Raw genomic sequence first — 268,924 nt, 5'->3', positions numbered from 1 at the left:
ATCAGTATTAATCATGCATTCGCTGGTTTTACTTGCCTCCTCGACGTCCGTCCCTATATGGCGACCGCTTGCCAGTTTAGGGCTTCGCGCGTGCGGAGTTCTTATTTTTATTAAGTTGGTGTACTAATTATCGGGACTGAGAGCTATTATAAGAACTTTATGCAGTGAAAGTAAAATAAAGACCAAAAAATAATAATCAAAATCTCTATTTATCTCTAGTAAAGAGAGACGAAAAAAGGTGTATTTATTATTTCAGGACGCCACACAAACAGCACAAGCCGCAAACAAGCCAGGCCATGAAACCACTCCTGTCATTTTGCTAAAAAATCAATCATCATCATCAGCCGTACAATGCCCACTGCTGAGCATAGGCCTCCCCCAAGGATCTCCACGACGACCGGAAAGCATTGCGCAATTGCTTTTATATGCGCATTAATGTCAAACTGCAATATTGCTTTTCTTAGATGAATTTGGTATCAATCGCACTATTGGTCCGTACTTCAACAAAAATTTAATTAACAACTTTTGATTGCAAATAGAAAAAAGAAGTACAATTACATGTACTTCTCCAAAAAAAAAAATACATAATGTTTTACTAATGATCTTTATTTACATTTCAAACGAAATAAGTAATATAATTTCTCGTACAAACCTACTTTGAGCAAATCAGGTATTTCGTTTTGTAGACAATCATTATAAAATATTAGAGGTACGAAATGGAATGATTTATAATTGACAATGTTACAGGAACGCCTGCCTTGAAATATTAGCAAGGCGCAAAAAGGCACAAAATGCGTAATTGCTATACACTTTTACTAGGCGTTAGCAAGTATACTTATAATTAAATTACATAACATAATTGTTTACCTTAAAGAATAATTATCACGGGTATGGTCTCAAATAATAATATTATTTCTTGACTACGTAATATATTTTTTACGTTCCATTAGGCAAAATTTTAATTTACAATGCTTGTTTAGGGTTTAAAAAACATCAAAGTGTTCTCGACCATTCCTATGATATTGTCATGAAACTAATCTACGTTTTGGTGAATATGGTACAACTGGCACAGTACTTAGTTCACAGCCACAGTACCTATAGCATCATTATGTCTTTCCAATGGGATGTTGTTATTAATATCTAAATAAATATAGTATGACAACTCATACACACTAAGAACTCATATGTCATGATAAACGCTCACAATCCCGTACTATTCGAACAACTAACCTAAGAATCACCAAGTTAAACATTTGATAGAGATAATTGAAAACATTGAAATTTTAACATACTTGTTGCAAAATAAAGTATACCAATAGCTAGTATATTCCAAGAAATAGAGCAAAATATCATCATCATTAAAGATAGAACTTTATCATACAATAATTATGCTAACACATCTAAATCTAAATACAAAATTCCATAAAAAAAGTTGCATCACGTATGTTATGTTGAGAGAATATCTAAAATCAATTCCTTCTTTAAAACTCTATGTCGTTAGGAACTAGATTCCATTAGCACAATAGCTTTTTAACAGTATCATGAAATGCATAACATTTTGTAGATGACCACGAAGTACATCGCGTACAGAATTCGGTAGCTGCTTTGTTCCCCACAGACTATATCAACTACATTTGGCTAAAGCTACCACTATCAGTTTTAAAACGCCTATTACTAAATATTGCAAATAATCCTCCAGCTCAACCGTCAACATTGAACACCTCTACAGCTCTGCTCAGAACCTCAATTATGGCAATCATCTAACTTAAACCTAGACTTTAGCAAGACTTTGATTTGTAGACATCGTTTCGATCAATCTCGTTAAATTTGACGTTATCGTCGGCCATTGCGATTGGTTGAAATGTGCGTGTCATCACTGTAATGTTTTCAGCGTTGGAGTAGATTTCCACCAAAGCGAAGAGAAGAGGAAACATCTCATGCGAGAGAAAATACGCTCTGTACTTTCTTCCTCGCGGTGATTGGTCGATTCCGTATATCTACGCTGGTCTTCACTCCATAGCGCGGCAGTGGACAATTACAATTACATTTCATCTCTTTTCTGGCACAAAGTTCTTCTTTAATCAAAATAGATATTCTTATTCTCATGCGGCGAAAAACTGATCGAACGACACAACAAACTGTCTCGCTAAAGAAACAAAACCTATCTAAGATTAAATGCTACCTACGCGTTCTTGGCGAACCCGTAAGAGTTCCAGTTGTGTATATGAGGGAGGATGTCGTTGATGACGGGGTACCAGTTTGCGCCGGAGTAGTCGATGGCGGGCAACTCGCCGCCGTAGTCTGCTGGCAGGTGGGATGGTGCCAGGTGCTCGTGGAGAGACGACATCTTGTTCCCGTGGAAGAAGATCTGTCAAGAAATAGGAACATTCATTAATTTTGACATTGAGAGCGCCGTGGTAACTCTGTTGGAAGAACGCTCGACTCTGACGTGAGTTCGCTGGTTTTTGAACCTTCCCAACATTCGTCCCAGCAAGGGCCTAAAACTAATGATTTTCGAATTTGTTTTCGAATTCATGTTTGGATTATACATGATTATCACGTGCTCAGCGGTGAAAGAACATATCGCGAGGAAACCCCTACATTCCCTAGAAATGCGTTTCGGAAGTACGTGACCTATCCTGGCTGGTTTTCAATCGCGGGTTGGAAGGTTAGACAGACAGTGGCTTCTGTAATAAAACCGGACCGGTCAAATCTCGGAGATGATGATTAGGACAAATACTTACTCTGGCCTTTAGCTTTTCCCTGATGAAGGGCTTGAACATCTTCCATACTCCGTTGAAGAGCAGCGACTGCTTGACGAAGTGCACCTCCTTCAGTCGCAGTGGCATCGCGTCCTGGATGAACTTCAGAAGCCGCTTCGAGAACGCCAGTGTTAGACCCATTGTCTGCAATGACATGAGAACATTCATTAAGTTATTTATTATAAGGTTTGTGAGTAATAAACTACTAATCAGCCGATTGCCTGAAGGTAAGATAATCCGTGCTCAGGACCCACATAAAGCAGTCAGTTCCGGCTACTATATACTACTACCATGTAGGTAGCCGTTACATGAGCCATGATACCTTTGGCAGCTCAATAGTAGCCCTGACACAAAAGTTGATGAGGTCACTCATAGGCCTCATCACCCACACGAGAGAAGAAAGATGATGATGAAGAAGATGAAAGATGAAGATGAGATGTCCTTAGAAAAGGTTTAATACGATCTACTCTGAACCGGCGTGCGTGTATGAAGCAATTGATGAATGTGGAGGAAGCAAGAGAAGTGTGTCAGGATCGAAGCAAATGGAATTCTACATATAGTCTCTGCTTACCCCGGTGGGAAATAGGCGTGAGTTTATGTATGTATGTATGTATGAAAGATTAATAAAAGTATTATTTGACTACTTTGTCATAAAAATATCTTTGTTACAATCACAATGTTACTAGGTAATAAATTATGATTATTTTATTTTTATATAGCTGATAAGGGACTGTGAATCCAATTAATATTCACGTACGTATTAATTTTTGTTCACAACCGAGCGATTGATCGATATAATTACATCCTATTAGTAATCGCTAATCGGATTACAACAATGAACCGAGGAAGTTCATGTACTGGCCCAGTTGTGGTTAGTGTGTACAGGGTCAAAATATGCAAGTAAAACTGCTGCATTCAACCATGACCTTATATCCTAAGCAACACGGACGATGTTTGCTTGCGGCAAACGCACAAAAGATAAGACGACAAAGAAAAAAAGCTACGGCCACGGCGCTAGTGTCGCTGTATGTGCATAGAATTATTATGCCTTGTGAATTAGTTCCATTAACATCCGTGGCGCTTCTTTCGAGAGACGAATGAAAACCTATTACTGATATTAGTTCATACAGCACCCTAGTACAACACCCGACAGAAAAAAATCACAAGGAGCTTTGGAAATAGATAATCGGCTAATTTTGGCTTCGTGTCCGTTCCTACTTCTTCAATTCCAAATTCGTCACATTCGTCAGTATGTATGGGTGGTATTACTAGTCCTTAAGCCATTGGTCCCGGTTACTACTTACTGATGTAAGTGAGTAATCGTTACATGAGCCATGTCAAGAGCCTTTGGCGGCTCAATATAAACCCTGACACCAGGGTTGCTGCGGTTGGTCGTCCACCTCACAACCAAGACTTAGAAGAAGACTAGTCCTAACCCTTCCTTTGTCTTAGTCCTTACAGACGTAAGGAATGAAAAACAATGATGCGAAGTACGGTCACGAGTACTAATATGTATACACTTTGAAACCATGTCACATTAACTTTTTTGACAAATTAAACCGTAAATCTCATTAAATGTCAAATATGATAATGCGACAAGGTTCTAAAGTGGGTACATGATATTGCTCATGACTGTACATATTAGTACGTATGATAACATTCATAACAAATGCCAATAACACAGGAATATTATCTGTATACTCTAAAGGATCAACATTGATATGTTTATTTTGAGATACAAAGGTGTTTGAAACATCCTTTAGGGAAAACCAATTCCCTTAGTCGTGGCGAGGACAAAGCCCGGATGTTTGTCTAAAATATTGATCTATAACAATTAAGCCCATTTAAAGATGAAACTCTAACCAACAATATGTATTTGTTTCAAGATAAACGTATTGACAAGTCAAATTTTTTAAAATAAATATCGTCTTCTTTTTAATCGCATTGATTTGTATTCGCTAATAGTTCTTACCTACTATTACCGAATACCTACAACCCGAAATTACTGAATGTCAATGTGTCAACATTCAGTTCTATTCTTCTTTATTCAGTTCTTTTCTGTTACAGTGAAATATCTAGAACTGAGCAAATTCAGCAAATGCTGAAGAAAGTTATATATCAGATAGCTATGTTCCATTTATATGTCTACCGCCTAGCTATAAACCCACATATCCAAACTCATACATCTTTAGAATAAACAAATGCTCTACCAGCCTCGAACGTGAGGCCCCTTGAACCAAAACCCTGAAGATTTTCCTCTCACATCGTTTATACATCGACGTTTCCGATTTTCCTAATTCCTACCACAAGAATGCAAATTACTTTACGATAAAGAACTGCAGTAAATCGGTAATTAAACAATAGATAGACTATAATAGTCAATATAGGAGACAGTTCTTGAATACGTAAGTTGGAAGAAAATAGATTCATTTCGCCCTTAGTGCTGCACAAAAAATTGAGATCACGTTTCTTAGGATTGAAAAGAGCGTGTCTGTTGCGAGGTTTTTTGAAGAATCACATATGAATGTGTTTAAAAAACACATAAGTACGATGTTTTCTGCAACCTTCTTCGAAGATAAGGGAACGCCTGCGTGTGACTACTCCTATCACCGTGTTGCTCTAAGACTAATCTTATGGTAGTTATTTTAAAAAAGAACATCGAACCAAACAGTTTGACCACAGCAAACGAATGAATATGCTATCCTAATCTAACCCACGATAGGTTTTTACAAACCAATCGAATGACTTCGACCTTTCATTGATACGTGATCTAAATATAGAAGATGAGCATTGATCATGATTTTCCAACTTTTCCTCATTATTTACAGTTACTTTTAAAACGTCAAGGCCGTCGTACATCCGGTTTGTATTTCTATATTATGTTGATAACAAATAAATAGGTAATATAATCTGTTAATTGAAAATATAGATAACGCATTATTTACTTCGTGACATTAGAAATATCAGCTTAGGTAATGAGATATAGTATCTGAAATCCTGTTGAGATGTTGTTTATATCACTTTAGCTATTTGTAATGTAGATAATGAGTTTTGAAAAAAGTCGCAAACGCATTACTGACCAAAAGATCAGACCTGGATTTACCGCGTGGGTTGTGAGGTGGATTACCAACCCCATCAACCCTGGTGTCAGGGTTATTATTGAGCCGCCATAGGCCCCTGACATGAATCATGTAACGACTACGTACTTACATCAGTAAGTAATAACCGGGACCAACGGCTTAACGTGCCTTCCGAAGCACGGATCATCTTACTTTTGGACAATCAGGTGATCAGCCTGTATTGTCCTAACCAAACTAGGGATCACAGAGTGACCCGGGACCTCCGGATCTTAAGCACAACGCTCAACCACTACACCACAGAGGCCGTTAAGACCTGGATTGATAAATAATTATTATTATTATTATTATTATTAGTCTATATGATCCCACTGCTGAGCAAAGGCCTCCCCCATATTCTTCCAAGTATCCCGGTTCTGTGCGAGCTCCATCCAGTCTTTTCGATAACCGTCGAGATCATCGCGCCATCGTTTCCGGGGTCTACCACGTCTACGGTGTCCGTCCGATAAATAATTATTTAAGTATTTTTTATTTACTGCCTAGAAGTCCTTGTACGTCTTTGCCTGAATTAAGACTTAACTTCGCGACACAATAATACTGTGACAGTGCAATTTTATATCGAAGCAAACATGATCAGTGATAGAGCTTATAATCTCTATATTTATCAATAAAAATACATCACAATTGTTTGATGTAATCAAAACCAAAATGTATATATAGTAAGACTGATAAAGAACTGCAGTAAAAGGTAGTTAAACAATAGACTATAATAGTCGATATAGGAGACAGTTCTTGAATAAGTACGTGAGTTGGACGAAAATTCATTTCGCCACTGTGTTTAAGTATTTGGCTTTCGTCGACTGTCTGTAGGGTAGGTGTATCTGTATAGTATAGGATATCTGTACACAAGATGCGCCTGACATTGTCTTGACCGAAAATTGCATAAAAAAAGCAACAGATTTTGCAATAAGTGCTCCCTTGCACAAATAAAGTGACACTGAAAGAACAACTAAAGGGCTTTGTTCCCAACGTGTTTATACCAAATCTTTGTAAAACAACTCTATTGTTGCATGCAACACTATGTACGCATAAACACTACTGCATAAGTAAGTGTGAATCACTAAACCAAAGTGCACTTTTTGTCCACGTGAAGCGTATGCGATTAACAAAGATATTTGCAGAGACAATGGAAAATATTATGAAATATGTACACTCACTGTTCTTCGGCATGGATACCGCATAAAAACATTTGATGTATACAATAATAATGATCACACGTCTCTTGACCTCTGAGCTTACGAGATTCACTAGAGAACAAAGTTCAAACAGTGTTTGTTTAAACATCGACAGGGATCAGTCAGAGCTAGTATTAAACAGTATTGTAAAACAAAGGTAGTACCTGTACATTCTCTACAAATAAAGGCTGTACGTTAGATAAGCATAATATGAATTTCTTTGTTTTGGTATGACACATAATTTTCAATCAAACCGAAAATAATATTTAGCAGGTACGGATATGCTATCATCATCACCAGCCCATTAACGTCCCCACTGCTGGGGCACGGGCCTTCCGTCCCTATGGATGGATAGGGAGATCGGACCTTAAACCACCACGCGGGCCCAGTGCGGATTGGTGGTTATTAACGACTGCTAATGCAGCCGATTAAACGATTACTTTCTTACATCAGTAAGTAAGTAGTAACCGGGACCAACGGCTTAACGTGCCTTCCGAAGCACGGAGGAGCTAGAGATGAAAACTTTTTTTTTTGTGGTCACCCATCCTATGACCGGCCTTTGCGAAAGTTGCTTAACTTCAACAATCGCAGGCCGAGCGCGTTTACCGCTGCGCCACCGAACTCCTCAATATATGTATACTTATTTTTCTATACTTAGTCACATTGTACACATACAAAGAAATACATTGCCTTTAGTGATTTATTATTATTAGAGTTTGAATTCGTTTTTGGATAATAGATAATTGATATCACGTGGTTTACATGATTTGTGCAGTTAATGCCAATAGGCTCGCCTCCTCGCTATGTTACGTTATACAGGGTGTTAGTGACATCGTAACGAAAACTTTGAGGGATGATTCAGGCCATGATTCTGAGTTGATATGAAGTGGAATTTCGCAATTTCGCAAAAGTATGGAACGGAAAATATGGAAAAAAAAAAATCATGAATTTTCCGACAGAAAATTCCACTTGATATCGACTCAGAATCATGGTCTGAATCATCCCCCTCAGTATTTGTTACGATGTCACTAATACCCTGTATTTTAACCCTATGCACAAACATAGTCCCTTTTTCTCCTGGATTTCCAGACAATGGGATTTGCCCTGAGACCTTAAGGGTGTTTGCTCACTATTTCTTCCTGACTTAAGTTTACTTTGTTTTGACAACACTATTTTCATAAGTGTCAGTGCTATTATCTTTTAAAGATATCTAAATATAACTAAAAGATAAATCTATTTGAGACGCTTCAGATAAGAAGCATAATATTTATCTAGCAATCAGAAAGGCGCATCATAGTCGTCGGATTATCAGACAGTAAAGATTGCAAAGACTTGTATTTGCATATAATAAGAAGATTATATTATAAGTTATTTCAACTGTATAGTTACATAATCTGGTCAAAATGTTATCCATAAGTAAGTCTTGCTAAGTAGTCCTTAAGGGGCAGAGAGGGAGCTGCAAGGAAACAAACTAGCGTTATTTAAAAGTACCCCAATATTCTTATATGTATAAACAACGGCTTCCGTGGTCCAGAGGTTTGAGCGTTGTGCTCACGGTCCGGAGGTCCAGGGTTCAAATCCCGGTGGGGACATACCACAAAAATCACTTTGTGATCCCTAGTTTGTTTAGGACATTACAGGCTAATCACCTGATTGTCCGAAATTAAGATGATCCGTGCTTCGAAAGGCACGTTAAGCCATTGGTCCCGGTTACTACTTACTGATGTAAGTTAGTAGTCGTTACATGAGCCATGTCAGTCAACAGTGGTTACTATTGATTGAGCCGCTAAAGGCCGAAAGTAAGATGATCTGTGCTTCGAAAGGCACGTTAAGTCGTTGGTCCCGGTTACTACTTACTGATGTAAGTTAGTAGTCGTTACATGAGCCATGTCAGGAGCCTGTAGCGGCTCAATAGTAACCCTGACACCAGGGTTGATGGGGTTGGTAATCCATCTCATATCCCACACGATAAGAAGACGAAAATTGTCATTGATATCTACACAATGATTAAACACTACTTAATTAAAAAAATAATAATCGACCTGCAATAAGTACCTCAAGTACATTTTACCAGTAAGTGATTTGGCCATGATTTCGATACCGCGATGTTGGCAACACCAACACGCGCGCGCATGCGCGATACAAAGGACCAGAGGACAGGAGCGCCGCGCGCGCGGGACCGCCCACTTCTCGACCGACTCCGCCGCCGTCGCACGCGCGCTTGTTTAATTCGTCACATAATTATTTCGCTGTAATCTAAATCTAAAGTAATTAAATACATTTTTTATACTTGTACTTAGCGTCGTTTAATTTAACTTCAACACACAGTCTACTTAACACGCGATGTCAACATGAGTTAATATTCGCGGTGCGCACGCGCAGGGAAAGTGATCTAGACACGCTGACGACTATGTTTACACTTGCATATATAAAAACCTATGCATACGTAAATAATGTATAAACTAATGTAGACTTTTACCTTTAGATGAAGGGGCCTGAGCATGTGAGGCGTATATAGATTATGGATGACTAACTATAGGTATATGTGAGTACCCGAGCATACTCGTATAAGTAAGTATACTTTAAAAAGCAAGTAACATCCGCCTCATTTAGCTACCAAAATTAGCTGTCATACTGTTATCACAAAGAGACAAAAATTGGACACCTTCCAATTAAAATAACAAAGAAAGTGTTTATGCTTAGGTGTATAGTAGACACGGGTAATAAAAACAATTATTTTCGTAATTCGAGACAAAAGAAATTAAAATATTTTTCGTATAAAGGAAAGACAAAGGCCTGAAATGTTGTGAAACGGAACGCAGCGACCTAGTGCGGTCGCTTCCTTGCAACTATCGGGGCTAGCGTGCCAATATAACAGCTGAACAAATTATAATGAACTCTAAAACAATGAGCGCAGAGGTCAATGACGTTTGGCAACTGCCGCGAAGATTACCAGCCTAGTTTAGCTCGTAATAATGATACCATGCAATTTTTATATCAACAAGCATCGAGGATTAATTCAACTTGTCGATTTTTCGCTTCGTATGCATATACTCTGGGCATATTACGGCAATTTGTCATAACATGCACAAATAACGTGACATAGAAGTATGTATGTACTTATTCTGTATATATTTAAATTTAATCTTGGAAATAGACGAAGAATGCCAAGAGTTGAGGCCTAAAGACATAATTAAGTTTTACAAGAGGGCCTGAGAGTAGTAAATATTGTTTATCTCAGCTACGTCCTATACTACGGAACAATTTATGCGAAAGATAAAAAAATAATTATGATGGCAATTCAAATTCAAACGGACATCCCGTCGTGACGAAATACAAGAAAGTCTAAGTACGTCCAAGAAATAGATCACTACTGAGATACTATTAAACGAAGATTGAAAGAAAACTATCGAATGGGTTGGCTACTAGACCACAAATAAGATAGCATCTGTATCCACGAACGGGTAGGCAGGGGTGTGTTGTATATCCATCCACTCCACGCCATGTTTACCAAAAATAACATCACCCCGTAAATGCAGCAGCGATGAGTATGTCGCATACCTCCTATTGATTGAGGGTAGACGTGTGCCCAGCAGTGGGGGAGTATGTGTGAACGAGTGAATAGTGAGTACTGACCTGTGACCAGCCCATGTCGCAGAAGTCCATGAGCACGACAGTACCGCGAACCTGGGACTCGGGCTCCAACATGGCCGCCTCGTGGATCAAGTAGAACAGCCGGAACAACTGGTCCGCGTTCACTTTCTTCGGGTCCCATGAGCCTAAGACAGAAAAGAAAGTTTATTTTTTATATGTATTATAGCCACTTTAGTCCTGTGGTACGGTCACGAGCATTAATATGTGTACACTTCGGTACCATGTCACATTAACTTTTTTGACAAACTGAACTGTAAGTCTCACTAAATGTCAAAGATGTTAGTGCAACAGTCCTAAAGTGGGTACATCATATTGCTCATGACTGTACACCGGCTTGCTTCTCAATTTCGAATCTCAGTACATACTGGACATGCACCATCTTAAGTGTAGTTTTCATTAACACAGTTGGCTCGACCATTATAGATAGCGATACGGCTCACCACCTATCACGGTGGTCTAACAAAAAGCACGATACGGTGTGGGTCTTAGTTCATCTTGCGATGGATGTACCTCTGACTATCCCAATTTGGGATTGAGATTGGGATATAGTCGTGAGCTTATGATTGCTTGCCCGTTCCGTAAACCGAATAAAACCAAACAATATTTTCCATCGAGTGACGTGATGACTGCGTCGTGTATTAGGGTCAAGATAAAAATTATGAAATTGTGATTACTAAATTAAGACAGAGCTAAAATTAACGAAAAACATTTTATTCTTTCTATTTAACTTATTTATGAATTTATTCAAAGAACGTAACAATAAGTCTGATATTTTGTCACGTCTTTCTATGACGTCACAGTATGCTTTTTCATACAAATTCCATAATAATTTCGTATTCTGACGTTTAGTAAAAAGTAACTGATTTGACTCGTTGGCCTATTCTACGATAGTACCTATGTACCTTATACCTACTTTAACTCACAACCTAATCCTCCTCCTCACACGTGAATTATGAGATCGACGACCGATCTCTTCAACCCTAGTGTCAGGGTTACAACCTAATGGTTCAAAATCCTTGTACCTACTTCTTTCATTGTTTGTCCTAAAATAAATAGTAAAGACAACGCATTAGGTACGAAATTTTTTTTTTTTTTTGCATCATCGGATATTTGAAGGCTTCATTGAGAATAGTCCATAGTTCATACTGAGATTAGCACCGTCAAAAAATTTATGCCATTTGCCGCAAATCTACAATAAGTGACGTCAAAATATACCATCAAAAAATAATTTATCTTCGTTCACTACAAATGAATATTTGTGCAACAGAGTGCTAATATTATAACACGCGCTAATAAAACGTGATTCCTTACCATCACTTACATATTAAATAATCTTTACAAGTTAAACAGTAACAATAATTGATTATACCTCCACGTGTTTGCTTCATATATTGAAAGGTAGTTATAGTAAAGCTATTTGCTTAGTCATATTGTGATCTGTTTGTTTTTCATATTTTACGATTGTAGTTTTGCTCTACCACACGACACTCGATAGCCTCTCACTTAAAAATTGATTGGCTAGGCTATTGTACAATATTGTCAGTAAAAACATTATTTCCACCCAGCAGTCGTACCCAAATCCCCATTCACAGCCTTCTCCCTTACTCTCTCTTTGCGGTCTTTGCTGTTGCGAACATCTCTCAATCTCTTGCTCGTTATGATTAGTCAATTCTGCACATCTTCCCTCCACTTCGGTAAGAGTTCACCCTTATCCGCCAAAGAATCACATTACATACAAAAATATCAAAATAGTACATACCTCCACAGTTGACAATGAGCACCCGTCTGCCCTTCTGGTCTCTGCCCTTCATCACGTTAACCACCTTATGGTCCAGGAATGCATCCTTCTCATGTTCGGGCAGCAGGCCGTCCAGCAGAGCCGCATTATCGCGTTTGAACTCCGCTACACCACGCATCTGTAGACAAAAATAGAAAATACGTAAAGCAATGCAATAGTTAGAGATAGAAAATGGTCTTTAGCTCGGTGGCCCGATGAGGTCATAATAGTTGACAGGTAACGCAAAGCTTGCATTCGGACTGCCCCGCGCTCCTGAATGTGTTTTTGCGGATTCATGTATGTATCTTATTTGATATCAACTAGCCTGTTGAACTAGCTTTAAAGGACAAATAATACAAAACCTTGTGTGTCCGTCAATACCAGAATAGATATGTCGATTTTCTCTTGTCAACCTGTAATGAAGAAGGAGTCTGGTCAATGACCACTGGTTTAGGGCCCTATCTCACTAGGACAGCTTTTCCTAAAATGGGTCCCGTGGCAAAGTCACCAATTACTCATTTAATATGAGGTGCCATAAACTACAAAGTATTAGGCGAGGGTCAGTTTCCTTTAAAAAATTGCACTAGGAATGGTTGGTTGTTGGGAAATTATTCCGGATTCGATTGCTACTAGCGCGGCTTTGATGGCACCAGCTTGGTGCCCTAATGCGTGGCCCCTAAGGGAAATATAAAATTTAGTGGCGAGACGTAAAAATATATTAAGTACTACATTTATAAATACGTAGGTACTAATCATTGCCGAATGTAAGTACTTATGGTAAATCAAGGAACACCTTGGGAAGTCGACATTTGTGAGTCTATTTCACAAGCGTGTGGCAACACTATAATACCGCTGACATATGTAATTCGTATTGCGTATTGCGGTTATTATAGAGTTTAGATTAGTTGTTAAGTATCTTTACGGTCAAAGAACAGAACTGATACTATCGTCTTAATTGCTAGGAAAATGGATGCCTTGACGACATCACGTCCCCATAAAATTGTATGTAGACAGTAATTACCAAAGGAATAAAGATTTTTAAATTGCGAGATGATTTCAACGATAAACTTAAAAACGCTAAGGTTAGAAATATATCTACTTACTGAAGTTAGGTTAGGTTAGGTTACATCGAAGCTCGGATCATTATATCGTATAGTTCAATGTTGTGTTTTATATTATCTGTGGCGTCCTTCCATTCTAATCACATTGGGAAATTTAACTATTTAATTAATTAGAATACATTTTTATTTATTTATTAAATCTTATTACTATGCCCTGCGAAATTGTTTTAACAGTTTTAGTAAGACTATTATGTACTTATTCATAATAGTCTTATCCGTGCAGTCAATGATAAACCTATTTGTTTATAACACTATATTTTTGAAATTTGGATATTAGTAACAGATACATACCAAACTACATTTATTTATTGTTATTGTGCCTAAGAAACTGATAATCTAATTTTAAATTCTAATGTTACACAAATTCAATATCACATAACATAACATAAGCTCATTTTTAATTAATAATTCCCGATTGGGGTAGTCAGTACATCCATCGCAAGATGAAGGAAGTAGCCATACCTCACCGAGATTTTTGCTTCTTCTTATCGTGTCGATGGCAACTGCTAGACCAACAATATTACACAAGAATGCCAGTTATTTCAGTGACAAACAATGTATTTTTATTATTCTCTGATAATGTTAATCTACAAAAGGAATTCGGAAAACAGACGCAATACCACCTGCGTGGTTGATAAACGGACTTACTTAAATTATTAATGCGTACAAATCGGAATTGAAAACAAAAACATTGACGTTCTTCGGACTGAATTGCATTCGCATGTTGTTATCATAATACGGAATCGCTTACATTATCTGAAACACAATGGTTTCATTTCCTTGTTAGTTCCGATCGTATGGTAAATTGCTTAAGTTTCTGGTAACTACATAAATTGTGAAACGACATGAAAAGGCTAATGCAAACTCGAGACCTCTGTCAGTCTTGCACGCCAATCATTAGTGATTTATGTCCTTACAAATTGCTACAATGAATACTACTATTACTACTTGTAATTTAGATGTTACTTGCACAGTTGTGAACCTGTCACATTCATACAAAGAACGACACGTGCGTAATCTCGTAGCAGTAACCTCGATCGCGGTAAGCAGAGTAGAAAAAAGTAGTAGGATAACAATCTGCATCCATAAAAAAAAGCACTAAACTAAGTAAGTAAGTAAAAGTGTAGCCGGGACCGATTGTTTAACGTGCTCTCCGATGCACGATGTTACTATCGGACGATCGGATGATCAGCCTGCAATCCCGTAGTACTTTAAGGTTAACATGGCCTAAATGAAGTATAAAAGCCTGTGTAAATATCATCATAATATTTTATTTATTGTTATCCAGATGTGTATATGAATCAAATTAACTTCTCATAATATTTAACATCACCGGTTATGTCTTGAATATTTGTAAATATTGATTATTAATATGATGTAATATTAAAACAACTTAATTGTAATGAGAACTTCTTTATTTCGAACTTGGAAGTATTTATTTTATTTTTATTTACGACAGTGAATGAGTCCAATTCCGAATTCAAAAATAACTTTATTCAGTGAGTAACACAGTTACACTTTGAATCGTCATTTTTTATATAACGAACGTCTCATCCGCCTAAAACTGCTGCAGCTTCAAACAACCTGTACCTATAGCCGGGGAAAAGAAGCTGCACGCGGCAAAATCTCGGCACAGGGGCCTAGACGAATTGCGTTACATAGGTACAATACACCCAATAAATTAGGTATCTAACTTCATAAAATATTATACTTGAAGTAATACAATATGAATTGTCTTTCTTTACATCCTAAGACCTCCACATTTTTTTTGACAATTTAAACAAACAGTCTAAACTCGTCCCACTGCTGAGTATAACTAGGTATATAATATCTCAACGTCAAAAGGTTTATAGTTTTAAAAGCTATAAAACATAAGTATTATGCCTTTTTAAGAGGCGTGGTTTAACCATGCGAATGGTTAGCTAATTAAAAAATGGTCAGCTAATTAAAAAGTAATTGACATTGACCTGTGTTTTGTTTAGAAAGATGAAGTTGGCAATAAATTATACATACATTAACTCACCCCTATTCGCACCAGGGTAAGCAGAGACTATGGAATTCCATTGGCTTAAATAGATCCTGATAGATCCTGACATACTTCTCTTGCTTCCTCCACATTCATCAATCGTTTCATACACACACGCCGTTTCAAAGTAGATCTTACTGAAACTTTTATAAGGACATCTACAATTTGATCAATGTGTGTCCTTCTAGATCTTTATAATATATATTTCTTTCATAAGCCCTACCCTTCACCCGCTCGTGTCCAAACCAACTTAACATTCCCTTCTCAATCTTAGTCACTATATCGTCTTTTACACCACATGTCTCACTTATCGCACTGTTCTCAATAAATTATCATTTTAAGCATACACGTTTTTAAGTGTAACGGCAGGGTCTTGGGGATCTGAAGGGAAGCGCTTTATCAGAGAGTTGGGCAAACGGCTAGGGGAGCAAGGAGGCGACTCATCCAACGGGGTAACGTTGCTGCGAGCGTGATGGGCACATTCTTCTATACAGGTTGTGAGAATCTGCAGTTTTAGACGGATGACACGTTCGTTATATAAAAATTGACGATTCAAAGTGTAACTATGTTACCTACTGAATAAAGATATTTTAAAATTGAATTCGGTCGAAAGATGATAAAAGGGAGCATTTTAACTGTGCCTCAATTATAGTTTTACTTATTTGTACTTATTTATTTATTTGTACGTACTTATTATAAATTACTGTAAAAGCTCGTAGTAATAATCGTTAATTTCGAACTTTCACCAGGGCAGGCGCCTGGTGAATCTTAGAATTTACCACTGAGTCGTCGAAAATGCTACAAAATTGAGATTTTTAGGGGCGCACGGCGTACGATGGTCTCCGTGGTCTAATAGTTGGGCGTTGGGCTCACAATTCGAATGTCCTGGGTTCGACTCCCGGGACACGTATGACACACGAAATCACTTTGTGCGGCAGTCCCTTGAGGTCAAGACATTTCAGGCTAAAACGCCTGATTAATCCGAAAAATAAAAAGATTCCGTGCTTGAGAAGGCACGTTAAATCGCACGTTTAGACTTTCTGTATGGCCAATAATGGAGCCAGAGTCATCGTTTAAAGGTCAGTTTCCTGACCTATATTTGTCCATCGCAGAGGTCACTCCAATACGGGCTCTAGTGAGCCTTTAACCTGCCGTTGCAACACGGTATAGTAACCGATTGCACCAGACACCCCAGTACATCGCACTCTTACCTAATACATAATAACGCTGTTAATTTAATAGCTTGTCCTAGCTCGGTCTCTGACTGATAAATAACGGCTACACCATGCTACACGCTGCAATTAGCAGATAGATATATATTCAGTTTTGCAATTCGGTTTGCGAAGGACTAACAGCCTTTTTACTTAACAAAGTAAAAGCCGAATTACTTTGTTAAGAAAAAAGGCTCTTAGTCCTTCGCAAACCGAATTGCAAAACAGAATATATCTAAGTAAGTATATCTGCTAATTTCAGAAAAGACTTGCAAAGTAAAGACGTGTAAGCAGAGAGTATTGAGTTCAATTTTTCATTTCATTAGCCTTACCCCGTTTCTCACGGAGGCCGCTTAAGACACCTGAAGCTTTGACAGGTCAGTTTTTTACCGAAACGACTGCTTGTCTGACCTTCCAAACTGAATAGAAAACCTAATCACACCGGTATCTTCCAAACACATTTTTAGGTAACTAGGTATGTGGGTCTCTTCACGATGTTTTTCTTCACCGAGCGCGTGATTGATAATCATTTATCATCCAAACACGAATTCGGAAACAAATTCGAAAATCATTGGTTTAGGCCCGTGGCCAAACCTGAGACCTGACAGTGTGAGTCAAGCGTTCTTCTTACTGAGCTGCCACGGCCTAGGCTACCACGGCTCCGAAAGTAATTACTTACTTCTCTTCTTCTATCATGTGGGTTGTGAGGTGAATTACCAATCTCATCAACCTATTATTACACTATACTTTATTATTTACTTATCACACAAATTACTTTTATACACTTTGACAAAGCTTTTATAAATAGCGAACGCGGTCTAAGCTTTTTAGTTAGGTATTTGAAAATAATTATAACAATGAACTCTATAGTAATCTTGTCAAGGATACAACAAACAAAACATTACTGTTTAATGAACATGTATCATTTAAGTTACTAATGATAGTAGCGACTTCCTCTAAGCAAAATAAAAGAAGTTATTACTCTTATCATTGTCCCGCGGTTATCGGGCAAGATATTTGTTGTTTATTACCGATACGTCAATAAAACTAATCGGTGGATATCCGTAATTAGGCTTATCTATGGCTTAACGCACTAATGTGAAGCATGCAAGGTCGAGTTAGGCCGATTAATCAAGTAATCATTATCATGACACAAATGACTTAGTGCGGAATATATCGGCACTCTGGGCCGATTCTCTCCGACGTTATCCTCTGAGACAACGCCCTGAACTGAGGCTCGCACTACCAATGGGCATCTTCAGGTATGTCGTCTTAACATTTTTACCAAGGAGACTTTCAGGGTTCCCCGTTTGCGCAGCCGAGTAAATGACATCCGAAGCAAAAATACCAACATAAAACATAACCAACATCACATCTGTATCCCCGAAGAGAGGCAGAAGTGTATAGTATACTCACTCCTCACTATCTTTAAGTCTCATGTAATAGAGGGTGAGCCTATTGCCATTAACCGGGCCAAATCCTGCTGCAAATGTAATATCAATTATCTATATTATGTTCCAAATATGAATTCAAACTCATAAAATCGAATTCAGTGGTTTAGAACCCGTCGAACCCGTGACACTATGACTGAATTGATGCGGTCTCCAAACAGGGGTATCACAAAATTTACAACAAGTCACGTTTAAAAAGATGTGTTGCGATAAAGGACACTTCAAAAACAGCCTACATAGACATTGGTTGAGAGTTTCACCACGATGACATGTCGAATTCCACAATAAATTCTTGCATTATAATTTCAAAGTGGCTGTAAGCTCCCGAAATAAAATAATTGTAATATTTACAATCAATCTGCAGTGGGCAGTGACAGTGCGGGTGATACCCGCCGCATCCGGCTCGTATCGCCCGATAACGTGCGCCTGCGCCGCGTCACCGAGTGGCTGATTACACGCGCCCTCTGGATTACCTCGCAACGTTTTGTGTTAAACACGTAATTGTTTAGTCATTTGCGTTTCTTGGTGTTTTTATAGAGGTCGAAGTCAGCGAATAGGAAGCCTCAGAAGAAGAATGTGGGTTTTTTTTTGTTTTTATAGAACTTACTCGTGCTTAGTTTCTCTTCGAGCTTCTGATTGTCCAGTGTGAGTCAGGCTTTTTCGATTTAATTTTCTCCTTGGAATAATAAGTTAATTTGGAACAAATAAGAAAAAGTAAGTTTCTCATTCTATATATAAAATTCGATAAGTAGATTGTAGATTTGGATACCTACTCTCAAACAACCGCTCGTGGAGTAAACGGCTAGCTAAAGCCATTAGCTTTAGAAATACTTGGATCTAGCAATGTTCTATTCGGTACTTAGTAAATAGGTCGACTAATCTGCGAAGCGCAATAGCAAGGCACTGCCTACCTTTTCTCGAAACGTTTCGTCGATTTTTTGAATAGATATACTCACGAAAAGATCAAGCAGACATTCGTGTTATGTGACATATTACTTTGTATGTATTTATCGCATGCGTACATTCTTGAAGAACTTTTAAAAAGACCTGTGGTTATAAGAATCTCTTTGTTGTGAAGTATATTGAAGTTGTATATTATTTATATTATTAAGCAACTGAGTTCAATTACCTTTCTATCAACATTGACTCACGCATGCAAACGGCTTTTAATACGCACATATAATCTCACGCCTATTTCCCACCGGGATGAGCAGTGACTATGGATTTCCATTTGCATCGGTCTTGACACACTTCTCTTGCTTCCTCCAAATCCGCTCTCTTTATTTAAGAGGTGCGCTCTTGTCGGTGGAGTAATCGCCTTCATCACTCCATAGAAACCAAATCAAAACAAACACACCACTCCAAATTCATCAATAGTTAAATAGATACACGCGGACATAATTATAAGGGTATCCCCAGATTGCGTTACTCAGCAACACTTAGAAGAAGAAGACTGTTGTGTTGTGAATTATTAATTTATCTTAGGTGCATTTTTACTGCCATTCTTAACAGGGATACGACTCACCAGCTATTACGTTGGTCCAACAAACGAATGCTGACTACCGCTAGGTTAAGCTTTTGTTATGTTATTTATCATACAAAAACCTAATAAGATCCCTTCCCATTCGAATTCTTGAAAAATATAAGGGAGGCCGCCTATTTGGGTCGGAATAATTATAATGTTTAATAGTAATTGCTCTTTGTACTGATTTCACAACCTACGCAGCCTTCGCCCTATATGAAGGTTGATGCGTTCTCATTCGTTTCAAATTATAGCTCATTTACATTTCGCAATGAAAATCTCAAAATGAATGTAATTATGGATAGCGCGTGTTAATATAATATTTATTTTTAAAAGGTTAACTTTGGTCGTCACATCACTAGAGCAGTCTATTTCAAAGCCGTAATAGGGCTCCTGTCCTCCACCTCTGAATAGTACTGACAGTTGCTACTGCTCTGTGTGAGAATATTACCTACCAAATAATAATCCAAGTAAATATTTTCCAAATAAACAGTATTTTACTTCCCTATTGACCCCTAAACATTGCATTGCTAAAGAAAACAATAGCTGTATTAAGCAACCGGCTACTTAACCTACACCAGTCTAGCTATAACATCCATACTCGCTGTTAAATAAAACCGTATCGCAATAACCATAGTAATATTATCGTAATATTATCGCATGTTTCGCAATGGATCCCGTCACATGAGGTAACTGGTGAAACAAAGGAGTTAGCTAGGTCGCGCGCGCCGGTAACTATTTCATGAGCTTCTTAATTGGTAGCTGCTAGTAGATCAATGCTTCTATTTTTTAATGAACCTCAGCAAGCATCGTTATTCCGAATACAAACGATTGCTAATTTCCAGGTTCATCATATTACTTATTAGATTTATCGTGCGTGTATCAGTATTTGAACCAAAAAAAAATATATTTTTTTATTTGAATTTATATTTTCGTTTTTTTTTTAATTTGTTCTGAATTCAAAACTAAGTGGTACTTTATTGTTTTTTAGTTTTGTTTTATCGAGTAGTACATAGTTCTGAATTCAAATTCTGATACACGATAAATCGAATAATTTGATTTGAATTCCTGTAGAACTTAACCCTGCTGTAAAACTTGTTTTGTGTACTAAGTTCGAGAGTCACACAGGACCAGACGATACCTGTTCATCAAATATGTGCCTCTGACTTAACACCGGCCGGCGGCCGCTCACTCAATACCACTAATGGCAGGCAGGTACCGTCGGACCTTGAAGTTAGTTTTCTCCAACATTTCATAGCCGCGCAGCGTGCGCAATATTGCGAATCTTCCGCGTACTGTGCAATTAATCCATTATAATAATATTATGCGTAAATTATTACAAAAACTAAAGACGATACGTATTAGGACGGATGAGGAATAGTTTAATGATCAGCTAGTAGCAACTTTACTTACAATTAGGTACAAAGATACTGAAATTTTAATTCTTACAACATTTATTTTAAAAACCCTAAAGCCGTCGTGGCACCGCTGGAAGAAAACTTGGCTCTAATCGTGACATCGCAGGTTTAAATCCAGCATTCAAAGCCTAGACCAATGATTTTCGAATTCATGTTTGAGATCTTATTTTTTTTACGTAACCTGTAATTGGGCTGGTTTTCGGCAGTCGTTTCTTTAAAACATACCTGTCTTTTTAGGTTAGGTTAACCGACCCCGTAAAAAACGGCATAATGCTTAGGATATGCTGATGACCTTAGGACTTCTTAAATTGTCTTCTAATTACTTGTAGTTCTGCCATCCATCTCATTGCCATGAGGAATAATAGGCGTAAATTATATATATATGCAAATTATTCATTATTTTTTTTATATTAATGCGTTTCGCGTAATATCCGCATTGGTAGTTAATAGCCATTATATCCGCCGATACTGTTCAGAATGCAGTTATAGTAATAAAATCCTTGAAGCGGTTGACATTGGAGTCAAAGTACATATTGTAGGTATTTGCACTTAACAGAGGATGACATGAGTCGAGTTGTTTGTGAGTTTATTCGAATGCAATGCTAACAACAACAAAAAATAGGTGCGGATCACGCAAAACGGTTTTGTTTTGTTACCTACCTCTTCCGAACTAATATTATAAATGCGAAAGTAACTCTGTCTGTTAGTTACGCTTTCAAGCTAAAAAACTACTAAACCGATTTTCATGAAATTTAGTTCTCAGTTAGATTAGCCCTTGGGAAAGAAACATAGGATTTTATATTATTTAGGCGGGTTTGGTAGTTTACATCTCGAGCTCCTCCGTGCTTCGGAAGGGACGTTAAGCCGTTGGTCCCGGCTGCATTAGCAGTTTAAGGCCCGATCTCCCTATCCATCCATAGGGAAGGCCCGTGCCCCAGCAGTGGGGACGTTAATGGGCTAATGATGATGATGGTAGTAAACAAACCGCGCGCGATAGCCGAAATCCACGCAGTTAAAGTCGCGGGCGGAAAATGAAATAATAAAAAGTATACTTGATTAGTGCACCTACCCAATGCGATCAACGCTCAAATTTCGTTGCTTTATGCTTACTGTAATGAGTTTTAAAACCCAATGTGCAGATATACAGGCCCACGGTAAGGAGACTTATAATTTTCTGTTTGAAAAGCTTATTCCTCAGAATACTTCCACTGTTAAACCCTAATCATTAGTTATATAGTATTCTTGGAAACTCCATACACAAATGTAGCATTATTTGTTTTCTAATGAGTGTACGTGTGGAAATAATCAACGTTTATTATGTGTGAGTTGTTGTGACCGTTTCCTAACGAGTGATAACAGATACGCTTATCTTTCGTGATAGCCCGTGACCTATGACACTACCCTTATCTTTAAGTTCTTCCTACTCTCTGAAATAGCTCATTCACATTCTTTCATAAACATTATTATTATTTAGTCTATAGGAAAGTTTTCTAATAATATTCTGTCACTACGCGGTATGTTTTAAATACCTAATGTGGTTTTAAGTTGTATTTCTTTAAGATCTAAGCTACATGACAACCTAGTCTTCTTCCTCATACGGAAGAAGTGGATAACCAACCTCATCAACCCTCGTGTCAGGTAGATACTCTGTAGTAAGTATTAGTATTATTCAATAAGATCTCAATCTCAATGCGCTGTATAAATTAGATCTGTCAAAGTTGTGACGTTTATGAGCATAGTGGTTTGTCAGTCGATATTAGGTCGATCAATTCCTTTCCATCTAATATTATGTGTGCTGGACACGGGTTTATATTAAGTTGCACCTGAGCGTCTTTTAGGTACACAAACTGTAGGGTGGTTCGTCGTAGAAGAAATACCACCGGTTACAACTCAAGTAAGATAGTCAAAGAATAAGGAATACACACGTACACTGCGTATACCGCTCTCTTCTAAGCTAGGTTTATCCCTCCCCCCCCCCCCCCTCGCCTCATCGGTTTTACTTTAAGTCTCCAATGTGTAGTGTCTGTGTAAAACGAGGTGTCTGGGGTAGGGTACAGAGTAGAAGTCACTTGCGACATTCTATGTTCACTCGCTTGCCTTTAGGAAGCTGCGACCTGCCCCACTGCCTGAGGCATCGGCACCTCCATAGTTGATTATATAATCTGTTGCCAAGTCATGTGTCGTTGACTTTATATTGCTTATTGTACATTACACAATACAAAAACTAAAAATAGAAATATTTACGTCATTAGTAAGTACGAATTGCTTAGGTACTTATAACCCGTGTCTGTGGTGTACTAAAACAATAAATGTTTATTTCTTTCTTTCTATAACAACATTCATAAACATCTCATCCAGTTGCTAAGAAAGTCACAAATGACCTTACCAATATGTTATTGTAATTAGTCCCTGTTGAATAAGATTACGAGTCGACACGTAAGTATCGTAATTCGGTCCATATTGTTCCAAAGATAGATAATACAAACAATATTGGAACTGTATGTTGACACGCGGTCGACGAATAGATAGCATTGTGCGGCTATCGGTCACGATGATAGCGAAAACAAACAATTCGAAATAAAGTAGATAGGCGATTGGTTGACGACCCGTAATTGCATGTTGAATAACATTCGGTTTGCATTTTAAAAGTACCTCGTAGAGATTATGTAATGTCTACGATGCTTGCATGTTTTATGACCGTCAACGCCGACTAGACTTTTTATTCTGCGTGCAATTTAGTACTATAAAAGACTTTTTGAAAAAGAAAGCTGTTGCGCTGTAAAAATAAAATCCGCATCCACTTTTGGGACATAAATACTATAATATATATACATTCAAATTCAATTTCAAAGTAGGTTCTTTCTACAAAAGACTTCTATAATTCTACCGACATTTCCAAACGTGTCATAGCTACAAAAGAAGCACAGAAATGACACTTTGTAACGAACAAAGAATAGTATCAATTCGGTGATAAAGTCGGAATGCAAAGTTGTATTAACAAAGAAGCCTTTTATAAATAATTAATAAATATTTGTCAAGCAACGAGCTATGTCACAGCTTGTAAATGAACCTTTCAACTCTGCCTATAGATAGACTTTAGTGTGAAGACAAGTATTATCGTTCATAGAACGTGTGGATGAGATCATAGATTCACAACAGACGCATTGTGTTACCGAGATGTTACAGAACGTAAGGTAGTCCAACACAAACTTATAAGAGCCGTAACAGCTTTTTAAAGATGTCAAACCAGCTGAATGCGAGGCTGTCCCCCTCTCGAAGAACATATTATAACAAATACTTTACTGCACAAACAGGAAATACAAAATGCAAAACCAAAGAGAAATAGAAACCTTCCACCGGGTCTAGAGATGACAAGGCCGACCTGGAAATCTTTAAATAGACTCCGACCACAGGTTGGTCGAATTAAAGATAACCTGTCCAAGTGGGATTTTCTGAACGGATCGGATGTGATGTTACGCCACTTACTATGGCTCACGTGACGTCTTGCCTTGCATGCCCTGACACCTGTACGCGGGAGGAGCTTATGAATGCTACCGAAAATGCTGTCCGACTGGCAAAATACTGATGAGAAAGAGACCACAAACTTAAACATATAACAAATGTATTACGGGTCCAATGACATTTAATTTAAGATGCCTAGAGTGCTTTTGTTTTCTTAAAGTCCTTCGACGATTATCGTTATTCCAAATACAAACGAATGCTAATTTCCATGCTCATCAATTATTAAATTGTGTATAAGAATTTGAATTTAGAACTCAGTAAGTATGTACTTTATCGTTCTGTTTGGTTTCCTAACAGCACTACAATGAAATACTTGAAAATAGAAGGGAGCACCTATCTTTATGATAAAGAATAAGTAAATATTAGAACTAGAAGTACAGGGGGGTTAAAATGGCCACATCGAAGCAATTTTTCTAAGAAAGCAATATTGTTATTTGACAGTTATTTGCATTGCGCACTAACTTTTATATGTGCAAATGTCAAATTGCAATATTGCTTTCTTAGATGAATTGCTTCGATGTGGCCATTTTAACCCCCCAGTCCTATACTGGGTATCACATAGGAAATTTTAAGTAACGTATACAAGACTTCACAAAGCGATTGAATAACTTGATAGTCGTATATAACTATCACATGTCAACACTGATTGGAAAATTTTATCATTTCATCATCTATCCATAACATAACAACAAAACCAAAAAAAAAAAAATAGATTTTCCGCAATCTCAGAAAGAGTAGATAATATTTTTTTAAAGTTGGAAAATAACAGTAGATATGCAGTTATTGCAAAACTAATAGGCATTAGCAACTTATTGGATACCTACCACAGCCTTTTTAACGTTACTTAGATATAATATTGAACAAAATAATATATTTTTTTGAGAAATACGCAATCGTAAGTGCATAAATTGTCGCTACCCTATTGTATAATCATGTTTGGACAATGTTAGTAATTTGTAATTTCAACAAACCTATTTAAATAATTTAAGTAAAAGGCGTATAAATAATGAGAGGTTATTTGAGGTCCTTGCCACGTAAACGAGCATATAATAGCGTAGGTCTAGGACGACGATGCCGCGTTGTACTAATAAACAAAGCATTGCCCAACAGACAATCAGTCAACTTGCGCAAACTCTGCCTTTGGCTCGCTCTATTATTTTGTTCTAAATGCAGTATTACTAGAGTGCTTATAAAAGTGTATTATGAATATAAAACAAGATTCATGCCACACTACACCGGTTATGAATACTTAACAATTAGGCACCTCGTGCACTAGCTTATAACTTGATAATCTTATTATGAGCTCTAACAACGCACTAAGGCAAAAGATCATAATGTTTCTTGAAATTGACGATGAAGTCTAGGGATTCAAAATGGAGTATGATTTTTAAGTTCAACAAAGGCCGCCTATTGTGCTTCTTTTGTTCGTTTGGAACTGTCCTGTATGTTGTGTTTTGTGCAATAAAGGGGTTTCGTATGATTTTGGAACAACTGAAATTATAGTTGAGCGTGGTGTTTTTTGAATATTTATTTTATTTTGAATTTCGAATTTAGTACAAGCAGAAAATATAAATACAACTTTAAATAGACGACTTTGTCGTATTGCGCGTTATTTTGTTACTTGACAACACTTTTTCTTTTACGCAAGTAACATTGAGGTTAGGTCCGGTCACACGTTACTTGCTATCTAGTGAGAGTACACTGACTTGCGTTACGTATGTCCCCGATCACGGGTTGATTACCCAAATCTTAAAGACATCACATTTCTATGTTTACGCGTGCCTTTATATGAATGTAACTTTGGTCCACGGGTCTAATGGGACTGGTTTATTGCACAACACTTATTTTTGCGAGATAACCTTTTTTTGTCAACAAAAGATATTTATGTTGTTATATTATTATTGACAGAATGATAGATTTAATGATGTCAAATATATATGCACGTACGTGTGTTATCAAAGTAGGTAGCATACTTCATCCAACAAAGGAAATCTAGAAACAGTCATCAAACTAAAATAATTCTTAATCAAATATTATTAAACATTTGTTTCATTTCCACACCATAATAATATGATAAGTGCACAATAAAACAGTGTAAAAACACCTAAGAAAATAAAGAATTATTTTCATGAACATTACCATTTCACTTTACTTTTTTATGACATTTATAAATAATTAAAAGAGGAACCAACATATTTTGTATATGAAGCTAGTTAATTTTATAAAAAAAAAAATAGATGACTGCGGAAAAATTGATCAAACATAAAGACCATTCCGCATAAGGCCGTATAATCATTGTTTGTAATGTTCTTTCCATTATTATTACCATTCGCACTAAAATATTTGTACCCCTTTAATAACAAAATGTATTTAAAAATCAACTCACCAATGCGAGTGCGCTCTCAGGGTACCATTTGCAGGGCCGGAGGAAGATCGTCAGAATCTCGTCATCATCTCCGAAGTATAGGTCTTTGTTCTCCTTGAGCAGCTCCCGGAGTCTCTCCAGAGCCTCTCTCACTCTCTCAGGGGTCTCTCTCAACTCCCTCTCGGCTATCTCCTTAGTCTCCGGAGATAGCTCCACATTACGTTCTAGTCTGAATTCAGGGATACTCATTTTGTTTACGCTTTATCTGTGGAATAAAACAATCGATTAATTTTGTTGTTTATTTGAATGGTGTTTAAAATTTTGTGGGTGAATTTTTGTGCCGTTGTTCTGTTTATTTTGAAAAGCTACCGAGTGAGATCTCTTATGAAGTAGTGTATCGTTGATGGCAAATCCGCAATATTTGCTATAAAAAATACGAGTACCGTATACTGCTTGTTAAGATATTTAAGATTATTACACAGTTCCTTGAACCATGTTACAGATTTGCAATAGGTTAATTACGCATGTCTTCCATCATATCAAGATATTTTATTGTCAGACATCTCGTAAAAACATTTGTAATTTTGTACCTAGCTATGTGGAACTATACTATAGATACACTTATGTTTTATGTGCAATAAAGAATATTTAATTAGTTAGATCTTATATTAAAAGTACTTGGGATCTTCCGAATATTTATTATCAAAATATTTCTCGAAAATACTTTATTACCGATGTTATACAGGGTGTTAGTGACATCCTAACGAATGCTGAGGGGGGTGATTCAGCTCATTATTCTGAGTTCATATCAAGTGGAATTTTCCATCGCATAAGTATAGAACTGAAAATAATTTAAAAATACACAAAAAAGACATGAATTTTACAACTTTTTTTTGTTTTTTGTTTTACGTGACTTATTGTAGATTTGCCGCAGATGGCATTAACTACTTGGCCGGTCAAAACTTTACAAAATTTTACAACCAAAAATTCTACTTGATATTAACTCAGAATCATGCTCTGAATCATCTCCCTCAGTATTGATTACGATGTCAATAACACTTTGTATTATTGTATTTATTAAGTTTTGAGCCTAAAGGTCGTCAGATTAGAAGCTTCCGGTTTGACCATTACCTACCCATCGTACATCCTGTATAAGTCTATAGTACCTTATATGGACATATAGATTATTCTAATGCTTATTCAATTTAAACAAAAGGTCATGTCATGTTTCCAATTAGGCTAGTCACTCTGGTAAGCAGAGGTACATCCATCGCAAGATGAACAGAGTACCTACCTGAGCTAAGAAGTCCAGGACTTGTAAGAATTTAATAAACTAACGATGCTATGTAAGTACTCAATACTTTATTTGCATTGCAGTGAAAATATACATAAAATCAAGCCCGTATTTCCCGTTGGTGAAAATATCATGCTCAGTATTTTAAATTAATTATTTATATTAGACATTCAAGAAGGTCGAAATTACCTAAGAGTGTTACGCATTGAGGTATTTTAATATTCATCGTATATTCAAGAATAAAACACAAAGAAGTTGAAAACAAGGTCAACTTCAGATATAACAATTAAAATTGTTTTAGTTCAATACAGACGAATAAAATGAATCTACCTTTAGTATAGTTTAGGTATAACAAATTACATCGTAACAAGGTTGATGTACTTAGTATTTAAATTGCGAGACATTGCGATATTTCAAATTCAAAATATATAAGTAGATAGTTGAAATATTTTTTTTATTTTATTTTTATTTTTTTATTTTTATACCTATGTAATTGTGAATCATCCTTTTAAATATTGTAATAGAATAGTTTATAAACTTTCTTGGAGATTAAATTCAACTAATAAGGGACTTTCGAGTCTACCTACATACATACATAAATTCACGCCTATTTCCCACCGGGGTAAACAAACACTATAGAATTCCATTTGCTTCGAGTTTTTCCACGTCACGCTCTTGTCGGTGTAGTATTCTCTATGCTACTTTTTAGGAAAAAATAGGGCAGTGGTTTCCCTCTTGCCTTCCGCCCCGCAGTACTCTGTCTGACCCGAAACATTGACATGACATTGTATATACCTGATATATACATATAACAATAACATAACAAGACACTCGAAACTACTTAATTTACGTAAAAAACATTACCCGCATGAATCTATGTACTTAAGCAAAACTTCTTAGTAAACGGGCAATGGTTAGATAGCCATAATATCGCGGAGTCGGTTGTGTAAACTTCCTACAAAGGCGACAGACTCGAGGCTCGAGCCTCGAGGCGACAAGGCGACGACACTCGAGGCGACTTGACACTGGCCGCAACACAAGGCCTAGTTGCGGATTCCTAGCACGCCGCCGCCGCACGCGCCGGTTTGCAAGTAAACACCCATATTCTGATCATGTGCCACATATCTCTTTCAAGATCAATTGGAAATACATTTGGTGTTTGCTTTTAGAAATAGGTACTAGTTACTTACTATCGTATCTAAGTTACTATACTATTTTCTTAATAACGATATCATTGTCGTACTCATCAATTCGATATTTAAACATAAACTCAAAAAAAGTTAGAAATACAAATATAAGTTGGTTAGTTATTTTACATAGTAAAAGGGTATTTTGTCTATTTTCCCTCCAAAATTACTAAGAATTAAAAAGTTTCAAATCGTTGCTAACTATGTCACCCGCTTGTATGCGCGTTGATGTCTTTTGTATGAAAATATATACATATAAAGTCCGTGATTTTCGCTTGTAGTAGACATTTTTATGATAATTACTTCTTATGTTATTTTAAGTTTGAATAAAATAATTTAGAAATGTAACCTTTTTGTACATTATTGAACCATAGACGTAGATATTTGCCGCGCTAACTTGCGTAAAACTTTACTACGTAGAAATTAATAATTTATTAGTTTTTTTTTTATGTAAATGATGTTTTACGCGCAATAAATAATCTAAACTAAATATCAAGTTTATAATCGATATTTTACGCACTAGACTTGCAAGCAGAACTTTGTCATATGTAAATATTTCTTGACAGTGTTTTGCTTCCGAATGTCATTATCAAGTACAATACGCATCACGGCAATGAAAACATCACGGTCAAACATTCGGCATTTGGTTGGCAAAGAACTCGAGTATATACTCAATCAATCAAAGGAACACTTCCGAATTTTTGTTCAATAAAACATGAGTCCTATTATTATTATTATTTTATTTATATTTGAATTTGGAACATTAATATTAAGAACTAAAAATTGTATAATCCCATTGTAAGATGTAATTTATTTTTTTCTGTTAATTCTAACGAAACATAAACTTCGACATTTTTGGTGAATAAGATCTTTGTGTTCTTTGTGTAAAACTATACTATCTACTTGTATTATTAGGTTTGTTTATATCTTACATATATAAACTCACACCCGTAATCCCTAATGGGGTGGGCAGAGCTACAAGTAAACAAAACTCAACTCAGAGTCAACAAAGAGATAACGCTTTAATGTATGAACACCATTATTTTATCACATTAGATAAAATGCAATGCAGCAATGCCATTAGCAGTGCAATATTTGCCTTGCATTTCAATAACAAAATAGCTAAATAGTTGGTTGCATACGTTCATAAAATGCATATATCTGCATTAATATTATATAGAGATAAAGTCTGTATAGGTAGAAATAGTAGGTAAAAACGAACCATCCGATATATATTTCTTTTTACCAATATTTAGCATGGACCTTTAGAGAGGATGCAGGCTGTATCATAAATACCATGCGGGCAAAGTAATTGTTATAAGTAAAAGCGACGCAGTTCACAGTTCACGCAGGAAAACGAGAATCAAATAAAAAAACAATAAACTCAAACATTTTTTTTGTTCTGAATTCAAATTTTGATACACGATATTAAATCTAACAATTTGCGTTCGTTTGCTTTTTGTTTATACTCAACATTAAGAAAATCTAAGAACTGTGTAAAAGTTCAATCTTTTACACAGTCTTTAAAAATTCACAGTTTTTAAAAGTATTCGAAATACCTATTTTTTTATATTTTTATACACAATGAAGAAGCTGTTATTAGAGGCAAACATTAATTTTGACAATGGCTTATACAACTTGAGTCTGTATTGAGAGCTTAGAACTGACCGTAGACACGACATTGCTGAAAGAGACTTTTCTATTTATAAAAAAAATGCAGACTTGTGAAATAGTGGCAATCTAGTTGACTCAATGCACGTCGGACGATTTAGTCTGGTTATGAATGTATATAAATAGATACATAATGAATAAGTTTTAAGAAAAGTAATTGTTTGTTATAAATAGCAACGATACAATACTAGGAAGTGGGTACGTCATGGAGAACGATATATTAGGCTTAATAGTGCTATTTCTATGAATGACTAACGTATATTGACCCTTCCGGGGTAGCTAAAGATGGCACGCTAAAATATGCGTACTATTAATATTATGATGGCAACTATAGAATGTGATAAATATCGGTTCATACTGTTTCTAAATATTGTATCTATTACTTACTTATTTCAAAAAAATAGATAATTAGGTATTTAAAATATGGGCAACCACTGCCCCATTTTTCCCTAAAAAGTAGCATGGAGAATGCTACACCGACAAGAGCGTGACTCTTAAATTAATGATGATAATGATTTAATAATACGGTAGATACATGGTAGTTGCTTTTTTTTTGACGTGACTTATTGTAGATTTGCCGCAGATGGCATTAACTACTTGGCCGGACAAATGGGGAGCGCTGAAGGCTCTCACCCGGTACAACGTTTAAGCATGGTAGTTGCGACATACATACAATCTTAATAAAAATATGTTAATATTTTTATTGAATTCGTCTTTATAAGTTCGAATTCAATGATCAACATGAACATAGCTGGCAAGGAGTGGGTGTATATAATGCATCTCTGCCTACCCCTTTGGGGATACAACCGTGATGCTGTGTTATGTTTTTTTATAAGTAATTATGAGAATATGTCTCGATAGTTTAAAACTATATTAGTGCTAATTCCTGCAGACACCATTTATTTATTACTTATTTATTTTAAGTTACTTATACCTGTCATTTTCTTACCCGCCGAAAAGGAAAGGATCGGATGATTGACAGAAGCTGTTAATTTTAAAATGAATGAGTGAATTAATTAGTACCCCGGGCAAATCAAATAGGTTTCTCGCTGGTATGCAACCAGTTTGACGTGTGCTGTCAACTTAATTCTGTCGGTTTCACTTTGGCTAATAATGGGAAATTTTTAGAGGGTTGTTTTAGATTTCTGCCTTAAATTGACGTGTGTTCCATAAATTTAATGCCTGACGGTCCCTTGTCCCTTTCCTTTTTGGCGGATAAGAAAATAACAGGTATAACTTAAAATACAATTAAATGGTGTGTACTGGAATCCGCACCATTATATTTTTAAATAGATAAGCAATCGATCAAGATTTCATGTGACGATAAGATACTAAACGGTCTAAGGTGATTCACAGTTACTTAGTAAAAGCCTAAGCACTCCAGTTTTATGGCATAAGAGGAAAGTCGGCTGCCATGGTCCAGTGGTTGAGCGTTGGGCTCGCGATCCGGAGGCCCCGGGTTCGAATCCCGGTGGGGACATCACAAAAATCACTTTGTGATCCCTAGTTTGGTTAGGACATTACAGACTGATCACCTGATTGTCCGAAAGTAAGATGATCCGTGCTTCGGAAGGCACGTTAAGCCGTTGGTCGTCACATGAGCCATGTCAGGGGCCTTTGGCGGCTCAGTAATAACCCTGACCAGGGTTGATGAGGTTGGTATTCCACCTCACAACTCACACGATAAGAAGAAGAGGAAAGTCAAAGATAACATGCCTTTTTCGTCATAAATTCATAAATAACATTTTACGGAATCAATCCATTGACACGATATTGAAAGGTATTTGTCAATTAAGTACGTGAGTGATAAGAAACACTTGTTTTCTTTCTAGAATTGTTTCTTTGGCCGAAAAAGGTTACTTAACAAAGCTAATTTAAACTTATTATTTTATGGTATGTACAGTCACGAGTAATATCATGTACCCACCCACTTTAGAACCCTGTCGTACTATCATATTTGACATTTAATGAGATTTACGGTTTAATTTGTCAAATAAGTTAATGTGACATGGTATCAAAGTGTACACATATTAGTACTCGTGTCCGTACCAGAATAATTTCCTTTGTCCATAAATAAACAATAAAAATATTTAACTAGTTGGTACTGAATACTGTGGAATTGTGAATGTCCAAGTTGACATTTAAGATTTAATTAAAACGAACAAATAATATTTTGAAGATAAAATTCCAATTACCCGTTCGTACTCTTTCTTGACTCTAAACCTGACTTTTAAGTGCAAGGCGACATAAAGAAAGAAAAAAATAAAGTCGAACAGTTGAAGATCACTGCAATTTCTTTTTTGTCTTGCCAATTGCAGATTTGCCTCGAATTAACTCTTGGAAAATCTCTTTTTAACCTACTTAACAAGAAAAAATATACAGAGACGTATAGGTAATTAATTATAGGTGCCTATCTCAAACAAGGCAAAGTTATCCCAAAAAATGCCGCTCCGTTATTCCCCTAAGATTTGTGTATCCATTATTAAAATGCCTACTTAACAAAATTAAGTAGGTAGGTATCTTAAACAAATTATACTAGATATCGGCAGTTCAGTCAACTCCGCACGAGCCTACATGATTATATTACAATGTGCCAAATAAAACTGCCTGACAATGCAATTTGTCTATTTTATGCTAGATTGGTTTTGGAGAACTAGGCGGTTCATTGGCACTTTTAGTTTGTTTATTAAGAGCGAGTCATAATGCCAGTTCAGCGATAAATTAGACTAAATAAGCTATAGAAATTGATTAGTTTACAAGTTACAAGTTGTTATCAGAAATGATCGGTATATCACTTAACGTATTAATTTCTCACAAAGGGCCGCTGGGGTTGACACAGCTTTTACGGCATCGCTGATAGCCCTCAGCTCTTCAGCCAAATAGATAATACCATCCGAACCAAATGTACAATAAATTTATAAAAAAAAACTTTTAATAAGTAACTTTTTATCAAACGCACAATAATTTAAATTTAAGTACACTAAGTTACCATTGTTCCTATTTTAAACATTTAAATCTTACCAGCAACTAAAATCACAATTCAAAAATACGAGCTAACACTAACTAGGTTTGCAAAAGAATTAGTTTCACAACATTAATTTACACATAAACAGAACGCACGGCACAGTTCACGAACCGGTAAGTCACCGCTCCAGTACGCAGTGTAACAAAGAAAAAAAATGGTGAAAATTCACTAACCTCACTCGCGGTGGAAACGCACGCGCCGTGAAAATGACAAAGGGCGGGAAATCGATCGACGGCGGTGAGCGGCGCAAGCGAGTGTGCGCGCGCGCATGCAGCCACCGGTTATATAGACGCGAGATAAGGCGCTGCTGGCGTCCGAGTCGCCCTCCGCGCCCTCCACCGAAGGTCGGGGTAGGGGTGCCTGGAACTACTGAAACTTAACTAATGATATATTATTTTAAACATAAATATTATATTAAATTTTATAATATTATAATTTAAAGTGAGTGTTCATATAAAGTTATAGTTCCTACTTGGGAAATATAGGGAATGACTGAAGGAATTGCTTATAAATAAGTGGCCTTTTTAAACCCCCTGGTGTCTGGAGTTCTGTGTTCTCTAACATATGAATTCACTTAGTTTTCTTCTATCGTGTAGCTTGTGACATGGATTACGAACCTCAACAACTGTGTGAGGGTTATTAATGTTATTATTGATCCGCCAAAAGCTCACGTTTTCACTTAATAGTTTTGTTTTATTTTGACGTGATTTATTGTAGATTTGCCGCAGATGGCATTAACTACTTGGCCGGACAAATGGGGAGCGCTGAAGGCTCTCACCCGGTACAACGTTTAAGACAACAGGCCTGAGGGTGCCCAGTCACTTAATAGTAACTAATAGTTTTATCCTCTGAAATCCACTACTTATCACTTATGATCAGTGATATGCCGTTCCTGGAAATGTTCCCAAATGAGAATGTTTTCCTTATAAAAACTCTCACACTTGCTGCTTTTTCAAATTATTATTCCCGTACTCTGCTCTTATCTGCCTAAAGGTTAGTTAAAAAAGGTCTTTTTACAAATTTTGCACCTTTTTACTGCCGGCCACGTTCCCAAAAAGGGAACATTCCCGAGAACTGCACATCATGATTATGATCCATAACTTTGCAGTGACTTATTTTTATTTCGCTATAATTATATTAAATAGTCTTCGTTTGTGTCTAACTTTATTAATCTCGGTTCATCTTGGGATGAATGTACCTGTGACTACCCCAATCGGAATGTAGTCGTGAGCGTACGTCATCATCATCATCACCAGCCCATTAACATCTCCACTGCTGGGGCACGGGCCTTCCCTATGGATGGATAGGGAGATCGGGCCTTAAACCACCACGCGGGCCCAGTGCGGATTGGTGGTTATTAACGACTGCTAATGCGGCCGGGAAGAAAGGCTTAACGTGCCTTCCAAAGCACCGAGGAGCTTGAGATAAAAACTTTTTTTTTGTCACCCATCCTATGACCGGCCTTTGCGAAAGTTGCTTAACTTCAACAATCGCAGACCGAGCGCGTTTACCGCTGCGCCACCGAGCTCCACCAGCTACATACGTACGTATATGATAATGTGGGTAGGTATAATAGTACGTTTAGGTATTCAAATAATCTTATGAAATATTGTCATATGGAATATTATATTGCTCAACGCGTCATGAAGAAACGCGATTATAATAATCTTTCATTTATAATAATTATCTTTGTTATTTGTTGCCCTATATTCTTAAAGGCCATTATTAAGAAATATGTAGATTATACCCTGAGACCATGACCATAGAAGGAATAATACTACATCAGTCGCATCTGTAAAAAACCGGACCTGTCAAATCTTCAGGTTGCGTAAGCACTAATGGTAGGACCAAGGGGAATAAACGAAGCGACCGTGTGAAAAATGGGGCATTTTTCCTTCGGCATGGATTAAACAATAATAGGTAGCTACTACTTATATCTTTGGGTTAGGTTAGGTTAGCCGTTGTAAGTTGCCATTGCCGTTAAGTCTGGAAATCTGGGCCTTACGAGATTAAAGAATGAAGACATAACGGTGCTGATTCCTGCATACACCATCTAATTTTATTTTAAGTTACTTATAATATCTGTCATTTCTTACCCGCCGAAAAGGAAAGGGACGGGTAATCGACAGGCATAAAATTCATGGAACACACGTCAATTTTAGGCAGGCATTTTAAAAACCCTCCCAAATGTATATATTAGTCAATAACAGGTTTCATACCAGCGAGATGCCTATTTTATTCGCCCGGGCTATTCATTCATTTTAAAATTAACAGTTTTCAATCATCCGACACTTTCCTTTTCGACGGATAAGAAAATGATGGGTATAACTTAAATAAAATTAGGAGGTGTATGCCGGAACCGGGGCCATTAACAATCTAAGACTTAGGTCATTTGTAAACATTATCTCCAAAAAGACATGCATATTTTCTAAGGGCCATTGAGTTGCCACTCGCCATGGTCAAATAATCAAAATTGAAACATAGGGGAGGTTCTCACCTGATTAAAAATTCCACGTGATATTAACTCAGCATAATGATCTGAATCATCTCCATCAGTATTTGTTACGATGTCACTTACACCCTGTACAAGTACATACAAGTCGATAGGGTGTTAATGACATCGTAACAAATACTACGTGACGGAAAATACCACTTGGTATCAACTCAGAATCAAGGTCTGAATTGTCCCTCAAAGTTTTCGTTACGATGTCACTAACACCCTGTATGTTAGTGACATCGTAACGAAAACTTTGAGGGGTGATTGAGGCCATGATTCTGAGATGATATCAAGTGGAATTTTCCGTCGCAAAAGTATGGAATTGAAAATAATTAAAAAAAACACAAAAATTTTCAGGAATATTCAGACTGAAAATTCCACTTGATATCAATTCAGAATCATGGTCTGAACCATCCCCCTCAGTATTCGTTACGGTGTCACTAACACCCATAACTACTTGTATGGCTACCGTATGTACTTGTGTGGGGTGTAAGTGACATCGTAACGAATACTGAGGGGGATGATTCAGCTGATTATTCTGAGGTAATATCAAGTGGAATTTTTCATCGCAAAATTATAGAATTGAAAATAATTTAAAAAAAAAACTAAAAAAAATCATGAATTTTGCGACGAAAAATTCCACTTGATATTAACTCAGACTCATGGTCTGAATCATCCCCCTGAGTATTCGTTACGATGTCACTAACACCCTGTATATAATTTCAATATGGTTACATACATATATATACAATCTCATATACCTAAATAAGTAAATACATAAATACGACTAATGCAAGACTCAAATAAATAATCCGTCAAGTTTAAGTTCTGTTTGACATAAAGTAGGTAAGTAATGTCATCGACGGATTGATTCATTAAGATTTTATATTAGGTTATATTACAAGGTTCTAAGTTCTAAGTCTATTTTCTAAGTGTGTTCAAAGATCGACGATAACACACACACACAGTATACGTACTTAGCCTACCTACTGGTTACGGAAGTCGTTTATGAAATAACCAGACCTGTTAAATCTTCAGGTCAGGTAAGCCGACCACCTGAAAAACTGTTCGTACATCCGTAATCCCACTTTGACCCACAAGTTGTAAGAAAACATTAAATTTTGTGTCAACGTATTGTTTTTTATAACACTTCATGAATTATACATACTTATTGGTATTCAAGGATCCCCGTGATCTAGTGGTTAAAGTATTGCTCTATAAATCTGGAGGTCCCAGGTTCGATTTTCGGTGGGGACATATCTCAAAATCTCTCTTGGTGCAGACTGATTACCCGAAAGTTAAATGATCCGTGCTACGGTAAGCCACGTTAAGCAGTCGCCCCGACTTAGTCAAACAAAGTAACCCTGACACCAGAGTTGATGAGGTCATTAAATTCACAACCTACACGAGAGATGAATACCTACTTGTATTCAGATTAGTATATCTAAAAAAATATGTAGGTGTCTACGAAGACAATAGATAATATATCATTCATAAGTTCCCCACTTCTGCTAGCTGCAAACGTATTGGCCTTTGCCCTTAGCACAACTACGACATCGACAAAACTGGAATGGAAATGAGTAATTAATAAATTACATTAAATTAATTAATATTTTATTTTTTTTTAATTTTTTAATTTTTTTTTTATTCCATTTCATCTCATCTTATCAGCTGTTTTTGATTAAGTGTAAGTCTTATTCGCTCTTATTATAATGTAAAATTTGATTTGTCATACTTTTTAATTGGCCAACAAGAATTTAAGCTATTGTAATGATATAAATTATGTTAGCTGTAAAGTATGCAAGTAACAATAAATAAATAAATAAATAAACATCATTGAATTTTCATACTACCTGATGAGGGATATTCCAGGCTACAATTAGCTTTATTTGCGGATGATACAGCCATCTATTCTTCGTGCCGTGGTCGAGTTATGATGACCGGAATCCTCCAACGCGCGGCCAATGCCTTGGGCAAGTGGTTTCGCAAATGGAGGATCGAGGTAAACCCGGAGAAAAGTGCAGCGGTGTACTTTTCAAAGGGCTATTATAACACGCCACGGTCACGCCGTCAACTTAAAGTCATCACGATGTTTGGCAAGCCGATCCCTTAGGAGGAGCAAGTCAAATATCTCGGCGTAGTCTTAGATAGACGTCTTACTTTCAAGGCCCATATCAAACGTGTGCGCGATCGCGCCGCGTTTGTAATGGGCCGTCTTCATTGTCTCCTTAACAAGCGAAGTAAATTGTCCCTTAGGAATAAGGTGAAAATCTACACGACTTGCATCCGTCCGATCATGACCTATGCAGGGGTAGTTTTCGCTCACGCGAGTCCCTCTCAAATTCACCGTCTACAGGTAATACAAAATCGTTTCATGCGGAAAGCCACGGGAGGTCCGTGGTTCCTTCGCAATGAAAATCTGCACATTGACCTAGGTCTGCCAACCATTGCCCAATGGCTCAAATTAGCTTCCAAACGTTTTTTCGATTCTGCTCCGCACCACCCAAATCCCCTGGTAGTTGCGGCTTCCGAGTACATTCCGCTTAGGGACGGTACTGAAAAGTATCGGCGCCCGAAGGACGTAATATACGATCCCGACGACCCGATTACTCTAGCCATAGAGGCAGCCAATCAGCTCGCGACACCAAACACTTCAGGACCCCGATACCGACCCCGCCGGCGTGGTCGACGATTTCCCTCATTCAGCGCTTATCGCTATCGACCCACTAGGGTCGATTAATTCTTTCAAATATTTTTCCTCTCAGACGACGCCCTGAGCCGAGGTTCGCGCCCAACTGGGCACCCTCAGGCCTGTTGTCTTAAACGTTGTACCGGGTGAGAGCCTTCAGCGCTCCCCATTTGTCCGGCCAAGTAGTTAATGCCATCTGCGGCAAATCCACAATAAGTCACGTCAAAAAAAAAAAAAAAATAATAATTCCAGGCTACATTCCCCAAAAAAAAATAGGTAGCGCTGTATACTTTTAACGTGGTAGGTAATTACCCATTTTCTCATTGCTCGGGTACATAATTATTCAAAAATATAATGTAATGGCAGAGAAAAGGTATTTCAAAAATTTATTTATTTATTTATTTTATTTTTACAGCTTTTTTATGTTTATTGAGAAAACCAACATTAACCAACCAGCATTATGAAAACATATTTAACAATACTTTAAAAGGAGCAAATATAAAACAAAACACAGAATAATATCTCTACATTACTTAAAATAACTTACTTTAGGCATTAAAATTACAAATAATTAAAACTACTTATACTACTAAAACTAAATTAGATGCTCCTTTTTATCACCTCTCGACCGAATGTGCCCATCACGCTCGATGCGTTGCCCGTTGGATGGCGAGGGAAATATGCAGAGCATATACTTATAAAAATAATTATTGCTTGATATTTGAATCAGATATGTATAGAATTTTGTTGCTTCTCTTTATTTTGATCAGAATAATAATAGGTGGAAGAAGTATTGTGCCTGGGTGTAAACCAAGGCAAGGGTCAGTATTTATACCCAAAAACAAAGATAAATAAAAGATGCACACGTCTAGAATCCATGAAATTAGAAGGTTAAAGGAAAGCAACATTATCCCGTAAGAACCGAATTTCCAGAAACTATTATCAAATCAATTTTATTACATTAAAATTTTATTAAAAAAGATTACAAAAAATAAATAAAAAAAAGATAGATAAAAGAGATTTTAAAAGGCATCTGGTTCTTAGGAGCTTATACAGCGCCATCTATGTTTTTTGGGGCCTTTTTTTATGTGACTTATTGTAGATTTGCCGCAGCTGGCATTAACTACTTGGCAGGACAAATGGGGAGCGCTGAAGGCTCTCACCCGCTACAACGTTTAAGACAACAGGGGGCCTACCGGCTAATTCGCCGAACTTCGGCGACTTGAAAACGATTCAGATAAATCGAAGTTCGGCGTTTGGTACCGGGTAATTTCCGATGTTCATTGCAATCTGGATGAAAATCAATCCATAGATAATAATAGACATATTAGAGGGGTGCATGATTGAACGAATGACTTTTGGTCTTGCGTTCCGTTGAGACATTTGGTAAACATTTAATATTTTATATCATTATGAAATTAAAAAATACAGACTAATTTTGTATGTTATTTTTATTAATTGATAATATTTTTAGTTAATCACTTTGTAAAGTCTTACAAATGTTTAAAACAAAAGGAAAATGCAACGACGGATTTTTCTTTTGCAACTGAAGTAATGAAACGCAAAAAAAAAAAGAAAAATGACGTTATGTTATATCAGCTGACATACTTGAATTCGCGCCGAATGCAACAGTTTTATCTTCTCAGAATTTATACAATAACAACAATAACGAAAGAAATGTAAGTAAATTATTAATCTAGTAGTAGTAAGAAACAAGTCAAGAAAGAATAGTCACATTCATTGTTCAACAACTTAAATAGTTTGTTGGAAACTTGTAAATGTATCTTTTTGTTTTTCTAGATCACCGATTTACTACCTACTAGATCTAGAGAGTCGGAGGCTAGACATGGAGGAGCGACTTGTTTCAGCAGTTAACAAGCTGGCTGGCTACAGCTGCTGAAGCTAATAGCAAGGCCGCGGATATACAAACAGAGTTGCTTTGGCTGCTGCTGGAGGAAGCTAGGTGAAGACCAATATAAGGTAATTTACTCAAACTTATTAAAAATTATATGGAATTGGAGCAAGTAGGAGAAGTTTATAAGGATCACGACACTTAGTGGTCTGTCCTTACTGCCTACCCCGCCAGGGATGTAGCATAAAGATTGTATGCATGTTATATACCCAAATTTACCTCCTTGATCAGCATATTTTACTCCATACTAGCAAGAATAAAGGCCAAATATAAATATCCTTATACCTTTGTATGTGCTACTTTATTACATTCCAAAATATTTTCTTTACATTGTATTTCATTCCATTAGAGTCGGCTAGTGTTCCTAAACTTTTAATTCATGAAGGACCACTTAACAAAATTTTTGTCTTGCCGGGATCACCCAAATAAATAAAGTAATAACTAAAGGATTATAACTAGTCTATAAAGACTATTACTAATACTAATGTACATGATAGACGTCATAAAAACTTTGTCATATTGTGACTGTTTATATTTCGCATGTATTTTATATGAATTAATGGATTTATTTATTACAGGTTAAAGAATAGCAGCATGACGATTCTCAAGAACGAAGACACTAGCGAAGAACGAAGATACAAACTAAGTTAAAATACTTAAGTAAAAACATATGTATTCAATAAACTTGTATGTAAATATTTAAGCTAAAGTATAAGTACTCCATTTATGTTATTTAAGTGAAGTTGTATTTAATTTAAATACTTAAGTTTGGTCATGTTATTTAAGTGAGTTTGTCTAGGGGTAACATTAAAGTACATTAAAGACAAAGCAACTAGATATCATTTTACCAAGAACTATTTTGAAACAAAAATAATATAGCATCACGCTTCTATTCCCGAAGGGGTAAGCAGAGGTGTATAGTATATGTATACCCACTCCTTGCCAACTACTATCTAATAAAAGGATTTGTATAGGTGTATTGATGAAGATGTTGGATGCAATTAACTTATATTTCCATATTATAGTAAGAATTGGGAACAATATTATATTTGTAGTATGTTCTAATTGATTACATTTCTTTGATCCACTCGCAGGGCTTTTTTGACTATACTATTACACATTACAAATAGTCTAGTCCAATAAGGCCCCGCAAGCTTGTATTTATACAAAATAAATGGATTTATTTATTACAAGTTAAAGATAGATGGATAAACTACTTTATTAAGCACAATGGACACAAGATTAGAAAAAATGTATCTACTTGAGAGATAGGTTGGTTAATGAGAGGGGTGTAATGAAACAAATTATGTAATAACACAAAATAAATAAATATGCATAATGAAAATAGTTTATTTGATGTCCATAAAGAAAGGTTTGTTTAGATGTTGTATTATTGAATAACAAATCTGCCACTTTTGATTACACCACACTGACTTCATAATTTACATTTCAAGGACCACACAAGTCCACTTAATGAACTTAAACATATTAAAATTAAGGAGATGTTCCTTTTCCCTTCTCAAAGTGCTGTTGTTCCAAATATGGTTATCTTGGCTAGTAGACTAGCACTAACACTCCCATTGGATGCATCACAAATGTAATGCTCATATCTCCATCACAAACCTGAAAATTAAAATATTTTTAGCGACTCAATCATAAGAATCAAAACAAATGTAGCTAGTTAAAGGCATGATTCTTACCAACATAACATGCAATGAATGGTAATACTTGCTATTGAAGAAGGCCTCTTCCCACTTGTGAGGTTGGATAATGGCAATTTGTGTGCCATGGATGCATCCAAGTACTCCAAGAAATCCAAATTTGTCATTAAAACCTCTGGAGACTTCTATATGCTCAGTTTTTGTCCGAGGAAACTTGATATATTATCTCACGATTGCAGGCTGATTGAGGGCATTTGTCACTGTAATTATAACATACAGATATTATATTGGATTCATGTAATGTTGTAGTATAACTTTAATTATCAAAATATAAGGTAAAATATAACATAATATAGTAACCACCTACCTTAAAGTCGATTGCACAGTTGTAGAGCATTGGACCTTCAGATATGGTCCTAAGTCATGATACAAAGTCCGATATGCATCTTTTGATAATCTAAAATTACCAATGTAGCTACTCTCTGAAACAAAACAAAATAGATAAGTATGAAATGATCAAAAATCGCTTCTAGTAAGTTCAGCAACTATTCCTCTGTAAACATTGAGCCACTTGTCAGAAATAATGTTATAAATAGATGTACCTGTGAGAAGTATATACTGGCTTTTCTCTCGAAGTATCCTGCAATCGATTTGCTCAAGATTCTGAAGACATTTTCTTCCGCAGCAGCCCATAAAACAACTATCTCCATGACACTGTATTTAGGTATTTAAACACGAAAATCCACGCCGATATCAATTTTATATTGATTAAGATGTTCCTAAAATTTGTCGCCCACCGTAAATAGCTCCTAATATTGGTGAAAAACAGTGAAAATAAGAAATTAAAATTGATCACGGTTACTGAAAAGTGCCCGGCTTCAACTGACACTTCCAATGGGAATCGGCTTCAGACGCCGAACTTCGATTTTTTACGCGGTAGCGATTTTAGTGTCAAAAGTACTGAAATCATTCGTTCAATCGGCTTGCCGAACTTCATGTGACGTCACGAATCGGGGATCGCCATCTTGGCTGCTTACGCGGTACGACAGGATCAAATCGATGTTCGATTTGCTCCAATCTGAATCGGCTTCGTCTTAGCCGGTAGCCCCCCAGGCCTGAGGGTGCCCAGTTGGGCGCGAACCTCGGCTCAGGGCGTCGTCTGAGAGGAAGAATATTTGAGAGGATTAATCGACCCTAGTAGGTCGATAGCGATAAGCGCTGAATGAGGGAAATCGTCGACCACTTCTGAAGTGTTTGGTGTCGCGAGCTGATTGGCCGCCTCTATGGCTAGAGTAATCGGGTCGTCGGGATCGTATATTACACTAAGCGGGATGTATTCGGAAGAGGGGAACGTAGCCGGGAACGGTGGCGGCCCTTGCAAAATATGGTGGTGCGAGACATCAAAGTGGCACCCCTCAGCCCCTTAAAATGCAAAATGTTGTTTACGGGACCGATTAGCAATCTAACCCGAAGAAGTTAGTTTGCGGCCAGGGTGAACCAGTCTTGGTTGATTTTGGCGCCCCCCACAATTTCGGCGTCTGGTGCCGTGGCACACCTCGCGGAAAGGAAAAGTCCCTCATACTCGTATTGCCAATATTACTTACATAGTTGTCAACGGAACATAAAGAATATGTTTTATGTCCATTATTGTTACGATGTCAGTTTGTAAACAAAATTAACATATTGCCATTATGCGAATGTAAATTAAGACAGAAGCCAAATGCAAAACAAAGGTGCACAGCGCACTTGTCGTCATAATTTATAGCATAGTACCTATACCTACCTACTTATGGTCCATCTTCCATATTCATCTCCCAAGCATTAAGCCCGTTTTTCACATGTCTGCTTACCTCACCTGAAAATTTGACAGGTTCGGTTTACAGAAGAGACATCCTGTCTAACATACCAACCCGCGAAGGGAAAACCAGCTCAATACAGGTTAGGTCACATACCTCCGAATTGAAAATAAATTCGAAAATAAATTCGACAATCATTGGTTTAAGCCTGTGCTGGATTCGAACTATCCATCTTCCATATTAATACATCGTATCTAAAGTGACTGCAAGTTGTCTTCTGATCACGTGTGGCTGTGCTCATCCTGTTCACGATTGCGCCGATTTTATATTGTGTGTATGACAAAGCGAGTACTTTCTGATAACACTGAAAAATTTACATTATTTAATTCTCATGAAGTGCAAATTTCTCCTCCTCCTCCTCCCAAATGCCGGCAATTGATGCATCGATTCTCGGAGAGAGATTAGCCGAAGATTGCGCAGAGTCGAAAAGAGTCGACGAATGAAGGGGAGGCCTTTGCCACGCTGTGGAATCGGGCCTCTGTGGTGCAATAGTTGAGCGTTGGGCTCACGATCCTGAGGTTCCGGGTTCAAATCTCAGTCAAGACATAATGGCAAAAAGCACTTTGTGGTTCCTAGTTTAGTTAGGACATTACAGGCTGATCACCCGGTTGTCCAATAGTAAGATTATTCGTGCTTCAGAAGGCACGTTGACAATGTTATAAGGTGACTCACTAGTAACCCTGACACCAGGGTTAATGAGGTCGGTCATGTCACAGCCTACACGAGAGAAGTGGGATTAAGTAGGCAAAATAAAAGCAGAAAGTGCTCGCCACGCCACTACTCTTGGTCTGCGTTGACCCTTATACCTACTCTCACAACAAAGAAATGGGTACTTTCATAATTTTAAACAATATTAGTTGTTACTGATTCATTACCGCTTAGTTGTATGTACTTATGACACATCGTAACATGAACTTTATTACGATTACGAGTACGTATAATTATCGATAAGTAAACAATTTGTTTTGAGACTAAAGTCCATCGTAGGGCTTTGTTGTTGTATTGAGATGAAGTAGGAAAATAAGTCAACAGTTTAATGTAAGTACGTCATTCAATATAAAAAGTGACAAATATTTTTTTAAGTAGGTACCTCCGACTTACGAACCTTCTGAACTTATTTACATATTTTATTTTCTATAATAATGAAGAGACGTAAAGAATACCCGTTGGTACTGTGATACTGACAAAAAATAATGCTAAAATATAATACAAATAATTAAATTAAATATTATTGAAAATATTGAAAAATCAGGCGTTAACAGTTAACGGCCTCCGTGGTCTTATTATTGAGCGTTGGGCTCACGATCCGGAGGTTCCGGGTTCGAATCCCGGTGGGGACGTATCACAAAAATAACATTATAAAGGACTGATTTGGTTAGGGCATTACTAGTTGATCACTCATCGTCTAACAGTTTGTTCTGGTTACGGTGTTTAGATCTTGATGCCAAGCGCGATGAATTGTGAGGCGATGAATTATACATTCAGGTTGTTGGTGACATCGTAATGAATATTCAGGGGGATGATTCAGACCATGATTCTGGGTGATCAAGTGGATTTTTTCGTCGCAAAATTCATGTTTTTTTTTTAATTATTTTCAACTCTACGTATATATTTTTGCGATGGAAAATTACACTTGATATTAACTCAGAATAATCAGCTGAATCATCCCCCTCAGTATTCGTTACGATGTCACTTACACCCCGTACAAGTACCTACAATCCTACATACGGTAGCCATACAAGTGGGTATGGGTGTTAGTGACACCGTAACGAATACTAAAGGGGATGATTCAGACCATGATTCTGAGTTGATATCAAGTGGAATTTCCTGTCGGAAAATTCATGAAAAGGGCTATGAACCTTTCTGGCATATCTCAGTGGCGCCACCTAGCGGATTTTTTAAAACTGCGGCGCACGATGAAACCTGTGCAAATCGATAGGGGACACTTGTCTGAACAAAAAAGCTTTAATGGACCTATGCTCTAAAGTGTCACGTTTTCAAGATATCTAGCTTGAAAGTTACGAAAACTGTCGTATGGATAAATCGATTTTACTCTTTATCTATATACAATCGTCATATAGTGACAAAGTGAGTGATTATACATGAAACATTATTTAATATACAACATATTTATCTTATTGAAAAAATGAAATTAATAAATATGTACTTGCAACAACATTAATGGTTTTTGTCTTTGCTACATTATAAAGGAAGTACATAGGTACTTAACTGTGCACACCTTATCTAAGGTTACTAATTGCAAACTGAGTTTATCAGTTTGTGTTATGTATGATATAGGCGTCATTTACTCCTTAACTTGATTTTACTTGACACAACGACAGGATCTAATGAAATATAAAGTAAAGTTTACATTTTTATATACGCAATGCGTTTAGTGCGGCATCATTAGTACTCGTTAAAAAGCAGAATTCTCGAAGTTTAAGAAATCTGTGTAAGAGAAACAAAATGTTGTACTTATTAACTGCCATTTTGCTTACTCGTTTAATTCCAGGAACTACGAAAATGGAGGTCTTTTGTTTAAAGTTGCACGAATTTCTATTATTTCGGCGGAATCAACAAGGATAGCGAATAGCCATGCAATAAGTGTGAGTGAGACAACATCATACAATAAATACAATAGGACGATTGGCAGCCAGGTGAACTTTCAGTCAGTTTGCCACTTTCATCTTCAACGTGCGCACGCGCTTTTCTCTGTTCTGAGAATCTATCCTGTTCATTCTGTTGTATTTGTTACCACTGTTGAGTTTGTTAATATTCCTCTTGAGTTTGTTAGTATTTTTGTTGACTTTGTTAGTGTTATTGTTGAATTTGTTGTTGTTGTCTTGGCAAGATGTCCAGCCATGTACCAACATAAACTACTGGCACCAGCCAGGCAATGTTTTTTGTTGTGGTGTAAGCACTGTTCGTGGCCCGCGCCGAAGATCTCGGCGTCCTATACAGTCTTACTTGACAACTGAAGATTATATTGCTAGGCACCCCAACATCCTGAATTATGCTCGCCACTTATTTGACGATCGAGAGCTAAGTAATCTTATTTGAACATTGCAAAAATTAAAAATCTCAGTATGCAGTGTATCTGGTATCTATATTATAGTCCCTGGTCAGTATAATACATAAAATGACAATGTATAATTCGGCTCGTTTCTCAATCGTGCTTTTCATACTCGAAATGACATATGAAAAAAATTCGTGTATGGAAATAATATATCCTACTTTATCGAAGCTCTCATTATGTAGCGTCTTAGACGAAGTGTAATCAACGCAAAACATTTTTAACAGAAAGTCGTCAACTTATCTCTATTATAATTAGCCAGAGATAGCTCTTACGCCAAGCGTATCACTTGTGTACCAGACTTACGCTTTCAATAGATTTTATAGCCAACTATTACCACTTAATTATGTATAATAAATGATATTTGCATTTTTTTTGTAACAGTAGAGAGTAATCAGTTCATATTAATGCAAGCACAACGGTAAGGCTGTTTTTTCATCTGACATGTGCTACGTTGCTAGGTTTAATATCCACCAATCAGATAATTGGGTCTGATTCTGATCGGCACAATGAACCCGATTGTAGGGTATGCAACGTAGCATCTAGCATGTTACTGGTGGAAACGCAGTCTAAATGTGACGTACTTACTTCATTATTGATGGAACAGTATTCTTATCGTTTCCAGCTAACTACGCAATACCGAATATGCCACATTTAAAAGAGGAAGTGAGGATTGCTTGCGCCCTAATAAATGCTTTCGGAAAACGGGTGACAGATCACCCACTCGTAAATGAAATAATCAACGATATATACCTTAAGCACGACGCCCCAAACTATCTGTGCGAGTTTGTAATACAAAACAATTTAAATCAACGCAGAGCCGCTTTCCAAGCTATAAACTCAAGTGAAGGCTTTCAACAGTTTCCCATCTTATCATATGAGGATCTGTTGATAATGTCTCTGGGGCCGTATCAAGTGACGCAGGCAAGAAGCTACTATGGCGAACACCTAAAAGAAAACGGAACGTTTTTCATTGAAGTGTATGAAGATTTTGAAGTTGACTATAATTTAAATCAATACAACATAGTAGTTTGTGAACCTTGGCTGACAAGAGCTAAAATACTCTCAAGGCACCAGAGCAACAGAATTTATTTTGTATATATCTTGCTAAATAATAGTTTGAAAAACAGAAATAAACTTGTCGGTCACTATTGCAGCTGTATAGTTGGAAAACGGACACTCGGGTGCTGTGCTCATGTCATGTGCATAGTTTGGTATATGGGATGGGCTCGGCACCAAGAAATTCAACCCCCTGCTGCCTTTTTAGATCAAGTTATTATTTCTGATGAAGAAGAAGATTGATTATTCAAGAAGACTGATATTCATTATCCTACTAGGTACGAATTTGTATAAAAAAAGCCTATTTGTTATAAGTATATACACTGTATGTATTCAATAACAATTAGTATTGATTTCATTTTTAAGCAAAATATAAATAACTATATGACTACTTTTACGATGTTTTATTTCATACTTATAAAAACACAACTAAGAAAATCGATGAATAATTGAACAATGTGTTCATGTAATATGATTGTTATGAACTAAACAGCTTAAGGTCCCGTTGCATTGAAGGCACACACCCCATTGGTGTGTCTATACGAACTAGGTATGTTCCATACACTGCTGTAAAGTAAAGTAGTCCTAAAAGCGAATTTTCACACCCCACCTGCTTTCACTGTGATTAGACATTTAAGCTGCCTTTCATTGAATAAACATAAAACTCAAAAAGTGTGAAATTGTTAGACAATCATAGCAAATAACTTTGAGCGTGATTACCACGAGAATAAGTCATGAGCTGTACATCTCACGACTCGTTTCTGGATTTCTTTTAAGTTATACATAAAAGTAAGTTATAGATATTTATTTTATCTATTTTCTATTTATTTATTTTTCAATAAAGTAAATATGTGGTATATTAAACACTAATATTCCATGCATAATCACTTAGTCACTATATTCCAATTGCATATAAAAGTAAAATCGATTTGTTCATACAACACTTTTCGGAACTTTCAAGCTAAATATCTTGAAAACGTGACGCTTTAGAGCATAGGTTCATTAAAGCTTTTTTGTGCAGAAAAGTGCCCCCTATCGATATGCACAGGTTTCATCGTGCGCCGCAGTTTTAAAAAATCCGCTAGGTGGCGCCACCAGGCTATGCCAGCCTCCATAGTGAAATGTTCAATGCCCTTTTAGTGCTTTTTTCCCTTAAAGTTTTCGTTACGATGTCACTAACACCCTGTTTTCAAATGGTGTGCTCTGTATTTAAAAGGTGTGCTCACATGCCCGCTATGTGCGAGGATCTTTTCCAACAAGTTTGGCTATATAAGCCGCGTGCGAGCTCATGAACGTCGGAGTTGAAGCAGTTGCCGTAGCCGAAATCGGCTGGAGCACATCATCATCACGCTTGGGTACACAAAAATATAATTTATCAGCGTGGTAAAAAGATGATGAGTCCCGTTTCAAACCATTAAAGGTACCATATCTCACGTATCCGGATGTGTCGATATTCGATAAGCGCGGACCCATGACATGTTTATTTTACATTCACGTTTCTATAACTGCAAGTACCTACACCAAAAGATAAATAAGTGCGCGAGGGACCTATGAACTTAATATAATTAGTTTGTTGTTCCCATTCTCATACGAGATATCGTATCTTGTATTTCTGTTTGTTTGTACACGGAAAGTAACTCACAGTGAGAAAATTAAATCGAAAAAAAACCTGCCTCGGACGGGAATTGAACCCGCAGCTCTTGCCAAGCCAGGACGAACGCGTTAACCATTACACCACCGCGGGTCCTCCTCCTGTTTTATCCATGCGCATTTTTTTCGATCTATGTAAAGTCGGTGTGTGCAGCATCAGTACTGTCAACTACGTCCTTCAATACAATTGTTTATTGCTTATCGCAGCACTAATTAACTTTGAATATCTATATTTATTTTCAAAATAAATATTTACGTTATAATAAATATTATAAATAAACATAGTATAAATCGCCAATTGTTTCTACCCAAAACTTAAACAAAAGAACGTGATAGTGAATTATAATTAATTAGTAACTTTTCGTCACCGTCAGGCCCCCGAGATAAGATAGGGACCGGATTCAGAAATCAATTACATTACAAATATTAAAGAACTTTGTTCGATTAATTGTTATTACGATATTATATCTGATTAGATTTGATTTAAAGGATACACTCGAGTAGAATTAGGTGTAATTTTCAGATGACTAAGGAGATAGGCATAGAAACAACGTGTCTACATCCTATTTCAGGGAGCTCACGGATATTATAGGTAGGTATGACATAGTCACATAATCACATAATTTAACCTTAAAAAATATATTAAGAAAGAGATAGCGACAAAATAATGATTTCTGAAGTAAGGTAGAAAATCTTATAAAAGGTACAAAATGGGTCATATCTCCTAAACCGTAAATAATCGCTAAACATACAAGGGGTGTTTCTGGTAGCCAATGAGCCCCTCTATGTAATTTTTCATTTTGAACGCGAACCTCTGGGCCATCCTGTATAGTAAGTATAGTTGCAGTTTAGTACAGCGGTCGACATCTACGAATGTGTCCGTCGCCGTTGACTACCTACAAAATACCTACCTACACATACGGACTTTTACTTGTTTCAGATGATCCATACCCCCTCCGGCTGATTGAGGGGAGGCCTGTGCCCAGCAGTGGGACGTATATAGGCTATTATGTATGTAAAAAAAAACTGTTTTCACCAAAGGTTAGGAAAATATATATAACACGGTAAACCAATTGAAAATTGGATTCAATGTGACATTTGTCAACAATGGTGTCACGAAGATTGTTCGGCTTTTGATGGCGTTAAGGGTATACCTGTGACAATTGCCAATCTTAATTTTATAATTTTATGGTCAATATTTTTTTTTTCAGTTTATCAAAGTTAGGCGAATCAGTCATACAAAATGCGTGTTAGGGCCTTTGCATCCTCTTCTAATCCGTGGTTTAACCGTTAAAAATAATCTTTGATAGTGTGTATTTTCAACGTCGCCTAATAGTTTTAAATACCGACCCTTCATTCTTCATTTCAGAACATAGTCCAATGGGACTATGAAACATCGTGAAAGGTTTCACGATGTTTCACGATGTTTCATAACGAACTGATTAGGGAATAAATAAAATAAAACTAATTGAACTCAACATGTATTAGAAGTGGAAGGTTCTGAACGATCGTCGGTGAAACTGTCGCCGTCGTCTTCTGAGTTGGACCCGTCGTCGCTGCTTCCTTGCTGGAAAAAAATTTTAATGTATAACATAACAAATACTTTATTGCGCAAACAGGAAAAGACAAAATACAAAACAAAAGAGAAATAGAATGAGTACAATAGGCGGTCTTATTGCTAAGTAGCAATCTCTTCCAGGCAACCTTTAAGTATAGGAGATATTGAATTTATGTAATATAGCAGGATAGTGCAGCCCATGCTGCTGAATACTTGTACGTATAAAAATAAACACACTTTCGACTACATAAACTACATAATAATAAGACACATAATTATAATTGTTATAATAAATAAATATCACTACTTAAATTACTACATGTACTAAGGAAGAAAAGGAGTAGATAGATTATGAAGATGAAGAGGAAATAGAAGTAAGGAAATGCGCCTTGACTTGCCCTTTAAAGGACTCCAATGACGAAGCTCTCCTAATGCTTTCAGGCGGAGAATTCCACAAACGGACAGCATGCACCGTGAAAGACTTGGAGTAGAAAATGTATAAGATATTTATTACACTTGTAGGAACAGGATAGACTGAAGGACTGAGGAGGTGACTAGTCTCCACTGCCGCTTGTCATTGGTAGAGGTTCTGGTGACATTGAGACTCTGCCCATTTAAGAGAGATACCTAGTAAACACTATACGATGCATGAAAAGAAAATATGAGTCACTCACCTCTAGTTTAAATTCAGTGTTGTGATTGGCAAGAAGCGTCTCCTTGACGTATTTGAAAATGTGGTCGCGGCACAGCTGGTCGGCGTTGGGGGGTAGCCAGCCGCGCTTCGGGTGGCAGAGGTACCCCGCCGGCGGCTCCTGTGATATTATAGCTTCTACTTCTGGGAGTTTCACGTCGCAGTACTGGAGAAGAGAAATGCAAGTAAGTCTAAAAGCTCGTTTATAGAGACACGACGCATTGCGCGGTGTGTTGGGTACCGATGTAAATGTTCATCATCATAAACAGCCTATATACGCCCCACTGCTAGGCACAAGCCTCTCCTGAATCCACCGGAGGAATCAAATTAGACGTTAGAATGTATTTTTTTTTCACTATATCTTTTCTTTTCTGCGTAAAATGCTAACATATTATGTACATTTCCATAACGTCGCCTTATTGTTTGTATTCAACAAAACCTCGATTTCATTCGAATCATTTTATTTGAAACTGGCGTGTCTATTACGAGGTTATGTTAACAAAAATCACATTCTGATGTGATTGCCAAAAAGAAAAGGTGCTTGCTTACGTGGATTTAACTATAAGTTCGAATTCTCAGTGGAACGCGCCATAACGAGAGGTAATGGAGTAGGAAAATGAATGGAAAGAGATATAAGCGCACATTTTTGAGTAGCACACGCCTTCTTGCAGCGTGTGACTTTTCCCTAATTATTATTATCAGAGAGAGAGAAATACTTTGTAACTTAGTCTCACACTTACCATATAGAATACCTGCCGCTGCGTAGGCACCATTCCTGGTCGGAAATAGACGGCGCCCTCGTTGACTTCGATGGCGTCGATCGCTAAACCTTCGGAGTCGAGCCAGCGACGGTAGCGCACGCGGTCCGCCCTCTTGTAGTGCGTCACTTGATCTTTAGTCGTCACCATCGAGTGAACGCCCGCTGCAAGTAAATTAATGCTAGATTAAAGTTCTTATTAACTCAGACGTGTCAGGGCAAGTCATATATATATGCCAGACATGTCAGTTCAAGTCATGTATGCCAGACATTTCAGTTCGAGTCATGTATGCCAGAGATTTCAGGTCGAGTCATGTATGCCAGACATGTCAGTTCGAGTCATGCATGTATGCCAGACATTTCAGTTCGAGTCATGTATGCCAGACATGTCAGTTCAACTCATGTATACCAGACATGTCAGGGCGAGTCATGTATGCCAGACATGTCATTTCGACTCATGTATGCCAGACATGTCAGGGCGAGTCATGTATACCAAGCGTGATAAGTGTACTAAAAGATAATAATAATAATAAAAACACTTTATTGCATACAAATTCACAAAACATTAGATAATGTTCTCTATAGATAGAGAGTGGTGATGGAATGTAACTGTAGCGACTGTAACTATAGTTTAACTGCAGCATTTATTTACTGCAACGTGCGTGAGTTTTTCTCATTGTTAGCCAAATCACCAGCCGATAGAATAACGTGACAGAAAGCTGAGAATTTAAAAAATAGTCCTACTCCTACAAATATGTTTGTGTGCTTGAGTTATACCTATGCTATGTTAGTAACCGACTTAGTACATACAAATTTAAAAACATGTAAAGAGGCGTAGAACCCCACACAGATAGACAAGTTCACCGAGCGCTTGGGCGCAGCACTTACAACAGCAGCGCGGACTCCAATCGATCCCCCTCTATCCTCAGAATGTTGTTCGTGCCCTCGCATTTAATATAAGTCAGATGAATAAGTAGTGAAACGTACATACCTTCATGTCGTAACCTAAAGTCTAATGTCTGGTATATTCGTGCCCCCGGCTCCTTCCGGGGATCGTACCCATACCGCACCCATAACATCCGCCACGGCCCGCTCATCATATACAGAGACAGACAAGGCAGAATTATCTTCAAACAGCTTATCCGAAACTTCGTTTGGTATCTTATTAAATTCTGAGATAGTATTGGTCGCTCATCAAACATCTGAAAGGGAAAGGTCCAGAAAAACTATTTATGAGAGTACATACATACACTTCTCATCAAAAAAATCGAAACACCTTGCAAGTTTACGTTTTGTCAGGATTATCAGAAAAATGTGTACATTTAGGAATAAATGTTAAATGTCGTTTAATAGTGAGTAATATGAGCTTATCAAATCTTAATGTTAATATTCTAAATTTAAATGAATTTTTCATAGGTTTCGTATTTTGTTAAATGAGTCATTTTTATTCCGTATGGAGTATAAAGGAAATGGATAAAACAACACACGTAAATGAAAAAAAAAGCTAAAAAACGTTTATTTAATAACTTGTATTCCCTCCCCGAGCTCTAATTACTGCTTCCATACGGTTCTTCATCGATCGGATGAGAGTCACGATCACATGCTGTGGTATATTGTCCCATTCCTCTTGGATTGCATCTTGCAGCTGGCTAAGTGTTTCTGGGGCAGGATCTCTTGCTCGAATTCGTCTCTTTAATTCATCCCACAGATGTTCAATGGGATTCATGTCCGGGCTTCTTGCTGGCCATTCCATAATAGAGATATCGACTTCGTTAAGATAATCTCGTACGACGCCCGCGGTGTGAGCCCTAGCATTGTCGTGCATGAATATGAAGCCGTTGCCAATAAAATGTGCATAGGGCATCACATGAGGCTCGAGACACTCTTCGACGTACCGATGACAGTTTAGTGCAGGCAGACGTGGCCCAGACACGAAAGCAAGCTCTGTCTTACCGTCGGCGCTGATTCCTCCCCAAACCGTCCACGAACCGCCACCATAGCTGACCTTTTCTTCAATGCAGCATTGTGCATAGCGTTCTCCGTCTCTTCTGTAGACCTTGTTCCTTCCGTCGTTACCATACAGCATAATTTTACACTCATCAGAAAAGAGAACTTTGCTCCACTGTAGGTATGACCAATTTAGGTGCTCACGTGCAAAGTTAAGGCGCGCTCTTCGATGGTCTGCAGTTAATTTCGGCCCATTTGCTGGCTTATGCGGTACCAGTCCACGATCCTTCAACCTTCTTCTAATTGTAGAGTCACTTACAGCCACCCTTCGTACAACACGAAGCCGCTGCTGCAGTTGAAAAGCGTTAAGGCGTCGATTTCTTAAAGAAGTTGTTACAATAAATCGATCATCTCGCTCAGAAGTGACCCGATTCCTGCCAGATCCTGAACGGCGCGTGAACAAACCAGTCTCCCGATAACGTTTATAGACTCTATGAACAGATGACAGGCTTAGATGCAGTCTTGCAGCCACAACACGCTGACTAAGGCCAGAATCCAGCAATGCCACAACTTGGGCGGCTTCTGTGGGCGAAGTATCCATATGTTTTAGAAAAAAAACCTTTTTTCAGACGTCCCAAAGTCACAGTATTGAAATAAAAAACAAAAAGTTTAAGGATAAACGCCAATTTTTAGTTTTTAAACGCTAAATGTACTCCAACCCTAAACACACATTTGTCTCAAAACAGTGATTCATTTCGTTTATAAGATAAACAAATGAAATTCTAATTTTGAATTTAGAATTTTCGCTTATTACTGTAATGGCCAAACTGCCAGCTATACATTTATGTATTTTTTTTCATCGTATGAATTCTTTTTTGTGTTAAATTCGGACAGAAACAATGAAAACGGAAGTGTTTCGATTTTTTTGATGAGAAGTGTATATGATGCAAGAAATTTGTGTTCATTTATCGCCTGTCTACTTAACACAGAATCTAAAAGTAAAATGAAACAATATAATGCGCCCATTTATGAAAAAATGTTCTGAAGTTATAGAAAATTTACATAATTACAAACACTCATATAAAAACGAAACACTTCCGAATTTTTGTTCAACAAAACACGAGTTTAATTAAATTCTTGAATTTGGAACTTTTAAACATTATGAATTAAAAACCGTACTGTAAAAATACCTGCATTTTTATACTTGTATTTAATGTTTTTCTGATAATCCTTATGAAACATAAATGAGGTGTTTCGATTTTTTTGATGATAAGTGTGGTAGGCAAAGAAACATTATAGTCATATAAAATACCATACCTTTTTGACTGTCTGATACTCATTTTCCAACTCTGGAAAGATTTTAACCTTTGCAGCTTTGCGATTCATATAATATTCGTGAGGCTCCGTTGGCAATACATCAACCAGGTTAAAGTCAAATCGTACAACTGGTGTACCACGCTCTGCTCTCACCCTACAGTGCAGGTCAGTGTCTTTGATCTCCTTGGAAATATAGCGTTTGTCAGTGTATGAATAGTTTGTGGGCTTATCTGAGCGTGTAAAGTTGGATGGTACTATGAACATTGGTGCTGGTCCTCTGCAAAAATGAATCAATTTCAGCGCCGATGGTACGGGTTCCGCCTCGCGAATTATATCGAGGGCTTCGACCTGTGGTGTGGACCAATAGCCATACGGAGTTTATAGCGTTTACTGCTCTGATTTGGAGTATAGAAGAGTTGCCAACCACCAGTCCAGACGCCTTAACCCAGGGTGCCTCCCCGAGGTGGTCAGCAACATCAGAGTCTTGCTAGATTTCCTTGGGGAATTAGGCTGGCTCGAGTGATCCAGCCATTTCAGGTATCACACAAAAAGGCGCTCTGACATTGAGTAGCGGAAAATGGCCAAACCGATAGTGTTCACTAAATATATTAGTCAAAGCCCTGGATATAATTAACTATATGAGTTAGTTAAAATCTTTGTGATTCAGAACAATTCAGGCATAAATATATATTGTACTCACGTCACAAAACTGACATCATCTAATCCAGAAGGAAGAAGTTGTTCTAAGACACACTTTAAAGGCCCATTCCCTTCTCTATGAACTGGTAAATACTGAAAGTCACACATTGCTGAAAAAAATAGAAATAAAATTTGTTATAATAATGCCAGACATTTCAGTTCAGTATGGTGTTATATTTATAATAATTTAAGAAAAATAATAAATTAACAAAAGGGGTTTATTCTTTATTTTAAATACACATATGCAACAACCTCTAGAAAAGAAATTCCACTGGAACTATAGTAATCTAGCTAAGGAAACTCACCTTCAAATTTATACATCTTTTTTACTCGTCCCACGACAGAAGTAGATACAACCTCCCTGTTCACCTCATTGTCCACTTTTGTCTTCTTGATTTTAACCTTCAGCACCACACCAGTAGCCTTCTTACAATTAGCATATATTTTTTTCACATATGGATTATCAGGCTGAAAACTCAATCCGAGTCGTTTTTTCGCCGGCTGAGAATAAACCTTTAAAAAAACATATTTTAAGGTTATGTTTACATTTATTTTAATGTTGTATTTTTAATTGCAGAAGTATAAATTAGCCCAAAAACTTGCAGACTTATGGCTCTTGCACTAGTGTGTTTAGACACATCAATAAACAAACGTTAATAAAGGATTATTAAGAAAAAACTCGTTTGTTTACCTGAGATATTTGTTTTATACCTCCTAGACATTGTATGGCTTTTTCTTCATTTTTAACTAATCCAGGGAATAACACGCACACCAAATCTCTACTTGGGGTATTATCTTCCATTTTAAATAAATAACTTTTAGCTTGTTTATTTACAAAATCTTAAAAACCCGCACCCCCGTACCACATTTCCAGCTGGAGCTAGAGATATGTTCGTTTTATAGATTAGGTAAGCGAAAATGGAGAGCTATTATTAAGTACGTATATATAACTTTATAATACAAAAAAAATATTTTACAATAATAACCCTTATTTAAACTGTAATTTAAGAAATACTAATATATTAAACTATTTATAATTTTACTGAACAGTTATAAAACCAAAATATATGAAACGAACATACTGCTGCGTTATTTTTTTTTCTTGCTTTGAACTACGATACTTTTAGCAGTACATAACAAAGAAAATTGGCATTACGCCTGTATCCCGTAGGGGTAGGCAGAGGTGTCTAGTATTAAGCACCCACTGCGCTCTACTATGATGTTTTTATCATATTGACTTTATATAACTAATGAAATAATTAAAATCGTAGGGAATTTTCATTATAAAAGATTTTAAAATTAGATCTTTTTTTTTAATTATTGTACTTAAATGTATAAAATTATATCACAATTACTATTATAATTAAAAAATAGGAAAATAGGTCATCTTATTAATATGGCTTTTTTAGACTTCTACATTCTACATATTGCTTATCCTTGGTACATACACATAATAAGCTATACATAATTATTGCCGATGCGCCACTACTTCCACTGCCATTAACAACCTGAAAAATAAACATGTAATAAAAATTAATATTCATTGATGTGCAGTTCCCGGGATTGTTCCTAAAGTGGGAACATCACTCAATTATGTTGATAATAAATGATAAAAAGAAATCATACTGATTTAAGATGACATGTTCTTGTTACTTACTTCTCTAAGAGCACATTTCTTTGTCTTTCAATTTCCAGTCTGTCTTTCTCCATTTTAAGCTTAATATTATTGCAGCGCTTTTTCTCCAAAAGTTTCTGTTTCTCAATTCTTATTCTCTCTTCTTCTAAATTTAATAGTCTGTCATGTACAAGTCCTGTAAGAACAATTATAGTTACAAAAACAAATAGTTTCATACAACTTATTTAAATACCTTCTGTGAGGACCAAAATAAAGTTATAACAACTTTTTATTAACTTAGTTTTATTAACAAATAAGTTTAGTCCTGTCACATAATAGTCTTCCCACATTATTGTCCTGTAACATTATAGTCCTGTCACATTATAGTCTTGTCACATAATAGTCTTGTCTTGCCACATTATAGTCCTGTCCTGTCACATAATAGTCCTCCTGTCACATAATAGTCCTGTCACATTATAGTCTTGTCACATAATAGTCTTGCCACATTATAGTCCTGTCCTGTCACATAATAGTCCTGTCACATTATAGTCTTGTCACATTATAGTCCTGTAACATGATAGTCCTGTCATATGATAGTCAAACAATGGTGTTAATTCCTGTAGACACCATCTAATTGTATTTTAAGTTATACCTGTCATTTTCTTATCCTTAAATTATATTATACTTACTAACTGGCCTTCCTCTTTTCCACATTGGCTTGCCTGCTATGGGTGCAGATGAAACTTCATTGGAGCCCAGTCCATTGTCAGGGTCTGTGGGTATACCATCATCCAAATTCATTTCAATCTCCTGGGCAAAATGTTGGGGATCTGTAGGCCATTTCTGAAAAAACAGATTTAGGAAACATCTATAAATTATTTATTGGCCCAATTTTGATGTAGGTATTATGTGAATATGAATCATGAAAAATGTGTATGAAACATTAGTGACTATAAATTAAAGTTTACCTAATGTTTATTAGTCAATTTAAACAATTCTCTAATTGTTTATGTAAGTCTGCAATCAGACTAGTTATGAGACTTAAAACTTGAAATATTTCACCTTACCATATTACTTGTGGATGGATCACCACACATATCATCTGTTGCATGACTTTGTGTCGGAACCTGCAATATATCTGAATGTTTTAAAAAAACAAAGGTTAAAAATACTTATAAATAAAATAAAAAGTAATATCATACCATAGGATTACTAGAAACTACAGTCTCTGGCACTCCAGGCAGCCCAAACACTGAAGTATTGGTGCATATCAGTCTTAGAATTTTCTCCTCTGCTTCTGTGAGTTGAGTGTTGGTATTACAGCCGGGAGTGAAACGGTTTTTGCGTATTTTAAACGCTTTTTTCTTTACGTTTGATTTCCAGTCTCTCCATGTCTGGAATAAGGTAAGCAGGTATATAATATCTAGTTTTTTTTTAATACTTATTACTAAACATATTTCATGTTTCGTTCGCTTAGATTAATAAGTTTAAAATGTGAAATACGGATACAATATCAACTAGCTTACGTACTTGTTGCCACTTATCTGGTGTTTTAATTGCACCTGAACCAAAGCCCGAATTAGCATTTAATTTCTCCGTAATTTTAATCCAAGCGTTTGTCTGGCGTATCCTGCCTTCTAAACCAGTAAATTTCCCGATCGCCAACTCTTTATCTTCTTCCAAAAAGTGAAGAAGCATGTTCAACTGTTCCGGACTAGCTTTGCGTCTCTCCATCGCAATATTAACAGTTTATACTCTGTAAATAACTAGGTACACATTTGAAAAAGAAGCGTTCGATAGATAATAAATAAAATGCAATAGCTTTAGATCCACGAAATACAACTTTTCATTTAGAAATTCCACAAATTCTAGTTTGTTGTTTTGTTTTGTTTGCGAATCTGCCAATGACATTATGATCTTCGTCCAAAAAAAAATTGCATGGTTTCATTTTTTTTTTTTTGTTTGGTTTTCCCCGAAGGGTAAGGCAAAGGGAACTATGCCCATACAGCCATATCTGACGTATTTTTTTTTCTTGATGATTAATGAAATGGTGAAAGGTGATGAATGATGATGATGAAACCTAAGCCCCCACCCTCGGAGTAGACTCCTACTCCGAACCCCAAACGAATTAACTCAAAAGTCCGCATAAACTTTTGAGCTATGAAGCGGCTTCCTAGCACGAAGCGAAAATAGGCAGATACACTTGGTTTATTGAATACTCCAATGTAATAACACTCTTGCATGGTTTCAGCCGTCGTTCGACGAATACACAATTTTTTTTTTGTTTTGGTTTTCCCCGAAGGGTAAGGCAAAGGGAACTATGCCCATACAGCCATGTCTGACGTATTTTTTTCTTGATGATTAATGAAATGGTGAAAGGTGATGATGATGATGAAACCTAAGCCCCCACCCTCGGAGTAGACTCCTACTCCGAACCCCAAACGAATTAACTCAAAAGTCCGCATAAACTTTTGAGCTATGAAGCGGCTTCCTAGCACGAAGCGAAAATAGGCAGATACACTTTGTTTATTGAATACTCCAATGTAATAACACTCGCGAATGTCTTCCGACTAACTTAATGCGATCATTAACCACAAAACACCACTTCGTATTAATTATTTAGATTATTCAATGAAGAAAGCAACTGTCCCGTTCCCGTTTCCCGCCGAAAAGCCCGACGAATACACAAATACACAGGAATACACGCACAACAATGTATTTCGTTCAGAAATTGAAAACAACACAAAAATGACAGTTCGTTCACAGTTCATTTTTTTTTTTTTTGTTTGGTTTTCCCCGAAGGGTAAGGCAAAGGGAACTATGCCCATACAGCCATGTCTGACGTTTTTTTTTTCTTGTTGATTAATGAAATGGTGAAAGGTGATGATGATGATGAAACCTAAGCCCCCACCCTCGGAGTAGACTCCTACTCCGAACCCCAAACGAATTAACTCAAAAGTCCGCATAAACTTTTGAGCTATGAAGCGGCTTCCTAGCACGAAGCGAAAATAGGCAGATACACTTTGTTTATTGAATACTCCAATGTAATAACACTCGCGAATGTCTTCCGACTAACTTAATGCGATCATTAACCACAAAACACCACTTCGTATTAATTATTTAGATTATTCAATGAAGAAAGCAACTGTCCCGTTCCCGTTTCCCGCCGAAAAGCCCGACGAATACACAAATACACAGGAATACACGCACAACAATGTATTTCGTTCAGAAATTGAAAACAACACAAAAATGACAGTTCGTTCACAGTTCAGCTCGGATTGTTTTGTTAACTTTTGTTTACAAACAAAAACAGGCAACTTATTTCGAAAATCTCCTTTTCTGAAATAAATGAATACCCTTCTGAAAATCCAAATGCTGCGAGGCAGTGCATACAAAGAGAAAATAGCTAGACGATATTTACGAGATATATCCGACTGTGTCAACCTACCGGACGATTATCTACTGCAGAACTGTGGAATCAACAGAGCAGTCTTCCATCAGATATTAAACATATTAGAGCCGGTTGTGCCGAGAACTCAACGTGCGAATGGGATTCCATTTCCTCTGAAAGTAAGACCCGCCTTTTTATAACATTACTAGTTACTTATTATTACTTTTTATTTTGTCATCATTACTTATTCATTTAATTGAATTCATAAAATCATTTAATGCTAAGATCGGATATGTCAGTCACTTGAGAGCACACGAACGACGCTTTCATTAGTTGTTGAGTAACTGTGGCCGAATACGGTCAGGAAGGATTGATTGATTGAATTTAATTCATGTTTTCAGGTTTTAGTCACACTATCATTTCTATACAGTGGCTGCCATCAGAAATCCATAGGGAAAGATTTCAACTTGAGCATATCCCAGAAATCAGTGAGTAGGGTCATCAAAATTGTTATTGAGGGTCTCAATGTTGTTCTTGATAACTGGGTGGTGTTCCCGGCTTCAGCAATGCAGAGAGAACAGGTCAAAGAAGGGTATGTATAATTAGTACAAATTAACTAGACTAAGGGGACATCAACGATACGAATTAACAATGTTAATAGGTAAGCAAAATGACTTGAAACTTTGTTACAATGAAGCCTTTGTAATATAAACAAATACACAAATTTTTATATAATTAAAAAACACCAACTGTATAAAAAAAATCGATCCCACTAATGGGTATGTGACCATGTGTGGCATCATAGTACAATACTGCTTAGCCGCCTGTAACAGAAGATACTGTTTTGTACTATGACATCACACGCACCGAGAGCGGGATGGTCGTCGCGCATCATTCGTCATTTTGAAGCAAAATAATTCTTACACACATATTTTTGACTTTTAACTAATAAAAATTGTGAAAATTCTTCATTCACTTATGGTACCTATAAACCTATATGAAGTAATTTGAAATTGTACACTAGGTTTATTCATATTTTTATATTAAAAAAAATGAAGCATATAATTGACAATTTTATACTTAGCTACTACTCTATCATAATTTTCATATTATAATAGCCATAGTAAGGTTATTGGGCTAATAAAATTTCAGGTTCTACAGAAAGTACCATTTTCCTGAAACTATAGGTTGCTTAGATGGCACCTATGTGGAGATTGTTTGCCCAAGAGATGATGAAGAAGCTTTCTATGACATGAAAGGTCAATACTCCATAAATGCACAACTTGTAAGTTCCTAATCCACTTTTATTTTGCATGCCAAGTTAACACAGAATGTTTGTTGATACCATCTAATTTTATTTTAAGTTATACCTGTCATTTTCTTATCCGCCGAAAAGGGAAGGGACAAAATTTATGGAACACACGCCAACATTTGGCAGGAATTTTGAAAAACCCTCCCAAATTAATATATTGGCCAATAACTTGACAGAATTAAATTGACAGCTCAAATCAAACGGGTTGCATACCAGCGAGGTGCCTATTTTATTCGGCCGGGTTATTAATTCATTAAATTGAACAGTTGTCAATCATCCGTCCCTTTCCTTTTCGGCGGATAAGAAAATGACGGGTATAACTTAAAATAAAATTAGGACGCGTCTGCAGGAATCGGGGAATACAGGCCCAGTGATTAACAGCAGATGAAACTTATAACTATGTGTAATAAATAAAGTGTAAGCCTGAGAGAAATTGTGGTACAGCAATAGGACTGTCTTTACTTGTATTTTTAAGTATTGTATATGCATTTGAAGAGTGCAATAAATTACTAATAATATATTTTCTTTTTGTTATGTTATAGGTTTGTGATGCTGACATGATAATCATAGCAATATGCTGTAGATTCGGAGGGGCTTCCTCAAATGCGTATATTTGGAACAAAATGAATATCAGACATTTTATTGAAAACATTAGCAGGCAGGGTGAGACTGGATGGCTTATTGGTAAATATTATACATCAACTTGGTGGAGTATGCTCCATACCCCCTCCAGTTTATTGACGAGAGATCTGTACTAGCAGTGAGACATATTAGGCTGTTTATATTATGTTAGTGCATAGGAAAAAAGAAATTGTTTTATTTCTTTTGTGGTATTTACTCTAGTCCTTATTTTCTTTTTAATTTATTCTATGCTCAATATTATTTTCTCGCTTATTTTTATTTTATGCTTTTGATTTTTCTACTTACAAAAATATACATACAAACCACTCCTTGTCATTTTACAGCTGACAACAAATACCCTCAAAGAGCGTGGCTGATGACACCAATACAGCAAGCGCCACAGGGCACTGCAGAGTCTCAATACAATCACTTCCAAGGCCGGACAAAGACCTGTGTAGACCGATGTATCAGCAAACTCAAAGGCCGATGGCAATGCCTCTACAGGCGACCTTTACACTACACCCCGCAAAGAGTGGCTAAAATAATCAATGCTTGTGCCATCTTACATAATCTCTGCACAAAAGCTGGCCTGCCAGATCCTGAGCCTTATATTGATCCTGAACCAATGCCAATGGTTAATGAGATGACAGAGATGCCTGATGATAATGTCAATGACTTTTATATTGGAATGGAAGTGAGGAGGCAGTTGGCTGAAAGAATATATTATAGTGTTTAGGCAAATCCACTTACAGTTTCAGTGGTTGCAAGGAATCAACGAATTAATAATACAGTCATGAGTAATATAATGTACCCACTTTAGGACTCTGTCGCACTAACATATTTAACATTTAGTGAGACTTATAGTTCAATTTGTCAAAAAAGTTAATGTGACATGGTACCAAAATGTATACATATTAATGCTCGTGACCGTACATGTTTGTTATAATATAGAAGTGTGGAAATTAATATAACGAAACTGGATGCTATATGAGCGTAAAGTAAAGACTGACATATATTTTTATAAATTTTGTAAATATCATCATCATCAACAGCCTATATACGTCCCACTGCTGGGCACAGGCCTCCCCTCAATCAACCGGAGGGGGTATGGAGCATACTCCACCACGCTGCTCCAATGCGGATTGGTGGAGGTGTTTTTACGGCTAATAGCCGGGACCAATGGCTTAACGTGCCCTCCGAAGCACGGAATCATCTAAATAAAATACAATAAAATGTAATTTGTAAATATAATACAATAAAATGCAATGATCAATAAAAGTAGCCTTTATTTCCTAATTAATTAAAACAGTTGTGTTAATGCATAAGAATCTGCATCTGCGCAAGCTGACTGTAAGTGTCGCCGGGCATTCGGTACGCAATGTTGCCCGCGAACGTGTTAAGGACTTCTGCTTGCTCGCGTAGCCATTCCACTTGCTGAAACAGAGAAATTAAGATATTATTATGTCGTCAAAACTAAAAGTATCCTTTCGTACCATGCGAGTCTCCGATACCCGACGACTTCAGGGTGTTAACCTTTGGTCTGTGTGTGATAAGGATCCTGACTACCCCTCTCGTATGTGTGTGATTAGGATCCTGACCCATAGGACTGGTACCTATTTTTACGTAATTATCCACTCTAATTCTATCGCAAAAGGTATAATGTTGTGTTTTGAACAAAATTGAATAAATGATCTATCATAGACAATCATGATTCGGATGAAATGTTCAATAGTTCCGCTAGAAAAATCGGTTGAAATTCCGTCTCGACCAGTGATACTTCAACTACCAAAAGTGAATACTAAAAGTGAAAAATAAGCTGAAAATTGTTAAAAAAGGTAAGTAAATGTTCAATTTTATTATTTTATATGTATTGTAGTGTCAATTTTTATAAATTATAAGTTCTCAAAGTGATTCACTTACGAATTATATTAGTTCAAAAGTAACCTACAGATCTCAAATAACTTTTCGTGTTTTTCTTTGAGTTATTCTAAACTTACGCCTTGTTTATATACCTCATATTTTATATTATTTTGAAGGAAATTTTATGGAGATTCTGAATATCAAATTGCTTTGTATGAATAATTCATAAATATTTACCAAAACGTAAATTATTGAAACCATTACTAAAAAATGCACACACACACACGCAAGTAAAAATGGCCGACACTGTGTACGTACACATGTTTTCAAATTTACTATGGCAAAACCGTTATTTCTGAAATACAACTTACAGGATGATCTTTTACTAACTTTTTGTTTTTTTTTTAGATAAAATGGATTTAACAAATCCTTCAGCTCCGTCAACTTCACGGCCTCTTATCTTTCCAGGCGACGCCACAAGGATCACTGCACCCTTATTAGTGATAATATGGCTCTTATAAGAATAATATTTTGGTCATATAAACCATAATAAGAACAGTTGTTTTTGATTGTATATGAATAAATGATTTAACATGTAGATATCTATCTCTCAATCTAACTAAAGTGATATCTAAATAATAAAAAAAATACCTATTAGACATATTTCATTTTCACACCTTACCTGAACAAAAATAAAACATCCTATGTATGTGTCAGGATCCTAATCATACACAGAGTACCGTTCAACAAACGAGTCAGGATCCGTATCATACACAGACGACTGTTCAACAACCGAGTCAGGATCCGTATCATACACAGACGACTGTTCAAGAACCGAGTCAGGATCCTTATCGTACACAGACGACTGAATGACTAAATACACTCACACAAGCGCAGATATTACTGACCGATTTTTTTGCCATTCCAAAATTTTTCGTCATATTGTTTTCATAAAATTGATCAATATAAAGCGATAAAAGTATGTAGTGTGATATGTCTTTACAAAGCTCTATTTTTCTAGTTTATGGTCATATCCTTTGATTTTGACTATGACTTTTGGCACAAACAATAATTGACTGCATAATATTGGTGCAAGTGAATTTTTGATCAAACTTCGTATTCAAGCAGCTCGTATTTTATTTAGAAATAATTTCGAGGCTTGTGTTATTGTTTATAAACAAGGAAATATATCTAGCTTTAGTAATCAATCGCTTTATTATAACGTTCCATGCACAAAAAGTGAAATTTACATCATAAACTGAATGCTGGCGAAACTCGTAAAAATTTTGGAATGGCTTCCACAGACAGGGGGGTAATTTTTTGACAGCGCTGCCACAGACTAAAGGTTAAAAAGGCTTATAATCACTTCATCTAAAAAGCAATATTGCAATTTGACATTTGCGCATATAAACGTAAGTGCGCAATGTTAAGAAATGTCGAATAGTGTCACGGACAAGCGCCATCTAGCGCATAATTTGCGAACCAATTAGTTCGCTTCGTTCGTTCGTGTTCGAGATCGATGGCAAAATATTTAAAAACATAACCTAGTAACCAAAAATACCTAACAGATGTCGCTATAAACCTACGCCGATAAAAAGAAATTACCAAAATGGGAGTGACTGACGAAACACGCATTAAAATTGTAACAAAGCAATTTAAATCAAAATGTACCAATTTCTTATCTCTATCTCTTTACTAGCAATATTGTTTTTGAATATGAATTGCTTAGAAGGGGCCTTTTAACCGTGTGCGTCAAGCTAGCGGCCTCAAAAAAAAAATGGGCACGAAAAAATAATTTGACCATACCAAAAAATAGTACTCTTATTGAAAAAAATAGTACCTGTTGTAAAAAAATTAGTACCATCACGGTTCTGGATTTATAGCCATGTTTTATTGCACTTGCTAGCTTGACGGTGAGCGAAATTTGGCGAGAGTTAACGACAAGGTCTTTCGCTTTGATTTAAACGCCAAAAAATAGTACCGAAATAGTACTCACCCCCTGCAAAATACCGAAATGAGTACTTCAACGGTTCCAAAGTTATAAAGGCAGTTCTTTGATCCCGCTAGCTTGACGTTTTGAAAATACCTATTATCTGGGGAACGCTTGCTTACTTCAGTATGTAACTAATGTCAATAAACTCGTATGAAATAGTACTTCCTACCATCATAATTTTGATCCGATTCTCTTTGTAGAAATATGTTAAAAAATCATCATAACCTTTTAACCCCCCCAGAATCTCAATGACTTCCACAATACACGTTGTAACAAACTGTAGTCTTACGCGACTTGACTTGTCTTACGAAGGTCGCATCGCATCGTCGAGATCGTAAAGATGGCGGTAAAAATCCGTTGACCTTCAAGCCTGGAAATATCGTATTATCTACCTAAGCTTCAAGCTATGTGTACAAATTGTGAGCCACAATTATTCGCAACATTAGTGCCTTTCATGCTCTTGTCACGCCACGGGCACTCCATACAAAATGAGGTAAATCTAGCTCGGACCCAGGTAAGAATTGGTGCGGAGTGGAGAGTTACTGTCCTATACCTTGTATTATTATTCTTTATTCTATGCCCTTGTATGAAGGATCTAACAGAACAATCTCGAGATATCGGGGAATACATCGTAAGGTAGCTACACTCATAATTTAACTCCCAGTGTAAAGTTACGGAACTTTATATGGCTACGTTATTACCTGTGTAGTGTGTATATCGCATTATTACCTTGGTATTAGTGAGGTGTCCGAGCGGCTGCGCGTGGTGCCGCAGCCGCTGGCGCTGCGCCAGCAGGATGGCGCACAGCGCCCGCAGCACGGCGGGCAGCGCGCGCAGCAGCTCGCCCCGCGCCGCGCGCGCGCCGCACACGCGCGCCTCCAGCTCGGCGCCGCTCAGCGGCACCAGCTCGCAGGCGCGGAGCGTCTGGACATAACATTGGGGTAGTCAGAGGTTCGTCCTTCGCAACATGAAGTACCCACACCTCACCGAGCTTTAGGTGGTGACTGGTGAGTCGTATCGCCGTTTCGAATTGGCGCTCCCCTTTTAAAAAGCAAAGCAGTGTACCACAGAACCACACTGACTTTTGAGTAAGAACATTATATTATTAAATTAATATGCATATGAGATGTAATATAAAAACAATAGCATCTTAGGAAAATGAACTGTACTGCGAATGAATGAATGAAAAGACTCAGCCAAAGGGGTTATATACTAGCGAAATTTCTATTTAATTTCGCTAGTATATAACCCCTTTGGCTGAGTGTCTTTTTAATTCGCCCGGCGTGTGCTTATACTTCATACAAATGTTATAATATCTAAAATTTTCGGACTCACCTCAAGCGCAGCGTCGTAGTTCTCGTTATGGAACTGATCAAAGAAAGTCATGAGCTTGCATAGTTTAGTGTAGGCCTCGACCAACGCAGCTGGGAGCGTGGTGGCGTCAGCTGATCGCAGTCTTCTAGACACATGTTCGGCTAGTATAGACAGCCTCTGCCTGAGACCGCCCGCGCCGCCGCCGCTGTTCACTACTTGAGCGAGCAGCACGCAGAACAGTTCTAGAACTTTCTCGAGGTTCTGGAAGAAACAACAGTTTAGGTAAAAACATTGCCCCTTTTTTATTATGCCTTTATGCAAATTAAAAGTTAATTTGCTTCGTAGTCTAAACTAAATATAAAATATATCAACATTCTCTAATAAGTGGTTAAGTAATTTGAAGCAAACTTACTCCAGCTATGTCATACACTGTGATGGCATCTTCAAATAGACCTTTGTTCACAAGCTGTTCGGCCACGTTCATTGCAATAACCTGAAAAAAAAATTCAATTTTTAACGTCGAAACAGATTTAATTAGATGTAAAGGCAAGTTCACGAATTACCTATTTATGTAAAACAAAGACAAGGTTATACTTTTTCTTTTGGTTATAATTTAGCTTTTGTTTCACTATACATTTCGTGTCTTGCTTTTTCTTGATTTTTGAAAAAGGCTATTATATGGCTATGTAGTTAATTCACATGGGTTACATAGTGTCTGTAGTTAATAACAGAATACTTAATTAAAAAGGTCACATTTCAATTCGTTGATATTGCGCACTTACTACTACAGAGATACAGAGTGTTAGTGACATCGTAACGAATACTGAAGGGGACAATTCAGGCCATAATTCTGAGTTAATATCAAGTGGAATTTTCCGAATTATGGACTAAATAATCGCTCAAAGTTTTCGTTACAACGTCACTAACACCCTGTATACGCAAATGTCAAATTGCAATATAGCTTTCTTAGATGAATTGTTTGAATGTGGTCTTCTTAAGCCCCTAGAAGTTCTCACCTTGCTATCAATGTGCGGGTTGTTGAACTGGTCGAGCAGGGCGGGCGTCCGCGGGCCGGTGACGGCGTCCTGCCTGCCGAACAGCAGGTCGTAGTCGCGGCTCTCCAGCGCCAGGTCCGTGCAGCAACACATGAACAGGTTCTTGCCGCTGGGGTCCTTGAGGTTCCTAACGAAATGTGTTAAAGAATTGTGCTAAATGGGGTATTTGACAGGGTCAAAGATCTAGAAATAGAAGCCAGTCTATGACCAAAAAAAAATTGTACTTTTCCACTTATTTTCGGATTTTATTTATGAATTAAGTAACAATGAGTAAGTACGACGTTTGACCGCTTTTATTGATGACGTCATAAGACTGTATTTCCATACAAACTCCTAAGAAAACATTCGCTTTCAGGTTTTGTAAAAAAGTAGGTTGTCAAGTAGACTTGTGAACCATAATAAAAAGTACAACACGAATAAAAAAAGGAAGTTACTTAGTAGTAAATTGTCACGACCCCCACCCTTGATCCGCCTTTGCACGCGACGGCATAATTGAGAAATAAAGAGCGTAACCAATGGAGTTGGCTCATTTGTCGCGTAGCGCGCGACATGGAGCGGGTTATAGCTCCTGAGCGGTTTTTAGTTAAACATATAAGGTTTGTAAATAAAAAATATATACATACATAACACGCCTATTTCCCACCTGGGTAAGCAGAGACTATAGAATTCCATTTGCTTCGATCCTGACACACTTCTCTTGCTTCCTCCACATTCATCAATCGTTTTATACACGGACGCCGGTTCAGAGTAGAAAATTACAAAAGATATAAAGTACAAGTGTCCTCTAACATGATGGACTAATGTTATGGGCGATAGGCTGATCCCTTATCACCATAAGGTTCATCATATCCATCTTTGGACTTCGTATCAACAGTGGCTGCAAGTTGTCTTTGATTACTTGTGGCTCTGCCCACCCCATTAGGGATTACGGGCGTAAGTTTATGTATGTATGTATATAAAGTACAAAATTATATAAGTAATAGTACATCTACTGACTAGAATGTCAGAAATCTTACCTCAAAAAGTAGTAATAATGTAGAGCGTCAGAAGGGTCGGTGAGCTCGAACTTCCTGACGTAGAGAAGTAGCAGTCGCGCCAGGTTGAGGCGACGCAGCGGCACCGGGTCGTCAGTATCTACCGACACTACAACAACACAAGTTTTAATAGGGTAGTTTCAAACTAGTCAAATCAGTTACTTTAGTTTTTACTAAACGTCAAAACACGAAACTACTATGGAATCTGTATGAAAAGCAACGTGGGACGTCATAGAAAAACGTGACAAAATGTCGCACTTATTAATACATTTTTCATTATTCAAATTCATAAATAAGTTAAAATAGAAAAAAGGAAACGTTTCTGTCACCTTTAGGTCTGTCTTTATCTAGTAATCAGGATTTAATAATTATCTTTGACCTAGGTAACTACCCAATTGAAATATATGATACTAGGTTGCCCGCGACTTCAATCACCTGACACCCTACTATTTAACTTATAGAAGTTTCATACAAACTTTGCCACCCCTTTTTAACCCCTTACGGGTTGAATTTCGCAAAATCCCGTCTCAGTGAGTACCTACGTCTTAAAAAGAACCTCATCATCCTAAACTGTGGAAACTCCTGGCACTTGTAGTTTCTAAGATTTCGTCATGAGGGAGTCAGTCAGTGACCTTTCGCTTTTTATATGTACAGATAAAACGGCCGTGATACAGAGGTTGAGAGGGCTCACGATCCGGTTGGAAATCAACTTGACAACTCGCGCCGGAGAAAATTGACGAGGTGTTTAAATTCCGCAGGAGATAGAGGTAGATTACAAATTGGCAGGCTTTAATCTTTCGAACGCCGGAACGCGGATCTCGACCAGACACAATGTAAAATCTATTGTGTCTGGTATCTCGGCATATGAGAGGTTAAGCGTCGTGGCACTCCGTACAGCCTGGAATGTTCTATAAGTATTTCTCCTTCCTCACAGTTTCTCCAAGTAGTAACTAAGTAAGTGATACTTACATAAAGGCGCTTGCACGTTACGCGGCGTTCCCAACATGTAAACGTCATGAAGCGCCAACGCCATGTGGACACCATGGACCTGATATCTGAGGCAAAAAATGCATTTTAGTGTAGAGTAACTTAGGTATACTACATAAAACAGAGGGCCACTCGCCGTACTAGAAAAGTTTCCGCCCAAAATACGCGCAAATAACACAAGAGGTGTTTGCTTATATATGCAAGATTTCACTGGCGTTTATTATGAACTTATTCTAACTATATACAATATATATAACAAAACATAAAAAACTCGATGTTTAGCTTTTTAATATTTTTAAAATGTGTTTAAATAAGTTGAAAGATGTTATTTATCTTCTTCTTTTGACAAAGGCTTCCTCCAGCTCTTTCCACTTATCCCTGCCTCTTTAGGCAACATAGATATCCCACAATTACCTTTGGATTCTTGATAGGAATTCGATGGCAGGCTCAAACTGTCCGGTTAGTGTCAACACTTGGAAGTACACTAGCGGTTTCTCGTAAGCGTGGTAGTGTGTTTCACCTGGGAGCACAATTATGTCACATTTGAGAATCTTTGAACATACTTTATGTACCAATAATCTCCTATGAGTGGGCCATAAAACGGGCAATCGCCATGCGCCCTCGGGGTTTAACGACGTCATACTAATAATGTTTGTAACAATAAATGTATAATTAAAAACAAATAATAAATAAATAAAAAGTTGCCACTAAAACTCGCGCACGTCTTCCAAAAGTCTTCTCTGTAATAATCCCGGGATATGGAACTGACAAACATAAAAAAAACTAAACTACTACCACCACTATTCACCACAGCTATTCAACAATTTCGGGGTATATCAGGAGCGTCAGCAGAGTCCGAAGGCCAGTTCAGTTTTTAATGAGATCGAAAAATGAAGAAGAAGAAACATCTAGAGATTGTGAAGTGTTCAGTGGTGTGTTTAGTGTGATGTAAAGTAGTGAAGTAAAGTGTTTAGTGCAGTGTAAAGTGAAGTGACAGTGTCACTGTTGGAACGCTTAGCTCTGTGACTAACCGCGTCACAACACACGCTCATTAAATCAAGTTCCTTCTAATCCCGAAACCCACTTCCGTAACAATATTAAAATAACACCAGTTTTTTAATATACATTATAACTTACCATACTCTTCAAGGATCATCTTCTGGAGGTCAGAGTACGTGAAGGAGTCGGAATCACTGTTGGGGCGAGTCTTGATGATGGATAGCTTCAACCAGAGATAGTCATCTGCTGTCTTCGCCACTTCAGAGTGTTCATCATTTGTGTCACAGCAACCGATTACGCAGTACACCTGGATAATTACTAGGATTCAATATGTGACAGGGATAGCTAACTATGAACTAACTAATATATAACATAAAACAGAGGATCCCTCTTACTAGAAAACATGCCGCTAAAATACGTGCAAATGGAGCGCCGAGCATTTGTACTAAACCTAAAATGTATGGATAGGACCAGACATGTTATAAGTAAAATGAGTCATTAACTTATTAATACTTACAGCTCGTTTGTAAGGGTCAGTGGAGTTGCGAACTTGTATCCTGTATTGGAAGTTGATGGCTGTCTGCAACTTGTCACTCAGTGGCTTCTCTGGGTTGCTGATGTGCTCTTCTAGGGCGCCGATGAATTCTTCGTGATCTCGGCTAAAATGTAAACATAAAATTTTGTTTCAAATCAAGTATGTGATTACGCAAACATAACTTGTGTAAAGATCGATGAGGCGCATACTTTAGCTTCTTATCATACACGACGCGCCTTCAAAGATGCGTAAACAAGAAATTAAAGCTGTTTGTCCACCATAGCGGAGAAACAGAGAAACAATAGTCAATATGATTGCACACACTAATTCGCAACTCCCTGTATTGGTTAATATTTCTCCGTTTCCGCTCCACGGTCTCGCTCCGCTCCGGTGGACAGGCAGCCTAACAACCCAACTTTTAAGAACCATAATAACAGAGACAATAAGATTGTACAAAATCAACTTACCCAGCTTTCCTCAAGCAATGCAAAGCCGCGTTAGCATCGCCGCTCCTTAGACAATAGTACACCATGGGCCAAAGTGGACGGTCATCTATAACTCCATCGGTTAGTCCTTGGACACTCTGGCCCTGCAAGCGGAGGCCCACGAAGCCCCTCACGAGGGGATACGTGCCCGGTTCGCCGCCGCGAAGTGCCGCCGCGGGGTTGGCGCGTACAACGTCTGTCATGTATTGTTTGTACCTAAGAATGTAATATTGGATTGATGTGGTTACAAACATATGCACAGTCATGAGCAATATCATGTATCCACTGTAATTCTTAAACCACAAAGTTCTCAAACTTCATCATCTTAATCAGAGCCCATTAACATAACCTTGTCTCATCTTGAGATTGCAAATTCCAGATCCCACGGGATTGGAAATATCAATCTCGCGAGAACCCGAAATTTTCTCGAACGAGATCTCGTCATGTAATGCTTCGGGATTGATCCCGAAAAATTAGACGTTCCCGCGATATCCGGATTGCATTCCCTATTACTGAGGGATTTGCATGATTTGTCAACCATTCCTTCAAATTGACTAAGATTAGATGAAAAAATTATTAGCAAACCTCTTCTCCAAATACTTCTTGCCCTGAGCAATGAGGCATTGTTGTATGGTAGGGTTGCCTCTGGCTTTCAGAGGGTCTTCATCCCTGACTAGGGCAGGAATGTTGGTCATTGTCTTGATGATCTCCCACATCTCTTTCACTTTCTGAAAGACAAAGAGAAGTATGTACTTATTTATTCACATATACACAATACATACCTTTCCCACTTGTACAAGACAAGAGAAACAAAAGAAATATGCAATGAAAACGGACAGTATTTACAGATAGATAGATATATAAAATACTTTATTGAGCACAATGGACACAAAATACAACACACAGGTAAGCTTATATAAAAATGTGCAGCAAACTCTCTCAAATTCACATTCATATTAGGGAAATCAAAAGGCCACATTGAAGCACTTGACATTTGCACATATAATAGTAAGTGTGCAATGCAAACAAATGTCAAATAGCAATATTGCTTTTTAGATGAATTGCTTTAATGTGGCCTTTTTAATCCCCTAGTAAATGCCTTAACTTATTTCTTCTTTATTTATTCAAATTCAAAATTATTTTTATTCAGTACATTCATAGTTTCATAGTTACACTTTGAATCAATTTTTATCTAAAACTACAGGTTTTTACAAGCTTGTATAGCCAGGGAAAAAAATATTGTTACTAATTTGGCAGCCTAATATGAGTTTCCAATGCATTCATATCTTCCACATAATATTTTTTAATACTGGTACCCTCTGCTGGGGACCAGAATAAAGACTCAAAGAATAAACTAAATTAATAAACTCCATAAAAACATACACTACTCTATTAAGTACAAAATTAATAAAAAGAAAATGGACTTACAGGATCATTGAACTCCTCAGCAACTTGTGCAAACTTCTGGTGCAGAGCAGTCCTTGATTTTGATCCTTGGAAAACAAGCTTATTGTATTGACGGACTTGTCTAGCATATGCTGCTTCTATGTCGTCCAACATGGAATGTCCAAACTTCTTTGGTGCATCTGCAAGGCTTGGGGGTTCTGGTGTGCGTTTTAAATCCAGCCAATTTTGAGATGGACCAATCATTGCATTCATAAGCTTGATCTTCTCTCGATTCCACTCTGAGAGCATGTGCTCCCATTTTTGATCTTCTGTTGTTTGCAGTGACTGAAAAATAATATATTATTTTTAATTTTAAAAAGTAGTTCACATTTTATATGATTGAGTAGGTATAGTAAAGAAAATGATCACTTACATTTTTATTCACCTCATCAATCAGTGACAAAATGGCATTTTCCCTCTCATTCCTCAGGAAGCTCTCTATGTCAGAATCAGCAATAGGCTGGAGTGGCTCAAATGAGCGCTTAGAACTAAGAGTTTCGAGCTTTTGCGATATTTGTTGCAGATCTATGCCTTTTGAGCCAAATAGAAGGTGCCTGAAATACACAATATGAAAATTTTTAGGTTATATTTGCAAACATCAAACAATTATTAAAGTTTATTTGTAAGGCCATTCGTTTTAACCTGACTTATAAACTTTAGTATGTTTAGCAAGTGTATAGCGGTTTATGATTGGAAAAGCGATTTATTAGCAGAAATCTTTAAAATACGTACGCTTGAATATCATTCGCGCCAGATTGAATAACCCGTGAATACAATTCCTGGGAAGCTTCCAGCACTTGTCCGAGAGAGCGTTCAACTCTTGGCAACTCTTCATTGCCCTCAATCTCCGTTGTAAGCTGCTCCGCTTGCTGTAAAAGCTTGCTGAAATCTTCGTCCGCCATTCTAGAGGTTACCACAAACTTCTCCAAATATTTCTGAAGTTCTAGGTGCAATAGTCATGTAGGATTCAATTTACACGAAAGGCTACACACACATTACATGCAAATCAGTTTATACTAGATATTTTATCAAAAACAACACAATTTTCATAAAAAAAAAACGGACCGGTACTAACAACGCGCGACTTATTTGACATATGAAATGACATTTTCTCTTTTTTATAAGAGCAACATACAACTAATAAAGGTTTTATAAATTGTACAGCCACGTCGTTCACTTATCCAAAAAAGAAAAAACTTCATAAAAAAAGTAATTATCACAGCCACAGCAGAGCTTCACGGCCTTTTTTTTGTTTTTTGTTAGATCAATAATTTTAGTATTATTTGAAGTAACACAAGAAAATTAATTAATTAATGAAAACACATAGGATGACATAATTTTCTCTTTATTCATAAAAGCAGCTTATTTTCTGTTATACATTGTAATGCATTTGTAATTACGTAACGTTACACAGTAGATAACAATATTGATTGAGAATAGCTAAAATCAGTATTAACATTATTAAAAAATATAATTTTCATGAAACATTTGCAGGAACAAAAAATAAAGTCAACATAGAATTCATTAAGCGAACACTACTCGTCTAAAGGCACCCCAATCCACATTTGACAGCAGCCAAAACCAAATGTGTACTTGTGTATTATCAAAATTATATTCAGAAAAATCCCTCGCAGATACAATGCTAATCTAGAAATAGAAGCCAGTCGAAGACGATCAAATAACAATCTCATTATTCTTTTTGAATAATTTTCGAATTTTAATCACTAATTAAGAAACAATGAGTAGGATGGTTGACTGCTTTTATCGATGACGTCACACGCACAGTATTCCCCACGTATGTCCATACAAATTCAGTGGAAAATTTTCGTTTTGACGCTCGGTAAAAAGTATTTTATTTGACTAAGTTACAAAATAGTCTGGTAGTCATCGTTACACCCGCCGCTGTGGAATAACAGCGAATCTTCACGACTTATTCCTTTTCAACGCGTCTTATGTATTTAGTCCTCATCAGAGTAAGAAAACTTTATGTATCATTTGAATTTTTTCGGGCCAAAGATAAGGTCTGCGTCGGGGGCGCCCTTCGGATGTTGGTACTTCTGTCTGACGTGTTGACCCCGGTTGGGATTGCCGCTGCCGCCGGACCCACCGCCGCTCTCTGCGCTATATTCTTCCTCCTCTTGCCTTTCTGATATGTTCAAAGTCAACCTGCAAAAAATGATCGTTATGATACTTTCAAGCAAAAGACAAAGTAGAATGGAAGAATAGGATAGTGTCCTTTGTCATATAATGAGACTTAAAACATGGCAGCTTAAAACAATAATCGCCGAAAGACAGTCCAATAGGTTTAACGTGCCTTCTGATGCATGGAATCATAGATTAAAAAAACTCACTTTTTGAACAATCAGGCGTTTGAGCCTGCAATTTTCTTACCAAACAAAGGACAGTCTCACAAAGTGATTTCGGCACCCGGACCTCCAGATCGAGCCCAGTGCTCTAACCACTAGACCATGAAGATTGTTTTTTTTTTGCCATGACTTATTGTAGATTTGCCACAAATGGCATTAACTACTTGGCTGGAATCGAAGGTTGTGAAATAATATTAAATATGCTAAAATCTCACCTTTTCACGCGCTCCATCTCTTGTTTATCTACCAAGGCTTGCTGCTGTAAGTTGCTAGCCAGTTCTGGTGGCGCGTTGAACGACTTGTACTGGGGCTTAGTGCCTTTGCGTACCATCAACACGAACTCCACACCTTCCTTTCCTTGCTGGAACACAATATTTGAATATTTTTAATTAACTTATTTTTTTATAGTGTGTCAGGGTCGAAGCAACTTTGTAAAACTTATTAATTTCCAGAGTGAAAATAACTACAATAATTTAAATCCATTTATCTACTTTAGATGTATAAAAAACATAACATAAACAGCCTATACATATACGATACGGACGATATACGTGGGCTGCTGGGCGCAAGCCTCCCCTCAATCAACCGGAGGGGGTATGGAGCATACTTCACCACGCTGCTCCAGTGCAGATTGAGGTGTTTTACGACTAATAGCCGGGACCAACGGCTTAACGTGCCTTCCGAAGCACGGAATCATCTCACTTTTTCTGACAATCAGGTCATTCAAGCCTGCAATGTCCTTACCAAATAAAGGACAGTCTCACAAAGTGATTTTGATAATGTTCCCGCCGGGAACCGAACCTGGGCCTCCAGATCGTGAGCCCAACGCTCTAACCACAACACGTCAGACGTCTGACTTACCATTAACTGCTCGTAAGTCTTCTTAGTGGTCTGCCGGCAAGTCATTGGCACAGCGATGTCCCTCTGTTGAGGTCTGTTTTCACGTTGTCGTTCAGCTATATTCTCCATGACCATCTTTTCAAATGCCGACTCAAATTCTACGTCCTCGACCTGTATACAAATGTAGCTATATATTAAATGGAACAAAGTATATTTACGCTTGCGGAGGAATAAGAAAAAGGAGATGGCAAGAACTCATTTTGCTAAGGGAAATTATGTGGGGATGTTATAAGTAATTACATAAGCCCCGCCCCTATTAGTGACGTTATGTGCCGGAGTAGGGTTCAACGACATCTGGCAGTCTGGGAACCGCACTTTCCTATGCATTTTTCTCTCTCACTCAAAACCTCCTCAGAACAGTCATTTGCTAGAGATAATGCAAAATCGACGCAGCGGTCGGAATGCGGTCGCACTCCCACTCTTTGTTTCGCTTTAACATATAAGGGTTCTGAGTGGCAGAAAAGGATAGATGTATAGGTAAGTACGATGAGGTATGGCCAGATGTAGTTCAACCCTCATTGGTATCGCAGGTACATTCATATGCCAGCACCTCTTTCTTATTACTCTGTACATATGCCACGAAACAAATGAATCGCGTATTACCGGTTTTGGAGCTGGTCTTCTTGGCTCAATGGCAATATCTTCCTGAACGTCATTCTCGTCATTGCCCGCATTTTCCGTGATTGGCTCTTCGTCCGAGCTCTCTTCTGGTAGCTGAGGGTTATCGGTTTCATCGTCAGTCTCAATGATAGTGTCCAACCCATCATTGACACTGTCTTCCCCTTGTTCCTCATTGTCATATTGTTCGTCCTCACCCAGTTCAGGGTACAAAGTTTGTCGCAAATCTTCTATTGCATCTTTACACTGCTGCCAACTCGTGAACAGGCTTAATTTCGGCCTCAGTGTACTCAAACACTCCTGATAAATGTACTTCACGTAAATAGGAAACTTGTTTTCTTCAATCCAATAAGGATCGGAATATTTGAACCAGTAGTAATTCTGGAAGAAAACTAAGAAATAATCAAGCCTCTTTTTGCTAGACCCACTATTGAAATAGGCACCGCAAGTCTCCAACAGTGCACAGACCAATCTTATTCTGAACACGTTGTCTGACGGATCAAGAGGCGAAACACTGCTGTGATCGTTAGTTACTCCAAACGTTATGAAGGAGTAAAGGACGGTGAAGACATCGCGGGAATCTAATAACTTGTAATTGTATAGCTCTCCGAGGTAACGGACCGTCGCTATCCTTCTTTGATTGTATCTGGGGTGCGGGTCTTCCATGGTGACTCGGATTTCTTCGAGTATGGTGTCTACTACAGCGGGGGCCACGGCTTCCTGCCACGCCGCGAGCTCCGCAGTCAGACGCGCTAAGGCTCTGCGTGCACTAGCCCTCACCCTCCATCCACCAGCTAAGTGCAACGTAGCTACCGCCGCCACTTCAGGATCGTCCCAATTAAGCTTTCTCATCAATCTCAAGATCTTTTCTTCATTACTCTTTTGCAAGTCTTCGTGCAGAATTTTCCTAATGAACTGGTGCATAGGAGCCTCTTCTTCTTTAGGTTGCGCTGGCGCTTCGGGTGGACACACGTAATAGAATGCGTTTTCAATCTGAGTTACGTAACGCGAGTCCAGTGCTGAAACAGTCTAAGCACCACATTTGTTGTTAATCTTTGAATTTTTCAATCATGTAGTAAGAAAACAAATCACATAACAATAGAAACGTAATAGTAAACATTTGCACAGATTATTATAAAGAACTTTACTCTGACCAGCACAAAGACCACACGCCTATCGACTATAGCTGCTCAGATGGAATTCCGCCTTTCAGTTACCGTGAAGTCGAAACAGCTTTAGAACAATTAAAATATAATAAAAGTCCGGGAGAAGACGGAGTAACAACAGAAGCCCTATAGGTCGATTTACCTTGGTTCCACACCTTGCCAACCTTTTTAACTCGATTTTATTTTCTGGAAAATTACCAACTAAAATGTGCCACTCCAATATCATATTGCTGCATAAAAAGGGAGACAAACAAGATCTCGGTAATTACAGACCTATAAGCCTGATATCCCATATTTATAAAACATTTATAAAAGCTATACAAAACCGCATCACAAGTTTTCTTGACCTCCATCAACCTCCCGAACAGGCCGGCTTCCGCCCAAACTTTTCCACCACCGACCACCTCCATAGCTTAAACCAAATAATAGAAAAGTTTTCTGAGTACCATCTTCCCCTTTACCTGGCCTTTGTCGACTACGCTAAGGCGTTTGACAGTGTCTCACATGCCGCGATATTTTCCGCCATGCTCAATCAAAACATTGACCCAACTTATGTCAAACTCCTCAACATTATTTACAACAATAGCACGGCCGCCATAAAGCTACAAGACACGGGGTCTCCGTTCAATGTCAATAGAGGAGTGAAACAAGGCGACCCGTTATCTCCTAAACTATTTACCGCCACCTTGGAGGAAATTTTCCGAAAACTGCAGCCAGCCTGGATGTCTAAGGGCATAGACGTGGGCGGCAAGAAACTCACCAACCTAAGATTTGCAGATGACATCGTCCTGTTCTCCACTTCAGCCAAAGAGCTCGAGATTATGCTGGACGAGCTAAACGAGGCGAGCCTTGAGGTTGGACTTAAGATGAATCGATCAAAAACACAAATTATGACCAACAGCACTAAGATAAAAATAGAATTGGATGGGCAAATATTGCACTATGTTGACGAGTATATCTACCTGGGTCAGATAACGTCCTTCGAAAACAGGCAAGACAAAGAAGTGGAAAGACGCATTCAAAATGCCTGGAAGAGTTTCTGGTCCATGAAGGAGCTAATGAAAGGTGACCTCCCGATATGTCTCAAGCGGAAACTCATTGACATGTGCATATTGCCTATCCTCACCTATGGTGCGCAAACATGGTCCCTGACCAAACATCAAAAGTCCAGACTCAAGGTTTGCCAGCGGGCTATGGAGCGCAGTATATTAGGTGTTAAACTGATCGATCGCGTTAGAAACACGACACTGCGCTCCAAAACTCAAGTGGCAGATGTCGGAGAAAAATCCGCTAAACTGAAGTGGGAATGGGCGGGACATGTCTGCCGTATGCATCCGGAAAAGTGGGCCAAAATTACAACTGATTGGGCCCCACAGGGTCGTCGACGTCGAGGTAGACCACGACGACGGTGGAGGGACGAGCTGGACGCCTTCCGGCACACCTGGCGGAACGATGCCCAGGACAGGGAGGGTTGGAAAGAGAAGGGGGAGGCCTTTGCCCAGCAGTGGGACATTGATTAGGCTACAGAAAAAAAAAAAAAAAAAAAGTAGTAAGAAAACTTTAAGTGCCCTATGAACATACCTTTTTTCTCATCATTTGTTGAAGATAGATCATTGTCCTTTGGTGTGTGTCAGGATTACAGTACAAATATCTGCCGCAAGTCTCCAGCAAGTTACATGCCATCTCAATGTGGTGATGTTTGAAGTCATGTAAAAGTACCTTCAGGCAGTACAATGCTTCCATCTTTGAGTACATCCCAAATTTGACTAGTTCACCAATAAATCTAACGACTTTAATCTGTAAAAAGATAAATTATACAGTAAATAAAACAGGTTGTGAGAAGCTGCAGTAGTTTTAGGCGGATGAGACGTTCTGTTATATGAGTTTTGAGATTTCGGTTTTTAAAAAAAACTATTTTGAATTAAACTAAAAATTATATTTTACTTTGAATTTGGAATTGAAATACAGATTTGGAAAAAACATAAATTAGAATAGAGTTGTGTACCGCGTGGTGGATGGGATCAGACTGACTAGATTGCGTGGGAAGAGGAGGCTAGGAGAATAAGGTACTGACTATTACAATTTAGATGAAATACAGAATTAGTGGTTTTTGGGTAAAGGTAAGCATTTCTACTAGCAATTGCATTCTATAACAACTTCCCCCGGAAAGACTAAACTTACGCATTTTAAGAATGCGAAGTTTATGCTATTTTATCTATTAGGCATTATGATTACCCTACTTTAAGTCTGGGGTGTGAAGTTGAAGGTAATTCTGTGATTTCGATACTTTCAGGATTTTCAGGATTATTGAGATTTTCAGGTTTCGTGACGGGAGAGCGGCATAATTTACAATATTTTGATTTCAGCATAATGTAGATTACAATAAGAACAATACTTAATACGCTAATTACAGATAAAGTTGGATAAGTATAATATAGTGTTTCAGTAATGTTTGGCTGATTCTTTAGTGATTTCAATTCTGTGATTAAATCATCAGTTTTATGCTTTATTCCGGATAAACTGTCAATATTTAGTGATGTTAGGTTTACGTATGTAATAGATGGTAATTGACTTTTATACTTATCCAAATTACAACAACTATCATTAATAATGTTAAAATCGGAATTTACCTCATTAACATAAATCTTAGAGCTAGACTTAGACAGTAATCGAATGTTTTTAAAATAAGCAATACAGTTATCAGGTAAGTTAAGAATACCAGTGCCGGATAAACTGAATTCTGATAAGTCTGTTTTGCATTCAATAGACAGTTTATTATTTTCAGATTGAACATACAACCATTTATCATCTTTGATTCTTTCCCAAATATTTATTTTACCGGTGAGAAATCTAGAATTACAAGATTTTGGCAATGACACTACAGATTTAGTTATTATCTCAAGTTCACAGTTAGAGCTAGTATCAACAGATGAATATTCATTTAGTTTGCTGCATATGAACAACTGAGAGCCAATTTGTTTACACTGGTCCAATTGCGATAAGGTGCAATAGGATGTTTTGTCTTCGCTTATTGCAATGTATCTAGTTGTGGGGATTATCATTGCATATGAGCTGGGATTCTGCGAATCATGAGGTACAGGTAGCGGGATATTCTGATATAAATAATATTTCATGTGATGTACTAGTGGAACTTTGAATACAAATATGATTTTATTATCTACACTATAACAACTTAACTCTGAAATTATCATTATCTTATGTATACTATCTAATTCTATTTTTATAGGAAATTCCCTATATCTTGGTAAATTGTTTACACTATTAATTAACTCATTATATAATTGAGTTGGGTTTAAAATTGCGGGATGTAACACGTTGCTTTTAGCAAATAAAATCGCGTTTAAAATATCATCTACCTTAAAGGAAAGGGTTAATAAACTAGTTTCAATTGTATTAATTATTTCGTTAATACTAAGCCTTACATTAAAAACATCTGATATGATAGATAAGTTCTTAAGGTTCAAACTTAATTTTTCAACAGCGTCATTCAAACGCGCTTCATTGGTATTTATTGTGTTTATGGTTTCATTAAAATTAGAGATTGCTGACTTTGCTAGCAATATATTATCTTCTATAAGAGAAGTTAACCTTTCGCTTTTATTTTGTAAAGTTTGAAGAGCGCTGTTATATCTAATTGCATCGTCCTCGTCCATAGTTCCGAAAACATGTTTGAAAACTGTACCAACTCCAGCAAACCACGCAGCGCGTTTTGACCGTTTAGAAATAAGGTGTGATATAGCGACATTATCTCTCATAACGTCTTGATAATGAGATTGAAGTGGTTGTAACGAATTATGACATTCTATGTCTTCCAAAACTTCGTTCTGTTGACACAGAAAACGGCATGTACCAATAGCTGAATTAATATTTTGTAAATGCGGAAGTATAAAAGAAACATCCACAGGAATAAGTATGTTTAGATCTTCATTTGTGATTTTCATGTGTCCCATGGGGTTGAAATAAATTCCTGGGTTACTGTGTATGGGAGTGATGACGCTTCCATACGTGAGCGATATGGAGCTGGAAATAAATAAGTAGAGTGTTATAACTAAAGTTGTAGTCTATACTATGTTAATACATACACGAGTAGGTATTATAGTTAAGCGGGTTTCACTTCGTCAAAGTGATGTCTCACGTGACGTCGGTTTATTAGAAGAGTCAAAGTATTGTTTGAATGGACCTTTATAATTTTGTATGGTCCTTTCCAAATAGGCGAGAGTGCCTTTCTTAGTCGCAGGTGATTCTTCAAATAGACAAGGTCACCTGTTTTGTAATTGGCTGGTCGAGAACGCTGATCATAATAATTCTTTGACTGTTCTTTGGATTTATTGATGTTTTCAATGGCCTTGCCGCGTGAGAATTTGAGTCTGTGTTGGAGTCGTTTCACGTATTCTGGATAAGTCGTATCTGAGCGTAGTTCATAGATAGAGTCGGGAATATGGGGTTTGTGTCCAAAAAGGAGTTCGTAAGGGGTAAATTGTGTTGTCGTGTGAATGTTAGTGTTATATGCCAACATGGCGGTATACACGTATATGTGCCAGTTAGTTTGATTCTCGTTAACATATGATTTAAGGTATTCCTTAAGGGTTGAATGACTGCGCTCAAGTGCGCCTTGAGTTTGGGGATGGTAGGGAGATGACCATAGTTGTTTTATTTTCAGGAGATCGCAAGTTCTTTTGAATAGTTCTGCGGTGAAGTTTGTACCCTGGTCGGTAAGTATAATTTTGGGAATACCAAATAGAGATATGAAATGAACTAAACATTCACATGTCTCTTCAGCAGTTGCATTTGAAATCGGGTATGCTACAGAGTATTTAGAAAGGTCATCTTGGAGAGTGAGTATGAATTTGAGTTTGTTAGTGCCGGCTTCTGGTAGGGGACCTACGATGTCAAGACTGATGCGTTCAAATGGACTAGTAGATGTTGTAGTTATTTGCATAGGGGCCCTATTTGTTCTACGTAGAGCTTTGTTTATTTGGCATTCACTGCAATTTTTAACATAGTTTTCAACATCTGATCTCATATGTTTCCATAAATATTTTTCTCTGATCCTATTATACATTTTCGTGGATCCAAGATGGCCAGCAATAGGAATGTCGTGATTTTCTTTAAGGATTTTTGGGATTTCACTAGGAACTGGATAGATTAAGGTGTTGTGGTGAATATTGACGGTGATGTTGGTGTTGTTAAAAAGGTAAAGTATGATATTGTAGATTCTGAGATAAGCGAGGTTTTCGAAGGGGTTCTTGAAATCGGATATGGCTATCTCAGTTACGTTTTCCTCGGATATTAACAATTCGTTTCTCAGATATTTTAGAGATTGGAATATATCAGAATAGGTAGTCTCATCAAAATGATGCACTTTAGTGAATAGGAAATGGAATATTTTGTTGTTTGTTTTTAGGATGTTGGATGTTTGTAGGGTTCTTTCTTTTTCCATGAATTCATTTGCGGCTTCGTGATTGGTAAGTATGTCCTCTACGTAAGGATTGCTTTCATCCATATCTATTGAGGTAGGTATTATGATAATTTTACATTTACTTTTCAGGAGTTCTTCGTTGTGTTCTGTGATAGTGACGTTGGGAGTAAAAGATTTGTTATTTATTGCTTTTAGACATTTACTGTATGTGTCATCATCGTTAAGGAATTGAAGAGGATCCAGAGGATTTTCAGGACTTGGAACAACGATAGGATTTTGCATGTTATTTGCAGGGTTCAAAACAGCATCGGGATTTGCAGGAACTTCGGGAGTTACAGGAGCTGCGGGACTTGCAGGGGCTTCAGAGGTTATAAGAGCTTCAGGATTTGTGGGAATTGATGGATTCGTTAGGTCTTCTGATATATCTTGGTTTTCAAAGAGGGGATCAATTTCAGGATTCAGCGAGAGTGGATTCAATTCGGGAAAAAGGTCTTCATCTACAAGGATTTGTTCAGGTGTGGTGATAGGATTTACGGGATATCTCGATAGAGCATCTGCGGCGCTATTGAGTTTACCCTTTCTGTAAATAATTTCATATTCGTATTCAGCGAGTTTCAGTCGCCAACGTTGGAGTTTGCTACTAGGATCAGTGTGATTGAAGAGCCACTTTAACGGTCTATGATCTGTAACGATTAGGAATTTCCTCCCATACAGGTAAGGTCTGAAGGTTTTACAGCCGAATAGTACTGCCAACAGTTCCTTCTCTGTAGTGCTGTAATTACACTCGGATTTGTTCAAAGTGCGAGATGCATAGCCAACAGGTTGTTCCTTACCGACTTCGCCTTGAGAAAGAATAGCAGAGATGGCATAATTGGAAGCATCGCAAGTCAGAATAAATGGTTTTGTGAAATCTGGGTAAATAAGGACTGGCGCAGAGGTAAGTTGACTTTTTAGTTCCTCAAAGGCAAGTTGCTGTTCGTTGGTCCAGACAAAAGGGGTATCCTTTTTTAGAAGTGCAGTTAGGGGTTTGGAAATCTTTGAAAAATCTTTTATGAACCGGCGATAGTATGAGACAAGACCTAGAAATGACTTGATGTCTTTCGCAGATGTGGGTTTAGGAAAGTGAGTAACAGCCTTGACTTTTTCAGGGTTTGGTCGAACACCCTGATCACTGATGATGTGTCCCAAATAGGATACTTCCTTGCGAAGGAATTCACATTTGTCAGGCTGGAGCTTGAGATTGAAATTGCGTAAGCGTTGGAAAACTTCTGATAAATGTTTGATATGCATATCGAGGTCATGGGAGTAAATAACAATATCGTCAAGGTAGACGAAGCATTTGATACCTTGGAGACCAGTGAGACAAGTGTTCATAAGTCTTTGGAAGGTAGATGGGGCATTTTTAAGCCCAAAAGGCATTCTATTAAACTGAAAGTGTCCTTGAGGGACGGAAAATGCGGTTTTCTGAGCATCTTCCTCGGATACTTTGATCTGGTGAAATCCAGATGCTAGGTCCAAGGTTGAGAAATATTTACTGTTTCCTAATTGATCTAGAATCTCGGCAATTTGGGGAATAGGATAAGTTTCACCGATGGTGATGTCATTGAGTTTCCTGTAGTCAATGACTATACGCCATTTGCGTTCACCTGAGGCGTCCATCTTTTTGGGTACAACCCATATGGGTGAAGACCATGGAGATATGGAAGGGACAATAATTTCTTGGTCAAGCATTTTATCCATTTGCCTTTTTACCTCTTCTTTATGACATTCGGGAAATCTATATGATTTTGTATGAATAGGTGTCTCATTAGATGTTTTGATTTGGTGTTGGATCTTGGTAGTGAACGTGAGTTTATCATCGGGTAGATGGAAGACATCTGAGTATTTTGAACAAACTTCGAGGAGAGAACTCTTCTCTTCTGAATTGAGATGTGAGATTCTAAGCATGTCAAGGACTTTCTGTGTTCTGTCTCTAGCACTAACACATGGATTCTGTGATGTTTCCTTTATGGCAATAGAACTGACGTCCAAAGGGTCAATTTTGAGGTTGAGATCAGAGTCAATAGTAACAGGGCCTTCGGATGTATTTATGACGGAGATATTTATTCGATTATTAGGTTTAACCTTTACGACACAGTTGGCAATCAAAAGGGATTCAGAGAGATGTTGGTCAACTATAATGCCTTCTTTCATTTCAGGATTTTGTACTGTACACTCAATTACAGTTTCTGTACGAGGCGAGATTGTATAGATGGGTTTACAGTATTTCATTTTTACGATTACAGAACGAATTTGTAGTGTATTTTTATTATAATCGATTTTCCCATTTTGATTATTAAGAAGATCACTTCCGAGAATGCCATCATAATCGAGGCTAATTGTGTCGACTACGTGGAATCTATGGGACATGTCAGGTATGACTTTTGGAAAAAGGTTCAGTTGAAAGGACCCTGATGTGGCCATGATTTTATCATTGGAGTCTATACCTTTGAGTTGGATTATATGGTCATCGAGAGCAGGTAAGTATTTGATTGCTTGTTTTTTGATCAGGCTTACACATGAGCCAGTGTCAACAAGGAAGGACAAAGGACGGTCAGCAACAACGGTTTTTAGAACAATGTGAGGTAAGAATTTCTTATTAGTATTCGAGGTCACTTCATATATTTTGTGTTGATTTGATTTAGAAGGATTGGTGGTTGTCGCAGTAATAGGAGTTGTAGTTTGTCCTTTATCGGATACAGTGGATACAGAGCGAGGATTGTCAGTTTGAGTCTGGTTACCTTGTCGGTTAGTATTTTTGGGTTTACAGGACACAATGTGCGGACTGTCAATTTGGGGCTGGTTACCCTGTCGGTTAGTCTTTTTGGGTTCAGAGGATACAGTGTGAGGACTGTCAGTTTGGGGCTGGTTACCCTGTCGGTTAGTCTTTTTGGGTTCAGAGGATACAGTGTGAGGACTGTCAGTTTGGGGCTGGTTACCCTGTCGGTTAGTCTTTTTGGATTCAGAGGATACAGTGTGAGGATTGTCAGTTTGGGGCTGGTTACCCTGTCGGTTAGTCCTTTTGGATTCAGAGGATACAGTGTGAGGACTGTCAGTTTGGGGCTGGTTACCCTGTCGGTTAGTCCTTTTGGATTCAGAGGATACAGTGGTTGATAAAGTCAAGACGTCGGCTTTGTTAAATGTCTGTCCCGTGCGACGTCTATCCGAGACATTATTTAGTTTAAACTTTCAGCATTATTGTCTTCAGCAGAAGGCTCCACTGTATAACCTGGATTGTCTGGAGTGCTCGGGTAAACCTCGTTAACGAAATTCACATTTCTCGAATTGAAATTCGGTCTAAAGGGTTGTCCTGAGAAACTCTGCCTAGCACGGTTATTATTATATTCGCGTTTTCTGCATTTGTCGATAGTATGCCCTGGGTTCTTACAATATCGACAGATTGGGACATTGCTTGTATGAGGCGATTGAGTCAGTGCTAGTGGTTGCGGGTTGTTAGTAGGTGCTTTTTGAGATGGACGAGAGCGCTCAAAGAAATTGTTATGGGTTTGTTTTTTGTGAAGGTTTTGAGATATCTTGTCCTCCGAAATAGCAAAATTTATAGCTTCATTTAAAGTAGATGGATCTTTACATCTGACAATTGTACTGAGATTTGGGGTAAGGCCCATAACAAAAGTGTGTAAAGCAAGATCCTCCATAGCAGCGACCCGACCAGCCAGTTCACCCTTTTTCTTAGTTGGGATAGATACGTTAATCTCTGTAAGGAGTTTGCTTAAACAGGTCTCAATTCTAAGGGCAAAGTGGTTGACCGGTTCGTTGTTGTTCTGTCTGCATGACTGGAGTTCCGAGAGAAGGTGAGTGTAGTGCTTCTTCTCGCCGAAGTTTTCTTTTAAGAACTCCTCTAGCTGGTCCCAATTTTCGAAATCTTTAATAGAACATGCTGACTCGGCTCTACCCTCAAGTTGACTTAGTATGTATTTGAACAAAATGTCTCGTTGTGAAAGGGCCGCTAGGTCGATTGCATTGCGGCAGTTGCTCAGAAATGCATTTAACCTTTCTCTGTTGCCATCGAATTTAAATATGAATTTCGTGAGGATGTTGAGGTCGATTTCTTTGATAGTTGTAGTCGAACCTGATGCCGTAGCCATATTGATGAATTTATTAGGCTCGGATAGTCTGAATGCGGCCTTAGGAGAGTTCGGTTCTTCGAATAGATAAGTGGTTGCGTAGGCGCAGACGTCGTGGTATGCACTGACACTGTGTGATATAGTTAAATTGTACTTACAATATGCACGATATTAACACACCAAACATGATGAAAAACTGCAAGTTTTCACACAACACAGAAATAGTAGAACGTTTTGTAGTATTTATCACAATATTCACAGCGAAACGTTTTTATTTTCACTACTACAGTGAATTGGAAACAGTGGAAACAGCGGAAAAATTATCACTATTGCACAGTAGAAATTGTAGACAGTTTTTCACTTTTAACTGTAGAAACGGCGAAATGTTTTTATTTTTTACACTGTCGCGATACTGCGGAGACGATTCCGGGGACCTTTAAAGATCCCTTAGCGCTGCCACCAAATGTTATATGAGTTTTGAGATTTCGGTTTTTAAAAAAAACTATTTTGAATTAAACTAAAAATTATATTTTACTTTGAATTTGGAATTGAAATACAGATTTGGAAAAAACATAAATTAGAATAGAGTTGTGTACCGCGTGGTGGATGGGATCAGACTGACTAGATTGCGTGGGAAGAGGAGGCTAGGAGAATAAGGTACTGACTATTACAATTTAGATGAAATACAGAATTAGTGGTTTTTGGGTAAAGGTAAGCATTTCTACTAGCAATTGCATTCTATAACAGTTCGTTATGTAAAAATTGACGATTCAAAGTGTAACTATGTTACCAACTGAATAAATAAAATATTTTTTTGAATTTGAATTTGTATTTTTTTAGGGACAAAGCATATTCATATTACGCACCTTAGATTCAATATTAATCTGATCCTTTTTCCTGACATGATATTTGAAGTCCTGTTTCAACATTTGGCACAGGTCCACACACACATCAGGCAGTACAGGATACAATATTGCAGCGAATCTCGAATAAAATGGCAACAAATCGAGCCTTGTTCTCGCTACGCTGAACAAGACTCTAGTGAGCTTTTTCCTGTTATTTTTCGTGTTGAGATTCAGTACAAAATCTACTGCAGCATTGTCGATGAGTTCTCTGTTGATACAGTTTGGCAGTTCATTCATAAATGCATCAAGAGCGTATCTGAAACATAATATACAGTCATTAATGTCTGCAATATATTGAACTCTAAGCATGGAATAAGAATAGAACGGTAACTCTTCGCCTGTACCAATTTTATCGGGCGCCGAGATAGATTTATCTCATCCCTCTAGGTCATACTACAGCCGGTAAGGAATAAGGGGGAGCGCACATGGACTGATGTCTCACTCGCACTTACGCAGAAAGGCGTCACGTCAAAGAATGACACGATTTATATGGAGTGTTTGAGGTCCATCTAAGCCAAGTACATATAAGTCAAGTTGTGTATACATACTTATTAGAAATATTAGTAGGCTGTGATTCTTCTTGCTCCACATCAGGTACTGTTGGTGGTTCTTCGCTGTCACTCAATTCATCCTCTTTAAGATCTTCATCCAGCATTTCTTCAGTCACTGTTTCTGTCTTATTTTTTACTGCCTGTGAAATATGTATTTGCTGATTATTTATGATCATTAGGGGTGATATAATTATCGTCACAAAATGGCTGTTTGTATTTTCTCATGTCTAAGGAAGCTCTAGTTAAATCAATCACTATTTAAAAGGTGAGAGCAGTTAATATTTTTAAAATTTAACATAATTATTTTTTATTAGAAGCCCCATTTATTTCCAAAACCAATGATAAAATGTTCATAAAACCTTACAGTTTTTACCTCCTTCATCTGATAATTGGGCATGAACACTTTCAGGTCTGGCAAGCTAGTGTAGAATGTTCTAGTATCTTCGTCTTGCCACGGGTCTGCACCAGCCTGAAGGGTGAACTCCTCACCTCCACCAATAGTAACGGTGCCCTGAGCTTCTGTCACTGCTAGGGATAAGATTGGAGGCTCTCCAGCTTCCCCTAGCTCTTCACCAAGTACTTCGGCGAAACTTTGCGCACCCGCCAATAGTTTATCGTAGGTTGCCTAAAAATATTTAGAACCAATAATGTACAGATTGCAATAGAGAAGAAAGAGAAATTATAGATATGGTCTTGGTTAATGAGCATCTCTAAGTCTGTCTGTGGAGTGGATTGTTCATTTATCTAGTCTGATAGTGACTTATTAACTGCTTCTACCTGATGTTGTTCCAATTGGTCTTTCCTCTCCTGAGAGAGCTCTCCTCTTGTGTGGAGAGTTCTCTGATTGGCTGCATGAAGGGCTTGCAGCTGAGCTCTTTCATTTAACAGGTGCTTTGTCAGGGACGCAAAGTAGTCTTTTAATAATGTTCGCACTGCAGTCTGTTTCTCAGCAGGCAAAAATGTGTTCCTTGGAATAGTTACATTGTATTTCTGTAAAAGGTATTAATTATTATAAATGTTCAAACAATTTTTAAAAACAAAACAAGTGATAAAAATACCTAATTAAAACAGCAAGCAGGTACCTACCTCTGCTGTATCTCTTATTTTTTTAGGCACCAATGAAGCATAATCTTCTCCACAGTGCTTGCAGAAGGACAGGAGTATTGGGATGTTGTTATGCTCCTCCTTATCCATGTTTATCAGCACTGTGAGCACATTTCCTAGCAATGGCAACCCTGTTTTATTTGCAAATATGCCCACAGCAACTAACTCTGCATAAAATCTTATATCCACGCGCAATTTAGACGAGTTTGTGATTTTGTCTGTGGTTTTAAAGCTCAAAATCTTTTGCCAATTTTCAAAGAAATTAGACGAAAAATCAGCATAAGTTTTGTGGAGAGCAGAACACAAAGTTATGGCTGCTGGGATGTCCGACATCTTCAGCTTAGCTTCTGCTATTGCAGCTGCTACCTCAGAAATGTATTTTGTAAGATTCAGAGTACTGAAATCTTTGAGAAGTGTATCAATCTGTGTTGCACTAAATGATTTAAGTTTCTTAACAAAGGTTGTATTCTTTTTCAAACCAGATTCGAGTTTTGAGAAATGGTTTTCAGGGGGTCGCTGGCAATTTAAATTTTGACTCCGCAACTCCGATTTCTGTTTAAGTCTGTTCTCTAGGTTAGATATATATTCAGAAAGAGCAGCTTTCTCATTTTCTTCTGGGTTTTCAGGTGCTTCATCGCTAGGTTTTTCTTCTTTATCCACTTCAGAAGTCATCTTCTCGAAGACAACTGCTTCAAAATGATACAACACACTATTTAGGGATGTTTTTGTGTAACTTTCGTCCACGCAAAACAGCCAAAAGCCAAAATAACCTCATTTGACAACTAATGACATTGACGTTTGGTCTTGACAGCTTCTTTACAGCTCGTAAGATTTGGTACGTTCAGTCCAAGCTCAGTCGATTTTTAATATCATTCATTCACCAATCTCTCAGAATGTCTTCGATTTAGTCTTTAAATTTCAGTCCAAGTTTTTATTCATATAATTAAAAATCTTAATTTTGTGAAAGGCTAGAAACTTCTATCATCGTAAATTTATGCAAGTGGCCAAACTCTTTTTTTTAACACACAAAAATTAACAAAAAATAATAATCGGAACACACCAATCAATCTGATTGATTGGTTTTGTCAATCAGTTGGGTTTGGTTACAAAAACAGCTGTTGATTTGTAAATATAGCGATTTAGCGAATAGTTTTGTATTTATAAAATAACATAAATATAACAACATAAAAGTATATTCAATGTGTGGAATACTATTTGAACTGCTTTACAATGGACGGAGTATACTACATGTAAGGCTTTTCCATTATATTTTAAATGAATATACCTAACCTTTTTCTTGTCATGATAATATTTTTTTTATTTTATTTTCAGGATGAGAAAGTGTTACAAAGAATAAAAAACAGAGGTCCCGATTGCAGTCATGTGGTTGAGCTGGATATTGGTAGTAGTGTTAAGGCTACGTTTTGTGGAGCTGTGTTGTGGATGCAGGGGCCACATGTTACTCCACAGCCGGTTCAAAATGATCGGGGAATTCTTCTGTACAATGGTGACATCTTCGACGAAACTTGGGACAGAAGTGTTAGTGATACACAGGAAATAATGCTGAGATTAAGCACCAGAAAGGTTAATAAAAGTTACTTTATTATTTAGTATAAAAACAAAAATCCAGATACTTTATAACATGCAATTTAACTAGTTGTCTTGTGTCATGGAAACTATACCAGCAAGATGTCTAGCGTGGGTTATATTATGAATAACCACAACAATAACAGGTTTTATTATTTAATCCACAGGATGACCTCCAAATTGTAAAGGAACTAAAAACATTCAAGGGTCCATTTAGTATCATTTATTACAATAAAGTTGATAACAATTTATTCTTCACAAGAGATAGAATTGGCCGAAACACACTGTTGTTCCACAAAGATGCAGACTCAATTTTAATTAGCAGTGTTTTAGGTAAATAGGTAATGGGATTTACATTGAATATTGATAATTTACAAATTATTGGAATGTTAAATCTTATGTACTTTTTAAAGGTAGGCAATACAAATGTGTAGAAATACCAGCAACACACATTCAAGTTTTGAATTTGGAAACTAAACAAATGACTCTTCATCCATGGGTGGATGGGGGCAAAGTTGAAGAGTTTGCAGTAGAAGACTGGCTGGAAAAGCTACAGAAACAGTCAAGTCTACCTGATGAGGAAGTTGTATTTGAACTTAAGGAGCTAGAAACTCTAGAAGATACAGTAAGTTTAAAGAAATATTACTCCTTTAAATACCTATCAACTTATAAAGGCTTTACTATATCTATATACAAACATCCATGAAATGCAGACAGATACATACAGTTCTCAATATAATTAAACTACCCATATAATTATATTTCAGGATGGCATAATAAACTACATAGAAAATATTGTTCAAGAGACAAAATGTACTGTAAAAATTATGCAAAATCTTTTAGAGCAGGATCACATAAAGAAAACTGTCTCCAATATTATAGAGTTACTAGAGAAAAGTGTGAAAATTCGCCTGAACACACAACCTAACAAATGTAAACATTGTTTACACGAACAAAACCCCTGTACTCACTGTACTATTGGAGTACTATTTTCTGGAGGTCTAGACTGCACTATATTGGCTTTCTTAGCAGACAAATATGTGCATAAGGACCAAAGTATAGAACTTCTAAATGTTGCCTTTAAAAAAGAAGAGAATGGAACTTATGATGTGCCAGATAGATTGACTGGAAGACAGTCCTTTGAAGAACTGAAGAAATTATGCCCTGGAAGGTAATTTTGCAGGTGTCTATTATTTACCAATAACACAAATTAATGACTTCTTTTCGTTGCCGTAGTGAAAACAGCGTAAACAGCTTTTTGGAAAATCACATTCTTACGTGATAGACTTCTTTCAATTCATTTCAATCCAGATAAAATTTGAGACCACATTTTTTCACCTAGATTGCAATTAGCGCGTCAATTGGGAACAAAAATCACATCTGAATGTAATGTTTCAACAAGGAGCTTATGTGGTTTTCACTATAAGGCTATGTTATGTAATATTTTTTTTATTTCCAGGAAATGGGTATTCAGAGAAATCAATGTACCGAAAGAAGAACTAGAAGGATACCAAAAGTCCATTATAGCAGATCTTCTTTATCCAAGGCAAACTATTCTGGATGAGTCCCTCGGATCTGCACTGTGGTTTGCTGCTCGAGGCCAGGATGGTGATTATACTTGTCCTTGCAGGGTACTTTAACTTTTTCATAAATAAAAGCGCTTTTATTTCTCTAAATTGCTTTTTCTTTATTGTTTTTGACATAAAAAAACATTATAACATTACAATCATTAGTTATGTACTCTATTGTATTTCTGTTCCAACAAGTTAATAAATGATTATAAAACTATTCTTGCGCTGTTTACAAGCGACTTTTTAGGTACATTTATAATGAATTCAATACAACATTTCCTTCAGGTACCTTAGTAAAATAAGTAAATAAATTAGCTAAACAAAATTTGTTCAAGTTTTAACAAGTTAACAAGGAATGTTCTTTTCCAGGTGTTATTACTAGGGTCTGGGGCAGACGAGTTATTTGGAGGGTATCTAAGACACAGAAATGCGTATAAACGTCATGGTTGGCAAGGCCTTAACAAGGAGTTGCATTGGGATTGGAAGAGGATATCATTCAGGAATCTTGCTAGGGATAGCAGAGTCATCTGCGACCATAGCAGACAGCCTCGAATGCCATATTTAGACGAGGATTTTTCGAATTTCGTGTTAAATCTGAAGCCTTGGCTCAAGTTAGTTCTTTTTGGTTTTACTTTGTATACTAAATTTATTTTTATGAATATTTAGTCTTACCTAAATCTTGGCTTTAGTAGATTTTTTCTCTCTTCTGGCTTCCGTGGTTTGAATGATTGCAAGTTTACTTGCTTCTGCTTTTAACCATAAACAATTTGTCTTTCAGGTGCTTTCCAGTTGAATCTTTGGGACCAGGAATAGGAGACAAATTAATGCTGAGACTTGTAGCATTCAGTATAGGATTGTCAGATGTTGTGACATTCCCCAAAAGAGCTCTGCAGTTTGGGTCAAGGATAGCCAACAAGAAAGAAAAGAGTAGTGACTTATCTAAGCTATTTATAGATGTAAAATTAAAAGACTAGATATAATATAATTTGTACTATAAAATTGAACAACCTTTGTTTTAGTATTCAACAACATAACAAGAGCTCACTACTATATCCCAATGGGGTAGTCAGAGGTACATCCATAACAAAATGAGATAAGTACCCACACCTCACTAAGCTTTCTGTTAGACCAAAATTATATTGCGGTCTATAATGGTTGAGCAAACTGTGTTAGTGAAATTTGCACTTAAGATACATGTAATAACTCATTGATGCAAAACAACACCGCACTTTTTAAAGTTAAACATCTGAATCTTGTGTTTTATAATGTTTTTTTAGGCCGCTATATGAAGTTTGTTTTTTACAATGACTTTTTAGGTTACTGTGTGAAGTGTGTGTTTTATAATGCTTTTTTAAGCCACTATGTGAAGTATAAGCCTTTTCACACAGCCTACATTTGTAAGGTCTTATACCAGAGTGTGTACGTATATGACTGCACAAATCACCAGATCTTTTAAACCTTTTGCCACAAGTTGAACACTCATAATTCTTTTTATCACTATGTATCTTCATATGCCTAATTAAATCTTGCCTCTTAGTTGATGATCGGCCACAAACCTCACAGATAAAAGGTTTTATTCCCAAGTGAGATCTCATATGAACTACCTTTGAATATGATCTAGTAAATTGTTTTGGACAAAATTTACATTGAAATAATTTAGTCTCTCTATGTGATAACAAATGTCTTCTTAATTCTATTTTAGTACTGAACATATTTCCACATAATTCACATTGTAACGAATTTTGGTTTATTTCATTCTCAATAAGTTTATGTAAAGAACTTTTTTCAACTAAGGTGCATACTTTACTGTCATAAACATTCAACTGATCTTTCGAGTTATCGAATGAGAAACATTCATTATTATCTATACCATCCTTGTGACCTATACCATTCTTATTACCTAAACCATCCTTAATACCTATACCATGCTCACCACATATTATACCATGCTCATCTGCTATACCATCCTCACCACATATACCATCCTCACCACCTATACCATCCTTACCACATATACCATCCTCACCACATATACCATCCTCACCACATATACCATCCTCATCACATATACCATCCTCACCACATACACCATCCTCATCAGCTATACCATCCACATCACCTATACCATCCTCATCACCTATACCATTCTTATCAATATTACATGAGAATTCAATGTTTAATTCATTCTTATAATCAAAGTCTAATTTAAAAGAGTGCATCATTGTTCGAAGCTCTAGATCTACTTCTAAACATTTCTGTTTGAAACTGTAAAACATTTTTATCTTTCTTTTACACTTTTTACAGATCATGGTAGGCAGTCCGTCTTCTGCATATGTCTGTAAAAAAATCAGTTTTTAGTTAGCTTTTATACTGGAGTGCGTCATTATAGTGCGTGTAATTTACATGAAACTTACCTTCAAGTCTATACCAATGCATAGGGTAGTTTTTAAAAGGAGTTTGGGGATGGGCAGCGGTGCTAGCCCGCTGAATCCCTCTTTGCTTTTTAGATATACTTTGTCTCGTTCAATAGGGTACGTTCCAATCACAACACAAAATTTTATATCCAAAACGTTTATTGCACCTCTCACAGTCCACCATTAAATTTAACTACTGAACTAAGTACTCAATCAATTATTCATCCACCGTAAATAACGCACAAACTTAGTGAGATGCTTCTTACAATTCTCAAACGCGAGCTCTAGTTCTGGTGTCCAGGGTACTGGCTTTGCACCTTTAAGTTTAGAGCTGGCCAACACGTTGATGAGCGGTGCTTGTAGTTCTGCGGCATTAGGAAGGAAACGGCGGTAAAAGTTTACCATGCCTAGAAACCTGCGCAGGCCTTGTACCGTTTTAGGCAAGGGGTACTGTCGCAGAGCTTCAACTCTTCCGGGCGGAGGCCGTGTGCCGTCTTTAGAGATGTTATAGCCTAGGAATGTGACTTCGTTAGCGGCGAAAACACATTTAGACGCGTTCACTATTACGCCGTATTCGGCGAGACGGTGAAAAAGTATACGCAGATGTTCGGCGTGTTCTTCAGCGTTTCGAGAAGACACCAAAATATCGTCAACATATGGATAGCAAAATTCGAGTCCCCTTACAACCTCGTCTATGAAACGCTGGAACGTTTGTCCAGCATTCCGCAGGCCGAAAGTCATAAAGGGGAATTCGAAGAGGCCAAAAGGAGTTGTAATGGCCGTCTTGCAGATGTCCTCTTTGTTGACGGGTATTTGTTGGTAGGCCTTAACGAGATCAATCGTGCTGAAGACAGTCTTGCCGGCGAGATGTTGTGAAAAATCGGCGATGTGTCGGACAGGATAGCGATCAGGTACCGTTCTTGCGTTAAGGGCTCTGTAGTCCCCGCATGGACGCCAGCCATCTTCTCCCTTGCGTGCCATGTGTAATGGTGAAGCCCAGGGACTGTCCGAAGGTCGCGCTGTGCCAGATCTAACCATTTCCTCAAATTCCTTCTTCGCCGCAGAGAACTTCTGAGGGGCGAGGCGCCGAGGTCGACAGGAAACAGGTGGGCCATCAGTCGTCACAATGTGGTGCACTGTGGAGTGCCTGATGACACGTGGTAGGCCTGGTGGGCGAGTGAGGTCAGGGTGTTCAGAGAGCAGTTTAGAGAAGATGGTGTTCTCTGTTGCTACAGACCTCACGCTTACTTGGTTGACTTGGGCGACGCTAGCTGGTGCTGAGAGGCTGGTGGCGCCGTCCAGGAGCCTTTTGTTGTGGCAGTCTGGCAACAAGTTATAATATGCCAGAAAATCCGATCCTATTATAGGAGTACTTACGTCGGCCACTACAAAATGCCAACGGAACTCCCGGCGCAGACCAAGGTTTAGGCAGAGAGCGATGGTGCCGTAGGTCTTGATAGAGCTGCCGTTTGCGGCGCTGAGTTCGTAGTCTGTGGCAGATGAGCGGCCTTTGACAAGGCGGCGCGGAAAACAGCAAAGATCCGATCCAGTGTCGATCAAAAATCGGCATTTGGAGTCGGCATCGGTAACAAACAAGCGGCGGCCGGGATTAGGACAATCAGTTGCCACCTCTACTGACTGCCTGTCGCGTTTCCCTTATCGGTCTTCCACTCACAAGGGCTGATGCACTTACTAGCTTTGGGGCCGAACCTTCTATGGTACCAGCACAGGCGGCGACCACTAGAAGACGACCGGGAGCGGTTACTTCTGTCCTGAGAAGTCGGTCTTGACCGTGATCGTGCAGCCGCGGAGGTAAGGGCATCAACCTTCTGAGTTAACTGGTCGATGCATCGCATGATTTTCTCTACGTCGAACGCAGGAGCGCTAGCAGCGTGTACGGCAGGCATGGGGTGACTTACCTCAAGGATGTTGTCTGCAATCTCTGCAATTTTATCTACAGGTAAGTCCTTCTGCGCGGCGAGTATCACTTGTATATTGTTAGGCAAGCGTCGCATCCACAGCTCCCGTATTATGCCATCATCAGAAACGGTTTTGCCAGCCAAAGAACGCAAGTCACGGAGGAACTGCGAAGGTTTGCGATCACCTAGTTGCTCCTCGCTGAGTAGTTGCCTGACACGCTGTTCCCTCGAACACGACAACCGCTTAATTAATTCTGTTTTAAGAAAATTGTACCTGTCCTCTTTAGGCGGGTTAACGATGATGTCCTCCACCACGTCAGATACCCTAGAGTCCAAAATAGCAAGTACATGGCTGTACTTGGTCCTGTCCTGCGTGATACCGGCGACGTCGAACTGTGCCTCTGCCTGGCCAAACCATACACTAGGCTTGTTTACCCAGAATGGTGGAAGTTTGACAGAGACAGCTGCAGTGACTTGTGCCTGTGATGTGGATGGGCCTTGTAATTGTGCCAGCTGCTTTTGCAGCTCCACAAGCTGCTCCTTCAACTCGTCCTGCGATGCCATAGTCAGGAGAAAAATACACAAGACAAAAGGGTAATATAAAAAGAGAGAGAAAAGGAAACCAGGGAAAATAAACCACACACACACAGAGAGAGAGAGACAACAAACCAACACCGATAATAAAATAAAAAATATAAAAATGTAAAAGGAAACTGACTCTGCTGCAGTCACACACACTATATATGATTAATAAAAATAAGCACAAATAATAGTTAAAATAAGACCATAACCATACCAAACAAAATTCAAATGAGCAATTAAATTCAATTAACTTAAGTAGTTGTTACAATGAATTCAATTAAGGTAAGTATGAAATTCTAGCAGTTTAAATGATTAGAGAGAATTTGAAACTATAACAATGTTTATAAGATGTAAAATGAAATGTAAGTTGTATACAGTGAATCTATTTTTAGAAATGTAAACAGTTTTGCTAGCTTCAATGTTTTGTTATTGTATTATGAGGCCCTTAGAATACCAATGAGACAACTGAAGTCTTAGGTACCTTTTAAGATGTTCACTTATAAGTACTTAATTAAAATTATTATAGCAAAATGTAACACACAAGGTTTATCTTAGTTACCTGGATAGTAAATTAATATTTTTAAAAGGTATTACATGCACAAACCTGTATCACAACACTTAATAGATAGCTAATTAATAATAAGGAATGTAGTAGGTTAAATGTTTATGTTTTAGATCGGCGTAGAAATTAGTTGTAGTTAGAATAGTATATAGTCCAAGTGGTTGTAGTTTTAGTTATTGTAGATAGTTAGGTAATTCACTCCACATGCAGGTATCCTTCTTCCAGGAGTCCTCAGTACTTCTCAGCTATGTGTAACTTGCTGCAGGCAAAAACATACATGCTATCCACCACCAAATTGAAGTCCACTGCCAGGTAAGTAGGTATGTACTTTCAGTAAGACACCACAGCCCTGATGCGGTAGATATTTTCGCAGGTAGGTAGGTATCGCTTAGTTTCAGATGCAGTAGATGAGTACTGGATGGAGATCGTGTGCACTGATCGTCTTTGAAGTACGGGAAACGGAGTATTTACGGTCGGCAAGGGTAGATAGGATGTCTTCGCATCTGATCAGTCTCGCGGTGCTTGAATGGGTATAGTTCTTCAAGGACAGTGTCGAATCAGCCTCGCGTCGATGACTTTGAGTACGTAAGCCGCCTGGCGACTGCTCGCGGAGAAATTTGAGACTTGCCTTGAGCCGAAGAGTAGGTTATTGTGTATGTAGAACGTCGTCTGGGGTCACCAATTTGGGGATGGGCAGCGGTGCTAGCCCGCTGAATCCCTCTTTGCTTTTTAGATATACTTTCACCCGTATTCTCAGATGTCACTCAAGATTTCCTCCACTCGACTCAACCTCGGTTGAGGATTTTTGGTATTCATAGTTGACATTTACGTCCTCGACTTATGGTTCTTCCTCACTGGAGGTGAGTAAAAATTGAGGAATGAACTGTCAAATGTAAGGTACCTCGTGACCAACCTTAAGGACTACTCAACGCTTGAAATCCGTGCGAACGCTTGTTGTGACGATACTTTTTATATTACAAACTTCGATTTTTGTTATTAAAATGAGTGATAGTGACTTATATAGTGACTTTGAAGAGTTTATGGATTATGTTTATGATAATCCTTACGATTATCCGGCGCGGAAATATATCAGAGACGCTCAAAACCCTTTGGAATGTTACGACGAAGAACAATTTCAAAAACGCTTTCGATTTAGGAAAGATACCGTTGTTCATATGATATTGCCACTGATTGGATTGCAATCAAATGTAACCAACAAAGGGTTACCTTTACCACCCATATTGCAACTACTCATAGCGTTAAGATTTTATGCTACAGGAAACTTCCAGGTAAGTTAGCCATTCAAGCATTTATATAATTACTTATCTACAGTTATAAAAAATATTTACCAAACTATTTCTGTTTCAACAGATTGTTTGCGGAGACCTGCATAAGATCAGTCAGCCAGTTGTATCTAAAATCGTGGCTAAGCTATCGAAAATATTAGCAATGAAAGTAGTTGAGTTTATCAAGTTCCCTGGAGCACACGAGAGAGCCAACGTGAAGAGAGCATTTTACCAACGTGCTCAATTCCCAGGGGTAATCGGGTGCATTGACTGCACTCACGTACCAATTAAAAATCCGAGTCGGGAAAATGGAGAACTTTTCAGAAATAGAAAAGGTGAGTTCTCTATAAATGTACAACTAATATGCGGGCCACAAATGTTGATTTACGACATTGTGGCGAGGTGGCCAGGATCTGCCCATGATTCCCGCATATTCAGCAACAGCCGTTGTAGTATGCGCTTTGAAGAAGGGGATTTAGTAGGTGCTGGCATACTTTTAGGGGACAGTGGATATGCACAGTCATCTTACACGTATACTCCCGTGCTAAATCCACAAACACCAGATCAGGAGTGCTACAACAGATCCCATATCAGTACTAGAAATATTATAGAAAGGCTGAATGGTGTCCTGAAAAGAAGATTTGCTTGTTTAAGCAGGAAGCTTCAGAACAAAATAAAAAATGTCCCTAACATCATCGTGGCATGTGCTGTATTGCACAATATCAGTGTTAACACTAACCAAGAAATGCCAGAACCCTTGAGGTCAAGGATAGACCCACCAACACCTGTTCCAGACAATGAACGAGGTAGTATTATAAGAGCTAGTTTTATCGCAAGACATTTTAGTTAAGTATAATTTTGTTATGTTAGTTATGTTTCCTCAGCAAAAAGAACGCCTTTTGTACCACTTGCTTCTTGTATTTAAATAATAAAGAGTTACTGTATTGTATTATGTACTAGTTTAGTTTCTATCTAGATGTTAGATATGTATTAAATACCTATAATATTATGTTATAATTCATATAGAAAAAGTTCTTAGAAATATTCTTTAAGATTCCATTATTTGTATCATAGTTAAAATTAGTTATTGCTCCAAATACAAGGGATATGCTCAATAAAAAAAATGTAATAAAAACTATCAATTTATTTCTTTCTTTCCCTAGAAAGATGCAGCTCTGCTAGCTCTCGCTTAGCCCGGCTGCATAGCAGCAACTCCTGCGCACTTTCCTTTTCAAGGCGAGCTTTATGATATGTCTCCTCAGCTGCCTTTACGAGCCACTCCCGCTCTGCTATCCTCAATTTATGTAGCTCCTCCTCCCTGTCCACTATCACCTGATATCTATCCTTTCGCAAGGTGAACTCCTGATTAATTACATGAGCCCGAATGTTCTTTGAAGCTGAAACGTAACAAGAAGATATGTTAAAACGCACGAAAGTTCACAGGCTTAATAAACACAGTTACTTATAATAGAAATATTTTTTAACCGATTCTTTTTACTATGAAGTGAATACGTTTAACTGGCTAATATAAAAAAAGGTCACCACAAGTGCTGACAGATGGCCATCACATTCACAGATGTGAATGTAAACAAAAGATAAGAAAGCTGTAAAAACTTTTGTGGACGGAGTTGGGTCGCGCAAGATCAGCATGGGGTTTCTAGGAATTTGTTACCCAAAATACATTAGAAATTATTTTAGTTACTTATAAAGCAGATTTTGTTCAACAATATTGCTATAATAAGAATACCTTGAGTTTGAGAAGGTGCTCCATAATCATGTTCTCTCAATCCAGTTGATGGTCGACGAGGTAGCTCTACTTGTGCCACAGGAACAGACTCTACAAATAAAAAATTCCAAATATGTTACTTAAATAAGGTTACATAAGTGTTCATTAAACACACCTCTTTCTTAAAATCTTTAAAATCTTCACACTGGTTTAGATTACTTGTAATAATAATCAAGCCTATAGTTTTGTTTAAATGTACTAGATAATCAACTTAAGAAAATATCTAAGAAAATACCTTGAATTAGAGAAGGTGGGTCATAATCGGAGAGACGAGACCCGGCTGATGGACGATATTGATTATCCATTATTTCAATATCAACTTCCACAGGAATAGCTTCTGCAAAAAAGGCAAAACATAATGTATTCTGCAAAAAAAAAATATGTTGTTTATTGTGTTAGAAATGGCAAAAAATATAGCTTAACTATTATACTTTGTATTTGGGATGGTCCTTCGCCAGGTGAGGTATTAGCGGGTGCTGCAGGGGCTGCAGGTGCAGGGAGATCGGGTACTGGGGCTAACATGTTGTGGTCCAACACCATATCTGGAATGAAAATGTTATCAATTGCTATAATTTTTACTTGCAAGAGCCACTCGGTGAAATTCTATTAACTTTCAACTGAACATAGAAAAGAAATATCAATAAAAACTATTTAGTAAGTGGAATAAGGTATGTATGTATATCCTGATAACTCACCACTATCACTATCAAACACGCCTTGTAGCTCTATATTTGTGGCATCCAAAAGAGCAGCATCAATAGCCTCCTGGGAGCCTTGAGAGGTACTAGCTGCATACAACCCACCTCCGGTCCTCATGCGTTCCCTTCCAAATTCAAATGAAAAAAAGAGAAGCTTAAAAATAACATTACTTACAGCATTGCACTGTGTTTTGTAACAATAGTAAATAATTAAATATTTACTTTTAAGAAAGTATATGATATTTTACCTTTTTTCTTGTGCTAGAAATTGTTTTCTTCTGGTTTTTAAATTGTCCCAACATTTTTTTAATTGTGCCTCTGTTCGCTAAAAGAAATCAAAGGTTTGTTTGTAAGTTTAATCAAAATCAGGAATGATATTAATATTATGTGCTACATTTAGGTACTTACTTTACTATTGGTCTCAATGGAGTTAAATTCTTGTGTAAGGCGTACCCAAGCCATTTTTTTTACATTTGCATTTCCAGCCCCAATAGTTGCAACAGAATTTAATTTATATTTCAAAACTAATTCCTGCAGACACACTTTTTCGTGTTCAGTAAAAGTTTGTCTTGTTGATCCGCTCGACATTTTGACTTGATAAACACTTTTACAAATCTAATAAACACTTTCACACTCCACAAAGTAGTTTGGGACGGATGATAACTTGCTCAGTGCAAAGTAGTCTGAAATTTGTGTTTGAAATAAACAAAGCCGGTACCGCGAAATCAACTGTCAAAGTCGATTTGACAATTTGTTTGACGTTTAAATGTTCCCATAAACTACAAACGTGACCACAGCCAACAGAATTCTATCATGCTGCCAACAAAATAATACGAAAACAATGACGTCATACCTCCACTCTTCCTCGCTGGAGGAAACCTCCGTTAAGGTTGAGGTGTCAACTAAGAATACCGATTTCAAGGAGATTTTGAGAATCCCTTAAGGTGGCCTTGGCTGAGGACCGAGTGAAGGCAGTTTTGAGTAAACATCTTAGAATACGGGTGTTTGTCTCGTTCAATAGGGTACGTTCCAATCACAACACAAAATTTTATATCCAAAACGTTTATTGCACCTCTCACAGTCCACCATTAAATTTAACTACTGAACTAAGTACTCAATCAATTATTCATCCACCGTAAATAACGCACAAACTTTTTCCGCTTCTTTAATCGTACTGTGTCAAAACTCTTGTCTCTCCCGACTCCCGTGTGTGTGCGGGAGCGCGGGCGGGGAACGACCGCTGATTGGCTGACGGTTGGCGGCAGTTTTCCAGCCGCCACAGGAGACTAGTATCGCCATCCATCACATTTAAAGAAGTAAGAAAATTGGTACTCTTACACAGTCTACAAATTATTTTTATATCAACCATCTGTATAGTACTGAGAATGTGTTTGTTTTCAAGAATTAAATGGAATGCCAAGCTAACAAATACAGAAGAATATTATTCAGAAATTGTAAACCAATTGTAAACAAATATAAAAGTTGTCAAGTCAACGCTCCTCGTACGTCAACGTCAGACGTCAACTCGTCTAGCCAAATCAAAGCCAAATTGACAAACTCTGAAAGATGAGCAGTTTATTGCAAATAAAGTTATTTAATAGTGATAAATACGACGATAATAAAACAAACACAAGTCTTAAAAAATACTATCATTTTTGTAAGTTTCTGACCGAATGTCATTATTTTTTTTACATTCCCGAATTCAATCAATACAACAATTTTCATGAAACGAGCAGACCTATGAACTGTCACAATTCCGCACAATTCCGTTTGCGTTTCGTTACACGGATACATTATTTTATGTTGTTCTTAAATGGCTTTGTATTTATTTTTTACAGCAAAAAACTAAATAAATTTGTAGTGAATAGAACTTTTGTAAGTATATCTGTGTTACATATTTAAAATACTTCGAAAACTGGCTTATTAAATAATTAATTAAATATTTGATCATTAAATTATAAGCAGTATAAGGTGAAATGAAAATGCGTCAAATAAATAACACGCCTCATTTATGCATTTATTTGTTCTCTCTTTCACGCATACAGTTAACTAATGAGCTTCGTCTCATTTATTGCATGTTTTTAATTTTGTAAATTATAACTTTACTTCAGTCAAACTTCAACCAACCACAGCAGACATCATAAAAATGGCTGCAACTGCAAACCGTCGCAAGCAGGACGATAAAAATTTAGAAATTTTACGTGAACTTATTTCTATCAATGGAAATAAATATTGTCTAGACTGTAATCAAAGAGGTCCCACTTACGTGAATACTACAATCGGATCGTTTGTCTGTTCAAAATGTTCGGGAATGCTGTAAGTATTGTTTCTACGTTGCTTTTGTGCTTTTAGAGAGATCAACAAACAGTGTTGTGATGTATTATATTTCAGGCGTGGCCTTACGCCGCCACACCGCGTGAAATCTATTTCGATGGCTACTTTCACCCCGGAGGAGATTGAATTGATACGACAACGGGGAAACGATTACTGCAGGCGAGTTTGGTTGGGCCTTTACGAGGGTGAAAGTGTGAACTTTACCGACGAACAGAGTGTTAGAGACTTTATGTCGGACAAATATGAGAAGAAACGTTACTATTTGGAGTCTGCGTCTTTACCTAACGCAGTGGTCACGAATGGAAGCTCGTCTTTGAAAAATAAATCAAAAGTGAAGGCCGGAAGTGGCGGGTCTAACAACACTCCCTTGATATCAATTTCGCCGCAGACGACTAAGGCCCCAGTTAACAACAATACAATCGTAAATACCGCGAAAGTGGTGAACAATTTGTTGTCGACGGTGAATGAGTCAAGTAAAGTGGCGCGGCCCGTCAACAATTTCTCGCAGCCACTGCTCGGTACCATAAACACAGTCGTTGCGCATGCGCCGGTGCCGCCGCCAGTACCTGAGTAAGTGTTGATTTTCTATTACATTCATTAAAGGAAATACCTAGTCAATTAGGAATGTAATCTTTTTGTAGAATCAATAAGCCTATAGTATTTTATGCAACAGTTGTATAAGAAGGGTCAAAAAATGCGAGTGGCGTGAGTTGCGATGTGAGCCTTGGCGAACATCGCAATAAGAGACGTCACGAGCATTTTTTGACCTAGTTATACAACGTTGCATACAATACTTTTTCTACGACGACGTAATTTTAAACGAAACACAAAAATTTTCCAATTTATTTTCCAACGCGCGGGAAAATGGCGGCAAATGTATACTTTTTTTTTATAGTATATCTATGGCACCAAACAAAGTAAAGGTGCCAGTTTCCAGGTCAAAAAAAAAAAAACAACAACAATGCTTTTTTGGCGACATTATAGTACAGTTACACTTTGTAAACAATGCTTTTATAGGCCATAGAGCGTACACTTTTTCAAAGAGTTTAATTATGTATGTACTTATATTAGACTTTTTGGTTATTTAAATGCCAGATTAAAGTAGAGGAGTAGAAAAAATATTTTAACCAGCTGTGTAAATAGGTTCATTAAACTATGTGTCATTGCATGTTGCATGTTAGCTGAGCACTTACATTTATATTTATTTTACAGTTTCCCAGTAGATTTCTCTACCGCTGACATCTACAATAGCAGTCAGTTTAACAACAACCTGACCAGCAACTTTACCTCTCAGCCGTCCATGACAACCCCAGCATTCAATGCTTTCAGTCCTCCTACATCTTCTACTAGTGAGTTTATTAAAATATGCCAACACTAGTATTTTAATCAACTCTATTGATATAATTAGGATGTTAAAACTCAATGTGTTTTCCAGATGATCGCTATGCTGCATTAGCAGAATTAGATAATGCTTTTAAGCAGCAAAATATGAAACATATGGGTAAGGAAACTTATAAACATTGTAACTACCTACTTCCAGTACAGGGACATATAAAATTAATGTCATAATTTCATTTCAGAGGAGACAAGTAATGTAAATAATAAGAATCCATTCCAAAGTCCATCAGCCAATGATTTGTTTGCCAATAAGAACCCATTCTTCAATGGAGGTTGGAGTGCACCAGCCCCACTGCCCGTCAATCCTTTTATGGTAAGCAAGTTTGATTACTTCTTTACATGACTTACTAGAAGCATAATATCTTTGGATAGTAAACTTTTGGGACAATATGTTACCAGTAACCAGTATAAATAATACTACACCAGATAGTTCAAATTATTTTTAAATAATAAGTTTAATTTAGTATCACTGCCAGATTACTAAACTGAACACTTTATTTATTTATTCACAATTTACATAGACATTACAGGGAATACCAATTTGACTACCAAGTGTACTAGTGATCGTGAAGTTATCTTATTCTACGAATTTACAGTACCACCTCCCCACTTAATACTATTACCATTTACAAAAACTGCTTTTGATAATCTATTACAAATTTACAGCAGTGACAGGAAACATGTTAATGTTAAATATTAATATGCCTATGTACCTACTCTTATTGTGTAATGTATAAAAATACCTATTAATAGCTACAATATTTATGATATTTAGTTGCCCTTGGGTTTATACAAATCATTAGCGAGTTCACATTTCATTTTGGAGTTGTTTGTTGCTGTGCTTGAGATATATTTGAGGATGTAGATTTAGAGATCTGATGCACATATTAATGAGTTATTTAATAGCTAGTAGTATAGACGTAAATCAGTCATTTGAATTACAAAGCTTGGATTGCTTAACAATTAATCTATGTTTAGAGGAAGAATATTTTATATGTATATTCAATGAGCAGTTACCGAAATTGGAATCTACAATACATTATGAATGAGAAGAGGAGTCAGTGGTTATTATTATAAGTATATAGATAGAGTTACGGTTTAGGAATAAAAAAATCTATGAAAATAACTTAGTATGATTTCTTTACTTAATCTTTGATTTACGTTTCTATTTCGTTGTATATAAGTCGCAATATCGAACATGTTTGCTCTTATCATATCAATGTGTATCGTTATTGATATACTAGGATATACATAATATATTATGTAGTCTCGACGTGCTAATCTGGCAAATAGTCGACTAACGCGAAGAAACGTGATCTCTGGAGTAAGTTTCAAGTTACGTAAAACGATTTCGAAACAAAACGCAGATTTAACGGGTGCATACTCCAATTTCAACCTGTGTTCTTTATTTCATATAGTCATCGTTACTCTTTAGGACATTACAGGCTGATCACCTGCTTGTCCGAAAGTAAGATGATCCGTGTTCGCAAGGTACTACTACTCACTGATGTAAGTAAGTAGTTGTTACATGAACCATGTCAGGGGCCTTAGGCGGCTCAATAGCAACCCTGACACCAGGTTTGACGAGGTTGGTCATCCACCTCACAACCCAAACGCACACGATAGAACAAAGAGAAATTACTCTTTGCGGCTCTAGTAGGTACTATTTTATTAATGTTCAAATAAAATTCACACTTTCAAGTCTGTCTTTGTCGTGCTTTATTGTAGATTTGCCTCGGATGGCAGTCACTACTTGGCCAGAAGGGCTAAAAGGCCACATCGAAGCAATACATCTAAAAAGCAATATTGCTATTGGACATTTGTTTGCATTGCGCACTTTTATATGCGCAAATGTCATCATCATCATCAATTTAAGAGCCACGCTCTTGTCGGTGTAGCGTAGAGGAAGGGGAAGACCAAGAAAAGCTTACATGGAACAGATTAAAGAAAAGGTTAACGTCGTGTCTTAGAGGGACCTCAAGGAATTGGCCTTTGATAGACTGGAATGGAAAATGCGCAAATGTCAAATTGCAATATTGCTTTTTTAGATGGATTGCTTCCATGTGGCCTTTTAAACCCCCAGGATTATAAACTCAACTGTCTAGTATAACGTCTCATCATCATTAATTTAAGAGCCACGCTTTTGTTGATGTAGCATTCTACACTTGTCTAACAAAGGGCAATTCTTCGACTTCCTTATAAGACACGACGTTCGCCTTCTCTTTAATTTGCTCCATGTAAGCACTTCTTGGGCTGCCCCTTCCTCTCTTTCCTTCTATGATGTTTTTAATAAAATCGGCCCTTGTGTGTGTGTGGAAAAAGTCTATACGGAATATAAAACAACATACACACATTAAATGATAGACCTATCATTGAGTATGTAAACTACACCCATTCTTTTATCTTAGGACTTCGTATCAAGAGTGGCTGCAGTTGTCTTTAATTATTTGTGGCTCTGCCCACTCCTTTAGGGATTACGGGCGTGAGTTTATGTATCTGTACCCATTTATCTTTGGATAGTAGACTTTTGGGACAATATGTTACCAGTAACCAGTATAAATAATACAAAATACAAAAAAAGCTTCTAAAGCGACGAACAAAATCAGTCACTCACGCCCGCCTCGTGACTTTATTTACAGTTTGCAGAAATGTACACAGTAGATTGGTACGAAATCGAATCTGCTATCTATCTAGATGACGCTTGGCATAGATTTAGCTGGCAAGGCTAGTCTAGCCTCAGTGACCTGCCGCTTCCCTGTGCTCTAAATTTGTCTCGAGTCAGTAGAGCAGGCGTGAGGTCTTGATAACATAACAATCAATTGTGGTTATGCTAATTGGGTGAAGGTTCGGCGCTATTAGCAACTCTTCTTCTATCGTGTGTGTTGTGAGGTGCATTACCAACCCTATCAACACTGGTGTCAGGGTTACTATTGAGCCGCCAAATGTAACGACTACTAGTTTACATCAGTAAATAGTAACCGGGACCAACAGATTAACGTGCCTTCCGAAGCACGGATCATATTGCTTTCGGACAATCTGGTGATCAGCCTGTAATGTCCTAGCCAAACTAGGGATCACAAAGTGATTTTTGTGATATGTCCCCACCGGGATTTGAACCCGGGACCTCCGGATCGTGAGCCGAACGCTTAAACCACTAGACCACGGAGGCCGTTCAACTCTATAGTTCCAGATCTATCTCGAAGCATATCATGAACTCTAAGTGCGATCCACTTTAGGATGTTAACGTGAATGAGTAAGAACAACTTACTTTTATGCAAAGTTTGTGTTTATCTATTGTTTGAGGTTTACGCGGTTATTATCATAATTAAAACACAGGATACCGGGTTCTTACCGCGTTACAGGGATAGGAGTCTCATATCCTTGATAAACGCGGTCAGAACCCGGTATTATGTGTTTTAATTTGTGTTTATCATCTCTGAGCAAAGCGGTTCAAAATACAATAGGTATATTTTATTGCATCACAACAAGGAAATAGTTACAATAAAATCCCTTCTCTCGTGTGGGTTGTGAGGTCAACGACCGACCTCCACAACCCTGGTATCAGAGTTACTACAAGTTACGTTACCAAAGGTTCCTGATGTCATGTAACGACGTACGGGCCCTTCGAAACACGGATCATCTTACCTTTGGAGAATCGGGTGATCACCCTTTAATGTCCTAACCAAACAAGAGATCACAAAGTCATCTTTGTGATTGTCCCCACCGGGATCCGAACCCGGGGCCGCCGAAACGTGAGCCCAGCGCTCAACCACAGAGGCCGTTAAAACCCGTAATAAAACCTAAGTGTAAACTCTGGTTAAGTCAACTTTGGATATACATAATTTTAGTGGTCACAATCATTACAAAATGTAGCGTGTGGCGATGATTTATGACGATCGCGTAAAAATATTTGTAACCCTGATGAGAAACGGTAGTAGTTCTTGTTTGTGAGCGTATTAGTGGCCGTCGAGACAATGTCGAATCGATAAAACGATACCTATTGATATATCCTTGGTACAGGGCACGACTGCATGCTGTTTTCCTTCAATATGTAGCGTTACTTTTGCTATTAGGGTTTATGGACGTGACTGTTTACATTTACAGCTATCTGAGCGGCTAACGCTTGAATACCTGATGTATTTACCGAATATAAGAAGTGACTCGTATATTTGAGATTTTGAGCTATATCTATAATCTAAATATAGTGCCAGAGAGGCGAAGTTTCAGTTTTTGACATAAAAATTTGCCGCATTATGGCTTTTACTACTTAGCCGGAGTTTAAGTCTCTAACACGTATTTTTATAATGTATGTATGTTATGTATGTAGGTCCGGGTTCGATTCCCGATGGGGACATTGTCGAAATCACTTTGTGAGACTGTCCTTTGTTTGGTAAGGACTTTTCAGGCTTGAATCACCTGATTGTCCGAAAAAGTAAGATGATTCCGTGCTTCGGAGGGCACGTTAAGCCGTTGGTCCCGGCTATTAGCCGTAAAAACACCTCCACCAATCCGCATTGGAGCAGCGTGGTGGAGTATGCTCCATACCCCCTCCGGTTGATTGAGGGGAGGCCTGTGCCCAGCAGTGGGATGTACGTATATAGGCTGTTGATGATGATGATGATGTATGTTATGTATGTTTAATACTCAATTTGACGGTGCTCCTAATCTTAAACGTAATTTGTAACTTGAAAGGAGAACACATCAATCATTACGTCAATACAGACACTCACGCCCGCAATTGCTAAAGAGGTGGGCAGGGCTACAATCGGAAGGTAATTTGCAGCTAGTTTTGATACGAAGACTGAAAATGGACAATGATGAGCCTTGCGATGTTTTTTTTGACATGACTTTTGTAGGTTTTGCCTACTTAGCCGGACAAATACGGAGCGCTGAGGGCTCTCGTCCCGCTAGCCGTGACATAGATCATCAGCCCCTCATATAAAGGGAACCCACATCGAAACGACTTTATGAATACATATCCGTTTATATATAAGTACCGCTGTAGGTCCTAGTACCGCTTTTAAATATACTACTCCGGGCGTCATCCCACTCGCGTCAGACAGAGTACTGCGGGGCGGAAGGCTGGAGGGAAGCCACTGCCCTATTATTCCCTAAAAAAGTAGAATGGAGAACGCTAAACCGACAAGAGCGTGGCGATGATGACCATTAAAGGTGCTTACGTATATGTATTGCAATCTATAGCTGATGCATTCATGAGGACAACAAAGGATTTAATGAAGTCTTATCTATAACAGTACAGACAATTTTCAGTTTGGGCTTTATTTATTAGCAGACAGTGGCTCATACAGGGTTTATCTCGTCGGAAGTTTCCGTCATGATAGTGCGTGGATAGTGGAATTCTATGCCAGAGTTTAAGCTCCGGAAATCCCACAGAACACGGATTCTTCTTTTAAAATATTCCTGTTTGGGAGACCTTGTGTTATAGGTACGTGAAGTATACTCACTCCGTAACCCCTTATGGGGAATCAGACGATAACTTGCACCCAATTTTGGTACGAAACCCATACCTAATGATAATGGCTGTTTATGTTAACACTTTCAAGGACAGAACGTCTAATGACGTTCCGATTCCAAGGTGTCTTACTATTATGAACCATCAATGACCCATGATCTCTGCCCGTGAAAGGGTTAAGCATACACAAAAGCTTAAGACCAACAGAATGCCGAATTCTATGCCAGAGTTTAAGTTCCGGAAATCCCATAGAACAGGAATTCTTCTTCGAAAATATTCCTGTTTGGGAGACTTTGTTATAGGTATGTTGCGAATACTCACTGCCGTAACCCCTTATGGGGAATCAGACGACAACTTGCAGCCAATTTTGGTACGAAACCCATACATGATAATGGCTGATTACGTTAAGCACACAAAAACTTAAGACCAACACAAAGCCGATAAAATATTATTTTCACGCGATTCATGACTTCGCGTGTTGTCACATACTTTCAAGAAAGCAAAACTTTTTTAAAGAAGTATTAACATGTACATTAACATAATAACTACTTGAACTTTGAATCTTCGCTGAGATAATAACCCTCTTTTTTGCTTCTCCGTAGTCGGATAAAAATAGTAAATCGATCATCTATTGACCCCAGTTGCGCAAACGCTAACGAGTATGCCATTTCATTGCCCTCGATGAAGATACACGTAATCCTTAATAGGGTAGAGCCACAAGTAAAGTAGGGTTCTTTACGGTGATAGGTGATCAGCCCTTTGCCCATATAAAGGTCCATCATATTAGAAAAGACAAACACCCTGTCGGTTTTTATGATACGCCAGCTTAGACAAGCAGCTGAACGTGTTCTGTGTTTTTTATTCGCTCTCAGTGCAGCCACACCCCGGACTCTTCATACAAAAATCTCATTGTTACTGTGTGCTGCCTACCGCGTAAGTGCGAGCGAGACACCGTCTCTGCGCTCTTTCCCTTCCTCCTTAACGGCTCTTCTATCGTGTGGGTTGTGAGGTGGATTATCAACCTCATCAACCCTGGTGTTTACATTACAGACTGACCACCTGATTATCCGAAAGTAAGATGATCCGTGCTTCGGAAGGCACGGTAAGCCGTTGGTCCCGGTTACTACTGAAGTACTGACTGATGTTCACTTATGTGAGATAGGGTTTGATCCGGGTGATCACATTCACAGTATGGCGACTAATTTGCATTATTACTGTTTATAACGAATATAATTTGCGCAAAAGTACGGTGTGATATCCTTATCACACGCCCGCAGGAAACAATGGGTGTTATTGCACTTTTAGCTCCCTATATATTATGTTTTATTTTGCGCAACAGTTCATAGAACTCACTATCGCTTAGTTGATTTATTTTATATTGTCGTTGGATAACCCAATGAGTAATTTTTTAAACTGATAGCGTAGATTGTGTATGCGATCTGTTATTCAGATCTTATTTGTTGTCAGATAGGTTTGCTTACAAAATATTTCAACATATAGAAATATTATATATTTGAATTTCTTTCTGTTTGTTTTCTTTTCTCTCTACATAATCAGTGATAATTAAGCGAGTGTGTAAAATTTAAATAAAAGACTTTATTTAAAGGCCCCTGACATGACTCATGTAACGACTACTTACTGACATCAGTATGTAGCAACCGGGACCAACGGCTTAACGTGCCTTCCGAAGCACAAATTATCTTACTTTCGGACAATCAGGTGTTCAGCCTGTAATGTCCTAAGCAAACTAGGGACCACAAAGTATTTTTTTGTGATATGTCCCCACCGGGAATCAAACCAGGGCCCTCCGGATCATGAGCCCAACGCTCAACCACTGGACCACGGAGGTCGTTAATAAATTCATTAATATACCTACATAAAAAAAATAATACTTTTCTGCGGTTTTTATTGGATCTTTAACAGACACAACTGCAAACATTATTTGTACCCAAGGTGTAAGGTATTCGGATTAGATATGACGACCCAGTGACAGTTACCAAAAGGCCTTATGAAAAGTACTCAACCAATAGGGCCCGATGTGTCGGGATCGGGCAGTGGAATAGCACATCGGATGGGCGGTGGGCAGGGCCAAACTACATCCATACCAAATTCAGCGATTTAATCGTGCTAAGTTTACACATTTTTTATCAAAATCTTGATTCAACATTGTCGACATACCAGCCCTTTGCCGGCAATAAAAGTTTGTCGATCAGATATTTTGTTGACGATGTATTTTAGCCCTTTGTTACAGAAAAAACCCTAAAATAATCAGACTGATACAGTTATTTGCGCATTTATGATATTAAAAAAATACATGTGAATTATGCTAGGAGTGTTCGTTCAAAATAATAGTATAGTACGAGTACTAGTATCTTGATATACACTGTAAAGGAAGCCTGTACAGGCCTTGATTGAAACAGTGATAAAATTAAACTAGAAGCCTTAAAAATATATGAAAATAATAGTGAATAGGTATTAGGTACTTATGCGTGTCTCGGGTTAGCGGAGTGAGTGATAATTATTAGTAGGGAGCTATTAATGTGGTCATTATCGGAAATGATTAACTAAGGCTCATTGACATTTTTCCCTATTCATTAAAATAAATAAATGTGAAAGTTCAATAGGTAATTAGGTATACTCATAAATAAAAATGTCTGAATGTTGATCAAATGACTCATCTGATATTTGAATCGAATTTATTATAGTCACTTTACTTTTTTCTGCTTACCCTTCCGGTGTACCTATTAAATGGGACTTAAACATAGGTATGTTTAAGTAAACTGGCGAAAAGTGGGTGTACAGTCATGAGCAATATAATGTACCCACTTTAGCACTCTGTCGTACTAACATATTTGACATTTAGTGAGACTTACAGTTCAATTTGTCAAAAAAGTTAATGTGACATGGTACCAAAGTGTACATAATATATTAATGCTCGTGTCCGTACTATACACCTCTACCTGCCCCTTCTCGATTTCTGTGATACAGGCATAATGCAATTTCATGATCATGTATGTGTTTTCATGGTTGACTTACCTACCGACCCTAACTTAGGTAACCTAATAATTTTGACTGTAGTATGGTTAGAGTGACATCTCTAGCTCTTTCGTACTAAGCTGTATATTTTTAGTGCGAAGGAGATATCTCTCATCTCTTTCTAACTAGGCGATGTAGCATATCTCTATCTCTGCTGTCATTCTAATTATGCTATGTACGTGAAATAGGAATTCGGATTCGGAATTTGAATGATGTTCTTTTTGTTTCAGCCTACGACGAACAACGGAGGATTTGTGAATTCCAAAAACCCCTTCCTCTGATGAGCCCTGCAGCACAAACTTACCTGTAAGCGAGATATCGTAAATGAGTCAAAGAACAAAACTAACGTAACAAAAAGCACAAATCGAGCTACAAATTATTATTTAAATATGTAAAATAGATGAAATAATTTATTAATATTTTCATTTCGCGCGTCAAATGTTATCGACCTATCAGTTTCTGATAACTAGTGCTTATTAGGGTTGTAAACTTAAGTGCCTCAGTCTGCCTTAAAATTTGTCAAGATTTACAAATGAAATATTTCTCGTAGATATTTAAACTGTTTGCTATAGTATTTTTGAATGTTGAAAGATTGTTGAATGTGGGTATGAAGTGTAGGTAAAGAATGCTGGTCCTAGTTTTATTCTAAATTATTTTATTTATAGTTAGTGAAGAGTAGTTTCGGGTCAGTGTTACGTCTAAGTACCATATATCCTGTAAAACGTAGCATATATGACAGCGGGATAGAAATATAGTAGATCGTTTAGTGCGAAAGTGACGAGAGATAAGTCTCTCGCACTAACGGCACACCCCAGACACTTATAAAACACCTCGTTTTACATAGACACTTCACATTGACATTATGGTGCACGCATCTATGTGTGTGACGTCTGATGCCATACTATTGAAGACTAAACTAACTCCGAGGGGGGAGGTAAACTTAGCTCAGCCGCTGGCGGGGAGCGGAGAGTTGCCGTTCTATATGTAGTATTATTCCTTATTCTATGCTAACGGTATACAGTTTAGTACGAAAGAAACGAGATACAATGTCATTCTCATCATGTTACGTTTTACAGAGTATAACGGTATATACATGTGTCGGTTATGAAGAAAAACTATATTTCAACCAGTCTTCGATTAAAAACGTCATATTTTTAAGCTAGTTGCTAGCCCCCAATATGTTAACTAGAGTGTGTTCTCATTGTTTGTGAACACAATTACGAGATAATCTCGCTGGGCTGATACAAAAGAGTGCACATTTTTATTCAATGTCGCGAGCGGTTTTATTTTTAGTAGTTATGGTGAGCCTGAGCATCCGTTGCGGAAGCTTCCAATCGACACTTGTGTTTGGACAGTCATGATCTGATTGGGACACTATCGATGTTCGTGACGTCACCAAGTATGCAGGTCCGGTGAGTCACGCCGGCTCTAGTATGAAGTCATCGCGCGAGTGGCCTTATTCGATAGTCAGGAGTGGGCTAAGGCAGCGTTTCCCAAACTACACTCGCTGTACCTTCTACGAACTTAAGAAAACTGTAATTTTAATCTTATAAAGTCCGGTTTGGGAAACGCTGAACTAAGGTACAAAACGTTTACTGGTACGGTATATACAGTAGTATACAGTAAACACTGAATAAACGTATTACTAGGTCGATAGGATTAACTTAGGGAAGTGGTATTATACTGGTTTCGTCAAAGCTTGCAGTTACTTGGCGGGAATAAACGTAGGTGGAACTTGAGACGCTTTATAGAGCCTTTAAATTGCTAAAATGTTGTAGGCTACAAACTAATCAGGGGCTTTTGCAGGCTACGTTCTCCAGAACAAATATAGATGGCGCTATCCAAATTTGCCTTAGTTCAAACTTCTAATTTCATGGATCACAGACATATGCATCTTTGTTTTTGAGTATAAATGAGGACCCTTGTTATTACACCAAGGCACAACACATCTTCCGCCCATTATTGTTGTGATCAAAATAAGGCCCTGCGCAGACGACAGACTATCCGTGACGCACTTTTTAGTCTGTGAAAATATAACCTATGCAATTATATGCAGTAACGCGCCGGACTTTTTGCGCGTCGTGTGCGTAATATAGAGAACAACGTAATTCTATACATAATCAGATTAAAATATCCAGCAATAATTATTTTTTATATAATATGCCACTGACATTAGATTATGTTTTTGATTAATTATGTAGGTGCTCGCGCAATGGGACAATAGGTAATTATCACGTTTAATCTGAGCAGCGCCATATATATATATTTTTGGGGAACATAGCCTGGAAATTCCATTGAACTTTTACAATTAATTTTGAATTTCATGACCGTTTTTGTTACGTATTTCTATTAGTGTACATAATATAATATAGCTTCAACGTACTGAATGTTTTACTATTCTTGTCAGCGATGCACTTAACTTCAGATCAAACTTATGTACCTACAATTGTTATGTTTCCGTGTTTTAATTACGTGCCTATTGTAAATCAATATAATTATTTTTATTACATTTATGAAATTGTGGGCAACTGTAATGGAAACTGGTTGTAACAATGTGATATTTTAGATATTATAATGTAATACATTTTTGAAGATTTATTACAAATATTTTAAAGGGATATCGCGCAACATATTCCGTCCATTGTTTGTAGAATATGATGGAATAGAAGCAGCAACTTAAAGTATGTTGCAGTATATAGTGACGTCCTAAATATGTCTCACGTGTCTGAATAGACACGCACGCAGAGATTCAGAGAATCGACAACACCTATACATATGTAGGAATTGTAAAATTTTATTAAGAATTGCACATTTCAAGTCCTAGTTTCCATTACAGTAAAACCAAAACCAAGCTCTCACTGCGTCATCTGTGATTATAATCAGTAATATTTTTGTACTCTCATTGAGCTAACTTGAACAATTTTTTATTTTCTAATTTTGTAATGCACTCGACTATTTATTTAGTTTTAATGTAATTGTTTTTTACTATTTGAGCACTGAGATCTGTTAATTTGTATAAGTGGTGTAAAATTTAACCACCATTAATTTTTTAATAAAATCTTGCGGTTGTTGCCAGATGTAATTTTTCTATTCACACTGCCTGTTCCTGTCTTTAAAGCTGGGTTTACGTCAATAAAATTTACGTTGCTACTGCGCCGAAATATTTAACTTCAAATACAATTATACAGGCAAAGGCGGAAACACGGGTAGAACAGGAACCACTTAATTGTTCGATTTTTTATTAATGTGGACCCGGCTTAATAAATAATAATAAAAAGCAATTTGACACAAATACATAATTATTTATTATAAACACTTTACAAGAAGTTCATAGAACTATTTGTGTACATTCAGTATCTGATCTGACTCTTCCAGCTTAAGTCACTTTGCTTTAGTCACTTCCACTTTTCATTACATTTTACATTTCTTAGAGATATGTCACATTTTATATTTACTACCTCTTCGTGTGAACATTGGCGTTGAGAAGTTGTCTGGAGTAACATTAGGACTTGGTAGCGGCGTCTTAGGGGGTTCCAGGCCTATGGAGACTGTTGATACGTTCTTTATAGCTTCCGGCAAGTCATCAGGTAAGTTCGCAGGTTGGGAGGACGACGCCGCTAGCCGCTTCTCCGATATCGTCTTGAGAATGTTCTTCCCAGCTTCTTTTGTCTGAAACAAGAAGTAAATAAAGATAATAAATACAATGCCTCAGTCACGTTAGACCTAATCTATCGTACATGACCGATAACACGAAAGATAATGAAGGAAACTTGAAGATTACTGTGGTTTTAGATTATAAATATTGCAGACTTGTGGACCCAGCATTGTCCTGTTTGGTCTCAGCGCCACCTCGTTTCCAATCGTTAATTAAATTAAAATTATCGTACTCACAAAAAAGAACATTAAAAATCAAGTTTTCGCGAGACGGAAGCAGGGCATTTGATTTTTTTATCATATTTATACAAGAAAATAGAAGGTATAACCTTTTCAGTTCGACGCGTATAGAGGTGAAACCGGAAGCGTAAAATATCATTGCAAATTGATTGATTGTACTCAATCAAATAATACTGGACATTATCAATCTATAAATTATCTCACGGTGATTCAACATGGGATTATCAAGATAAATACGGAAAAGTAGAGTCGTCGATTATTATTACTGTAATGATTACTAATATCGTCATTCAAGCCGTTTTTATTATTGCATTTTATATCAAGTAACAATTACTCATATTAGGGTTAGTAATAAACTTATACACTAGGTTTAGTATATTAGGCTAAGCAAACAGTTTTTAAAAATTAAGTTCCTTTTTACACGTACTTTGTCCTCAACTCTTCAGGTTGGAGCTCGCCCGCATCTTACAGAGCAACGGGGCAGCCTTTTTGCGCAAAATCGCGAAAAAGTTGCGTCTGCGCAAACATAGCCGACGCGCTACGCTACAGAAGCGCGCGTTTTAAATCGACAAATACAATTCTCAAATTAATACGCTAGTCCCGGCTTGACAAGATCTGGGGATGCAAATCCAGTCCGAGTCAGATTTTTTCGAATAAATTTTCTCTTTGTAAGTAAAATCATTGTTGATACCCTGCGATTTAGTTTTATTTTACTACGGTCTGTGTTAAGTTGGCAGTAGAAAATGGCGCTACCATGGCGCAGGTAGTACAGCTCTTTACTGCGTTCCGCAAATGAATATAAATGCAATATACTTACACTTTCGTTCTCCAAGCATTTGTACGCGTAGTGCGCAGCGTGGTCGAGCAGTGAGAAGCGCAGGTAGTACTGCGCTAGGTAACGCTGCGCCGCGGGCAGTTCTTTACTGCCGGCGTTGGCGGGGTCTTGGCAGCCCGCCGTGTACGCTGCCGCGGCACTGTTTGGCATGTTCGACTTCTCGTACAGCCTAGAATTGGAAGAAATTGTCTCTAGAGCGGTGAACGCTTTCGCTTCAAGGTCATAAGCCCCAGATATCTTTTTTAAATCCAAACCCCGAGATTAAAGAGATTTCAGTGTGATTAAAGAGATCTGATATTCATATTTTATGTAGTTAATTGATCAATTAATGTTGCTTTATACATTGCGCTTTGTTTCTTTTTGGGTGTGCATCGATACAAATTCACTTAGGGTGTATTGTCGATGAAAACGTAATACCTTTGAAATCGTAAACATTAGAAAGACTAACTACCGTCTAATTGGGTAGTATATATCCTAGGTCATAATAAATTATGAAATTCTGATGACTAAATAATAAAAACAGATGAAAAACTGACAAAACATTTTCTTTTTTCTATTTAACTTATAAATGAATTTTAATCAAGAAAAACTTAATAATAAGTACGATATTTTATCACGTAAAATTATATAGTAATTTTGTGTTTTGACGTTTAGTAAAATGTAACTAATTTGACTAGGTAGTTGGAAAGTAGCCTATTGATCGCGAAGAGACCTAACTATAATGTTTTCGTTCTACTTACTTTGCCAACTTAAATAACGCCATGCCTTCAATATCACCGGTACTATGAGCTTTGTAATAGCACTTCAATGCGTTGGGTATCTTGTCCATCTTCTCATAAGCCTCTCCGAGGGAGACCAACATTCTGGAGTCATCTGGTTTGAGTTGCGCGGCCCTCGAGTAGTAGTATATGCAGTACCCATTGAGGCCTAGTATCTCGTATGCTTGACCGAGCCCGTTCCATGCCCGGTAGTCGTTTCTATTCACATCTGGGAATGAGAGCGAGTTGTGTATGAGATAAAATAAAAAGTGAGTTGCGCAGTGACGGCCCTAGGGCGGTGCGAGATGTGCGACCGCACCGGGCGCCCAGGGGGGTAAAATCAATCAAGGCTGGTCTCTCTCTCTCTTTATTTAAGAGCTGCGCTCTTGTCAGTGGAGTAATCGCCATTACTCCATAGATAGGGCGTGTAGAACGGTGGTTGCCCCAATCGCCTTCCATACCGCAGTACACCGACCGATTTCTCAATCGGTGATGTTATAGCTAGATCCCTACCAGAATCCATTTCCTCGGCCTTAAACCAGTACTGATACCAATGCTGCCCGGCATCAGGGCAAAGGCTGGTCTAACTTACGTAAATTTCGGTGGCCGTAACCTAATTGAAAAATATTGTATTTTGAGGGGCTTGCCGTGGCGCCACTTTGAGGTCTCCCTCCTAAATGGTTTGCTAGGCCCGCACGTTGTGTACACTTGAGTAATTATTTATGATTTAGTGAACGCAGTTCTATGGGAAACAATCAATCCAAAGTAAGAATGTAGGGTTGAACCACATCTGGCAGCACGGAAACGCATTTGTTCGGCCTGTGCTGCAGCGTGCGGGCGGGCGCGTGTTGTCGCGTTTGGCATTTGATTTGCTCGCAATACAGCCACACCTCGGACACTTCATACTTGTCTTAACAACCTCGTTTTACACAGACACTACACATTGACATTAGTACGTGCTTGTCCGCTCGTATGTATACGACCTGTAGCTCGGATGGACCCGTCTGCTAGCGGTCGCGCAAGTTTTAGTATTCAATACCGAAAACCGTGCCCCGACTGTCATTTTTAACATTTTGAACTAGGTAAACTCTATATCGATATCTCCAAACATTTAGTATCACTATCATGTATGCATTAAGGTCGCATTAATAAACGAAGCATTAAATTACAACATGAATTGGCATGCAACAAGCAGCAGTTTGATAATGCATCTAATTGATGTTAATCGCAATGAGTTCATTCGGTCAAGTATCGCGAATATCTCGGCCTCTATTCATAACAAACATACATAATGTGTGATAAACTCACGCTCGTATTCCCTGCGGGGTAGGTAGAACATGCCGAGGCGTTGTTAATTTTTCGTTGTATTCAATAAAAAAAAACCGTAAGTAATCAGAGGATAAGTTGCACATACTTTTTGATAAAATCCCAAGATGGAAATGATTAACGATATTGTGACAGGAGATTAGTCCATCATGTTAAGAGGACGTAATCCCTCTGTCGGGTTTTACAACATTCTCGGAAAGGTAAACAGCTAAATGCTTTCTATGTTTTTGAGAGACCGCACTTGGAGTATCGGCACCTTGTTAGCGATGGCGGTTCTCTTTCCCTTTTACATTAAAAGCACTAGGAATAGATTTTTAATGCCGCTCAGATTTCAGGCGTCCAAGACGCGAGACATGTAGTATTATTATTTTATTATTAAGCCATTTTTCAGACATTTTTTTATATATGCATATATTTTGTTTTGTTTTCGCCTGAGTGTCTTTTGCAGGCAAAGGCCTCCCCCAGCTCCTTCCATTTTTCTCTGTCCTTCGCTATTGTTGTCCATCCTCCCCCTGCTGTGTTCTTTATTTCATCTACCCATCTTCTGAGTGGTCTATCTCTTTTTCTTTTCCTGTTACTGGTGAACCAAAACAGCATTTTTATGCGAGACAGGTAGTACCGCATAAAAATGTAACACGCATCAAGGCTTAACGTGCGTTCCGAAGCACGCATCATCTTATTTTTGGACAATCAGGGGATCAGCTTGCAATGTCCTAACCAAACTAGGGATTGATCACAAAGTAATATTTGTGATTTGTGCTCACCGGGATTCGAACCCGGGACCTCCGGATCGTGAACACAACGCACATTCACCGGACCACGGAGAAGCACTGGTGAAATGACATTGATGCTTTTGAGAAAGAGTGGAGATACATCACTCAGAACAATCTGGCTAAGTTGCTAAATGGCGTCTGAGGTAAAACGACAATAAGCCACGACAAATAAAAATAAAAATTCAAGGCGTAGTGTGGACAAACCGGGGGAAAGCCTTTGCCCATTGGCACACTGGTTGCCTGGAAGAAATTGATGCTTAGCAATAAGGCCGCCAGGTTGTGTAAATTTGTTTTGTATGTTGTGTGCTTAAAGTATATTTGATTTGATTTGACACGCAGGCAAAGTTTCTTTTTTAAAAGGTTAAGTTTTGGTTACCAATAGCTTGTCGGTAGCACTGTATAGCAGCATTGGAGTTCTGGAGTTCAATGAACTCGTGCCCCATGAGGATCCAGGCGGAGAGGTACTGCGGGTCGAGGGCGAGGGCGCGCTGGAAGTAGATCACCGCCTTCTGGTGCTCGCTCCGCAGGCTGTAGTAGTTACCTGCGTTGAAGGACGATTGGAGTGAATTTTGAAAAATATATTTCAAATTCCCGATGGGGACATTGTCGAAATCACTTTGTGAGACTGTCCTTTGTTTGGTAAGGGCTTTTCAGGCTTGAATCACCTGATTGTCCGAAAAAGTAAGATGATTCCGTGCTTCGGAAGGCACGTTAAGCCGTTGGTCCCGGCTATTAGCCGTAAAAACACCTCCACCAACCCGCAGTGGAGCAGCGTGGTGGAGTATGCTCCATACCCCCTCCGGTTGATTGAGAGGAGGCCTGTGCCCAGCAGTGGGACGTATATAGGCAGTTTATGTTATATTTCAAATATAAGAAATTCTAATTTTGAAATATAGAAGATACTAATTGAAGGGTTAAAAGGCCACATAGAAGCAATTCATTTGACATTGGTGCATATAAAAGTGTGCAATATTAAAAAGCAATATTGCTTTTTTAGATGTATTGGTTAAATGGGGCCTTTTTAATTTATTTTAAAATTGATTGTCACATTTAGCACAATAAGTGATTATCTTGAATTATTTTCGGAAGCGCGAACGGCGGCCGGCGACATGTAGAGCACCACAAAAGAAGTCCTAGGGATTCATTCTATGCAGATACTGGGTCACTAGTGCCTGCTCTGCTGCTGCTGTTTTTGACTGTTTTTTTAGTGACTGTCCTTCATATGTAGACTTTATTCTGTAATATTACACTATATTACTTACCACATTACTTTCACTTTTTTTTTATTATTGTAATGAACTCACCAATAACACAGCAGGTTTCAACCCTGTACTTGTCAATGGAGACTGCCCTCTGAGCCAGGTTAGCTAGTTCCATTCTCTTCTCCTTCAAGTAAAGTAGATGGGAGTACACATCCCAATTGTCCAAGCGATAAGGGTCAATTTGGTACAACTCCCAAAAGAGATTCAATGCTGAGTCTACATCTGAAATTGTATTAAATAAATAAATGTTTAATAAAGAAATGATATTACTTTTCATTTTGAATGTAGAAATGAATTCTTTGTATTTATCATAGCTCTATCATGTAAATATTAGTATCTTCTAAATAAGGAACTTTCCAGGCTATGTTCCTAAAAAAACTATAGATGAAAATAGAATTCCATGGATAACAGACATATGCATCTTTTATCTTTTTTTGGGTATAAATGATAACCCTAGTTATTTCACCCAGGCACAACACTTACATTAAAATTGTTCTATATATAACTATTTGTTTTCTAGTTTTAATATTCAAAATTAGAATGATTTCAGTTTAAATTATATAAAATCTTTTTTACATTTATGATGTATTTAATCGTAAACAACATACCTCTCCTATCATGATGTGCAATGGCCATTTGAGCCATGACATAAGTGCTCTTATCGAATCCTGCAGCAGCCAGAGCTGTGTATGCTTCAAGGGCTTGCTCAGAAAGTTTTAACTCTACAAATGCATGAGCTGCAAAGAAGTACATCATCCAATGCTTGGGTAGTTGTAGAGCATCTAATGCTTCATATTCATTAGCTAGGCCTGCTAGCTCCACCCACGCAGCCCACAGTGTAGGAGTAGATGCAACTGCAGCTTGCAGTACTGTCACAGCTTGACTTCGCAGGTCCAATTTCTTTAACACTACTCCTTCCAGATAGAGCAAGTAGCCATCCAAATTGTTGCGGTTTGCCTGTAATTTTATTTCAAATCTTTTTGGTGATTTAATAATATAAATAGTAAAATAAAAATTTGAGAATTATTGAGAAGCCTTAATAAATATTTGCAGTAGATTCTTTATTTTTTTAATAAACTGGGTTGGAGTGTACCTAAGGGGGCACTATGAGTTGGGACTTAGAAAAATTTTGATCGATTTTGTATGAAGCAGGGACATAGCCGAATTTTCGAGTGAAATTACTATGGAGCAGAGACTTAGAAAAATTTTGATCGATTTTGTATGAACCATCGACTTAGCCGAATTTTCGAATGAAATTACTATGGAAGCTGGACTTGTAAAATTTTCAAAAGTTGATTCTACGTAGTGTCGCAAAAAGGGTCCGACACTTAGAATAATTTTTGTCGTTTTTGTATGAGCAATTTTTTGTTATTTTTGCGTTACGACGCACCGTTTTCGAGATATTTTAAAAAATGCGTTTTATGTAATTTTAAAATATATCTTTAATTTTTTCTATGGAGCTCCGCGAAACACGTCCATGCTCGGTGTCCGCCACGCGTAATTTTTTTTTACAGGTATCCTTTTGTCACGGGTGCGAGCGAAGCGAGCACGGAAATTCGCGGCACCCCGACACTGTAGATATAGGTTACGATATAGCCGAGTGGGTTAGGTTACTTGTGACCATCGAGGCCCGAAGGGCCGAGAGGCGGCGGTGAAGATATGTTTCGTTATGACAGCAGTCACGGGTGCGAGCGAAGCGAGCACGGAAATTCGCGGCACCCCGACACTGTAGATATAGGTTACGAAGGCTGTATATAGCCGAGTGGGTTAGGTTACTTGTGACCATCGAGGCCCGAAGGGCCGAGAGGCGGCAGTGAAGACCTTTAAAGGTCACTGACTTTGAAGGTTTACTACACAAAGTTGATATAATGCGAATATTTTTGATTTTGGATAAGTGACCTTGACCTTTAAGGTCAATGATCTTGGTGACCTTGACCTTTGAGGTCACTGAAATCGAAAGTTTACTGCATAAAGTTGATATAATGCTAATATTTTTGATTTTGGATAAGTGACCTTGACCTTTAAGGTCAATGACCTTGACCTTTGATGTGTCTGACCTACACTATATTTGTGAAGAATAAGGGAATAAGGTCATGACCTTGACTTTAAGGTCAGTGACCTCCCAAGGTCATCTAAGGTCACCCGTGGTTTCCCCCCACCCTAATACTCCCACATCCCCCCGGATCCCGAATGTTACTTTTGGCGATTTTTGTTAAAAAAATTCTAAGTCCTAATTTTTCTAAGTCCCAACTCATAGTGCCCCCTTAGGTACACTCCGACCAATAACTGATATAAAACATAAACATACAAACCTTAAAAAAAGAAAGAAGATCTAAAAGCACTTGTGTTGATTCTGAGTTTTCAGCTCCAGAGTCTGTGGCATTGTCCAATCTCTTCTTTTCACTGGACATGTATTGAGAGTATCTGTGTAAGAACACACATTTTGAACTTGTACAGTTCTCTATAAAGTGAGCAGCTCTGTCATATTCTTGGCAATCAAAATAACTCTTCGCCATTGTGTATGCTTCCCTTTCTTCCGCTGAGATACCATCGTCATGGTCACCCGGAGGCTCTTCGTAAGTTATTTTATGATCTTTGAGAGCATAATTCAGCTCTGCAAGCCACTTAGTCGTCTGTGATAGCCCGCGATCACTACATTCCTTGATTCCGTGCAGAATGTCTATCCTAACTTGATTTATATCAATTTGGATGTCTCCTTTAGTGTTAAGAGTAAGGGGCTGCATGATTTTAATAGCTTATCGCGACGAAAGACACAGAATAAGAGAAAACACTGTAAATATTTGTCGCCGCTCCTGCTGTAGAATTCAAAATCTGTTACTGTCAAACTCAAGCAGTCATAGACAACTTGTATTGATTCTAAATGTTGTTTTACACTTTGGGGTGTAAACACTTTTAGCTTATCAATCAGATAATTTGATTGATTGAAAAAGAAAAAAGTCTATGGTTGTTTAATGTCAACGAAAACTGTCATTTTCGCGGAGGTGCTGTCATTCAGTTGCTCACCGTTTTGAGTTTTGTCATTATTTTATCGGTATTTCACAAGGTTACACGGAAATATATCAAATATTAAATAATGGCAGATCAAAACATTGAACCGGTATCTAATGACGTGGAAAGTAATTACTCCACCCCTGCAAATGATCCCAAAAACATGCAGGAGGTGACACAATACGTAAGTGTACAATATTTCAATGATAAACAACTTCGTCGTGTTTCTATTGCTTTGCATTATTATCGTAAAAGAGACAAGCATATTTCACTTACAACAAGTACAATTTTGTTTCTTTTAGTATTTTATTCACTTCTGATAAGAACTTTATTACCGAAATTTAAGTGCTTACAAAATCGAAATATGTTTCGCAGGTACAGTCACTTCTCCAGAATATGCAAGACAAGTTCCAGAGCATGTCAGACCAAATCATCAACCGGATAGATGAGATGGGGTCCCGGGTAGATGAACTAGAGAAGAATATCACAGACTTGATGACACAAGCTGGCGTCGAGAGCGAAAAGTAGGCGCCACACCAGTCATTTAAGACGTACTTCTTCACCTTGTAATCACCCAAAGATAATATCATACATGAACTGCAAGAAACTAACCATATTATCCATAATTAACCATATTATCCTTCCTACTATTCCACTCTGGGATAAGGCTTGAATCACTTAAGAATAGTAAGACAGACTGTAATTTTTAATTTCCATAAATGTAATTTTTATAAAGCCATTGATGTACTGTGTCAAAACATTTTCTGATAATAAGTGTAAATTGTGTGTATTTGTGATTGCTCATAATTGGCATATACAACTATTATAAAATTGTTCCATATATTTTATGAACATTTTTAATCAAGTACTTGAAATAGTCTCAACCGCAAATCATAAAATACACTATTTTAAAGATATAAAATCTTAAAAAGTAGTTACACTTTTAAAACAATTTGTTTAAGTTAGAGATAAGATTTACTTTTGATCACAGTAAAGTGTGGTGAGTGCAAAATGTGAGTAAATGTAGAGTATTCAGTGTTCAATGTTTGTAAAACCTACAGTTTACTGATTATTTAATAAAATTGTGCAAGTAATTGTTTAAGAGATAAATTCCTCACTCCCTTTTGAAGCCCAAGCATGTTATAGTAGAATTTTGTGCAAGCAAAAATCCATTAGTATGTTTTGAATATAACTCCTATAAATTTCTAATTCAACTGTATTGATACAATTTTAGTATGTAAATCTGTCAATAGATCTATTAAATCTGTTCACTATATTGTGTCCATTTTTATCAAATATTTGGTAAACTTAAATAACTAAAGGTAACAACCCAATTGTAACATGTATTAATTATGAATACTTGTAATTTTATTTTGTAATTATATGTTTATTTGTAGATATCCAGTTGTTTGTGTCATATTAAGTTACTGATGGAGGGTGCATGTTGATTGTTTGGTGTGCCTGGCACTGGGTAGCACGGGAACACGTAAGCTTAGCAGGGCTGCGGGAAATCAATACAAGTTATACCAGCTCCCTTATTGCTATTCAAATATTTTGCGATTTTTAGTCCATATGTTTCGTACCAAGTATAATAGGTACCTTCCTTAAGTTTTGTTTCATATCGTCTCCATAAAGAGAAAATCATGTAAAAGCCTTTTCAAAAAATCTCACATTCGGATGTGACTTTTGATAACAAAACCTCGCTATAAACACTCTAGTTTTAATCCAGGCCAAAATTGTGGTCCCGATATTCACTTGAAATAAATCGAGATTTGGATGAAGCAATTTGCTTCTATGCTGTTCTGGGAGCAAACAAAAAACAGAAAACGTTCAGCTGCTTGTCTTCCCAGGCATGTCGTAAATACCGACAGAGAGATTGTGTCCTCTAACATGATGGACTGATGTTATGGGCGATAGGCTGATCCTTTATCACCATAAGGTTTATCATATCTTACGACATCGTATCAACAGTGGCTGCAAGTTGTCTTTGATTACTTGTGACTCTGGCAGAGCCTGCAATGCCTGAAGTGAGCTCTGCCCACCCGATTAGGGATTACGGGCGTGAGTTTATGTATGTATGTATGATGAAGAAAATCACGTCGGAAAGTGATTTTTTAAAAAGGTGCTTCTGTCATTACTTTTCTTGTGCTTTTCGTCGTCCAGCAACAATATAACTTTAATAAATACTGACAGCAACACTGATTGCTAACGTTGATCACGAAATGATACCGTAGAAAAATTATGTATGGGTAAAACTGTTTTTAAGTGCCTACGATTATATTAGTTATTCTATTCTGTGGTTATTATAACGACCATAATTACTACTTTCTGCACGCGTTCACGTTATAAATTACGCAAAAAAGGTTAGATATAGGTGTGAATCATAAACAGTGATGGTACAAAGTTTTTACACAAGGGACCTTCTTAACTCAATTGACTTTATGGCTGGAAAAACAGTGTCAGATTGGTACCAATCTCGCATTCTGTGGTCCCTGCATATTCCACTGGAAAACAGGTGAAATTTAGGTACTTAAAACATAACATAAATGGCCTATACGTCCCACTGCTGGGCACAGGCCTCCCCTCAACCGGAGGGGGTATGGAGCATACTCCACTGCGGGTTGGTGGAGGTATTTTTACGGCTAATAGCCGGAACCAACGGCTTAACGTACCGTCCGAAGCACGGAATCAATTTATTTTTTCAGGCAATCAGGTGATTCAAGCCTGTAAAGTCCTTACTAAACAACACGACAGTCTCACAAAGTTATTTCGTCAATATCCCCATCGGGAATCGAACCCAGACCTCCAAATCGTGAGCCTAACGCTCTCACCACTAGATACCCTTCAATCCCAGTAGATCCATTCTCCAGATCCATTTATATACATAGGTATATTAGGCATACTGTTTGCTACTTACTATTGATGCTATTACTGCCTTGCTAATGTAGGTAGTACCTAAGTTTTTGGCAATTGCTGTTAAGAATAATAGGATAAGTATTGAAATTGCGGAAATTATTATTCCATCCTATTTTATTGTTCACACTACAAACCAACTTAAATACATTAACTTAAATCTAGCTAACATTCAAATTCATGTTATCGTAGGTACGTACAAAGACAATAAACTAACGTGATTCAGTCTCTTCTGATGTATCCTCTTCAGAATTATCGGTTTCCTGCAAAAAAAATGTAAATACTTAGTCTATTTTCTTATTTATGTAGGTAGGTACTAAGGTACCTATCGCTCGCAAAAGACTCGCAAAGAAGAAAAAGTGTGACATACAGGTACAGATACAGGTCAGGTTTTGCATTCATTACAAATCTCCATACTTACAACGCGTCTTTTTGTTCAAACTCTATGGCGAATTAGCATCCTAGAACCGAGTTACGGACGAACATACCAGTAGGATGCCTCTATCCACTAACAGTAGGACGCTTACTTACAGGTATTGGTATTTGCTGTATCCCACGCATGACCCAAATTATCATTGATTTATTATCTGCTGCGACTTATATCAAATATGTCTGTAGACATGCTTGTTTGCATGCATGTTTCTACATAAGTAAATAGATAGATAAAATAGGTACTTTTAAAAAATCTTAATGCGGTTCACAGAATACACATATTTATCAAGTTTTAACAGTAGGTATAGCTATTATAGTTTCGGAGAAAAGTGGCTGTGACATACGGACGGACGGACGGACAGACATGACGAATCTATAAGGGTTCAGTTTTTTGCCATTAGGCTACGGAACCCTAAAAAGTAGGTACGTACGTACGGTATAAGTAGGTACTCAATCACAAATGTAGCTGCGTGGGTATGTAGGTACTATGGTGACGTATACACATACCGTGGAATCGTCTTCATCTTTCGACGAGGACTGGTTCATGAGAGCTGCCAACGAACTGGACCGCCCTATGCTGCCTAATTTCTCCGGAGACCTTTGTCTTCTTATACTCTGAAATAAAAGTAGGTATAAGAAAAAGAAAAGAGGAGAAGAAAGGGAGAAGTAGAGTAGAAGCAGTATATTAAAAAAATATTCTTCTATTGTCTAGGTCATTTTAGACTAGCTTCTATTATAGATAATATTTGGCAACAATTACACACTTAAACACCTCTAAACACGAAATGACTTATAAGTAATTAACAAAAATAATGCTATTTACTGCACTCGTCAAAAAGCCCACCTCTTGTAAATTGTCTAGGTTGGTGGAAATGTTTGGGCTAGTAGTCCGGGGCCAACGGCTTAACGTGTCTTTCGGAGTCCGAAACCATTTTTCTTTTTCAGACTATCGTGGCTCCACCAACCCGCACTGAAGTGGGGTGGAGTTTTCTCCATACAACTGGAGGGGCAGTTGATTGAGGAGAGGCCCGTGCCCAGTAGTGGGACGTATATTTATGTTATTTTGTTATGTATTGTCAGTGGCGGCCCTAGCAAAATATCTAGATGATTCGAGCCCTCACATTGGAACAACTCATCTTCCAATGTTTTTCTGTATACCGCAGGTCGTGTTTTCACTAGCAAGCACTGCTTATTACATATATGCAAAAGTATCTATCAAAATAAATACGAGGCGCGAATTCGCTCAGCCATAATATCATAATAAATTAATAATGTTAGGTACCATAGAATCATCATCTTCTTTAGAAGGCGAGTGCTGGTTCATCAAAGATGCGAGAGACGAAGATCTAGCAGATATCCCTTGGTTCACTGGTTTCTCCGGAGACCGCAGTTTGCGTCTGAAGTTCTGTAAAACATTACATCCAGAAAAAAATAGCTTGGTTCTTATTATTTGTCGTATTCTTACACATGGAATATTGTATTTACCGTTGGCTCCTCGCTATCAGAAAGACCTGTGATTAAACGCTTGAGAAAAGAAAAACAATGTTTAGTAATGATTTAAAAAACTCGAACTAATGAAGGCGAACGTCATGTCTTATATCGAACTGTAAGAATTAGCCTTTGATAGACAAGATTAGAGAATCATACTACACCGAGATGATTTAGTGATTAATGATTTTAAAAGGTACTAAGCTTCTAAGTAGTTTAACATGTAGGTACCTAAGTCACAAAACTGGTGTGTCAGGATTGTAGTAAGTGGGATTCCGTCGTCTCTGCCTACCCCAACGGGAAATAGGCTTGATCTTATATATGTATGTAAGTACGTAGTCTTACAATAAAATTTATATTCTCAGGGCGTATTAGCAACGTGTAATTTTACCGCTTGTTGAGTCTAAAACAACTGTATAGCGTTTTCTCTCAGATACTCCCACGACACGAAGGCTACGCCTACTTACCAAAGAAGCATGTTAGGTTGAGTTCTTTATTGATTTTTACGAATGTGCGTGGATATTTATATTAGGACAAAGTCTGTACCTCTAGATCGGCCTTGTCGTTGATATCTTCGATTTGTTGGTGAGCTATGGTGAGGAGCTCGACTGCCTTCGCATGAAAAGTCATCTCAATCATGACGAAGTCCGATAGTAGAGTCTTCAGCTGCTGAAGTTTGCGCCTTTCAAAGAACTCCGTCTGTTCGCTTAGGCCTTTGGCCGTACGCGACATTTCTGCTGACGCTTTTAGTAATTCTGATTCTGCGTAAGTCTGTATTGAAATCAGGCAAGTAAGTACTTAGGTAGGTAAGTATGTGAAATTCGTTTAGATTTAAGAATAAGACGTATTTGGTGGTTAATATCTAAGGCAGTCATAACACGTCCTCGATCCTTATCAGTGTGAGCAGAACGACATGACAATCATGAGCAGTCATAAATTAGGGTAGTACTGTGTTATATGCCTTTCCCATAGAGAAAGTCAAGATATTTCGATGTTAGTGAATCTCGGGAAATATGGTTGGTTAGAGCGGTATGAAGTAAGGACGGTTCTATTAGGTATTTAAGTAAGTATGTGAGAATGCCAAAATGCAATGTTAATTTTTGGTCTAATTTTAAAAGGTAACTATGTTTTGTCTATGTACTCTTCTTCTCCCGCCTAAACGTAGCAATTATTTTCTGTTTGCCCGCCATTGTTGAACGTCATGTATTCTGTACGCCTTTTTACTCGACTTGAATAAACTCTTTCTACTGCCTCAGTTAACTGCATTTAACTAAAAAGTCCCTACCACCTAAAGTAGACCTGGAACTTACCACTTGCTGCCTATTAAACGGTTGCCGCTCCCGAGCTTTGTCGAGCACCTTCTTCCGTGCCAGTTCCTTCTCCCTCACAGTCATCGTGTGTTTCAACTCTTCTCTCGTGTGTTTGCAGATGGCTTCGTATTGGCACAGCTCCCCGAGAACCTATAGGATGAATGTTAGGTTGTATAAATCACCCCAATGTATTGTCCCCTATCGGCGTACTGATAGAGTTGTAGGTGTAGATAACAGCTTGCTACACAAGCAACAATAAACCATATATTGTTTTCATACAAGCAGACTTGTTTTTTATTGTCGTTCTCTCTGTTAATTTGCCATTGATAGATATAGATTAAATTATCTTATAATTTTAGAACATTACATAAAAATCGTTTTGATTTAGACTGCTTCAAATTCAATGCCTACTTATTGTTTCAAATTCATCATTTATGTTTCATTTGCGTTGGCTAAGCCAAGCGAATCGAGGGGGTTACCCAAGTTGTAAGGCGGTTCGATCGCGATTCGTGGACGTAACTCACGCGAATGAGGAATTTTCTAGGCTACGTTCCCCAAAAATAATAAAGTTGGCGCTTTCGAGATTTAACCAGCTTACCTGTTTTCTAATTACTACAATGTAATGGCAGAAGTATGTAAATAAATAAATTCATGTTTGATATTTGGATCACATTATGTATAGAATTATATTGCTACCTATGTTATAGGTACGCTATCGTTTTGTCATCGAACCGATATATTACAACTTGGTTAACACTTATTCATTTAAGTAGGTTTTAGGTCTTTTTATCTTACGTTATTATTTTCAATCCAGACTAACAAACCTTAGCTTCCAATCGTTGCACTTCACAATTCCTGTACTCCTCAATAGCGGTGAGCGTGATAGAGAGGTTCTCCAGTCCAGAACTCAATGACTTGTTCACTATTTCGTTGTTAGCGTAGTCTTTTAGAGCTTTCGCTACGTCATCGCCCATGTCGCGTAATCTGTAGAATATCTACTCGTTATAGTCCTACTTGCTTTACTTATATCTACTTACGAAATAGTTTATAGTAGGGGCTTTAAAGGGTCACGTATGGGATGGGAGCATACCTATAATTCGTCGCACTACTATGGGCCCAGATTTCCCCTCATCGTAGAGTAAAGAATAATAACTACGTTTAGAAGGGTACTCTCTGACTGGCACCAATTTGTAAATTCTTATCGGTGCCGAGCTAGATTTCGAACTAGAACCTTTTTAATTAAATTATTTATTTGTACACAATAGAACACAGAAAGAAACACACAAAGAAAACAGACAGTACAGGTAAGTTTATCTCTAAGAAAGATAATTAAATTATCTCTTTATTTTCTGAAAAACCTTAATTAGTCTGAAACTATCGAGCGCCTAATACTTTAAATACGCTCTTTGAATATGTGTTTATTTTAGTTGACTATGATATATGAAAAGTAGAAGGATACCTTGCAGTTTTCCGCGTGTAAGTTCCAAACACGGCATAAAGCTCTCCAAAGTTTTTCTCCACACTTGTAATCCGATCTTGAATAAACTTAGCTTGTTGTTCATAACTTAAGGAATGAGAATTATCGCCTCTAAACATTTTGAATTGTAAGTCTAACAAATTATTGTTTGTTTATTTTGTTTCCCGTGAATGTTTATACGCGGTTGTCATGGAAACATAGGAGTGTTCGTCTTTACAGTTTGTCCACTGTTTTAAATGCGTGTGACGTCTATAAACGTTTTGAGAAATAAAATAACCTTTTTGGATTTTTGTGCAGAAATATTATCACAAATAATTTAATTGAGAAATAAATTAATAAATATTAAATACGAAAGAATGGTAGATTAAAGAACTAAACAAATAATATTAAGCTCAACATTTCTCTAGTCTAGACCTGTAAATATTTTTTTATGTTGGCAACATTATGAATAAAACGTCAGTGTCAGTATATTGGGTAAACAGCTGTTTCTCAATTTTGTTTACAATTTTATTATTTCATAAGAAAAATGAACGAAGAAATTGACGAATATGATATTTACCATCAAGATTTCACTACAGTTTCGGAGTGGGAAGTGTTTATTGCCAGGATAGAAGAAGTGCTGAACGAGTGGAAACTGCCGAAGTTAAAACTTGGGAAACCGACGAAATACACAAAGAAGTGGTTATCTAAAACGGAAAATATTCGGTTTCACGATCAAAATTTTGCCCTTTCTTACCATGTCCTTGAGCCTGCAGACGGGACAAACAACGCAGAAGAGACAGATAACAAATCCTTGTTTGAAGACATACAAAATGGCTTGTGGGAGTCGACAACGAATTTTATGGACGACGTGGATGGCAGTCCCTTTCCTGTGTCCTCTTGGTATGGACTGAAGAGGTATCTCATGTTGTGTTCAAGTACTCCTTTAGTGGAGGGTAGTGTGATCAAACTTGTGATGAGTTCTATGAACATTGCATTTGCCAACGTTGATTGTGGGGTACCCTTCTTTGTGAAAATCAGAGAACACTGGCAGCATTGTTATTTAGGGTTGTATGAGGATAATGAGTACAAAACAAGCTTTGATGTCATACATTTAAAGAGAATCTCTAACCAATGCTCTCATCTTAGCGGACTTGTAAGTTTGTTCAAGTCTAAAATCGCTTCGCCTATCGCTTTAGATGCTGTGATTATTTCCGCCAAACTGTCTTATGAATTAAAAGACTTTGAATATTTCTCTTGGAAAAAGACAACACAAACTAATGAATTTTTATCTATCGATGGTTTTGATGTTAAGAAGTTGGTGGAGCTTCCATTTGGTGCTGAGAAAAATCCTATACAGAGTGCATTACTCAATGCAATATGGCCAAGATTTCGAGAGAGCACTATAGTTGACTGCTCCACGTATTCTGATATTGATCCCCTTATGGCTCCCAACTGGACGATTACTCTAAAAATGAGGGAGAATATTGTTTGTCAATTATCAGAGACCATTGGGAAGATGATGGACTTGTTGGATAGTACAAACTTGCTTATGGACACATTGGGGTTGAGCAGGAGTTTGGGCCTCATTAATCCATTGCACAAGATCACTGAAGCACCAATAACAATTTCGAAGCTTGTCAAGGCTGCTATGGGCCAGAGTACAAATGTGACAGAGTTCAAGGGTCCAATCTCAGATGATCTGTTGATGCCCATGCTGTATTACATCTTCCCTGATGCTGTAGAAGACAGTGTCTTCAACTATCCAGAGCATTTAGAAGTGGAATTCAAGCAGGTAAACTACCTACAATTCATCTTTAATACTGTTTTGTTAGTTATCTTTATTACCTGTAGTGATAGTAATTTATGGTTTTTTAAATATTACTGTAGAAAAATATTATAGTATTGAAATTTACAACCTTGTCCTGATAATCTCATTTAACATTTTTCAAATTGCTTGGTGTCCTATGTAGAACTAAGGCGACTGACCATAGTAGTGATGCTATTTACTTCATATAATATATTAGGTACCTTAATGTGATAGCAATAACTCCATATTCAATATTCTTTATTTGCATACTATGATGGTGTACAAGTTTGTAAGTTACATATGAGTTTCACATCATAGACCCTTTCAGGCACAATAAAATAGAAGTTTAAAAGAAGGAAGAAAGCTTTTCAAATAGTAACATCAGTATCATTATGGTGGTGTGGTGTGGTGGTCACTAGTGCTGTAGTAACATTTATTAATTAGAAGTTCTTTTATATTTTTAATACAGATTTTGTCACTTTTTTCTTCTTTTAATATGTTATTCTGATAAATATATTCCATATATCTTCCAAAAATGGCTCTAATGTGATTTATTTGTTAATTTTAGTTCTTTTAATAAATCTGTCGTGTATACAATTCCAGGCAGAAGGCAGTGAGAGTAGGCTGTGTGGGTACGTGAAGACGAGCCCCACCGGCGGGCTGGTGTGGCGGCTGTCGCTGGCGGCGGCGCGGCTGCACGATGCTGGCGGGCTGCCGTACCTGGCGCACCTGTGGTACGAGTTCACGCAGGAGCTGCAGTATAGATGGGAACATAGGATTCTGGTTCCTGGGTGAGTACTGAGTATACTTGGAAATCCCATAATGGATGAGATAATGAACCAAAAACCAAATACCGAGCGAGACTAGAACGCCATGTCAACACATTTGCTACTCAATTCTTGAATCTTAGTAATACCCGTAGCAGATTAAAAAAAGAACATTCTATTGTCATAGAGGACGGAAACAGGGGCCATGTAATCACAGGATTATAAACGCCTACATTCATACACAGAAAATACCAGTCGGGTCTGCATGACAACCGCGAATTATATTGAGCGCTTCGACCAATAAACGATACGAATGCTATCTACGTAGATGGACGTCAAACGGCTATTGGTCGAAGGCCCCGATATAATTCAGAGCCTACTGGTTATGGTTACATGACCGATCGCAGGTAGTACAAAATTCGAAAAAAAAAAGCATTGATCTAGACAGTGCAGTGGCTAGATCTGTAGCCGTGACACGTTACACGCCATAACATAGTATCACGTTTATATCCCGAGTGCGTGCTATATACCTTCTTTTCGCCAGCTATGTATAAGTCCCATGTAGCCATAAGCATGTAGCCTTATCGCCTAAGACGCGCTACTTATAGAACGGATACTCTCGACCCCGCACAAATTGCTATCGTTGTCGAGCTAGATTTGCCTCCCCCAATAATATTGGACTCAAAATAAAGACAAAGATCAAATATACAACAGTTTAATTACAAAGAACAACATGTTAACTATCTGTAAATATTCTCAAAAATATGTACATTCCACCTTGACAATATTTGACAATAACTTACGTAAATAGCACCATTTGGATTGCTTCTCTTGCATTTGGTTACTACAATAATATAATGTATCCTTACCTAATATATACAACTTACGAAAAATTATAATTAAAATAATAATAAACATTTAAAAAATAATAAATCTTTAAATAACAAATTAAACGTCAAATCTATTAACATCAGTGGTAAAATCGACACTATGCAGTGTCTAGTACATAGGTAGACAGTAAGTATCATTTTAGGTAATCTTATGTTATAATACCCTTGGTACTCGTGTGCTAGTGGCGGCAGGACGGAGTTGTGACTAGCTCTCACTAACCAGATGACCAATTACTAAAACAGCACCGTTACGATAACTCATCATATTAATTCTTGTTTTAGGATAACCCATCGACATCGGCATACCTACATACAATCGCTATTTTGATGTTTTCTCTCAAAGATACGATTAAGAGAAATCATCAAAAATATCAAGTTTCATCAGGCTTATGCTATAATGCTCTCAGTCAAATAATTAAGTTCACCAATTCGTCAGGAGTGTAACTCTTCACAGTCTATACAACGTCGCTCCGCGTAGCGGTAACAAGCGTCTCTTCACGTCAATCTTTACGGCGGGTACTCAACAGCTTTCGCGATGGAAGTGTCCCGTTTTGACGTCCCGCTGGTTGCCGAGGTGCCAGGCGGGCGGCGGGGCGGCGCCGGGCGCGAGCGGGGGCGCCTCGCGCGCTCGGCGGCGGTGGCGGTGCGGCCCCGCGCAGTGCCGGCCCGAGCCGCCGCCGCCGCGCTATAACGGGACCAACCCTCCTCGCGTCGTGGGGTTCCGGGCCATGTAGATGTCCATATCGTGGTCGGTCCAGTTGTCCGAGGTGTCGCAGTAGCCGAGCCCGAGCGAGCCCACGCTGTACCGGCTGGCGGGGCGCGAGCGCGAGCGCGGCCGGCGCCGCGAGCCCGCCGTGCCGCCCGTGGCGCCGCCCGCCGCGCCGCTCAGCGACAGCCGGGACGCGCGCTCCGACGCCGCGCCCAGCGACTGGCGGGACTGCCGGAGATCTAAGGAACACACAGAGTCAATACCGTCCCCTGGTGATACAGAATAGGTAGAAAAGAGAAGAGTAAGCGTTGGAAGTACAGTATGTACAACTCACCGGCTCTAGATCCGAGAAGGCTGCCCGGATAGCCGGGCGCTCCGTAGCGGCCGGAATGCGAATAGCTATGTTGCGATTGTCCGTCGGCCAGGGAGCGCGCGCGGCCCGGCCGGCCCGGCAGAGGATCCGGAGGAGCCGGTTCGGTATAGGTTCGTGCTCGCGGGATCGAACGTGCGCTATAGGCCGACACTTGATCCCACTCACGCTGCTTTCCGAACGCGCCGAGCGTGGCGAGGGAGGACAGCGGGCCGCTGGGGCTGGGCGTGGCGGCCAACCCGCCGCAGCAGGGAGCCGGCAGCTTGTCGGGCAGCTGCGAGTGCAGGCGGTGTACGGTGCGAGCGCGGCGTCGGGATGCGGCCGCGAACACCAGCACGGCCACCACGATGGTGCCGCAGATGGCCGCGCTTGCCGCGATCGTGATCTTGTCCATGTTGGACGCCGCCGCCGACACCGTGCGCACCTCGCGGCACTGCGAGTACGGCACCGACTCTGGACTCACGTGCACCTCCTCCAAGGAGATCACGCAGACCACGATACATTCCTGTACATAACAATTTTGTTAATAGTTAAGTAGTTTATATACATTTTAAATATAATGACTGGTAGTGTAGGTAATTGTTTCTTACCTGGGAAGGGACATTTTTTATTTTGAATTCCCTTTCGCTAGCTTCCAGGGGCGGTCCTTGTTTGAAGCTTTTATCGCCGAAGAGCCGGTACACGACACGGAAACCGAGTATGTTTGCTACATCAGAGTCCCATTGTATTATTACAGAGTTATCTTGCCTGTAGGCATTTTTAACGATCACTTCGTTCGTGTCGTCCACCTTGGGTTTCTGTGGGAAATTCATGACAAGTGGTGGCCGTTGATGCGGCGCGTGTCGCCATGTTGGTGCCGCGGGACGCACTGACGGTACGCGATTAGGTCGCGCTGTACTCGTGGTCGTCTCCGGAACTGCTACAGTTTTTGGAGCCTCACTACTTGGAGTTGTTACGTGGCTAGATAACGTTGACGGCGAACTCTCAATTGTCGCTCTTGCGGTGGTTGTGGTTGTTGTAGTCGGGTGTGTTCTCCAGACTTCTTTTGGTGGAGATGTGGGGGGCACTCCTGGCGTTGTTGCAACTTCTTGTTCACATACAAGCTCATTTGGTTCAAAGCTGTAAAATCCACGTTCACGAAAATGTGAAGGGTGACCACAGAATTGTGGGTTCCTCTCGCGAGATGTCACTTGTAGTTCTCCGCTGCGGATCCATTCGATGATCCAGCGCAGACGACAGTCGCAGTTCAGGAACCGGCCGCCTAAGCTCAGTCCTCGGAGAGTGTGATTCAAGTGAACGAATGCTTCTTCTGGCACGGTCGGTAACGGGTTACCATCCAGTGCTAATAACGTGATTAACGGATTTTTCAACAAAGCATCTATTGGCAGTTTGTTCAACAAATTGAATCCAATATCCAAAACTTTCAATTCCGTCAGAGTACCAATTGCAGCCGTTGGGAATTCGGGCAAAAGGTTGTTCAAGAGGCTTAAGGAACTCAATGAATGTTTTACTCCTGCAAAAGCGTCTTCTCTGAGATGCACCAACAAGTTCCTCTCAAGATTAAGAGCTGTTAATGAGTTTAGTCCTTCAAATGTGCTGCTGCCTTCGGGACCGGGCAGTTCTCTTATACTATTTTGTGACAGATCTAAGAAAGCTAGACTGCGAAGGTTCTTGATACATTGTGGAACGGTCTTTTGTTTCGTGCCTTTAAGGTTTAGGTTTTTCAGTGAATTTTCCAAGCCGGATAGGGCGTGTTCAGCTAGAGTCACATTGTTATCCGATATCTTTAAAGTCGTCAACTTGCGTAGGGTGATAAACGAGTGATTTTCTATATTAGTTATTCGGTTTTTAGATATGTCTAGTAGCGATAGATTAACCAAAATTTTTAGTGCTTTTACGGGCACTTCGTTAAGTTCGTTGTCTTGCAGGTTCAAGTTCTTAAGGTATGGGCCTTGACCCCTGAAGGCGTCGTCTTCTACTTTCCTGATCTTGCAGCCGGATATCTGCAGGTTGTGTATCTTGAGGCTCGCGAACATGTTGTCAGTCAGCGCGGGGATGGTGGAGTTGTTGATGTACAGCAGGTCAATCTCAATGTTCCTGGCGCTTCCGTTTAATGCTGCGATCAGCGCCGGGAAATCCACCTGAAACACGTTGGTAGAGAAATATTAAAGCTTGGGTATTTTACACACCAATAAAATGTTTCTTTTTGAATTTGAGACTACATTAATGTAGATTCATTAGTTCATGACAGAATTTCTTATTGAACAGAACTATTCGGTAGACGCTGCCGATGTTATTCAAAGAAGACGTGCAAAAATCCGCGCAAAGAACATAGTTCTAAAAATGGTTGTTTACCTGGTCGCACTGTACGGAGAGGTCTCTCGCGAGGTTGAAGGCGCAGACGCACGCCGTCTGCAGGCCAGGCGGTCCCGCCCACGGACACTGTTGTGCTCGCGTACTCTGCAGTACTAGTACTGCCACCAGCGTCGCCGCTGACCACCACTGGTGACTCTGCAATTTTTACAAGTTTACCGTCAATCAAACGACAGTTTGTGTAACAAAGCTCGGTAAAACGGTATTTAGATCATCATGCGATGGTTTTATTAACGACTACCTCCATTGGAAGTATAGTAAGTAACTTATACAATACAATACGATACAAAAACGCTTTATTATTGTACATATAAACACAACATTAAAAACAATGTCTTTCGAAATAGTTTATTTTTTAATTATTCAATGCTTATAGCACTATACCGTGGTTAACCCGCAGGTAACACGTTCGTCTCGGCTTGATACGTGCTAATCCTATCTGAAACAGACTTTTTCGTTTTAATTTGAAAGAAAAGAGGAATAATTCATCTTTAGACAGTTTATCTTTTAACATAAGCGGCGGTTTTAAAATTCTTACGCTATTTTAAGTGGGACACCGAAATAAACATACACAAAATACTTAACTACTTACTACTTTACATTTACCTATTATGCTTTGAAATTTAAGTACGTGCTTATACATTTTTTCACTAGTGTTTTGGTAATAAAACCTTCGTAATGCGTTAGAAGACATTCAAAAACATGTGTGAAAGTTATGCCGTGTTGCGAACAGTTTTACCATCCATTTTTATTCGCTTTATAGCTCTCCACACAGAGGCGGGGTATCGTAGGGGCGTCTTCTCACTACCTTCGATCCGATCCGATTCCGTGAATAACGGATCCGAGATGGTTGTAGAACTATACTATACGTATGTATGGTAGCTTATACACTACATCGGATATCCGTCTTTCAATAACTCTAAGAACGGCCCATGTGGTCCAGTGGTTGAGCGTTGGACTTACGATCCGGAGTCCCCGGGTTCGAATCCCGGTGGGGACATATCACAAAAATCTCTTTGTGATCCCTAGTTTGGTTAGGACATTACAGGTTGATCACCTGATTGTCCGAAAGTGAGATGATCCGTGCTTCGGAAGGCACGTTAAACCGTTGGTCCCGGTTACTATTTACTGATGTAAGTGAGTAGTCTTTACATGAGCCATGTCAGGGACTTTTGGCGGCTCAATCATAACCCTGACACCAGGGTTGATGAGGTTGGTATTCCACCTCACAACCCACACGATAAGAAGAAGAATAACTCTTTAAGTAATTTTCCGTCGTTCACGAAGTACGATCCTTAAGCTAAGCGTTGCAAGTCGCGATGCGGGAGTTTGTATGAAATTTGAAATTTATAAGGACGAACGTGTACAAATTCGAACATAAAAATATTTCCAGGCAGGAACACTACATCCTCTCTGTGCATCCAGAAGAAGTTATTGAGCATTGTACGGTCACGAGCATTAATATGTAAACACTTTGGTACCATGTCACATTAACTCTTTTAAATGTCAAATATTATAGTGCGACAGGGTTCTAAAGTGGGTACATGATATTGCTCGTGACTGTACTATTGTGATAGAGTTAGCACGTATTTGTCAAATGGTCAATATAAACACGCGCGCGACAAATACAAGTTATTTCACCGAGAAAGCAGAGATATTGGAAACTTGTTGACACTTTTACTTTCTAAAGTTATAATATTTTGTATGCTTTTACTAACTCGTATAAAAACGAAGCGTAAAACATACAGTTTTACTGCACGCTTTGCACTAAGTATGGCATAGAACGGCAGACCGATTTACAAATTAAAAAAATTATAGTATTTAGAAAAAGCCTAGTAGGTATGATGTTTTTCTCGCTGCATACAAATTGGTTTTAGAACTACTTAAGCTATCTGCCTTAAGCGGAGCAGAGAAGCTAGTCGTTTGTATACGTGTCTATTTGTATAAGGCGTGCTGCGTTTACGTGATTATAAATAAAATATTACGTTTGCGTTGGAAGAGAGTATAATTAAATATTCTCCCTGCAAATATCATCCGCGGAGGCGTGCTAGGAATTCTCGAGTAGTTTAATTGGACAGACGAGAGTTGGGAACGGAATCTCTGCGGTGACACTGTCGAGTTGCCGTCTCGAGGCTCGCGACTCGAGACTCTTGAGTTGCGCGTATCTTTTCCGCTCGCTTGCTCCTCACATGCCATGTTTAATAATTAACATAACACTCATCTTCTAATCCTCTAATCTGTTTATGTGTTGTACTAGCACGTCTACTACTCGCATGGGGCATGAACTTGTAACACATGCAAATTGGCTTATTAATTCGTCAGCTCGAGTTCGCGCGGGAATTATTTATTGAATCTTGATTTAATTTGGTTTACAAGTGACTTCAAGGAGTTACGAATTGTCGACAATATTAATTTTGCACAACATAAAAAATAAACTATAGAAATCGCAAAACATTCGCAAGTTCAAAAGTGGTGCCTACTTAAGGAAAGTTCTTATTGCTTACACAATGGTAAATCGGGCGTATCAAGGAGTAGGTAACTAAAGACGTAGTTGAATCGGTTCTGCTATAAAACGGTTGTGAAGTGGTAAATGATAGTGTGGTGGCGAGGGGCGATCAAGCGAGGCATGAGGCGTTGCGGGCAAGCGCAGCGTAGCCGCCACGGGCTAGTAGCGCGGAAAACCGTGGCTTTCCCTGCACTACGCGCTGCGACGCTGGAAAGTGCCATGCTGAAAATAAGCGTACACTGCGCAAAATTTTACCCACGAATGCTCACTTCAGCGTCGTATCTTTGACACAATGTCCATTGAAATACTTGTTATCTTGGTGAAAATAATCGCCAATGTGCACTGTTTTCATATCACTACAATACGCCAGAAGTTTTAATTATAGTACGCCATTATGTTGCTGTCTTGCGTCTCAATGGGTAGATTGAATGTGGACTCTGCCACTAAATATTACATAGTCGTAACCTGAGAGGACCCACTAAAATAAGTAGGTCGGTTGACCCTAAATTAACACACTCGTGAAATTTAGAGGAAGTAGAGTTACTGTGACGTCATTGTAGGATAATGGTAGAATTTTTGTTATTTTTGGTTGAAATAAAGATTAAACTTTATTCGAAAAACGTGACAGAATGAGATAGATAGATACATAGAGATATATGTATAGTATACGCCGGTAGGTAGATGAGGATACGACGGAACAGGCCATAATTTTTTTGGCTTTCCTATATTCCTTATTATCGTGAAACAGATAAGTGGAATAAAACGCAACCAAATTAATAACCTCGTTATGCTAACAATTACACGGACACTACATATTATCCAACCCACACAACACGCATATCTAACGCGTCAAACGTGGTGGTGGTTATTTTAACTCCCGCAAACATTGTGAAGCGTTTGCCGATGTCCAGTATAATCGATGTCCGAAAGATAAACCCCCAATTCCGGCAAACATATCGGGTGTCGATGTCAATACGCTCACCGTTGAATCCATTTGTATGATATAAATGACGTATTACCGAATGCTTCTAATGGGAGCTGTGTGCAAAACTTACGCCTTTAATCTTCATTGGGGTGGAAGACACCTTGAAGGCCCAGCCCCAGTTGGAAAAACGCTTGACTCTCACTGTGAGGTCGGAGGTTCGACTCCAACGCGGGCCTAAACCAATGATTTTAGAAATTGTTTTCAACTTCAAGTTTGCTTTATAAATGATTATCATACATTGTTTTAAGTTTACGCGGTTATTATCATAATTAACATAATATCTAACTACTCCACTCCAATCTCATCAGTCATCTCGTGATCATGGCACTTGCAACAGTGTCGAAATATCAGAAGTCTCATATCCCTGATTTATCGCGGTAAGAACCCGTTATTATGTATTTTAATTATAATGATTATCATGTCATTAACAGCGGTGAAGGACCTACATTCCCAAGAAATACGTTTCGTATGTTTCTGTTTACATGTTTAATAAGAAAACAAAGATTAAATATTACAATTCCGATTATCTGAGAAGATTTTTCTATACGAAGATCCTTGGCACAATAAATGCTTTACAGTACCTATATGTCTGGGATTTCTTTTTTTGTTAGACTTCAACGAGGTGCCCAGGACAATACATGTTATTTCTGTTAATTTAAATGCATGAAAAGGAATGAATTAATGTGTATATCTTCTCTTCTCTCTCATTCATTACTGAGGATCGCAGCGACGAATGATTTTTTTCCAAGCGTTTCTCAGCGGCGCGAACTGCTAGGAGCAATACAGGACCAAAAAGTAAATTGAGACTACGTCCCGCTTTTGACGCAACTATCCGCTAATTGAAAGGCGACAGTATCGAGCGCGCTACACCAAGTTTCATTAACAGCTGAAAGCTTTAAAAAACTCTTTCAAAGTAAAAGAAAAAAACTGTAATTTGAAAACCCTTTTCCAATTTTAAGACTAATCCGAGTGGGTCATAATACTGTAATGTCATCTATCGACGGTCAATGCGCTTAAGATTATAGATTAAGTAGAAAGAAGAAAGAAAGAAAGTTTATTCAGTACAACAAACAAGTAACAATTATAAATAAGGCCCTGGCTCCTAAACCAGTATAACTGTATTTCAGTACATTTGTATCTCGTCAAGCCACACTTGCTGTCTTAAATCGTTAATACCTATTGCAACTTCAATATTCACTTATTGTACCTACTCGTACGTTACGTAATTGGATGTTTCCTAGATCAAAGATAAATTATGAAATTCTGATTACTAAATAAAGACAGATCTAAAACCGTCGATATTTTCTTTTTTCTATTTAACTTATTTATGAATTTTAATCAATAAAAACGTAATACAGTTTACTTTTTCATACATAATCCGTAGTAATTTAAAGATTTGACGTTTACTAATAAATAACTGATTTGACTAGTTGGAAACTAGCGTATTGTCTAATCAACAATATAATTGTATTTTGTATTTTATTGCTACTCCACAACTATTATACATTGACAAACTCAATATCGGTTAAAATGCTATGCGTAGATATTAATTAATATGTATATCTATACTGACATGACACAGTAGCCTCTTGTCATGTTTTTATTTCTCATTGTGCTTGATTATACTCATGCGCGTCTTCTAAAAAAAAACTATAATCACTAAGCTTCTATGATTATAATTAAAATGTTCTCAACGTTAAGCTCAGGTGTACCACTGGCCCATTTGCATGGTCGTCGGATTTCGCTGCTAACGGTACCGGCGCACTGACCGAATCACTTTCTCGTGGCCTTTGCCTCAGCATCTTGGTATTACCGGCGCTTGCGCTTGCTTTCTATGCGTTTGCAAAACACGTCATCATGACAACTGACAAGTACGTATTGTCCCCCAAGTAGACAGTTGATGCTACGTAATGAGAGTGCAAAGAACTTGAGCTATTGTAGAGTTGTGATGTGACCTACATACACTCATGAGAGCTCATCAATTTTGGAGTTCGTTGCAGCAAACGACTTCACGTTTTTATACTTAGTGGTTACTTTTGTTTGCATTGAATTGTTCGTGTTCCTACATGGACTTGGAGCAGTAATTCGAGCGCGTTTAATAAAACCATTTCTAGAGGAACTGTTATGTTCTGCTCTGAATTTGAAATATACATAAATTAGCACTACATTGCAATTCCGTTCGTGAGAAGTGGAGCTTGCGTATCAAGCGTTTCCACCAATAGAAAACATGAGTAAAAGGAAATTAGTGCTAATTCCTGCATCGCCATCAAATTTTATTTTAAGTTGTACCTGTCATTTTCTTAACCGTTGAAAAAGAAAGGGACGGGTAATCGACAGGCATAAAATTTATGGAATACACGTCAATTTTAAGCAGAAATCTAAAACAGCCGCCTAAAATTTTACATCGGCCAATAACCCGACAGAATTAAGTAGATATCACGTCAAACGGATTCCATACCAGCGAGATGCCTATTTTATTTGCCCGCGTTATTCATTCGTTTTAAAATTAACTTTTTGACAATCATCTCCCTTTCCTTTCCTTTTCGGCGGATAAGACAATGACGGTTGTAACTTAAAATAAAATTAGGAGGTGTCTGCAGGAATCGGAGCCATTGTGTTTGTTACATAACAAGTCTACAACCCTATAAAATTTTACACGCTTTCCATTCCCTTCGCCATAAAAGCGTGCGCCTAACTTGCACAATCATGCGCATGCGTGACGATCGCAAGTGCGTTATAGGTACGGAAGTTACAGATGTTAGTTCTATAAGCACCTATCATATCATGTTACACAATACGATATAACTAGTGACCTAACTGAACGCAACAATCTACATCAATTAAGCCGTCAAGTAAATTAACTACTGAAGATTACGTCACTTTATTGAAGACGTTGGGATCGAATTTCTTGACTTCATACTTTCTTCTTCTATCTTGTGGGTTGAGAGGTGGATTAACCTGGTGTCAGGGTTATTAGTGAGCCACCCCTGACATGGCTCATGTAACTACTACTTATGAGTATTTATGTAAACTAATATGAATGATAATTTTAGGTACTTTTCGCTGATTTTACTATAAGTAAAAGGTAGGTGTAGGTATTATTCCTTATTCTATGCTATAAGTCACTGTGGTCCTGTGTGTCACCGGTATGCTTCTCAAACGAGGAGCGCCGGTTCGATCCCCGGTCATACAATAAAGAACAATAACATAACATAGCATAGCACACGAGTAGTTAGAAGCTCGATGAGGCGTGGCTATCTAGTTCATCATGCGATTAATGTACCTCTTACTACTCGAATTGGGAATATCCTCTTGCTTTTTTTTGACGTGACTTATTGTAGATTTGCCGCAGATGGCATTAACTACTTGGCCGGACAAATGGGGAGCGCTGAAGGCTCTCACTCGATACAACGTTTAAGACAACAGGCCTGAGGGTGCCCAGTTGGGCGCGAACTTCGGCTCAGGGCGTCGTCTGAGAGGAAAAATATTTGAATTGAATTAATCGACTCTAGTGGGTCGATAGCGATAAGCGCTGAATGTGGGAAATCGTCGACCACGCCGTCGGGGTCGGTATCGGGGTCCTGAAGTGTTTGGTGTCGCGAGCTGATTGGCTGCCTCTATGGCTAGAGTAAATATTGTGTGTATGAAACGATTGATGAAAGCAAGAAAAATACGTCGGACCTTTTCCAAAGCTCAATATCATTCGATACGATTAATCCGAACGATATTCCCAACATCAAAGGGTAATCAATTCAGTACTGTGGCAGAGAACAATATCCAAAAATCAATTATTCAAATGCTCGAGGCGATCTGATATCTCTGATTGAAATGTTAATTATTAAGCAGTCAATATTTTTTCCCCAATGGATTCCTGTAACAGGATATCACGCAGTAACGGAAATTTAATGTGTTCGTGAATGTTGGATGATCGGAGCGAGCAGACGAACTAAGCGAGACAAGCCTGTTAGATTTGCATAGTTTTAGCAATAGCTGCCATTAAGTCTGAGTTTGAGCTGGGCTTTGTAAAGCCCAGTGAAAGTGCTACAGATGTAATTCCCTTGTCGTGAGTCGTCTACACTATTGCTCCACTGCTCGGCCCAGTGCTATTACACTATACACGACTCAATTTGTACGAGAAACAAATTACCTAACTGATAATGATAGTCGTGAACCTGGCCCGCTCATTTTTATTAATCAAGCCTTGTTCTGTAACAGGGTTAGGTTAGGTTAGCGGTGTACTGCGATGGCAAATTAATTGCATCGTAAATTATAGCCTCTGTCGGGCTTTTCATCATGGATCTCGCAATATAGACGAAGTATGCTTGAAGTTCCATCTGAACTTCTATCATACCGATCGCAATTGAGAATAGGACAGGCCGAGCCGGGGCGCGATATCGTAGCCCCGAGAGCAAAGAGCAAAACTTGGGTATTACGGAAGTTCCATCCAACAAACTAGGTTCGGATGGGAACAAGTTTACTGACGTTAAATATGTAACTGCAAGTTAGGTGGAGTGGAGAGGGTTGCATGAGATTAATTTTGTATGAGAGCAAATAGGTGCTCATCCGTTTTTCCATGCGACTGGTTTCAATTCACACTGGCTTTCATCTCGCCCTCCACGTCTTAATTTCAGTAAAAGAATTCTCTCGCTGCCCTTGAGTGACAGATCGATTAAACTTTGCGCAATATCATCAAATCAACCTCGCCGGGAAGATGCAGAGGGTGGATTTTATTGGAGTTATTTAATACCAAGATTCTCACCTGTCAACGTGGACTACGACACCGCGTTTTAGATTTAATCTGTCTAGACTGTCTCACTTTCCGATTCCAATCCTCGAGGGTCGGCTGTGGCGGCAATTTATTCAGTAGTTAGGAGGGGTAGGCCCGTCAAACTTGTTTATAAAGAAAATTTGAACAATTTCGTCAAGAAAGGACAGATCTGTTTTTCAATCAGCAAATTTTGGTATTGTTTAGTTCAAAGGAATCGAATGGATATATATTTTTTATACTTTTGTTACAGATGATTTACTCATTCATTATAGAAGTTGCCAGAGCTTAGTTATGCCTGAGCAAGTAATTGACCTTTTCGCTCAATATTTAATTATTTGGAGTGGGACATTGAGGGCTATTAATAATAATAATTAAATTATTTATGGTGGTACTGGAGTTGAAATTTGCTTTGGTGTTTTGTATATTAATCAGACTGGTCTTCAGCCAGTTGTTTTAAAAGTTTCGTATGATACAAAAAAAAAATGTAAGTATTGCTGCCAGACACTTTTCCATGATCACAATTACCAACAACCATGTCATACATTTGGCAGTATTCCAAAATCAATTTACGTAAAAATATAATCAAAACCAAACGATATTAAAATTTATTCACTTACAAATTCGAACAAGATACGAATCATGTCGCATAAAATATGGAAGTCGTTTGAATATCAAACCGTTCGGCTAGAACAAACATTTAATCCCTTTATTGTACAAACAACCTTCACGAGCCGTGCAAATTGAAAATCAAATTCACGTTTTTAATTTTTCAAACCACACAATGCCGGTTTAATCTCGGAAGGATTTGTAAGCATTCACGTTTGTATGCATATAGCAAGTTCCTGGTTTATATTACTTCGTTTGTTTGCAAACTCATTTATGCGGTGTTTGCTTCATTTTCCTCCGGTTTGCATAGTTTGAGCATTGAGCGTGAGTCATGGCGTATGAAATGAAGTGCGTGGGATGTCATCTCGTACTGAGCGGTACGTGCGGCTATGTCGCGCGGCCGAGGATCCCGCGCCGCACTCCCATTCCACGCACGTCCACAAATTACGCGGCGGGATAATTCATAACACGATCCTTATGTGGCCGCGACATATCGAGCGTGAAACCCGTAATGTTTATAAAACAATACTCTCATTAGGGCCGCCTTTGGTCACACAAACTGTTTAACGACTAAATTATCGCGTTTGGAGAAGAAAGTTACGACTACTTATTTATTACGACTGTTTACATTTTGATGGAGTTCTATCGAGGAATTAACAGTGTTTATTTTAAAGACTTATTAATGTCGTCCGATATAGTAGGTAAAACCCGTCGAATAAACAGTGAATCTTTCGCTTCAATAAAGGTGCAATAAACGGGGGTCGTAAAATTCCTGGCGGTGTTGTGGAGCGTGCAACCTCGGGAGCCGGGTACATGCGAGGGAGGTGCCGATACTGACGGATGGGAACATTAGCAGTGAAGGCACGTGTTCATTGTTGATTCGCGCCGCGGACTCGAATTACACACGTCACTGGATATTGCATGTTCGCCAGCAAGTTGGTTCGTGAACCTGCCACTAATGTTCAGCTGTACGCCGTGCGCCGTGCCGTCTCCGCCCTAAGTTCGGCGCACCGGTTTCCTTCCCACGGCATAAACTGTGAACTCGAAACTTTCGTGTTCCGAGATTTAGTTTCACAGACGTCATTGCAAGATTTAATATCTGCGTTGTTGAAAAGGCAGAGAGCTATGCGACGTTTCGTTAGCGTTAGTTTCGTTAGTGAGTTTTATTTTGATAACTTTGCGATAAAATTACCTTCACTATTTTATACGACTCTTATAGAGAAAGTTACTCCAGCAACAGGTATGGAAGACAACGGGAGAAATAAGTTATAACTGATTTTACGGTAATAGTCGAAAATACAGTTTATAAATTAGCTGTCAATAAATTGTGGTGAGAGCGGTGGTCCGTGAAAATTGCCCTCTGAACGCTAGCCATGATTAATACAGTGTCAGGTTTTGCATCGGCCGATAATGGATTACTGCTTCATATTTTCGGAAAATATCGCTATTGAAGCGTATAACGTGACCGGTCATGGTCGGGGTAGTGTGGATACTCTATTTTCCGTAAAGTTAAACACGCAGAATTTGATATCAATAAATATGTTCTCCTGTCCTGAGAGAAAGAAAGGCTAAATAGACAAAATCATCGTCATCGTGTCTTATAGGGAAGTCAAGGAATTGGCCTTTGATAGACTGGAATGGAAAATGCTACACCGACAAGAGCGTGGCTCTTAAATTGATGATGATGAGACAAAATCATGCTTCTATCTATTTTGGGATCAAGCAATCTGACAAAAAGATTCTAAGCACACATGTCATAGACAAATACTTAATATGGCAATATCTATCGAAACAAGGGTATGAAAAGGGTCAAAGTGGAAACGTTATTGGCTTGACGTGGAGTTTTAATACCTCCAGCAGTGCCGTAACTAGCCTTTTATGCGCCCGGTGCGAGCTTTCAAAACTGCGCCCTTGAAAAATGCTCTAACCAGGCTCTGACAATAAAGTGGACAAATGTGCATAAAAATAAATCTATCTATTTTTTGTTCACGAAGGTATAGGTACTTAGTAGATTTCTATAAGATAAAAATTGTTTATTCAAAAATATTTGCTCAAATACAGAAATGACACAAAGTACTCGATAGTAAAGACCCAAGGCTAAGGTAAACCGTAATCACAAAAAAAGGACAGCTACCTACTCAAAGATTTACTTTCCGCGCTTTTCTCAAGTCCTTGATTACATTGTCATACGACAGGAGCCGTGTTATGTCGCGTTCAATCGACAAAATCCCTAGGCAAGACAATCTTTCTTGGCCCATCGTCGAGCGCAGGTACGTCTTTATTAATTTGAGCTTACTGAATGATCTCTCGCAGGAAGCTACAGTCACTGGCATCGTTAAAAATATCTTTATAGCGACTACTACATTGGGAAACATTTCCTTTAAATCCAGTTCCACTATAGCTTTGAGAAGACCCATACTTGACTGACATTCACATTTATCAAATAATGTAGGTAGTCGCTTCAACTTGACTCTTCAAAGTTTCTATTTCGGCCCAAAATTCTGTGGCATTTATATCTGCAGAATATTTTGAAACTCAAATCAGCTGCATGTTTTTTTAGTTCTTCAACCGAATATGTAGTTATGTGTTTTACGGTCAAAAAACCGAAAGAGTGGTGTATGTCGCGTAGTTTTTCGAATCGCCATTTTAATTCAGAAATTATAGTATCTATTGCTTCATTTATCTGAATTTTGAAACTTTGTTGCTGAGTAATGTAGTAGCCGGCGTCTGAACTTTCACTTAAATCGTGTCTTTTTACTCGCTTTCGTCGCTTTTCAGGAAAATTGTCTTCAATGTCACATTGTTCACAAATTCTTTTTGCCTTTTCGAAAACAATGTCCATAGTGTCGCGAATATTCTGAATCTGGCTTGTCAATAAAATAAAATCATAGTTACGGTATAGGTAGTTTTGTTTGTGTATGTAATATTGCGAGCAAGACAAGGTTTGTCTGATGTGTCGTGACGTGACGCATCAGAACTGTATCGGTTCCATACATAAGCCATCACACCACAACACGTTACGCACTTGTGTGAACGTTACCATCCTACTAATATTATGAACGCGAAAGTTTGTATGGATGGATGGATGGATGTTTGTTACTCTTTCACGCAAAAACTACTGAATGGATTTTAATGAAACTTTACAATAATATAGCTTATACATAAGAATAACACATAGGCTACAATTTACTTATAAACATATTGTTCGAAATACTAATACTGCGCAGACGAAGTCGCGGGCACCAGCTAGTACTAAATGTATGAAACCGATACCGTTCTGACGCGTCACGTCACGACACATCAGACAAATATAAAACCACCTTTACAAGTGTTGTTGTTTCAAGATCGCTTGAAAAATGCTATATAGATATAGATAGTACAGAGGGCGCGTCTACACCATATTCGCAATAAAACAAAATGTATCTACTAACTACCATGCATGAAACAAAACTAGATACTGGTCTGGTCATTTCTGCGCCCCTCCAGGGTCTGCGCCCTGTGCCAGGGCACCGCTGGCACCGCCCTAGTTACGGCACTGACCTCCAGATTAGAAAACTGGATGTAATGTGAGTGCAGTAATCATCTTCATATTACTCGTTCTTGTCACATTTGTTACTTAAATGCTTAGCATTGTTTCAGGAAAGAGTTATTTCTAACGTAGCTATTTTCTGCTCCAAGTGGCTGTGTTAAGAAAGCGTACTCGGCGACGACACATTAAGATTTCACACCCGCTCCGCCTTAGCACTTATCCTGTGCCGGGATCACTGGAAGGCTCTTTAAAATGCAGAGGGTTTATTCTCCATAATTGTAGCGTTTACCCGAAAGTGATCCAGGTGCTTAAGGGTCCCCTAAATATTTTCATTTGACAGGTCCACGCCTCTAGAACGCAGAGTCGGTTCATAAAAAAGTACAAGCAAAATGTTTTCTTGCTAAACAAATCTGTAAATTACATTTTATCGTCTACGAAATTTACGACATCTGAAATCTACAGTCGATGTTGCAATTTTGATTTAATAGTAGTAAATATGGTAATTTCAATAGGCATAAAACTCTGAAGCTTTTACTGGACGAGATAAAATTTGTTGTAAAAGACAAACGTTTTTAATTTATGTACGCCATTTTTCTGACAATTTCACGTTCCAGAGTTGTAGTAGGCCTCGTTTCAAATTTATCGCAAGTCCCTCCAAGATATACTGGCGCCATTAAAGTTTCACGCTCTTGCAGACATCGTCTCTAGAATGTATAAACTGAGACTCCACAATTGGATCCCGGGAGAAGTTTAACTGGATTCAAACTTGTAACTGTTTCGGGAATGATTGATCCGACCGGGCCCCTGCGGCTTCATTTATAATTTACACTTCGATACATTTTTGACGATGTTTTTGTGCCTTGTCGTTGTCGTAAATAGATTTATATAAAGTTAATTTTCTTACGCAAATTTTCTTAACATAGAAGTTTAAATCTGAAGCATTTAGAACTGTGAACTTTCTTTTTTACCCGTGTAAGGATGTATGGGCGCGTGGGCAAAATCGGAAGTAACGCCGCATTCTGCGAAAAAATCATTTTGGTCAGTTGCTATATTTTTGCAGAATGTATGGAAAAAAACCAGTAACCTCCTGTCAGTGTCAACCACGCGCCAAAAAGTCCTTGTCGGTCTATTATACGTGGTATATGCACCGACCGACACCAACTTTAGATCTTAAGGGTACGCTGGTTAATTGCTGTGGAATGGACTTAATTGATTCCCTCGCAGTTACTTATAGATAGATTATCGCGTATCTATGTCACACGGAAAATTACAGTCTCAGTAACTCGATTATGCTCTATTGATATTTCCTCTCGTCCCTTCTTTACACAATTGTGTCTTTGTTAAGCTTGATAAATGATGTATTTAAAGCCGTGATTATGATGACTGATGATTTATTATAAGTTTAAAATCTGTCAACTGCTAAGCGGGAAGTTCTTTCGCAGTATTTTTATTAGGAAGTTAATTTGTCACATTGGCGAAAGTCTGTGACTCAAGCGTAGGTTCTGCCGAAGTTGCGATAAGTCATCTCCCGTTTGGATCCTTTCACTCATGAGTCATCAGATTACACATATTTTGTTTTCTAATATTTACGTTCGATACTCGGCTTTTTTCAGAAATTTTCCGCAGTTCAGGGGGTTGAAGTAAGTCATCTAAATAAGCAATATTACAATTCAACATTTGCGCATATAAAAGTAAGTGCGCAATGTGAACAAGTGTCAAAATAGCAATATTGTTTTTGCCCAACTATGGTCTCCTAAGTACTACAATTTCATGCCTGAGTCAAGTGATGACGTCTTTGGCTTTAATTGGTTGTTGCATGTAAGTATTAATAATTCATGCAGCAAATACGTTATCTTAACAATCGTAATTATCTTGTTTCTTACTACATTTTGCAACTCATTGATTTATGTGCATTTGAAATTACGTCTCATGACTTTCTATTTTTTTGTTGACATATTTTAGCTCTCTTGTGCTTTCTAGGTGTCACAGGTTATCACACTGAGTCGTAGTTCTTTACTTAGTAGCATCAAATGTCAATATAAATGCACATTGCTGATTGCAAATAGCCATTTCAGAATTCCCATACGCATGTTATTTCTTAAGTTGTAGTTGAGTTTTCATATGAAAAACCAAGCAACGCATTTTACTCGAGACATTCTCACACGTAATCTTTGAGCTGGCTAGGATGTGAATACCTCAGAGTAATTTGCCGATAGGTTTAGGTGTGTGGTGAAACACACAAGGGGATTACTTACAAGTCCACGAATCTTATTAATATTATTTTTCTCCCCTCGTGATTGAAGGTGTACGTTTTGCATTGGGACGTGTATAGGGTACGGTATACAGTTGTGACTGTCTTCTGTACGGAAGTCAGTGTTAGCAAATAGGGTGTTTGGTTAGGAGCGGGTGGTGGTGGAGACTATGCGCCTCCGCCGCCGCCCTGAGAACAAATACTCCGGACTGCGCTGTTTGCTCGCCCACAGGCGCCGCCTACGTACGGTAGACTTTACCTCACTCTTTTCCACAGTCGAGTGTCAATTACACAGCTTATAGTTTGTTTGTAAAATGATATTGCTAGTTACTTAGTTCCAACATGTTATATTCGGCTAGTTGCAATCATTTGCTATGTAGTGTGTAGTAGTAGAAGTGACATGTTTCATACTGACAGTGATTTCCAATTTCGCACTAATTTCCCTACGGGCGGAGCTAATTATCCGTAGCTTCCAATAAAACTGCATTATCCTAAAGTCTATTATTGACTTTAACTAATTAATGTTGAAACAGCGGCTTGACTAATTTGTTGGCCTGCCGCGCTTGCATGCGTAATTAATTGCATAGTTACCTAATCCGTTGATGTGTGAGGTCCATAATAATATGTACTGAGTAGAACACAACACGAAGATAATTTACCTCTGCATAACTAACTGAAGATATAATTTCATACTCGAACTTCAAAAGCAAGGTAATTTGTTGGATACCACTTAAGTGTGACATAATTATATGATGATTCTGATTGTAAACGCTATTACGCGGTCGTGTTTCACGCTGACACGTTAGAAATTTAATTTTCATGTTAAACAATTTTTGTTGTTGCGTATAAAAACAGTCTATATTGCAAAGCGAGGGACAAACACTGTCAAAATGTGGTTGAAATACTTTGTGAAAATGCAAGCTTTTCAAAAGGCCGACGTAACAGGTTTTAGGGGCACGCCGCGGCCGCTAACAGCGTCAATTGTTTTCGTCTCGTGTCGTGCCGCGAGACCCGGCTTTGTGTGTCCATCGAGAAATTTCAAACCTCTCCATTTCATGCATTCCCCGACACTTTCTGTTTTCACAGTTTCAATTCCGTTTTTGTTTATTCAATACCTAAGTTTCCAATGGTTTCTTTTTGTATGGACCTCAAATGATCTGCGGTCTGATTTGCGCCAATATCGAGGTAGAAAGTGTGGATAATAATGTTTAATGAGGTAATAAAATATCGTAATGATACGAGGTGTCCGTTACGGTGCGGTGTGCGGTGACGAGCGGGCGGCCTAGCTGTGAGCAATCAGTCTTATGTGGCGGTGTAGTCGGATCAGGTGTGGAGACTTTATTGCGGTTGCACGAATCACCTACATATCCCGTGAACTGGTTTTATTAAATTAATAAAATGGGTCTTTATTGCCTTTTGTTTCCCAAATCGTCGCAATTCACCAAGCGGGTAATGATAATGAATGTGGCCCGAAATTGGGCTGAGACTAGGAAAATTAAATTTGTAACTTTCACGTTTTATTGTAAAGTAAAAGCATATACCTCTTCTTGGTGATGGTGACAGTTGTAGCAAATGGCATGTTGTTTGTTATACCTAAATAGACAAACTTGTGTTTGTATTACTTATGATGAAATTGCAGTGTGTTGTTAACTTTTGCGGCTGTCTGTAACTTTCTCGTATTTACCTTATTTATTTACCAAATTATCGTGAATGTTCGTCATGCAATAATTTGTTTGTTTACTTCTTATTGCGCTAAAATAAAATTAGGGTATCGTTTTTCTCTATCTTTCCAGTAATTAAACCCTAGTTAAAATTATTTCCTATTCAAATACAAAATTGTTCCGTTAAAATACCGTCAAATATTTCTGTCCCGTTATTCAAACTTCTTGCATCATTCTGGTTTGTCATTTTAAGTTTAATATGTTTAAGAATGTGCAGAGTACATTAGTGTTGCGATTCGATCAGCGGTGCCGTTACTGCGTGCGCGCATCCACCGCTAGAGTACGTAGGGCACACCGCTATCTTCTTGTTAACATGTACGAATACGTTTATATAGCGTGAAATTTCAATAGTGTCATCATTGGGTGAGCAATGTACATAGTTGTTGCTGCTTAGAATTTCTTACAAATCAGATTATTAATACTAATTCAGATACTAATAAACGTTATAAGTCATAATATGTATGCCGAAGAGCATAAGATTCTGTAAAGGCTTTTGCGGAAGGAAAATGCTTTCCGTCGTACACTCGCGATATCCAGGGCTTGGACCAATAGAATGCTACATGGATGAACGTCGTACCATGGTTCTCTATTTTTACGCATAATTTTTTATGTAATAATTTACCATGGCATAATGTTACTTGTCCTATTATTAGTTACGCATAGTATTAATTTGTCATAACTTTTTAAGCATAATTTTGAAACTCATAACTACCATAAGCATAATAATTAATGACAATAATGACATATAAGTATTATAAGCATAAAAACTATACTCCGAATAAAAAAAGTTTTGGCACAACTTTGAACATTTCCGAAACTTACTTTTTCCTTGGTTGCATTTGGTTCATGATTGTGACTTTTTATATTTTTTGACTCTATTTCATGCTGTTGGTGATCATTCAGTATACTTTTCGTGTGTAAGATAAACATACTGGCGGCGTAGGGGTGGCCCGAGGGCCACCCCGCCGCACCCTAACCTACTGTTATGCCTTGTAAAAATTATGACAAACACTATTACTCTAAAAAAGAATTATGGATACCTATTTATATGCGAATCAAATTTATACCAACAAATATTAGTCCAAAAATAAGTTATACCTAACAAACCAGTATTCTTAGATGTTATTATGGGAAAGTACTATTATATATATTTTACTTTTTTATGTATTTTTTTTAATTATCTGTTTTTAAAATTTTATTATTTAGTTATCTAATAAACGATTACGTTGTGCAAATGTTGTGTGCACCTATAATTGGCTTATGTAACAGTCTAATTCCTGATGTAACTTTTATTTTATTTAATGTTTTATTATATAAGCTGTTGGTGTACCTTTTTTATAAATAAAAAAATAAAATAAAAAAAAAAATAAAAAATATGCGAAAAGGATTATGATAATTAAAATTATGACAAAACCATTTATACATTTTAAGAGAATCCCTCGTACCACCCGTGCTGGTTATCGTTTGTCAAGTTAGAAATATAAAAACACATTTTACAATGAGTTATAGGGAATTGATTAAAATATATTATTATAGAAAAGTAAGTTATTTGCGAAAATCTATTAATTCAACGGAACTACTATGCTCAATGAGAGCTTTAAAGTTGAAAATAACCTGCCAGCAACATTCTAACTAGCCGAGAATATCCGAGAGTAATTTTAAATGGGCGACCGCGACATATTTAGTACAATGCGGCGAAACTTTTGATCAAGCTGATTTCTCCATATCTAAATTGAAATTTCTCGATGAGTTGGCCGGTCGATAGTAGGTATGTGTAGGTTTATAATTGGGATGGTAGGGAAGCAGTGACGTCACCGGTTGAACCGTCCGATGATTGGACAACAATACAGCCGTGTATAATACCAACTTGTCAGTGTCCGTGTCCAATTGGCTCGTGTACTAGGTTCAAGATAAATTACGAAATTCTGATTACTAAATAAAGACAGATCTAGAACTAACGAAAAACATTTTCTTTTTTCTATTTAATTTATTTACGAATTATAATCAAGAAAAACAAAATAAGTCGGACATTTTGTTTTTCAATGACGTCACAGTGTGCTACTTCATACAAATTCCATAGTAATTTTATGTTTGGACGTTTAGTAAAAAGTAACTGATTTAGCTAGTTGAAAACTAGCCTATTATAATGGCCGATGCTACGGTGAGTATCAGACCCATCGATCCTCCAAAATAGAGACCGGATTAACCCTGGTTTGGTGCGATGTTGGTTGCAATTGTTATTCAATAATTAATAAGCATAACATAAGCCCTATATCTAAGCAACTATATCCCAATTGGAGTAGTCAGAGGTACATCCATAATACATACTGATAATTAATAAGGGTGGGAAATCATCGTGTTTTACTGAGTTGTTGAAAGGTCACGCACAACGCAATCCATGTACGAATTACACAGGACACATAATGATGACATTATTATGGTGATTTGTGAAATATTCAAGACGAAAGGGAAAAGCTACCATTGTTTAAGTTGTACTTTTCACTAGGTATAGGTTTCTTTCGCTATTGTTTCGTAATTACACACAGCCGTCGGTTCTAAATTATTAATGTCGAGGCCAATTTGTCTCCATTCCTATTCCTTTCCTTTAAAATATATAGCATCATTTCGAATTAGCCCTCTATTGTGTTAGTTATTCATTCTCTTCGAATCAACTTACAAATGATACGCTTCACGGTGAAACTGTTTAACTATTTTCGTTCAATTATCGTTGGAAACTTTCTGTACTTTAGGTTTGGTCGTGACCACAAGTTCATCATCAATGTTTAATTTACTTTAGAAGAAGACAGTGGCCCCGATTCCAGCAAACACCTCCTAATTTTACTTTAAATTATACTTGTCATTTTCCTATCCGCCGAAAATGAAAAAGACGGATGATTGACAGCTCTTAATTTTAGGAAGAGTGAGTAAATGAATGGATTACCCGGGCGAATCAAAAAGGTATCTCTCTGGTATGTATACCGTTTGACGTGTGCTGTCAACATAATTCTGTCGGGTTATTGGCGAATGTTAAAAATTTATGACGGTTGTTTTAGATTTGTGCTTAAAATTGACGTGTGTTCCATAAATTTTATGCTTGTCGATTACCCGTCCTTTTCCTTTTCGGCGGATAGGAAAATGACAGATATAACTTAAAATAAAATTTGATGTTGTTTACGGGAATTAGCACCAGTGGGTCGAGAATTCGAGATAATTTATAATCGACCGACGCGGGCTGTCGTCCCGTAATGGCTTCTCCGCTTTTTTCAAACAGAACAACTTGAGCCATAGATGCTTCTATAACAGTACTATAAGTAGTTCCCATATCGTTAGCAGTTGCGTTTTAATTATCGCGCATCGGCAAGAAAAGTGTAGGTTTGTCCGTATAACTGTTCTCGTGGGTAGAAAGCGCGACTCCCTACGATTAGCAACGTATGAGGTCTTTAGCCGGACCGGTTCTAGGACTACGTAATGTGGGCCGGTGGAGTATGTCACCTGGGTCAAATGAATACTTAAGCTGGAAATAGTCTGCGGGAACGCTACAAACGCGGAATATATCTCGTTTAACGTTTCTAGGTCAATACGATTGGATTGGAATGGTACTTGTACTATTACTACTGACACAAGACTGGTACTCAATATTTTTTGTGATTAGGGTGTCATTATCTGGAATTTTGGGAAACCTTTACCTAAGTTGGTTATTCCGTGTTCACTGGGTCCGTTTACCGAACTTGAAGATTTGACAAGTCCAGTTTTTTTACTGAAGCGTCTGCCTATTGGACCTTCCAACCCGCGAAGGGAAAACCAGCCCAATATAGGTTAGGTTATATACCTCCGAAATGAATTTCTTGAGAATCTGGGTTTCTTCGTGATGTTTTCCTTCAATGCTAAGCATGTGGTAAACATTTAATCCATATATCCAAACACGAATACGAAATCAAATTTGAAGATCATTGTTTAGACCCGTGATGGGATTCAAACCTACGATCTCACAGTTATGGTGAAGCGTTTTTCCAAGTCGGTAAGTCAAAAGGTGCCTTGTATTGTATCAAAATAAGAATCAGGCAAGTCAGCTCTGTATTGGATGCAGAGATAATTACGACGAGGTGTTGTCTCCGTCCGTAGTGGAGGCAGCCACTCGATCGCATTGACTTTGATCACGTCATATGCTCAAGTGGGCCGGTGTTCATTAGCTGAGCACGCTCCACAATAAATGGCTGCCCCAAATTGAATGTCATCCTCCATTTCATCATGTCTCCCATAGCTTTTAATTTGCTACGTCTCGTGTGATGGCTGCGACCTTGACCTAATAGAAGGGCTTCAAAAATTACACACTTTATTTACCTAGGTATTTATTGCTTTGTTATCGAAAAAACTGCTAATAACCAAATTCTTTCTTGTTATAATATTTATGTCACGTTATTTATCCAAAAGTTTATATTGTGAGGGGAAAAGCGAACTTAGATGCCTACAATAAAATAATATGAAGATTTATTTCAATTTTATTGAAAATTTTGAAATATAAAATAAATTATCGTCTTTAAAAAGGCCAAACGTCGTTAACCTGCACTTAGTATACTCACACACTGCGTGTAAAGTTTCTATTGCTGGATTTCTAATCATTATTCTGTTATGATTCGAAGAATTCGAGTTAGTTTTTATCGTTTAAACACACGTCAAAAACAATTATACAGGTTTACGAACTTTAATAGCGAGAATTTGGTGCAAAATCGGCGGTTGCTGATAATTAATGGCTGGGCGCGTTCTTTCCGTTTTGGCGGGAAGCACGCAGGCGCGGCGGCGGCACGATATTCGCGTAATTGCACTCTCGTTCCGCGCGCGTCCATCTTTTACTCATCAAAGCCATTAAACGTATATCTATCCTCGTCTTTCAAACCTGTAGTGAACAGTAGATGCATCGCTAGTTATGTATGCACCTTGTCTACGGCTCTCGCCTACTTTGCGGAGGTGCATTAAATAACTTCCAACCAAGATTACCTTGTAATTGGACGCGTCTAGAAAACTGAACTCTACGTATGTCCGGTCATAACATTGCTTATAATTATAGGTGAGATTAGGAATAAAACGAGTTTTTTAAAGCCTTCCCATATTGAATACCGAACAGTTTGTAACACGGATTTACAGGTCGAAAAGTTTCCGAAGTGGGAAGTAACATTTGATTAGGCAAAAGCATTAGCCCTTCTGAAGCCTATTGGGAGAAGTTCAACTTTCTTTGGACGTTCCCACGTGAGGTATTAGTAAAATCGGTGTATGTTTTATATTATAGATATGTTGTGGTAAAAACTGCGGCATGTATTGATGCGTAGTGAAGTGAATGATTCTCGGACGGAGAACTTCGACGTCGCCCGCGCGGTTTGACCGCCATGACGAGCGGTGCGCGACCGCTCAACGGCTTCTTATAACCACAGCATATTCAAGAATTATTAGTTGTCCGCTAAATAGACTGCGATGCGTTTCTAGTCCAGAGCGGCTTTATACATACAAGTAACGCACGGTGTTGTTGCCACGTGTCCATTTTTAATGCAAATTGAGGTAATTTCCCTCCCAGCACAGAAATTGCAGAGGTCAGGTAAATATACCGTGCGTGGTATCTTTTATAGTAGTTTGTTTAGTAAACGCTGACTGGATGTAATATTTCAGCAGCTTTCTCTGCCGCTTAGGTGGCAGTGTCTGTATTGGAGTTTTAGTTGAATCGTCAGCAAATAAGTTTTCTGGTGGTTTTCTTTTTTCGGTATCCGTAGTAATCTGGTAATTTTTTCCGATGACTTTTATACGTAACATGCTTTTATTGTGAAATAGACGATGTTATACTACACCTATATTCTAAATTTGATCACGCACGTAACACAATCAAAACAACAAGCGAAATATTATGTTGTTTTTGTGAAATTACTTTCTTGGAGGTGCCAGAAACCGTTCTTCTGAATTTGTTATGCCAAAGTCAGTGCCAAGGCAATCGGCATTTGGTCACGAGTGGTCACGACGTTAATGCGATGGCCGCCATCTGGGACGTGACTCAGATAGATGTCGCCTGCGCAGGTGGGTTCAATGACCCTTTGCCGTCCTCTGCATTACGACGATACATATGCCTTAACGACTGTTTGATATGTTTGATATAGCCTCATTTTTTCGTACGATACTCTTAAAGTTACGTTGTTATTATTTTAGTAGATATTTTTGTCACAGAATATTTTTCCGAGCTTGATTTTAGCCTTCGTTGTATTTTCTTTTATATAAGAATCTTTAAAAGATGATTACCTACGTATTGTGTCTATTCAAACTTTCCCAATCATAAATATTTACGATAAAACTTCTAAAGTTACTGTCGGTTGAAGGAGAAAGCATAATATCACCCAAAATATAAATGTGACAGAAAGCCAAGTTCGTAACAAAAAATAAGTGAGAAATAACTAAATACCAAGTCCTTATGATATGTATGTTATCTTTGTTATCAAATTCAAATTTAATAATTAGTCAGATAAAGAAGAGAAGAAGAGAAGTTGCTAAGTCGCACTTTTGAGTAATGTAAACTAGTAAGTTTTGGGTGATATAGCATTATTTATTGTCAAGTCAGATGTTTCGAAATCGCAGGGTTACCAACTTAGGGGTTTTCCCCCCAAATTTAGGGGGTAAATAAGTGGGATGGGATTTTTTTGGGGGCGTTCTATTTTTAGGGGTATTTTTAGGGAGTTTTTGTCATGACATATTTCAAATATTCGATAATTTATGAATAAAGAATATTAAACAGTATTATTTGTCATTTAATATAATCATTATTCTTTTTTTAATTAAATATGTCTGATACATGTGACATATATATGGCACATTTCTTTTTTACCCGGGTATATATTTTTTCAGTACGGGTACTATTATTTATTCTCATTTTAATAAAAACATTTTTTTAGGGGGATTTTCTAGTAATTGTAGCAATTTTAGGGGTTTTTAACTTCAGCTTTAGGGATACATATTTTTAGGAGTTGGTAACACTGCGAAATCGTTCAACTCAGGCTCCAGCTTCAGCTGAAATCCAGGTACGATAAAGGATCCAGGTCGGAGTCGATACCGATACTGATAGAAAAATATAATATGGATTTATGTATATGTTTTTGTTTATTTAGAGTAAAGCCAATATTTTTGTTTATTTACAGTAAAGTAATGTTGTATTAATAACAATACAAAGAATCGAAAGTGGTTTGTAATGGTTCGTGTAATATAATCCGCTTCCGGTGTGTCCTCCGTTTGCTAACGCGAACTTGGCTGACACACTGCCGTGTGTTAGATGTTGCAAGTTTGCGCAGATTTCAAATCAACGGTATTCCACAATGAGCGTTATTGTATTCAACCCTTATCAGCTTTGTATAATCGAGACACAACTGTCCGCCGCGGGCTATTCATAAACTGTAGGGACATAAACTTTGCTGTTATTGCTTGGATTGAGTCTGGTACCCAATCATGACTTGGTAGAAGTCTCATCCTCATAATAGCCTATTGTAGCCTCAGGTATGTGTATTGTAATTGACAACTTCAGATGCCACATAGTAAATACGCATTTCATTGACAGGGTAAATAGTTTCAGTAACCTTGAAGATTGCAATCAGATTAGACTTCTCTACTCGACTCAAAGTTTTCGTTACGATGTCACTAACACCCTGCATAAACCCACTTAAACATAGCTGGTACAAATCCTGGAAACCACGTGATAGCAATTATCTATTATTCAAAAATGAACTCAAACTTACATAGTCGAATTCAGTGGTTTAGATCGCGAGCCGGGACCGGAACCAGTGACGCTAAGATTCAAATTCAAATTCAAAAATATCTTTATTCAGTAGGTAAAATAGTTATACTTTGAATCGTCAATTTTTGCATAACGAACGTCTCATCCGCCTAAAACTGCTGCAGCTTCTCACAACCTGTATAGATGTAAGTCACACGTTGTTCCGAAAAAGGCTACCTACCTACTTAAAATTGCACAGTGATATAATATCTCGTTTGTATAGAACCACTGTGAGTGATTATGTTGATTCGGTTGATGACGTTTGTCAACGTTTCGATGGCGGGGTCGATATCAAATTAATTATACACACACGTGCCTCTAGACCATGCATGCTTGTTCGCTATTATTGATGGCATTGCGTGCTGCAATGTACCGTGCCGTAGACATAAACATAACATAAGTAGCCTATATACGTCCCACTGCTGGGCACAATCATAGAATAAGGAATAATACTACGTATAGAACGGCAACTCTTCGCTACCTCCAGCGGGCTGAGCTAGGTTTATCTCACCCCTTCCTGGTCTTACTTTAGTCTTCAATCGTATCGGCGTCAGACGTCACACACATATATGCGCGTGTACGATAACGTCTATGTGTAGTGTCTGTGTAAAAGGATGTTTTTTGTATGAAGTGTCCTGGGTGTGGCGAAAGCCTCCCCTCGTGTAGTGTCTGTGTAAAACGAGGTTTTTTTGTATGAAGTGTCCGGGGTGTGGCACAGGCCGCCCCTCAATCATCCGGAGAGGGTAGACTATATCCAATGACATACCAGAATTTAGGAAAAGCTACCTAAATTAATCTGACCGGGACTCAAAGCGGTGCCTCTATTTTGAGGATCGAGATGTCAGTGGCGAAGTATGGCGAATAAGAAAATGACAGGTATAACTTAAAATTAGGAGATGTTTGCAAGAATCAGGGACAATAAAAAGGTTAATATAATTTGGGTATAATTACTAGGTCGCGGTACTCGCGGTCAAGTATTTTAAAATTCCAGCCTAAAATAAAACACCGATTATTTTTTGTAACAAAGTACCTTTGACCTTTTCAAGTGGAAAGTTCGTGCCGAATTTTAAATGTTGGAAACAGCTGCAAATGGACACCATCTAATGAAAGTGAAAACTTCCAAATGTGTCCAGATAATTATCACGCACGTAATCGGAGCAATGCCGAAATGTTCCCTCTTTATTACGGTTTTATAGACCATAGATGTTTTGATAAAATAAATAGAAAATAATATTAATTTAATTTTACAAAATTTATCACGAGTTGTCGGTTTATTTTTAAAATAGTGAAAACAAACTTTGAGGTCACAGGTTCGAATCCAGCACGGGCCTAAACCAATGATTATCGAATTTGTTTTCGAATACCTACATGTTTGGATCATAAATTATTATCACGTGCTCAGCGGTGAGGAAACCTACATTCCCGTGAAATGCATTTTCGGAGGTATGTGACCTAACCTGTATTGGGCTAGTTTTTCCTTCGCGGGTTAGAAAGTCAGACAGGCAGTCGCTTCTGTAAAAAAACCGGACCTGTCAAATCTTCAGGTTAGGTAAGCGGATCCTGTGAAAAACGGGATACTGCTGGTGGTGAAAACAAACTACTTCCATTTCCTAAAAAGGAGAATTTTGATTAAAAAAGATGAGGTTTTTTTATTTCACTTGGACGGCAGGTGGGCCAACTGATGGTAAGGGGTCACCGTCGCCTACGGATATTTGCGGCACCCAGAGTATTGCCTATGTGTTGTCGACCTTGAACAGCTTTTTTCACCCCATATCACAGCATAGTGGGATCACCTTGGAGGGAAGTTCATTCCACATTTTACACGTACGCAACAGAAAGTTCCGCAACTTTCTTTGTATATTCTGATTGAATCACAATTTCTTTGTAATTTCTTATTAGCAATAACACATCACAATCAGAAGTATTTTATGATTTTGAAAACGCTACACGTGTTAGAAAGCGACCCGAATTGGCAATACCTACCTGCTTAAGTTTATTGAACAGGTTTCTTTCCATTCGAATTTATGTTGCTAAATTGATATCATCATCAAATTGATATAATATGATGATAATTTCATTTCTATCATGACAAGTGAGTTGACTTTTTTACAATCAAGGATGTTATAAAATATGAATTAGTCATTGTAATTCCAATTTGCGTGCGTGTACTTATACGTTTAGTTGTTCTATATTCATAATGCATGCGTCGACGGATGCAGAGCAAATTACGGACTTTTGTTTCTGCATGACTACCCGCGGATTTCCAACCAATTACAATTCAATCAAGATTTGAGGAATTCGATATTTTGCCTATTATAATATCCCAGTAAAAATACTCGGTAGAATCAATCTTTGCTCTGAAGAAAAATACATTTTAACTTAAAGGCTAATAATATTTGTATGGGGTCCGTAAACCCCCCCCCCCCCCTCTTTACCCCGTAAAACTACTTACGCAATTGTGATTTGTTAAAACTTTTAAGTACAAAGAAAAAAATGTCGTGAGTAAACACAGTGACCCCGATTCCTGCAGACAAATCCTAATTTTTTTTTAAAGTTATACCTGTCATTTTCTTATCCGCACCAGTATATCGCTTTCGCTATGAGGTATAGAGATTATGGGTAGAAAAAGTGGTGCTCAGCTCTAGAATGTAGTTCGACCTAGTCATCGTTAGATTTCACACAATGACTTTACATAGTCGCTTGAGAAATAATTTCGCTGAGTCAAAATTGTGTGGTTCACGATCACGTTGTATACTGCCATTAACCCAGTGGTATGTGGGAGGTTGGGGCAGTGCAGCGGGTGCCGGCTGCCATTCATTAATCCTCAGTGTGTGACTGACGAGCGCCGTGTCGCCGAGACAATATACGCGCCACAATAGTGGGTCTCGAAGACTCCCACGGCGCGTGCGTCGACCGTGTAATCATCGACACAGTTACTCTGCCCATTGTCTCCGGCTTCGAAGGGTTTTTCTCCATCCGCGGAACTCCGGTGAAAATTCCAAACAAAAAATGCAATGACACTTACTAATGAATGACCGTCCAAGAGCAGCGTACGCCAGCCTCTTATTGTTTCGAGCCATTTCCCTCAGTATCAAAGGCGGCCAAAGTCTCAAGAAATTCATTATCCTAAGCAGATTTATTATCGGCGAACTTTTCCGTAGAAAAGCAACTTCAGGGTATTTTAATTTTAAATCTATTGTTATGTTTATGAAACAGTATAGCCGCATTTTTATGAATTCTAAGAATAATGAAGGTGCAAGTATATTGCGGGGGGTGGGGCGCGGGTGGCGGGGCGGGATAAGGACCAAGCCTGCCGCATCTCTCGGGGGTGATGCCGTCTGCCCAAATAGCCTATAAATAGAAGCTTTCAACCCGAAAGTTATTCTGGATTTACGGTATGGGTAGACGTGACTTCGCGTCTGAGGGTCCCAGTCAATCGGTGATACGCGCCTGTTTGTTTGGGCCGCGTCCGTTTATTATCTCGGGGATACTATACTTAACCGTTTATTGTGATGGTATAGTCTATAGGTGAGATAAGTATATCATTGAGGCGTAAAACTTTTATGATTCCGCTACAGCGGTGGTGACGATAAAATAGATTGCCGTCTGATCATTACCCCTGTTATGAAGCGAAGATTTTATACGTGACGTTGCGTACTCTAAACTAACAGTTTCGTGGTAAATCTGAATGAACAATAGGTCAGCTATAGGTATTAGTTATCAGGTCCATAATTTGTTTAATTTGTGTCTCGGGTTTGGTCATGCAGAATTTACATAAGCTGCGATTCGTAAAAGCCAATTACACCGTGTACCGAGGCGAGCAACGCCGGGCTCTGTAATTAACTTGTTGGTTGTGTTCAACTTTTCAAAATACAACTTTGGCAGCTGAAACGGGGAGTCACCTCAACTTTGTTTACATATTTAGAGGCACTCTCGAGGTGGAAATTGCAATTTACTCGGAAGCGCACAGTTGTGCAGCTCTTATTTTGGTTTCGTAACGATGCGCATTGTATACCTACCTATATAGTTCAAGCTCTGCAGGCTAATGGTGTAGGAAGGAAATTCCTCGTTAAAAAGAAGCGTGCCACATTCCAAGGATATTTGAAAATTGATTTGTTTACATACACTTATAACTTGCAGCCACTTTAAGACGAAGGTCTACCAGATGGCTCTATGATGAAATGACCTGGGGGGTTAAAATGGCGACATCGAAGCTATTCAACTAAGGAAGCAATATTGCAATTTGACATTTGTGCATATAAAAGTAAGTGCGCAATGCAAACAAATGTCAAATAGCAGTATTTCTTTCTTGGATGAATTGCTTCGATCTGGCCATTTTAACTCTCCAGTAATCAATCATCCATCTGTCGGTTTTCACGACTCACCCGGGAATATAATCTAAACGCGTTCCATGTTTTTTATTCTTCTCCAGTCCAGGTTCAGCACAGAAGCAGTATTTTTTTGTTTATATATTGTAGTAGAATCGAAGTAAATGAGAGTGGTGTGGTCCTAAGCTGCGCACCATTTAGCGCCGTGACCGTGGCGACCATTAATCTATTGATTGATCACGAGTCGTAATTCAACCCTTCAGTTTGCTAAGTCCGGAGTTGCAGGCACTTAGACTCGTTACAGGGCTTAGGGGAGCTTCAGTAGAAGTTGGTCCCAGCTTTGAGCCCGGAAGGCGCTTTCAGCGCTGTTTCCCCAAGAGCTTATAGTAATACTCCCGGCGCCTGTCGCGGCACGAAACCACCTGCTTCAGCGACAGTCGCTGCTTGATTTGAGGATTACTCCCTTGTCGATGAAGGAAAATATACTTGTTAACATGATCTTTTTATTTATTTTTTGTTGTCTAGTGCTTTCTAGAGATACGTTTGTAATCTACTTCTTAATTCATCTGTTAAAATCAGTATTTGTAGTCATTTGTTGTGTGTATAAGGATTTGTTGTTTGTGTGTGTGTGTCTGTGGTTTTTGTATTAGTGTTTGTGTTTGAGTTAGATTTTTCGTTTTAATTTTCTCTTTGTGTGTACTTTGTGTATACCTAAGTACGGGTGAGTAATATAAAAACAAAACCCTTTAGTATTTGTAGTGTCTAATGATCATACGTATAAATATGTAATATATAATGAATTACCTTATACGTAGACTTCAGTTGTCTTTTTATAAAGATGTAATTAAAACCTTCGTTAATGTAAATATATGTTTATTTATTTATTTAAAGTACGGCTTTTATTTAACTCTAATCTTAAAATAAGAAGGTCAGATGTAGACCACAGTAAAGGCCTACATAACGACGTATCATAAGTATATGTGTTAAATATCAGGAGCAGAAGAAGTTTTTAATATATGTATGTTTTAGTATCAAAGTCTATTACTTTTTATTTTAGTACTCCCTTTTCTAGAGAAACCAACAAATAAAACAATCATAATAAATCTACTATAAATCACGTCAAAATAATATAAAATATCAGTAATTAATTTCTTATATTTTTGCTCAAATAATAAATAAAAATAAAAGTGCAATTGTTGTCGAGTAATAGCCACTCCCCCTAATGCGAAAGGCAAAAATGTCCAACAATGTCGTCGATGGAAACTTCTTATAAGGAAATTGAATTTATAGAAACTTATTGCTTTCTGAATAATGTTACATCAGTTCTTTATTGAAAGTAACAAAATCAATATGTACTCTAAGAGTTTAGAAATGGCTTTTACGGAATCCGGTTTTTGTGAGAGAAATCTTATATCAGCGAATTGTAAATAGTAACAAATCGTTTTCTAATAGGTAATTGGCAGGGGTCGTTTTTGAATCTGGAACGTAAAATAGAGATTCATTGTCCAATGAGGGACTTTCTATGCTACGTTCACCAAAACCTGTACAGATGGCGTTGTACAGCTTTGATGTATTAACTACCTATTTTCTCATTACTCGGGTACATAATTATTCCAACATACGTACAATGTAATGGCAATATATAAAAAATAATTGTTGCTTGATATTTGAATCGAGGAGCTCGGTGGCGCAGCGGTCAACGCGCTCGGTCTGCGATTGTTGAAGTAAAGCTACTTTCGCAGAGGCCGGTCATAGGATGGGTGACCACAAAAAAAAAGATTTCATCTCGAGCTCCTCCGTGCTTCGGAAGGCACGTTAAGCCGTTCGTCCCGGCTGCATTAGCAGTCGTTAATAACCACCAATCCGCACTGGGCCCGCGTGGTGGTTTAAGGCCCGATCTCCCTACCCATCCATAGAGAAGGCCCGTGCCCCAGCAGTGGGGACGTTAATGGGCTGATGATGATGATGATGATTTGAATCACATTAAGCATAGTATAATAATGGGTGGAAGATGTAATTGAGCCTGAGTGTAATAAAAAGGGTCCTCATTTATACCCAGAAACAAAGATAAAAGATGCATATGTTTGTTATCCATGAAATTGGAAGGTTAAATGAATGAAAAACTGTACAGCGCCATCTATATTGTTTTTGAGGAACGTAGCGTGGAAAGTCCCTCATAGAGGCATGTGTACGGCTGTGGGATATTTAAATAAACGCTGTTTAAAATTTAAAAAACCGGCCAATAATATTTTTAAAGCACTGAACTCCAAACTTACATAGTACACTACCCGTGCGATGCCGGGGCGAGTCGCCAGTATGGGCTATTTACGTGGAGGCCATAAAATTAAGTGTCACTGAATTTTCACCTCGTCGAGAATTCAAAATGCAGTTTTATTGTCGGCGAATGTAGAAACATCGTTCATTTTTGCTACGTTAGCGTTGCCGGTGCAAACCATTTCTGAGTTTTATTCGGTTATAATGAATTTCATATGACACGTAAATTTGAAAAACACATAACCATACAATACAATACCTACCATACAATACAAAAACTCTTTACTGCACTTGAATCACATTAAAAATTAAAAATACATCCATCCAACCATCTTTCTTGCTTCGCCGCAGTCACCTAAAAATACACTTTATATTTCAGAATTATATGTGCACCGTTTTGTAATCCGTCCATCATTTCAACAGTTTCTAATAAAACTTCTAATAAACTGGAGATATAAAAGTTTTATACTCAAACAGAAGCGCATGTATATTTCCTTCTGAACACTCAACAAGCAATAACTTAGTAGTATGTGTTCAAGTACATCCTTAAAACGCCATACAGTATAGTTTACTGTTATTATTCTGTCGTAAAGGAAAGGAGTTATTGTTAGCAGGAAAAGTTTAATTAGTACATCAACAGGAAAGTACCGCTGAATTCAGGATATTACAATTGATTTATTGTTTGTATTAAGGTTAATCATATCTATAGCCTTTGCATACATAAACATTCGCCTATACGAAACACTTATAGCTACAAGTTACCAGTGACTTACAGATGTTTTCGTGTAATCAGTGCCTAAAATAAATATTTCGAATAGGCCCCATGCAATTCATCTAAGAAAGCAATGTTGCAATTTGACATTTACGCATATAAAAGTAAGTGCGCAATGCAAACAAATGTCAAATAGCAATATTGCTTTCTTAGATGAATTGCTTCGATGTGGCCTATTCAAATGAGATACTTTTACGAAACGTCAAAACGATTTTTTTCCATGGAATTTGTATGGAAATACAGTCGTGTAACGTCATTAATAGAACCGGTCATTCAAATTGAATTCGTAATTCAAATTCGAAAATTAGTCAAAAAGAAAAATGTGATTGATTTTAGAACATCCTAGAGTGGCTTCTAGATTAGTACTTTATCATTTATCGTTGACCTAGTCAAATGCCCTATTGTTTAGTGACAATGACCAATCCATCATCGATAAAACATCCAATAAGCGAGATACCGACCTTCGTGGTCCAGTGGTTGAGCGTTGGGCTCACGGTCCTGGGGACATATCACAAAAATTACTTTGTGGTCCCTAGTTTGGTTAGGACATTACAGGCAGATCACTTGATTGCCGAAAGTAACATGATCCGTGCTTCGGAAGGCACGTTAAGCCGTTGGTCCCGGTTACTACTTAGTGATGTAACTAAGTAGCCGTTACATGAGCCATGTCAGGGGACTTTGGCGGCTCAACAGTAACCCTGACACCAGGGTTGATGAGGTTGGTAATTCACCTCACAACCTATACGATAGAAGAAGACGAAGAAGCGAGAAACGAATGTGGCTTTTTGTATGAAACATAGCGTTATTAATACCATTAAGATCTGACCATTTATGCGACCAATTGTGTTTAGTTGGATTGTAAAGGGTATAGCGAGGTAAGGAAGACGAAATGGCCCCCATGGCCCATGACGGAATTATCATTTGTATTGGTATTGGCACTCTAAAAGAATACGAAATGTAAGGTCGTTGACCCCTGACCTTGACCTGTCTTTGAGATATTCGAGAAAGTTCGTACGCGCGCCGAGTTTTTTCAAAATTTTTTTTCCGAAAAACTATAAAAGCTAGAAGGATGGGACCAATTGCGTATAATTAGGGATACTTTGAAAAATATTCTGTATTTTTTTCAGAGTTCTGGTGAAATGACAACTGTGCAAAATAATTAAACAAAATATAAATATATTTTTTTAGTACTGTTCTATTATGTTTACCGCGCCAAAAAAAATATATAATACTCTTTGATTTATATACTTACACCACACAAAAACTGATCAAAATCAAAGAGGCGCTTCTTGAGTAATTATGAATTTACTTAGTGTGCGTACGGCTGGTAGGAACTAATTAAAGAGGTCGTTTTTAGATTAATTATTATAATTACATGTTAAACATAATTTTAATCATCATCATCACTGTTTTCATTTATTACAACATTGACTGCATCATTTGAAAATATTTTCGACAGAATTTCAGCAGGACGTAAAATGCGAGATAGATATCTCGCATGAGCTAAATAATATAATTATTACACTTGCGATATATGAAAATCGACTTGCGAAAATCGTATTTTGGGCAAAAGAAAACCCATTTATGCAAACTGTTTACAATCTGTACTACGAACGGGTTTATAGTTGATTTTGCTGGGCCAATTTATGGTACGGAAAATGATGCCACTATTATGAAGAAAGTGCTACAGGATGCTAAACTTAAAACTCTAGTTCGTAGTACAAATTGTAAACGGTTTGCATAAATGGGTTTTCTTTTGCCCAAAATACGATTTTCGCAAGTCGATTTTCATATGCCGCAAGTGTAATAATTATATTACTTAGCTCATGCGAGATATCTATCTCGCATTTTACGTCCTGCTGAAATTCTGTCGAAAATATTTTCAAATGATGCAGTCAATGTTGTAATAAATGAAAACAGTGATGATGATGATTAAAATTATGTTTAACATGTAATTATAATAATTAATCTAAAAACGACCTCTTTAATTAGTTCCTACCAGCCGTACGCACACTAAGTAAATTCATAATTACTCAAGAAGCGCCTCTTTGATTTTAATCAGTTTTTGTGTGGTGTAAGTATATAAATCAAAGAGTATTATATATTTTTTTTGGCGCGGTAAACATAATAGAACAGTACTAAAAAAATATATTTATATTTTGTTTAATTATTTTGCACAGTTGTCATTTCACCAGAACTCTGAAAAAAATTCAGAATATTTTTCAAAGTATCCCTAATTATACGCAATTGGTCCCATCCTTCTAGCTTTTATAGTTTTTCGGAAAAAAATTTTTGAAAAAACTCGGCGCGCGTACGAACTTTCTCGAATATCTCAAAGACAGGTCAAGGTCAGGGGTCAACGACCTTACATTTCGTATTCTTTTAGAGTGCCAATACCAGTACAAATGATAATTCCGTCATGGGCCATGGGGGCCATTTCGTCTTCCTTACCTCGCTATACCCTTTTCAAGTCATTTGGAGAATATTTAATAAACCTACATGTCCAAGATGTAAACTTTCACTCGTATCACTTTCTTCTTTAAAATGAATGATTTAATCAAATGTGTCACTTTTCTGAGGATATAATTTCGATACTCGATATTTTTGTTAAGCTAATACGGTAAACTTTACCGTTTTCATTACGTAGTGTTTTCTGATATAATAAATAAATGAAGTGCGATTGTAAAAAAAAAACTTTTTTGTGTATTATAAAAAAAGTAAGCGTTTTTATATTTTATTACCATCAACCTTTCTTTAGTAAGTAACTGTTTGTCTTGCGGGACATGCCAATTCAACGAAGGGATAAATAAATAACATTAATTATTGCCGGAAAGCTTTTCTCTTCTCTCCTGTGGGTTTTTTATTTGTTTGTTCATTTCGACTTGGTTGTGTGACCAGTGACCGCGACCTCATCAACCCTCTAAATCTTAAGGTGTAAGGGTTACTATTGAGCCGCCAAACGTCGCTGACATGACTCACGTAACGACTACATACACTCGGGACCGATTGCTTAACGCACTTCCAACGCACGGATCTTCTTACTTTCGGACTATCGGGTAATCAGCCTGCAATGTCCTAACCAAACTAGGGATCACAGTGATTTTATGAAAGCTTTTTGTGCACCGGAAAGCTACTAACTAGTTATTCATCATCTCCCTAGTCATTATCCCGTTTTTCAAAGGGTAGGTAAACACCTGACCTGAAAATTTGACAGGTCCAGTTTTTTACAGAAGCGACTGCCTGCCTGACCTTCCAACCCGCGAAGGGAAAACCAGCCCAATACAGGTTAGGTCACATACCTTCGAAAATGCACTTCTCGGGAATGTGGGTTTCCTCACGATGTTTTCCTTCACCACTAATCATTTATGATCCAAACATGAATTCGAAAACAAATTCGTCATTGGTTTAGGCCTGTGCTGGATTTGAACCTGCGACCTCAAAGTGAGAGGCAAACGTTCTACCAACTGGGCTGGGGACTAGTTACTATAAAACAAAAACTAAAAATAACACGAAACCAACCACCGGCGTGTGTTTAAGTGCTTACGTGGTACTAACCTACCCTAACCTAACTGTATCCACGTTGTACAAACATTTTTAAAACGCCGCAGCAAAAAGGTAGAGCGCGTAAAAGCCGCTAGATTTACTGTTGTTTGAATTGTGCGCTTTTCCTCAACCGACTACTTATTTCACGTTTACAGTGGAAACAAGCGCCATCAGTCCACGTTACGTCGTACGTGACACCGCCCAAAGCCACCAACATACGGGACACAAAATGCCTCGCAATGCGTTTTTAATATCGGTTAACGCAGGTGTTATTGTTATATCCCGCTTGTTACGGTCGCAAGGTGACAGTTAACATTGTATAACATGCTTTTCTTTTTTTTACATTGCGTAAATAGGTTCTTTCTTCAAACGGATGGACGGTTTTCGATTTTATGTAATCTTTGACTGCTGTCTGAGATAATCCTAGGGAAATAATTCATTATTGAGTTGGTTGGCTGAGACGTAATCTTATCAGGTTTTCATACTTGATTTTTAGCTCACTTTAAGTAATCATTGGAAAGGCTAGCTTGCGTAATTTTTTGCATTATTAGATAATGGGTACTGTAATATTTAATCAGCATCGAAAGTTGAGGGTCTTCTTCCTTAGCAGTAGATGTCGAATAAAGATGAGGAAATTGTTTTTAATGGATGTTAGGTAAATTTGTTGTTATTAGTATTTCGTGTAATCGAACGCCTCTGTAAAAAGGCCGTAATGGACGGTAGAGCGGCGGCGCGGCGGCGGCAATCTCCGGATATTGGGCGGACGGGCTCTATCTACATCCCTACAATTTCCACCCGTTTATACGCATTCTGCTTACAAGTATCAACTTTTTGTTATAAGTATATAAAACTGCTTTATAATTGATCAACGATTTCTGAACCTTCAGACTAACTCCTTCCGAATGAAGAGGTGTGTAATTGCCTCGACTATCGGCTTCTTTCCAAACGATAATCTGATTGTTCCGCTATCCGATCGAGTTGTTTTGGTGATTTGACGGCGTTTCAGTGAACGTTCCTATCCGCTACCTAAACGTTTCAGTTTAGATTTCTGTTGATTTAGAAAATTTTAGAAACTCGAAAAGATTCTGAACACATTAAAAAAAGGTATTTATGAGGGTTGAAACATAAATTGTTGGTAATTAAAGGAGATTTGTAACTCGAGAGTGAGAATCCGAGCGAGCTACCCCGGGGGTAAACGCCCCGTCAACAAACACACTATTTAGCGGCACAAGAAAACTTTACCCAGTAAACAAACCGACGAGAAACATCAAAGACGATGAACGACCCGAATCGATACCTTCGCGATCCCAAAACTTTAATAGCGATTCAATAATTTGTGTTTTCGACTTCAGTATTGCTGTTTAGTTTATAGGGCCGTAAATCAAAAATGAATTCTCTCATAGAGAGAAAGTACGTGTTTGACATAGTTGCGCGCGAACGCGCTCGGCAACGCCGGCGATGCATCGCGATCATTAAGGCGATACGCATAGCTTACCCGAGATATGCAGTTGAAAAAGTTAAGCTCACTTCCTTTAATATTTCTCAGATAGCATCATAAAATGCTACTATTTCCTGCATAGATTTATTATTTGCTTGCCAAAACCGTCTTAAGAGAGTTGTAGGTATGTGGTAGCATTAAGCTTCTAATACAATATTTATTCTCTTTTAACTGTATTCTTTATAGTGAACGTAAAATGTAAAATTTTGGTCGTACTTTGTGTACGTAAGGTTCGCCCTCGTTCGGTGCATGTATGCTGAAAATGTGCATGAAAACTTGCCAGAGCCGGCGCGGCGTCTGTTGTCACAGCAAACACAGATGTTTGAGCTTGCATTTACTTCGTTAAGAGCCAAGCTTTCAACTTGATCAAATTTTAAATACATTTAATGAGGTTTTAATAAGTTTACTCAAATCTTAAAGGATCTGATTTATCTTATTACAATTTCTCCGAATGCTTATTTATCATTATAATGAGACCAATGTGTCTATACGATTATGGCGATGAGAGCTTGTTACTCGAAAACGTGATAAAAACTGTGTTTCGCATAATCGTGGAAGAAGCGGCGTATTGTTCGTGCCGGTCGCTGGAGACGCTGTTTTTCCGAAGTGGGTCAATGTACGCGACGAGATTTTCTTTCGTGCGTTACCGATTTTAGGAGTAATAAAACCGAATTTTTTTTGAAAACTCACCATATTGTTAATATCCTCGCCGAAAACACAGAAAATCCTTCAAAAATGGTCACTTTTACTTTACACTTTCACGTTTCTTTTTGCAATTTTTGGTATGTAAATCACCGGTAGTTTGTCATCGTTAGGTCACTCAGCGGGTAAGGGGTCACTGGTTGCGGGTGTTAGGCTGTCGTCGGCAGGCCCATGGCGGCGGGTGCGCGCGCGGCAGTCGGCTGCGGAGTGCGGCGCCGGCGCGCGGCCCCCACCAGCTTCCTGACCTACACCCAGTTCCGCGGCACCGGCGCACACGCGCCTCCGGTAAACAAACGGTTCACCGACCGATTGCAACCACAAGAAGCCAAGTCCGAAGCTCGCTAGCCCCTGGCCGTCTCCACGCATTTGTAATTCAATGCGGTAACGGTCCCAAGAGCGTTCGCGCGTTCAGTTTACTTGACTCGGATTCTGGGTCACGGCACACAAATCTCCGAATGTTTCGGAGATTATTGAGTGTCAGGTGGCGTGGGTGCGACGGTGATTAGCCGAGTTGTCCGCGGCGTCTTGCTTCCCGAGCCTCTTCAATACAAAATTTGCATACACGAAAGAGAAACCGCTTAGCATATTGCGCGCCGTGTCGTCATGATTTATTTACTTTCTTTCGGAGGTCGTGTATTTGTCTCCTTAAAATTGCCTCCCAGTGAAAGTTAAAATGAAGTTGGCGTGGCACGTGACAGTTGTTATTTAATGAACACAGTAGAAATAAAAAAAATACTGACAAAGTACACACACGTTCTAAAAGATTAGATAGATTTTTCAGTTGCCGCATATAATCATCTGAATTTACATAATAGTGCACCAGATTTTGTAAATTGTATATGTTTGTAGTATAAGTTTTAATTGATAAACTAATTTGGGACTGCATAAAAGATAGTTTCTGGATCCTAATTTAATTACAAACACGTCTGCTAATATCGCGTTTATGTTACGTGACTTTAATGCGGGGAATATAACTATGCGATTTGCATTCAGTGCGCTAGATAAAACTTATTATGTGAATATTGTCAATAGGGTGGCGGAGGGCATTCCTAACGCACGCACGTGTCTGCTGCATCAGAAGTTGCAGCTGTTGAACTGCTGTATCAAGCGTGCGGCTGAGGGGGGCGGCGGCGGAGGCGGCGGCGGGGGAGTGGGCGCGGGGAACTCCTCCGAGGACGAGTTCTACGACTGCTCGGAGGGCGAGGCGGACGAGCTGCCGCTGTGGGACCGGCCCGTCGGCCGCCTCAGCCGCCTCGGCGACGCCACGCTCAAGAACGGCGCGCCTCTCTACATCCCCCGCACTCAGGTACCCCTGAATATTGTATTTCGCATTACCCAACACCGCTATCTCCAGTCACGATGTTCCCTCGTAATATCACTACTATATTTATATCGGAGTAACAGTTTCGCGCATCGACGTTACCTAGAAAGTGATTTACCGATATAATCACCGACATTCCACGGTCCCGTGATTCAAAAAGTGTCCATTTGCATAATTTATTGTCGATATGTAGGACCCGGCGCCGAAGACGGAGGACCAGTTGGAGGAGGACGCGGAGCTGATGGTGCGGCTGGGCGACGACGCGCGCGCCTCCGAGCTGCGCGCGCGCATGATGAGCGCCTCGCTGCTATCGGACATGGAGGCTTTCAAGGCGGCCAACCCCGGCGCGGAGCTGTGCGACTTCGTGCAGTGGTACTCGCCGCGCGATTGGCGGGCCGAGGGCGGCGGCGCGCTCGGCGACCGCATGCTGCTGCCCGGCAACCCCTGGCTGGAGGCGTGGGCGGTGGCGCGGCCCGTGCCCGCCGCCCGCCAGCGCCGGCTCTTCGACGAGACGCGCGAGGCCGAGCAGGTGCTGCACTTCCTGCGCGCGCGGACCGTGAGCGGCGTCGCCGAGCTGCTGCTGCCGGCGATCCTGCGAGCCGGCGCGTTGAAGGCGATGGAGGAGGGAGTCCCCGGGGGATCCACAGTGGTCGCGGGGGTCGATCAGAGGAGGACGTTCGAAATAGCGGCGAGAGAGTTATACGAGGCGGAGAAGGAGGCGTGTAGGTCGCTGTGCGTGCGGACGGTGCTGGGGGACAGCGCGGAGGGCTCGCCGCTGGACATGGCGGGCCGCAGCCGCGTGCTGGCGGCCGTGGGCGGCGCGCTGGCGGCGCCGGCGCGGCGCGAGTTCACGCTGCGCGTGCGCCACGCCGCCGCGCGACACGTCATGCGCGCCGCGCTCGCCACCGACATGACCATCGTCGGCGCCTTCACCGAGCGCATCGTTTGCTTGTAACAGTACTGGTAGGACTGGTGTCTAGGCGAGTTCGGTAGTAGACGCTAGGACTAGAGTAGGTAAGGTAAATGACGGAGCGATCATGAGTAGTATACTTAGCTAGCTAGTTAGATATTTGAAATGTACCAATATTTATTCCGTTATGAAAATTACTATTATTACGTTCGTTAAAAGAGGTTAATTTAGTAGAGCGGCCTCTGTTTTACTCTACTATCTTCCGATTAAAGACAATCAATTAGGCTTTCTAAACGCAATTTCTGCCTTAGACGTTAGAAGCTGTGTAATATAGTGTTGTAAATATTTCGTTGAGAGAATTTTCGACTTTACTCTGTTATCGTTATCGAGTAGGTATATCGTTATTTGAGAGAATATCGTTAAAGTGATACGTGCCTATTGTAAGAAAGTATTCAAATGTGCAATTAAGAGCCAAACATAAAGACGGATGTTGTGTATGTTATCAATTATTTAACTCTTGGTCTATTTCAAACTATGAACATCGTAGTATACAATATTTACCTTAAACATTGAATGTACGCTATTATGAATTTATTTGAACTTGTAAGCAACCTGTAATAGCACTGCAACCGCTGTTTATTTATCTCGTTGTTTTGTATTTTTTCTACTAAGAACCGATGAATACAAGTAAGAACATCACAATTTGGTTAATTAATTTCTTTTGTCCTTCAGTCGCCCTTCGCCATCGCGCTCCCGAGCAGAACAATTAACTTTATGTGGAAAACTTCCTCCGTTTACAAAACGGTATGACATTTAATATAATTTCATTGTTGCTGACTGTGACAACATCTCGTGACCATCGACCGCGAGTACGCAGCACTGCAGTCTCAGCTACTACGCAAAGAAAGGATTTCGCAAATACTTAACAAGGATTTACATTGTCGTGTTTTATTTATGAATCGTATGTCGCGGTGGACGCGCGCCGTGTGAGGGTGGAATAAAGCGTATTATTGAGGCGTAAACCGCGAAAACAATGTCGGGTCCTCGTGGGCCGCCACCAACAAATTGTATGCGCGGGCTCTGCAAATATACAACGGGATTGCTTTTTAATACCCTTCTTAACGATCTCGCTTATATTTTTCGACTACGACTAGGCAATAAATTAGGCCGGCTCCAGTGAGCAGTGCGAAGGTGATATCAATCTCTGCGACAATCGTCGCCGGCGGTCCGCCCTCGGTCACCTGCCATTACAAGACTCGGGGATTACTTTTATTCGCTCTTTTATGTGTATGTCATTGCGTTAATGAAATAGCGCAACAAAATGCGTGCGGTGCGAGCGTTCGGTCCGCCGTCATGAGCTATCCTGACGTCATTTTTTTATCCTTATACTATCAGCGGGCGCGTAGTGAGGTATGCGGGGTCGAGGCGTGATAGTGTCGTGGATGGCATCCATTGCGGGGTGTGAGTAAAGGTTTGTAACTTTACATGGTGAGTAGCGCGAGATGGAGGGCGTGCGAGGAGCGAGTGTTGCCGGCGCCGGCGTGGTGCGGGCCGGGTGTGCGCATGCGCGCGGCGGCGCGGCCGGGAGGCTCGCGAGAGCGCTCAGTGGCGCGGCGGGACGCCCGGTCGATTCTACGGGCGCGCGCAAACTCTGCTCTCCAAAACCGAATGAACCGTAAATTTTTGTATAAAAATCTGTTCAAATAACATCGTTAAATTAACTGCTGTCGTGCTCCTCCTCGCTGTTATCTCGTCTAACGAATTATTTCCGAAATTTTCTGAGCCATCGGATTATAATATTTCGCCGGATATTTAGTGACATCTTTGATAGAGAGGCATGGGACATAATCTGGACACCTGCTGTCATGTGACAGTAAAAGCACCTGCATAATTGGAACTGATTTGGGACGTTTATTGTTGGTTGTAAACTTTCGGCTAAGCCGTGGGATTTGTTGAGTTTTATGAACGGTTGTGATTGATAGTGCGTTTGGTTTTAAAATAATCTGTTATGTGTGAACTCTACAATTTCTTCAGATCTTCGTAAGATGAGAAACAATTTGTCACCTAAGGTAAGTTACTTTTGTGTAATTTAATATGAGAATAAATGAATAACAAGTACGTCTACGTGTCTAGTACGCAGGGCTTAGCAGTAAGAACTATTTAACATTCTGAAAAAGTTTCGCATTCACAAAGTAGCTGGGTACATTTTTGACCGAATTGTTGGCGAAATCCTTAATGAAAATTCTACTCTATATCCGTGTAATCTTCGAAAATAGAAATCGAACAAAAATAACAGCATATTTCGACACTGCCTCGACATTCAACGGATCTACAAAGTATACTATTGATGTAAGAACTTGCTGACAATTACCTACTAAGTTGGTAATTGGGTTGGTGGTTGGCGTGATTGGTTGGTTGAGTTTGAGTTTTATCGCTAGGTTTTTAAAAACTGTCTACAAAATTGAATGAGAAAAAAGAAGGTATGACTTTACAGGGGAAGGCAACCAGTAAAGGAAAACATTGTGACAAATAATCATTTTTTCAAATGTACGGTAACAAAGGTTGAGTAGAATTTTTGTCCACCACTGTAGATAGGTACCTAAACCATAACTATAGGTTTCGTAGTGGGTAGAGCCACAAGAATACAACGTGAAGACGACTCTTGATATTCCACACATAATCCAATAATTAACGTAACGTGATGATGGGAGAACTTTAGACACATTAAAATTAACTTAATTGCGTGCGCATTCAAGCTCCATATAAGATAAAACAAAAGACAATCAGTTCCATAAAAGAAGTTTATAGAATAACAGTTTGTAATTCTTAAAACTAAGAAGATTGCATATCGTACTGCACAGAAATTAATCATATTGAAAAAAAAAATGTACTGAAGACTAGGCAGCATGGTCTTATGATCTTAGCCTGACCCTCAAATGGGCAAAAGGAAAAAAAAGTATAAAAAAAACCTAATTTAAATTCAAAAAGAAATTTAATTAAAGATCCCGACGAATGGAGAACCTCCTCCTTTTTTTGAAGTCGTTTAAAAATACGAGCACCTCGTATGCACTCCCACTTTAAGTTCCACGGGGATGGTCACAGTGTGCTTCTCCATTCACATTCCAGAGTAATTTCGCTTTTTGACGTTTAGTAACAAGTAACTAATTTGACTAGTTGGAAACAAGCCTATCCTTATTACATTTGAAGAATTTGTAACATTCTACGAATTAAGTACCAACTAATCCTTGAACTATCCCAAAAAAACAGTAAGTTCCGTAACGGGCTTCACCAATCATTAAAGGAAAAAGTCGTAATTACACCTAGAGATTGATTTGAGTTTCCAGTGAGGTTAATTCGGGCCACAAGATCTGCGATGGCTCAAACGGTGTAAGCCCCTGATCCGCGTCCTTTAGCCGCTATACACCCCCGGATTAAGCACAATTCTTGTTTCCAACAGTTTATAGTGACGGTTCAACTGGTAAACAGAGTTTATTTATGTATTTATTTATTTATTTATTTATTTATTTAATAAACATACGTAACAGGTTACAGACACAAATCTTATGAAATAATACACTTTTTGAGGTTCAGACTGACTGTTGTGTATTTGTACACAATAGGGCAGGCGAAACATACGTACCTACCTATACCTTACCTTGCCTTACTAAGAAAACAGACGTTATTGGTAAGTTTACTTACCAATCTGTAATAAATATGGTTCGTGTAATATTACACACGGTGCGGCTCGCCAGTTCTGTTTCTTGAACTTGGCTTGACACGCTACCGCGTGTCTAGATTTCTTTTCTGACCTAAGCAGGTACGTGATGAGAGTAATTTATACATAGAGTCGTGCGCTTTTAGGCACTCAGTAAATGATTAGCAGTTCGTTGACTTTGAAGATTGGAAGATAAGTTGACTCAGTGAGTACCTATTGTGTCTGTCTGCTGTCGAAAGGTCCTGGGATCAAATCCTGGTTTTGTTATAGTTACTTAGATGTTTTGCATTAGCTTTGTCTGTCTCCAGTATAAGAATACCGTTGTCTGGGTAGTGGAAAACAAAACGTCTAAATACATGTGAATAATTGACTATTTTTCGCTTTTTATTAAGTTAAATCCGCATTCCCGAGAAATGTATTTTCGGAGGTATGTGACCTAACCTGTATTGGGCTGGTTTTCCCTTCGCGGGGTGAAAGGTCAGACAGGCAGTCGCTTCTGTAAAAAACCGGACCTGTCAATTCTTCATCGCGGATCCTGTGAAAAAACGGGATAATGCTAGGGAGATGATCTTCTTCTAAAAGAGGGAGATGACGAGTTTCTAGTAATCAATTCAGAATAAGAATTCAACATATCCACCAAAATTGAAAAGCAATTCGCAGGTTAGAAACGACCTGTCTTCGACTCAGAAGTGATTGCTGAAAGTAATTAAACATCGCTGTTGCCAGGCACTGGCCGCTATTGCCATTCAATCAACATTCCAGACTCACTTATTGCTCACTGCATTTATTTAGCTGGTTTCCAAAATGAATATTCTATTCAAAGAACTGAGCTAGCCGGGTGAATTGAGATTGTCTGGTGAACTAAGCTGGTCTCGTGAACTGAGCTGGCGTTGGCTGCAAGTTGTCTTTGGTTACTTAAGGATCTGCCACCCCCATTAGGGTCGACGGACGTGTGTTTATATATGGTATGTGTTACTTAGCTGGTACCCGCATTTTACTGAGCTTTATTACACCAATTTGACAGGTCGTATCGCCGTGTCTAATGATAACGCGCGTACTTAGTATATAACGCGATGGCCGTAACCCTGACTACCCCGTTAGGGGATTTAAACGTGAGGTTATTTTTAACTAGCTTGGCGGAAAATGGGAGCGCTTGAAAGGATGTACAAAGAGTTGCGCCAAGGAGAAAACCAATTTTAAGTGAGGAAAATCTTTTCTTTATACTTGACTAAATTACTTTTGCAAATCAGGTCTGGCATCTACTTATTTCGTTGTGAACGGATGATGAAACAACAACACAAATAAATGAGAACCCAAAAAGTATCGTCGTCGTTTTAAATGGAATCATTCATTTGAATCTTTTTAATTCTAACATAGTAGCAGTGTGGTGTAGTATGCTCCGTATCCCCTCCGGTTGATTGAGGGGAGGCCCAGCAGGAGATCTATATATAGTTTATTTTCATGTTCAAAAACTTCAAATTCAAAATTCAAAAATATCTTTATTCAGTAGGTAACATAGTTACACTTTGAATCGTCATTTTTTACATAACGAACGTCTAATCCGCCTAAAACTACTGCAGCTTCTCACAACCTGTATAGACGTTCTTTAAAAAAATAAATAAACAAAAATATTGTTATACAATTGAGTAATTTAGCTGCCTAATATCATTTCTCAGACAGGTAATCCCATGCATGTTTAGTAATTAGGTAGTCTCCTAGGTCAAAGATAAAACAAATAATACAAATACAAAAATATTTATTCGTGAATGTTGCGTGTTACAAGATATTACAGGGTTACAGTGTTGACATAAATTATGAAATTCTGATTATTAAATAAATAAAGGTGACAAAAAAGTTTTATTTTTTCTATTTAACGTATTTATGAATTTAAATAAAGAAAAATGTAATAAATAAGTGCGGCATTTTGTCACGTTTTTCTTTGACGTCACAGGTTGCTTTTTCATAAAAATTCCATAGTAATTTCGATGTTTAGTAAAAAAGTCACTGATTTGACTAGTTGGAAACCTTATTATAAAAATGGACCGAGTTACTACTACGTACTTACAATTAATAAATACTTACAATTATAATTGAAATTAAATCTATTCTATTATGCATAACGTTATGAGAAACGGTTACAAAATTATTCCTAAATTAGGGTAGATGACGTGCGTAAATTAATAAAGCGGGTAACGTTGTTTATGGTTCATTTGATTTAAATTAACTTATATAATTTCTATCCTTTAAGCCTTATCTACTTTCACCATTGATTAACTAGTAGGCAGTAATAGATCACAGAGCCGTATAAAATCTAAGTCTATAGACGGTGTTGTACAGATTTCACGATTTTCTCCTTGCTCGGGTACATAATTAGTCCAAAATATAATGTTATGGCAAAAGTTTAAATAAAAATACATGTTGATATTTAGATTCGATATGTATAGAATAATGTTGCTAGCTATATTGCTTCTCTTTATTTTGATCAGAATAATAATTCGTGGAAGATGTGTTTTGTCTGGGTGTGTGTGGTGCGAAGTGGTGCGAAAACATAGATAAAAGATGCATTTATGTCTGTTATCCATGAAATTAGAAGGTTAATCGAAGGCAACTCTACAGCGCCATCTATTTTTTTACAATACAAATACACTTTATTGCACCAAAATAAAAAGAAATAATTAAAAAAATACTTTTTTTTTTGGGAAAGTAGCCTGGAAAGTCTTTCCTTTGGATACAAACGTAAGCTCACGCATACTTGTATTTTTTTTTCTTTCAGGATCAGTCTGAAAGAGATTGATCTACTACTACTCATTAGATGATCATCAGTGGAATACCTTGGTCAGCTAAATGCGTTGTAGGTTAACTTTGCGTCTCAAAGTTTATCGCTGTCTATCTAATAACAAATCTGTACTTACGACACTATTAAGGGCTTACAATCACCTTTAACCTTTCAAGATTTCACCCTTGATAGTTTTTCTTTATCCATAAGAATAGTTGGCCGTTGACCTTGTACCTATTGGCGATGTGGAGCATGCTTGTGTGAAGTGAAGCGGTGTGTCCTCATGTCCACTGAATGGTTCGGCCAGTATAAATAGCCCGGCCACCATTATACTGCCGACAATGCTCATTTCCAGCCTTACATCTTAAGAATTGTTTGAGTTGGAAAGGAAATGATAGGTGTAATGGACATCTGCAGTTTTACCAGGGCTTGTCTGTGTTTAACTGATACTTGGTCTAACGAAAAGTAAACATAATTAGCGGCCCACTAGAGTAGAGGCGGCCTAGGACGGCATCCTAAGGCCAGTTGTCTTTGTATCTGGTGAGAGCCTTCAGCCATAGAATCCTCAGCACTCTCCATTTGTCCGGCCACGTATAAGTATAAAATAAGTCACGTCATAAAAACGTACCTATCCTATACCCATTACTTTTTTTACCTATTATTCAATCCGGCCAAGTAGTTAATGGCACCTGCGGCAAATTTACAATAAGTCACGCCAGAAAAAGCCAAAATCAATAAAAAACATATTTCTCCAAAGACCAAGTATAGACTCTATACTTTACTCTATTCTATACTTGGTCTTTGTATTACTCAAACTAAATAGAATTAGAACAAGTCAAAAAGGTGCAGGTATCTAGAATAGGGCCAGAACATTTAACAAAATGCACACTTAATGAAAGCATAACGAATCCCGATGGAGTAAAAATAAAAACTGGAAAGGCGTCGTACGTTCACACATTATTTATCAACATTATTCGGTGTATGCCATGATTCGGCCATTATAAATAGCTATCTTCCAACAGCTGTTATACGTCTTCAAGCTGTCGTCAATCAACAGCGAAAGATTGATTGGATATTTATTGTAGCTACTTTGATGTCTATTTATGTCTGACTAATGCAATATCCATGGCCATGATAAAACTGAATCGCTTAATATCATCGATATCTTCAGTCTTCTTTGGAAAAGGCCGAGTGCATTGTCAACTGAAATTTCTACTAACAGGACAACTTGAATAAGTTCGTCGTCAAGTGAACTTACACCTTTAGACCAACCATTACGGCATTTTTAACGACCTCCGTGGTCCAGTGGTTGAGCGGTGGGCTCACGATCCGGAGGTCCCGGGTTTGAATCCCGTTGGGGAAATATCACAAAAAATACTTTGTGATCCCTAGTTATACTTACCAGTATAACTAGGGATCACAAAGTAAGATGGTCCGTATTTGGCACGTTAAGCCGTTGGTCCCGGTTATTACTTACTGATGTAAGTAAGTAGTCGTTACATGAGACTTGTCATTGGGCCTTTGGCGGCTCAATAGTAACCCTGACACCAGGGTTGATAAGGTTGGTACTCTACCTCACAACCTACACGATAGAAGAACAAGACGGCATTTTCGAACGACATCCAATTGTTATGCGATCTGATTCACAGAATGACAGGTGAAAATTACCATACCTATAAATAGTTCTATGGCTACTCGGGATCTGCCATTTGACGGACTCAGATTGGATAAGAATGGGAGTTATTAGTGCGAAAAGAATAAAAGATAGATTATATATAAGTACTTAAAATATTTTCAAATTGAGTATTTAGTTTCTATCTACCTAGGTACGAGTGTACGTTTGTTTCACCTATTCCCAGTAGTCTTTCTGAGTAGTCTTAGTAGTTTCTTAGTCGAACTACTGGGAATTTCCTTCCCAATAGACTTACTGAATAGTTAGACTTCGCTTTTCCCATTAGTTTGTCAATTTTTTAAACATAGACCTCGTAATTGATAGACAGTAGTTTGAGGTTACAAGTTTAAGTAATAAATAGGTTTAGGTATTTTGTTAAGGAAGGAACCACCGCAGTTTCAGATATAGCGAAAATTCTCCATCTCTACAACTCTCTCTCTCTCTATTTAAGAGCTGCGCTCTTGTCGGTGGAGTAACCGCCATTCCTCTCTTCTTCCCGCCAAAACCTTCACCTCCCGATACGACACGACCTGCACCTTCTCTTTTATTTGTTTCATAAATGTTATCCTAGGTCTACCCCTTCCTCTCTTCCCTTCAATTTTTCCTTCTATAATGTTTGTTATAAATGAATCGTGTCGTATCAGGTGGCCAATCATATTTCCTCTCCGGTTCTCTATAGTCTTCAATATGGTTCTCTTTTCTTCAACTCTTGCAGCAACAAACAACTACAACAGCAACTACTACTTACAACTAGTGCAGTAGAAATGTTGATTTAATAACACTTTGCTTATTTTGTTATTTAATAGATATTATTATTCCCTGAATAGGAAAATAGCTAACGTGAACATGTATGCGGAAACAACAAAGGAGGAATATTGCTGTTAATTGTTGTGAATGCGCTAGAATTTCCTGTGGTCACCTAATCCGGTTACTATGAACTGCCAAAGACCCCCGACATGGCTAGGTATATTACGGACTAACATATAACGTTTTTAGGGTTCCGTAGCCAAATGGCAAAAATGCAAACCTTATGGATTCGTCTTGTCTGTCCGTCCGTATGTCACAGACACTTTTCCGAAACTATCTGAATAGTTTGCGCGAGAAATTCTTCCAAAGTGGTAAAATGGGGACACACATACACAGACACCCCCTGTAACATCTAAAATAAGAGAATTATAAAACTAAAAAAGATATATAATATACATTACCATACAAACTTCCACCGAAAATTGGTTTGAACGAGATTTATTAAGTAGTTTTTTATATGTCATAAATCGTAAACCGCAATTTACATTAAAACATCGATCAAAGTCACGACGAAAGAACTTTTGTATTATGTTACTTGCTGCTACGGAACCCTTCATGGGCGAATCCGACTGGCACTTGGCCGCTTTTTTTTTATCTGCCCATAGTCGTAACAACTACGTGTTGAAGAATATCAAAAAAATATTACTCTGCTACTAGCCTCTACTCACCTAGAATAGGTAAAACCTATTTATTCGTAGGTAAAACCCGTATTCTCAGATGTTAACTCGAAAGCTCGAACTTCGTCCACTCGACTCTCAAACTCGATTCGATCTTAGCTAAGGATTTTGGTATTTGACGTCCTCAACTTGAGCACTTTACATTGGAGTCGAGCATATCATATTGCCAACATAATGACACGAAAATAACGACGCCATGCTTCCACTCAACCTCATTGGAGTAAACTCGAGATATGGATGACACGCCGTTTAAGAATACCGATTTTGATCTTCCTTAAAGCATAGAATAAGGAATAATACAGAATGACAACTACGAACGCGACGCGAGGCAACGCGCGCGGTGCGGCGCGGCGAGTACAGAACGGCAACTCTCCGCTACCCACCACTGTCTGAGCTAGGTTTACCTCACCCCCCTCGGTCTTAATTTAGTCCTCAATCGTACGGGCGTCAGACGTCACACACGCAGATGCGCGTATACGATAATGTCAATATGTAGTGTCTGTGTAAAAGGATGTTTTTTTGTGTCAGTGTCCGGGGGACGGCGTCGAGCAAGATTCGAGTTAACATCTTCGTAAAGGCTTAGAAAAAAACTCTCCTAAAAAGTTAATATATTTGAAGAAAACTGTTCTATTCTTCTCTAAGTGTCTCTCTGAAGTCTGTGCCTTAAGCGTTCCATTGAACGTCTCCATGGCGTCTTGATGGCCTGGAGGACCCTCGTGCTCGCTTCACTGTTCACGACACTTCACTAGCTCTACACTGATTCTCTTTCACACTTCCATAATGGCGGCCGATCAAAGAAAAGTCTAGAAATATAATATCTAGTAGATATAGTACAATGTAGGTAAGCAGATATATTGTTCACGCCTATTTCCCGTTAGGGTAGACAGAGACCACGGAATTCGTCTTACTACTGATAGGTACACCACTTTCGCTTCATCCACTCTCGTTAAAATTAAACTTATAAGTATTTTTAATTACGTACCTATTTTGTTATTCAATAAGGTTAAGTTAGCTGTTAATTTCTTTTATTTTTAGTTTTGTTTACTTACTTTAGTTTTATTTAATTTTATTTTTGTTTTCCTTGTTTAGTCTATTTCTGTACTGTAAGTAACTGTTTTGTTTATGGTGTAACTATTTTTTTAATTTATTAGGTAAATATCTGAGGTAGGTATCGTAGACGAGGTTGTCTAACCAAAACCACCACCCTCGACAACTGGTAACTTGGGACTGTCATTTGCAAATTTAAGCAAGAAAAATATACGTAAATCATAGCACGGAAACAATAAAGAACAGTTTCGCTGCATTGTTTTTGCCAAATAGCGGGTAAAAGAGTAAAAGTTAACTAATCACCGCGCCCCAGTTTTCCTTGCAGATCGTCCGCCATTATAACTCTATGAACAGGAAAACTCAAGCGATTTCAAATCCCTAAGAATGGTCAGGTAATTCCTAATGGAAAAGACATGACGACGCAAATCCTGACACATTCGTTCCTCCAGGAAATCGTCAGATGAAAGGAGCCATTGATTTATCGAAGTTACCTAACAGATCCATATACATTTTCTACAGGTTCATTGTTGTATCTATAAGAACAAACCTTACTCTCTTACCTAACCTGAAGTTTTAGTGGGTCCGGTTTTTTACAGAAGCGATTGCCTGTCTGACCTTTTAACCCGCTAAGCGAAAACCAGCCCAATACAGGTTAAGTCACGTACCTTGGAAAATGCACTTCTCGGGAATGTTGGTTTCCCCACGATATTTTTCTTCAAACATGAATTCGAAAGTTCGAAAGTTTGAATTCGAACCTGCGACCTCACGAGAGTCAAGCGTTCTCCAACTGGGCTCCCACGATTCCTCCGGCTATGAAAACTTACATCAGGTCCTGATATATTCCATTTACAGACATTTTTTCTTTTTGTTTTGTTTTCTTCTTATTTACATACATAAACTCACGCCTATTTCCTATCGAGGTTAGCTATGGAATTCTATTTTACTTAGATCCTGACATATTTCTCTTGCTTCCTGTGCACTCATCAATCGTTTCCTACACGCTCGCCGGTTCAGAGTAGATCTTTTCTATACCTGTTTGAAGGTCAACCCTCTATATTCTTTTATTTACATCCTTACACTTACCTACTAATAGTAGTTATTGCCCGGGTCTTCGACGTGGACTTAGGTTATCGTGGTAAGTTTTTTTTTCTTCTAACTTATGTCAATTTCTGTAGCCCACCATTGACAACGAGTATGCAAATTTCATGCATTCATGATGATCGGATGAGGCGTGAAACCGTAAAAAACAAACTGAATTTCATTATGTATAATGTATGTGTGTGTGTAGTTTAAGCTTAGGTATGTAACAGCCTCCGTGGTGTAGTGGTTAGAGTTGGAATTTCGGATCTGTGGAGGTTCATTCGAGAATCGAGTGTGTCTTTTGTTTGGTAAGGACATTGCACTCTTGATTCACTTGATTGTCAGAAAAAGTATGATGATTCCGTGCATCGGTCGGAGGGCAAGTTGAGCCGTTGGTCACAGCCATAAAAAAACCTCCACCAACCCACAAAGAGAAAATAATCTGACTGAACCAATCTGAGGAATTGCCCCAGTGGAGGGTAGAGAATGTGACTCTGTACCCCTGGGGCCGGGTCTTGTATGAAACTAAAACCAAAAGCCAAAGGTAGTAGTACTAATATTATTGCACTAATATTACTCCACCAACCCGCAGTGGAGGCTCTATACCCCCTCCGATTGATTGAGGACTTCCCAAACCAAGCCTTGGATTAACTAGATCAAATTAAAAACATGACAAACTGATTTACTGAGTTTTGTAGGTGCCATCTAGAGTTTCTTATAAAGTACAATATCTGCGAGAAAACCTTGAGAAACCAAATACCAAGTTGTGCCTGAAATACGAGTTTATAATGAGGATCAAAATTTTGCCCATAAATCTTAATCACAATCGCGTAGGTATTGCGCAAAGTTCCAGGTAAAGTTTCTGTTTTCATGGGAACTCAATGTTTAACGTCTTTAAAATTGCTTTCTACTTCAACCTGCATTCGATTTGGAATGCCAAACAGACTGGGAGGTGTAAGGGTGTTCTTAGGGTGTTTGGGGTGCAAAAGTGGAGTCTCCCCGAAGGATGTACCATATAGGTAGGTATACCGACTCGAAATCGACACCGACCGATAGAGTAAACCGGCGAAAATGCAGGAAGTCTTTGATGAGAGTGGGAGAAGCGAAAGTGGTGTATCAGGATCGTTCTAAGTGGAATTCCGTGGTCATTGCCTAGTCGAACAGGTAGGTATTCACTTATTTAACAGTGTATTGTACACAAAACAAAGATATAAAAGCGATTAGACCAACCCAAGAGAGTAAACGGTTCAGCTTATTTCAAGTAGAAGTCTCTTCCAGCAGACCGGGAACGAGATAAAGTATCTTATGTGTACCTACGCTGTGCTTGCTACACGGTCTGCAAACATATCTACGAGAGCAGGTCAGGAAGGCCTGGGTGTGGAATTTATTAGGAAACCTTATTAACTCTTCCATTGCATTTTCCGGCTCTGTGTAATATAACATAACATAGCTCTCAAATGTATTCTCAATTGATACAACGGCCTCTGCGGTCCAGTGGTTGAGCGTTGTGCTCACGATCCGGAGGTCCCGGGTTCAAATCCCGGTGGGGACATATCACAAAAATCACATTGCGATCCCTACTTTGGATAGGACATTGCAGGTTGATCACCTGATTGTCCAAAAGTAACATGATCCGTGCTTCGGAATCCGTTGGTCCCGGTTACTACTTACTGATGTGAGTAGGTACGTAGTCGGTACATGAGTCACGTCAGGGGCCTTTGGCGGCTCAATATTAACCCTGACACCAGGGGTGATGTGGTTGGTCATCCACCTCACAACGCACACGATACAAGAAGAAGAAGCATTGGTACATATACATCCATCGCAAGGGTTCTGTGGGTATCAAGCTTAAGGTCCGGTAAAGTAGGCGGCGCATTATGGCACCTTTTTTTTTGACGTGACTTATTGTTGATTTGCCGCAGATGGCATTAACTACTTGGCCGGAGCATTATGGCACCACGATGGCAAGTTTATCCAGAAGATTTTTTCTTGAAGTATGATTTTGTACAATACGTATATTAGCTGTATCGGACAAACCAGTAACCTGTCGAATCTGCAGATTAGGTAAGCGGACCCTGTAAAAACGTGAAAACGCTAGAGAGATAGTATTAACTCTCTATATACTAGGGGCGGTATTAATAAACTAATATCAGCTTCGAGACTGCTCTCAAGATCGTGTCAATGTGACAGTTCTCATATAAAAACAGAGACTTGAGCATGGTCTTGAGGGCAGTCTCAGCTACCACCCTAATACCACCCTAGGAGTGATTAGTACCCCCATGTTTATGAGCTTGTGTGGAAGACAGTTAAAGTTAAATCCAATTTTCAACTATTATTAATTTAGTGTTTATAATAAATTACGCGGCCCATAGGGACTTGTAAAATATTACTACCTAATATGTACAAACAAATACGTATTAGATACAGCTGTCAACTGTGTAGATGTGTATAGAGTGCTCGTTACTCGTTAGCCGGTACTCAGTGTTATCTATCGCTGGTATTGACACAAGGTATTATCTCCTGGGGGAGTAAGGGGAGAATGGAAAGAACACCTATATCCGGCCCAACTGCCAACCTCACCTGCGCGCGTCGGTGCTTCGTTATGAGTCGCTGGCGGCGGTGTCCACTGGGCGCCGCGGTGCTCCCTGCTAGATAACGGACGAGGCTCTGGTGACCGAGCAATGGCGGTATAACCATACCACCGGTCGGCCAACCGACCGTAGAGGCAACAGCCGCCTTAGAGTTTAAATAACTTTAAAAACATCTGGGGCAGAAGGCAACGGGAAACCACTGCTTCTATTTTCCCAAGAGAGTCAGCATGAAGGCGCTCCAGGTGTAACACTGATGCTGACCACGATCCTCAGATATGAGGGACCGATCCAAAAGAGAGAGATTATCTTCTGGACCTGACTGCTCCTATCAAAGCCGCAGACGCACTGTTAAAATTTACGACGCCATGTAAAAATAAAACCGTAGGTACTTACTATGTAAACTTTATTGCCTAGTACAACGCGTGCTTTATTTTGCGAAGACCGAAGTTGGAATTTCCATACCACTTGTTTTTTTTTTATTATTTCTAATATCAAAAACCACTTTGTGATCCCTATTTTGGTTAGGATATTACAGGCTGATCACCTGATTGTCCGAAAGTAAGACGATCCGTGCTTCGGAAGTGACGTTAAGCCGTTGGTCCCGGTTACTATTTACTGATGTAAATACATATTCGTTACATGAGTCATGTCAGGGCCCTTTGGCGGCTGATTAGTAACCCTGACACCAGGGTTGATGAGGTTGGTAATCCACCTCACACCCACACGACAGAAGAAGAAGTAGGCTCTGTGGGAGTTTACAGCAATGAGGGAATTTTGCAGGCTACGTTCCTCAAAAAAAATACTGATGGCATGTCTGTTATCCATGAAATTAAAAGGTTAAACGAAGGAAAATCTGTACAGCGGATTCTTTATCTTTGTTTTTGGATATAACTGATTGACTGTTTTTCTGTTTTATTACACCCACGCACAATTACATCTTCCACACATTATTATTGTGTTCAAAATAAAGATAAACAATATAGGTAGCAACATAATTCTATACGTAATGTGATCCAAATATCAAGCAACAATTATTTTTATACATGCTTCTGCCATTACAATGGTGCTAATTCCTGTAAATACCATCTAATTTTATTTTAAGTTATATCTGTCATTTTCTTATCCGCCGAAAAGGAAAGGGACGGGTAATCGACAAGCATAAAATTTATGGAACACACGTCAATTTCAAGCACAAATCTAAACCAACCGTCTAAAAATTTTACATCAGTCAATAACCTGACACAGTTAAGTAGACAGCACGTCAAACGGATTGCATACCAGCGACGTACCTTTTTGATTCGCCCGGGTTATTCATTCATTTACTCATTCTTCCTAAAATTAAGAGCTGTGAATCATCCGTCCCTTTCCTTTTCGACGGATATGAAAATGACGGATATAACTTAAAATAAAATTAGGCGGTGTCTGCAGGAATCGGGGCCATTGTATTTTGGAATAATTATGTACCCGAGTAATGAGAAAATAGGTAATTATCACGTTAAAGGTGTACAACGCCATCTATATTGTCTTTGGTGAACGTAGTCGGGAAGTCCCTCATTTGTATTGCGATCGTCAGGAAGTTTCTTTACAAAACCGCGACAGCAGTACAATGTAGGGTGATGCTCCTACGTCCTTGTAACGGGGGAAGGTATTTGCCCAGCAGTATCTGTATGTAGGTATTATTATAATAAGAACATCTGACATTTTTATTAAACGGTTTTATTTAGCCATTGCATGCCATGTCAGGGGCCTTTGGCGGCTCAATAGAAACTCTGACACCAGGGTTGATAAGGTTGGTACTCCACCTCACAACCCACACGATAGAAGAAGATTTAGCTCAACCCGTACGGTTTTATTTTAGTCTAATATGCTTAAAAGCTATTCTGCCTAGTACTAAAATATTTCTGAAGTAGAAGTTCAAAATACCTACTTGTTATGGTGTGGGTTGCTTAGTTTACCTACCAAGCAAACCCTGGTGTTATTGTTTTTCATGAACCGCCTTTTGGCCGCTGACATGGTTCATGTTATGACTACTACCATCAGAGATAGTAATGACCGGGACCACCTACGTAGGTTGATAGCTAAGTAACTATTTATTTATATACTAGTTTTCAGTGCACATAAAATAAAACCGTTTAACTTAAAAGATTTTTTAACGATTTTTTTATAATTTCGACCTTAAACAATGTAGGTAATTACTACGCTACGCACTATTCTATTATCATATCACTTGCTTGCGCTCTGCGATGCGTAGCCGAGACACGAACTGCACAAAATGTTTGTTTACCTTTTGCTTACCCACAAGTTTTTGTTACCTACTTATCTATGTATAATGTAAGACGGACATCGTAGATACCTAGCATCGACACAAACCATGGTTTAACGATGCTAGTTAGTTTAATCACTGTTTGTACTTAATTTTTGAAATAAATAAATAAAAAATATTCGTACTGCTAAGCACCTCCATATTACGTGCGAACTGTTGTGTTTTTTGTGAATGCCCTCTTCTTTTTGTTTTCTTACTTCGTATCAAAGTGGCTGCCAAAAATACCATTTTTCTTTTGCCTTATTTACGAAATAAGTTTGTTTAAGTTACTCAAGGTGTTGTTATCGTTTCACTGAGTGTCAAGTAGCCTATTACAACTCATGCACGCTCACCGTTTATATTTTGTTCACATTAAGTTAGTTTATAAGTTCTCATGAAGTGAAATGTAAATTTCTTAGAATAAAGATTTCTTTAACCTGAAACAGCGACGGAATCGATCGAACGGAACACCTTAAGTCAATTTTGCAATGAAATAATTCAATTGTTGAATTAATTAGGCCCGTTTTCCGAGATGGCGGAATTTTAATGTTGTTATTCCCTCGATTAGTAAAGTTTGAACCGAATGACGAAGGGGATTAGCATATCTGTGGCAAAATTGTTAAGAGACAGATAAGATGGAGATCTTTAGAGATTGATAAATCAATGCCATGACGAGATTCCGTCATGAGAAACGTAAGTAACCGAGTTTTGATCTGGTGAGTTTGATCTACCATGGTATCTATAAGAAAACCAGGTTTGCTCAAAACTGACAGCTAACATTTCAAGGTTAGCCCAGCTGTCGTCATTCCGCCCTGTGTTGCCATTTCGTAATAAATAAATCACCCACAACCAATGTTTTTTATATTTACTTTGCAAGGAATTTTTGAATTTTTAGTAAAAGATTTCCCCGCCGGCGTGGTCGACGATTTCCCTCATTCAGCGCTTATCGCTATCGACCCACTAGGGTCGATTAATTCTTTCAAATATTTTTCCTCTCAGACGACGCCCTGAGCCGAGGTTCGCGCCCAACTGGGCACCCTCAGGCCTGTTGTCTTAAACGTTGTACCGGGTGAGAGCCTTCAGCGCTCCCCATTTGTCCGGCCAAGTAGTTAATGCCATCTGCGGCAAATCTACAATAAGTCACGTCAAAAAAAAAAAAAAGATTTACTTACAGTTTCAATGTTTATATATGTGACAAGTAATAGTAATTTACGCATCACCATAATTTTAATTACCTACATTTAATCATGGTATAAGAAAACCAGGTATGCTCAATCCTATAACAAGCCGCCATTGCCCTTTGACGCCGTAAGTGTTATCACTGCGTTAGCATTAATTGGTACCTCCACCATTCCAAGGACGTAACTTTTATTATTGAAAATTAACAATTAATTATTGCTTGGAATGTTGGACATACTAATTTAATGGTAACACTTGCGTCATCAATGGGCTGGCAATGGCGGCTTGTCATAGGATTGAGCATAGTGGTCTTCTTATACCATGGTATCTACCAAATTTAGTCCACAGAGTACTTTTATATATACGGATTGGCCACAATCACGTTTCGGTTCACAACACTACAACAATTTGTAGTGGAGTATTATGGTGGATATAATGTTGGTATTTGTGTGTCAGTTACCCGAGGAGAGGATTGTTTCCATGTCTTGTGTACAGAGGCCCCCCTCACCGCTTGGCAGGCGGCCAGAGCAGTTTCCGCCACGTAAATTATCCATTGACGGTTTGCTATCATCCCAGAAACTAATGGCCGTATGAAACAGGCTTTGGAACGGAGTGCGTAAATATGTATGCGCCAAATGGAACGTCAAGCGAATTGGAATGTCGCCTAATGTTATTAATTGCTCGCGCAATAACGATTAAACGCCTGTTTATGGTATTATGTTGTCTGTATGTTTGGTGTAGTGTAAAAGCCTAATCATTTCAAATAGTTTCGTAATGTTGTAAGGAATCCACAAAGTTCCTAGAGCCGGTGTGAACATTGATATTAGACTTATATTGGTGCTAATTCCTGTACACACCATCTAATTTTATTTTAAGTTATACCTGTCATTTTCTTATCCGCGGAAAAGGAAAGGGACGGGTAATCGACAAGCATAAAATTTATAGAACACACGTCAATTTAAAGCAGAAATCTAGAACAACCGTCGAAAACTTTTGCATTGACTAATAACCCGACAGAATTAAGTTGACAGCACACGTCAAACGGTTTGCATACCAGCGAGATACCTTTTTGATTCGCCCGGGTTATTCATTCATTTACTCATTCTTCCTAAAATTACGAGCTGTCAATCATCCGTCCCTTTCTTTCTCGGCGGATAAGAAAATGATGGGTATAACTTAAAATAAAATTAGGAATCGGGGCCATTGTGCATATGCGTGATTCGGAGGACAATCGCTCAGGCTACTAGTTACTTAATTAATAAGTATGTAGTATTTACTTAAGCCAGTCGGACCTTATGGTGGCTTAACAGTAACCCTGACACCGGGGTTGATAAGTTGGGTCATTTACCTCACAACCTGCACAAAGGAAGAAGAACCCAGGCCCATCCAGTTAGACTAGCACCACACGTATTCTACTTCTGGGGCACAGCTGAAAATCAGCGTTCTGGTACTCCCACAATGTTGGAGTGTCGCAATACTTTGATGAGCTCATGTTCGTTTTGAGATAGGTTTAATTATGTTCACCTACTTATATCTAAACTAAATGATTTCTATTCTATTCTACTTCTCTTCCTAGATTTATTTGTCTATATCAACCACACATCCAACGCAACTACTATTACTAGGTACCTACCTATATGCCTGATTTCGTGTAAACAAGTAGTAATTTTGCGAGAATGATAGGTATGAGTGTGTATTATAGTCGGGCATTGTTCGACGGGGTCCTAATTTGAGGTCACAATAAAGAAAAGGCGACACTTGAGTTTTTCTTAGAATTAGCGAGGGCTGGAGGTGAGTGGGAGGCCTGTTCAGCCACGTTCATTATGTAAAGCTGAAGCAGCAATAAGTACTAAGTGGCGAACACTTAACCACGTCCTTATAAACAATCTTTTTGTGGTCATAAATTTACGTTTTGTTTGGATATTGCTTATTTATCGGACAATCGTGATGTTGCTTTTCCTAATTAAAGCACATAATAACGGGTTCTTACCGCGTTGAAATGGGGATATGAGTTGCTTTTCCTGTCGTATATTTGACGTAAGCCTTTGACTGTGAGGTAGGCATAGCTAAAACGATTTAAGAATATCGTAAATGAAGTAGGTACTCCTCGTAGGTACCAACTCCATTGAGATAAAACGTTCTCGGGCTGACGATCTGGGCGCCCCAGCTCGATTCCCGACGGGGACATTTCACTTTGTGAGACTGTCCTTTATTTGGTTTTGGCGTAATTTATTCGAAGCGCAGTGTTACAAATTAGAATACTTTTCCACATCCGCCACGCATTGTAATCAGGTTTATTGATCAGTATATAATTATGTACGACATCAATATACAATGTTAGCAAAAAGATGCTAAGAGTGTTGCCAACACAATTATAATAATTTATTCACGTATTTTCATTCTTTAACGTTCCGCGAGCACGGTATGCACATCCATATTCTATTACCAGTTATTATTTTACGAGTCATAAAAGAGCGTAATGCAAATAATATGAGAGAATTTATTTCCTTGAGGACCAAGTTTTGCAGACCTTTGAATTATGTGCCTTGCCTACACTATAATGACTTCCTTTCCGGAGTATAATCTCTTTTGTAGCATACGAGGCTTTTGTAGTATTTTGGTAACGTCAGAACAGTATTAATACGATGAAATATAGTTCCGTAGAGTATGGTTCCGGAAATAGAATCCCATGAGCTCGATTAATTATTCATTCGGAAAGGAATGTATCTTATACACCTGTTTAAATGCTACGTTTTAAGGTACGGTACGTATACGGTATGTATATTGTCTGCTATAGTATTCGATATAAATAAACTCAGCTCCTATTACCATACAAGCCTCAGAGGTCAGTAAAATATATTTTTGCTTTTTAAGTTTATATATTCATTTTTTTAATGAAGACTTATACTCACGTAGAAGACACTGATAGGCACGTAAATTGAAAACACCGCGCAGCAAAACCACTTACAAAGAGCTGTGTTGCTTCATTGTAAACCTTCCTACCACCTGGGTATTCATGTGTCAAGAGCACTAGGGCAGCTCTTATGAAACTGGTCGGTAAAAGCCGAGGCGATTGGAATATTCTTTCTTCATCTATACTGCAGCTTAGAGAACAAAGAAAGTCATTTTATCGGCGATAATAGGCGGGCTGGAAACAATTTTTCAATAAACTCATACGAGATTGAAAACAACGTCGGCGAATGTTTGCGCTGTAAATTCGTTCAACTGTCAATACCCTAAATAATAATGTTAGCACTATAACAATCGGGGAAATGTTTCATGGGAACATTACCTATTCGAAGATTTACCACTTCATTGCTGTTTATATTGAGGATATGTCCTATTTAATTTTATTGCATTCTATATTCAGCGTGGTAGATAAATGTAAAGTAGGTTGGGCTTTGAATGCTGTAGATCAAATTAGGGTCAAACCCTGTAACAGTTGCACTCAATACCGAAACTACAGTTTTATGTTAATATTGACCCCAATAGTGGCTACAAATAAGTCGGAGAGGTTCTGCTCCGATGAGGAAATGACCGCCGATCTTCGTCAACTTCGGTTGACTTCAGAAAGCTTTCAAGCTAAAAATGTACTTAGATGGTACATTCCGGGGTCGCAAATGTTTAATGTTAAGTTTGGATTTTCCGGGCAGAGGAGAAGGCTAGTGTTGTATCATATACTACTGGTTCATTAACCGCAACGTAGGTACTTAATAGTCTAGGAGTAGATCACATATTTTGAGAAGGTACAGCATAACCTAAATATCCTTTTTTGCGGTGTTAAATTGAGTGATAGAGAGAGATGTGGTGTAAAAGATAATATAGTGACTAAGATTGAGAAGGGAATGTTAAGTTGGTTTGGACACGTAGAGCGGATGAAGGATAATAGGATTATGAAAGCAGTATATAAAGCGAAGGTTGGCATGCGTGTATGAAACGATTGATGAATGTGGAGTCGAAGCAAATGGAATTCCATAGTCTCTGCTTACCCCGGTGGGAAACAGGCGTGAGTTTATGTATATTTTATGTATTGAATATTCCTGTAGTACGTGAACGAAAGTAGCATCTCATGATTGCGAATTTACGCGCCAAAACCTCTCATCGAAGTGGCACGGGTTGAGCGCTATTCAGCCTATTCGGTCCCTCACCGCAATAAAAACTGAACGTGGCGTACGCTTCAGCTGAGTGAAATTCTAACTGAAAGCTGTAACGCACTGCGACTTATTTGATGAAGTCGGCTCCTGAATTAATTTGGAAGAGCGAGTTCGCCACTTTATAGAAATACCTACCGACCTAGCTATTCGAATTCAGCCGTCTAAGTTTGTGTTTGGTAGTTTCCCACGTCTATATCAATGTTTGAATTGTTGGTCGTTCCACACCGTCGCAGCATGCTATTGATTACACGTACTGTATTACCTACATGCATTTTTTTCTTTTTTAGGGTTCCGAACTTCAGAAGGAAAAGCGGAACCCTTATATCATCTTGTCAGACTCGCACTTGACCGGCTTTTTTTAGGAGCGGCTTTTTCTACATACTTGAACTAAACTCACGACCCAATCTGTACCTACTCAGACGGGAAGTTTCACAAATTGTGGACAACACACTAAGTAATTTACTTTCGTGAAAAACAATAAACTTTTACAGTTCCGAAATAAAACGCCCAACTCTACCAGAAAACCACTTCTCTAAGCTATAAGAGATTGTGTTAAATTCCTCACAGTGCTGTATACAGCTGACTATAAGCGTTAGATTGCGTTCGACAAAGGCCTGTTGTATTCTCAGCGTGTTTTCTACTGAACAAACAGGGTGGGTCTGAAAGCAAATTAGCGCTGTCTCCAGCATCCACCGTTGTACAGAGCTCTATAGCTCGAGCTACTGAGAGCTCGTACATTGTACAAATTGAATCCAACGCGGTCCACTCTTGGGTTATTAGATTTCTTGCAAAATACGTTCAACCAGCGCTGCAGAGAGCGGCACAGGCTTCGTCTTATCTTCTATATTGCGTATACATTATGATATTACATAGGAAAACTTGTAAAATAATACTGTATTGCAAAGGAGCTAAGTACTTACCCAAAATGAATTACTTATAAGCTTTTTATTTTTATCTTCCAGCGTGCAAGGGGTAAAACCCGCGAATGTCCAAGACAAAATGAACTTCCATCGGAGACATAATTTGCTTTCATATAGGAACATATGTACGTAGATCGTAGAAATCGGATGGGACCAAAGCGAGGAAGGTACGGCTAAACAATGCCTCGCTAATGAAGTGGAACAATTCAGCTTTAAAATTACAAGAAAACTGACAGTCGCATTTTACGGACCCGTATTATTCACTTACGGAACCGTAAAGGAAGTAAGATTAAATTAACGGACAATTGCTGCTATTTTATTACCGAAGTGCTTATGTTTCTGTAATATAATATTGTATATTGAAGACTGAGAAAAAAAGTGCTTGGAGTCATTTTACTACAGGCATAAGTAGAATAAGGAATAATACTACCTTTAGGTACATAAGTTTAGTTTAAGTCCTTCATTCAGCGCTTATCCCTATCGACCCACTAGGGTCGATTAATTCTTTCAAATATTCTTCCTCTCAGATGACGCCCTGAACTAAGGTTCGCGCCCAACTGGGCACCCTCAGGCCTGTTGTCTTAAATTTTGTACCGGGTGAGAGCCCTCAGCGCTCCCCATTTGTCCGGCCAAGCAGTTAATACCATCTGCGGCAAATCTACAATAAGTCACGTCAAAAAAGAAAATAAAAAAGTTGATACAAGGAAATTCTGTCGATTTAATATTGCCCTAGATTTCAAACAACATTTTTATTTATTTATTTATTCATTTATTTTTCATCTACGTTGACTTTTGAGTCTCCAAATGGATTCAGTAAGTGGCTGCTTAGTATTATTCTGTCATTTAAATGGCTGCATGTTTAAACTATTCCATGCATTTTTATTTAGCAAAGAGATTACTTTGCTGTGCCGTCTAGGGACTATTTTTTTTGCTGAATTGGATCTATTGACGTTCACTCCCCATTTGCACTCTTGTTATATTTATACATGTCGTTAACACGTTCTAAAATTGAAATGTTAGTGCAACAATTGATAGTTTTAAAGATTTCTGAATGTACTTAGTGACAGCAATACTATTTTTGCGTAGGCTCGAAATATTCTACTTAGGTAATATAGTCGATCAAATCTATCTAAATTGGCTTTTTGTCTGGGACAAAGATAAATTATAAAATGCCAATTTAGAAATAGAAGCCAGTCTAAGATGACCAAAAAGCAATCTCATTTTACTTTTCGACTTATTTCGAATTTTATAACATAACAAACATAACAAATACTTTATTGCACAAACAGGAAAAAAACAAAATACAAAACAAAAGAGAAATAGAATATTATTATTATTTATTTATGAATTAAGTAACAATGAGTACGACGTTTGACCGCTTTTATTGATGACGTCACAGTGCATATTTCTATACAAATTCCGAAGAAAAATTTCGTTTTGATGTTTTGTAAAAAGTATCTCATTTGACTTGGTTGTCAAATAGCCTATTACGGAGTACCAAACCCAGGCTTAAAGGGAAGAAGTATCAGCAAATCTAAATCATTCTCATTGCAGTGTATATTCTCTCGTCTCACATTGTTACTAAGGTTTGTGAAGCTCAAATTTTCTTTAACCTCCGCGTATCCCAAGGTTACATTTTCCAATAACACCATTTTAACCTTTTAACCGTTATAATGCTACTTGTCATTTTGGGTAAATAGCCGACCGTCGTCCTAATGTGATTTGCCGCGTTTCCCTGCGACACAAAAGATAGAAGGGTGGCTCTCGGAATATACGCTTGATGTGTATTCGAAATATTATTACTTGTAAGAAGTACATTCGTTATCTCGAAGAAATGTCTGAGGAATTGGCTTTTAGCTGAGCACAACGTCGTATAAAGTGATCGCCGTGGTGGAAGGTCCCAAAACTCGTTTGTTGCTCAGATTTTCTTCTATCGTGTGGGTTGTGGTGTGGATCACCAACCTCATAAACCCTGATGTCAGGGTTATTATTGAGCCGCCGACGGCCCCTGACATGGCTCATGTAACGACGACGTACTTACGTCAGTCGGTAGTAACCGGGACCAACGATGGCGGCTCGTAGTGCGGGTCGAGCTCGCGCGTGCGCAGCATCTGTTTGTATACGAACGCGGACTTGCGCGGCGTGCGCGTGCGCACCGGGTCCTCGTAATCCACTTCGTACAGACCAAACCGCTCACTGCAGAAATTTAGGTAAGATATTATTTAATTTTTAATTATTTGTACAAAGAATAACACATATGGGGTGTAAGTGACATCATAACGAATACTGAGAGGGATGATTCAGCTCATTATTCTGAGTAAATATTAAGTGGAATTTTCCATCTTTTTTTTTTTTGACGTGACTTATTGTAGATTTGCCGCAGATGGCATTAACTACTTGGCCGGACAAATGGGGAGCGCTGAAGGCTCTCACCCGGTAGGAATTTTCCATCGCAAAAGTATAGAATTGAAAATAATTTAAAAAAACTAAAAAAAAAAAACAATTTTGCGATGGAAAATTCCACTTGATATTAACTCAGAATCATGGTTTGAACCATCATTCCCTTCAGTATTCGTTACGATGTCACTAACTCGCAGTATATATAGATTATGGAAACTTACACGTATCCTTGCATCCATTCGAAGTTGTCCATGAGACTCCAGGCTGTGTAGGCTCTGATGTCGCACCCCTCCTCAATGGCATCCAGCATCGCGTCGAGGTACAACCTGTAGTAGGCGATGCGGGCGTCGTCATCCAACCCGCCCAGTGTCGCAAACCCGTTCTCTGTTATATACACCTTGGGGTTGTTGTATACATCTCGAATTTTCATGAGTAATCTGTAGAAACCCCAGGGCACTACCTGGAAAAATATAGAATATTCATTATTTGCATACTATGATAATGTACAAGTTGGTAAGTTTCAGTAAGTATCACTGAAAAGTATTTTGAATGTATTCGTTTTGAAGCAAAACAAATACCTAATAAAAAGTAATTTAACTTAAAAAAACCTTAAAAGTACTTAATAACCTATTTCTAAGTCTGACTTAAAAAGTATGAAATAATATTTTGTTGAATACAATGTTAAAATCGAAATTCTGAAGTGAAAATTAGAATCGAATACTATTTTAATCTTCTATCGTGTGGGTAGTGAAGTGGAGTACCAACCTCAACAAGCGGGTTACTATGGAGCCGCAAAAGGCCCCTTACTATTTTCATTATAATTACATATAACGGCTTCATGTATCCTACTAACACTAATAAAGGCTTCCTTCACACAAAAGACATCAACGAGTTAAATTTTAATGTTCCATACTTACTATAATTTTTTTGACCCAAAATTTAAAAATACTCAAACCCGGTTGTAGCGATTGTCAATATTTAATTAAGTAGTTGAGAAATATATATGTATAATGAAATTCGTGAAAATTGTACAGTGTTCTTAATGACTTAGTGAAAATGCAATACCATCAAAAAATAACAATGCAAAGTTTACACTTTATCTTCATTTACCTTTGTAAAGGTAGAATCTCCAAGAACATACTCGTCCGTTTGATACCTTATAACTTCCACGTCGTCGTAAAATGAAGGGGAGTCATGGTAGCCGTAAACAGACTCGTTTCTGTACACATAGGCGGTGCTGTAGTGGTTCAAACCGAAGAAATCTGAGGTTCCTCGTACGTAGTCTATCTCTTCAGGGGTGAACTGTGGCTGTCTGGATCTGAGGAACCCTTGAGCAGTGCTCTTAGCAGCAATTTTTTCTTTCATGCGAGCAGGGTAGTCTCCAGTTTCTGAGAATATTGGGTGTGCGTACTGTTGCCACTAAAATAAATAGAGTTTGACATTGATATTATTATTTTTCTTAACCAATTTCGGCTATGGCGATTGTACATCAACCAATGATTATTAGCTATAATAATCATTCACACACATCATCACATCACACACATCAATTATTCATTGACAGGCTGCGTCAAGGTCACGATGGTTGCCACAGTTACTCCCCGCCAACTCCCGTTTCCTGATCAGGTCGTGTAGTCTAAAAGCAAATCGGCGGGTCGTAACCATGGAAACCACGGTTTAATTTAATGTTACTTACTGTGAAGTATTGCAAATCCATCGCAGCTTCTGTATCGTTCTCTGTAGCAGGTTCGTACCACAAAACGTCGAAAACTATACCGATTTCTCCTCCGTTAATAGGTTTGAATTCGTTATTGTAAATATGATACGCTTTAGCATGTGCAAGGAGCAGGTTCTTAGCGCATATGTATTCGGCTACTCCTGGAATGTTCAATCTCGGTGCCATAGAGCTTGTACCATAACTCAAGTAGCATATGGCGTTTGGCTCGTTCATTGTGTTCCATATCTTCACTCTATCTCCGAATAAACTGAACGCAGTGCGAGCATAGTCTGCAAACCAGTCGACTATATACGGGTTAGTCCATCCGCCCATCTCCTGTAGTTTCTGTGGTAGGTCCCAGTGGTACAGAGTTATCATAGGCTGTATATTGTATTTGAGCATTTCGTCAATTAGTCTGTTATAATAGCTGACTCCGGCAGGATTTATTTGGTCAGGGAAGCTAGTGGGCATTATTCTTGTCCATGACAATGAAAATCTGTAGAAGTCGACCCCCAGCTCTCTCAACATTTGAACGTCACGTTCAACTTGATGGTAGGAGTCATCGGCTATGTCTCCGTTGGAGCAATCCTTTATCGCGCAGGGGTCCGTATGCGTCAAGTGGTCCCATATATTTTCAGATTTTCCTGTAAGTAATAATATTTCATCACGTCGGAAAAATATCATCATCAATCAGTATATCTTAAGTGCATTCTTCACTAACACAGTTGATTCGACCATTACAGATGGCGATACAGCTCACTACTTATCACATTGGTCTAACAGAAAGCGCGGTGAAGCGTGAGTACTTACTTCATCAAAAGGTAGTCAGAGGTACATCCATCGCAAGATGGATGGATATGTTCGTGAGCTTGTGTAAAGTTATGTCTCCTTGAGCCGCTTCCCGTTACTTAGGGTCTCCTTGTCGTTGGGAATTGTGTTTAAATATAGGTAATTAAAATTATGGTTTTGCGTAAATTACAAAAATAATTCTGCTGATAAGCTCATATTGTTGTTATTGTTATTTTTAAATTTAAAAAAAGTCAGTAAAAAAAAAGGCTGCTAATTCCTGCAGACGCCATCTAATTTTATTTTAAGTTATACCTGTCATTTTCTTATCCACCGAAAAGGAAAGAGACGGATGATTGACAGCTCTTAATTTTAGAAATAATGAGTAAATTAATGAATAACCCGGGCGAATCAGAAAGGTATCTCGCTGGTATGCAAACTGTTTGACGTGTGCTTTCAACATAATTCTGTCGGGTTATTGGCCAGTGTAAAATTTTTAGACTTGTGCTTGTTTTAGATTTGTGCTTAAAATTGACGTGTGTTCCATAAATTTTATGCTTGTCGATTACCCGTCTCTTTCCTTTTCGGCGGATAAGAAAATGACAGATGTAACTTAAAATTAGATGGTGTTTACAGGAATTAGCACCAATATCTACTACGACACCAATTATTATAACCGTCATTCGTGATCGTTCATTCTTAATATATATTAACTTATATCCCAATGGGATATTTTGATATTAAGTTTATGAATTACCAAATTATATGTATAAGTAGAGATAAGGATATGCGTTGCGTACCATCTTCATCCCAGGCTCCCTCCACTTGGTAGGAGGCGGTGGCGGTTCCAAACATGAATCCTTCTGGGAACTTTCTAACCTCATCCCGGTTAGTGTTGCCAGTAGATTTTCTAGATGATAATGCGACGCAAAATACAACACTGGAATATTAAAATAAATGTAATTGATATAAAAGCCCTTTGGTATTTTAATAACCTTAGTTAAAGTAATACTCGTATATGAACTCACACTATATAAGTTTTATGTAACATCGTGTGGAATAATTTCGACGTACTCGTGAAATCTCTAAAATAAGCAGTATATATAATGTTCCTCTTTTATCGATGGAGACGCTTGCAGAAAACTATCTATAGATATCTCATCGATAAGACACTTGTACAATACTTGAGTCAGCAGATTGTAAAGACAAATGTGGTCACCCGGATCAAACCATATCTCACATAGTGAACGAGTGCCCTCTGCACCGGTTCCCAGGTGGTATAGCCGAGCTGCATGGTGTGACGGATGCGGCAGAGATTTGGTTAGGGGAACTTCAGCTAGATATATGACCCACGCAGGATATTTTATTTTTGTCTGCCATACGCAATAATAATAAAGACAAAACTTATAATATAATATTAGGAAATCTAATCAATTGTACGTGACGTGCCTGCCTAACTCGATGGGACTTGAACCCTAAACAATGTTTAGCTCCAAGTCGTCGCTGATGTCGCGAACTGACGTATCTGCAATTTTTGCCGAAACTGATTCACACCCTTTGCAATTCTCAATAAGACGCAAACGACAGAGAGATCGATATACAGTCGATTATCGGGTAGCACTATTTTATGATGTAATATAAGACGCAAATCACTTTAGCAAAAATTACAGATACGCCGATTAGCAAAGTCAGCCACGAAGTGAGAGGAGATGATTAATATGAAAAAGACAATGTAATCGAATAACATGTAATTGTATGGAGTTAAATAACGTGAAATGTTAATCCCAAAAGTATATTTTATTCGATTGCTCTGACGTTTTTTGTAATCAATTGCAATTTAGCTAAGACCCACATAGGCCTATAAAAATGACCACATGGTCATCTTAATTTAATATTGATTACTTAAAAAGTATATTATCTCAAACTAAATTATATTTTTATCGTGTTTTCACAGCATTTATATCTTTAGATAATTTAAAGAATTGTCATAAAAATGTCTTGGAAGTTTCTAAACAGGATAGAATGCGGTCTTTGATGATAGGAACTAAAAAAAAACATTTTTGTGATTCTGTAATGTACTGTTTTTATTTATCTTATCCTCGTAAGGCCCGGATTTCCAGACACAATAGTTAAACAATGGGATTTGGATTTTAAAAGGACTTTGGGCCTTACGACCATATGGCTTTAGTTATTTCGTTCAATGTCCGTCATCGATGGTCATGAGTTGTCCTTGTGGCGGCTCGTAATGCGGGTCGAGCTCGCGTGTGCGCAGTATCTGCTTGTACACAAACGCAGACTTGCGCGGCGTGCGCGTGCGCGCTGGGTCCTCATAGTCCACTTCGTACAGACCAAATCTTTCGCTGTTAAAACGAAAAAGCAATTGAGTATACTTTTTAGAATAATTAATTTTAAGTTTCTTAAAATATATATTCATGTTTTATTTTTTCATTAAATACGTGTTTCTGTCATTATTGATGACGACAGCTCTCGTGGATCCGTTGCTGGCTTGGTCTAGGCCCTAGACTCTAGGGCGTGGGCGCGGTTCGGGCATTGTAAAGTTTTAGTAAACGAGTATAGGTCTACCAGGATCGGATGGCTTACTATAAGTATAGATTTTATTTCCCCATTTGCCATCAGATTATGTTATACCCATACATAACTCAGTCGCGTTCCGTCCGTCCATTTAATTTGAAATATTTTGTTGGTCGCTTTTCGTGTGTCGCTGTATTTTGACGTGTAATGCTCATAGGCTCTTTTAAACGATTCAACCGACTCGCGACTGACAAAATATCTTATAATAATCCAACGCCCGCGAAACGCCACCATATTATAATCTCCTTTTATGAAAGCGCTCGAAATGCGACTAATTTACTTACTTGTTTACCAAAAATTTACAACGCACTAACCGCGTCCAGTGCTGTTTTAGATATTACCCTTCTATCGCGCAACTCTGCTGTCAATCTTACTCATACTCATATACAGAGTGTTAGTGACATCGTACAGAATACTGACATCGTACAGAATAATTTCCTCTCAGTAAATTCATGTGTTTTTTTAAATTATTTTCAGTTCAACATAGAATAATGATCTGAATTACCCATCAAAGTTTTCGTTACGACGTCACCAATACCCTGTATCCAAAAATGTGTAAATATTATTAATTACACAGCATGTGATACTTACGTGTATCCTTCTAGCCATTCGAAATTATCCATAAGACTCCACGCAGTGTAAGCTCCGATGTTAGATCCTTCCTCAATGGCATCTAACATCGCGTCCAAATATTGCTTAAGGTACGTGACACGATCATTGTCCTCAAGGCCACCGTACGTCGCAAACCCATTCTCAGTGATTAAAACTAGGGGATTATTGTATTTCTCCCTTATGCTTGTCAACAGACTGTAAAAACCTCTAGGGACAGCCTGGAAGTAAAGTTATATAGGGTGTTAGTGACATCGTAACGAAAATTTCGAGGGATGATTCAGACCATGATTCTGAGTTGATATCAAGTGGAATTCCCTGTCGCAAAAGTATGGAACTCAAAATATTTAAAATAATCATGAATTTAGCTACGGAAAATTCCACTTGATATCAATTCAGAATCATGGTCTGAATTATGTCCCTCAGTATTCGTTACGATGTCACTAACACCCTGTATGTACGAGCATTTAAACTTTTTAAAGTGTCTCGTTTTGTTACATCGTGTTACATTACAGTCGATAGATAGTATAAATATTTGCACCACCGAAATTACGTAATAAGGGAAATAAAGTATAAGAATACTAAGCATTAGGTGTTTTTTTATCTTTGTTTATAAAGTCAATTTCAGATGATTTGTTGGAAACCAGTCATTAATAATGCGTCATCATTACTAATTTAAAAGCCACGCTCTTGTCGGTGTAGTATTCTCCATTATTACTGACGGTTACTGCTGCTGTCTGTCAGGTAATAATTATGCATCGTGTTTATGATACTAAAACTTTCCGCAAGGCTGTATTTTTCTTGATTAACTTGAGTATGTTATTATATTTGTAAAAAATAACTTTACCATAGTGAAGTCTGACTCCCCAATGCGCCATTCGTCCTTTTGATATATAATTACATTCTTGTCATCCCAATAGGAAGGAGAAGGATAATAGTCTTTAGTAGATTCGTTCCTGTACACTATATATGAAGAGTAATGATTTAATCCAAAGAAATCCGAGGATCCTTTCAGGTATGTAATTTCCTCAGGAGTAAGTTCTGGTAATCTGGACCTAGGATACCCTTGAGCTGCGCTTTTTTCTGCAATGTTTTCTTTTACGATTGCTGGATAATCTCCGACATCGCTAAATATAGGATGTGCAAATAGTCCCCACTGTAAAATAAATAATTAGCAACTGCATTAACGCTATAGTTATTGGTAATATTTGAGACTCCACATCTGATGAATGTGTTTGCCTACTGAAGGATCAGAAGTTTGAGATTTTGAATGAATCAGGAGCTAAACTGTGTTCTTTTACAAATTATAGCATGGATTTACGATCTTTGCAGAACTTTTACTAGCTCCCCATGCACTCACAACCTCAAAGTTATTAGTTAGATTATACATACATGAAATTCATTAGCTTCATCAGCCACAGCTGCATGTTCTTCACTGTCAGGGTAGTACCACCGAGCGTTCAAAGTGATTGCGATTTCCCCTCCTTGTGACGCTCTGAATTCCTCGTTGTAGATGTGATAAGCTCTCGCATGAGCCATGAGAATATTTTTAGTGCATAAGTAATCTGCTGTCCCGCTTTGATTCAATAATGGAGCCTTACTGACACCCCCATACCCGTTCATACACACAATTTGTGGTTCATTAATAGTAATCCAGGACTTCACTCTATCTCCAAACAGCTCAAATGAGGTGCGCGCGTAGTCACCGAACCAGTCCACTATGTTTGGGTTCGCCCATCCACCAACATCTTGAAGTTTCTGTGGCAGATCCCAGTGATATAACGAAACCATCGGCTCAATATTATATTTGAGCATTTCATTGAATAAATTATCGTAGTATTTGACTCCCGCTTCATTGATATCGTTAGAAAAGCTATTGGGCAGTATTCTTGGCCAAGACATGGAGATTCTATAGAAGTCAACACCCAATTCTCTCATCATTTCAACATCACGTTCAATTTGATGATAGGAGTCATCAGCAATGTCAGCGTTTGAGCAGTCTTTTACTGCGCAAGGTGTCGTATGTGTTAGATGATCCCAAATACTTTCGGCTTTACCTGTTAAAACAGTTACGTTATTTTAATATGCTATGGTTTGTAAGACTGTATATAGATGGTAAAGAATGAATAACTATTAGTATTAAAATGATAATTATGATGTTTTCTGATAATATTTTAATTAAGGATGGGTATACGGGTAACCTAACCCGTACCGGGTTGGTTTTCCCTTCGCGGGTTAGAAGGTTAGACAGGCTGTCACTTCTGTAAAAAAAACCGGATCTGTCAGATCTTCAGGTTAGGTAAGCGGATCTTATGAAAACGGAATAACGCTAGGGTGATGATGGGTATCATTCATACGTGTTAAAATACTCTAATTGACAGTACCATCTTCATCCCAGGCACCTTCCACTTGATAGGAAGCGGTGGCAACTCCGAACAGAAATCCTTCCGGAAACTTCCTGACTTCATCTCGGACACTGGCGGAAGATGTCGCCACTACCAGACCCACTAACGCACTGTAAACATATTAATTTATTGCATGTCACAAACATGATAGAGGTGGAGCATAGTAAGAAGGGTACATATGCCGCCCTGCAAGGACACGACAATATAAAACACGACATCAGGTGCCTTATACTTAATAATATTAAGTATATTACGTAACAAAAACACAGCTATTTATAATACTACCCGTGTAAAACTAAATAACAAAATTATATCAAACAGTCATTAAAATTTAAATGGAACAAGGAACTGTTTTGGTTACTGTCAAGCAGTGTAGGTTTGTCTATATTTTTAATACGGTTTGGGATATGGTTAAATATTATTATCTTTATGAGATGAGGTGGTGGAGCCATAAAAAAAAAATAAAAAAATACAATTAGATGGTGTGTACAGGAATCAGCACTAATGTCTGTCATTTTCAACACACTTTCCGTGACGGCTTTGTATGATGGCTTCCGTGGTCCAGTGGTTTGCGCGTTGGGCTCACGATCCGGAGGTCCCGGGTTCAAATCCCGGTGGGGACATATCACAAAAATCACTTTGTGACCCCCAGTTTTATTAGGACATTACAGGCTGATCACCTGATTGTCCGAAAGTAAGATGATCCGTGTATCGGAAGGCACGTTAAGCTGTTGGTCCCGGTTACTACTTACTCATGTAAGTAAGTAGTCGTTACTTGAGCCATGTCAGGGGCATTTGGCGGCTCAATAGTAACCCTGACACCAGGGTTGATGGGGTTGGTAATCCACCTGACAACCCACACGATATAAGATCACACAGTTGATAAAATAAAATAAAACTTACATAATAAAGCTAGTATGTAACATACTGCTGTCACTGGCCGGCCCCTACAAACAAATATATTGTGAGTGTGAAAACTGCCGCAGTAAGTATATATGAATTTCGGGAGAGCTTCTTATCTCTTATTGTGTAACTCAAGTGACGACTGATTATGTTATTTTGTTCATTTTTGGTCCCTTATCGGATCTCATCGACACTTGTGTGATATCTAGATATTTTCTTCTTTAGGTACACTGACGACATCACTGTTGCAATTCGAGGCTGTCTTATAAAAGTCTTTTGGTATTTTAATAACGTAATTTTGGTATTTTAATAAAGTAATATAAATATGAACTCATATTTTATAAGTTTTATGTAACATCTTGTGGAAATACTTTGACGTACTCGTGAAATCTCTAAAATAAGCAGTATATATAATGTTGGTCTTTTATCAATGGAGACGCATGCAGAAAACTATCTTTATTTTTATTTAGATATCTCATCGATAAGACACTTGTACAATACTCGAGTCGGCAGATTGTAAAGACAAAACTTTAAATATAATATAATATTAGGAAATGTAATCAATTGTACGTGTTCTGACTGCCTAACCCGACAGTGCGCTCCAGCCTGACGGATATTAACAATGTTCTGCTACAAGTGAGAGTAGATGATTAATACGAAAAAGGACAGTTTTTTTGACGTGACTCATTGTAGATTTGCCGCAGATGGAATTAACTACTTGGCCGGACAAGTAGGGAGCGCTGAAGGCTCTCACCCGGTACAACGTTTAAGACAACAGGCCTGATGGTGCCCAGTTAAAAAAGGGGCAGTGTAATCGAATGACATGTTTGGAATTAACATATGGTGACATGTTAATCCCAAAAGTATATATTATTCGATTGCAATGACGTTTTTCGTAATCGGTTGCAAATTAACTAAGAGCAACATGGGCTTACTAAAATGACCACATGGTCATCTTGATCATATTGATTAAAAAGTATATTATCTCAATCCAAATTATATTTTTATCGTGTTTTCACGAGATTTATATCTTTGGATATTTTATAGAATTGTCATAAAAATGTCTTTGAAGTTTCTAAACAGGATAGAATGCGGTCTTTGATGATAGGAACTAAAAAAAACATTTTTGTGATTTTGTAATGTTCTGTTTTTATTGATCATATGGCTTTAGTTATTTCGTTCAATGTCCGTCATCGATGGTCATGAGTTGTCCTTGTGGCGGCTCGTAGTGCGGGTCGAGCTCGCGCGTGCGCAGTATCTGCTTGTACACGAACGCGGACTTGCGCGGCGTGCGCGTGCGCGCTGGGTCCTCATAGTCCACTTCGTACAGGCCAAATCGTTGGCTGTTAAAACGAAAAAGCAATTATACTTTTTGGAATAATTAACTTTAAGTTTCGTAAACTACATTCATGTTTTATTTCTTTTGTTTTTCATTAAATACGTGTTTCTGTCATTATTGATGACGACAGCTTGGATCCGTTGCTGGCTTGGTCCAGGGCGTGGGCGCGGTTCGGGCATTGTAAAGTTTTAGTAAACGAATATAGGTCTACCAGGATCGGATGGCTTACTTTATAGATTTTATTTCCCCATTTGCCATCAGATTATAGTACACCCATATATAACTCAGTCGCGTTCCGTGCGTCCATTTAACTTGAAATATTTTGTTGGTCGCTTTTCGTGTGTCGCTGTATTTTGACGTGTAATGCTCATAGGCTTTTTAAACGATTCAACCGACTCGCGACTGACAAAATATATTATAATAATCCAACGCCCGCGAAACGCCACCATTCTATGGAAGCCATATAATCTCCTTTTATGAAAGCGCTCGAAATGCGACTAATTTACTTACTTGTTTACTGTTAATTTCCTCGCAGTAAATTCATGAAAGTTTATGTGCTTTTTAAATTATTTTCATTTCCATACGTCACTAACACCCCGTATCCAAAAATGTGTAAGTATTATTAATTACACAGCATGTGATACTTACGTGTATCCTTCTAGCCATTCGAAATTATCCATAAGACTCCACGCAGTGTAAGCTCCGATGTTAGATCCTTCCTCAATGGCATCTAACATCGCGTCCAAATATTGCTTATAGTACGTGACACGATCATTGTCCTCAAGGCCACCGTACGTCGCAAACCCATTCTCAGTGATTAAAACGAGGGGATTATTGTATTTCTCCCTTATGCTTGTCAACAGACTGTAAAAACCTCTAGGGACAGCCTGGAAGTAAAGTTATATAGGGTGTTAGTGACATCGTAACGAAAATTTTGAGGGATGATTCAGACCATGATTCTGAGTTGATATCAAGTGGAATTCCCTGTCGCAAAAGTATGGAACTCAAAATATTTAAAATAATCATGAATTTAGCTACGGAAAATTCCACTTGATATCAACTCAGAATCATGGTCTGAATCATCCCCCTCAGTATACGTTACGATGTCACTAACACCCTGTATGTACGAGCATTTAAACTTTTTAAAGTGTCTCGTTTTGTGACATCGTGTTACATTACAGTCGATAAATAGTATAAATATTTGCACCACCGAAATTACGTAATAAGGGAAATAAAGTATAAGAATACTAAGCATTAGGTGTTTTTTTATCTTTGTTTATAAAGTCAATTTCAGATGATTTGTTGGAAACCAGTCACTAATAATGCGTCATCATCACTAATTTAAAAGCCACGCTCTTGTCGGTGTAGTATTCTTCATATATTACTGACAGTTACTGCTGCTGTCTGTCAGGTAATAATTATGCATCGTATTTATGCTAAATACTTAAATACTAAAACTTTCCGCAAGGCTGTATTTTACTTGATTAACTTGAGTATGTTATATTTGTAAAAATAACTTTACCATAGTGAAATCTGACTCCCCAATGCGCCATTCGTCCTTTTGATATATAATTACATTCTTGTCATCCCAATAGGAAGGAGAAGGATAATAGTCTTTATTAGATTCGTTCCTGTACACTATATATGAAGAGTAATGATTTAATCCGAAGAAATCCGAGGATCCTTTCAGGTATGTAATTTCCTCAGGAGTAAGTTCTGGTAATCTGGACCTAGGATACCCTTGAGCTGCGCTTTTTTCTGCAATGTTTTCTTTTACGATTGCTGGATAATCTCCGACATCGCTAAATATAGGATGTGCAAATAGTCCCCACTGTAAAATAAATAATTAGCAACTGCATTAACGCTAAAGTTATTGGTAATATTTGAGACTCCACATCTGATGAATGTGCGTGCCTACTGAGGGATCAGAAGTTTGAGATTTTGAATGAATCAGGAGCTAAACTGTGTTCTTTTACAAATTATAGGATGGATTTACGATCTTTGCAGAACTTTTACTAGCTCCCCATGCACTCACAACCTCAAAGTTCATGGCCAATGGACACGCATATTGCTGATTATACATACATGAAATTCATTAGCTTCATCAGCCACTGCTGCATGTTCTTCACTGTCAGGGTAGTACCACCGAGCGTTCAAAGTGATTCCAATTTCCCCTCCTTGCGATGATCTAAATTCCTCGTTGTAGATGTGATAAGCTCTCGCATGAGCCATGAGAATATTTTTAGTGCATAAGTAATCTGCTGTCCCGCTTTGATTCAACAACGGAGCCATTCTGACACCCCCATATCCGTATATACAAACAATTTGTGGTTCATTAATAGTAATCCAGGACTTCACTCTATCTCCAAACAGCTCAAATATGGTGCGCGCGTAGTCACCGAACCAGTCCACTATGTTTGGGTTCGCCCATCCACCAACATCTTGAAGTTTCTGTGGCAGATCCCAGTGATATAACGAAACCATCGGCTCAATATTATATTTGAGCATTTCATTGAATAAATTATCGTAGTATTTGACTCCCGCTTCATTGATCTCGTTAGAAAAGCTATTGGGCAGTATTCTTGGCCAAGACATGGAGATTCTATAGTAGTCAACACCCAATTCTCTCATCATTTCAACGTCACGTTCGATTTGATGATAGGAGTCATCAGCAATGTCACCGTTCGAGCAGTCTTTTACTGCGCAAGGTGTCGTATGTGTTAGATGATCCCAAATACTTTCGGCTTTACCTGTTAAAACAGTTACGTTATTTTAATATGTTATGGTTTGTAAGACTGTATAACTATTAGTATAAAACTGACAATTATGATGTTTAAAAAAAACTGTTTTCTTATTATATTTTAATTAAGGAGGGATTTCCTTCGCGGGTTGGAAGATTAGACAGGCTGTCACTTGTGTAAAAAAAAAACCGGACCTGCCAGAACTTCAGGTTAGGTAAGCGGATCTTGTGAAAACTGGATAACGCTAGGGAAATGATGAGGTATGGGTATCATTCATACGTGTTCTCTTTCTCTCTCTTGGTCGGTCCCTCATATCTGAGGATCGTGGTCAGCATCAGGGTTGCACCTGGAGCGGATGATCTGCCACCACCGGTTCCCGTCCAGCGCTTCCCTTACGACTGTGTAGAACTTGGATGACGACGAGTCTTTCACTTGATCAGTCCATCTAGTCGGTGAACGACCACGCGATCTTTTCATACGTGTTAAAATACTCTAATTGACAGTACCATCTTCATCCCAGGCACCTTCCACTTGATAGGAAGCGGTGGCAACTCCGAACAGAAATCCTTCCGGAAACTTCCTGACTTCATCTCGAACACTGGCGGAAGATGTCGCCAGCGCCACTACCAAACCCACTAACGCACTGTAAATATTATTCATTTATTGCATGTCACAAATATGTTAGAGGTGGATCAAAGTTAAAAGAGTACATGTGACGCCCTGCAAGGACACGACAATATAAAACACGACACGAGGTGATAATACTTAATATTACATACATACATAAACCCACGCCTATTTCCCACCGGGGTAAGCAGAGACTATAGAATTCCATTTGCATTTTTCCATTTTTTTGAATTGGAGATGTCCTTAGAAAAGGTTCAATACGATCTACTCTGAACCGGCGTCCGTGTATGAAGCGATTGATGAATGTGGAGGAAGCAAGAGAAGTGTGTCAGGATCGAAGCAAATGGAATTCTACTTAATATTAAATATATCTAAGTATTATAAAATTAAGTTATTACATAACAAAAACACTGCTATTTATAATACTACCCGTCTGGAGGAAAAGAAAAGAAACTAATTTTAATTTGGTGAATGGTGTTAATAATTTACTTAGGTTTCTGTTATTTAACAATTTAATTCAAAGCAGAAGGCTAATGGCCCCGATTCCTGCAGACACATCCTAATTTTATTTTAAGTTATACTTACCTGTAATTTTCTTATCCACCGAAAAGGAAAGGGACGGGTCATTGACAGGGCGAATTAAATAGGCATCTAGCTGGTATGCAACCCGTTTGATGTAATTTGGGAGGGTTTTTTAAATTCCTGCCAAAAATTGACGTGTATGCCTATCGATTACCCGTCCCTTTCTTTTTCAGCGGATAAGAAAATGACAGCTATAACTTATAATAAAAATATTATAATTATTTGTGTACAGGACACACCATCTAATTTGTCTTAGATGAATTGCTTCGATGTGGCCATTTTAACCCCCCAGCACTAATGTCTGTCATTTTTATCACACTGTTTCCGTGCTGATGATTTTATAATATGACGGCTTCCGTGGTACCCGGTTCAAATCCCGGTGGGGACATATCACAAAAAACACTTTGTTATCCCTAGTTTGGTTAGGACATTACAGGCTGATCACCTGATTGTCCGAAAGAAAGATGATCCGTGCTTCGGAAGGCACGTTAAGCTGTTGGTCCCGGTTACTACTTACTCATGTAAGTAAGTAGTCGTTACTTGAGCCATGTCAGGAGCATTTGGCGGCTTAATAGTAACCCTGACACCAGGGTTGATGGGGTTGGTAATCCACCTGACAACCCACACGATATAAGATCATACAGTTGATAAAATAAAATAAAACTTACATAATAAAGCTAGTATGAAACATACTGCTGTCACTGGCCGGCCCCTACAAACAAATATATTGTGAGTGTGAAAACTGCCGCAGTAAGTATATATGAATTTCGGGAGAGCTTCTTATCTCTTATTGTGTAACTCAAGTGACGGCTGATTATGTTATTTTGTTCATTTTTGGTCCCTTATCGGATCCCATCGACACTTGTGTGATATCTTGTGTGACGTCATCACTGTTGCAATTCGCGGCTGTCTTCTAAAAGTAACATCTTATACTTACTGTTATTTTTTTACACTCAAACATTTTTTTTATATATTATGATAATGCAATATTATGGTTACGGTAATGTTATTTGAGGAGGCTGGAGCCTAAACTACCTACGGTAAACTGTATTTTGGGTCAATTTTAAGTGAGGGAAGATTTTAAATTTCAACATTCTTAAAATAATGACCTACTTACTAGTACTTTTACGTTGTTGTGTTACCAGTGATTAAAAATGTTAAATCATTTTAAATGTTGCTTATTACCCGCTCGTCACTTGTGGTGACGTAGGTGATCAGTGACCAGATTGCATTGTTGTCAGCACTAGCTTTTAGATGGTTTTAAAAGGACAAATTGATCATTTCAACTTAAAATTCAATGTTCTATTTAATTTGTGTAAGTCCCTTCATGGCAAACAAATGTACTTATAGATAGCAATATTGCTTTTCAGATACAATTGCCTATTTGGCTCTTGGCGTGGCGTGCGCGTGCGCGCTGAACCTTCACAGTTCACCTCGTATTTAAACCGAACCGCTCTTGAATTATTATCAAAATAAACTTAATTAATTAAGTTTTTTAAAGTTTTTGGTCCTCTCCGGTTGATTGAGAGGAGGCCTGTGCCCAGCAGTGAGACGTATATAGGCTATTTATGTTATGTTATGTAAGGTTTTTGGTGGAGCAGCGAGGTTGAGTATGTTCCATACCATCTGGTTGAATAAGAGGAGGCCTGTGCCCAGCAGTGGGACTTAAATAGGTTGTTTATGTTATGTAAAGTAAACTACATTTTCCTGATGAAATTAATTTCATTGAATTATTGAATTTATTATTATTATCCATTCGGTCCTATATTATTATTATGGTCCCATCACCATCATTATCATCATTAACAGTTTTCGTGGGCTCAATGCTACATTTAACATACCCACTACTCTTCTTGTTCTACCACTTTATGTTTCATCATCATCATCATCTCCCTAGCATTATCCCGTTTTTCACAGGGTCCGCTTGCCTAACCTGAAGAATTGACAGGTCCAGTTTTTTTACAGAAGCGACTGCCTGCCTGATCTTCCAACCAGCCCAATACAGGTTAGGTGACATACCTCACGATGTTTTCCTTCACCGCTAAGCACGTGATATGATTATCATCCAAACATGAATTCGAAAACAAATTCGAGAATCATTGATTTAGGCCTGTGCTAGTAATTATGTATATTTTTAGTCTTAACCTGTGAAACTTAGTAGCTACCTACTACACTGAACGACCGAAGTGTTCGGTCGGTAATGGCTAAAAAAAACTTATTTTGGTTTGTACTAAGAGTGTGATAATAGCATAAGTGTTTGTTGTATGCGGATTATTCATTTCAAGTGTAACAAAGCTTATCTGTCATGTACTCAAGTAATAACTGATATTATTTTGACTACTTATATTTTTATTTTGTTCCTTATCGGATCAATATCTTTCAGCATCCGCATAAGTATTATGCGTCTCTTATGATAACCCCCACTTCATTAATTTCAAGGCTACCTCCTCGACGGCGACTCCCCTACGAATGTAACTTTTTAATATGCACAAAGAAACAGTGCCTATAGTAACATAACGTAACAAATACTTTATTGCACACAAAATATAAAACGAAAGAGAAATAGAAAGAGTATAATAGTTGATGAGGAGCAGGAGAATGAAACGCCATTAAACCGATAACAATCCACCATTTGGATACTTCTCCTGCAGAGTGTGTGGTAGAGTGCCGCTCTAGGATTGGCTTGCACAGAAATGACATCATAAATCGCCTGAAACAGACGTGTAAGGCCAGTGAAGTGAATATTACCTCTAGTTTCTATGGTACCTACTTAATAGTTTTTGGACCACTGCTCAACAGTAGTTACAGGATCCTATTTGAATTTTTGTAACTGTTGATACCCATCAGTATCAGTAGAGTAGTACGTATACGATCTATACTCATTATCATGTAATGTTATGTTAGTGGGCTCTGTTTTTCGCATTTAGACTCTAAGATGGCCCATTATGCGTGTAACCGTTGACTACGTAAGCCAACCTATCTCCTTCCAGAAGCTCAGAAGCCTTCTTGGGTTTTCACAGGCTTCGCGGAGCGACCCCATTCCATTGAGGACTTTTATCTGTTGTGCTGACAATCCCGTGCATTCCAGGATTACATGGGGGGCAGTTTCTTCTGCGTCCAGACAGCCTCTGCAAAGTGGGCTGTCCGTTATCCCTAAATTAAATAGGTGTTTGTTGAGTGGGCAGTGACCCGTAATACTGCCCACTAGTATTCGGAGGTCATTTCGGTTTAAGCGAAGCAGTCGGCGAGTGAAGCTCTTGGATATCATCGGCGTGATATCCTTCGACTGTCTGCATGTGGGTAGCTGTGCCCATCTGTCGTTGTGTAGTTGCTGGGTATGGTTCGGGTCCATATATCCTGGTGTCTGATCCTCTCCTTGCCAGTTCTTCGGCGGCATCGTTACCCAGCGATCCACTGTGCCCTTTAATCCACTGCAGGGTAACCTTGTTAGTTAAAGCCATCTTCTGCAGTTCTCTGTGGCACTCGTATACATTCAACGTATCATAGATAAACTTGTTGAAGGACAATTTAACATTTTTGTATTTACGTCATTTCGCAAGGTCTTATGACTGAGGAGAAGAAATGACAAGAAACTGCAACAGCAACACATCTTTTAAATCAATGTACGTATACATTACATGTTAATTAATAACTAGAGGAATACATTTATTTGCAATATTGCTTTCAGAAATCAGAATCATTTATTCAACGTAATTATCATAGATAAACTTGTTGAAGGTCAATTTAACATTTTTGAATCTACGTCACTTCGCAAGGTGTTATGGCTGAACTAAATATAAACTTACTCAAAAATATATAAACAAATATATTACGTAATTTATTATATTGTCAATTCAATACATTTTATTCTGTAATTTTGCGTACATTAATTCGAGTAAAAGTTAATTCATGTTTTTTTTTTGGTATTGTAGTCTACATTGTCATAGATCTGTTCACTGGTCATCAATGTCCGTCATCGATGGTCATGAGTTGTCCCTGTGGCGGCTCGTAGTGTGGGTCGAGCTCGCGCGTGCGCAGCATCTGTTTGTACACGAACGCGGACTTGCGCGGCGTGCGCGTGCGCGCCGGGTCCTCGTAGTCCACCTCGTACAGGCCAAATCGTTGTCTGTTAAAACAATTAACGAATAATTTAATCATATAAATATAAATGATATAAGTACCTACATAATAATTCATTTCAGTATATAGGTGTACATAAAAATAACTACTTTGTGTTTTGGGAATATACTTAGTCGTGAATTTATGTTACGTTATGCATAAACTTGTGAACTAAAATTCTATGTAAGTAATTTCGGCAAATATAACGAGGTCTGGGAATGGAATAAAAAGATACTTGGTCGTGATGCTTATCTCCTGCGTGACGTTGTAAATACGTTAAGATGTAAAAGTGGAATTACTTCCATAGTTTCAGGTTGGTCTAAGATTTGTGATGATTTTGAAAATAGACGTGCATATTATTTGTCTCTTATTAATAAGTAATTTTACCTGCAATAATTAACTTACGTGTATCCCTGCAACCATTCGAAGTTGTCCATGAGACTCCAGGCAGTGTAACCGCGAACATCGGCCCCTTCCTCCATGGCGTCCAGCATGGCGTCAAGGTACTGCACGTAGTATGATATACGGTCGTCGTCCTCCAAACCAACATCCGACGCGTAGCCATTTTCAGTGATGTAAATAGTAGGGTCATTGTAGTTTTCTTTGATATACATCAGAAGTTTGTAAAAGCCCCATGGGGTTACCTGCACAAATTGAAATAATATTACAGTGGTTCTAAGCGAGCCACCTTAACCTCCATAGCGATATCAAATCGTACCTTGAGCCAATCTGCAGCTGATCCTGGGACATTTTGTGGTGAATAGGAAATAGCATCCATGTCGTCGTACATCGAAGGAGATTTTTGGGATCCATAAACTGAAGCATTTCTGTAGACATAGTTGGAGCTATAATGATTTAATCCGAAGAAATCTGCGGTTCCTCGAACGTATTCGACCTCTTCTGGAGTGAATTCAGGCAGCCTCGATCGCGGGTATCCCTGTACGGCGCTCTTAGCAGCGATCTTTTCTTTCATAACAGCTGGGAAGTCTCCCTTCTCAGAGAAGATAGGATTGGCATAAATTCCCCACTAAAAGAATGAACATGAATTTGTGAGATGCACAGTAATAAAAATTAATAAACAAATAATAATCTTCAGGTTAGGTAAGCGAACTTTGTGAAAACGGGATAACGCTGGGGAGATGATGATGATGACTGTGAGTAATAAAACAATGTAACATTCTTATTTTTAAATTCTTACGTTAAATTGAGTGGCAGCGTCGGCAGCGGCAATGTCATCTTCACTGTCACTGTCTGGCTCAAACCAAGAGGCACTTATTACAATGCCTATAGTGCCACCCTGTGCTGGTCTAAATTCTTGATCATATATGTGATATGCTTTTGCATGAGCCATTAACAAATTCTTTGCACACATATAATCAGCCCATCCCGAATGTGTAAGCAAGGGTGCCATACTTCCGTCGGCATATCCTTGTAGACAAACTTCACGAGGTTCGTTTATCGTAAGCCAAATTTTTGCCCTATCTCCAAAGAGCTCAAAACACGTGCGGGCGTAATCTGCGAACCAGTCGACGATATGTGGATTGGTCCATCCACCTACTTCTTGTAGTTTCTGTGGCAGGTCCCAGTGGTACAGCGAAATCATGGGTTCGATGTTATACTTCAGCATTTCGTTTATTAGATTGTTGTAATATTGAACTCCGAGTTCATTGACCTTATCGGAGAAACTGTTTGGTAGAATCCTGTTCCATGACAGTGAGAATCTGTAATAATCCAGACCCAGCTCCCGCATCATTTCGACATCACGTTCGACCTGGTGGTAGGAGTCGTCGGCAATGTCTCCGGTGTGGCATTCTTTGACGGGGCAATCTGGCCTGTGAGCAGCGACGTCCCAGATACTTTCCGTCTTACCTGTATAATGTGAAAATTAACAATGTTTAGAGACTTGAGGTACTTATTCGATATTAGGTGGAAACAATATACGCACCATCTTCATTCCAGGCGCCTTCTACTTGATAAGAAGCCGTAGCTGTTCCAAATTTAAGAGTATCAGGGAATTTTCTGACTTCATGTTTGTTGGATTTTATTATTTTGCTCGCGGAAAATGTTACGCAAGATACAAGTATGCTGCAAAGAAAAACAAATGTTAATTGTCAATTTTGAAATGAAAAGTTTTATGTTTATGGAATAGTAACTCACAATACACATAAATGACGAAACATCTTATAGGTATTCTCAGTTAAGACTGAGAGTCACTCGTTATGGCAGTGCTATTTATACAGATTATATTGATATCAATAATCTTGACTGTCGTTATTGTAAGTAAATATGTACTAGCGTATTACCACCAGCGTAGAGTACTAGGCCTTAAGGTTTCAAGATATTGTTACATAATATAGACACATAAGTACCTATTCTGTTTATTGATAACGTTGATTAATAGATGATGTGATCTATGTGAAAAAGTGAACTGGGTTATAGTGGATCTGGCGATAAATTGTAGAATAGAATTACGACAGAATCGTAGTTGAAAGTAAATGCAAAGTAATCAATTTTTGAATTTATTTCTTGTGTAAATTAGAAATAGCAGCATCTAACCCAATATTTAAGATCTAACCGGTAGCAGAGTTTTGTTCGTGAATGTTCTTATATACGTACATTATGATTATGATTGTTATATTATTTTCAATATTATGATTCGTGATATCTAGAATAGGAAGATCCTAAGTTCTTTAAAGATTTTTTTTTATTCAAAATAGGTTTATAACAGAAGAAGGTTTATTAGTTTTGCTGTATTAATCACAAGATATATTTATACTTTGTCTTTTGTTTTATGGTATTGTTTCAGTTGCTACGATATAATAAGTACACACATGGTGTAAGTAAATAGTTAAATATAATGATCAATAAGTTTTACGTAGGTACCTATTTTGCAACTTTTGTTTGAAAGGACAATGGCTAAACATTGTATCCTACTTTCCTCCAAACGTAACGCGTGTTTGTTTCATTTGAATATTATAATAATACTAAGATAACTTTGGCCTCTGTCTTCGATGACCTGGGGGGTATAAGTGGCCACATCGAAGCAATTCATCTAAGAAAGGAATATTGCTATTTGACACTTGTTTGCATTGCGCACTTATTTTTATTGCGCAAATGTCAAATTGTAATATTGCTTTCTTAGATGAATTGCTTCGATGTGGCCATTTTAACCCCCCAGGTCATCAGTTGTCCTGCGGATGTCTCGTAGTGCGGGTCAAGCTTTCTGTTCATTTGGATAAGAAAGGAATTGAAACTTATTAGTCTGTAATATTTTTATTAAATTATTATTTTCAATGTCCGTCGTCAATAGTCATGAGTTGTCCTTGTAGCGGCTCGTAGTGCGGGTCGAGCTCGCGTGTGCGCAGCATCTGTTTGTACACTAAGGGCCTGTCCACATCACCACGGCACGACGTCGTCGCCGTGGAACGGTGCGGTGCCGTGGCGCGGCACGTTGCCGTAACGTGGGAATTTACGTTGCCGTACCGTAAAAATGTACCTCACGACACCGCAAAGTTACACGTTGCCGTGCCTTCTAAACTTTCGGTACATTCTTCACCAAATAAATAACAGTCTCGTTGTAGATATGGACCGCACAAAACGTATTCTGCTTCTGTTGTGTGTGTAACTTTGCGGTGTCGTGAGGTACATTTTTACGGTACGGCAACGTAAATTCCCACGTTACGGCAACGTGCCGCGCCACGGCACCGCACCGTTCCACGGCGACGACGTCGTGCCGTGGTGATGTGGACAGGCCCGAACGCGGACTTGCGCGGCGTGCGCGTGCGCGCCGGGTCCTCATAGTCCACCTCGTACAGTCCGAATCGTTGGCTGCCGAAGATAGTAACGAATACATGAATTACATTATTATAAACAATAAGTACATTTATAGGTAGGTACTTATACAATTAAAACTAAACGGGTAATTTAAAATTTCAGCAAGTAGGTATAATAGGGTCAGGGATAAAACATGTTGTATAAGATTGTATACTTAGTAGTTAGTATTCAAGCCTAAGTGCAAAACCTTACTTACGTGTATCCCTGCAACCATTCGAAGTTGTCCATGAGACTCCAGGCAGTGTAACCGCGAACATCGGCCCCTTCCTCCATGGCGTCCAGCATGGCGTCAAGGTACTGCACGTAGTATGATATACGGTCGTCGTCCTCCAAACCAACATCCGACGCGTAGCCATTTTCAGTGATGTAAATCGGTGGATTATTGAAGTTGTCTTTGATGTATACGAGAAGTTTATAAAAGCCCCATGGAATTACCTGCACAAATTAAAATAATATTAACACATTCATGCTAACAACGTAGGTATACGTCGAAAATCAATCTAAGTGATGTAGCACATCGTTTTATCACGCCGAAATAAAAACATGAGTAAAGCGTAGAACGTACAAGAACGTTGGATATCCGTATAAAAATCATAAAACTACGTACTAGCGCCATACCATATCTAAATCTCGGACTTCTAGCGCCACTGGAAATGTGTTTTATTTCATAATGATTCCCAGTCACTCACACAGTTACAAGTACCCACACCACAAACGCACAACGTCATCACACGGTGACCTTTGTACGCGCCGCCATACTGTCAGTGAGGCTGTTGCGCTCGCAGCGGGAACACGACGCAAACCAATTACGCGCGAAATCACCGTCGTAAGTAAACATTAATTTTCTCGACGTTTTTGTGTATTGTAAGTTATATTTCGGTAATAATTTTGATCTACTATCATTTAATTTTCATTAATTTTATTGTTTTAGATGGAAAGTAAGAGGAAATCTAAAAAAAGACGACCCAAAGGAAAAGACAAAAATGAGACCTGCAATAGAAAAAATACGACGAAATCTATTGAAATGGACACGGTAAGTTATTTTTTATTTATAAGAACTAGGCAGGTAACTATCTAAATATACAATTTTGTGATAAACAATTTAGGTGTCAGTTATTGGGTTCTTGTGAGCTGATAAATCCTACTAATATTATAAATCTGAAAATTTGTTTGCTACGTTTTTACGCCTAAACCGCTGGTGCAAAATTTCATGGAATTCCATGAAATTTTGCACATAGATAGACCATATCCCTAAAAAAACATAGGATACTTTTTATCCCGGGAAACAATAAGGTTCTCGCGGGATTCCGATGTGAGCGAATGTAGTCGCGGGGCAGAAGCTATAGTTTTAAATAATTTTACTGTCTGCAGGAGGAGAAACGACCACAACGGACGAACAAGGCTTCAATGAAAATGTTTGAAGATAATGTCTCGTCACGGCAAAGTACACCAGACCCATGTAGCGACGATGGAGAGTATGGCTCCGATGAAGAATATGATCCTGCCTCTGACGATTCAGACAGCAGTGTTGTTAGTGATTTGGAATTTTGTTGCAGACGCACTAAACCATCGTTGGGGAGCAGGTCTGAGTCTGAAGTTGGTACAGATAATGACGATGATAACGAAACCGACTCGTTTTCGGAAGCTTCAAGTAATAGCAGTATTTTTGACTCTCATCGCCGCCACCGTTTAGCTCTTAAACGTTCCCATTCAACCACTTCAAACAATGGCACAAACAAACCTAAAACAAAACAGGCGAAAGTTGAACATGCTGATGACAGTGCAGACACAATTTCTTTGCATTCAGAAACTTTAAGGAACAACTTGGGTGATATAAATGTTTTAGAAATCTCATCTTTGCTTCCTGACCCGACAGAAATAGAAAATATGTCAATTTGTACGAGAAATCAGTCACCTCTGGCATCGCCGCCGCCACCGGATCCGGTTGAAGCTGAAAGAAATGACTCACCTGCGTCGCCGCCGCCACCGGATCCGGTTGAAGCTGACAGAAATGACTCACCTGCGTCGCCGCCGCCACCGGATCTGGTTGAAGCTGAAAGAAATGACTCACCTGCTTCGCCTCCGCCACCGGATTCGGTTGAAGCTGAAAGAAATGACTCACCTGCGTCGCTGCCGCCACCGGATCCGGTTGAAGCTGAAAGAAATGACTCACCTGGTTCGCCGCCGCCACCGGATCCTGTTGAAGCTGAAAGAAATAACTCGCCCCGTGCGTCACTAATGCCATCAAGATCTGAAGATGCCCAAAGAAATAATCCGACCGGAATCCCGGAAGAGGGTAATGTTAGACAGTCTGGTAACGACATTGAAGCTCCAAATGACTGGGAAACTACAAAAGCGTTGTTTGAATTTGATGCCCTTTCTGCGGGTGCTCAATTTAATGTCGGCCCAGGTACGACGGTCATAGATGTTTTTCATAAAACGTATATAAACGTAAATTACTTAAAATGCAAATTATGCACAAAAAAGAAAATTAGAAAAGAAACTGGTCTAAGATGCAAAGGCTGTGACGATAAGCCAGCATTATGTTCTCTTTGTTTCGAAGAATGGCATAGCCAGGTATAATTTGTAGCTGTCTTGTCAGTTGTATCTTAGATACCAGGGTTTAATCAGTGGTCAATTGTTAAATTTAATTCTAAGTACAAAAAATATATGTGTGATCTCATGGGCCAAGATATAATCAAAGATGCTTTTAGATTTAAGTGCAATTGCTAATCAAGAAATATTATTGTTATATCAAGACTGATTAGTACGAATTTAAATATTAGCTTTTCAGGATATTGTTAATTAAAAACGTACAATTATAATATTATTAGATACCTATAAATAGGTTAATTATTCTAGTATGAAGCTATATCCTAAATTGTGAGACTGATTAAGAAAAAATAATAAAAACAAACATAACCTTTAGTGTTTTATTGACTGAATAATACCTAAAAACTACATAACAATGCTTAAGTACTGAAAAATAACGAAACGTATATTATGTACGTCCTTGTTCATTAAAAAAATAAACTTGATGCAATGTTTTGTAGCACTACATGAATAACCGTCAACGTACATAAGCGTCCCTTTGTATTAAAAACGTGTATTAGCAATTTCTTACAGCAGAACGTAAACATACGTTAACGTACACGTGCGTTTCGGTATTACTAGCTAATATGAAAACTATGCTCTGAAACACAGCGTACACCAACGTTACCGTGATAAAACGTTGTTACATAAGCACAAAATTTAAAAAACTTTTTGTGACACAACGGTTATAAACGTTAACGTTTATACACGTTCTAGTATTTCTGGCGAGTGTATTAACTAAACTAGAAAGCACAACGTATATTCACGGTACCGTGATAACACGTGGCTACTTATTCAATAGATAAAATACATGTTTAGTGGCACAACGCCTATAAACGTTGACGTGTTATGACGTTAGGTCTTTAATAGACAAGCAAAATGTTTATGAACTATGCCGGAACGTATATATACGTTGACGTATAATTACGTTCTTTTTGTAATTCAGGGTGCAATCTTTATTTTGTGTGACGAAACGTATGTATACGTTGACGTTATACAACGTTAGTGTGAAGATGTATGTATGATAATTATTTTATATTTCTCGGGACGTGTATGAACGTCGTTTAATTTTGTATGGAAAGACCATGCGCAACGCCTCATCTGACGGACTTAGTGGGATGCTTGCATGAACGTGTTAATACAGTGATTCTAAGCGAACCACCTAGTATTTGTATAGTATTCAAATCGTACCTTGAGCCAATCTGCAGCTGATCCTGGAACATTTTGTGGTGTATAGAAAATAGCATCCATGTCGTCGTACATCGAAGGGGACTTTTGGGATCCATAAACTGAAGCATTTCTATAGGCGTAATTGGAGCTATAATGATTTAATCCGAAGAAATCTGCGGTTCCTCGGACGTATTCCACCTCTTCTGGTGTGAATTGCGGCAGTCTGGAGCGCGGGTATCCTTGTTCGGCGCTCTTAGTAGCGATTTTCTCTTTCATGATGGCCGGAAAGTCTCCCTCATCTGAGTAAACAGGATTTGCATAAATTCCCCACTAAAAAGGAAAAGTTTACATAAATTTATGAGTCACTCTTGCATACATACATAAGATCATGCCTACTTCCCGTTGTTGAACGCAGAGACCACAGAATTCTATGTACTACGCGATCCTGACACCCTATTTTCTCTTCTTCCACTCTCATCAAAGTCGTCATGTATGCTCGCTGGTTAAGAGTACCAACCCTTGGCCTAGCTTTTATTTAAAACATCCTGGATTTGATTGCGATATGTTTGCCTATACCTTCCTCTTCCGACTCTACTGTCACAACCACTACCACTTATTAAGTTCTGTTTCTAAATAAATTTAAAATATTCTTACGTTAAATTGAGTCGCAGCATCGGCTGCAGCAATGTCATCTTCACTGTCACTTTCTGGCTCATACCAATACGCACTTACTGCCATGCCTATAGTGCCACCTTGTGCTGGTCTAAATTCTTGATCGTAAATATGATATGCTTTTGCGTGAGCCATTAGCAAGTTCTTAGCACACATATAATCAGCCCATCCTGAATGTGTAAGCAAGGGTGCCATACTTCCGTCTGCATATCCTTGTAGACAAACTTCACGAGGTTCGTTTATCGTAAGCCAAATTTTTGTTCTGTCTCCAAAAAGCTCAAAACACGTGCGTGCGTAATCTGCAAACCAGTCGACGATATGTGGATTGGTCCATCCACCTACTTCTTGTAGTTTCTGTGGCAGGTCCCAGTGGTACAGTGAAATCATGGGTTCGATATTATACTTCAGCATTTCGTTTATTAGATTATTGTAATATTGAACTCCGAGTTCATTGACCTTATCGGAGAAACTGTTTGGTAGAATCCTGGCCCATGACAGTGAGAATCTGTAGTAATCCAGACCCAGCTCCCGCATCATTTCGACGTCCCGTTCGACCTGGTGGTAGGAGTCGTCGGCGATGTCTCCGGTGTGGCATTCTTTGACGGCGCAATCTGGCCTGTGAGCAACGACGTCCCAGATATTTTCCGACTTACCTGTATAATAATATTTTTTAGTAAGAATTGAAGTAAGTAGTTGATATTAAGTGGGGTACATATGTATATACACTATATACAGTGCTGTAGAAATAGCTCCAACTAGTATTAGTGTAGCCTGAAGGAGTGTTTGTGTGTGTGTTTACTGAATTAAAAGTATACGTACCATCTTCATTCCAAGCGCCTTCTATTTGATATGAAGCTGTAGCTGTTCCAAATTTAAGTTTATCAGGAAATTTTCTCACTTCATCTTTAGTGGATTTTGTTGCTTTGCTAGCGGAAAGTGCTACGCAATATACAAGTATGCTGTCCAGAAAAAGAAAATTGTTAGTTACAATTTTGAAATGAAATATTTTATTTTATGATATAATAGTAACTCACACTAAACATAAGTGACGAAACATCTCAGGTATTAGGTATTCACACTTCAGACTGAGAGTCACTGTTTGTTGCGGTGCTATTTATACGGATGATACTGACATCAATAATCTTGATTGTCTTTATTTTAAGTACGTAACTAGCGAATGACCACCTACATAATATTAACTATTAGCCCAGCAGATAGAAATATAGTCGTCGAGATATAATAATATAAATGAACCAATAAGTACGTAGATTTGGTTTGATGATAACCTTCATGAAACCATCTACTGGTAGCTGGAGTAAATTAAGCGATTGAAGACAAATTGGATGTCTGTCTCTCTAAATTAATAGATGACGTGCGCTTAATTAGATTATATTTAATAGATTGCATTTAGCTGTTCATTTAGTGAAATTTTAAAGTCTAAAGTAGAAGGAGGAATATCTTACAGTTATTATTAGTTCACTATTACCAATTTCCTTATTCAATTGAATAAAAAAAGGATAAGTACTTAGTAGGTACCTACTACTACTACTAGGTAGGTAGAATATTAAAAGCTCTCTGGTTTCTATATTTTTAAAAATTATTTTTATAAAATCATTATAATAACATTTAATGTCCGTCGTCGATGGTCATGAGTTGTCCCTGTGGCGGCTCGTAGTGCGGGTCGAGCTCGCGCGTGCGCAGCATCTGTTTGTACACGAACGCGGACTTGCGCGGGGTGCGCGTGCGCGCCGGGTCTTCGTAGTCCACTTCGTAGAGACCAAACCGCTCACTGTGAAATAAAATACTTATCGATAACGGTACACTTACGTAAAACAATTTGGTGGTCAATTTTTATTTCATGATCATCTGTATGAAAATATTGGAGCTGTTTTGTTCAATCTGCTTACTTACATATTGAGGTACTTACTGATAACTTTGTAAGGAAATAAGTACTTACTTAAAAATATATCTAGTTTTGCTAACATAATCTGAACAACCACATGACTATATTGAGCTATTGGAGTCACACATTGTAAGAAATAAAGTTAGTAAGTAACTCACGTGTATCCCCTCATCCATTCAAAGTTGTCCATGAGACTCCAGGCGGTGTAGCGCTGAATATCAGATCCTTCTTCCATAGCATCCAACATGGCTGAAATATACCGCACGTAGTATGATATGCGCTCGTCGTCTTCTATACCACCAGACGATGCGTACCCATTTTCAGTGATGTAAACTGTAGGGTTATTATAGTTTTCTCTGATATACGACAGCAGCTTGTAGAAGCCCCATGGAACAACCTGTGTAAAATAACTTTTATTATTTACTTCTTTTCAGTTAACTGAAACAACATAAAGAAAAAAAAAACAGGTACCTTAAGCCAATTTGCAGCAGAGGATTCAAAGTTATCTGGTTGATAGGCGATAGCATCCATGTCGTCGTTTGCTGAAGGAGATTTGTGGAATCCATACACAGACGCGTTTCTGAACACCAATTCTGTAGTATAATGATTTAATCCAAAGAAATCTGCAGTTCCTCTGATGTATTCCACCTCTTCTGGAGTGAATTCTGGCAATCTGGACCGCGGGTATCCTTGTTCGGCGCTCTTAGCAGCAATCTTCTCCTTCATAACTACTGGGAAGTCTCCTTTTTCAGAGTAAATAGGATTAGCATATATTCCCCACTGAAAAAATAATTGCTATTATTGTTGGTCTCTCTTGTGCGATGCATAACATATGAGAAATAAAAACGAATCTTACGTTAAACTGTAAGCAATCTTCTGCAGCATTAATATCGTCTTCGCTGTCAGTTTCAGGCTCTTGCCAGTACGCACTTAGTGCTATTCCTATAGTTCCACCCTGCGTAGGTCTAAATTCTTGGTCGTAAATATGATATGCTTTTGCATGAGCCACGAGTAAATTCTTAGCACACATATAATCAGCCCATCCTGAGTGAGTGAGCAAAGGTGCCAGAGCTCCAATGCCGTATCCTTGCAGACAAACTTCACGAGGTTCGTTTATAGTAATCCATATTTTTGCTCTGTCTCCAAAAAGCTCAAAACATGTGCGTGCATAATCAGCAAACCAATCGACGATATGTGGATTAGTCCATCCACCAACTTCCTGTAGTTTTTGTGGCAGGTCCCAATGGTACAGCGTAATCATGGGCTCGATGTTATATTTTAGCATTTCATTTATTAGATCGTTGTAATATTGAACTCCTGCTTCGTTGATTTCGTCTGAGAAACTGTTTGGTAGAATCCTGGCCCATGACAGTGAGAATCTGTAGTAATCCAGACCCAGCTCCCGCATCATTTCGACATCACGTTCGACCTGGTGGTACGAGTCGTCAGCAATGTCTCCGGTGTGGCACTCTTTGACGAGACAGTTCTCGTTGTGACTAAGGACATCCCAGATGTTTTCTGTCTTACCTGTAAATTGTCAGATATTTTTTTACAACATTTTGTTTATAAGTACTTACTACAAATGGATTGATGATTGTCATCGCGTTTTGTACGATGTAAGGTATAATGTGACAAAGTAATTGCTTAGAAGTACACTACCAGGAAAATGTTTGTGAGGTAGGTAATGGAAATGTACGTACCATCTTCATTCCAGGCTCCTTCTACTTGATACGAAGCTGTAGCTGTTCCGAATTTAAAACCATCAGGGAATTTCCTCACGTCATGTTTGAGGGCTTTTGTTGTTTTGCTCGCGGATAATGCGACAAAAGATATAAGTATACTGTAAACAATTAAATTAGGTAAAGATTAACACAACATTTCAAATAATAATACAAAATTTTGATGTAAGTAGTCCAAGTCATTAAAACTAGAAATGGCCAATTTCTTACAAGTTATGAAAGAAAACGTTACACTGTACATGAAAGACGTATTATCATTTTGTACAATTTTCACTACAAGAGATTGCTAAGTCTTATGAATGACTTTCAGGATTTCTCGGTCATATTTATATGTAAGAGCCACAGGTATCAGTTGTGATATCTCACTGTCACCGCATACTGATAGATTATGTTAAGTTTTTGAGATTTTCCTTAGCTGATTATTATTATTTTAAATCTAACTTCCACTGTTGACCATAAGCCTATCATTAGACTATTATCAGCATTTATAGTGTTAAAAAACACTCGTTAGAAAATTCGTTTCCTCTGTTGTTTAGAAAATTTTACCATATGCAATAGGGTCTATGAACCATATTGTAAAAATGTAGATTTTATGTTTATGTTTTCTGACAATCTGTGGAAGTTTGTTAATGGCTTTTAGATATAAAGAAAGTATGTAACATTGTAAAAGCTGTAAGCTCCCCAAAGAAAATTAAATTGCGAAGAAACTAGTGTCTAAGATACAAGTTTAGATACTAGTGTTTTAAGGTAAAACTAAGTTATTAAAACATCTTTTTTTTATAAGTACATTGTTTTAAGTTTACGCGGTTATTATAAAATTATGGATCTACCTACTCCACTCCAATCTCATCAGTCATCCCGTGATCATGGCACTTGCAACAGTGTCGAAATATCGGGAGTCTCATATCCCAACTTTAAACGCGGTAAGAATCCGTTATTATGTGTTTTAAACTTTTTTTTTTATTATGGGTGTGAAGTATACTCTATCACGATGCTCCACATAGGGTCATAGGGTTGGTGGTGGTGAGATGACGAATAATGAATATCATAGGTACTATTATGTTATATAAGTACTATGCAGGTACTTATCACGTAAAACTTTGTTCCGAGGATAAAACAAGCCCAAATGTAGGCGGCAGCACTGTTGAGTGTTCCTAAATTTTGACAGTTCTCCATACTGTCCAGATAAATTCGTGATAAATTGTTATAAAATGTGGAGCAATGACGAGTGTAGTGTCAAAAGGACGAGTTACGAAAAAGAAAAGCCATCAGTCAGACGGAAAAAGGCAGTTTTGATAGAAAATAAGTTATGCTAAGTTTTCTTCTTTCCAATCTTTAGGAAATAAATGTAACACTATGATTTTGCAGTTTAATGCTGTAAAAATATAACCAAACCAATAATATGTTTACTTAAATAGTATGGGGAACTATCAAAATTTAAGAACACTCAACGATAGCGACACGTGATGGGGAAAAAGCAGTTTTTATCCTTATTTCGTTGAATACCTACGACATATCCTTATTATCTAACTAGCTGTAGGTGACATAATATTGTGATCTCTATTGAGAGTTTTATCTTACTCGATCTCGTTGTTCTAGAGCTATCACTTACATACTTACCTCATGTAGAAAGATAAAGAAATCCCCAAAGGACTGGAAATTTACTGTCTCTAGGTAGTTCATCGTTCTTAACATGTCAATAATAAAACTGCTAGTTGCCTTCTGAACGAGTGTAAATCAGCTTCGAAATCCGGACCTTCCCCAGTGACCTACTGCTCTTCTCTCGTGGTTATAGACCAATGACCAATCTCATCAACCCTGGTGTCCGGGTTTCTATTGAGCCGCCAAAGGCCCCTGACATGACTTCCGCCTTCTTCTTCTTCTTCCTTCCGCCTGTATGTAGAGGAGGATTGGCGGTTATGGCTCTCGTAGTAGACGTGCAGTACCAGCCGCCCTTCTCAACTATTGAACTGAGACGCAACCAATGCGTGCGCCCCTCCATAGCCATCACTATGATGGTATTTTTACAGTAATTAACATAGTTGTACTTTAAATATGTCTTGCTGTTAACTTTTTTGTTATTTATTCTCCTCGGACATAATAACCTTGCAAAATGACCTACAATTTTTCATGATTTTGATTTGGTATTTTTTAAACGTTGATTATGTATTTCGAATTTTGAATTGTACGTGTTGTTGCAGGTAGCGGTGTCGAGGTGAGCGATGCGGGCGCGCGGGGCGGCGTGGTCCGCGTGGGCGCTGCTGTGCGCGTGCGCGGCCGCCGCGCCCGCCGCCGCCGCGCCCGCGCCCGCGCCCGCCGACCCGCCCGCGCACCCCTCGGCCGCCGCCACCGCACCTTCCACGCCGCTGACTTGTGATCCTCTGCTGCTACGCTCGCCGCCACCGAAGCCATCGGTGATTCAAATCTTCTATCTATTTATCCCACTGATTCGCCAAGGCAAGAGCCGTATCTCACTAGGACATATCATGGCGGCCCTTGCTCTTCCAATTTTCAGTTTTCCGCTAAGTTCGACCAAACGCTTGCGATTTTAGCGTTAACAGCAAGTCATCCTACGTTAAATCTATTTAGTACTTTGCCTAAGCATGTACTTAAGTACCTATATATTTAACTACACAGCAAAAGAAAATATACTTAAGTATTTTAATTCATTCAGCTAACTTAAGTTTCAGTGAAGCCCACTCGGTCGTGCTTCCACCTAATGAAAACATTTTTACGGTCGAGATTCATCTCGAAACTCAGCCTACTTAAGAGATTAAAGAAGGTGTATTTTATTCAGGAAAATTCGTAAAGTCCTTCAAATTACTCCGGTGACGCGGCTGCTAGAGTTACTTGCCACTCGCAGAAATTAATTTGAGACGGTGTTCCTACGCCGGAATTGTAAAGCTAAATTAAAACTGGAGACGGCGCACTATGGATCGAAAAATGGCTTTCATAGACATAGGGATTTAAAATTTTAAGTGGTGGTTTTTTTGCTGGATATAGCTTCTATTACCTATTACTATATAGGAAAATGATACCCGAGTTGATTCTGTGCAAAAGCGGATGAATTATAATTTTTTTATGAAAAATTTGTATGGAGCTACTATGAAAAATCCGATTATCTCGAAAACGGCAAAAAAAACCGTAATATCCTGACAGATGGTTATCGTACTAATTATTTATGATTTTTTGACATAACTCATATAACGGTTTGAGATGCCGTTTTTTTTAAAAAAATCGTCAAAATAAAAAATATTTATTTTTTGTTTAGAAACGGTTTCTTTCAAGTAACACAGGTCAAATTCACAAATTCAAAATTCAAATTCAAAAATATCATTATTCAGTAGGTAACATAGTTACACTTTGAATCGTCAATTTTTACATAACGAACGTCTCATCCGCCTAAAACTACTGCAGCTTCTCACAACCTGTATAGCCGGGGAAAAGAAGCTGCAAGAAAAACCTCGGCACAGGGCCCTAGACGTTCTTTTTTAAAAAAAATAAAAATAAACATAAAATATTGATATACAATTGAGTAATTTAGCTGCCTAATATCAGTTCTCAGACAGTTAATCCCATGCATTCATATCTTCTAAATAATCACTAACTTTATAATAACCTTTTTTGTAAAGTTTTTGTTTAACTACTTTCTTAAAGCAGTTGAAAGGCAAATTCTGAATGTCAATGGGAATCTTATTGTAAAAACGTATACATTGCCCCTTAAAAGATTTAGTAATCTTATATAATCGACTGACTTGTAAAGCAAGTTTATTTTTATTCCGGGTATTAACAATGTGCCGATCGCTATTTTTTGCAAATAATCCTATATGTTTTTTTACATACATTAAGTTTTCAAAGATATATTGTGATGCCATAGTTAAAATATTAATTTCTTTAAATTTATTTCTAAGTGACATCTTGGGTCCCAATTTGTAAATCGCCCGAATGGCCCGCTTTTGCAGAACAAAAATGCTGTTCACATCTGCAGCATGACCCCACAGCAAGATGCCGTACGACATTAGACTGTGGAAGTAGGCAAAATAAACTAATCGCGCGGTTTCTACATCGGTTATTAAACGAATTTTTTTGACCGCGAATGCTGCTGAGCTGAGCCTTTTGGACAACTTATCAATATGAGGACTCCATTGCAACTTAGCGTCCAAAGTAATTCCCAAAAAATACAGCAGTATCCGTGAGGTCCAATTCCTTATTTTTTACAATAATAGAATCGAGCGGCCTACTAAAATTCGATAACGTAAAATAAACATATTTTGTTTTATTTTCATTAAGTAGCAGGTTGTTTACAGTAAACCAATCCACTACCTCTGAAATGGCGTTGTTTACATCGTCAAAGGAATCTTGTCGTCTCTTTACTTTAAAAAGTAAGGAGGTATCATCTGCAAATAGCACCACTTCATGTTTTACAAGACTAGGTAGGTCGTTTATGTAAACTAGGAATAGAAATGGACCTAGAATTGAGCCCTGCGGGACGCCTATAGTGACGTTAGATCCACACGATCTGGAGCCATGCACATCAACCCTCTGAACGCGGCCACTAAGGTACGACTCCAAAAGAGCGATGGCATTATCTGTTATTCCATAGTGACGAAGTTTCGCGATCAATATATCATGACAAACGCAATCGAAGGCTTTGGAAAGGTCACAAAAGACACCAATAGCATCTTTGGACTCCTCCCAAGCCTGAAAAACATGATTTATTAACTCAACACCAGCATCGGTTGTTGAGCGACCCTTTGTGAAACCAAATTGTTTATTAGACATTAAATTGTTTAAATTGAAATGTTGAAGTAATTGCAGTAATAAAATTTTTTCAAATATTTTACTAAGCGTGGGTAGTATAGATATTGGTCTAAAATTAGTAGGGTCAGAAGTACTACCAGCTTTAAACAATGGAATGACTTTACTGTGCTTCATTAAATCTGGAAACACACCATTGTCTACACATTTATTAAATATACATGATAGATAGGGAGCTATGCAATCAATCACGGAGTTAATGACTTTAACAGAGAGACCATGAAGATCTGCAGTCTTTTTCATTTCTAAAGATTTAAAAGCTCTTAAGACGTCCCTAGGACTCACGTGTGTAAATGTTAGTTTATCTACTTTGGACGTATCTATGTGCTCCTTTACAAGTGATTGAGCGAGTGCAGGAGATGACTTCAAGTCCTTGGTAGTCGAAAATGGAATGTCAGTAAAGAATTTTTCAAAAGCTTCAGCAACTTGCTTATCATTTGTGAGTAGTTTACCGTCAATTTGTAATTGATACTCGAGATCGCGTGCTTTGACTTTCCCATTTTCGCTATTTATAACTTTCCAAGTCATTTTAATAATATCTGAGCTACTTTTAATTTTACTGCTAACAAACATTGCCTTCGCGGTAACGCAAACACGTTTGAAAACTTTTGAATACCGTTTTACATAGTCGTGAAAAGCTACGCTATGATTGTATGTTCTTTCTTCATAAAGTTCATACAACCTGTTTCTACTCTTATAAATTCCTACCGTCGCCCAGTCACTAAAAATTGGTGTGTCTGCTTTCTTAAATGTTTTTGCCTTAAATACTTTACTAACTTCAGATTTTGTTAGATTAAATAGGGAGTTATATAACAAATTTGGGTCATCACAGTAAGGAAGTTCTGGTAATTTGTTTGACATATTATCTTTGAATTGTTCTAAACGACTACTTGATATGGGATTGCATGTAACATCCTTTTTCAGAGAGCGGTCAATAAATAAGTTGAAAGATATTTGTTGACCACAGTGATCTGACTTTAATTTATTAATTATTAATTTATCACAAGGTTCTAAGTTACTAAAAATATTATCGATACATTTCGCGGACTGTGACGTGATTCGGGTTGGTTCTGAAAAAAGATTTACAAGATTATAACACAGAAATAAAGATTTGAATGTAGTACTTAATGAGCAATTTTCCAGAATATCAATATTGAAATCACCGCAGACGATAACATGTTTGCTTTTATTACATAATTTGCATAAAGCTTCATCAATAACTTTCTCAAATAGATCATAAGATGAAGCGGGGGGTCTGTATACGCTCAATACAATAAGCCGGCTGAGTTCAATACAGGCTAGCTCAACAGTTCGCTCAACTGAGAGACTTACAATATCCGTTCGTTCCTTATATTTTAAACAATTACGTACTAATATTAATGAACCGCCACGGATAGCCGTCTCCCTGCTGTACGAGCTGGCAACCTGGTGATTATTGAAGCAAACGAACTCATGTTTTTTTAGCCAATGTTCAGTTACGCACATAATATCAACACAATTACTGTTTAAAAAAAGTTCAATTTCAAGTTCCTTGCCCAATATTCCTTGTATGTTTTGGTGTACCAGGTTGATTACATTTGTATTTTTCTTATTGCATTTTATATTTAATATGTCCTCATTTAACTTACTACAGCCAAAGTTTTTCTCTGTTGTCATTAAATTTAATTTAAATTACAAATGTCAGAAATAAAAATAGGCTGCTCAATAGGAGCAGACGCGTTAAAAGCCAACGAATTGGCTGATTCTATTGTAAAAAAAAAGGATAGCGACTTCGCTATTTGTCTTTTGTAAAAGTTAGATAGATAGTAATATCTATCTTTGGTCAAATAAAAATTCCTAACATAGGAATTCGTATCAATAAACTGAAACTTATTATAATAATCGCATACTAAAGTATGCAACGTCAGGTTTAGATCATGTCTAAACTTATTTTCGGTTTTTAGCTGACTTTGGCTGAAAGGCAATGCAAACAAAATCACTTGTGCTACATTCGGTAGGCTGTTAAGTAAGGAAATATAATGAGTAAGTAGTTCTTTGTTCGCGTTACCTCTCCTACCGGCCAAGATTATGATTGTACTATTTTGTGAGAATTGATATGAAATTATTCTTTTTAAAATGTCTAAATAGGAGGCACCCGGCATACAATTATTAATTACTGCCCGCCTCAAGAAATGGCTAAGTTGTAAACCCATTGATTTGCCAATTTCGTCACTAAACATAATAATATTTTGCGCTTTGTTTACCGGCGCGGGCGCCGCCTGCCCGGTCGCCGACGAGAAGGACGTATTATTGTCATTATCAATAGGTGTGAGGAGCAAGTCCTGCGGCGCCGGTACCAGCTGATGGGCCGGCGCAGGCGCGGACAGAGGGGAGGATTCGGAAACACGAGCAAGCCGCTCAGTCTGCGAGGATGAATGCTTGCATCTATACTGATGATTAATTAGTGAATCGAAGCGTTCCGCGTTGTGAAAACTCAAACTCACTATCTTATCAGCGGCCAGCTCGTGCTTTCGAATAGTTTTCTGAGCTACTTCGTAGTCCAGTGTCATATATTCTAAGGATTTTGTCAGTTTTTTTATCTGTGCCTGGAGCTGATCAATTTCACACTCATATTTTTTTGTTTGGTTTTCTAACGTTACGGTACAAGTATTAATTTCGTTCAATAGATGTTGCCCCGTATTAAACAAGTGATGGTGTGAAGTTGATGCTTGTGGTGAGTCACAAGTGAGGTTACTCTTTGAACACAACACCTCGTGAGATGGGGTGGCGGCAGGGACCAAGTCAGGTGAGTCTATGATCAGCTCGTCAAACAGCGATTGTGTCTGAGACGTTTTAAAAGTACTATCCGCGAGTTCAAAGTCCGATATTTGTTTATGCGCGTCGCGCAGCTCGCGTTCCAGAACAACGGTGCGCTTGAGGGCGGTCTCAAATTCATCGCAGCTCCGGTCAAACACATGCACCGTTCTTTGTAGCTGGTCATTTTGGTCTTCCACATCATTTAAACGCTGATGTAAAGCCGCCATCTCACTCTTTAATTGTTTATTTTGTTCTAGTATGACTAATACCTCCTTCTCGCTATCCTCTCTCTCTGATAGTAGCTGCTCACATAACGCTTTAGAATTCTTAAGTTCTAGTAAAGCCAGCTTTAATTGATCTTCTAGCTTACGAGCTGCCACACTGCGAGTAGTCATAGAAGACATAGTGTTTTAAAGCAACAAAAAGAAAAGTAAACGTTTCAGTGAGAAGCCACCAAAGAAAGAGTGGTAGTTACTTACAATTTTGATAATCGTTATTCTTTAATAAGTATTTAGAATGCACTATAGATTCCGAAAAGATTCGCACTTTTGAGTTTGTAACGGTTTAACTGACACAAGTACACTTATCACAATTTAAACGCCTTATAGCACTTATAACCACACAAATTTATACAATATTGTTAAAATATGATAAGAATATTATGACGAAATTGGTTTTTTATGAATTTATATACGATAAATTAATTTAAATAATTAAAAACTACGAGAGCTAATCTGTTTACAACTTAACCGTAGGGTTGCCAGAGCAAAAAAAAGGTATTTAACAACATTATAAGACATAATGGCATCACGCCTGTATTCCTCGTGGAGTAGGCAGGGGTTAAATATACCCAAGTAAGTATAAAAATGGCTTTCATAGACATAGGGTTTTCAAATTTTAAGTGGCGGTTTATGTTGCTGGATATAGCTTCTATTACCTATTACTATATAGGAAAATGATACCCGAGTTGATTCTGTGCAAAAGCGAATGAATTATAATTTTTTTACGAAAAATTTGTATGGAGCTGCTATGAAAAATTCGATTATCTCGAAAACGGCAAAAGAAACCGTAATATCCTGACAGCTAGTTATCGTACTAATTATTTATGATTTTTTGACATAACTCATAAAACGGTTTGAGATGCCATTTTTTTTTAAATCGTCAACATAAAAAATATTATTTTTTTGGATTAAAAACGGTTTCTTTCAAGTAACACAGGCATTTAACAATATTATAAGACATAATGGCATCACGCCTGTATTCCTGATGGAATAAGCAGAGGTTAAGTATACCCAAGCTTCATCCGCTTCATCCGCTTTTGCACAGAATCAACTCGGGTATCATTTTCCTATATAGTAATAGGTAATAGAAGCTATATCCAGCAAAAAAAAAAACCGCCACTTAAAATTTTAAATCCCTATGTCTATGAAAGCCATTTTTATACTTACATGGGTATACTTAACCCCTGCCTACTCCATCAGGAATACAGGCGTGATGCCATTATGTCTTATAATGTTGTTAAATACCTGTGTTAGTTGAAAGAAACCGTTTCTAAACAAAAAATAAATATTTTTTATTTTGACGATTTTTAAAAAAAAAAACGGCATCTCAAACCGTTATATGAGTTATGTCAAAAAATCATAAATAATTAGTACGATAACCATCTGTCAGGATATTACGGTTTTTTTTGCCGTTTTCGAGATAATCGGATTTTTCATAGTAGCTCCATACAAATTTTTCGTAAAAAAATTATAATTCATCCGCTTTTGCACGGAATCAACTCGGGTATCATTTTCCTATATAGTAATAGGTAATAGAAGCTATATCCAGCAAAAAAACCGCCACTTAAAATTTTAAATCCCTATGTCTATGAAAGCCATTTTTCGATCCATAGTGCGGCGTTGTAAAGGCGATTGGCGTGAGAAAGAACTTTTACACTTAGTAATACTTATCGGTCCTACGTAATTTGACACTATTCGGTAGATACCACGATTCAATAGGGTAATTTCCAACTAGTCAAATCAGGTACTATTTACTAAATGTTATAACATGGAATTACTATGGAATTTGTTCGAAATAGCACACTGTGAGGTCATAGAAAAACGTGATAAAATGTAGGACTATTATTAAGTTTCTCGATTACAATTCATGACTAAGTTAAATAGAAAAAAGGAAATGTTTTTCGTTAGTTTTACATCTGTCTTAATTTAGTAATCAGAATTTCATAATTTATCTTGATAATCAAGTCAAATGAGAATCATGTTTCGTAAAGTCAATACGTTTCATTTCAGGGTACTTATTTGTATTTATGAGAATACAAAATGGTGTTATCAATAAACGTGGTGAAACGTAACGACATTTGTTACGTAATTCATAATAAAAAATCGCAATGAATTCAAAAAGGAAAATGAGGTTAATTTTTAATCATCATCTGGATTGGCATTTTATAACTTTTCTATGTTTATTTGACTAGGCAATACCTAAAATTGTTACAGGTTATTCTTTGGAACCTGTTAGCTCTGTCCTTCTTTAAATCAATACTACCTATAGATGATAAGTTATGTACAAAATTGTATGAGAAATACTCGTAAGTTCATAATAATGTCTTATTCCTGAGAACTGTAAGGTCGATGGCCAACTGAAGCCTAACCCTACTGTCCGAGTTTTATTAAGCTGCTTAAAATTTGTCAATTTAGAATTTCAGTAATTTTGGGACATGACAGATATGTACTTATAGGAAATTGTCGTAATGGGATTTAGTCTATATGATCCGAAAGGAATTTTGCTAGCAAATAGCAGCTACGAGCAGCAAGCGTCACGCGGTAGATCGAATTACACGTACGGTCACGAGCATTAATATGTATACACTTTGGTACCATGTCACATTACCTTTTTTTGACAAATTGAACTTTAAGTCTCACTAAATGTCAAATATATTAGTGCGACAGAGTCCTAAAGTGGGTACTATTTACTTAAGTAAATAAAAGGTGACATTAAAGTATCAATCTTAGTGGCTCAGAGTAAAGCTCCAGTTTTGTCTTAGCTCTGTTTGTTCCTCGACTTCGGTAAAGTTATTAGCGGGTCGTGCTTAATCTATTCCAAGCCTAAGCGACCTCCCGCTCATTGTTTGATTATTTAGGCCCGAGTTTAGGACGGACAGTTTTAAAAAATGTTTATGATCCTTTTTTGAATGTAATAACCTTTATCTTCTTAAGAAGGAAAGGGTAAATTAATTTAATAAATTACATTTTATCATTACATTAAATGAGTACTTTTTTATATTAGGTAAGTACTATAATTATAATTTGTATTCCGTGTATCACGCAAATCTTGCGATACATCTGTAAATAATGATTTAACATATTTATTACGACAGATTTTGGCGTAAGTAAATACTTTTTTTTAGGGTAGTTTCCATAATTTATCCAGTATATGTGGTCATAATACAATGGCACATAATTCCGCACAAAGTCAGATTCCAACTTTTAATTTTTTTTTGGAACTGTTTACTAATTCATATAAGCTAATTTTCAAAAAGTTTTGACAAAATGGCCCTCACACCACATGCTTTTAAGGCATAAAATAAGGAGTCGTTACTTGAGCAGTGTCATGCGGTTTGGGCGGCGCAATAATAATTTATACCTAATAATACCCTAGTTTATGAGGTTAGTTATTGATCTTTCAACCTACAAGAGAGAAGAAGAAGACTGATTCCTTTCGTCACTCAACCCTTTATTGTCAAATTCACAGAATGTGGTGGAGTACGAAGCAGCGGCTATCCACGCGGCGCGCGCGCTCTCAGAACTGGTGAAACGCAATGAGGCGAACGAGGAGACTGCAGCTAACATGGCCCGCACGGTGGCGCGGACCCCGCTGGACCCCCCGCCCGCCGCCGTGGCCCTCGGGGCCCCCCGGCTGCACATCGGCGTGCTCTTCATCGTGGACGTACATCGGCTCGTCATCTTCCAGCAGAACAACTCCGCCTCGCTGCAGCAGTTCTGGCGGACTCTTGCCTCCGCGTGGAATGCGAGTTCTGTTGTGTGGTCCAATGCTTGGTAAATATGGCGGTCGTAAATACCTATTTATTTTTAGCATTATTTGGATACGACTAGCAAAGATAGTTTAGTATGAATAGATAACATATACTCGCAAAAATATTGCAGATTTTTATATTTTTCGGAATTTATTGATAAATTTTGAACCACGCAACAAATGGACACTCCTATTATCCAAAGGATGTCCGGAAGAAAATGCTATCTAATAATTGCTAATAAGGCCACCTTTACTATCAGTGTATATTGTATTGTAAATATGGTGTTCCAGGTTTTCATGCGAAGAAGGCTTCGGGTGGTGGGGTGGCGCGGCGGCGGCGCACGGCGCGTGGCCAGTGCGCGCGGCGGCAGCGCTGTTCCGGCGCATCCCCACAGTGCCATGCGAGGAGGCCATGCACCCCTGGCTTGGAGGCCCGCCACGCTGCCACCCGGCCTCCACCGACTGCGAGGCTATCCCCACCTCGCTCACACACGACCGGCCGCTAGAGGTAACGTGTAGGACAGCGACATCTTGCGAGGCCTTGTGAATACTCTTGCATGAGAGGAGGCCCACCGCCTACTGCCAGGCTATCCCCACCTTGGTCACATAATATGACAGCGCAGTAGGTAGAGAAAACGTGTTACGCTTACTGCGAAAGCAAGGAGCTGAGGTTCAGGACCTGACTGAGTCAGACTTACACTCTGGTCTTCTTCTTATCGTGTCGATGGCAAACTAAAGGTGTTAGTGACACTGTTCGGGATACTGAGAGAGTTAATATCAAGTAGAATTTTACGTCGCAAAAGTATGGAACTGAAAATAATATTAAAAATCACTAACATTTTTATGAGTTAAGCGAAGGGAAATTCCACTTGATATTAACTCAGAATCTCGGACTGAATCATCCCTCTCAGTATTTGAGGCGGTGTCACGAATACCTTCGGGGTTACAGGCGTACAGTCATGAGCAATATCATGTACCCACTTTAGAACCTTGTCGCACTATCATATTTGACATTTAATGAGAATTACGGTTTCATTTGCAAAAATGTTAATGTGACATGGTTTTAAAGTGTATATATGTTAGTACTCGCGACCGTACTATGCTATGCTATGTCACTTGTTCCAGTACCGGTGCAAGTGCCGCGCGGGGTACTGGCAGGCGGGCGCGGGCGGCGCGGGCTGGGTGGGGTCGAGCGCGCTGGCGGAGGGTGAGCTGTCGTGTGCCCCGTGCGGGCCCGTGGGCGACGCCGCCGCCTGCCTCGCTGACGTGTACCGCGCCGCGCTGCTCGCCGCCAACCTCGCCGGCATGCTGCTTTGCCTCGTCATCGGCCTCGTCATATTCAAGAAGAGAAAGTGTAAAGTAAGTGCTGGGGGGTTAAAATGGCCACATCGAAGCACTTCGACTAAGAAAGCAATATTGCTATTTGACATTTGTTTGCATTGCGCACTTACTTTTATATGCGCAAATGTCAAATTGCAATATTGTTTTTTTAGATGAATTGCTTCGATGTGGCCTTTTTAACCACCCTGGTTTTACGACTTCAGGCGTAAGACCGAATGTACTTTCGAAATCCAAACCCTGTTGTTTAACTGTCGTGTGTGGAAATCTTGGCCTTAGGACGTTAATGCTGGCACGCTCTTTAAATTGGTAGTTGAGAAGACCGTAGGTACCTACAACTACCAATCCATAATCGCGTTAGGAAAAGTTACTTTACTTCCTGTTATTATGGTTATATTTACCAACTATCTGAGAAGTATCTCAAGGTCTCTGTCATTGTTATGATATAACGTCAAAGCCTATTGAACTATGGACTGCTGGTGGTTTATTTCTAGTGTTTTCCGTAGATAAAAATTATGTAACTAAAATAAAAAAATAAAGTGTTTTCTTTTGAGTGCCGTGTTATAAGCGAGGAAAATCCAGAAACTACTTAATATGGGTAATTAGTTAATTAAATGGACTTTTTTTTTCAGGCTGTGGCGATGGGCATGTGGACAGTATTGGAAGTGGTGCTGGTTGGAGCTCTGTTAATTTACGCTTCAGTAAGTAAAACATAATAATAAACTATGTCAATTCTTCTCCTATCTTGTGGGCTGTGAGGTGAATTTCCAACTTCATCAACCCTGGTGCCAGGGTTATTATTGAGCCGCCAAAGGCCCCTGACATGGCTCATATAATGACTACTTACTTACATCAGTAAGTAGTAACGGGGACCAACGACTTAACGTGGCTTCCGAATGTCCTAACCAAACTAGGGATCATAAAGTGATTTTTGTGATAAGTCCCCACCGGGATTCGAACCCGGGACCTCCGGATCGTGAGCCCAACGCTCAACCACTGGACCACGGAGGGCCTTAACTATGTCAATTATATTCTGCTATAAAGACTCCTTTTAGAACGTTGTAGAGTCAGTGACATAGGCAGCGACGTAGTGCGCCGTACCCCCAATGTTAGAGGCTCCTTAGTCTGTCCCCTTTTTGTATGCGTAGAGCCTATTTTCGTGGCAAACACAAAAATCCTGTATTCTATTTTTTTTTTTTACTTGTATGTAAATAAACCTTATACATTACTTTACTTGACTTTGGCAGAGAGTAACGCCTTCGTATGGCTATCCCCATGTTGCTTTAAGAACCCCCCCCCCCCCCCCGTCCTGTACAAAACAAACACTTCAAAATAAGAGGTTTATTTGTTTGGTACTTTATTCCATTTTTAAACAGTTTATCATGACTGCAAAAAGATTAAGATCGATGAAAATCCGCTATTTTGACAACTGTCACTTAAGTTGATCTGTCGCTGTTATCAGTACATTCCGTTTTGCATGTTTGTTTAACTATACTATATACTTACATAAAATCGAAAAGTTACTGACAAGGCGACTGACTCACTGAGTGACTCACTCATTCATCACGAAATCTCAGCTACTACTATTGCTAGGAGTTTCAAATTTCGCACGGGATTTCCTTTTTGGACGTACGGTCACGAGCATTGATATGTATACACTTTGGTACTGTGTCACATTCACATTTTTGCAAATGAAACCGTAAGTCTCACTAAATGTCAAATATGTTAGTGCGACAGAGTCCTAAAGTGGGTACATTATATTATGTAGGTGCTCACTAAGACGGGATTTTGTGAAATGCGTGGGTTTGATAGCCAGATCGTAGAATTGATCATTTGTTCGACCACTTCATGAAATAGCCAACTTAAGTTGACCATATCGTTGAAACGTCAACGTTTTAATGATATTTCAATCAACGTTTGGCCATATTGTAAATGTAGGCGGTGTCCATGCTATGTGGTGTAATAAAAATGCGTACTTATAGTCAATTAATTTCTTAGTTCCGCAGTTTACGCCCATAAGCCTCCTTCAATATTGTGTACAGTCATGAGCAATATCATGTAGTCAACATTTAATGAGACCTATGGTGTAATTTCTCAAAAAAAGTTATATTGACATGGTTTTATTGTATGTCGTGTGGCCTTAGGGGGTGGTGTTCCCTAAGGGAGTCTCTACGTATCAGTAGCGTATAGTTGGAGTTCATAAATGAAATCACTGAACCAGTTCAATTGACCATTTTTAATAAACACTGTCAGTAAGTTTGGCTAAAACTAAGTTCGTCACAAAGTCCCCAATATAGATCGCGCGCTGTATATAAATATCAGAAAAGCCAATTAGGAGGCGTGTTGCTCCGTTGCCCAGACCGTAGAGACTGCCGAGGCGAAGGGCTGCCTCCGTTAGCTGTGCGCTAGCGCTGTGTCAGCACCTACAGTTTCAAATGTATACCATATTAGTAGGTACTCATGGCCGTACTAGTCTGCGAACGTAAGATTCTGATGTACTTTCAGGCAGCATCGCAATACATACTATCGTCATACTGGCGATGTATAGCGGGCGCGTGGTTCCGCGAGCTAGGCTTCGTGGCATGCTACGGCTCCGTGGTGCTGCGGCTGTGGGTGTTACTGGCTGAGTTCCGTACCAGGAAGGCGCACCGGTGGACGCCGCGGGACTCCGAGGTACGGCTTGTGCCATAGAATCCTTTTTTTTACGTGACTTATTTTAGATTTGCCGCAAATAGCATTAAATACTTGGCCAGGCATCTATATATCCGCTGTAAGCGCTTTTTTGAAAAATGACATTCTGATGTGAATTGCATCGATAACTTTGTCTTATAGGCTTGTTTTGCCTTGGAGGCTTTTGCTAATACGTATTTCCTCGATATTTTGCAGGTGCTCCGCGTGGTGGGCGCAATGATATCAGGAGCGGCGTGCTACCTAGCGGCGTTCACGGCGACGACGGCGTGCTGGGAGGACGAGGGGGAGGAGGACGGCTGCGCACGCGCCGCCTGGCACCACGTCACTGCCGCCGCGGAGCTCCTGCTGCTGTTAGCGGGGCTGAGAATAGCGTACGCTGCCAGAAATGCCAATGTGCCATTCCAGGTACTAGTCCTTTTCGTTTTATGTAAGTAGTGAATCGTACGAAACGTGATGAAACTTGACCTTAGTAAATATCGGCAGGTTTACGTGTTATTTTTTTTCTTATTTCCTTATGTACCTATTGATTATTACTGAATGACACCTTCCCGGACTCCCATTCTGTATAATTGCCTGGATGAAACTGCTATTTAACGATCATGCCGCTGACTTCTTTTGTCTAGTCGGACTTGCTATGTTTATTTATGTGTTTTGAACTGTCTATTTCATATTGGACCTTATGCTCGTTCCTACCTAAGTGTCCTACTATTCTTACCTTCTATAGGAGCGCGGCTGGCTGGCGGCGGCTCTATGCTGCGAGGCATTCTGCGGCATGTTGTGGCGCGGCGCGGCGTACATGGGCGCGGCGCCCGAGCGTTCCCCGCTGGCGGCGGCGGCGCGTGCGCACCTCTCTGCCGGCGCGGCTCTGGCCTGCGTGCTCGCGCCCCGCCTGTGGCACGGCTACCGGGCAAGGTCTCTCGCGCAGGAAGTGAGTTATTATAAACTTGTTTTTCACATATACAGGTTCCCATGAATTCAAAGAATCACTTTTTTACAATCCTTCTCAACTCTACTCTTCACCACTGCGCACACTGCGTAATTTTGCAGGTATCTCGCCGCGGCCCAGCAGAAGGTTTCAGCTGCGTGGAGGGCGAGGAAGAGCCGACCTCGGAGGAGGTACGGGCGGAACTCAAGAGGCTGTATGTCCAGTTGGAAATCCTGCGCAACAAGACGCTGAGGAGAGACAACCCGCACATCAGCAAGCGACGCGGGGGACGCAAGCCGCCGCACCGGCGGTTCTCATTGCAGGTAAACGGTTAAGTCAGCATAGATAAAGCATTGAAAATATACGAATAATTATCGCTAGCCTCCGTGGTCCAGTGGTTGAGTGTTGGGCTGACGATCCGGAGGTCCCGAGTTCGATACGCAGTGGCGACAAATCACAAAAATTGCTTTGTAGCTTGGTCAGGACATTACAGCCTGATCACCTGATTGTCCGAAAGTAAGATGATCCGTGCTTCGAAAGGCACGTTAAACCGTTGGTCCCGGTTACTACTTACTGATGTTAATAAGTAGTCGTTACATGAGCCATATCAGGGGCTTTGGCGGCTCAGTAGTAACCCTGACACTAGGGTTGATGAGGTTGATAGTCCACATCTGAACCTACACGAGAGAAGAATATTATCGAAGGGTACGAAATTGCGAAACATTAAAGTCAAATCTAAATCAGCATTGAACACAGCAACAGTCAGAATATTCGAATCATTATTCGAAGAGCGTATTAGTAAGTACTTATTTATCATTTTGCATAACCAGTTTTGCTATGATATGCATGGTCAAATCTACAACATCAGAGGAAATAGGGTTGAATTAGTCTTAACATCCACTTAAGAAGTATATGTATAAATATGTACGTTTGTATCTACACTGACTGTACAGTCTACCACATATCTATTACTGTTGTTCGAAATTATACAGATTTCTACCCTATGTTTTCCTTCGCCAAAGGCAAAACACTTATGTGTTTCCTAGGTACAAAAAAAGTAAAGTAAGTTATTTTAAATTGTTGATTTCCTAGGTTGTATATAATATAATAATAATAACTTATTGAATGAAATGGCAACAAAGATCCGGCTGTTAGTAACAATTTACTTACAGCTATGTCAGTAACAAAGACACCTGCTTTGTCAAAACAATATAAGTAATATAGGTATAAATAAAATGTGGAGTTATGGTTTAAAAAAATAAACATACCTGTATGTTCAAAAGTGACAGCTGAAAAGCTTACAAGCTTTCAAGCTTAGCCCAGCTGACGTTAGCCCACCCTCCGTTGCTATTTTGTAAAAAGTAAATTACCCACGACCAATGTTTTTAATTTACTTTACAAGGCAATTTTGAACTTTCAGTAAAAGATTTACTTACAGTTTTTTTATATATGTGACAAGTAATAGTAATTAATTCATTAGACTGTAATTCACTTAATTTTCAATAATACAATTTACGTCCTTTGAATGTTGGAGATACTAATTTAATGGTAACACAATGGCGTCAGTGGTACTACTTACGTCATCAAACGGCTAGCAATGGCGGCTTTTCATATTCAAATTCAAATTCAAAAATATCTTTATTCAGTAGGTAACATAGTTACACTTTGAATCGTCAATTTTACATAACGAACGTCTCATCCGCCTAAAACTACTGCAGCTTCTCACAACCTGTATAGCCGGGGAAAAGAAGCTGCAAGAAAAACCTCGGCACAGGGCCCTAGACGTTCTTTAAAAAAAATAAAAATAAACATAAAATATTGGTATACAATTGAGTAATTTAGCTGCCTAATATCAGTTCTCAGACAGTTAATCACATGCATTCATATCTTCTAAATAATCACTAACTTTATAATAATCTTTTTTTGTAAAGGTTTTGTTTAACTACTGTCTTAAAACAGTTGCAAGGCAAATTCTGAATGTCAATGGGAATCGGATGTCATAGGATTGACTATACCTGGTTTTGTAACACCATGAGAACATTGACGCCTCCATGCCTTCACTGCCTTATTAGCACCTTGAGAGAGTGTCTGAGGTAAGGGAGGTCACCATCTTCGTCTGTTCATGCTTGGTTCCATGGAATGAAATGAGCGATAGATCGAGCTCTTATTTTGTCGTTCAATGTACTGGTTAGCATTAGTGCTGGTAGCAATGTAATGTAATCCAACAAATGTCACGATGAAGCCAGCTTTTTGGAGTGATATAGAACTTACCAACAAACACCTGAATATTAACATTCCTTAATAATAAAATACAGTAGGTAGAGAAAATAGATATTAGGATAGTTCGAACACCGGAAGTCAATATCGTTACCGTGAACGCAAAAATATCCTAGACTATGTTATCTTTTTTAAATATCCTGTTAGAACGTATGTATCTCACTAACTTACGTAAGTTGTGTAGCAGAGTACAAACTCTCCTTTTTACCGCCAATCATTTTAAATGTCGAAAATGTCGTTCCATTTCACACAATTCCTTTTATTATGCGTTAACGCATTTTACCTCTATATACAGGGTGTTAGTGACATCGTAACGAATACTCAGAGGGATGATTCAGACCATGATTCTGAGTTAATATCAAGTGGAATTTTCCGTCGCAAAATTCACGATATCTTTTATTTTATTTTTTTAATTATTTTCAATTCTATAGTTTTGCGATGGAAAATTCGACTTGATATTAACTCAGAATAATCAGCTGAATCTTCCCTCTCAGTATTCGTTACGATGTCACTTACACCCCACACATACAGTAGCCATACAAGTAGGTATGGGTGTTAGTGACACTGTAACGAATACTGAAGGGGATGATTCAGACCATGATTCTGAGTCGATATCAAGTGGAATTTCCTGTCGGATAAGCCATGAAAATTTTAGAGCTTAAGTATTTAAATTATTTTCCGTTCCATACTTTTGCGACGGAAAATTCCACTTGATATCAACTCAGAATTATGGCCTTTTTTTTTCGTTTTCGTTACGATGTCACTAACACCCTGTATATTGCTCACCATCTATTATTGCTTTACTGTGGCCGTGGCCACTATCTTTAACTGTGATCTACGTGTCCACTGCATCTTATTTTCTTTATATTGTATTTTATGTGCCTCCGTGGTCTAGTGGTTAGAGCGTTAGGCTCACGATCTGGAGGTCCGGGTTCGATTCCCGATGGGGACATTGTCGAAATCACTTTGTGAGACTGTCCTTTGTTTGGTAAGGACTTTCAGGCTTGAATCTCCTGATTGTCCGTAGTCCTAGTTGGTCCCGGCTATTAGCCATAAAAACACCTCCACCAGCCCGCATTGGAGCAGCGTGGGAGTATGCTCCATACCCCCTCCGGTTGATTGAGGGGAGGCCTGTGCCCAGCAGTGGGATGTATATAGGCTGTTTATGTTATGTTTATGTACAGTCATGAGCAATATAATGTACCCACTTTAGGACTAACATTATTTGACATTTAGTGAGACTTGCAATTCAATTTGTCAAAAAAGTTAATGTGACATGGAACCAAAGTGTATACATATTAAAGCTCGTGATCGTACTTTATGTATTATCGTAAGTTCCTGTTTGTGAACTGCAAATTAATAAACTGTTTACTGTTCGACACCTTTCTTACTACTACCTACTCCTGTGGTACTGCTCTGCCGGCACGTCGGGACTCCAGGTCTCAACCTCCACCGACCGCAGACACAACTGGATATTTGCATAAATATCAGACATTCTAGGATTTTTTGCGTTAACGTTAATGAAGTTGACCACTGGCGTTTGAAAATCTACTTATTAATATTTAGATAGTGTAATGGCAGCATAGGATTTCAGAACAAGCTTATATAACATAAAGTTTATATGAAACAATATGACGACTGTATTAGGTTTCTTTTTCCTTGTAATTTATTGTTGAGTTCCATCTAGACACCCTGTTGTTTTCACTGAAATCGTTGTCATATTGTGTTTTGTCCAAATCTTTTCATACTTAATTCCTTTTCCTACAAAATCCTATACTAAATTTGTATTATTAGTTGATTACTGTTTGTGTTCGATGTTAGATCTATCCTGTCCTCTTGATTATTTACAACTTCTTATGTTAGCTGTGTTAGATACTATATTTATTTATTTATTTATTTATTTATTTATTTATTTATTGCTTCATGTGTATCCTATTGTCTTGATACCTACATAGGTAACATGACCCGTCAGTGTTCTATCTTCACCCTCATTAATGAACGTTTCATCTTCCATCCTACTCCGACTTTAGAAAAAGGGCAGTCGTGATAAGGTAAGGAGGTGTGGAATTTACGCATGCGCACTCGTGTGGAGCACCCGGTACCTGCATGCCCCCTGGATGTCCCTCGGCCCGGCACTGTAGCAGCGGCATCGCGGCGACACACAGCACACCCGGCCCACCCCCACACCTATCTGTCGCAATGTCTCCAATGTTCGCTTTCTCTGTTCCACGTTCGTCTGACGGATCGTCCTTCAGTCGTCAGTCTACTCGAGCTCCTGCACTAACAAATCTACTTTGCCGTCTGGCTTCTCTTCTTCTATGTTTTAAAGTTCCGCAAATTTGGTCGCAATTCGAACCCCGTTTGACTCGGCTTCACTCCCGGCTACACGCTACGTTTGTAGTTAGAACGTGAAACATGTTGATTTGTGTCGAGGTTGCTTATTAACACTCTCGTTTTATAGATTAAGAGCTGTATTCCTGTGAATTCAAAAAGCATATTAATTCAATAAAAAGCATTTTTAATACTGCACTAAAGGCAAATTGTGCAGCAATGTTACCACTCTTACGTACTAACAGTTCAAACAGCATAATCACCTCAATAAATGATAAAGATTTTACTAAAATACGGCTCTCAATCACCGTAAAATCAACACGTTTCAATAGAACCGCGCGGTCTACGTCAGCAGTTTGACTTACTTTAATGTTTACAGGCTCTGCAGGCGCGACGGGGAGGCAAGGGCAAGAGTGGGGGTAGCGCCAGCGCAGTCGAGGCCAGCGAGGCGGGGGACGCCTCGAGGACTCCCGAGGACTCCGTATGCTCTAACGAGGGCCCCTCGCACTACACCGACGGCGACACCCAAGCATGATGGTCCCCCAAATACCGTGACGTTTTTATGTGACACTTAAAGAAGTTCAGCAAATTGATGTTCATTTGACTTAACTTTGGTTGACGGTAAGTTGGACTGGTTGTTTTTATTACGACGTTTGAGAGATAAGAATGAGGTAAAATTGTGATTATTAATCTGTTTCTGGTGTACTTTGTAGAACATATTTCTCACGGAACAGTACAATACGAAGGAATAAGTCGTTTTCGTATTTAGATTACGATGATTTACATTCTCAATACTATATTCTTGTATTTATATTATGCTTGGGAATATTATAAATGTTTCTTGGCTTTCCGATAGCAAAGATTCATAATTTGTTATTGACGATCGGATAAATATAAATGAAGCATTGCTAAGTACAATCGATCCAGGGTTAAAGAGCTCAAATACCCATCAAAAGTTTCTCGGTCCACCCTTGCCTTTGATTTGATGATCCCTGATTCCCTTTTCGCTTTTAGAAAGTGACAGGTATAACTTATTTGGCACTAATGTTATCGCAAGACGCGGTGGCAGTCGCGGTTGGCAGTGAAGCGGATGGCAAGGTAGTATTGACTTGTATGTAACCATTATACTTAATATTTTGTAATAAACTATTTCTATTCTATTCTCAACACGCGTGCACCGTCCCGCCCCGCGGAAGACCGCTCTGTCGACTGCGTCGTATGATAAACGCCTAAGACGCCTTTTAGTACGGTTCCTGAACCTATCCGAAAATAAGTAACCACTTGACCGAAAAGAGTAATAAGTACCCTATTATGTTACTGGGACTGACTGTACTATATAGTACAATTTCACAATCCTGGATCCGCCACTGCTTAAGTAAGATCTGAAAAAGAGCATTTGCCACAGCGCTGGATACGATTAGGTCCTATATATGTTACTGGAATCAGTAACCTAGAGTCTTCCAGTGCTGATTAAAATTTTTGATATTACAAAATGGGCTTTCAGGGGCCACATCGAAGCAATTCATCTAAAAAAGCAATATTGAAATTTGACATTTGCGCATATAAAAGTAAGTGCGCAATGCACACAAATGTCAAATAGCGATATTTTTAGATGAATTGCTTTGATGTGGCCTTTTCAACTCCTCAGGACATTCACGATCCTACTAAAACAACATACCGGCCCCTTTAGCAATCTTTATGTATGCACCCTTACAATCGGGCTCGTGCACACCAAATTAAACGAAGACTTAACCATTGTATAGCAAAGGTGACTGTTAATTTATAACGTAATACATTGCCACTAGTCATTTGTTATTGTGGAATAAGAGAGTAGTAAGTACAATAAATTTACTGTACCGTAATAATATGGTACGGTACTCCACTATAAAGTGGAGTCAATGAAGTGGATTTCACTTTTTACTCGCCAGGGACAGGTGCGATTTTGATGACTTTTTTTGTTTTGCAGGGTTAGATTTTTATGTCATTTAAGATCAGAAACATCTTGAGAGAGGTAAAATCCAAAAATATTTCGATCACAAAAAATTGTGTTTTTTTTTGTTCAAACGATTGAGGACTTTTTTGGTTCTGTACAGAGACGGCTTCCGATTATTACCACTAAACCGTTTTTGCGTCTGAAAATCGGACCTGTCCCTAGCAAATATGAAGTTAGTTTGCTTTATTGGCTCCATTATTAACGTGTTAGATAGATTTAACTTTTATACCATTGGTTTAGAACAATTATCAAACGGGAGTCGGTAGAGTTAGGTCAAATCCCGAAGTTTGTGTTTCCAAAACATTAAAATCTTGGTGTTTTCAAGACTAAAGTGATAGAGGCATTTGCAAGGGGAACTTGACCACATTGTCACATACCATCAGTTAAGATTGTGGTCAAACGCGAACATGTAATACATACAAAAAAACTGTAGCATAAAGGATCAAGCTATTTCATGATACTTCGTATATACACCGAAACTAATATCGTAATTATTTACTTTCAACAATGAGTATTAGACCGCCTTTATCATGATGCGATTCATTTTGTAATTTGGCGACGGCATGAATGTTAATATACGTTGCCATACGTTTAATTTTATCGCGCGATTTTGTTCTAAACTCTACCGGATCCCGTTTCGAAATATCTAAGTATTTTTGCCTAGAATGTTAGTTTCAGAATCGGTCGATGTTTTCCTCAATGTATTGCCTCCACCAGCTTATTGTACTAGTGTCTACATTGTTACTTATGTACAGAGAGTCTTTATAAATATGTCTGTAGTTTCGTATGTTTGGTTGGTGTTGGTAATTTGATACCTAGTCGATACTTTATAAGTTCATGAGAAGTTGTTCCGTATTGCGTTCTAGCGTCTTCAGAAAAGCAATTTAGTGTAATTATTTAAAATTTCAATCTATATGTAGTGCTAACGGATAATTTTATGGAAATAGTAATAATTGCTATAACTTACTAAGGTAGAAGATTTTTATGTTCACTATTCACAAATAATACCTGGCATTTCATTTTTGATGCAAAAGTACAAGATGTTAATGATATTTGGCCGTGAACATATCAATGGGAAATGTTTACTGAAATTCCGGTTGAAGATTCCAATTGTTGAAATCTTAATAAGTGTTTTATTTTGCATTTACATACTTTATATATATACATTTTCACTAGCAACCAATATTATTAGTTATTTAGAACCAATCGTGAATAACATTGCCAAAGATGCAAATTGATCAAATACTTATTATATCCAAATTCAAATATAATCCTAAATAAAAATATATCTTACAGACGCGTAGACGTTCACGGTATAAGGCCATAAGAGTAACGGATATTTTATCAGGAATTTGTGGATTATGTCTTTTTGCTCTCTAGTTGTCGACCACTTAGTATACTTAGTTATAAGGGTCGGCGCAAATGGACCACCGTCTACTTTGGTGGCTGTCGCTCGCTACTGTCACATTTGTAACAGTGACAGATGCGCGCGACAGCCACGGGTGTTTTGACGCTGCCACATTTTATAGCCCGGTTTCTACTGCGTGATGCTAATAACTAAAGAGTTAAGGACCATAATAGGAGAACATATAACGGTTAACTGCTCTCTGTACAGCTGGAGCAGTGGCTAATGAAGGCATCTTATATGACCTGCAGCATCCACATGTAGCGAGGCACGAACACTGCTCCAGCGAGTGGCCACCGGTAGCTGCGATCCGTGACCCGTTTGCGCCGACAGTAATATTAAATGAAATCGGTGGAAAGACCTACCATAAATAAGCTATTCAAATTGTGAATGGAGCATAATGTACTAACAACGGAACTATGGTAATTTTATTTTTTTTAATCTAATTTTTGTCGAGACTTGAGCCACTCTTGGTGGTTATGCCAGCCTCATAGTACAGCGTTTAATGACAATCAAACCATCACTTTCAAGATCAATGTTACAGAAGTACACCATGCTGTTCAGGGATTGTTATTCATAAGAGACACAATACCGCTACGCTATCCGCTATCCGCGTCCAGTTCAACAACGCTTTTAGGGTGTTATTGCGGCTGCCTCGCTTCTGTAGCGCCTCGGGCATGTTCGCTGAAGCTCGCGTCGACTGCTTTTATACGACTATGAGGAAGCGATGCACGTCTCTGGTGCGCAGGGTGCGGGGCAGCGGCAACCCCGCCCTCTCGATGATAGGTGCGCGACTCGACTGCCCGTATCTGCGTAGATGCTGTGACTTGCATGTCACAGCATCTAATATTAGATAAGGCTACTAACATCTAGAATAAGTTTACTAACACATATGAGACATGTTTCGTGAATTAAATAAATTATTATTATTTATTATAATAAAGTATTTATATACAAGTATAGACGTTACGGATACTGAATCTGACAAGAGGCAATTATAGTAAGCAATATAATAATAATAAAATGTATATTGCAAGTAACCATTGACTCATATGTGTTAGTAAATGACTTATTTCTAGTGTTAGTATACAATAAAAAGAACAATATAAAACACTTATAATGCATTTGGGCGCGTGTAGTCCACTGCAGTAACGCAAATAGGAGCTCTCTATATATATAATATATCCTGCAGCCCAGATTACCACACACAATAGATAGGGTTTAGATTTTAAAAGGACTGGTATGAAAAACCAAACACTGTACTATTAAACAGAACGACCAGTTCAGTATAATTATTGATTATATTTCAATAAGATAACATTTACAATCGTCTCAATGCGCGTTAAGAATTATATCTGTCAAAGTACGTAAGCTAGTGTTGTGACGTTTATGAGGAGAGTGATGTATCAGTCAATATTAGATGGATCGATTATTTTCCATCCAGCAGTACCAGTAATTTGTACGTAAGTACTGTAGATTCAGTTATCGATAGGTTGACTTTCCCAGAATCCCCGACTACGATGTACATAGTGGTAAAATTCTTAATAATTATAGTTCGTTAGTACATTATGTGCAATCAAATGAATACCTACAGCATTTACCAAAGAACAAACTCCTTAATAAATATAATTATGTATTTAATGTTATCGACTGTAATATATAAATTAGTTTTTGTTATAAAATATTTGTATTTGTATTGTATAATAAGTATTTGTTTTTGCTTTAAAAGCGTTTTATAAATGGAATTGAAAAGTGCATTTGATGAGATCTAAATTACATTTTGTGGGGCCCGAGTCGGGTGTATGACACAATGTTTGATTTTGGCGTCATTTCTTGTTAGCATATTTTGTTCAGACGATAGACGACTGTATAGTTACACTATATAACACTGTTATTTGGTATAAGTAAGTAGATAATGTACTAAGTTGTGCCTTTTGTGTCTCTTCATGTTGTCATATTGTGTTTCTGTGTTATGCTGTGTACAATAAATTATTAAAATAAATAAATACACATTAATAACTGAATTAGACTCGTGATGGTAAATACGAGAATGAACGAAGTTGACCACCTGCTTTCAATCGTAATTTTATAATAAGTATTACTATCTTGCATTTGTATTATGTATATTTCTTGCTTATTGACAGATCTTTACTGTAGGTATAATGGAAACCTATTACCATTTTTAAGACTATTTTGTTTGATAAACTGTTCGTTTACCAGGTAAAAAATAAGTAACTCCTTTTGAGGTGGGCAGAGCCGCGCGCAAAAGAATTTGAACATTTCCCGCCACACAAAATATATTGCCGTAATGTATTGTAACAAGGTAGGTAACAACCCTTTTACCTATGTTGACGAATAAATGAATTTGAATTTTCATAAGATAATTAAAATATGTCAACAGCCACTGCACTCGACTCGTCGGCAACAGAAGTATTAAATATTTAGTAAATATTTATAATTACGAATATAACCAGATCACTGCGTTTACCGGGTATTAGAGTACGGCTGTATATAGTAGTGCTTAAGAGTTTGTAAGAGCGAATTCCGTTGTAATTATGCGTTGAGCTTGGTTCGGTGTGATGCCAAAAATAAATTATTATTATGATTATATTTATTGAATAAATGAAAGTTCTTAATTTTGTGTTTCATTGCTTGTATTTCCTCCATAGAGCAAAACGGGCCTGTAAACGAAGAAAAGTATGTACAGCGCCATCTATATTGTTTTTGAGGAATGTACTATGGAAAGTCCCTCATTGACTCGACGTTTCTATAAAAAAATGAAAAATGCTTTATTTACCAAAATAATTAACACAGCGGTTGAAGTTAAGTTATTAGAATACTTGTGATAGAGACTTCGCCCCTCCACTGACAATGTTACATTGCTTTTGGTTATATAGCCATAAAAAATTGAATGTTACAAAACTTGTTATACTTACAAAGAAAAGTAAAAACGAAAATTTAAAGTTTAAAGCAAGTACGTACGTGTATGTGTATGTGTGTGTGTGTTTGTATGTGTTATAAAAAGTTGTATTAAAAGTTGCACATGTTATACAAAGAAGAAACTTATGTTTTGAATGTAGAGGTTTAGTTACTTACTTAACAAAAATTTTAATACACTCACGAAATGTGGTCTGTGTTGACTGAAATAGCCACTCAATTTCCTTTTAATACCGCAAATATCTTTGTGGGACATGTAATTTTCGTACCACTTTCACCAGTTTCATTATTTTACTGTAAAATGAAATGAAAAATAACCGCACAGAAACACAGATAAGTAGGTAGGTACTGACTGAAGTCTTGCTTGCAAGTCCTCGCAAGTAAAGATTATAAGCAAAATATGAAATAACAGTATTAGGAATAAAAATAAATGTTTTTTTACTGTAGTAAAGGTTTTGATATTTGTTTTTGTTGAATAAAAATTTGGAAGTGTTTCGGTATTTTTGATTAAAAGTATATACTAAGTAAGTATATTTAATGAAGTACATTCGGTACAGTCATCATCATCAGCCGTATGACGCCCACTGCTGGGTATAGGCCTCCCCCAAGGATCTCCACGACTCCGTTGCTAGGCAACCGACGCGGCCATTACGGCTTCATAACAAGAATAGTTTCGTTAATTCTTTTTGTTATTATTATGAAAGAATGTCGCATCCGCGTAACATGGCAACGATCCCTGCAGTGCCTGCAGGGACAAAGGAAGGAAAATGTAGCGAATACAAAGATTGCCAAGGGATTGCTTGCAGTGAAGCCGGTTTATTTCGTCAGAACTGAAGATGAAACCTTAATATGTCAGGTAAGAGATAGTTATTAACCGGCAAAGTAGATGTCCACCGTAAATTAATGGGGTTAAGGTTTGCTGTACCTTACCTACGTGTGATCTTGATAGTTTCTTTCATACTAAATGGTAATGCTTGGCTTGAAATCGTAACGAGGTAACTCACATAGTGTTTTGATAGTATATTACGTTACGGGACAAGGAGATGCGGTGTAATAGTATCCATCTTACTTGAGTTTACTTGAATAAACACTTATGGACAAAGTTGACTGCAGCTGGTTACACGAATTTAGAATAAAATAACGGAACAGAAGAGGATGGAAAGGTCCTAACGCGCATTTTGTATGAGCACCGCTGTCGCCGGTTCAACCCCGCTTTCTTTTACTACTACTGCAAACACTGCATGTGTTAGTATATTTGTACCACAACGAATAATTTTATCTAGATTTACATGTATATAACAGGTTAGTAGTAATGCCTCTATGGCATTACAAGGAATAATACTACGTAATGCTCCAGTTGGGCATTATATTAAGTACGTATAAAAATCCTACATTCTAAGTAAGTAAGTAAATGTTTTTTTTTTGACCAAACTTACGCTAGCGCTGTCGTCCCTAACGCTGGTAACATTTTATTTAGAATATTTAAAGCCGTAGAAACAACCTCTATTGCCAAGATACTTAAACTAAGAAAACAACATTTTATACTTATTGTATTAGAGAAAAAAAACATTGTTATTGAAAAATAAATATTAGATTATCTATATTATTGCTTATTAAAGTAGTCAAAATTCTCACAAAATTCGAGTGACCGCGCTACGCTGTCCGTAGGCATGTACGTAGCATGGATGCTACGCAC

The 268,924-nt window shown here is 38.3% G+C and overlaps 20 protein-coding genes and 1 long non-coding RNA gene across 25 annotated transcripts; 9 read left to right on the top strand and 12 right to left on the bottom strand.

Annotated features, from left to right (window-relative positions):
- Positions 1-588: 588 nt before the first annotated feature.
- On the bottom strand, positions 589-34,642 carry LOC126378174 (retinaldehyde-binding protein 1). Of its 2 annotated transcripts, none has more exons than XM_050026416.1 (6): positions 34,492-34,642; positions 27,163-27,406; positions 12,488-12,644; positions 10,711-10,853; positions 2,745-2,906; positions 589-2,368 (listed from the first exon to the last, which is right to left on the bottom strand). In XM_050026416.1, the coding sequence occupies exons 2-6, from the start codon at positions 27,388-27,390 to the stop codon at positions 2,183-2,185; spliced, it is 876 nt and encodes a 291-aa protein (XP_049882373.1). In that variant the 5' UTR covers positions 27,391-27,406; positions 34,492-34,642; the 3' UTR covers positions 589-2,182. The 2 variants fall into 2 exon arrangements, with proteins under 2 accessions (XP_049882373.1, XP_049882420.1); XM_050026463.1 differs by lacking the exon at positions 34,492-34,642 and adding an exon at positions 34,315-34,336.
- A 17,541-nt stretch (positions 34,643-52,183) lies between these two features.
- LOC126371322 (general transcription factor 3C polypeptide 5) lies at positions 52,184-58,553 on the bottom strand. Its single transcript, XM_050016632.1, has 8 exons — positions 58,376-58,553; positions 57,990-58,197; positions 57,686-57,794; positions 56,986-57,262; positions 54,713-54,923; positions 53,705-53,886; positions 52,948-53,130; positions 52,184-52,282 (listed from the first exon to the last, which is right to left on the bottom strand). Exons 1-8 carry the CDS (start codon positions 58,484-58,486, stop codon positions 52,190-52,192), a joined length of 1,374 nt encoding a protein of 457 aa, XP_049872589.1. The 5' UTR covers positions 58,487-58,553; the 3' UTR covers positions 52,184-52,189.
- A 502-nt stretch (positions 58,554-59,055) lies between these two features.
- Positions 59,056-61,223, bottom strand: LOC126368969 (myb/SANT-like DNA-binding domain-containing protein 4). The gene is made up of 6 exons (XM_050013241.1): positions 60,830-61,223; positions 60,502-60,693; positions 60,367-60,426; positions 59,989-60,142; positions 59,342-59,495; positions 59,056-59,192 (listed from the first exon to the last, which is right to left on the bottom strand). Exons 1-6 carry the CDS (start codon positions 61,031-61,033, stop codon positions 59,153-59,155), a joined length of 804 nt encoding a protein of 267 aa, XP_049869198.1. The 5' UTR covers positions 61,034-61,223; the 3' UTR covers positions 59,056-59,152.
- Positions 61,224-62,535: 1,312 nt separating this feature from the next.
- Positions 62,536-65,817, top strand: LOC126373703 (putative nuclease HARBI1). Its single transcript, XM_050019966.1, has 5 exons — positions 62,536-62,869; positions 63,092-63,282; positions 63,843-63,975; positions 64,545-64,686; positions 64,968-65,817. Exons 1-5 carry the CDS (start codon positions 62,648-62,650, stop codon positions 65,357-65,359), a joined length of 1,080 nt encoding a protein of 359 aa, XP_049875923.1. The 5' UTR covers positions 62,536-62,647; the 3' UTR covers positions 65,360-65,817.
- A 75-nt stretch (positions 65,818-65,892) lies between these two features.
- LOC126369207 (nuclear pore complex protein Nup93-like) lies at positions 65,893-77,419 on the bottom strand. Its single transcript, XM_050013518.1, has 15 exons — positions 77,064-77,419; positions 76,705-76,885; positions 76,314-76,616; positions 75,471-75,613; positions 74,868-75,101; positions 74,383-74,524; positions 74,004-74,172; positions 73,281-73,386; positions 72,849-72,934; positions 71,862-71,988; positions 70,807-70,972; positions 70,203-70,283; positions 69,812-70,051; positions 69,206-69,400; positions 65,893-66,057 (listed from the first exon to the last, which is right to left on the bottom strand). Exons 1-15 carry the CDS (start codon positions 77,231-77,233, stop codon positions 65,938-65,940), a joined length of 2,463 nt encoding a protein of 820 aa, XP_049869475.1. The 5' UTR covers positions 77,234-77,419; the 3' UTR covers positions 65,893-65,937.
- Positions 66,158-67,140, top strand: LOC126369216 (uncharacterized). Its single transcript, XR_007566669.1, has 2 exons — positions 66,158-66,458; positions 66,892-67,140. It is a non-coding gene; the product is annotated as an uncharacterized LOC126369216 (long non-coding RNA).
- Positions 77,420-77,660: 241 nt separating the features above from the next.
- Positions 77,661-94,273, bottom strand: LOC126368733 (regulator of nonsense transcripts 2). 2 transcript variants are annotated; one of them, XM_050012875.1, is made up of 10 exons: positions 93,488-94,273; positions 93,179-93,391; positions 92,766-93,026; positions 92,399-92,541; positions 91,812-92,106; positions 82,963-83,178; positions 80,201-81,244; positions 79,559-79,708; positions 78,913-79,058; positions 77,661-78,497 (listed from the first exon to the last, which is right to left on the bottom strand). In XM_050012875.1, the coding sequence occupies exons 1-10, from the start codon at positions 94,175-94,177 to the stop codon at positions 78,323-78,325; spliced, it is 3,333 nt and encodes a 1,110-aa protein (XP_049868832.1). In that variant the 5' UTR covers positions 94,178-94,273; the 3' UTR covers positions 77,661-78,322. The 2 variants fall into 2 exon arrangements, with proteins under 2 accessions (XP_049868832.1, XP_049868840.1); XM_050012883.1 differs by having other exon boundaries at positions 92,775-93,026.
- A 335-nt stretch (positions 94,274-94,608) lies between these two features.
- LOC126368798 (asparagine synthetase domain-containing protein CG17486) lies at positions 94,609-97,664 on the top strand. Its single transcript, XM_050012956.1, has 8 exons — positions 94,609-94,755; positions 94,838-95,089; positions 95,260-95,425; positions 95,506-95,717; positions 95,860-96,263; positions 96,552-96,723; positions 97,033-97,274; positions 97,442-97,664. The coding sequence occupies exons 1-8, from the start codon at positions 94,705-94,707 to the stop codon at positions 97,635-97,637; spliced, it is 1,695 nt and encodes a 564-aa protein (XP_049868913.1). The 5' UTR covers positions 94,609-94,704; the 3' UTR covers positions 97,638-97,664.
- A 404-nt stretch (positions 97,665-98,068) lies between these two features.
- On the bottom strand, positions 98,069-101,560 carry LOC126366993 (uncharacterized). Its single transcript, XM_050010339.1, has 4 exons — positions 100,753-101,560; positions 99,344-100,567; positions 98,609-98,800; positions 98,069-98,121 (listed from the first exon to the last, which is right to left on the bottom strand). The coding sequence occupies exons 1-4, from the start codon at positions 101,558-101,560 to the stop codon at positions 98,069-98,071; spliced, it is 2,277 nt and encodes a 758-aa protein (XP_049866296.1).
- Positions 101,561-102,880: 1,320 nt separating this feature from the next.
- On the top strand, positions 102,881-104,479 carry LOC126368805 (putative nuclease HARBI1). The gene is made up of 2 exons (XM_050012968.1): positions 102,881-103,429; positions 103,512-104,479. Exons 1-2 carry the CDS (start codon positions 103,142-103,144, stop codon positions 104,274-104,276), a joined length of 1,053 nt encoding a protein of 350 aa, XP_049868925.1. The 5' UTR covers positions 102,881-103,141; the 3' UTR covers positions 104,277-104,479.
- Positions 104,480-104,555: 76 nt separating this feature from the next.
- Positions 104,556-106,916, bottom strand: LOC126368816 (uncharacterized). The gene is made up of 7 exons (XM_050012978.1): positions 106,319-106,916; positions 106,159-106,235; positions 105,908-106,035; positions 105,644-105,754; positions 105,448-105,549; positions 105,174-105,263; positions 104,556-104,823 (listed from the first exon to the last, which is right to left on the bottom strand). Exons 1-7 carry the CDS (start codon positions 106,496-106,498, stop codon positions 104,570-104,572), a joined length of 942 nt encoding a protein of 313 aa, XP_049868935.1. The 5' UTR covers positions 106,499-106,916; the 3' UTR covers positions 104,556-104,569.
- A 379-nt stretch (positions 106,917-107,295) lies between these two features.
- Positions 107,296-121,228, top strand: LOC126366983 (arf-GAP domain and FG repeat-containing protein 1). Its single transcript, XM_050010330.1, has 7 exons — positions 107,296-107,299; positions 107,968-108,226; positions 108,302-108,814; positions 109,457-109,593; positions 109,680-109,745; positions 109,825-109,955; positions 118,382-121,228. The coding sequence occupies exons 1-7, from the start codon at positions 107,296-107,298 to the stop codon at positions 118,430-118,432; spliced, it is 1,161 nt and encodes a 386-aa protein (XP_049866287.1). The 3' UTR covers positions 118,433-121,228.
- A 204-nt stretch (positions 121,229-121,432) lies between these two features.
- On the bottom strand, positions 121,433-129,834 carry LOC126368825 (cell division cycle protein 23 homolog). Its single transcript, XM_050012989.1, has 7 exons — positions 129,312-129,834; positions 127,608-127,956; positions 127,042-127,221; positions 126,114-126,278; positions 123,621-123,867; positions 122,863-123,049; positions 121,433-121,820 (listed from the first exon to the last, which is right to left on the bottom strand). Exons 1-7 carry the CDS (start codon positions 129,741-129,743, stop codon positions 121,590-121,592), a joined length of 1,791 nt encoding a protein of 596 aa, XP_049868946.1. The 5' UTR covers positions 129,744-129,834; the 3' UTR covers positions 121,433-121,589.
- Positions 129,835-129,996: 162 nt separating this feature from the next.
- On the top strand, positions 129,997-131,408 carry LOC126371301 (heat shock factor-binding protein 1). The gene is made up of 2 exons (XM_050016609.1): positions 129,997-130,192; positions 130,384-131,408. Exons 1-2 carry the CDS (start codon positions 130,094-130,096, stop codon positions 130,534-130,536), a joined length of 252 nt encoding a protein of 83 aa, XP_049872566.1. The 5' UTR covers positions 129,997-130,093; the 3' UTR covers positions 130,537-131,408.
- Positions 131,409-133,020: 1,612 nt separating this feature from the next.
- LOC126368866 (CBY1-interacting BAR domain-containing protein 1) lies at positions 133,021-137,837 on the bottom strand. 2 transcript variants are annotated; one of them, XM_050013067.1, is made up of 7 exons: positions 137,611-137,837; positions 136,976-137,135; positions 136,152-136,301; positions 135,388-135,612; positions 134,636-134,758; positions 133,861-133,968; positions 133,021-133,184 (listed from the first exon to the last, which is right to left on the bottom strand). In XM_050013067.1, the coding sequence occupies exons 1-7, from the start codon at positions 137,745-137,747 to the stop codon at positions 133,134-133,136; spliced, it is 954 nt and encodes a 317-aa protein (XP_049869024.1). In that variant the 5' UTR covers positions 137,748-137,837; the 3' UTR covers positions 133,021-133,133. The 2 variants fall into 2 exon arrangements, with proteins under 2 accessions (XP_049869024.1, XP_049869033.1); XM_050013076.1 differs by lacking the exon at positions 135,388-135,612.
- Positions 137,838-138,085: 248 nt separating this feature from the next.
- LOC126369034 (rab3 GTPase-activating protein catalytic subunit) lies at positions 138,086-184,737 on the top strand. The gene is made up of 4 exons (XM_050013318.1): positions 138,086-139,402; positions 140,021-140,208; positions 182,837-183,110; positions 183,319-184,737. The coding sequence occupies exons 1-4, from the start codon at positions 138,155-138,157 to the stop codon at positions 184,078-184,080; spliced, it is 2,472 nt and encodes an 823-aa protein (XP_049869275.1). The 5' UTR covers positions 138,086-138,154; the 3' UTR covers positions 184,081-184,737.
- Positions 141,760-181,978, bottom strand: LOC126369023 (leucine-rich repeat and immunoglobulin-like domain-containing nogo receptor-interacting protein 1). Its single transcript, XM_050013306.1, has 5 exons — positions 181,793-181,978; positions 144,509-144,664; positions 142,744-144,294; positions 142,118-142,658; positions 141,760-142,022 (listed from the first exon to the last, which is right to left on the bottom strand). Exons 1-5 carry the CDS (start codon positions 181,793-181,795, stop codon positions 141,760-141,762), a joined length of 2,514 nt encoding a protein of 837 aa, XP_049869263.1. The 5' UTR covers positions 181,796-181,978.
- Positions 184,738-185,662: 925 nt separating the features above from the next.
- LOC126368551 (probable G-protein coupled receptor 158) lies at positions 185,663-266,927 on the top strand. Its single transcript, XM_050012571.1, has 12 exons — positions 185,663-186,104; positions 241,887-242,099; positions 251,050-251,354; positions 251,623-251,839; positions 252,457-252,690; positions 253,302-253,370; positions 255,175-255,342; positions 255,556-255,765; positions 256,085-256,288; positions 256,408-256,608; positions 260,593-260,613; positions 261,273-266,927. The coding sequence occupies exons 2-12, from the start codon at positions 241,908-241,910 to the stop codon at positions 261,426-261,428; spliced, it is 1,977 nt and encodes a 658-aa protein (XP_049868528.1). The 5' UTR covers positions 185,663-186,104; positions 241,887-241,907; the 3' UTR covers positions 261,429-266,927.
- On the bottom strand, positions 208,304-224,460 carry LOC126366976 (lactase/phlorizin hydrolase-like). The gene is made up of 12 exons (XM_050010324.1): positions 224,325-224,460; positions 222,954-223,090; positions 216,452-217,116; positions 215,907-216,215; positions 215,042-215,280; positions 214,058-214,218; positions 212,887-212,941; positions 212,659-212,798; positions 211,052-211,716; positions 210,466-210,774; positions 209,577-209,815; positions 208,304-209,151 (listed from the first exon to the last, which is right to left on the bottom strand). Exons 1-12 carry the CDS (start codon positions 224,345-224,347, stop codon positions 208,998-209,000), a joined length of 3,096 nt encoding a protein of 1,031 aa, XP_049866281.1. The 5' UTR covers positions 224,348-224,460; the 3' UTR covers positions 208,304-208,997.
- On the bottom strand, positions 227,467-239,974 carry LOC126366966 (lactase/phlorizin hydrolase-like). The gene is made up of 13 exons (XM_050010313.1): positions 239,918-239,974; positions 239,647-239,786; positions 238,803-239,473; positions 238,418-238,726; positions 238,105-238,343; positions 237,675-237,832; positions 237,078-237,153; positions 236,863-237,002; positions 236,026-236,696; positions 235,393-235,701; positions 231,806-232,044; positions 231,582-231,603; positions 227,467-227,760 (listed from the first exon to the last, which is right to left on the bottom strand). The coding sequence occupies exons 1-13, from the start codon at positions 239,941-239,943 to the stop codon at positions 227,620-227,622; spliced, it is 3,141 nt and encodes a 1,046-aa protein (XP_049866270.1). The 5' UTR covers positions 239,944-239,974; the 3' UTR covers positions 227,467-227,619.
- On the top strand, positions 232,238-235,386 carry LOC126368556 (uncharacterized). 2 transcript variants are annotated; one of them, XM_050012588.1, is made up of 4 exons: positions 232,238-232,435; positions 232,541-232,642; positions 232,981-233,578; positions 233,630-235,386. In XM_050012588.1, the coding sequence occupies exons 1-4, from the start codon at positions 232,280-232,282 to the stop codon at positions 234,190-234,192; spliced, it is 1,419 nt and encodes a 472-aa protein (XP_049868545.1). In that variant the 5' UTR covers positions 232,238-232,279; the 3' UTR covers positions 234,193-235,386. The 2 variants fall into 2 exon arrangements, with proteins under 2 accessions (XP_049868545.1, XP_049868540.1); XM_050012583.1 differs by having other exon boundaries at positions 232,239-232,435; positions 232,981-235,386.
- Positions 266,928-268,924: the final 1,997 nt, after the last annotated feature.

This window comes from Pectinophora gossypiella, chromosome 1, assembly GCF_024362695.1.
Source record: "Pectinophora gossypiella chromosome 1, ilPecGoss1.1, whole genome shotgun sequence".
NCBI lineage: Eukaryota > Metazoa > Arthropoda > Insecta > Lepidoptera > Gelechiidae > Pectinophora > Pectinophora gossypiella.
The sequence above is the reverse complement of the archived record's forward strand: the minus strand, read 5'-3'. Positions and strand labels throughout refer to the sequence as shown.

Coding starts and splice junctions, on each gene's coding strand:
- LOC126368733 (XM_050012875.1), bottom strand. CDS start 94,177: ATGACTTCTGAAGTGGATAAAGAAGAAAAACCTAGCGATGAAGCACCT. Junction 93,392..93,487: donor AAATAAGAGATACAGCAGAG/GTAGGTACCTGC, acceptor TACCTTTTACAG/AAATACAATGTAACTATTCC. Junction 92,107..92,398: donor CCTACTAATATTTCTAATAA/GTATGTATACAC, acceptor ATTATGTTTCAG/ATACGCTCTTGATGCATTTA.
- LOC126368805 (XM_050012968.1), top strand. CDS start 103,142: ATGAGTGATAGTGACTTATATAGTGACTTTGAAGAGTTTATGGATTAT. Junction 103,430..103,511: donor ATGCTACAGGAAACTTCCAG/GTAAGTTAGCCA, acceptor CTGTTTCAACAG/ATTGTTTGCGGAGACCTGCA.
- LOC126371322 (XM_050016632.1), bottom strand. CDS start 58,486: ATGGAAGATAATACCCCAAGTAGAGATTTGGTGTGCGTGTTATTCCCT. Junction 57,795..57,989: donor AAAGATGTATAAATTTGAAG/GTGAGTTTCCTT, acceptor TATTTTTTTCAG/CAATGTGTGACTTTCAGTAT. Junction 52,283..52,947: donor ACACTGAATTTAAACTAGAG/GTGAGTGACTCA, acceptor ATTTTTTTCCAG/CAAGGAAGCAGCGACGACGG.
- LOC126368556 (XM_050012583.1), top strand. CDS start 232,280: ATGATTCCCAGTCACTCACACAGTTACAAGTACCCACACCACAAACGC. Junction 232,436..232,540: donor TTACGCGCGAAATCACCGTC/GTAAGTAAACAT, acceptor TTATTGTTTTAG/ATGGAAAGTAAGAGGAAATC. Junction 232,643..232,980: donor AATCTATTGAAATGGACACG/GTAAGTTATTTT, acceptor TACTGTCTGCAG/GAGGAGAAACGACCACAACG.
- LOC126368866 (XM_050013067.1), bottom strand. CDS start 137,747: ATGTTTAGAGGCGATAATTCTCATTCCTTAAGTTATGAACAACAAGCT. Junction 137,136..137,610: donor TACACGCGGAAAACTGCAAG/GTATCCTTCTAC, acceptor GATATTCTACAG/ATTACGCGACATGGGCGATG. Junction 133,185..133,860: donor AAGATGAAGACGATTCCACG/GTATGTGTATAC, acceptor TTTTTTTTGCAG/GAAACCGATAATTCTGAAGA.
- LOC126369034 (XM_050013318.1), top strand. CDS start 138,155: ATGAACGAAGAAATTGACGAATATGATATTTACCATCAAGATTTCACT. Junction 139,403..140,020: donor TAGAAGTGGAATTCAAGCAG/GTAAACTACCTA, acceptor ATACAATTCCAG/GCAGAAGGCAGTGAGAGTAG. Junction 140,209..182,836: donor CATAGGATTCTGGTTCCTGG/GTGAGTACTGAG, acceptor TATTGTCAATAG/GGTGGCGGAGGGCATTCCTA.
- LOC126368798 (XM_050012956.1), top strand. CDS start 94,705: ATGTGTGGAATACTATTTGAACTGCTTTACAATGGACGGAGTATACTA. Junction 95,426..95,505: donor TTTAATTAGCAGTGTTTTAG/GTAAATAGGTAA, acceptor TACTTTTTAAAG/GTAGGCAATACAAATGTGTA. Junction 96,264..96,551: donor AAGAAATTATGCCCTGGAAG/GTAATTTTGCAG, acceptor TTTTATTTCCAG/GAAATGGGTATTCAGAGAAA.
- LOC126368816 (XM_050012978.1), bottom strand. CDS start 106,498: ATGTCGAGCGGATCAACAAGACAAACTTTTACTGAACACGAAAAAGTG. Junction 105,550..105,643: donor AGGACCATCCCAAATACAAA/GTATAATAGTTA, acceptor CCTTTTTTGCAG/AAGCTATTCCTGTGGAAGTT. Junction 104,824..105,173: donor AGCACCTTCTCAAACTCAAG/GTATTCTTATTA, acceptor GTTACGTTTCAG/CTTCAAAGAACATTCGGGCT.
- LOC126373703 (XM_050019966.1), top strand. CDS start 62,648: ATGAATACCCTTCTGAAAATCCAAATGCTGCGAGGCAGTGCATACAAA. Junction 63,283..63,842: donor AGAGAACAGGTCAAAGAAGG/GTATGTATAATT, acceptor ATAAAATTTCAG/GTTCTACAGAAAGTACCATT. Junction 64,687..64,967: donor TGAGACTGGATGGCTTATTG/GTAAATATTATA, acceptor GTCATTTTACAG/CTGACAACAAATACCCTCAA.
- LOC126378174 (XM_050026416.1), bottom strand. CDS start 27,390: ATGAGTATCCCTGAATTCAGACTAGAACGTAATGTGGAGCTATCTCCG. Junction 10,854..12,487: donor GCTCATTGTCAACTGTGGAG/GTATGTACTATT, acceptor TTTCTGTCTTAG/GCTCATGGGACCCGAAGAAA. Junction 2,907..10,710: donor GCGACATGGGCTGGTCACAG/GTCAGTACTCAC, acceptor ATGTCATTGCAG/ACAATGGGTCTAACACTGGC.
- LOC126366993 (XM_050010339.1), bottom strand. CDS start 101,560: ATGGCATCGCAGGACGAGTTGAAGGAGCAGCTTGTGGAGCTGCAAAAG. Junction 100,568..100,752: donor TAGTAAGTGCATCAGCCCTT/GTGAGTGGAAGA, acceptor CATCTGCCACAG/ACTACGAACTCAGCGCCGCA. Junction 98,122..98,608: donor TGGTATAGCAGATGAGCATG/GTATAATATGTG, acceptor TTGTGGCAAAAG/GTTTAAAAGATCTGGTGATT.
- LOC126366983 (XM_050010330.1), top strand. Junction 109,594..109,679: donor TCCTCCTACATCTTCTACTA/GTGAGTTTATTA, acceptor TGTGTTTTCCAG/ATGATCGCTATGCTGCATTA. Junction 109,956..118,381: donor TGCCCGTCAATCCTTTTATG/GTAAGCAAGTTT, acceptor TTTTTGTTTCAG/CCTACGACGAACAACGGAGG.
- LOC126369023 (XM_050013306.1), bottom strand. Junction 144,295..144,508: donor TCTCCGTACAGTGCGACCAG/GTAAACAACCAT, acceptor AACGTGTTTCAG/GTGGATTTCCCGGCGCTGAT. Junction 142,023..142,117: donor CCTTCTCGGATCTAGAGCCG/GTGAGTTGTACA, acceptor TGTGTTCCTTAG/ATCTCCGGCAGTCCCGCCAG.
- LOC126368825 (XM_050012989.1), bottom strand. CDS start 129,743: ATGCAGCCCCTTACTCTTAACACTAAAGGAGACATCCAAATTGATATA. Junction 127,222..127,607: donor TGCACATCATGATAGGAGAG/GTATGTTGTTTA, acceptor ATACAATTTCAG/ATGTAGACTCAGCATTGAAT. Junction 123,050..123,620: donor GCGTTATTTAAGTTGGCAAA/GTAAGTAGAACG, acceptor TTCCAATTCTAG/GCTGTACGAGAAGTCGAACA.
- LOC126368969 (XM_050013241.1), bottom strand. CDS start 61,033: ATGGAGAGACGCAAAGCTAGTCCGGAACAGTTGAACATGCTTCTTCAC. Junction 60,694..60,829: donor CACCAGATAAGTGGCAACAA/GTACGTAAGCTA, acceptor ACCTTATTCCAG/ACATGGAGAGACTGGAAATC. Junction 59,193..59,341: donor AGAAATGTGCTCTTAGAGAA/GTAAGTAACAAG, acceptor TTTATTTTTCAG/GTTGTTAATGGCAGTGGAAG.
- LOC126366966 (XM_050010313.1), bottom strand. CDS start 239,943: ATGATAATACGTCTTTCATGTACAGT. Junction 237,154..237,674: donor CATGACCATCGACGACGGAC/ATTAAATGTTAT, acceptor CCGTATAAATAG/CACCGCAACAAACAGTGACT. Junction 236,697..236,862: donor AGGCGCTTGGAATGAAGATG/GTACGTATACTT, acceptor ATTATTATACAG/GTAAGTCGGAAAATATCTGG.
- LOC126366976 (XM_050010324.1), bottom strand. CDS start 224,347: ATGTTTCATACTAGCTTTATTAT. Junction 217,117..222,953: donor AGGTGCCTGGGATGAAGATG/GTACTGTCAATT, acceptor CTGTTTTAACAG/GTAAAGCCGAAAGTATTTGG. Junction 212,942..214,057: donor GACCATCGATGACGGACATT/GAACGAAATAAC, acceptor CTTATTTTAGAG/ATTTCACGAGTACGTCGAAA.
- LOC126369207 (XM_050013518.1), bottom strand. CDS start 77,233: ATGGCGGACGAAGATTTCAGCAAGCTTTTACAGCAAGCGGAGCAGCTT. Junction 70,052..70,202: donor CAGTGTATGACATAGCTGGA/GTAAGTTTGCTT, acceptor TGTTTCTTCCAG/AACCTCGAGAAAGTTCTAGA. Junction 66,058..69,205: donor GACACCTCACTAATACCAAG/GTAATAATGCGA, acceptor TCTCTGTTTCAG/CAAGTGGAATGGCTACGCGA.
- LOC126371301 (XM_050016609.1), top strand. CDS start 130,094: ATGGCAGATCAAAACATTGAACCGGTATCTAATGACGTGGAAAGTAAT. Junction 130,193..130,383: donor TGCAGGAGGTGACACAATAC/GTAAGTGTACAA, acceptor TATGTTTCGCAG/GTACAGTCACTTCTCCAGAA.
- LOC126368551 (XM_050012571.1), top strand. CDS start 241,908: ATGCGGGCGCGCGGGGCGGCGTGGTCCGCGTGGGCGCTGCTGTGCGCG. Junction 256,289..256,407: donor CAAGGTCTCTCGCGCAGGAA/GTGAGTTATTAT, acceptor GTAATTTTGCAG/GTATCTCGCCGCGGCCCAGC. Junction 260,614..261,272: donor AAAAGGGCAGTCGTGATAAG/GTAAGGAGGTGT, acceptor TAATGTTTACAG/GCTCTGCAGGCGCGACGGGG.